General features: G+C 42.6%; 4 protein-coding genes across 8 annotated transcripts; 2 read left to right on the plus strand and 2 right to left on the minus strand.

The window, feature by feature from the left end:
- The first annotated feature begins 21,616 nt into the window (after positions 1 to 21,616).
- LOC132834919 (annexin A4-like) lies at positions 21,617 to 102,192 on the plus strand. Its single transcript, XM_060854058.1, has 15 exons — positions 21,617 to 21,771; positions 51,315 to 51,462; positions 54,098 to 54,195; positions 56,912 to 57,346; positions 63,785 to 63,872; positions 65,423 to 65,517; positions 67,279 to 67,392; positions 72,964 to 73,054; positions 80,118 to 80,197; positions 82,398 to 82,454; positions 85,969 to 86,062; positions 87,714 to 87,809; positions 92,779 to 92,837; positions 98,002 to 98,124; positions 101,128 to 102,192. The coding sequence occupies exons 2-15, from the start codon at positions 51,324 to 51,326 to the stop codon at positions 101,185 to 101,187; spliced, it is 1,629 nt and encodes a 542-aa protein (XP_060710041.1). The 5' UTR covers positions 21,617 to 21,771; positions 51,315 to 51,323; the 3' UTR covers positions 101,188 to 102,192.
- Positions 102,193 to 118,780: 16,588 nt separating this feature from the next.
- Positions 118,781 to 169,260, plus strand: polr3a (polymerase (RNA) III (DNA directed) polypeptide A). 2 transcript variants are annotated; one of them, XM_060854224.1, is made up of 32 exons: positions 118,781 to 118,892; positions 122,733 to 122,868; positions 123,568 to 123,705; positions 126,464 to 126,635; positions 131,052 to 131,206; positions 131,648 to 131,887; positions 137,543 to 137,705; positions 138,328 to 138,464; positions 138,546 to 138,649; positions 141,026 to 141,167; positions 141,650 to 141,790; positions 143,166 to 143,235; positions 144,805 to 144,932; positions 146,346 to 146,484; positions 147,647 to 147,811; positions 147,976 to 148,148; positions 149,195 to 149,306; positions 150,660 to 150,778; positions 150,894 to 151,031; positions 152,456 to 152,626; positions 156,797 to 156,910; positions 157,028 to 157,063; positions 159,303 to 159,389; positions 159,620 to 159,702; positions 161,356 to 161,526; positions 162,169 to 162,262; positions 164,076 to 164,168; positions 164,283 to 164,447; positions 165,130 to 165,294; positions 167,257 to 167,388; positions 167,888 to 168,020; positions 168,163 to 169,260. In XM_060854224.1, the coding sequence occupies exons 1-32, from the start codon at positions 118,849 to 118,851 to the stop codon at positions 168,309 to 168,311; spliced, it is 4,209 nt and encodes a 1,402-aa protein (XP_060710207.1). In that variant the 5' UTR covers positions 118,781 to 118,848; the 3' UTR covers positions 168,312 to 169,260. The 2 variants fall into 2 exon arrangements, with proteins under 2 accessions (XP_060710207.1, XP_060710208.1); XM_060854225.1 differs by lacking the exon at positions 157,028 to 157,063.
- Positions 169,261 to 171,671: 2,411 nt separating this feature from the next.
- On the minus strand, positions 171,672 to 195,229 carry LOC132834939 (2-hydroxyacylsphingosine 1-beta-galactosyltransferase-like). Of its 2 annotated transcripts, none has more exons than XM_060854108.1 (6): positions 194,839 to 195,229; positions 190,019 to 190,850; positions 177,004 to 177,143; positions 175,541 to 175,617; positions 173,283 to 173,502; positions 171,672 to 172,173 (listed from the first exon to the last, which is right to left on the minus strand). In XM_060854108.1, the coding sequence occupies exons 2-6, from the start codon at positions 190,847 to 190,849 to the stop codon at positions 171,846 to 171,848; spliced, it is 1,596 nt and encodes a 531-aa protein (XP_060710091.1). In that variant the 5' UTR covers position 190,850; positions 194,839 to 195,229; the 3' UTR covers positions 171,672 to 171,845. The 2 variants fall into 2 exon arrangements, with proteins under 2 accessions (XP_060710091.1, XP_060710090.1); XM_060854107.1 differs by having other exon boundaries at positions 194,949 to 195,228.
- A 7,455-nt stretch (positions 195,230 to 202,684) lies between these two features.
- nolc1 (nucleolar and coiled-body phosphoprotein 1) lies at positions 202,685 to 228,113 on the minus strand. Of its 3 annotated transcripts, none has more exons than XM_060854176.1 (14): positions 227,961 to 228,113; positions 223,367 to 223,422; positions 221,693 to 221,835; positions 216,009 to 216,133; positions 214,989 to 215,136; positions 212,786 to 212,883; positions 211,972 to 212,137; positions 211,329 to 211,562; positions 210,115 to 210,204; positions 207,212 to 207,997; positions 205,987 to 206,117; positions 205,793 to 205,828; positions 204,551 to 204,640; positions 202,685 to 203,228 (listed from the first exon to the last, which is right to left on the minus strand). In XM_060854176.1, the coding sequence occupies exons 1-14, from the start codon at positions 228,066 to 228,068 to the stop codon at positions 203,070 to 203,072; spliced, it is 2,370 nt and encodes a 789-aa protein (XP_060710159.1). In that variant the 5' UTR covers positions 228,069 to 228,113; the 3' UTR covers positions 202,685 to 203,069. The 3 variants fall into 3 exon arrangements, with proteins under 3 accessions (XP_060710159.1, XP_060710158.1, XP_060710161.1); XM_060854175.1 differs by having other exon boundaries at positions 214,989 to 215,139; XM_060854178.1 differs by having other exon boundaries at positions 203,143 to 203,228; positions 204,551 to 204,611; positions 214,989 to 215,139.
- Between the last annotated feature and the right edge of the window lie 60,245 nt (positions 228,114 to 288,358).

A 288,358-nucleotide genomic window follows, 5' to 3' on the forward strand; every position in this document is an offset into this window, starting at 1 on the left:
ATCAGTTCAACACCCTCAAACCAGCCCACCCCCACCCTGGCACATTCCCCTGCCACCGCAGGAAGTGCAAAACCCACGTCCACACCTCCCCCCCTCGCCTCAGTCCATGGCTCCAAAGGATCCTTTCACATCCGACAGAAATTTACATGTACCTCCACATAGGATCATCTACTGTAGCTGTTGCACGCGATGTGGTCTCCACTACATCGGGGAGACAGGACACCAACTTGCGGATCATTTCAGAGAACACCTCTGGGATACCCAGACCAACCAACCCCACCGCCCCATTGCTGAACACTTTAACTCCCCCTCCCACACCACCAAAGACGTACAGGTCCTGGACCTCCTCCATTGCCAAACCATAACCACACAATGCCTGGAGGAAGAACGCGTGATCATCTGCCTTGGGACTCTGCAGCTACACGGGATCAATGTGGATTTCACCACTTTTCTCATTTTGCCTCCCCCCAACTTATCCCAGTTCCAAGCCTCCAACTTGGCACCACCCTCTTGACTTGTCCCACCTGTCCATCTTCCTTCCCACTTATCCACGCCATCCTCCTCTCTGACCTATCACCTTCTCCCCCACCTTCAGCTACCTTTTGCATTCTCAGCTACCTTCCCCCCAGCACCCCGCCCCCACCCCCCTCCATTTATCTCTCAGCCCTCCTGGCTTTCAAGCCTCATTCCTGATGAAGGGCTTATACCCGAAATGTCGACTCTCCTGCTCCTCGGATGTTGCCTGAACTGCTACGCTTTTCCAGCAACACACTCTCGACTCTGATCTCCAGCATCTGCAGTCCTCACTTTCTCCTAGTATGAAGTCCTCGTCACTCCATTCCTTCAACTGTTTACTCAGTTGGTTGTGATTTTTCTGTGTTCACCCCCCACTTCCATTTCCTGATTTGTTGCAGCTTCCGGGATATTATTTGTGTTCTCTACACTGAAGACTGGAAGGCATTTTGGCCCAGTGGATAGCACTGCTGCCTCACTGCTGGGTTCAATTCCAGCCGTGAATGACTGTTTGTGTGTTCTCCCTGTGTCTGTGTGGATTTCCTCCCACAATTTAAAGATGTTCAGGTTAGGACAGGTCAGCGCCCTTCTTTCTGGCCTAAGGAGCGAATCCTGGGGTCTTCTCAACTGTTCCTACGTATCTCTGGCTTTTGCTGTCCTTTCATTTTCTCATCTTTTTCTTTCCTTCTCAGCTTGGAAGGGCCAGCGAGAAATCATTTGGATTTGTGGACCAGCTCATAACTGTCAACCATTTCCACTGTCTATCTGGCTGTCACAAACTTCTGATCTTCCGCATGGGTTCTTACGAATGAAGGAGTGAATTTTTAAAATTCTTCCAAGGCAATTTCTTCCCTAAGGGTTTCATGCTTAGTAGCTGCAAAAGGAAGGTATCAGTAAATGTATCGAGACTTTGTTTCATTATTAAGATGTTAAGATCTTCCTAACTGTCCTCTACACGTGGCTTGGTTTGTTTTATTTTTCTTCAGTGTAATAAATTTTTTTTTCATTGAGGAACATGAAAGTTTTTTCAAATGCATGTCAATGACTTGAAATGAATTTGAGCCTTAGATAACTGTATTTAAGCATCTGATAAAAAAAAGCATCAGGTCAGGAATGTGTGAATATATATGTGGTAATTGACTGCAAAAGTTAAATATATGATTCAATAACCCAGTTAATTCTGGGATCTAACTTGTCCCATATTGTTCTAGGCTGGGATCTCAGCATGGAAACCCCTTAAATGTTCTTAGTTGCCTTCAAGCCAAAAACTTTATGTGTTCTTCGAACATGTATATTTTTCTGGTCTTTGCCATCTTCCTGACCTTCTGCTGCTTTTTATCACATGTTTAAATACTGTTTTCTAAGGCTCAAATTCACTTCAAGTCATTGACGTGCATTTGAAAAGGATTAGAGCTACAAGCGTTTTTGCTCCTTCCATTTCCTCACTTTGTGAACAAGCCAGAGTGTGTCTTGCAAAGCAACCTAACACGTTCTTGACCACAAATAAGCCTCTGCCTAAAATGAGGCTCTGCCCTGCTATACTATACACCACTGAGTACAATCTAAACATAACCTCAATGAGAATGAGTGACCGAAATTTTCCTTGTCAAGTGCAGCACATCAATTCTGATATTTTTGCTGATGCTACGATATTATGAGCATTCAGGAAAATTGTCCTAATAAGGTAAAAATTCAATGCAAAATGAAAAATACGAATGTAAAATACATTGCATGCAACAACTAACTTTGGCATTTGCACAAATATTCTGTTACGTTTGATTTGATTACAAATTAATAAACACACGTTATATTAAAAACAGGCTTTAGACAATTTTTATGCTGTAAATATACTTCCCCACTGACAGATCCTATTAGAAATGTGGATTTAGAAATGTGTAATAGGAATGTTAAATTATGGCATGTCAGTTGTTGTTCAGTTGTTAGACTTTAGCCTTGATTGGAGGCACAATATCTGGTTTCTCCTCCTTCCAGGGCTTGAGCATGAAAATCAAAGCTGACAATTCAGTCCAGGATTGATGGAGTGTTGCTCTGTGGCTGAACTTATCTTTCAAATTAAATGTTAAATCGAGGCTTGATTGGATCCCATTACCTCATTTCTTCAGCTGTGGCAAGGGGACGTCATTTAAGATGAGTCCCTTTGGAAAGGCCACACCAAGATGCTAGAAGATGTGAAATATTGTTAAACTGGGCGTATCTTTGAGGTCTTTGAAATGAGTAAGTTGGAAAGTGAGTCATGCATTGTATGAACTGCAATTGGCAGCTTGTGCTCTGGAATTGAAATGAAATACCAAACATTTTGTTGTCATTAAAAGCAGATGATAATAAGATCTGGAGAGTGATGATGAGGACTGGAGATATTTGGATTTTGGTACAAGAAATAGCAACACTGATTACCAGTTTGTACAAAGTCCTGGACAGCAACTTGCATACACAAGACGGTACACATTGTATAGAACATTAAGAAGCTAGCAATTAGATCTCCCAGAAAAATGCTACAGTTACAATTACTCCCTTTGACCAACGACAAACACGGAAAATGAGTTGAGGTCTTGAAATTATTGAACAATTAAAGTTGGAGTAAGACCTAATATGGATTCTGACAATTGGACAAGAGTGCATTTCTGTCAGAGATATTCTCGACAGGCCAGGCTGGATGGTAAATAGATAATTGTTTCCTTAGAAAGCTGTTGCTTATCGAACATACTTTAGTAAATTTGATCAATTTCTTGTCAAAAAGCATCTCAGCATGTTCTGAAGAAACAGGACATTAGGAGGCATTGGTGTTGAATTAGTGGGGATTCATCTAAAACAGAGAAGGCTGTGGATAACCTGAAAGAATTCTTAAAAATCTTTAAAAGATTTTGATTGGGAGACAATGAGATGACATCTTTCCACTCCAGAAGAAAAGAAGCTTATTACTTACTCAGCAAAAATCAATGGCTGCTAGTAAGACAAGCCCTTCCCTTAACAAAGTTATACTGCCTATCTCTGATTAACACATGCCTTTTAAATCAAGCCTATCTCTCAACATTGTTCTAGTAGTTTACCTAATTTTCCCATGCCTGAGGTCAGACTGAATAGCCTTTAGTTACGTAGCCTATCCTTTGCACACCTTCTGAATAATGGCGCAATAATCACATATTTCCATTCCTCTGTTACTTCACGTGTATCTGGTCAGGATTGGAAATGATCCTCAGAGCATCTGTTAGTTCCTCCATGGCTTCCTTTCATTGCCTTTATTAATCCATCTGATCCTGGTAATTTGTCTACCTCAAGGAGATTACTCGCGCCAATATGTTCCTTCTCTTTATACTTATTTTATCTAATATTTCACATTCCTTTTCAATGAGAATGTCAATGTTATTATTCTCTTCTGTGAAGATGGAGTAAGATTAAGACGGAATTAAGAAATTAAATTAAATTAAAGCTGTATGTGCCGGAATGTTGAGCTGCCATCCTTGCCCCTTTGCCAGCTAAGTGCCTACTATAGTAAAGAGATCATGCTGCCACATGTCTATCTATGCCTTCAGCTTGTCGGCTCTATTTCCTGTACTCCTTGACTTGGACAAACATTTAGACTTGGGCAAATAGATGGCAGATAATATTAATATTACACAATTGCCAGGCAGTGACCATCTTCAAAAGACGAGAACGTCTAAACACATCACCTTAACAATTATTTCCATTGTTATTATCAAATTCCCCATCATCAACATTCTGGTGGCTTACCATTAGCTAGATCTTAATTGGACTAGCCTGACAGGTGCTGTGGCTGGAAGGGCAGGTTAGACTCTGGGAATTGTGTAACAAATGGTTCAATTCTTGAATTTACAATGGTGTTCCAACATCTACAAGGCAAATGCTAAGTTTGCTTAGATGGAATATTTTAAGTTTGCTTAGATGAGTGCAGCTCTAACACTTTGAGAAACTGCACACTATCTCGGACTAAGCAGTCCATCAATCAGCACCCTCTCCTAATAATTTACCCTGTCCACCATCGAAATGGCAGCAGTGTGCACAATATGCAAGATTCTCTGCAGAGACTCACCATGCCTTCTTTGAGTGCACCTTTCAATCTACAAGAGCTATCTCTTACCAATAAATAGGAGCACCATCACACGCAATTTCCCCTCCAAACCAATTGTCACTATATTGATCTTTGTTCACGATATCTGGATCCAGTGGCCCTCAGACCCAGGAAAGGAGGGTTCTCAACCAGAACAGGAGTAGTCATTCAGGCAGTCATAGACTCATAGAGTCATAGAGATGTACAGAATGGAAACAAACCCTTCGGTCCAACCCATCTACGCCGACCAGATATCCCAACCCAATCTAGTCCCACCTGCCAGCACCCGGCCCATATTCCTCCAAACCCTTCCTATTCATATAACCATCCAAATGCCTCTTAAATGTTGCAATTGTACCAGCCTCCACCACTTCTTCTGGCAGCTCATTCTATACACGTACCACCCTCTGTGTGAAAAAGTTGCCCCTTAGGTCTCTTTTATATCTTTCCCCTCTCACCCTAAACCTATGCCCTCTAGTTCTGGATTCCCCAACCCCAGAGAGTCCATGATAGAGCAGTTTTGGAGAGGACTTTCAAAGCCAGCTCAGCAATATTGAAGAATTATGAAATTTAATGAGATTTACTGAGTAACCATGCATTAAGATCTTAGTAGAGGGAATCATTGAGAAATCCGTGGTATCTGTCTTAATCATATTTGGTGTCTGCTCTGGGAATGTTCAATCACAGTCTATTACCCATTTTTGCCACATCTTAATTCTAGGTGTTAGAAATTAGTTATACATGTATTGCAAGTATTATTGTAATAAAGTTGGATTATAAAGTTTATTGTTGTTTATTCAAAACCACGGAATCATGTGTCTTTATTCTTTTTATAAATTCCCTGAATCTCACATGTTGTCTATCTCAAAAATATAAGTTATTGGCCACACATCAGAGCATAACATAAACTTGGTAGTCTGGTCTCAGACCGCATTAAGTGATTGGGTGAGAATGCAAATATTTCAATGTTGTAGTTGAATGCTACAAACGATTGGTTTCACTTCTTTTATATTGACATTGATGTGGAAACTTAGTACTGATGGAAAATGATGCAAATTCCATAACCTGAGGCAATTGGTTATAACAAAGATCACCCTGTTACCAAGAACTGGTTCATTATATGCAGTTGAATGAAACGTCTGGCCAGCTCAGCAGGTAGCTGATCCAGAAAATTCTACACTTTTGATTCTACTGAGTGCTCTGTAAAAATTCTGATCTCTAAGGAAAAGCAAGCTTGTAAATTCATTGGATAACAAATGCAGGGTTAATGCTGTGCAAGAAGCAATAGCTAACAATATTCTTGCAGCAGATTGAAAAGCTGATGCAGTTGGAGATTGATCCTTACCAATAGACTTTTAAATCATCAATGATTAAAAAAAATGAACACGAGAGGAACTAAAAAGCACTGTATACAGTGTGTGTTCATTTTCATTTAAGGGCCATATATATTTGCTTAAACCTTGGCTTAACATAGGTAATTAGATTACTTACAGCATGGAAACAGGCCCTTCAGCCCAACAAGTCCACACTGACCCTCCGAAGAGCAACCCACCCAGACCCATTCACCTAACAATGTGGGCAACTCACCTAACCTGCACAGTTTTGGACTGTGGGAGGAAACCCACACTGACACAAGGAGAATGTGCAAACACCACACAGATAATTGCCTGAGAATTGAACCCAGGTCTCTGGCACTGTGAGGCAGTAGTGCTAACCACTGTGCCACCCATATCGCAAGACCTCAGCACTGCCCAGATTATCTTTTTGGTGCATAATTGTTTAATTAATTCAAATAATATCTCCACAGACTGACAAACAAAATCTTATTCGGTTTGATTACATTTTGCTTTAGGTGATAAAAGAATACTGCAACTGACATTTACAATACAACTACTGTGCTAGAATGAATATGTACTTGTAAATATTTGTTTATCATTTTTTTCATCTGTTCATAATCACCAACCTTTATGAGGCTCAAAATCTGCAGTTGGGATTGGAAGAAACCAAATGGCAGGGGTACTGATGGAGAAAGGTGTATATTTTTTCCTTTCTTCTATTTGGCTCGTCACATTCACCTGGAAGAATGGTCATGAGCAATGTTCATTTAAAAAAATCCCTTGTTGATTTTAAAGGAAACTACATTTAGCAATACTGGAAAGGATTTCCTCAGTATTCTTCACTTTATGAATCAAGGTGACCTGAGTACAACAGTTGATACCCTGAGCTCTGGCAAATGTTGTGAAATGTGGCCGTCAATATCCTGGATTTGAATTCTGATTCTAGGTAGGCGTAGGGTTGTTCAGTGTTGTAGCTAATACGTCTCAAGTCTTAACATAGCCCAAGCCACCCTTGTTATATTAAGCCACCATAACGTCCAAGCCTGAGGTGGAAGAACAGTCAAGGTAACTCCATCATGATGATCCATTTCAATGTGGTTCTGAACTACATACACTTTGACTTAATTCTTCCGGTCCCCACACAGGGTATTGATCAGCAAGACTCCATCACCAGCCTTGGTCCATTGCAATTTGTCTTGCTCCAAGCCCAGGGTCACTCTTGATATTCCTCCTTGATTATACTTCACCAAATTTTCTTTAGTTAGTTTCAATTTTTTTCCATCTGTTGGTGCATATTCTACTGCCACTCTACTGGGAGATACATAGGGGAGGTGTCCCGTCAACCTCAGTCATCTCTCTGTCATGTTGTCTGACAGGTACCTCTAAGAAGTCTGCCAGAGCATTTCTTCAGTGATGATGTTGTCTCTCTAAGTGATGTTTACGATCTCATGTATCCAGTGAAAGACTTGCTGTTCCCTTCCATATCTCACTTGAACATATTACATGCTAGCATATTGGTTGGCAAATGGAGAAAGATTTGATGGCATTTATTTTGGAGCATTTGACTAATGATTCAATCACGTTGTAATCCTGTTCAGGAAACAGTTTGCACTATGAAAGAGTGAGGTGATTTTGATGCTTTAAAGAGTAGTACATAATAAGTGAAGGGCCTGGCCCATCTTGCCGGGCCATATCTATTGGAAGCACATATCTAGGAATAGAGGTGTCTTTATTTCTACTGAGTCAAGATCATGATAGGTTGAAGAGGTTTTGACTGAAAAAACGTCCTATCTCTTTAAAGTAAGTTCTGCAAATTTATGGAATCTGATTCATAGGTAGTAATATTTAAGTTAATTTATTCAAGAGATGTGGGCATTGATGGCATTTATCACTCATCGTTAATTGTACAGAGAGCAGTTAGAGTCAACCATAATGCTGTGGATCTGGAGTCACATGTAGGCCAGATTGCTTAAGGGTGAGAGAATTCCTTCTCCTTAGGACATTAACGAGCCGGATTTTCACAAGAATTGATGTTGGTTACATTGTCAGCAATAGACTTGTTTTTTTTTTATTCGAGATCTTTACTGAATTAATCCATGATCAAATCAAATGGCAGAGCTGGCTCCAACGGCTGGAAGGCCTGCTCCTGCTCCTTTTTTCTATGAAGTCAAATGTGCCACCTATATCCTCAGAGCATTAGCTTGCGCTCCTAGATGACTAGTCCTTGATTATATCAATATACCGCCATCTCTCTGCTGCCAGTAATCCTGTCATGGATTGGGGTTCTCTGTGCATCAGGTTAATAATACGTGAGATGAGGGACTGTTCACTCAGGCATCAATAGACAATTAACTAGCTGGTCATTGAGCAAGATCTTTTGCATTACAGTGTTGTGTTTCTTATTAATCTATGAGAGAAGTTTATAAGAATGAGAAGGAAGTGAGGTCTGCAGATGCTGGAGATCAGAGCTGAAAATGTGTTGCTGGAAAAGCGCAGCAGGTCAGGCAGCATCCAAGGAACAGGAGATTTGACGTTTCAGGCATAAGCCCTTCTTCAGGATTCCTGAAGAAGGGCTTATGCCCGAAACGTCAAATCTCCTGTTCCTTGGATGCTGCCTGACCTGCTGCACTTTTCCAGCAACACATTTTCAGCTATAAAAATGAGGAGACAGACACCAAGAGGCAGCGAAACCATGGTATGTTAGGTGAGATGAGTCCTTTTCTTGTTCGTGAAATAACTGAACAGAAGGTAGTATCCCGTCACTAAGAGACCCTTGACTTATATATGGACAGTACATGGGCTCTGACCAGCCAGCTCAGAGTCAGTCCCTAAAATGAGGAGACTCTCAGAATCTCCTGTTCATATCTGTCAACCAGGGCCCCTGATTGACCAAACAATCCCAACCTCATAGTCAATGGGATCCATCTGGCTCTCATTCCAATCACTACAGTTGCCATGTCCCCTAAACTAAGCAGGCATTAGAGTGAGGGGCACAAACTGTGATTTGTATAAACTCCAAGATAGCAATGGAGTCTGTGGAACAGAGACTTAGATTTCGTCATCCAGGGGCTGGCTGTGAGTGAAATCGTTAATTGCATGGAATTTGTTCCACTTGAAGCCCAAACGCTGACACTAACAGAGCCTGCAAAAGGACAGATGCCTTAATTATTTTTATGCCTGATCCTATGGTATTTAAATTTTCAATTACTCTTCCTGGGCATCTCTAATTTTCACTCTCGTCACAACAAGAATGAAGCCTAAAACCAGGGTTACAAAGGTTAGGAAACATTGCTTCTGGGCAGCATGGTGGCTCAGTGGTTAGCACTGCTGCCTCACCACGGCAGGGACCTGCATTTGATTCCAGCCTCAGGTGTCTGGCTGTGTGGAGTTTGCACATTCTCCCCGTGTCTGTGTGGGTTTCCACCAGGTGCTCTGGTTTCCTCCCATAAGCCAAAGATGTTCAGGCCAGGTGAATTGGCCATGCTAAATTGCTCATAGTGCTAGGCGCATTTGTCAGTGATAAATATAGGGTTTGGGAAGGAGTTACTCTTCAGAGGATCAGTGTGGACTAGTTGAGCTAAAGGGCCTGTTTCCACACTGTAAGTAATCTAATCTAATACCTGGTTGGCTATAAAGTATATTGGGATATCCTGAAAGGTGCTAAATATTTGCATGTTCTTCCGTTAGATTTTTCCTCTGTTACCTTTGACAATTATCTTTTCATACAGTTATTTCTGTGACATTTTGTACTGATGAACATCAAAAGAAGAAGTCAGAGTATCTCATAACTTTGTGAAAGCTATGTCAGGTTATAACCAATAGGTTTAAGAAGTATTACTACCACAATAACATGGAAATAGCTCTAAAAATAGCACACGCCAGTCAGAATGATGTACAACACTGGTGTTTATGAATGAAAGATCAACAGGGAGTATAAGGTGGGGTCACTAAGTACACATGGAATGGTTATAAATTTCCAACACTCATTACAAAATGCTTTCCATAAATAACATTAGGGGTGTGGCAGGTTTGTCATGTGGAAAGAAATGTAAAAAACTTTTAAAGAACGCCACCTTTATGTAATACAAAATGCTTTTTAGGGAGATTGAAGATTTGTGCTAACTCATTCTTTCCTAAAAACACAGGAACTAGGAAGCTGTACAAGACATTGTTTAGGAGAAAGTGAGGACTGCAAATGCTGGCGATCAGAATGGAGAGTGTTGTGCTGGAAAAGCACAGCAGGTCAGGCAGCATCTGAGGAGCAGGAGAATTGATGTTTCGGGCTCAAGTCCTTCATCAGGAATGAGGCTTGTGGGCCGGGGCTGAGAGATAAGTGGGAGGGGGTTGGGGTTGAGAGGAAGGTAGCTGAGAAAGAGATAGGTGGATGAAGGTGAGGGCGAAGGTTATAGGTCGGGGGGGAGTGATGGACAGGTCTGGAGGGCGGTGCTAAGTTAGAGGCTTGGGACTGGGATAATGTGGGGGGAGGGGAAATGAGGAAGCTGTTGAAACCCACATTTATCTCGTGTGGTTGCAGGGTCCCAAGGCAGAATATGAGGCATTCTTCCTCCAGGCATTGGGTGGTTATGGTTTGGGAATGGAGGAGGCCCAGCACCTGCAAGTCCTTGATGGAGTGGGAGGGGGAGTTGAAGTATTCAGCCACGGGCGGTGGGGATGGTGGGTGCGGGTATCTCAGAGATGTTTTTTGAAATGATCCGCAAGAAGGCGTCCTGTCTCCACGATATAGAGGAGACCACACCAGGTGCAACGGATGTAGTAGATGACATTGGTAGAGGTACAGGTAAATTTCTGATGGCTGCGGAAGGATCCCTTGGGAGCTTGGACAGAGGTGAGGGGAGTGGTGTGGACGTAGGGTTTGAAATTCCTGCGGTGGCAGAGAAAGATTCCAGGAGTTGGGTGTGGGCTGGTGGGGGACATGGACCTGACGAGGGAGGGAATGGTCTCTCTGTAATGCTGATAGGGGTAGGGAGGAAATATACCTTTGGTGGTGGGGTCTGTTTGGAGGTGGCGGAAGAGACAGAGGATGATGTGATGTATACAGAGGTTGAAATGAAGAGGTCAAGGGCGGGTAACAATCCACAGACCATCCACATCGACTGTCTCAACATCTTTTCCTACCTCGACACAGTCTATCCCACTTAGTCCAGGATACCCCCACTTACATTCGTGCACCTCTTCCAAGATTTTTGTTTCCCTGACCCCCAACGCCTCATCTTCACCATGGACATCCAGTCTCTGTACACATCGATCCGCCAGAAGGAAGGTCTCCAAGCCCTCAGTTTCTTCCTCTCATGCCAGTACCCTTCCACCGACCCCCTCATCCTCCTGGCTGAACTGGTCCTCACCCTCAACATCTTCTCCTTTCAATTCTCCCACTTCCTCCAAACTAAAGGCGAGCCATGGGTAACAGCATGGGACCCAGCTATGCCTGCCCGTTTGTCGGATACGTGGAACAGTTCATCTTCCACAGTTACATCGGCACTAACTGCCCACCTGTTCCTCTGCTACATCAATGACTATATCGGTGCCGTCTCATGCTCCCACAAGGAAGATGAATAGTTTATCAACTTTACCAATACCTTACACTCTGAGCTCAAATTCACCTGGACCATCTCGGACACCTCCCTCCCCGTCCTAGACCTCAACATCACTGTCTCCAATGACTGACTAACCGCAGACATCTACTACAAACTGACCAACTCTCACAGCTACCTAGACTACACCTCCTTCCACCCTACCATCTGTAAAAATGCCATCCCTTATTCCCAATTCCTCTGCCTCCGCCGCACCTATTCCCAGGATGACCAATTCAATCTCAGAAAGTCCCAGGTAGCCTCCTTCTTCCATGATCGTTCCTTCCCTTCCCAAGTGGTTGACAATGCCCTCCAATGTATCTCCTCCACTTCATGCACCAGCACCCTTGAACCCCACCTCTCCCAACGCAATAAAGACAGAAATCCCTGGTCCTCACCTTCCACCCCACCAACCATGGTGAAGATGAGGCATTGGAGGCCAGGGAAATGAAAATCTTGGAGGAGGTGAAGGGTATGGGTGGTATCACGAACGTTGGTGGGGAGTTCCTGGAGTAAGAGGGAAGGACTGTATTGAGGTAGGAAGAGACATTGAGACGGTCGATGTGGATGGTCTGTGGATTGTTACCCACCCTTGACCTCTTCATTTCAATCTCCGAATATATTGCATCATCCTCGGCCACTTCTGCCTCCTCCAAACAGACCCCACCACCAAAGATATATTTCCCTCCTTATAAACATTTCAGAGAGACCATTCCTTCTGCGACTCTCTCGTCAGGTCCACGCCCCCATCAGCCCACACCCCACTCCTGGCATCTTTCCCTGTCAACCCAGGAAGTTCAAAACCTGTGCCCACACCATTCCCCTGACCTCTGTCCAAACCCCCGAGTGCTCCTTGGACATCTGTCAGAAATTCACCTGTACCTCTATAAATGCCATCTACTGCATCCGTTGCACCTGATGTGGTCTCCTTTACATCGGGGAGACAGGACGACTTCTTGTGGATCAGTTCAGAGAAAATCTCCGGGACACCCGCACCCACCAACCCCACTGCCCTGTGGCTGATCACTTCAACTCCCCCTCCCACTCCATCAGGGACACGCAGGTCTTGGGCCTCCTCTTTTGTCAAACTATTACCACCCGACGCATTGGGACCCTGCAACCACATGGGGTAAGTGTGGATTTCAACAGCTTCCTCATTTTCCCTCCCCCCACATTATCCCAGTCCCATATCTCCAACTTGGCACCGCCCTCTGGACCTGTCCATCACTGCCCCCTCTGACCTATCATCCTCTCCCTCACCGTCATCCATCTATTGCTTTTCCCAAACCCACCACCCTCCCATCAATCTTTCAGCCCCAGCCCACAAGGACATTAGTTAGGCCACTATTGGAATATTGCATGTAATTCTGATCTCTCCCCTATCAGAGGGATGTTGTGAAACTTGAAAGGGTTCAGAAAAAATTTGCAAGGATGTTGCCAGGGTAGGAAGGTTTGAGCTATAGGGAGAGGCTATACAAACTGAGGCTTTTGTCCCTGGAGCGTTGGAGGCTGAGTTGTGACTTTATAAAGGTTTATAAAATCATGAATGACATAGATTGGGTAAATACACAAAGTCTCTTCCCTGAGTGAGGGAGTCCAAATCTAGAGGATATAATTTTAAGTTGAGAGGGGAAGGATTTAAATGTTGTAATTGTACTAGCCTCCACAAATTCCTCTGGCAGCCCATTCCACACACACACCACCCTTTGTGTAAAAAAGTTGCTCCTTATGTCTCTATTATATCTTTTCCCTTGCATCCTAAACCTATGCCCTCTAGTCCTGGACTTCCCCACCCCAGGGAAGAGACTTTGTCTATTTACCCCATCCATGCCCCTCATAATTTTGTAAACCTCTATGAGGTCACCCCTCAGCCTCCGATGCTCCAGGGAAAACAGCCCCAGCCTGTTCAGCCTCTCCCTATAGCTCAGATCCTCCAACCCTGGCAACATCCTTGTAAATCTTTTCTGAACCCTATCAAGTTTCACATTGATTAAGAAATATAAATTCCTAACTTCATATTACTATGTTGACATTAATCTGGACCAGATGGCAGTCTCTTGCCTACTGAGCTAACTGGTCCTATTACTGTCCCTGTTCCAAATTTTTATGTGTCCATGATCTTACTCATGTGACAGCTCAAGACCAAGCTCCACAAAGCTTTAATATAGAAACGTAGAAAAATCGGTGCAGGAGGAGACCATTCAGCCCTTCGAGACTGCACCACCATTCAGTATGATCATGGCTGATTGTGCAATCTAAGTATCTCATTCCTGCCCTCTCCTCATACCCATGATCCCTTTAACCGCAAGGTATGTAGGTTTTTGTGTGTGTGTGTATGTGTGTAGGAGTGTCTGTGTGTGGGTATAGTGCACTGGGGTCACCTGTAGTGTGACATGAACCCAAGGTCCCAGTTGAGGCCATCCATTGCACTATACACACACAGACACTTCTTCATACACACAGACACTTCTACATACACACACAGGCACTCGTACACACATACACTCTCTCTCACAACCTCACGCTCCTCTCCCCCCCACACAAACATGCACACATAAACATACAAGTTTATGGGGTGAATTTGTACTTGCACAGTTACATTGTACTTTGCTCAAAAACTGCATGAATCCATGAAAGATTCTGTTAATTCATTTTTTAGATTAGAATCAGTCTAAACATTACGGCACAGACAATAGCACACAGGGGTGCTAATACCCAATACATTGTCTGGGCTGACACCAATTGTTAAAGTTTACTTGAGAATGTAACTTTTTTATATAAAAAAGTTTTGTGATTTACATATGAAAGATCTGAAATTATAGTTTACACTTAGTTACATGGTCACTCTAATAGATGAGAGACTAAACAAGCAATCAAGGTTTTTTTCAATGTGTAATTTCAGTTACATCACAGTGTAAACTTTTGCTATAACTTTTGTGTCTTACAATGTTATACTCCACAACCACCTGATGAAGGAGCAGCCCTCCACAAGCTAGTGCTTCCAATTAAACCTGTTGGACTATAACCTGGTGTTATGTGATTTTTAACTTTGTACACCCGAATCCAACACTGGCATCTCCATATCACAAATAGAAGTTAGGATGATTAGGATGGGTGTGAAGCAAATTGCATAGATGAGTTTCAAAGAGAATGACAAAGACTCATTGTGCACTGTAAAAAAAGTAAACAGAGAACTGATGATAGGAAAAATTTACTGGTAAATGATTAAACTAACGGAGATTCTTTATTGACTTTCAGTAGGGCCTCGTTTCTATTTGAAAGTCGTTTGACAGCTAATATTTGAGAAGAAATCCATAAATCAGACATTGCAGGACAGATATGTTCTTTCACTTTAGAAGAGACAGAGTCAGAACCAGGGTAGATGTGAAGGTATCCCTCCCTGATAGAATATGGGCTTATTTTTAGATGTTGTTGTAAGAGCTTAATGTATATCAATCCCTTTAAAACTCACTTGGATTTGTTGAACCGTGGAGTTATTTATAGGTGATATTTTTAGAACGAGTGTTGGAAACTGTTATAGTTTATATGCCGTTCAGTGGTACTGCAAGTCAACCTTCTACAAAGCCTCTTATTCACAAGACCCATGAACACATCTTTCCTCAGTGCGCCTATACTTCAGACATCAGACTGGGAAACCTGTCATGTCTGGCTCCTGACTGAAATTGTGAACCTACGCCGAGAGCATCTCACTTAAAAATAAAGCTAGGCATTACAGATCAGGGGAGAGCAACACTCTTATTACCATTGTACAAAATCCAGGTCAGTCATAAAGTAGCCAGAAGATTCACAGCACCCGTTAAATATGTTTAAAATCCAGTTTGATGCCAGAAATGGATGGTTATGTAACTCTCTCCCACAATGGGTTTCACATTCTCTATTCTGAAATCAAATCAAGATCTCGTTATAGAGTTATGCAGTCATTTACGCATTGTAATAGGTAGAATGGTAACATCATATCTCCATCCTTTGTGTATCATATTGCCTTGTTGCTCCCACAATAGGACACATGATAAGAACAACAAAAGACTTCTTGATGGAGCTACAGGATTCTTTAATAAAAAGTGACATTACTTTCATTGTTGGCAATCCCGAGATGTGACATATACCAATTCTTTGAAGTTCACATAAGCAATCAGAACCCTTTGGAGGCAGTTCCTAACATTAATTATTTTATTCACAATGAAACCACCTTTTTCAGGAACACAATCGCAAGGTTACTTTTATATTATTCAATTTCTTGTAAAATTGAATCCTGTTCAGCCACAGATAGAATAAATATGGAGCAATTGTCCAGGGAGAGGCTTTGGTCGAAAAACAAAGTTAAAATTTTAGGTTTGTAACATTGCCTCACAGCTGAAAAATTTAACAGGTTTTAAGCAAATAACAAAGGGAAAGATTGGGGAAAGAGGAAAATACAAAAGGGAAGATTAATAATAAGATGACAGGTGTTGCATAAATACTGGTTTTGAAAGAGTTAATGTGACATTGTATTAATCTTCACCCAATCTGATAATGTCACAACGTCTTAGTAAGAATTAGGATTCTCACTTTGGATCTTAATGGGGGCCAGAGTTGACAAAGCAGGCTCCTGATGGATGTAAGCAATTATGTCTGACTAGTCAATGTAGCCTGCATCTATTGCTGTTATGCAACAGCATATGTTTTGTTATGTAGAATAAGTGCCTCTGCTGGTTAGGTGCCAGTGGGTCTATCCTCTGCCCAGTTGATAACTAGACAGACTCTTAGATTCAGCATAGAAAGGAAGAATCTGGCATGATAGAGGCCTTTAGAGATGAAATGGCATTGCATCACCCTGGATATTGTTACCTTGAATACATTTCTGTTCGCTTCTTATAAGTTTCCACTCACCTTCTAATTATATTTTTGTTACAGTGTCCCAACAAGAGCTGTCTAACCAAGTTAGCATGTGCTGTTTTAAAACAGTAGAAATGAAGATTGGTGGCAGCACTCTACTTCAACTGCCCTGAGCTTAAAATGACTGCAGAAGCATTAGCTTACCATTATGTGTGGGGACAGTCACTATGATCTGAAATTATTGAATTTGTTGCTGAGTCCAGAAGGCTGTAAAAAGCCCAGTTGAAAATAATGGTGCTACTCCCTCAGCTTATGCACAGCATCATGGGAACAGTGCAGGAGGGTCAGCAAAGACAGGCACAAGGAAAACAGAAAACGTAAATGACCAGGAGCTTGGAGTCACACTTGTGAACTGAACATTGATGTTTGGCAATCAATCTATATTTGGTCTCCCCAGTATAGAAGATATTATATCAAGAAAAGTGAATATATAATTTTTTGAAGTACAAGTAAATCAGTTTTATTTGGTTCGTGAGAAGGGAAGAGGTATCAAAGCAGCTGCTGCATCTTGGTGGCATAGTGGCTCAGTGGTTAGCACTGCTGCCTCACAGCACTGGGGACTTAGGTTTGATTCTGCCCTCAGGCAACTGTCTGGAGTTTGCACATTCTCCCTGTGTCTGTGTGGGTTTCCTCCGGGTGCTCCGGTTTCCTCCCATAGTCTAAAGAGATGCAGGTTAGGTGGATTGGCCAAGCTAAATTGCCGCTGAAAATGTGTTGCTGGAAAAGCGCAGCAGGTCAGGCAGCATCCAAGGAACAGGGGATTCGACGTTTCGGGCATAAGCCCTTCTTCAGGAATGAGGAAAGTGTGTCCAGCAGGCTAAGATAAAAGGGAGGGAGGAGGGACTTGGGGAAGGGGCGATGGAGATGTGATAGGTGGAAGGAGGTCAAGGTGAGGGTGATAGGCCAGAGTGGGGTGGGGGTGGAGAGGTCAGGAAGAAGATTGCATGTTAGGAAGGCGGTGCTGAGTTCGAGGGATTTGACTGAGACAAGGTGGGGGGAGGGGAAATGAGGAAACTGGAGAAATCTGAGTTCATCCCATGTGGTTGGAGGGTTCCTAGGTGGAAGATGAGGCGCTCTTCCTCCAACCGTTGTGTTGTTATGGTCTGGCGATGGGGGAGTCCAAGGACCTGCATGTCCTTGGTGGAGTGGGAGGGGGAGTTAAAGTGTTGAGCCACGGGGTGGTTGGGTTGGTTGGTCCGGGTGTCCCAGAGGTGTTCTCTGAAACGTTCCACAAGTAGACAGCCTGTCTCCCCAATATAGAGGAGGCCACATCGGGTGCAGCGGATGCAATAGATGATGTGTGTGGAAGTGCAGGTGAATTTGTGGTGGATATGGAAGGATCCCTTGGGGCCTTGGAGAGAGGTAAGGGAGGAGGTGTAGGCACAAGTTTTGCATCTCTTGCGGTTGCAGGGGAAGGTGCCGGGAGTGGAAGTTGGGTTGGTGGGGGGTGTGGATCTGATGAGAGAGTCACGGAGGGAGTGGTCTTTTTGGAATGCTGATAGCGGTGGGGAGGTAAATATATCCCTGGTGATGGGGTCCGTTTGGAGGGGGCGGAAATGACGGCAGATGATCCGCTGTATATGGAGGTTGGTGGGGTAGTAGGTGAGAAGCAGTGGGGTTCTGTCCTGGTGGCGATTGGAGGGGCGGGGCTCAAGGGCAGAGGAGCAGGAAGTGGAGGAGATGCGGTGGAGGGCATCGTCGATCACGTCTGGGGGGAGTCTGTGGTCCTTGAAGAAGGAGGCCATCTGGGCTGTACGGTATTGGAACTGGTCCTCCTGGGAGCAGATGCGGTGGAGACGAAGGAATTGGGAATATGGATTGGCATTTTTACAGGGGGCAGGGTGGGAGGAGGTGTAGTCTTGGTAGCTGTGGGAGTCAGTCGGTTTATAGTAGATGTCCGTGTTGGTCTCCAGCATCTGCAGACCTCACTTTCTCCTCGAAGCTAAATTGCCCACAATGTCCATGGATGTGTAGATGGATTCGTCAGGGGAAATGCAGAGTTACAGTGGTGCATCTGGGTAGGATGCTGTTCAGATGGTCAATGTGATCTTGATGGGTCAAATGGCCTGCTTCCACACTGTAGGGATTCTGCACTTGTGTGAGAAGATAAAGGTGATGCTGGATTACAAGTAAAATGTTCCCTATAAAGTTAAAAATCACACAACAGCAGGTTATAATCCAACAAGTTTATTTGGAAGCATTAGCTTTCAGAGTGCTGCTCCTTCATCAGGTGATTGTGGAATATATAAACAGTTATGTTCCCCATAAACTAAGCATGATGATTTTTATGAATATATATTGTGCATTTTATGAATTTGTACTATACATTTTATGAGTTGGTCTACTTAGCACATGAATTACAGTTGAAGCTCTCTGGATGATCTTGATGGGGTCAGAATTTTGCGCTCATTGATCCATTAGAATAAATAATTGCTACTGAAATGCACATCACTAAGAGAATCCTACAGAGTGAAAACTGAGTGGGAATCTGTCATCCCAAAAGTCAGGGCTAATCTGAAATCAGATTCAAAATTTGAACAAGTGTGCTTCTTCCTGTGTAGACTATAACCCTTCCACAACAAATATTGACACTGTTAACTTTAAATCAAGGCTACATTGCTTATTATGGCAGGAGTGTTGTAACATGTAGTGCAACCCTTTAATCACACACAGTTTCATTACTGCAACTATGCAGTGGTATTTCCAGATGATAGATACTTACACATTTCCAAGATTAGAGCATAACAGCTGGCTTCCTTTATTAAAGAAAAAAACTATTTAATGTATGAAGTGCAAATTAGCAGAAGCATGTTTATTTTCTACCTCTAGTTCCTCTGAGATAATGGTAGTGAATGTTTATTGTGAATTGAGGAACCCCTTCAACTATTATAAGTGTTAAAATGATTTTGGTGGGGAATTTTTGACCCTGTGATGGGGAAGTGGAGGTCACCTGCAAGTCAGAATTTGTGCCATTTAAACGTAATAATCTCCCCATGACTTTGTTGCTGTTTTTGTTCTTGTTGGTCATGGCTGCAAGGCGAGGCAATATTGTCAAAGCAAACTTGGCAAGTTGCATTGTATTCGGTGGATGTTGTGTACAGTATACGCCTGCAACCACAGTGTGTCTCTGAGGTCTATTGTGTCAAGGGAGCTGATCTTTCTCGACAAGTGAAGATATACTTTGTTGGTTTTTTTATGAGAAATGTTGAGAAATGTTTGCTTGCATTCTAAGACTAGTTTGATCATTTGGTCGTCATGCATGCTTGGTTTGAAATGTTCCCGATATTGAATTTAATTGCCTACTCCTGACTGGAAGGACACTTTTTGCTCCCTGCTTTCTGTATTTGTTACATTTTGAATTAGTGAATCAGCATTTAGTGAGTCATGTATCTGGGGATCTAAATCCTTTATCCCCACCACAATTTCTAGCCTCTTGCCATCCCTGTAATATTTCAAGATCTTGGATCCTTTGTGGATGGTTACTGGTGTTTCCACTGCATTAAAATGGAGTGTCTTTTGTAACTTGTACATATTGCACTGTTGAAAGTGCTGCCAGTCAAATGAAGGCCAGATGCCTATCACCCTTTGGTCATGTCAGGTGGATATAAAAGATCGGTCTGGTTTCTAGCTCCCAATCAACAATACTGCTTTCTGTTCATTATCACATTGCTGCTTGCTGCAAGGGTCGAGAGTGTGGGGCTGGAAAAACACAGCAGGTCAGGCAGCATCCGAGGAGCAGGAGAGTTGACATTTCAGGCAAAAGCCCTTCATTGGGAATTCTCATCAGAAAGCCCTCCATACTAAGTGAGGACTGCATCTGCATCTGTTACACATCTGTTACAAAGGAACATAAAAACAGAAATTGCTGGAGAAACTCAGCAGGTCTGGCAGTATTTGTGGCGAGAGAAACAGAAACAGAACTGAAGGGCCACTGGACTCGAAATGTTATCTGTTTCTCTCTCCACAGATGCTGCCAGACCTGCTGACCTTCTCCAGCAATTTCTGCTTTGTTTTATTTGATTTTGATTGGATTTATTATTGTCACACGTACCTAGGTACAGTGAAAAGTTTTGTTTTACATGCACTACAGGTAGATCAAACCGAACAAAGTGCATTAGGGTGATAGAACAGAGTGAGGAATACAATGTTACAGCTCAAAGAAGGTGCACAAAGAGTTAGATCAACATTAAATTTCAAATTTGAGACGTCCATTCAGAAGTCAAATAACAGCAGAGAAGAAGCTGTTCTTGAATCTGATGGTATGTGCATTTGAGCTTCTTTTTATCATCTGTCAAGTGGAAGAGATTATCAAAGAGAGGGGTCTTTGATGATGTTGATTGCCTTTTAGAAGGCAGATGGAGTCAATGGATGGAAGCTGAAAATGTGTTGCTGGTCAAAGCACAGCAGGCCATGCAGCATCTCAGGAATAGGGAATTCGACGTTTCCAGCATAAGCCCTTCATCAGGATTCCTGATGAAGGGCTTATGCTCGAAACGTCGAATTCCCTATTCCTGAGATGCTGCCTGGCCTGCTGTGCTTTGACCAGCAACACATTTTCAGCTCTGATCTCCAGCATCTGCAGACCTCATTTTTTACTCAATGGATGGAAGTTTGGTTTGTGTGATGGACTGGGTTGAGTTCACAGCTCTCTATAGCTTCTTAAAGCCATTGGCAGAGCATCGCCTTACCATGATGTGAGGATGCATCCATTTTTGTTTCAGATCTCCAGCTTTTGTTTCAGTATTATACAAAAGGGGCATAGTTTGAGTAAATTGCTACAACACGAATTTGACAAAGTACTTCATTGCCATTAAAGCTTGCGGACGAGCTGCGACTCAATGGGTCCTTATCTCCCATCGACCAGCAATTTTATGCATCGATTTCCATGTTGCAGCCGGATAAGACGCGGGGTGTTTTTATCTGTAATGTAGCAACTTCATTACAGCAACTTGTTACAATTTTTTTTGTTAACGCGGAGGCGAGTTCAGGAGAAAGGGAGCGACGCTGTGGATTGGATTTTTGTACATTACTTCCCCTGATACAACCTCTCCGAGGTCCCTTAATCTTTCAAAATAAAGTTCCTGCACTTCCTTGTGCAGCATTACAATGCAGAAAATATCAAAGCTACGGCTGAAACGACTCCACATGTCATCGTTTCCTAAGTCTAATTTGTTGCGTTAGCTTCTGACGTTGCGATGGGCGTGTGGTATTGAGAAAGAAGGTCAGCTGAAGAGATTGACGCCTATTTTAGTTTAGAGAGAGTGTGTGAAAAAGATCAGGGCGGGTGAACTCACAGGAGGGAAGAAGGTTGTGGAACTTGCTGTGCGGGCGAAGTGTGTGTTTGCAGGTAAGAGAAAATACCCTTCCCCGATCAAAATCGGATTTGTTTTCTTTCCCGAAACGACGTATCAGTCAGTGCTCAATGCTTCGTTCTTCCTCCCCCAGCAAGCAATGGCACATTCGCTCAAGAGCACAGCCCCTTGTTTAAAAATGGGCTCTGTCTCTCCTCCGATGGGAGGGGGTGCTGCTGTGGGAATCTGTAACCCAGTGAATACAAGACGTTCGATACTCAGAAGGGGCAGGGAGTGGGCAGTTTGCTAGATTTCCTGTTCCCTTGCAGTTCTTGTGTTAGCCATTGCCTGTTAGAAACTCTTCCTTTTTAAAACAAAATCCAGAGTGACTGCACTTTTCTCTCTCTGGGGGGAACGTTTTTTTTTAACTGAATTCCTGAGTCTAGGATAGCCAAGTGGCAACAGCCTGGAGTGTAAAATCCCAGTGCTGAGCTAGTTGAGAATTCTGCAGTCCCCCCTGAACAGTAGATGCAAGGCAGTGTGCCTGTAAAACTGCTGATTATTATTCCCTCACAGTCTGGTCCAACCTTGAGAATGCATTCTGGTGCAATTTTCTACTTGATAAACAAGCGAGAAGCATGTTTTAGATTAGATTACCTACAGTGTGGAGACAGGCCCTTCGGCCCAACAAGTCCACACCGACCCGCCGAAGCGTAACCCACCCAGACCCATTCTCCTACATTTACCCCTTCACCTGACACTGCGGGCAATTTAGCATAGCCAATTCACCTAACCTGCACATTTCTGTGGGAGGAAACCCACACAGACACTGGGAGAATGTGCAAACTCTACACAGAGAGTCACCTGAGGCGAGAATTGAACCCGGGTCTCTAGCGCTGTGAAGCGGCAGTGCTAACCACTGTGCCGACCACTCAGAGAGAGAGAGAAAAAAAAATTAAATCAACCTAATTAGATGTATGACTATGATCACTGAAGCCTTCTGGCCAAAAGATAGGTGCACTACCGATTTATCACAAGATCCTCGAGGTTTTCAACGGCAGTATTAATCCTCAAAGCAACTGGGATGGAGAGGGGAGTCTCCAGCATGATCACATCTAGCACCTTCAGGGTATTAGGGAGTTGGTCTGTCCTCCTGTTTTAAAAAGTTACAGATTTATTTTGACATTATGACACATCTCTGGAGCAAATGGGACTTGAACCTGAACTTTCTGGCCTAGAGGTAGCAACTCTACCACACTGCCACAAGAGCCTCAGGCACATTTTATACAGCATGAGTCTTTGAAGGGGGTGTGACGAATTGGGGAGCTCAAACAGCCTATGTAAACACACCCAGCACCTTCAGGGTATTAAGGTGTAGGCCTGCCCTGCTGGTTTCATTTTAAACAAAAAGTTTTTGAATGGAATTACCAGTTCCACCTCACACTGGATGGTATGGATCTTTTATAAAACATTGGATCAGCCTCAACTTTATTCATGCCCTGTTAACCCAGCATTTGTTGTGCATCCCTAGTTGCCCTTTGAACTGAGTGGGATTCTAGGCCATGTCAGTTCTAGTTAAGAGTTTACCACATTGCTCTGAACTTGGAGTCATTGCAGGCCAGAGCCAGATAAGGATGGTTGAGTTCCTGTCCTAAATGACATTTGCCAGAGTTAGACGGTTTGAGCTACAGGGAGAGGCTGGATCTATTTTCCGTGGAGTGTCAGAGGTGAGGGGATGCCCTTTTAGAAGTTTGTAAAATTGTGAGGGGCATGGATGGGATGAATAGTCAAGGTCTTTTTTTTCTGGCATAGGGGAGTCCAAAATTAGAGGGCATAGGTTAATGGTGAGAGGGGAAAGATTTAAAAGGGAACTAAGGGGCAATTTTTTCACACAGTGGGTGGTGCGTGTATGGGATGAGCTGCCAGAGGAAGTGGTGGAGGCTGGTGCAATTGCAACATTTAAAAGGCATTTGGATGGGTATATGAATAGGAAGTGTTTAGAGGGAGATAGGCGAAATGCTGGCAAATGGGATTTGATTAATTTAGGTTAACGAGGATGAGTCGGACTGCAGGGTCTATTTCCATGCTGTGCAGCTCTGTCTCTAACTCTACTGAACCAACAATAGTATATCCAATTCAGGGCACCATATTTTAAGAAGGATATAAAGCCTTTGGAGAGGTTGTAGAAAAGATCGATAAAAATATTTCCAGAGAGAGGGATCTTTTAGTTGCAGGGATCTATTGAAGAAACTGGGCTGGCTTCCTTTGAGAAGGGAAGGTCAAGAGGAGATTTGTTTAAGGTATTCAAAGGCATGAGGAGTTGCAATAAAGATCACTTGGCAGAAGGCTTGACAACCAATGAATGGCAAAAGAGCCAAAGCCAAAATGATATGATACAGTTTTTTTATACCGTGAGGTTGGTTGTATCTGGAATGCACTGAAAAGGTGATGAAGACCAATTCAATCAGAGCTTTTGAAATGATTTGAATAAACCCCACCCGGACAGTGACAGCAGGGAGTTCTCCTTCGTGCCCAAAACAGAAAACCCTGGGAAAACTCTGCAGATTCAGAAGAATGGACACTGGACCCGAAATGTTACCTCTGATTTCTCGCCACAGATACTGCCACACCTGCTGAGTTTTTTTTCAGCAGTTTGTTTTGGCTTTTGATTTACAGCATTCGCATTTCTTTTGGTATGTATTTCTCCTTAATGCCATGACCGATATCTATTTCCCCAGTAACACTACAGAAAAAGATTACCTGTTGTCTACTACATTGCTGTTCTTGTGAGCTTATCATGTGGAAACTGGACAGGAAATATTTAGCTGGGAGTTAGATGAGCCAAGCTTTTCTTGCAGTTGCTAACATAACCTTGATGACTTGAATGGCCATCTTCAATGCTGTTAAGTGTTCTGTTATTACCTTTGATTGTCCACAGGATATTACTATATTTCAAGGGTTATTTATAATTTAAAATATTCCTAGGTCTGACCTCTTAAAGGTTAGAAAGTAGTTAGTTTTGTTGAAAAGAACTGGTTAGGTCCAGTGCAACTTGTTCTTGCCTCTGTTCAGAGCAGGAATGAACGAGTTCAAAGCCAGGCTGCAATCATAAAGGTAATGAACCAAGAACCACTTGTCAGAGAGACAGTTCATCATGTTGTAGAATGTGTCTTGACAAGCACCACTTTGTGTTGGGCTAAAAATATTGGGCTCCCTTGTAAGAAGCAGAGCTGAACATTAACAGAAACTCAGTCAGTCAAGAGCTTCATTTGTGGAAGGTCATGTGGTTATGCAGCTCATGTCTCGAGGTACCATTGTTTACAATTTACTTTGTCACTCATAGAGTCATAGAGATGTACAGCATGGAAACAGACCCTTCAGTCCAACTTGTCCATGCCAACCAGATATCCCAACCCAGTCTAGTCCCACCTGCCAGCACCCAGCCCATATATCTCCAAACCCTTTCTATTCATATCCCCATCCAGATGCCTTTTAAATGTTGCAATTGTACCAGCCTCCACCACTTCGTCTGGCAGCCTATTCCATACACGTACCACCCTCTGCGTGAAAAAGTTGCCCCTTAGGTCTTTTCTTTATCTTTCCTCTCTCACCCTAATCCTATGCCGTCTCGTTCTGGACCCCCCCACCCAAGGGAAAAGAGTTTGTCTATTTATCTTATCCATGCTCCTCATGATTTTATAAACCTCTATAAGGTCACCTCTCAGCCTCCGACCCTCCACGGAAAACAGCCCTAGCCTATTCAACTTCTCACTATAGTTCAAATTCTCCAACCCTGGCAAGATCCTTGTAACTCTTTTCTGAATCATTTCAAGTTTCACAATATCTTTCCGATAGGAAGGAAATCACACAATATTCCAACAGTGGCCTAACCAACGTCCTGTACAGCAGCAACATGACCTCCTAACTCCTGTACTCAATACTCTGACCAATAAAGGAAAGCATACCAAACACCTTCTGTGCTATCCTATCCCTCCAGTGTACATACGTTAGACTGTAAGAACTGTTCTCACAACGTGACCACAATTGGAAATTCCCTTCTCTCAGGCTCACAACACAAACCGTTTATGTTTCTGCTGCTAGGGAGAAGATTTACATTTTTATCAGACATTTTCTGTCTGTTTTTAATAGATGGAGCAAAACTATTTGATCTGGAAGAGTTTGATTATTCTGCTGAATTGCTGTAGGAAAGTAGCAGCCAAACTTGGTTCAAACTGATTTGCTAAGCTGCAATGGTCTTTTTTTTAAACTGAAGACCCTCTGGGTAAATATTGCTGGTTTGGCTGAATGTCTACCCTCACCCTTCAGACCTTTTCAGTCAAACAGAGAGTGGCTGAGCTCTTGCACTCTGAGGTTGTCACTATCCCTTAGCCCCAAAATTCCAGACAGGGAAATAAAATCAGTCAAGATTCCTGTTTTGTTTAATGGATATGTAGTTACTCCGGGGATATTGGGATGAGGACAAAATCGGTCCTCTATCCCCTTGCCTACCGTTTCTACAGCTCATCAACTTGGTCAGTGCTGACTGTGGAATGGTAGGGAGGTTGTGGAATGTCCCAAAGGGATTGTGGTGCATATGGAGCCATTCTCCCTGAAGAGTGATGTGTGTAGGAGGATTGTTACTTTGATGCCTGTTTATCTAACCCAACAGGAAGTATTTTTTCCAAAAATATATTTTCAATAATATTTGTAAAAGTGCACCACCTAACAGTTCAAATTTGACATTGTATAAAGTGCAATACAGATTGTTTGTTCCAAACTAGTATTTGGAGTTGCCACATACCATTTCTTTATTGTTTCATAGGAGGTAGACTGGAAAGCTAGTGTTTGTTATAAAACCCTTGATCTGAGTGGCTCTCTAGGCTATTTCAGAAGACTGTTAAGAATTAAGAATGTTGCTGTGGAGTTGGTATCACGTCTAGGTCAGACTGGGTAAAGATTGTTTTTAGAAGATATTTGTTCATGGGACGTGGGCATTGCTGGTTGAGCTAGCATTTTATTGCATGACCTTGATTGTCCAGAGGACATTTAGGAGTCAGTCACGTTGTTATATGTCTGGAGTCATGTGTAGGTCAGACTAGATAAAGATGGTAAGATTTCCTTCACTAAAGGACCAAATAAGTTTTAGTGAACCAGTTGGGTTTTTCCAGGAAACGTGACTGGTTAGATGAATTCAAATGTAGCTATCTGCCATGGTCAGATTTGAACCGATGTCCCCAGATCATTAGCCTGGATTATTAGTCTAATGACATTACCTCTATGTAAGCAGCTCCCTAAAGGACATTAGTGAACCAGGTGAAGTTTTACGACAGGTTATGGTAGTTTCATGGTCACCGTAACAGAGATTAGCATTATGTTCACGTTTTCTAAACTTCTGTTAATGAATTTGAATTTCGCAGCTGCAATGGTGGGATTTGGACCTGTCTTGGCAAGACAGTAGTTTGGGTCACTGTCACTACCACTGTTATTGGTCCATCGGTCTTATTGCTTTTTGACCTTCCGTTATTGGTTTTATTTGTGTTTATATTTCACGGCATATGGTATCAGATGCAAACAGTCTGAAGGATTTTACACAGGTTCCAACCCCTTCCGTAGACTGTGGCAAGAAGGCCTTTAATGTGGCTTTTCCCCATTGCCACTTTGCAGCAGCTATTCCCAGCTTTAGTGCAGTCCTCAGCACCGAGAGGCTGCAGACTGTGTGTGAGAGGATCCCTTAAGTGGCCTGACCTAGTAAGTCATGTTCAATCATAATTTTGAAATTATGGTCAGCATGAGTGTTTAGTTGTATATTTTGTTGCTTCTTCTTTGCTGATATTTTGATTGCAATAATCTTTAAATAAATAGAGTGGACGTAAATATTAATTTTAATGGAAATTATTGGTTCCACTGATGGCACTCTGAGCCTTGTCTCTTGATTATAGTGTCTGCATTAAAAGGAATGAAAAATTACCGCTTCTGAAAGGAGACCATGTGCCATGTATTCCCGAATCATTTACGTTTTCCCATGCCTAACCCACCTACCTGGGCACAACAGGGCAATTTTTTTAGCTGTGCCAGTCCACCTAACCTGCACATTTTTGGACTGTGGGAGCATCCAGCATGCAGGCACAGGGAGAATATGCCAACTCCACACACTGTTGCCCGAGGGTGGAATCAAACCCGGGTCCCTGGCGCTGTGAGGCAACAGTGCTAACCATTGAGCCACTGTGCTGCCATGGTGAAAAATTCCCCAAAAATGCCAAATGTACCCCTTACTTCCATTCTAAAATGACACTAACAATGCAAATTAAACAAGACTTAAAGCACCAAACGAAGGAAAAAGAAAACCAGTTGTTACAATCCATCATTCTCACAATGTCGGAAAATATCCCAATTTCCTGAAGTGATATACTTTTCCCTCTACTGAAATTTTTTTCCTCATGAGCCATTGATCTGATCGGATGTGGGAGCAGCAGGTTGAAAAAGGAACAACTAAAATTAAACTTTTCCTTGCAATGAGATAATAAGAGCAGACTCCTTTAAAACATACTAATGGTAGAAGTAAGGCTTTTCTTTGTTGTCTCTGGCGCTGACCAAGAACAGGAAGCCTTTCTAATGGCTTGAGTCTTTAGTTGGCCTTGTAGCTTTTGGTGGAACTAGGAAAACTGAGAAGTAGGATTTAATACAGAGAAAAGTTCCTGTGCTTACCACTGATCAATAAATTTGCTAGAAAGTGATGGGAAGCTAATCAGTGGCTTTGAGACCCTGCAAACCCACCACTGTGTTGCTCCAACCAACTTCTCTCCTCAACCTTATGGAAGTATCTTGGTGTCCAAGACAAGATGGAGCATTATCTGACTTAAGGAGCGCAACAGGAGGTAATACTTTGCGAGTCACGGGTGGATTTAAGGGCTAGGGGGAGAATGGGGGTAAGTGGAGTTGAAATGCCCATCAGCCATGATTGAATGGCGGAGTGGACTCGATGGGCCGAATGGCCTTACTTCCACTCCTATGTCTTATGGTCTTATGGATCACAAAATCACAAAATGGTTACAGCGCAGAAGGAGGCCATTTGGCCCCTCAAGCCCACACTAGTTCTATTAACCAGTGCAAATCTCCTGCCTTTTACCCATACCTCTTTGCACCACTTCTATCAAAATCATTATTTGATGCCCCATTGAATGCCCCACACTTGGTGGATTAATTTCACCTTTCAAGAGGTGGTAGGTTTCTGGCATGGAATGGATGCTTTGGGTATGTCACACAAGAAAATTGATGCCATCTCAAATATACTTTTGCTCGTTGAGTAAACCATGGGAGACTGTTCAATTCAGCCCTAAATCACCCCCTGTTCTGGAATAATGTCTCTCTCCTAAAACTGATCCTGTTTATTTCTCTGATGCAAGTAGCTGACTGAAATAATCTTCCAGCTTTTGTTTTGATCTGTTATGTGGTCAGTGGACTGAGCAATGTTTTCATGAAACACAAAGATCAGGCAAGTTCCAGGTTTGACCTGGGCAGTACTGGCCTCAGCTGGGAATGCAATTGACTATTACGTGCGACCTTGACATCTCTGCACGTGTATCGAGAAGCTGAAAAAAAACATCAGCCAGGTCTCCCCTGTCAGCTTCCAACCAAAGTGAATTGAAACCTTACCCTGGCATTTTGCTTGAATCATTCTTGTATTGTGGAGAAACAGAATACTTCACAAGCTCAGTTCCTGTGCCCTCTCTTCGACTCCTCGCTCTTTCAACTCTCCTCTGCGGACAATGCCACTCTGGAATTACCCCATCCTTTCAGTCCTGTTTGGTGAAAGTTTGATCAACCCTTCCTAATGTTTCATCTGTTTTTCCGAAGTTAGAGGGACCACTGTAATGACACTTGGTGACCGCAGACCATAATGCAATCCTGGTATGACCTTTTTCAGTTTCGCTTCGATAACATCAGGAAGCAATTCCATCCATACAGGGTGGTGGAGATATGGACCAACCTCTCATTAGAAAACAGAGAGGATTCATGGGACAATCAAAACTTCAAATTTTGTTTGATAAAAATTCTATTGAATTAAAGGCTACGGACATGAAAATGGATGGAATTAAAATATGGATCAGCATGATAGGTTTGTGCGTCCAAATGGTCTACATTTAGTCCTACGTTTCTGTGTGACGTAAGAAATAAGCTTAATACATGTAATCCAGGAAGTGCATGCCATTGATAGGGAGAGTCATTTGTTTACAGAGGGAACCTCGATTATCTGAACATCGATTATCCAAAATTCGGATAACCTGTAAAAGACTGCAAGATCCCAATGCATGGCTGAACTGTGTTATCCAGCATTCGATTATTTGAACATTCGATTATCCGAACGAAATATCCCCTGCCCGTGTCATTTGGATAATCCTCTGTATTTACCTATGGGATGTGGGTGCTGCTGGCTGGGCCAGCATTTATTGCCCATCCTGAGTTGCCCTTGAGGAGGTGTCGGTGAGCTGCCTTCTGGAACCACTGCTGTCCCTGGGCTGTAGGTGTACCCACACTACTATTAGGGAATTCCAGGATTTTGATCTGGTGACTCTGAAGGAGAGGCAGGATCATTCCAAAAGGTAAGTGGCTTAGAGGAGAACTTGCAGGGGGTGATGTTCCCATATATGTGCTGCCTTTGTCCTGCTAGATGGAAATGTTCATGGATTTGGAAAGTGCTGACTCCGGAGCCTTGGTAAATTTCTGCAGCTTGTTCTGCTGCTAATGAGTGTCTGTGGGCGAGGGACTGGATATTTGTGGAAAACGTATTATCAATAGATTCCTCCCTCTATACTAAGAAGAATTGTAATGTTTAACTTTTAACTTTGTTTCTTTACTTTTCCATTTGGTACCTAGGTAGCTTTGTATCTGAGACAGTACTGGGAATGCCGACATTGTACATTTTGCAGTGTTCTTGTGTATTTCTGTTCTTGAGTACATGTGACAGTAAAACCAAATTCAAATTTAACACGTGCATTCTGCCTGAAGTCAGGTTCTCAGCATTTTGTCTGTTAATGCTTCATCCTGAGCGGTTTCTCTTTGCGTTTTTAATTTGTGGTGATTTTTACCATTGCCTTCCATCCTCAAGGCAGGGAAAGGAGGCAGGTCCCAAGTCTACCTTGTGTGGGATGGGAATTGAGCCCCTTGCTTTTGGAATTATTCCACAGCATCTTCTAATCAACTGACATATCTCCCTCCCACCATGTGTAGTGTAACTAATTAATTGTGTTTTTGAAAAGATATGGGATTCTCATTTTAACTGGGCACATACAGAATGCTTTGCATTGTCTGGATTTCTTTTCTGTAGATGATGTCGTAATAGCAGAGAGGACGCTAAGGTGTGTAAGTGCATTGCACTGACTGAGTGTTGCTTTTTCATGAGACGTGCAAAAAGTGAGGTCTGCAGATGCTGGAGATCAGAGCTGAAAATGTGTTGCTGGTTAAAGCGCAGTAGGTCAGGCAGCATCCAAGGAACAGGAAATTTGACGTTTCGGGCAAAAGCCCTTCATCAGGACCTTTCATGAGACGGTCAATATCATATGTAGGTTCAGGAATGAAAGAACAGACCAAAATTAAACCACTGGAGACATGTCAGTATTTTCCAACCCTCACCACAAGCTTGCAAGGGTGAGTGGAAATTTCTACAGATCGGGTCATTGAAGAGGCTGCATGTGTCAGACAATTGCACATTCAGTCAACTCACCATTAAGCACTGAAGTAATCCTTGTATGTTTACTTTTAGTATTGCAAGTATGACTGCTGGCTGGTGGCCCAACACCACATTTTAAAATGAATCTGTGCTATAAATCCACTCTTTACACTTCTCCTGGAACTGTGTTCATGCACTGTCCCAAAGTTGTGAACAACAAACAGGATTTGCTCCTATTCTACCTACTGTTGTGGGAACAAGCTCCTTATTTTGAACTTGTCTTAATTGTGGTCTGTGCATGACGAAAGAATTTCGATATGAGCTGAATCTTCAATACTTGATCCAGGCCAATGATTTTCAAGTCTTCCCTGGGGTCACCTGGAAATATTGAGGTTACTCCTCCTGGACTCTGTCCCATCAATTGAAACAGACCTGCAACTGCCTCAGATGGAGAAACTGTAATGTTGCAGCAAATCTGTTGTTACTGCACCGAAACAAGAAGAAGCCACTCAGAATCCAACAAAGACAGGGAAGAATAGGGACTAAGAGAACATTTCACTGCCCTGTTCAATGTTTTGGCAGCTGAATGCTGTTCAACCTTGCCTCATGGTTCAAGAGTGTGTTACAGATCTCCAGGCACTCCTTAGCAATTCTCCAGTATCTTGGACAACATTCTCCCCTCAGCCAGTACTGCAAGAGGTGCACTGGCAATCAGCTTGTCTTTATTTGAGAGATGTGTCTGCTCTGACTCACTGTAAAAGTAAAGTTACCAAAGTCTAAACAGACTGTGGGATTCCCCTCTCTCCCCCCTCTCTCCCCCCTCCCTCTCCCCCCCTCTCTCTCTCTCTCTCTCTCTCTCTCTCTCTCTCTCTCTCTCTCTCTCTCTCTCTCTCTCTCTCTCTCTCCCTCCCTCTGAGACAGGACTGTTGGTGCTTTAACTCTAGGGTCACCCACACCTCAGGGGAGGAGTGAGGTTGAGAAGGGAAGTTTTCTGTGGTGACCTGAGCCAGTGCAGGAACTGGAACCCACCCTGTTCAGAGTCACTCTGCATCACCAACCAGCCGTTCAACCAATTGAACTAACTGACCCCACACACGATGGTTGGTGTGAACAAAAGCTTAAAGTGCCACAAATACTCAAAAGTCAGGCAGCATCTGTAGGAGAGAACCACAGTTAATTTTTCAAGTTGGCTCTTCATTAGAAGGTCTTGTTCTCGTGAGTAGAATGTTTGCCTTTGAGTCAGAAGGTCACGAGCACACTCTAGGGGCCAGAGTAGAGAAACAAATCTGATTACATTTTCCAGTTTGGGGTGAAAACAGGAAACAACATGGAGACAGTCATCAATGTGCTGGGGGAAAAAAAAATGTTTAATGTTTGCACAGGATGTGGGTGTTGCTGGAAAATCAGGTATTTGTTGTTGTTTCCTCCATGTGCATGACTGAGTGTCAGTCAGCCACTTTCTTCAGCCATTGTAGTTCTCGTGGCCTCCACCATGTTGTTCGGGAGGGAATTAGTGTTTTAATCCTACAATATTCAAAGGACAGCAATTATGGTTCCAAGTCAGGAAGGTGTGAAGTTTGGACGGAAACTTGCGGCTGCTGGTGTTCCCTTGCAAATGCTGCCCTTGTCCTTCCAGATGGTAGAAGTTATAGGATTGGAAAGTGCTGATGACAGAGCTTTGGTGAACTGCAACGGTGGATTTGTAGATGGTACCCTCTGCTGTAACTGTACTTAAGGGTAGTGAGTGAATATTGAAAGTGGTAAACAATGCACTGTTTTGTCCAAGGTGTTCTTGTACTCAACCAGGCAAGAGGAGAATATTCCATCCATCTCCTGGCCTGTGTCTCGAGGTGAGGGATGTGACCTGAGGGATTAAAGCAAGAATTTTTATTTTCATTTCTGTTCTGGAAAAGGCAGTGGTAGCTCTGACCTATATCACTTCCCACAAGAACACTGGGCCAAAGTGAGAGAAGTCAAAGGCGAGGTCGTTCTGCGTGAGAGCAAGTTTAGCCACGTGGAGGAAGGCGGAGACTGGGTGATGAAAGCAAACGATTGGAACCAAGTAAAGCAAGTGGAAGGTGGAAGTGGTGTCAGGTTCCAATAGGCAGAGGCCTCTGCATCAAATAAGCAAATCCACCTTTGTCAAAGGTTTCATAATGTAATTGTCAGGTTGGATCATCTGACAGAATGGAATGCCTACCTTTCTTTTGACATAACATGGCAGCAATTATATAGTTCTCTGACTTCAAACTTGTGCTGGGAAGACCTTGACATTTCAACACTTTGCGACATGACTAAAAGAAAGTGCTTAGTTTAAGCCTTACACTGGGGTTAAATTGGAGGTATCTTTTGTTAAGCAAATATTAAGAAAAATGGGCCAAAGGCAGGTATAAAGTGTCCAACCACACACTGTTATCAAGGGGCTGAATGGCCTACTCCTGTTCCTGTTTCTTAAAGTGAAGAGTTAGGAGCTCAGGTGGGATTGTGAACTGGAATCCTGGGGTCCCCGGACTCTGAACCAATACGGAGCCCTAACCAAGTTACTGTGCTCCCTATGATCCCCGACCTTTGCAGCACTCCCCGCCCCACCCCCAACCCCAACTCTCTCATTCCTAACTGAGGGCTCCCAACAATGTTTAAACCTTGAAATGAAGTCACAACGGAGAAAATATTTGGAAAGCACTGCTTTGTACGGTGCTATGATCTTTACGCGTGAAACCAGAACTCCCTTCACCAGCAACGTTTTGACTGGCAGTGACAATTTACTAGTTGCCTATTTTGCACTGTGTGGCTTCTCAATGCAAATGGGTGTTAGATTACCTGGCAGAACCACACCTTTTTCAAAGAGCGTTCCTGTACATATTTGTCTGCCAGTGCTTGTATTGCTAGGCTGTAGATTATCAACAAACCATCAGAGGAACACAGCTGTGTCTATGTAAATGGCAGTTGCTACATTTCCCTCTGAATTTGACATCATATTGTTTATCTCTGCTTTTTTCTTTCTCAGAAAAGTATTTCTGCTATTTTACACTCAGCAGCACTTGTTGGTTATCATGCCTTTGATGTTAATACTGTGTGCCTATCTCTTTATGCCAGTGCTTAACCTAGGATTTATAAATGGATATATCCTGGATTTCTTGTGGAATGTGCCTTTTGAGGTCTGGAGCAGTTTTTGTCAAGATTTATCCTGAGCAGTTCCATGATGCAGGACTCTGTGAGTTGTCCACACTGAGACTAATATTAACCGGAGCTGAACGATGACTGAAGTTCAAAGAAGACATTCTGTGTAAAAGTTGCTGGTCTTCCAGTACAACAATTTGTCCTTGACCAAATATTGCACACTGAAGCCTTCCAAGGTCCAGGACTCTATGTTGAGGGATGCACTAACACTTGGGGCTACAGAGACACCATGGGGAAAGGGTACTGTCTACAGCTTTTCATGATGTGGAGGTGCTGGTGTTGGACTGGGTTGAACAAGGTCAGAAGTCACAGGTTGATAGTCCAACAGGTTTGTTTGAAATCAGAAGCATTCAGAGCACTGCTCCTTCATCAGGTCATAGGGCTGGACTGCATGGAAACAGACCCTTTGATCCAACTCATCCATGCCGACCAGATATCCTAAACTAATCTAGTCCCTTTTGCCACTACTTGGCCTATATCCGTCTAAATCCTTTCGATTCATATTCCTATCCAGATGCCTTTTAAATGTTGTAATTGTACCAGCCTCCACCACTTCTTCTGGCAGCTCATTTCATACACGCACCACCCTCTGCATGAAAACATTGCCCCTTTAGATCCCTTTTAAATATTTCCCCTTTCGCCCTAAACCTATGACCTCTCGTTCTGGACTCCCCCACCCGGACTTTGTCTATTTATCCTATCCATGCACCACATGATTTTATAAACCACTATTAGGTCTCTCCTCAGCCTCTGGCACTCCAGGGGAAACAGCCCCAGTCTACTCAGCCTCTTCCTATAGCTCAAATCCTCCAACCCTGGCAAGATCCTTGTAAGTCTTTTCTGAATACTTTCAAGTTACACAACATCCTTCCTATAAGAGAGAGACCAGAATTGCACGTAATATTGTAACAGTGGCCTAATCAATGTCCTGTACAGCCACAACATGATCCTCCCCAACTCCTATACTCAGTGCTCTGACCAATAAAGGCAAGGATACAAAACTCCTTCTTTATTATCCTACCTACCTGCGACTCCACTTCCAAGGACTATGAACCTGCATTCCAAGGTCTCTTTGTTCAGCAACACTTCCCCAAGAACTTACCATTAAGTGTCAAAGTCCTATTCTGATTTGCCTTTCCAAAATGCGGCACCTTGCCTTTATGTAAATTAAAGACCATCTGCCACTCCTCAGCCCATCGGCCCATCTGATCAAGATGCCATTGTACTCTGAGGTAACCTTCTTCCTCGCTGTCCACTACACCTCCAATTTTGGTGTAAACTGCAAACTTTCTAACTATACCTCCTATGTTCACATCCAAATCATTTACATAAATGACTAAAGGCAGTGGACCCAACACTGATCCTTGTGGCACACCACTGGTCACAGGCCTCCAGTCTGAAAAGCAACCCTCCATCACCACCCTCTGTCTTCTACCTTTCAAGTTTTGTATCCAAATGGCTAGTTCTCCTTGTATTGGATGAGATCTAACCATGCCCACCAGTGCCCATGGGAAATCTTGTTGAACACCTTACTGAAGTACATACGGATCATGTCCACTGCTCTGCCCTCAGCAATTCTCATTGTTACTACTTCAGAAAACTGAGAGAGACTTCAAATTGAAAATTAAGAACATGCAATAGAAATAAAATTTTCACCATGCACCATCTTCCACTCTGCAGTTCCTCGACATAATTTCAATATTCTTGACATTTATAATGTCTCTTCACTTGATGAAGGAGCATCGCTCCGAAAGCTTGTGATTTCAGATAAACCTCTTGGACTATAACCTGGTGTTGTGACTTCTGACCTTTTTAGCTTTTCAGATTTTTGTACACCCAGGGATGGGAATCTTTCACATCCCTCTGGTTGGAAGCGTTCCACTGAATGTACGTTATAAATGTCAAGTGTATTGAACCTCTGAGGAACCACAGAGTGGAAGATGGTGCGTGGCGAAAAGTGTACTTCTGTTGCAAGTTCTTAATTTTCAATTTGAAAGAGTTTGCCTTTGGGCTGCATGCTTGAAGTGGAATATATCGTGTGAATAAGTTGTTTACCTTATTGGCTGGTATGTAATGCAGAGTGATGCCAACAGCATGGGTTTAATTCCCACACTGGCTGAGGTTAAAATGAAGGAGAGGCCTTCTCAATCTCTCCTTCACCTGAGGCGTGATGACCCTCAGGTTAAACCACCACCATCATCTCTTTCTAATGCGCGAGCAGCCTTGTGGTCCATAGGACGCTGGCAACTGTACGTTGACAGTCATATTGTGGTTCCTGCAAGTGGTAGTGCTTTGTGGAGGCAGGTTGAATATTATTTATTGAAGTTCAGAGAAGGGGTCACTGAACCCAAAATATTAACTCTGATTTCTCTCCACAGATGCTGCCAGACCTGCTGAGCTTTATCAGCAATTTCTGTTTTCATTTCAGAATATTATTTAATGTTCTTTTAATTTGCAAGGGGAAATGTTTGGTAATGAACTTGCATAAATATTATACTTTTTTTGAGATTAACCCCTTCCCCAGTGACTTTTTTTGGAGAAAACGTTTCATTTTCAGACCTAGTTTTTATTGCTTTTTTTAATAGTATTTTTTATTCTGATTATGGAAATAACTTTTGTTTTTTTATCTATTTCCAATATTTTACTTGAAATTTTATTTTGAAGATACCATTTTCGGCAAAAAAAATTGGTCTTTCAAGTAGTTCATCTTTCGACCAGTTCATTTCTTGATCTGGCATTTTCACAATACCCCCAAGCATTTTCAAGGCGAAAATTTCTGCCTTTGTTACAGGGTGCCACATACAATCTCTTCCTCCAGTTTGTTCAGCAAAGTAATTAGTTTCGTCCACAACTCGATCAATAATTCTGTTGTCACGTAAAAGACTAAAAAAATCCAAAGGAATCATATCAGCTATGTCTTGATCAATTGATATTCCAGGATTTCCAGTGAATGGGAAGCATGGTGGTGGAAGAAGCATGCATTCTTCCGACACCACATGTCGACACCAAATTCGTCCATTCTCCTCCTCACTTGAGAGAGAATAGCCTCTCATCTGATGTATCCAAGCTTCTAATAGAAGGTTCATACTCATTGTCATCTTCTGAGTTCGACATCTGGGTGTAATTTGTAAAAAAAATACAGAAAAAAAACGAATAACGACAGTGTGTGCCCAAAAGCGGTGCGTCGATGCTTCTTGCGATGCCTGAGGCGGAAGAGACACAGCTACCAGACGTACGAGCCACCGAGTATACTCTTTTCTAGCTGAGAAGGGCCCAGAAATGCCAAGAAATGACGTATAAACTCGTCTGTGGCTGTTTTTGAAATTATATGTTTTGGACGAGTTTACTTGTCGCATTCTGAAAAAGACACATTGGGTGCAGACAAGTTAACTCGTCTTTGCCGGGTAAGGGGTTAAAAAGTTGTTGGGGAGGTTGGAAAAGAAATTTTTTGCATTTATATGGAACCTTCCATCACCTCAGGACAAGTGTTTTATAGCAAACGATGGTACTCTTGTGGAGGGTAGTCCCTGTTGTAGGAAACACTGCAATCAATTTGCAAGCTCGCACAAATAGCGACTTAACAATGACTTGTAATCAGTTTTTGGTTTGGCTGTTTCTTGAGAAATAAATTTTCGTTGATTCTCTGCATCAGTTCAGGGAGTTTTCACTTTGGGGCTGCAGCCAAACTCATTTCCCTTCCCCAAATTGCAGCGACGTCTGTCATTTTCCATGAAGTCATACATTGATTCTGTTTGGAGAAAAGTGTACGATTTCAAAATGGGGGCTTGTGTGTCCAGTTAACCCTCACACTTCACCTCCTCCTACACTCATTCTTTAGCAACTGGCAATTATGAAAATATGTGTTTCTACTTGAAGCAACTAGTCACTTTGTGTTGCTATAATAAAAGCAAAATACTGCGAATGTTGGAAATTAAAAATAGAAAATGCTGCAGAAACTCAAGCAGATTTGACACCGTGTGGGGAGAGAGAGAGAGAGAGAGAGAGAGAGAGAGTTAATGTTTTGAATCCAGTAACAGTTCTGAAGAACAGAAATTGCAGGGGAAACTCAGCAGATCTGGCAGCATCTAATATATATATATAGAGAGAGAGAGAGAGAAAATAAATGTTTTGTGTCCAATGTGACTGACCTTCAGAACTACTATTGGAACCAAAATATTATCTCTCTCTCTCTCTCTCTGACTGTCTCTCTGACTCACTCTCTCTCTCTCGCTCTCTCTCTCTCGCTCTCTTGTGCGCTCTCTCACCATGAATGGACCCAGATCTGCTGAGTTTTTCCAGAACTTTCTGTTTATTAACTCTTGCTACTAATTGGCCTAAAGCTGACTCCTGGAATAGCTGACTCTCTAGTGGATTTCTTTCTACAAGTATGACAGTTAGCAAGACAGCATGACCCCTCAACTCTGACCTGTTAACCTTGTCTTACTCCATGAATTCTGGTTAACAACTGATTAGTTTACCATTTGCAGAAAATGTTAATAATGGTCATTTACCTGACCAATATCTCTGTGCTTGACGTCTGTAGATTTATTATGGAAAATAATGGCGGGTTCCCCAGTTGGTGGGAGGAGTAGGATGAAACCGTGATTGTAAATAATGTCATTCACCAACTGAAGCTATCCAAAAACAGTGTGTTTGTTCCCATTGCAGGAGCTAGGGGGACCCGCATTAGAAATGACCACTTTACTCCATACATTTGTGTGGTATGTTCCATCTGTGACCTCCCACCGTTAGCGAATCACTGCCTGTAACGTAAAAGTTGCAAAATTCTTGATTCACTTTTAAACCGTTAAACCACAAGTTGTCTTTGCTGTATCTTAAGGCCATTATCTCTGGGAAATTGATGGACTTTAATGCCAGTGATTTGCTGTAATGCACAGTCTGAGTGATTTCAGCATGATTAAAAATAGCCTTCTGCCAGAAAATTAAAAGGAAAGTGCTGAGATTGAGTCTATGCAGGACTGGAAGGGCAGCCACTTAAGTGAGATCAGAGCTGGGCAAATGACAGTGAAGTACATAAGGCCTACGAAAACACAGGGGAGAAAGATCAAGACCAAATCCAAACATGGTCACCACTTTAGAAAGCTGCTCTGTCAAGGGCTCCTCTCAAATTCTCCTGCATTCCTTGGGCCCAGGTGATTGTGCTGAAAATGTGTTGCTGGTTAAAGCACAGCAGGTCAGGCAGCATCCAAGGAACAGGAAATTCAACGTTTTGGGCCAGAGCCCTTCATCAGGAATGAGGAGAGGGTGCCAGGCAGGCTAAGATAAAAGGTAGGGGGGAGGGGCGATGGAGATGTGATAGGTGGAAGGAGGTCAAGGTGAGGGTGATAGGCTGGAGTGGGGTGGGGGCAGAGAGGTCAGGAAGAAGATTGCAGGTTAGGAGGGCGGTGCTGAGTTCGAGGGAATCAACTGAGACAAGGTGGGGGGAGGGGAAATGAGGAAACTGGAGAAATCTGAGTTCATCCCTTGTGGTTGGAGGGTTCCCAGGTGGAAGATGAGGCGATCTTACTCCAACCGTCGTGTTGTTATGTTCTGGCGATGGAGGAGTCCAAGGACCTGCATGTCCTCGGTGGAGTGGGAGGGAGAGTTAAAGTGTTGAGCCACGGGGTGGTTGGGTTGGTTGGTCCGGGCGTCCCAGAGGTGTTCCCTGAAGCGTTCCGCAAGTAGACGGCCCATCTCCCCAATATAGAGGAGGCCACATCGGGTGCAGCGGATGCAATAAATGATGTGTGTGGAGGTGCAGGTGAATTTGTGGCGGATATGGAAGGAGATCTCCTCTGGTCATCTCCTCTGCACAGAAGCTCTTCAGCCTTTGCACCGCCCAGGTGACTGTACTTACATTTTATTTCCAATATGTAGTGCACCGCTGCTGGACACAAGTTTAAAAGCCACATTGCAATGTTGCACATAAGCATTAGGTGTGACTCTTAGAAGGTGGTGTTGCCTCTAGTGCATCCTTACTTTAAACATCGTGACGTTAATCTGACACCTCATCAGCTCTGTCAAGTAGACAGGAAATATCTAGTACATTATTTTGAACAGAGCGGGGGAATTATTCCTGAAGACTTCAGCATGTACCACCCAACCATTTGTGAGAGCTTGCCGTGCACAATTTAGCAAACCTGCTTCCCATGTTTCGACAAGTACAATACACATTGGCCCACATGTTGAGGCCATGAAAGGCGCTGGAGAACATCAGGTTCTTTCTTTCAGGTTTTTTATTGATTGTGTAAATGTAGAACAGAGATAATCACAGAGGAAGAATGAATAACCACGGAGAATAAAACTGAAATGTTACGTTTTCTAATTCTTTGCGTGGATAGCTGTGGTAAGCTTGGAGTTTCAATTTGAATAATTGAGCAGGTTTATTTTTGGCCTTCAGCAGAGATGACAGAGCAGGCAACCAAATGTGATTTTATATAAGAACTCTGGATCTCTGTGTTTCACAGCTTTGAAACACTGCTGGGCACAGTTGTTTCTTTAGCTGAAACCTCTACTCCACCTCCCATCATGTTGGAGTTGAAAGTCCAACTTGCTCATTACCCCTTTCGATTCTTTTAACCTTCAGTGGTTTCTGGTCCACAATACTTTTATTGTCTATAAGCCTCGTCTTCAAATCCCTTTTGGGCTCATCTTCCTAAACTCTATTCTTTCCAGTCTTAGAACTATCCGAGAACCCCCTTCCCTTGTTATTCCATTGGTGCTGTGCCTTCAGATATCCTGGCTTTGAATTCTGAGATTTCCTCCTTCAGCCTGTCTTTTTTACCATCTGCTTTTCAAAGCCACTGCATCTTTGACTGAGCTTCTTTTAGACAGCAGTACATTGGAGAAGTTTTAAAAGCAGCTTTTCAAATTTGTGACAGAAAGCAGTCCTGAGTTTTATCTTTTTAAATAAAAAAACACTTGGGATTGCTTTAATTCCTTCCAACTATGTTGTATGGTAAAGTGTCAAGCTGAAAATTATGTCCAATCAGGTTATTCATACATTCACTCTGCTGGTTTCTTTTTTTTTAAAATGCAAACAGTACAATTTAATTTCTGCATTCCCTGAAGAAAGAAGACTGGTAGGGTCAAATAGTCATGGCTTCTGGATCAGTGGTGCTGGAAAAGCACAGCAGTTCAGGCAGCATCCAACGAGCAGCGAAATCGACGTTTCGGAATCCCTGATGAAGGGCTTTTGCCCGAAACGTCGATTTCGCTGCTCGTTGGATGCTGCCTGAACTGCTGTGCTCTTCCAGCACCACTGATCCAGAATCTGGTTTCCAGCATCTGCAGTCATTGTTTTTACCGGGTCAAGTAGTCAGCTGTGGTGTTAGCTGAGATACTTTTCCAGGGATTTAGTTAAGGACTCCACTTGCCGAATGAGCCCTTCTGTCCTGTCACCGTCATATGAATATTATTTGTGTGGTGCTGGAAAAGTACAGCAGTTCAGGCAGCATCCGAGGAGCAGGAGGATCGATGTTCCAAAATCAGATGTCGCACGACACCAGGTTGTAGTCCAACAGGTTTATTTCACCAGGTTATAGACCAACAGATCTTTTATCTGATGTCATGTGAATCCTGGGGGTCAAAGGGGTCAAAGCAACTTTGCAAAAGGTTTTCAAACATCATAAAGTGATGACGAAACAATGATAAGAATTCGTGAAATGTTCACTTGGGGAAAAAAGCGCGACAAATGCCCTTTAAAGGCTGAATTGTGCAGCAACATATTTAAAAGAATAAAATTGCTGGTAGCTGATAAAAGTTTGTAGATGACACCAAAATTGGAGGGGTATTGGACAGTGCAGACAGTTACCTCAGAGTACAACGGGATCTTGATCAGATGAGCCAGTGGGCTGAGGAGTGGCAGGTGGAGTTTAATTTAGATAAATGTGAGGTGCTGCATTTTGGAAAGGCAAATCAGAGCAGGACTTGCACATTTAATAGTAAGGTCCTGGGGAGTGTTGCTGAACAAAGAGACCTTGCAGTGCAGGTTCATAGTTCGTTGAAAGTGGAGTCGCAGGTAGACAGGATAGTGAAGGCAGCATTTAGGATGCTTGCCTTTATTGGTCAGAGCATTGAGTATAGGAGTTGGGAGGTCATGTTGCAGCTGTACAGGTCATTGGTTAGGCCACTTTTGGAATTTTGTGTGCAGTTCTGGTCTCCTTCCTATTGGAAGGATGTTGTGAAACCTGAAGTGTTCAAAAAAGATTTCCAAGGATGTTGCGCGGGATGAAGGATTTGACCTATAGGGAGAGGCTGAATGGCTGAGGCTGTTTTCCTGGATGCATCAGAGATTGAAAGATGACTTTACTGAGGTCTATAAAATCATGAGTGGCATGGGTTGAGTCATCTTTTCCCTAGGTTGGGGGAGTCCAAGAGTCAGATAAGCCTGTGGGCTGAGGAGTGGCAGATGGAGTTTAATTTAGATAAATGTGAGGTGCTGCATTTTGGAAGGGCAAATCAGAGCAGGATTTATACACTTAATGGTAAGGTCCTGTGGAGTGTTGCTGAACAAAGAGACCTTGGAGTGCAGGTTCGCAGTTCATTGAAAGTGGACTCACAGGTAGATATGATACTGAAGAAGGCGTTTGGTATGCTTGCCTTTATTGGTCAGATCATTGAGTGTAGGAGTTGGGAGGTCATTTTGCGACTGTACAGGACATTGGTTAGGCAACTTTTGGAATATTGCTTGTAATTCTGGTCTCCTTCCTATCGGAAGGATGTTGTGAAACTTAAAAGGGTTCAGAAGAGATTTACAAGGATGTTGCCAGGGTTGGAGGATCTGAGCTATAGGGACGAGCTGAACAAGCTGGGGCTGTTTTTCCCAGAGCATCTGAGATTGAGGGGTGACCTTACAGCATCTGCAGTGCTCACTTTTTCCTATGAATGTTATTTGTTCCCTTAAGTAGTTTGTTAGAGATTTATACAGGGTAGATGGATTTTTGTCGTTAAATCATGGATAATGTATGCCCTCACTGGCAAAAACAAATGTTTCTAGAATGTCATTTTATGAATGGGTTTCCAGTGGTGGAAGTTATAAAATATTTGGGAAGAATCATTTGACAGGCTGATAACATTGTGAAAGAAAAAGGCATTTGATTTACAAGTTCAAACAAGTTATGCAGATCAAAAGGGTGGCCAATCCTGTCAACATTCTAATACATTTTAAATCCACACTTCAAAAAAAGACTTGGGTTTGTCAGCATGCTTTCCAAAGAAAAGATAAAGATGAAATTAGATGCTAAAGCATGGGGCAAGCATCATTTTGTAAATCTGGAATTCAGAATGCTCAATTAAAATATTTTTAAAAATATGTAAGCAAACTATTAAACTTGGACTGGAGATTATGGGTATGATCTATGCAGACTTCAGAAGTTAAATGTCAAAGTGCACTTTACTCCCATAGTTTAGTGAACATGTAAATATTCCAGAGATGATGGCTGATTGAAGGTCAAGTGCTCTTTCTTTGAAAAGGAAGTTGGATAGATGGGATGTGAAGAATTCCAACATTCTGGATTTGTTTGTTGAGTGGAACGTCCTGCGAAGGTTGTGTTTGGGTAAAGAGACCTGCCGTGTCCTGATAGAGGCCTGTCTTGTAGAAACTCTTGGATAGATTATTCACTTTGAGACAAATTGGGAGAGGTCAACCCAAATTACTCTGGTTAGATTCGGTTTTAACTTTCTAGTAAAAATTATCTGTACAACCACAAAGGTAAAATCTTCTATGAACCAATGCAATTGGACAACACGATAGGTTCCTTTTGCTTTCTTTGTTGAAAAGTACCACTTGATGTCATAGATGGATTTAATTGTTATATGCATGGGTGTGGATTTGGAGATGAATAAATTGAGCTGTAGCAGGAGTTGTATGGCTGGGCTGTTGACAGTCAAATGCTGGCAGCTCAGCAGTGCCTTTGGGGAAAGGGTGGTTGCTGGTAGTACACCCAGCCAAAGCCTAGGTTGGCCATGAACCAGTTCTGGGTCATTAATGGCAGAAAATGGGTGTTGGGGGAGGCAGTGAGGTGACTCTCAGTGGGTACACTTCTTCTCGACACCTGGGTCTTTCAAGCAAGCAGTGAATGCTTGACACAGACTTTCCACTCCCCAGCTCTTCCCCCCCCCCCTATTGAATTCCCCATCAAACCTGTGACAGGGGAGAGCAGTAAAATCTTCCCCTTGGAGTATGACTTGAATCTTGTGTCTCTGAGGCAGGAGAGCTTCTGAACCATGATTGACACAATTTGTACGGCTCAGTTTATGTGCAAATTATGTTATTTTTCAAGTGATTGGAACAAGGTCAGCCTCATAGAATATGAGTTCCCTGATTGGGGCTGTTAATGTGGTCCATTCAAGCAGCCCTAGCTGACAGATATAAACAGGAGTGTTACAGGTTCTGTTCACGCCCTGAGCTGCCTTTGAGCTAGCTGGGTCAGTGTCGCATACTATGCAGGGTGATTTGGTGACAGGATACTAGCTTTCGTGGAGCTGTTGCACTTTTGGTAATGAAAAATGGTGAAGGTTGTAAATATTTTGGGATGAACCATTGATAACAGACTGAAAATATTGCATACGAAATAGGCATTCGATGGTATCTGGGTTCCACTGGTGTTAACAAAATGAGCACAATTGGAAGAGTCCTCACAAACTCAATGCAGAAGATGGACCATGCATTGTTTCCCTGAGGCCCTGGATTGTTCTGGATTGTTCTGTAGGATGCAGGGCCTTAATTGAACTGAATGTGCAGGATTGGAGAGTAATTCACTTGGTTTGAAACTGTTTGTGTTAGTTTAGTGTCGTAGAGGTGTACAACACGGAAACAGACCCTTTGGTCCAACTTGTCCATGCTGACCAGATTTTCTGACCTAACCTAGTCCCATTTGCCAGCATTTGACCCATATCCCTCTAAACCCTTTCTATTTATATACCCATCCAGACACCTTTTAAGTGCTGCACTTACTCCATTGGCAGCTGATTCCATATGCGCACCACCCTCAGCATGAAAAAGTTGCTTCTTAGGTCTCTTTTAAATTTTTCCCTCTCACCCTAAATCTATGCCCTCTAGACCTGGACTCCCCCACTCCAGGGAAAAGACCGAATTGATCCATGCCATTCATGATTTTAAAAACCTCTGTAAAGTCACCTCTCAATCTCCGATGCTCCAGGAAAAACAGCCCCAGCTATTCAGCCTCTCCCTATAGCTCAAATCCTCCAACCCTGGCATCATCATTGTAAATAGTTTCTGAATCCTTTTCAAGTTTCACAACATTCTTCCGATAGGAAGGAGACCAGATTGCATACAATATTCCAAAAGTGGCCCAACCAATGTCCTGTACAGCTGCAACATGATCTCCCATTTCCTGTACTCAATACTCTGACCCACAAAGGCCTTCTTCACTATCCTGTCTACCTGCGACTCCACTTTCAACGAACTATGAACCTGCACTCCAAGGTCTCTTTGTTTAGCAAAGCTCCCCAGGACCTTACCTTTAAGTGTACAAGCCCTGCTCTAATTTGCCTTTCCAAACTGCAGCACCTCGCACTTATCTAAATTAAACTCCATCAGCCACTCCTCATCCCACTGGCTGATCTGATCAAGATCCCATTGTACTCTGAGGTAACCATCTTCGCTGTCCACTACCTCTCTAATTTTGGTGTCATCTGCAAACTTTTATCAGCTACCAGCAGTTTTGTTCTTTTTAAATATGTTGTTGCACAATTCAGTCTTTAAAGGGCATTTGTCGCACCTTTTTCCAGTGAACATTTCATGAATTCTTATCATTGTTTTGTCATCACTTTGATGTTTGGAAACTTTTTGCAAAGCTGCTTTGATTCATTTTCAGAATTCACATGACATCAGGTAAAAGATCTGTTGGTCTAGAACCTGGTCAAGTAAACCTGTTGGACTGTAACCTGGTGTCATGTGACAGCTGACTTTGGAACGTCGCTCCTCCTGCTCCTTGGATGCTTCCTGACCTGCTGTGCTTTTCCAGCACCACACTCTCAACTTTATCCATCCCAGGTCCAACACCGGCACCGCTGTGTCATGTTTTGTTTCCTGATAACTCACTCTCTGCTTTCTGAAAATGGATCTTGTGCAATCAGTCCATTCCTCACCCCCACCCGCACCACAAGTGCTTTCACATCCATACCCTCGGGGAACTGATCTTTTGATGAAGAAAGTTGTGTAACTTCCCACCATTGCTGAAACTTTCCTAGAATCAAGCTGGCTCAGCTTCTGCCTCAGAGGGAGCATCATCAAATCTCCACAGTGTGGAATCAGGCTAGTCGGTCCAGACTTAGCTCTATGACTGTCCTGATGACAAATGCTATTTTCAACACAGCAGTAATCAAATACAGTAAGGTGTATCTTTGTCCTTCTTGCTCTTTTGCTCTCTTTTGCGCACACATTTTCTTTCTTTTCATGTTCCCCACCTCAACCTTTGAACCTCCTCTCCATTTCCACAGCGATCTCCATCAGTCCCTTTCTCGCTCCAATACCAGTTTCTTCCTCTCATACACACAATCTCTATCCCACCCTTCTTGCTGTACTTCCTTGCCCAGCTTCTCCCTCCGACTCACTTTGTCTCACGTCCCTTCACTCTCAATCTCCTACCAACTTCCTCACACACACCCCTTCGCAGTCCACCCCTCCCTCTTTGTCTCTCACCTTTTCCTGTTCTGTTTTTCTGTCCTTTCATACTTGTCTCCACTGTCTTTAATGCTTTTTGCTTCTCTCCCTCTCTGCCCCCCCCCCTCTGTGCCTGCCTATTTGACTCTCTCACCAGTTAATTCTCTCTCTCTCTCTCTCTCTCTCTCTCTCTCTCTCTCTCTCTCTCTCTCATACACACAGCTCTCTGGAGGAATTAAGTCATGAAGCTTATTTCTCTGAGCTCTAAATTCTCTACAACAAGAAAGGATTGCAGCAATATTTGTGAGGCTGCAATTTGCACTGAGTTGTATCCAAATGTAGTGACTTTTTTTTTCAAAGGCCCCACTGTAATTATTTCACCATGCCACATTAACAAAAGAAAGTAAAATACTAAAATGTAGACCAAGAACTGTGATTTCTGAAGAAGAGTCACTGGGTCCCAAATGTTAACGCTGCTTTCTGTCCACAGATGCTGCCAGATCCTGTTGAACTTCTCCAGCAATTTCTGTTTTTGAATTAAAGCACATTTGTCTCTTTTGCAAACTCATACTATAAATAATCAAAATTGAAAGAAATCTTCACTTAGATGATTGTACAATGCAGTAGGAGGCCATTCAGCCCATTGAGTCTGTGAAAGCTCTTTTGAAGGGCAGTAGAGTTGTTCCCACTCCCCTGTCTTTGCAGTTTTTTGCCCCCTTCAATTCATTTCCTTGCCCATCCCTCTCCTCCCCTTCCATCATCGCAGGCTAACGTTGACCCCCACCTCTTCATTCTCAATCTCCTACCAAATAAGGTTCCTTATTGAATATGTTTCCATCATGCTATTGACCAGTGTGTTTAAAATCCTAATCACTGTCAGATTGGAATTAGTGGCCATTATTGGTTATTATTAGTAAATGCAACCATGAGCGTGTTATGATCTGATAAACAGGTTGTGACAATACTGTACTTATTGTGTAATTCTGCAAGATTCAGATGAACATGCTGTCATGTCTACTTTATTAACTCACACTCTTACATTTTCTTGACTTTTACCATGGTTTGCCATGGCAACAAACTGCCTTTGGCCCAAACACTGTCTTGTTAAGCGGCACATGTGGATTAATACAAGTTTGATTCGAGTCAAGTCTGAAGTGTTGAGTATGGAAATGATTAGATTCCCTACAGTGTGGAAACAGGCCCTTCGGCCCAACAAGTCCACACCGACCCTCCGAAGAGCAACCCACCCAGACCCAGTCCCCTACATTTACCCCTGACTAATGCATCTAACTCGACCGGGAATTTAGCATGACCGATTCACCTAACCTGCACATCTTTGGACTGTGGTAGGAAACCGGAGCACCTGGAGGAAACCCACGCAGACACGGGGAGAATGTGCAAACTCCACACAGACAGTCACCCGAGGCTGGAATCGAACCTGGGACCTTGGTGCTGTGAAGCAGCAGCGCTATCTCGCACTCACTGCTTGCTGTTCAAGAGTTTAGATTAGAGTGGTGCTGGAAAAGCACAACAGGTCAGGCAGCATCCGAGGAGCAGGAAAATCAACGTTTCAGGCAAAAGCCCTTCATCAGGAATGAAGGCAGGGAGTCTCCGGGGTGGAGAGATAAATGGGAGAGGAGGTGGGGCTGGGGAGAAGGTAGCAAAGAGTACAATAGGTAGATGGGGGTGGGGATGAAGGTGATAGGTCAGAGAGGAGGGTGGAGTAGATAGGTGGGAAGGAAGATTGGCAGGTAAGACTGTTCAAGAGTTGCCTCAATGGAACTGGATTGGAATTTTATGCATGGTTAAGGGAGAAATACTTGGATTTATATAGCACCTTTTGCGGCATCAGGATGTTGTAAAACATTTTGCAGGCAGCTATACTTTTAAGTGTTGCCATTGTTACAATATGAAACTGACTTGTGTACAGCAAGAGGCAGCTTGTAGCAATATGATAATCCCAGCTGTTAGTCACGACTAAATCCTATTCAGACAAATTGGCATTAAAATAGCAACAGCAGTTCATGATGCATTGTTGGATAGATCCATGGGTGTTTCCAGTTGAATTAACAATGTAATTGTCAATGCAGCTGTCATCTATATAGATTAGGGACTGAATTTTGGTTGTTTGGAGTGGTTACAAACTTGAACAACAGATTGGGATTTTAATGTCAATTTGTCTTGAGGTTGTAGTCTCCTACAGACACCTAAATTGTCACCATTAACCCACCACAGTTTTTCCCTGTGCAAACTTGATTATTACACTTCCTATATCACAAACAGTGACCAGACTTCAAAAGTACAATCTGCCTATAAATCACCCTGGGACATCATGAAATCATAAAAGGCACTTAATATAAATGCATGTAGTTCTTCCATAACCTTAGAAGCGGGATCGAATTTTGTTGACGTCACTTCAGAGCAAAAATCTTGGACAGTTAACAGTGAGTGAGACTTGTCCCTATCCTGTTCAGCTAGACCTCAATCATATCATTGATTAAAATGGCTATATGCAGATCCAGTGCTGAGGCTCATTAACTGAGCTGCAACTTGATCTAATAGTAATCGACATAGACCACTTCATAAAATGACAAGTGTGTGCAAGAACAAATTGGAAGGGGGTGTCATGAAATATGCTGTCCTTCTAAAGCCCCTGCATTTTTCTGCATCACCCTTACCCCCGTGTTTATGGCTATGTTTCCTACATGGTCTGGGCTGGACTCTAATATTGATAATGCATGGATACACCTCTCAAAGTTGTCTTTACATGCTCGCACGTATATATTATAATCTTGCAGTTTGTCACTTTTATTTGTTTAAGCTGTCACGCAATTGCACATTGAAGAAATATTTCTTGCACCAAATAAACAGTTGTCTCAGCATTTATTGTCTTGTATTTAATCAACCTCCAATTCCTTCTCCTGCTTTGTAGGAAAATCTGGAGGTTTGGCTCATTACCAAGTTTCCAGCTGTAAGGCTGTTGGTTTAACAGGAAATAAAATTTAGGCTGTGTTCCGGGTATGTGGGGTGGTATGGTGGTTCAGTAGTTCGCACTGCTGCCTCACAGCACCAGAGACCCGCCTTCGATTCCACCCTCAGGCCACTGTCGGTGTGGAGTTTGCACGTTCTCCACATGCCAGTGTGAGTTTCCAACCACAGTCCAAAGGTGTGCAGTTTAGGTGGATTAGCCATGCCAAATTGTCCCTTGGAGTCCAGGGAATGTGCAAGCTATGTGGATTAACCATGGGAAATGAAGTGTTACAGAGATAGGGTAGCAGAGTGGTTTTGAGTGGCATGCTCTTCAAAGGGTCAGTGTGGACTCGATGGGCTGAATGGCCTGCTTCTACACCACAGGGATTCTACGTGAGATGGATTTCTACAGACCTTTGCTCTGCTGCAACTGCTATCTGAATTGACCGGCTCCAAACCCAGATCTGCTCTGGCCAACTCTCCTGGCCTATTTACTGAAGTGAATTGAATCAATTGTCCATTCAATCATATCAAATGGGCAAAGTCCTTGATTCTGTGTAACCACTTTCGGTTCTGATGCTGCTGCACTTTGTACAGAGCTTTTCTGGAGATAATGCTGGGTGATATGTTGCAGACTCCAAAGACGTTGCTAACATAGCTGAGAGTGAAATTTGATTAGAGCGCATTGTGATCAATTAGACAGTACTTGCATTTATGTAATGCCTTTAACATAAAGTCACCATTGTGCCGCACCCTCATAACAGAGAGATGACTGCTGCTGGTTTAATTTGAGGGTCACCATGCCACAGGTGAGGGGAGAGGGTGAGAAGGAACCTTTTATGGTAATCTCAGCTGGTATGGGAATTGAAACCACCCAGTTGGCCTCACTCTGCATCGCAAACCAGCCATTCAGCCAACTGATCTCCTAACACCTAGAACACGGTAACCTCCAAAACCCTGGTTTATTTCCTGCATCGAAACCGTAAATGTCCTTCATTAGCTGTACCCGCTCTGGGATATCCTGACAGGTCAAGAGAGGCGCTATACAAATCCAAGTTATTTCTCCATTTTTCCTTTCAGACAGTTGACGTAGATAACTGTGTTGCCAAGTTGATTTTTTAAAATTTAATATCTGAATTTGTTTCTCTTCTCAGATTTAAAAGATGAGTTACCCAGGATACCCGTCAGCCCCTGGCGGCTACCCACCAGCACCAGGAGGATACCCACCAGCACCAGGAGGAGGATACCCACCTGCACCAGGAGGATACCCACCTGCACCAGGAGGATACCCACCTGCACCAGGTACCATAACGTTTGCATGACTCAAGTATTTCATGGATGTCCAGGGGCCTTTTGGAAGAAGAGGGTGTGTGTATTTGTTGGGGAGGGGTCATGTTGAGAGGGCAGCCCTGCTTAATAATTTTGGAAGAGGCCAATTTTCAAGGAATCATACGATAATCAAATCTGTGAAATATCTTCATGCACCTACCTTGGAGACCACCCAGCTGAGAACTGTCATTCTTCATTCCTCAGTAAGCTAATCCCCCATCCATTCAAACTATTTTTTTAAAATACAATTTGTGTGGCTAGACCAGTATTTGTTGCTCATCCTTGATGGTAGAAAGGACAGTTCCCAGTCAGCCAGGTGAAAGTGAGGACTGCAAATGCTGGAGATCAGGGTCAAAAGGTGTGGTGCTGGAAAAGCACAGCATCCTCAGATGCTGCCTGACTGACTATGCTTTGCCAGCACCACACCCTTCGAGTTCCCATTGCTGTGAGTTTGAAGTTATCAGTAGCCAGACCAGATGAGATCAGCAAATTTCCTTCTCCTGAAGAACATTAATGAACCACATGTGCTTTTACGACAATCCACTGTGGTTACACAGTGTCACTGTGATGACACAAATAGTCACCATTTGGCCAGCTTGTTTTTATTCTAGGTTTTCATTGAATTTAATTTCGATATCTGCCTTGGTGCTACTTGAACTATGTCATTAGAACATTATGTGGGATTCTGGATTACTAGAGACATTACCACCATGTCTCTGACAGGTCCAAATCTCCATAAAATTATTTTCTCTTCAACATCTTGCTGAAGTAGTTATAAATCTTAAGGAAAACTGCTGGGCACTCTGCAGTCTTGCTCCAATGCTGCAGTTTTTATTTGACCTGCCATTTTGATTTCATGTCTGAAGGGCCTTTTTGCATCATAGGATGATTTCTTGAGCTCTGTCTTTCCATTGAGTCCTCTTTACTTTAGAACAGTCAGTGAGTGCTGGTGATGTCCTTGATTTGAGATGTGCTGCCCTTGATTGGTAGAGACAACGCAAGCACATTGATTGAAATGTCACACTCTCAAAGGGACTCGGGGATTATGTGTGGTTTATTTCCACCAGTTCAGGTTACTGAATTTAAGCTTGAGTTTGCTGCCCATTCTGCATTTCAAAAGATGAAAGTTCAAGCTGTCCCTGTGCAGCATAGATTATGTCCTAACTGAATTAAGATCCCTCTTGTCAAAATCACTAAAGACATCATTAGTGACTATGTTGCATACTGTCCCTCCTTTGTCAAGCCTGGCCTATTTCATAACCTTTAACATAATTGGCCTTTTCATTCACCTTTGGATATGTGATTGGGAAAGTCAAAGTCATGGAATTCAATGTCAACATCTTCTCTTGTCACATATTCTAGTACAGGTCCTTTGTACCTAGTCTTCTTTATACTCCCCCAGTCCTGTACATGTTTTAGAACCTTACTTATTGGGAGTTGACCTTTTGAGTCTCCTTCCCAAACTGCCTCAAATCCTATCACTTTCAATGTGCCTTTGGTCACTTGACTCCGCTCCCCGTAGAGTCATCCAGCACTGAAACAGGACCTATTGGTCCACCTCATCTATGCCAACAGGTTTCCCAAACTGAACTGCTCCCATTTTCCTGCATTTGGCCTATATCCCTCTAAACCTTTCCTATCCATCTACCTATCCAAATGTTTTTTAAATGTTGCAAAAGATGTTTAAATGTTGTACTCTCCTCTACCACTTCCTCTGGTGGGTCATTTCTTATATGCATCACCCTCTGTGTGGGAGAAAAAGTTACCCCTCCATTCCCTTTTAAATATTACCCTCCCTTACCTGAAACCTATGCCTTCTAGTTTTGGACTCCTGTACCCTGGGGAAAAAGACATTCGCTAGTCACCTACATTTCAACAATGTCAGTGCCTCCTCAAAGTGCTTTAAGATTATTTGCTAAATCGAAGAGCTACGTAAAGGCAGGTAGTTGTTATGCAAAATGTTGGTTAGTCATACACGAGGAATTTTCACATGAACTGGAGTAGGTTGAATCTGAGGCCTCAGTCGTAAATAAAGGATGAAAACTGCCAACGATGCCTGCAATATCAGTATCGTACATCAATTCGTATCAGTTTTGTACTCAGACAATGTAGCACTCATACCGTTTTGTGCGTGAACAATGTAGCACTTGTATTACTTCTGTACTCCAACTTGTATTACTTCTGTACTCCAACAATGCAACATACCATCAGCATTGCACCTAGGTCTTTGTGCCACACCTGGGAGCTTGAAGCCATAGCTTTAGACTCTAAAATGAGAATACCCACCAAATGAGCCAAAACAGTGGCACTGATACCTCCAGGAAAATTCTGTGCTGACGTCTGCTCAACTTTGAGCAGAGTTCCATTGATTAGATTCCCTACAGTATGGAAACAGGCTCTTCGGCCCAACAAGTCCACACTGACCCTCCAAAGAGTAACTCGCCCAGACCCATTCACCTACATTTACTGTCTGTGTGGAGAATGTGCAAACTCCACACAGACAGTCACCTGGGGCTGGAGTCGAGCCTGGGTCCCTAGCGCTGTGAGGCAGCAGTGTGAAGAGATGTGCATTTACTATTTCTTGATCATTGTTCTTGCTTGATTTCAGGTGGTAATCCATGGGGCTCCAATCCGACCATGCCCATTGGACTGGATTCTTTTGGAAGCATGTCAACAAGTACCAATTTATCCAATATGTCAGGAAGGGTAAGTGGCACTAAACCTGTGTATGAGTGTGTCTTTTCGTGCTCTGATATAAATCCCAGAACAGCCAAACTAAAACGATAGATAAATACTTAGCAGATCTGGCAGCATTTGTGGATCATAGGAATTTCTAACTTCTTATAAATTTTATTGATTTCATTTCAAACTGAACTTTGTTCAGCCTTCAGCAATGTTGCCAGGACTACTGTGTCATTCAAACATGCCATGTTCCTAGCTCAGATTTTCAGCGTCTGGGTTTTATATTGCTTTTATAAAACAAGACTGCACTGCACCAAGGTTTCTGATCTTTGCAAATGGTGTGTTCAAGAAGCTTAATTTGCATCTGTTTCCTATTGCATTGTGGAGTCATTGTGTCTGTATTTTGGGAATGCATTTTGCATTTTCTAGAAGCTGGTATTAGCTGAGGGGGAATAAAAAGCAGTCTAATGACATAAAGCACTCTCTCGTGCAGTCCAGGGCAGACTAGGCTGGCATAGGTGGGCATCACACACAAGAGGACACCTTCTTACTAGCTCTACATTTGCATGTGACATGCTGAATTTTAAAAGAGCCTGTAAACAGAAGGTAAGAGTTAGGGTGGAGGGAGGCTGTTGGTAGCCTGAAAATGGTGAGAAGTGGCTGGGACTAGGGTGCCTGCTACTGCCCCTCACCTTGGCATTCCTCCAGCGAGATTGGGGGGTTGGTTTAACAAGAAAAATCACTCCAACCCCCTGTCCCAATTATTGCCCCTCACCCCCTACTTCACCATCCCACTCCTCGCCAGGCCTTGTCTGATGGTCCCAGTGACTCCTAAACCTACTCAGGAAAAAGAGCAGTGCCCAGTAAGACGCTTCTCAACTGGGTCTATCCTTACTGAGGCCTCAGACTCTGAGGGACGCTGTTGGGGGCTGATGAACCACCAGACCACGCACAGTGACTGCTATTAATTAGTGCCTAATAATGCGTCTCTGTCCTCATGCCATGGTATTCACCCAGTGACAGGTAGGGGATATAGTGGAACACCAGCAGCACACCTTGTTGACTTCCAGGTGGCGCAGAGTCCTTCATTTAAAAGGAAGGGTGAAGGGGTTGGTTGGCTGTCAAACCTCCCCTGACTCCAAGTGGTCTACTCTCCATATTACCTGCCTATTCTGGGGTCCATCTTTAGCCTTGGGCAGACACAGTACTGGCAGTAGCCACTGTCTGTCCATTGGTGCTGCCAATCTGTGATCAGCAGCGATGAGTCTCTCTACTCGTGTGGTCCTCGTTCCCAGGAAGGTCCTGCCCCCACCCAGTTGGCACTTGACTCATTGAGACTTCCCGGAAATAAAATATAGATAATGTGGACCGTCCACTCAATGGGTGAAACCCGTGTCACATTCTTCCGATTCCACGATGTGTGTGATTTTGGCTAGTGCTTTAGATCTCTTCATTGTTCCAGTTGGACCATCCATTTTTATGTGGATGTTTATCAATGTCTATGGAGACTCGTGAAAAGGAATCATTAGGTTATTCAGTGAAGATTCCGATGGATGACTCATTTTAAGTTGATGCTTCCAGATGGAATAACAAAAATAAGCTGACTGGCTTTCCTTATCTATATTCCATTCGCTGTTTTGTGGTGGTTAGTGAATATAGGACAACTGTTTCCTTCTTGACACTTCCATGGAGTACGATGAATAGAAAGTATTTCCCTCTGGTCCCATTGCCCTATAAGTCACAAAGTACAGATGGGTAAGACCATTCACTCCATGTAGCTCAGATGCTAGCAGGTACCGATGTTCCCCCACTCTCACTCCAGAAAAATATACATCCAAATGTCATACATTAGCAGGCAATAAAGGGTTAATCCCCCTATACAAACCACAATTCAGGTTTAAAAAATAAATACGTGTCAGAGATCTTTAACTTCACAAATGGTTCAGACAGGGTTGGTAGACTGGCAGTGGAGTGTTTCCACTGTGGGAGATCCAAAACTAGGGGCCGTAAATACGGTACAGTCATAACCAACTCCCAATCAGGAAGTTAGGGAGGTCAGAACAGGAACTTGTTGCCACAGAAATGATTGATGCAAACAAGGAAAGTGCTTTCATAAATAAACTACAACAATTGCAAGAGAGCAGAGAGTCACGAGGCAGGCTGAGATGAGATGTTAAGACAAGAAGAACTTGTGTGGACTATAAAAATAGCCAAGTCTGAATATCTAGTTTCTCTGCTTGATGTAACCTCAAAGAGTCACGATTTTTCATTGGAAAGAACACTTATTTTCCCCCTTTCAATAACATTGTTGGCTTCCTTTGGTTGGAAAGCTAAGGGGAAGTTTCTTTTACATTTGGAGTTTGCTTAGGAACTAACACAAGATGAAAGAATGTATTATGGATCTCTTTGAATCAACCAGTAACCTGATACTGACAAGCAGTGCCTTTCAGGCTAAACCTTCAAACCCATTTATTCAACGATAAAAGTAAACTAAAGCAAAATCGGAAATTGAATTGTTTTGTATAGTTCCACTAATGTCCAGTTCTAATCCCATTTCCCATAAAGAAGACTTAACTCTGTTTTCACTTCTGCTCCCATGAGATGCTATGAGAGATTAACAAGTCAGATGTGAAGTTGTTGTAAGCTATTGTTGTTCAAGCAAAATTGGAATAAAGTATGAACCAAAATTGTGGCTTAACAAATACAAATCTTAATGATTATATATTCTGTTCCATTTTAGGTTGAGAACTTAGCAGCCATAATACGACCACAACTTCCGGATGCATTTGGGGCACTTCCCAATCAGCAGCCATATGGAATGTACCCACAAGGCCAAGGTGGTCAACCTGGTGCTCCATCATACAACCCAGGATATCCTGCTTCTAACACAGGGTTTTCAGCCTCCGGCCCAACTTCAGGTTATCCATCTGGCCCGGCGCCAGGTTATCCATCTGGCCCGACTCCAGGTTATCCATCAGGCCCGACTCCAGGTTATCCATCAGGCCCGACTTCAGGTTATCCATCAGGCCCGACTTCAGGTTATCCATCTGGCCCAACTCCAGGTTTTGCATCTGGCCCAACTCCAAGTTATCCATCTGGCCAGACTCCAGGTTATGGAGCTAGTCCATCACAAGGATACCCCTCAAACCCCTCTTCAGTTGCAGCACCAGTGAAGGTATGAGAGACGAGATTAGTAAATTAATTAGAGTCACTTTACATGCAAAGATTTAAAATCTGGTATATTCAATGCTTGTTTATTTCTAGAGTTTGTGTCTGAACAATGTAAAGCTAAAATGATTCACCAAATAGTCTTCAGCAATGATGTTCTGGAGTAGTTAATGTGGATTAGAGGTTGAAGTAACTATGGTCAGGAGAGGATTGGGGAGCAGGTGATGTGCAATAGGCAGGCATTGAATCCAGTGTGCTGAGAAAATGGATGAGTCAGTGCATGTGTCAAGACCCTTGTACGTTTGGTTGCCCCAAGACATGGAATAGAGTCCAGACTGAAGGGTGAGGTCTAGGAGAAACTTTTCTGATGCGGCCAAAGGAAATATGTGACTATTTTCTGAATGGGCTGTTCCCTCAGTCCTTTTTCAGAATAAGTCAAGTTTATTGCCTTTGTGTTTAGATCAATTAAGCATTTTGCTTCATTCACAAGCCCCCATTTGCAGACCCTTTTGTAATATTTCTGGGATGACACACAAACCCTAATGTGTTCAAGATCACACGCGTGATCACCATTCTAGCTCTGAATGTGGTGAGTCATGTTAATGAAGGAAATGAAGCAGGTTGCTGGTGGAAAATATCCTAACTGTCTACTTTGATGTTGTTTAGCATTTTATACCCCAGGTTTTCTCAGAATTCGAGGTAAGCTTTAATAATGTGCCTTTGGAATTGTTTCCGGTCAAACTGCATGTCGTCCTGCATTAGATCAATTATCTTCACAGAAAACTAATTTCAGTAACCATCGATTAAAATCCAGAGGTTTCTCTTTTTTTAAAAACAACTAATCCTTAATCAAGATACTGTGTGCTGCTCATAATAATAGAATAAAAAGGTCTCAAAAGGATGCCACAGTTGTCGTCAGCAGGTTAGTTGAAAATAAAAGGTAATAGCAGAAAGTGCCTGAAATTCAGCAGTGTCTGTGAAGAGAGAGAAACAAAGTTAATGTCTCAGATCGATGATCCTTCAGCTAAGCGAGAGAGAGTGGGAACAAGTTACAGCTGATGCTGGAATCTGTACTGAAAAACAACAAATGCTGCAGGTCACAGTGGGTCAAGCAGCATCCATGGAGAGAGAGCATGCTAACGTTTCGAGTCTAAATGACTCTTCATCAGAGCTGCATCGCTAGCTCAAAACCAGCTTAAATGCCAGTCATCTGAGCTGAAAACGTTAGCTTGCTTTCTCTCCATGCTGAGTCAAAGTGTGGTGCTGGAAAAGCACAGCAGGTCAGGCAGCATCCAAGGAGCAGGAGGGTCGATGTTTCAGGCATAAGCCCTTCAGGAATGCTGCCTGACCTGCTGTGCTTCTTAAATGCCTCCCTTTTCGACTCTGACTCTCCAACATCTGCAGTCCTCACTTTCTGACCTGCTGTGATCTCCAGCATTTGTTGTTCTCATCTAAGAGAGAGTGAATCAACTGCAGCAAAACAATAACATGCATATTGAGACATTTGTGCAAAAAAGCATTTAGATTTATTTATCTTATTGAAACATTCAACAAGAATGGTAGGAATAAACTAGGAAACTACAAGCCAATGATTGTGCCACTTTCAGTAGGTAAATCATTGGAAAAAATTCTGAGAAACAGAATTAATCTCTACTTGGAGAGGCAAGGATTAATCAAGGATAGACATCATAGTATTCTAAGGGGGCAATTTTGTTGACTTTTTCAAGGAGCTGACTAGATGTGTAGGTAAGGGTAATACCATTGATGTAATTGACATGGACTTCAGTAAGGCATTTGACAAAATGTCACATGGCAAACTGGTTTTAAAAAAAAACTGAGAGCCCATGGGATCCAGTATAATCTGCAAATTGGATTGAAAATTGGCTTAATGGCAGGGTTGCAGAGGATGATGGTCAAAGGGTGTCCAGTGTTAGGTCCTGTATGTTGGTGTACATTAATGATCTAGATATGAATGTGGAAGGTGTGATTCATCAGTTCATAGATGACATGAAAATTGGCAGTGTGAGAAATAACGAAAAGGAAGGATTAGGTTACAGGATGGTATAGACAGGCTGGTCAGAACAGCGGCAAATGGAATTTTACTGTGGATCGTGAGGTAATGCCCTTGGGAACTCTAACCAGGCAAGGGATTACATGGTGAATAGTAAGACCCTAGGAAATACAGAGGATCAGGAGGACCTTGGTGTGCTTGCCCACAGATCCTTGAAGGACAGGTGGATCAGATAGTTAAGAGGGCATATGGCACACTTGCTTCTGTACTCAATGACTTGATTAATGAAGACCAGGAGGTAATGATGGAGCTGTATATAACGTTAGTTAGGAGTAGTATGACAGACCATATTATAGGAAGGATGTGATTGCACTAGAGATGGTACAGAGGAGATTCACCAGGATGTTGCCTGAACTGGAGACATTCAGCTATGAGGAGAGACACTTAAGCTGGGGTTGTTTTCCATAAATTAGAGAGGTTGAAGAGGGGTGGGACCTGATTTGAGATAAACAAAGTTTTGAGGGTTGTAGATAGGGAACAATTTTCCCCTTTCGTAAAGGGGTCATTAATCAGATGGCATAGTTTTAACATAAGGAGCAGGAGGTTTAGAAGGGATTTGAGGAAATGATTTTCCACCCATAGATTGGTGGGTACAGTCAATTCTTCTATAACCAGATGGGTGCGTTCTTGCACTTTAGAAACAGTGATTTAAGTGTTGGCGATATAATCACGTTACAGCCAACACATGTTTTAAACGTTTGCACTTTAGAAACAGCATCTGCAATTCGTCAGAACAACCTGTATCTGGAACCCATTGGCTCAAAGGGTGATTGAAGGGGGACCTCTGGAGACATCTAAGAACTATTTGAATGAACAATCAAAATAGCATAGGATATAAAGCAGTGAGCCAAATGCCACAAAATGGAATTATAGCAGATGGATGTTTGATGACCAGTGCAGACATGAATGGGCTCTTTTAAAATAAATGTCTTGTTGACGTTATATAAAACTCAGGTGGCGGAAATCGGATTTAATTTTTATTTTAATATACATTGCTGGATTCAAATTTCAATTTGTCCAAACTCTGATCACTTGACGGAGAATATGTGAGGTTAGCAAGTCAGAATTAAAAGAATTTCAGGGTTCATCCATCGTCTGAAGGAATCTAGGCATCTTGCCCTCTGTGGTGTTACGAACTTAGAGTCAGATATCCTGCAGACAGCCACCTAGATTATTTATGTACTTTTAATTACCTTGTTCAAATGTGCTATGACACCTCGCTGGAGCAGATAGGACTGGAATCTGGCCCTCTGATCAAGAAGTAGGGACACTACTCCATACCACAGATTCTTTGTTGAGTAGTCCATAGAATCACAGAGAACAGAAGGGGCCCTTTGGCCTGTGGAGTGTGGAGCAATAAAAACTACCCTAAATCTCCACTGATTTCACTCTCTAGTGCTTGACTCATAGCCTTGAATGTTAAGAATGATATGACATTTAAGGTTCCTTAGCCAAGGTTAGAGTAACAGATCTCATTCAGAGACTGGAAGGCAGGAGGTGAGGTAATCAGCCCCATTGTTCACGGGTACTGAAGGCTGAAGAGTGAATGGGTTTCCCTTGCTGCTCATTCTTAAGTAGAGATCCCCGTTGTAGACGTGCACATGCCAATCCCGTGTAACATCAGGGGTTGTGATAACGATGTCCTTAACGCTCCCTGACTGTTGAGTTCCTAATGAGGAATGTAATGAATGGTGCATTGTAGAACTGTCCTTTGAAATGGTATGGACATGGATGAGGACAAGGAAGAGTTGGGTTAGATGAAGGAAAAGCTCCAAATAGGGTTATGTTTAAATCCAGTTGTGTTCAGAAATAAGCCAAACATCTTCCACTCTTTTTTTAAAACAAGACATGTTTATGTTTAAAATTGTTCATGATTGAAACAATTGTTAATTTATAAGATTAAACGAAAAGCAGAGAGACCTGGCTGCATGTTACCTTGATGTATGGTGTCCTGGCTTATTGTGATACTGCTGTGTGCATATTGCCTGTCAGTGGGATGTTGCTATAAATCAGTTGCATTATAGAGAAGTCGCATATATACTCAAAATGTTCTTGAGTGACAGGGATGGGATTGAATTTGGGTGTGGTGAACATGATTCCACATGAATTTTCCCTCTTGCCTCCCTTCAGATCCCTTCATATATTGGAATTCTTAACACAGGCTTTGCAAACTTTTCCATCAACTAACACACAAGCTAATTTAAGTTAGTCCACCACTTCTTCAAAAACTGAGGAATATAGAAACAGGAAGAGCCCATTTAGCCCCTTGAGCTTGTTTTGAGATCCAATGCAACATTGGCTGATGGGCAACATTAACTTCATATACCTCCTTTGCTCTAACCCTTGATGTTTCCAGCTAAAATAAATCTATCAATCAGAGATTCAAAAATTAACAAGGACTGAACATCAATTATTATTTGTGGAAGAGTATTCCATTCTCTCATTACCCTTTGTGTGAAGAAGTGATGGCTAAATTCACATCTGGCAGATCTTGCTTCTGTTTTTAGACTATGGTTCTAGTCCTAGACTCGGCATCTAGTAGAAAATATCTCACCCAATCTACCTTATTTATTCCTCTTAATGTCGTGAAAACCTTGATCAAAATACCCTTTATCTTCTAAATTCCAGGAAATAAAATCTTGGTTTGTGTAAACTTGCCTTGTTACTTAACCTTTGGAGTCTATTTAGTAGGACAAAATGAGGACTGCAGATGCTGGAGATCACAGTCGAGAGTGTGGTGCTGGAAAAGCACAGCAGGTCAGGCAGCATCCAAAGAGTGGGATTTGTGGCATAAAGCCTTCAGCAGAGTCCATTTAGTGGTAAATTTATGTTGTAGTACCTTTTGAGTTTAATATCTCATCCCTAAAGTGTTGTGATCAGAATTGAACAGGGTACTTCAGGAAAGGATCTGATTGTAACATGGCTATCACTATAAAGCTCTGTATACTCCAGTACAAAACTGAGTGAAATAAACAGAGACTATATTCTGCATAAATTTCCTAAGCTGGATTGGGACATACAACCCTGACTGTGACCATTTACTTAGTAACAGCAATTGCAATGAGACTTCATGAACTGAGAGGTTTAACCCATAATGGACTGGGTGATGATGATGAAGAGATGCAAAGCGTTCTTGACCACATAGAGACTTAGAAAACAGGAGCAGCTGTATGCCATTCAGCTCTTCATGCCTGCTGTGCCATCCAGTACGATCAAGGCTGACTACCCAATGCCTGTTCCCACTTTTCCCCATATCCTTTGATCCCGCAAATGTTATATTCTGGATTAGAATGGTGCTGGAAAAACACAGCAGTTCAGGCAGCATCCGAGGAGCAGGAAAATCAATGTTTCGGGCAAAAGCCCTTCATCAGGAATACAGGTGTTGTATCCAATTCCCCTTTGATTTCTTTGTGGCCTCAACTGCTTATTGTGATGAAGGGCTTGACAGTACATGCTGAGAGAATGTTTCCCCTCTTGAGTGAGTGTAGGCCCAGCATACCCTCAGAATTAAGGGGTGCCACCTTAAAACTGAGATGAGAAGCAGTTTAGATTAGATTAGACTAGACTTGCAGTGTGGAAACAGGCCCTTCGGCCCAACAAGTCCACACCGACCCGCCGAAGCGCAACCCACCCATACCCCTACATTTTACCCCTACCTAACACTATGGGCAATTTAGCATGGCCAATTCACCTGACCCGCACATTTTTGGACTGTGGGAGGAAACCGGAGCACCCGGAGGAAACCCACGCAGACACGGGGAGAACATGTAAGCTCCACACAGTCAGTCGCCTGAATTGGGAATTGAACCCAGGTCTCAGGCGCTGTGAGGCAGCAGTGCGAACCACTGTGCCACCGTGCCGCCCACGATGTTTAGTTTCTGAGAATCGAGGGTCTTTGGAAATCCTTGCCCCAGAGAGCAATGGGGACTGAGGCAGACTCTTGGTCAGTAAGGAAGTCAGGGATTATGGGGAAGGTACAGGAAGTGGACATGAGGAACGTCAGACCAGCCGTGATTCTCATGAATGGAAGGGAAGGCTCAAGAGGTTGAAAAAATCCTACTCCCCTTCCTATTTCACATTCCAAAAGCTGACAGATTTGCTGGGTGAAGAAATTTCTTCTCAGTCATAAATGGTTTACTCCATATTTTTAGACTTGTGGTCCCAGGTTCTGGACTCCTCCACCATCAAGAACAACTTTCCTGCATGTGTCTTGTTGAGTCCTGTTTGGATTTTATAGATTTCTGAGATCCCCTGCTCATTTGCGGTCGTTGAGACACCTGCCCATTTTTTTTTAATTGGAAAAGCAATTGTCCCATGACCGAGTCCCAGTAATGCTCTGGTTTTGAATTAACGGAAATATCTTGTTTTCTTTAGCCTGTGAACCGGGGGACTGTAAGAGAAGCTTCAGGGTTTGATGCCTTGAGAGATGCTGAGGCCCTCAGGAAAGCTATGAAAGGCTTTGGTGAGTGAACCTGCAAAGAACCTCACTATTCCTTCCTCCTCCATGCCCCCAATCCTGGTAGAAACTGAGTGAGTGATGGCTGAAGGATGGAAGAGAAAATGTCAGATGTGGTGATTGTTCTTCCCCTTTGCCTTTTAATGATCCCTGCTGGATTGTTTGTGTGTGTGTGTGTGCGTGCGTGCGAGAGAGAGAGAGAGAGATATTTGGTTAGATGTAATGCCTTTCGTGGTCGAAGAACTGTTTTATAATACCTGTTTAAGAATGACTTGCATTCATAATATGCCCAGTCAACATAATTGTGATTCGTTTCCAAGTGCACTCACTGAAATGTCTCTCAACAATTAAGGCAGCTATTTTGTATCTAACAATGTCCCATGAGCAACAATGATTGGGCTTTTGTTATTTTTGGATCATGGCATATGACGGATAAATGTTGATCAGAGGAAAACTCTGCTCTTTAAGGAAGAGAGCTGGATATTTCTTAATTCTGTCACATAGCATGAAGTTAATGGGCTGAATGGCTTCCTTCTGTGACTTAGTGTCAAAAGGTGTGGTGCTGGAAAAGCACAGCTGTTAGGACAGCATCTGAGGAGCAGGAGAGTCAACATTTCAAGCATAAGCTCTTCATCAGCTTATGTTCGCAACATCAACTGTCCCGCTCCTCGGATGCTGCCTGACCAGCTGTGCTATTCCAGCACCACACTTTTTGATTCTGATCTCCAGCACCTCCAGTCCTCTCTGTCTCCCTTTCTGTGACTTAGTGACATGTTATTTCTGAACCACCACCACCAACCCACCAAAGAGTCAATGTCACTGGGTTAGTAATCCAGGACTAGTTAGTCAGGTCATTTGGCTGGATGGCTGGTTTGTTGTGCAGGATGACACCAGCTATGTGGGTTCATACCCCACACCGGTGGAGGTCACCAGAAAGGTCCCACCATCTCAGCCTCACTCCTTGTCAGAGGCATAGTGACCCTCAGGTTAAGCCCACCAAAAGTCTCCTCTCTAGTGAGAGTGTCTCGGGTGACTTTGTCACTTTAATCGTGACGCTTTGACGCTCATCAAAGCATGTTTTTGGTTCCTTTTAACTGTTTGATTTGGAAATCACATTGAATATCTAAGTGGGTATAAACACTGACTTTAACTAGAACTGCAGCTCATGTTTGTTCAGTGGCAATATTCCGCATTCCCCTTAGCAAGCAAGATTGTGGCAAAAACAAAGGCTGACTGGTAGCTCACTAAACTGCTCACAAAAGCAGCATTATCTTTCAGGTAAGGTAATGAAATCAATGTACTTATAACTTCAAACATCACAAAATAAATTTTGTTTATTAAAAAATATAAAAAGAAAAAGCTCTGAATGCTGTGTGAAAAATACAGCAATGAGAACATTTTTGACACCGTTTTCATATATGATTCCGTGTTGTCCATTTGCAGAGCATTCCTGGTGCGTGACTTACTTGGGATTTTTGTGAATAAATTCAAATATAAAGTTTGATGGGGATGTTAGAGTGGGAGACACTCCTGATTTTGAATTCTTCTGTCCCTAGGCACAAATGAACAGGCCATTATTGATGTAGTCACTCATCGTTCAAACAAGCAGAGGCAACAGATTGTCTTGTCCTTTAAAACAGCCTACGGAAAGGCAAGTATCTCTGATGGTTGCTGGGTGACTGACGCCCAGGAGTTTTATTTCACATTCTCTCACTTCTGAAGAGAACTGCATCCAGAAAACTTGATATTCCTGCATTTCTTACATGTGCCAGTATTCCAAAAAAGAGAAATGGAATTCTCTTCATCCTGGTTTTATTCCTCAGCTAACCTCCCAAAAACAGATTATCTAGCCATTGTCATGTTTACTGTTTGTGGAATTAAATTGACTGTCATGTTCCTTCCTATATTACAAGACCATGAAACACAGTCCATCAAGCCTGCTCCACCATTCAATGAGATACTGGCTGATATGATAATCCTCAATTCCAGTTCCCTGCTTTATCCCCACAACACTTGATTCCTTGATTGCCTCTTGAGTGTTTCTATTACATGTTTCCCCAACACCCTTCCATACAGTCCATTTCAGATCCTAACCATATACTGTTTTCTCCACGTTATATTTGTGTTGATATTGTTAAATGCCTTGGAATATCCTGAGGCCGTGAGAGATATCGAGTCAGTAAGAAACTGAGGAATCAACATTTGTACATTGTGTCACTCAATATTTTTCCAAAAGGCCATACACAATGACAACACAAATAGAGTTCTAATAAAGTCAATGCCTTGCATAGATAATGATGGCTGTAAAAGGTAATCTAATTTCAGCACTTGTAACTCCATTTATAACAGGGTAAGTATTTGGGTTGAAAGTGCCCTAGTAGTAGGTTTGAGCTTCTCCTTGTAGGCCTCAATTACGAGCATTGTTCTAATCGAGTTTTGAGAAGATTTGTAGCTCAGGTTGAGATTTTGGATGTAGGTTTGCTCGATGAGCTGGAAGGTTCATTTCCAGACGTTTCGTCACCCTACTTGGTAACATCTTCAGTGGGTCTCAGACTAAGCACTGCTCAATATTCCTACTTTCTATTTATATCTTTGGGTTTCTTTGGGTTGGTGATGTCATTTCCTGTGGTGATGTTATTTCCTGTGGTGAAGTACTTCCTGTTACTTTTCTCAGGGGGTGGTAGATGGGCTACCATGATGCCTAAGGGTCTGAGTAGTCTGGCAATCATAGCCACAAAAAGACATGACCCTCTCACTAGTGTCCTTACATACAGATGAGGAAGGACACCACTCCAACTGGGACAACACATCCATCCTAGGACAAGCCAAACAAAGCCACGCATGAGAATTCCTAGAAGTGTGGCATTCCAACCGGACCTCTATCAACAAACACATCGAGTCAGACCCCATCTATAAATCCCAGAGAAAAGGAACTGGAAATGATTTCACCAAAGGAAATGACATCACCACAGGAAATCACATCACCAACCCAAAGATATAAATAGGAAGTAGGAATTTTCAGCAGTGCTTCACCTGAGGCCCACTGAAGATGTTACCTAGTATGGTGATGAAACGTCTGGAAATGAGCCTTCCAGCTCAGCAAGCAAACCTACATCCAAAATTGTTCTAATCCTCAGTCAAGTCCTCCAGTCCAGTTATCGATCTTCGCCACATCCTTGGGTTTAGCAGCTTGTTGGAATACTGCTAGAATGTTCTCATTTGGGAAAACTGGATACTCTCTTGATGATTTTGAGTGAGGGGATTGTCAGGGATCCTGTCTGGAGCATTATATTACACGTATGACAACATGGGCCAGTTGATACAGTTTTCTCTGGTCTAGGGGAGGATTCAGACACTTGTCACCTTCTGTGCACTTGCCATGTCTTTGATATTTGTCCTTTCTCTGTTTCAGGATTTGATAAAGGAGCTAAAGTCTGAGTTGTCGGGCAATTTTGAGAAGGCAGTCCTGGCACTACTGAAGCCTTCTGTACTTTATGACGCCACTGAACTGAAGGATGCCATCAAGGTCAGTGATGAGCCAATGTGTAGATCCAGAGAGCTGCTAGAGGCAGAACAGCAACAGATCTGTTTTTGTATAGAACTGCCGTATGGTGTTAGCAACTCCAGGCCAACTTGTATATGCTCTATATGAGTAACTTCCCACCTTCCTTCTCCCAGCCCTGTTAACATAATTTGTTCTCATGCACTTAACTTCCCCTTGAATGTGTCTGTGTGAGTCATCTCAGCCACTTGCTGTGGTAGGAAGTTCAACCAAAGTGTCTGCTTTTTAGCCAGAGAGGTTTTTCATGAATTCTCTGTTGGAATTACTGGGACTGTGTTACATTAAGTGGTGCCTGGTTTCGGTCTCTCTGACAAGTGGAAATATTTTCTCCACCTTTGTCCTGTTCAGCCCTTTTGTAATTTTAGAGGCTTGTATTAAATTACTGCTCTGTCCTCTATTTTCTAACAACTGGTGCAGTGGGAGGAATGATACAAAGTCCACCTTGTGGGTTTCTCTTCAACTTCAGATAGGAAGAAGGCATTGATGTGTTTTAAAATGAGCAGATTGCACTGTTATGAATTGGGCTGTGAAATGATAACATACAGTTGTTATCATTATATCTATATTGCACTCAAAAATATACCTTGACAGCTCAGTGCCTAGCACTTTGGTGTAGTTTCGGCAATGCTAATAACAGTATTACACAAGACATAACTAGCAGGATGAGAGTGCAGGGTAAAGTTCAAAAGCAGGTATGATACTTCAGGCTCCTGCTGCTCGACAATTTTGATGCTTTCAACCACCTAATAAAGATTGAGTTCTAATTACTTATGAGTTGAATTAGCTTCGTTGTCACATGTATTCAAATAAGTACAGTGAAAAGTTTGCAAGTCACCTCTTACGGTGCCATCTTAGGTAAAATGTACCGCTGTACAGGTTCTTCAGTACAAGTTGATTAGATTAGATTCCCTACAGTGTGGAAATAGGCCCTTCTGCCCAACACGTCCACACCGACCCACCGAAGAGTAACCCACCCAGACCAGTTTCCTTCTGACTAATGCACCTAACACTATGGGCAATTTAGCATGGCCTGCACATCTTGGACTGTGGGAAGAAACCGGAGCACCCGGAGGAAACCCACGCAGACACAGGTAGAATGTGTGAACTCCACACAGACAGTCGCCCGAGGCTGGAACTGAATCAGGGTCCCTGGTGCTGTGAGGCAGCAGTGCTAACCACTGAGCCACAGTGCCACGCACACTACCCTGTTTCAGTGAACACTATGGACAATTTAGCATGGCCAATTCACCTGACCTGCACATCGTTGGATTGTGGGAGGAAACCAGGTTCTTAGGGAAAAGATATTAGAAACATAAAGAAATAAAAAGTCCACCATTATAGATTGTGGGAATGAATTAGAGAATTAACAGCCCTTCCCCACCCAGTCCATGCTGGCATTTCACTTCCAGATTGCACCAGGCTTTACCTCCAGGTCAGGAGACCACTCTGGGATCACCTTGAGGCTGCAAATCCACACTGAGGCCACGTTCCACTGGCCATGGAGTCATAGAGATGTACATCACGGAATTAGATCCTTTGCGCCACCTTTTCCTTGCCGACCAAATATCCTAAATTAATGTGGTCCCATTTTCCAGTACTTGCCCATATCTCTCTCTCTCAACCTTTTCCTATTCATGTACCCATCCAGATGCCTTTTAAACATTGTAATTGTTCCAGCCTCCACCGCTTCCTCATTCCGTTCACACACCACCCTCTGCATGAAAATATTGCCCCTTGAGTCCCTTTTAAATTATTCCCCCTTAACCTAAACCTGTGCTGTCTTGAGAGTCTTATCTGCCCTGGAGTTGTGTCATAAAACGTACATTTTTTTTTAGAAAGAAAGGAATTTGTCTCTCAGACACCACTTGTGCTGCAGTGGTAGTATTGCTAATTCTGTACCAAGGGGTCTCAGTTTAAGCTCCACCTGTCCAGAGGTGCATTACAACATTCTAAAAGGTTGTTTGAAAAATAGTTTTCCTGCTTTCCCTAGAATTTAGAAGGTTAGGGGATGATCTGTTTGCAACCTCCACGATGTTAACAGGTAAAGACAGAGTAAATAAAGATAAACTATTTCTACTGTTTGGGGGAGATTCTAGAATCAGGGGCATAGTTTGTGAATTAGGGTCACATCATTCAGGAGAGATGTTCAGGAAACGTGTCTCCGCACAGAGATTTCAACTCTTTCACAAATGACAGTGGGTGCTAGATCAGTTGTCAGTTTTAAATTGGAAATAAATTATATTTTTATTAAGCAAAGATAGTAAGACAGATATATTAGATCAGGCGATATCAGCTACTATCTCAATGAAGGAAGAACAGGCTTGAGGGGCTGAATGGTAGATGTTACCATTTTAGCATCTGAAAAGAGAAAGCAACTTGTCAAGCTATTTGACTTGCAAATATCCAAATGATATTTTTAATGTTGAGAGAATAATGCAGTTCTTTTTAAACACAATATTGCATACCCAAGTGAATTTTCATGCTTACACAGCCTGCACTCACCCTGCTAGTTGGGCAGCATGGTGGATCAGTGGTTAACACTGCTGCCTTACAATGCCAGGAACCTGGATTCGATTCCACCCTCTTATGACTGTCTGTGTGGAGTTTGCATATTCTCGCCATACTGACCAATTCCCCTACCCTATTAACCTACACATCCCTGAATGCTATGGGCAACTTAGCCTGGCCAGTTCACCTGACCTGTACATCTTTGGATTGTGGGAGGAAACTGGAGCACACAGAGGAAACCCACACAGATACGGGGAGAATGTGCAAACTCCACACAGACAGTCACCCATAGACCAAAGATGTGCAAATTAGGTGAATTGACCATGCTAAATTGTCTCAGGATGTGAAGGTTAGGTGGTTTAGCCAAGGGGAATGCAGGGCTACAGGGTTAGGGTGGGGGTGTGGGGGCTGGGTGGGATGTTGTTCAGAGGGTGGATGTGACTGGCTAGGCAGAATGCATACTGTAGGGATTCTATGATCATCTCTTATGTCATGCCGTTAGGTGCTTACTGACTTTAGTGAAAACCTGTTCTAAAGTGATAGGCACTGAGTTGTCAAGGAATATTTTTGAGTATGATTTTTTCTTCCCCGCAAGTACCAAGAAAGATCATGAAAAAGGCAAATAATTTGGTCCATTGAGTTTAGAAAATTTCTTGACACCTTCTTGCTATTTCAGCAATTATGCACAGGGCAACCTTGTCAAATCACTACCAAATAATCACTACCATGGTCAACGACTGGCAGCTTAAGGCCTGACCACCCCAAAAAACAGAAACACTTCAACATTCACCATTTCAACATTCAACATTCACCTGTTGGACCCAGAAGCTGTCAGACTGTAACTGGTCAGCAGTTTCATGTGGGACAGGCCTCTGACTGGGTGAGAAGTTCACTGGTTAGCTCTGTAAGTACTTAACTGGTACAGTTGGTTCTACTATAACATGTATTTCAATGCAAATTGTCGATAACGTGATTGAAGATTTGCGACCATTATCTGTAGAATGCGAACTTTGCTTGCCTGCATTGGCTACACCGTGATTCCAGTCCCATTGGTCTAAATGGTGCTGCTTTGATGTGATTTTCTTCCAATGTGGGATTGCACTGGAACTGAACTATCATGTTATATCAGAACCAACTGTACTGATCCAGCGAGCTCTCTTATGGGTGGGGAATTAGTGGCCTCCTCCCACACTTAGTGATTTAAGCCAGATACAGTCTAACACCATGAAGAGGAACAATATAAACTTACTCCAACAGTGTTCAATGTTTCTACGAGAAGTTTTACCCATACGGCATGGGTGGTTCAGTGTCTCACAGCGCCAGGGACCTGGGTTCGATTCCAGCCTTGGGTGACCAGCTGTGTGGAGTTTGCACATTCTCCCCACTTTTCTCTGGGTGCTCCAGTTCCTCCTGCACTCCAAAGGTGTGCAGGTTAGGTGGATTGGCCATGCTAAATTGCCGAGTAAAAAATGAGGTCTGCAGATGCTGGAGATCACAGCTGAAAATGTGTTGCTGGTTAAAGCGCAGCAGGTTAGGCATGAAGGGCTTATGCTCGAAACGTCGAATTCCCTATTCCTGAGATGCTGCCTAACCTGCTGTGCTTTAACCAGCAACACATTTTCAGCCATGCTAAATTGCCCACAGTGTTCAGGGATGTGTAGGTTAGGTGTATTAGTCAGGGCTGAAAATGTGTTGCTGGAAAAGCACAGTAGGTCAAGCAGCATCCAAGGAACAGGAGAATCGACGTTTTGGGCATAAGCCCTTCATATTAGTCAGGGGTAAATATAGGGTAGGAGGAACAGATCTGGGTGACTTACACTTTGGAGTGTCAGTGTGACTCGTGGGCCGTAGGAATCATAAACAGCCACTAAGATCCCCTTTATCCCTCCTCCAAAACATTACTTTAGGAAACTGTTTTCCTGAAGCTTTGTATCTTTCATAGAATTATAGAATAGCTACATTAAAGAAGTAGGTCATTCAGCCTTCCTGTCTGAGTGTCTAACAGCAACACAATTATTTTTTTTCTTTCTATTTTTCATTCTCCTTTTTTCTTTTTTTTTACACTGATCCAGCTTCCTCAGAGCCAGTTGTCAGAGTAAACAGAACCTCTGACCCTCCTATTTTTTTAATCAAAAGGACCTCCTGTTTATTTTCTTTTTCTCTTTTCTTTAAAATTTTTTTTAACCCCCACACTACTGCCTAACTGCAGTAGTGCTTATTTTTTTTTCCCCAGCACCCATGTTGTGTGTGTGCAGGTGTGAGACACAGTGAGAGACACAAGATGCACGAATTTTTATTCAGTTTCCACCACCAGAGCAACACAATTATTACCAATCTCCCAGCTCTTCCAAATAGCCTTGCAATTTTTTTTCAGGTAATTATCCAATTCCCTTAGGAAAGCCATTTGCCCCGATTCCTCAATACTTTCTAATATGTGTTCCAAATCCTAACCACTTGAAAAAAGACATTTGTTTTGCCAGTTGCCTTAAATTGGTGATCTGTAATCCTACTTTTCAACTGGATGATGGGTTTTTACAAGAATCAATGGTGGTCAAATGAAAAGGTTATTAACTAACTTCAGATTTTAGTAACTGAAGTTCCTTAAATCTGCACAACTAGCAGGGATCTCAAGGAAAGAGCCTGAGTCTATTTTAGTAACTGAACTTACATTCACCAACTTCCAGTGTGGGATCTGAACCCATTCTCCAAGACAGAGTATTGGTCTGAGTCTCTGAATTACTGATTCAGTCACATAGTAACTATGCCACTTCTTCCTCCCTTAGAAAAAAACTCAAATAGGCCAATAACTGCATCTCCAACAATGATATAAAATAAATAAATGTATTCCTTTATGAGCCCTGAGCCCCTAAGCCATAAAGCCACAGGATATCTGATTGCTACAGTTAGATCCTGCCCTTAGCAGGGGTACCTTTGGAATGGGTAGGGAAGAAATGTTGTCCTTGTTGATGTTTCATTTCACTGGCTCCAAAAGGACGATAGTCTTGACCATTCTGCTTCTGAATGCAGGGGGCTGGTACAGACGAGCAATGTCTAATTGAGATCCTGGCATCCCGTTCCAATGCGGAAATCCACGCCATCAACAGTGCTTACAAAGCAGGTAAGGTGTGACGAGCAAGGTATCAAGTTTACAGACATCTAGCCAGTGTTATGGTTTGTTCATCTGTAGCAGTTACATTGGTGACTGAAATGGAATTGCTTTGATCTTTTTTTAAGAGGGTCATATCTCTGTGACGTTCATTTCAAAGGAACAGCATTATCATACTGCATAGTCTGAGAATTGCAACTTTTACGTTAAATACTGTGACTTGATTAAACAAACAATACAGGCAATGTCAGTGCTAGGGCAGCCTACCTCATATTTCATTAGAGAAATGAACTGTCCAGGGGGTACTCGATGGTGCAGTTTAGGGCTGATGTCAGTTGTAATGACAATAGGAAATGCTACGGATGGTCACAATGCTTCCAAACTAGGTAGTGGACATACGTCTCTGATCTTTGCTGTGAATACTTGTGCCTTGGCCCTAAAATAAGTATGGGATAGTCCTGAGCATCCAGTAGTTTTGTTCAGGGTTGTACCTGAAGAAAGACTGTGTATAAATTCATGATCAAAGACTGATAGTATCAGTTGACCCATGTTCCGAATGTCACAGATGAATTCCTTTTTTGATAACTGAGGCCACCTGATAATTTATTTATTCACGGGATGTGGGCGTCTAAGGCTAGGCTAGTGTTTATCAAATAGAGGGCAGTTACGAGTCAACCACATCTTTGTGGATCTGGAGTCACATGTAGGCCAGGTGAGGATGGCAGTTTCCTTCCCTAAAAGGCATTAGTGAACCAGATGGGGTTTTCTGAGAATTGACAATGGTTTCATGGTCATCATTTGACCTTAATTCCTGATTCTTTATTGAACTCCACCATCTGCCATGGCAGGATTTGAACCAGGGTCCCCAGAACATTATCTGGGTCTCTTGAGATTAATAGTCTCGTGATAATACCATTAGGTCATGGCCTCCCTTACAATGACCCCCCTCTTTCATAAGATAAGACTAGTATTCTGATCACATGACCCGTAGATACCGCAAAGCGTTCAAGAGGCAGCTAAAGCACATTTTTGTACGTAAGGTCCCTGAAGTAGCGTTGTTAATGAGCAGATACTCTGCTTCTTTTGGAGGTAGTTAAAATAGAAACATTGATTGTGGGACATTGCACGATTTTCCACTCTGGTTTAAATATACCCACTGAAACCATTGAAAAAGGCAGACGGACCCACTTTCACCTCCCACGAAACAAAACGCCTGTATCAATGTGGCACTCCCTTTGGACAACACTGGGGTATCAATCTGGAATATAAGCCACCTATTGGTAGGAGAGCTCAAGGTTGATGTCTCTGATAAATTTCTGATGTGCTTCAACTCTGAGTTAAACAAGTGTAGAAACAATATCTGAGGTTAATGATTTGTTAGGGCTGTAAATGAGTCCAGTTGTTAGCTGTGCAGTTTCTATGCTGGCAAGGAAGGAAGTGGGACCAAAGCAGGGAGGAGGTATTGCAGTTGCCGTGGGAACAACCAGGACTGAACCAGGCATTGAGTAAACATCGCTGGGAGGACAAAGTCTGTTTGTTTGGCAGTTTGTTTGCATGTAAGTGCAGGAGAGAGATCACGTCTGTTAAAAGCCTGCTGAGCAGATGCTACTGTGTCAATTTCAAACATCACAGGAATTGTTCACTTGGCAAACAACACCAAAAGTGAGCCATAGTTCAAGGTTATTAATGCGGAAGTATTGTAATGTTAACCATTCCCACTAGCATCACACTTTCTAAACAAGTGTAGTCTTTCCTATTGTTAACTTCCAGGGCCTAAAGCATTCCTGGTTTAGAAAGTCTGATGCTGGTGGGAAAGACCTTAATGTTAAGAAGTCAAGGTGGACGAAGAATGGCCTTTGTAAAGAGCCTTACAAACAGGTGAATGTACCACAAATTAAGCTGATCCAGCCCTTTAAAAGCATGATTAACCTGGCAGTCCATGGTCACCAAAGCTTTATCAGGACCGGTACTCGAGAGAGAGTAAAAGGGGCACGCTATTTTTCAAACTGTTTAACTAAGCTCTGCTCGTTATCAATCACATACCCAAGAACTCCCAACACGTTCTTTCATCTTTGTTTTTTTTAAAATTAGCTGGACATCATGGTATACTTATGGTGTTAGCCCCCAATTAGTTGCCAGCAGCCACCCTCCCCCACCTCCCTCCCACCCTGAGCCTTGGACCCTCCATATGCACACGCACTCACACACACTCATAAGTCTTGGGAACTAATTCCAGAATCAAACTGCTTCTACACAGACAAACATCCCACACGTCTCTCATATCTTAAGTCTCAAGGGCTCAGTGCCAAATTGGAATCAAAACATAGAAACCAATCCCATAACCTGAGACATAAACCTTTTTTGAAAATAAAGAATTAAATGAATGAAAATCGTGGGCTGCTTTTTTTTTCAAATTAATAACATTGACTGTTGGATAATTAAGTCAAAACGTATGGTGCTGAAAAACCACAGCCAGTCAGGCAGCATCCGATGGTCCGGAGAGTCGACATTTCAAGCATGAGCTCTTCATTAGAAATGTGGGCGGGGGGCTCAAGGGGCATTGGGATCTCAACCTAGAATATAAGCCACCTGTTGGTAGGAGAACTCAAAAGTTGATGCATCAGATAAATTTATGATGTGTTATGAGTTACTCAACTCTGAGTTAAACAAGTGTAGAAACAATGTCTCAGGTTAACGATTTGTTACGATCGCAAATCAGTCCAGTTATTAGCCGAGATGGGTCTGAGTGATAAATGGGAGAGGGGGTGGGGCTGGGGACAAGGTAGTGTTATGGACCAGGCCCGACTCCTGAAAACCTTTTTTAAGCAGGTAGCACAAAACGTAACTTTGCAATTTGTTTTAGTTTAGAGTATAATGGATATCTCTGGAGTGAGTCAGCTGGTCAGGCTGCCTAGTTTTAAACAAACAATTTATCTACAAAATTACAGAATGAAACACAAGGAACAGAAAACAGAACACTGGATAATTTATCCTATCCAAACCTGACAGACTATCCAGACTTAATGGTGCTATTCCAAGGATACTTGCAACTTTCCCCATAAGCAAACACCTAAGCACAAATAGTAAAAATGACACAAAAAGATTACAGGTTTCAAGTCAGAGGAGAGAGTTTAGTAGCCTTTTTCATACATTTCCCTGTTGCAACTAACTCTAATCTAAATGAATGCTAGCTACACAGCTAACTGGCCACTCCTCTTTGACTATACTGTTTTTGTTTTAAAGACATGAACGTCTTAGGCCAGAGGCATTACCTGTTAGGGGTAAACAGAAATGCTCCAATGAACCATTCAGACTTCAGGCATGATGGAGTCTTGGGTCATTTAGAATCTCTCTTTTAAAAAAAACCAAGGACAATCTAACTTTGTCAAAGGAGCAGGTTTGTCACAGTAGCTAGAAATGCAACAGGGAGATGAAGGCGGGGGGTGATGGTGATTGGGTGAAGTGGATAGGTGGGAAGGAACACTATGGCTAACCACTTCAACTCCCCCTCCCACTCCACCAAAGACATGCAAATCCTGGGTCTCCTCCACTCTGCCAAATCCCAGCCACCCAACCAGTAGAGGAAGAACACTTCATCTTCAGCCTTGGGACTCTGCAACCACATAGGATCAATGTCAATTTCACAAGTTTCCTTATCTCCCCTCCCCACCTTATCCCACATCCAACTCTCCAACTTGGTACCACCCTCTTGAACTGCCCTTCTCCATCTTCCTTCCTACCTACCTTTCCACTCCACCCTCCACTCTGACCTGTCACCTTCATCTACCAATCGCATTCCCAGCTACCTGCCCCCCCCATTCCAGATGAAGAGCTTATGCTTGAAACTTATGAAGAGCTTATGTCTACTTTCCTGCATCTTAGATGCTGCCTGACCTGCTAAGCTTTTCCTGCACCACATACTTCGACTCTGATCTCCAGCATCTGCAGTCCTCACTTTCTCCTAGTTGGATAATAAAGGTCTGGGTTATGTAACGTCTGATAGAATGGAACTTAACTATCTTCATGTGTCTGAAAATGCTTTTCAAAAGTTCTCCTTTTAAATCCTACTTGCTATCCTGCATGTATTTAAGAAGGAGGATCTGCTCTCCCTCCGTTGCAGAGTGATATAGCACTGAAAGAGGCCATTTGGCCCTCCCTGTGGGATATTTGGATAAATTGTCCAACTAGCCAAATTTTCCTTCAGGTGTTGTGGTTCTGTTCGCTGAGCTGGGAGTTTGTGTTGCAAACGTTTCGTCCCCTGTCTAGGTGACATCCTCAGTGCTTGGGAGCCTCCTGTGAAGCGCTTCTGTGATATTTCCTCCGGCATTTATAGTGGCTTGTCTCTGCCGCTTCTGGTTGTCAGTTCTTGCTGTCCGCTGCAGTGGCCGGTATATCGGGTCCAGATCGATGTGTTTGTTGATAGAATCTGTGGATGAGTGCCATGCCTCTAAGAATTCCCTGGCTGTTCTCTGTTTGGCTTGCCCTATAATAGTAGTGTTGTCCCAGGCGAATTCATGTTGCTTGTCATCTGTGTGAATTCGACTGGGACAACACTACTATTATAGGGCAAGCCAAACAGAGAACAGCCAGGGAATTCCTAGAGGCATGGCACTCATCCACAGATTCTATCAACAAGCACATCGACCTGGACCCGATATACTGGCCACTGCAGCTGACAGCTGGAACTGACAACCGGAAGCGGCAGAGACAAGTCACTATAACTGCCGGAGGAAACATCACAGAAGCGCTTCACAGGAGGCATCCAAGCACTGAGGATGTCACCTAGACAGGGACGAAACGTCTGCGACACAAACTCCCAGCTCGGCGAACAGAACCACAACAATGAACATCCGAGCTACAAATCTTCTCCCAAACTTTCCTTCAGGTTTTAACCAGTTCCACAGTGGCTCAGTGGTTAGCACTGCTGCCTCACAGTGCCAGGGACCCGGGTTCGATCCCAGCTTCGGGCAATTGTCTGCGTGGAGTTTGCACATTCTCTCTGTGTCTGCGTGGGTTTCCTCCGGGTGCTCCGGTTTCATCTCTCAGTCCGAAGATGTGCAGGCCAGGCGAATTGGCCATGCTAAATTGCCCACAGTGATAGGTGCATTAATAGGGAGTAGGGGAATGGGTCTGGGTGGGTTACTGTTCGGAGGGTCGGTATGGACTTGTTGGGCCGAAGGGCTTGTTTTCGCACTGTGGGGAATCTAATCGTCCACTTGGAGGATTGTATGTTATTGGCCACATGCAGCTTTTCAGGAAATGGATTCCAAATCACAATCATGATTCATGTTGAGAAATGAATAAATGTTGATTAGTTGGGGAAGAAAAAACTGTTCAGAGATGTTATAACCTACCTCTGGAACAGGTGAGACTTGAACCTGGGTCTCTTGGTCTAGAGTGAGGGACACTATCACTGCACCACAAGAACCCTATTAATAGGGGGATATGCTCATGGAGGTAGATGATTAATAGTCTCCTAAATAATTCCAGCCTTACTAGGAACCAAGGCTCCAGGAACCCCAGACCAATTGCCTCTGACTGGATTAAAACCCAGGTTCCAACAATAAATGACTAATGTCAAACCTATTGGACAAACCGACACTCTTCCATTTAGACAAAGTCTGCTGACTGAACAGACTTCAGTTCCAACAGTCACATCTAAAATAAGAATATTCCTGACTCAGATGCTCTCACTCATACTTTATCTTAAAACAGGGAAATAGGACTGTTCCCATTGAATTGTGTCATAAGGTAATTCAGTAATAACTTTGAAAGGTCATCCCGACTCACTGACATAATGTGCTGGAAATCCCACTACTTCTGTCAATGAAAAGTTTAAGCTTTTAAAAGGAGTATGCAAAATCTCCAAGCTACCTGATTTTCATACCCGGGTGAATAAAGGGCAGGTTTCTGTACTTTGGAAAAATTAACATTTATTACAGATCATTGAATTCCAGCTATAGGTAGTCAATGATATTAAATCAAGTAAACTCGACAGATGAAAACTCTACAGACCCAGATAAACACAAACAGGGGACAATAAACCTGGGAGGAGGGAAAACTGAAATAAAACCAGTTCTGTCGTCTTTGTTCACAAAGACCTGTTAGGTTAGTTCTTGCTGATCTGAAGGTTTATTCTTGACCTTGCTTTTCCTGAAGGCTTCCATTAGTTGGTAATTGGCACAGGGTGGCTAAGTCACTTATGAAAAATCTATAACTTGTCCAATTCCCTCTTAGAATTAGTTTTATTATCACATGAGAATGGTGAAAAGTTTACACGTTGCCACTTAGAGTGCTGTCTTAAGTACAGGGTCCATGACCTGTGGGCACTAGAGGGACTGGATCCCGCCCCCCAAAACCTCCCCAGCCACATTGTAAAATTAAATTTTCTGTGATTTGACCTTGATTACAGTTGAAAATGTGTTGCTGGTTAAAGCACAGCAGGTTAGGCAGTATCCAAGGAATAGGAAATTCGACGTTTCAGGCATAAGCCCACCTTTTATGGGGCTAACCCTGTTAAATTTGAACTAAACTAAATTAAACCATTATTTCAATGGGTTATCATAAGATCATATAAAAGAGTCTGTGGGTGCTTCTGTGGTGGTATTGTCCCTAACTCTGAGCCAGGGATCCAGGTTCAAGTACCACCTGATCCTGTAATTAGAAAATATCTGTAAAGGGAGACTGCTGGGACACCGGGTTAGTGAATAGGAGGCAGGTCTGTCTAATACTGCATTCTGTGAAGAAATGTAGTGTCAAGGGAAGGATTTGTGACTGGTTTCATATTTCACCTTGCCTGAGATTCTGACTGATTTGAGTCCTTTGATTATCACGTTTGCTGCAGAGGGTTGACATGTTTCCAAGTTCCTGTCCCAAGTGTTTCATATACTTAGCTGGCTCAGCAGTCTCTGTGGAGAGAGAATGAAACATAATCAGTGCTGGAGAGTGAACATCCGTGGTCATTCTGAAAGAAAGGTCATTCATCTACCTGAAATGTTAAATCCTTTCTGGTGGAAGGCCACAATCCAGTACCGTTGATAACACTGAACATAATTGCTTTTTTTTTGTTTTGCAGAGTTTAAAAAGACTCTGGAACAGGACATCAAGAGTGATACATCAGGACACTTTGAAAGGTTGCTGGTCTCCCTTGTCCAGGTAATGTAGAAAATCGTGAAGAACGTGAAAATAGTTCTGCTCCTGCTGTTGATATCTCATTGCATCCATCATTAAAACTGAGCACAGTCCTTCACAAGATTGTCAGCTTGCATTTGGGCAGTACCATCGATGTGGTAGCGCATCCCAAGGGACTTCATTGGAGAATTAGCAGACAGATTTTGACACCTGAGCCAAGTGGGGGAATAGCAGGATAGAAAATAGGAGCAGGAGTAGGCCATTCGGCCCTTCGAACCTGCTCCGTCATTCAATATGATCATGGCTGGTTATCCGACTTAGTCTCAGTTTCTGTTTTCTCCCAATTCTCTTTGACTCCTTTAGCCTGAATGACCATGACTAACTCGAGAACAGTGACCAAATAAAACTAAATCCTTTTCACCGGTAAATTAGCTGTGCGCTGTTTCTGTCTCAATTTTAATCATAATGAAACTGTGTTGGAGACTACATTTCCCAGTCGATGAAAGTCTGTTGTAATTGTTAGACTGTCTGTAAGTCAATACCCTCAATTTCCTTCCCATTTTTCTATTCTCATCACCCTGCCGGCTAACGGGTTTGGATATCAAGATGTGTTTGTCATTCATTCCTATAGTCATTCGAAACATACCTTACTGATAACCTTGGTTAGAACCAATAAATTATGTTTCAAATATGATCAAGATTTGACTAAAGGCAAAGCTACTTTTCATCTGGACACGACCAAAATCCCCACCAATTTTGATCAGGTCCAGAACAATAACTCGATGTGCTGTGCAGAGGGGAGAACATTTAATGGTAAGGGTCAGGAGAGAGGTAGCAGGGATAATGGAGGAGTTCATGTACACCACAGTTAAAGAAAGACTTGCATTTGCAGAGCACCTTTTATGGCCTTCGGACAGCCTAATGTACTTCCCAGCCAATGACCAACCTTTTTAATTGCAGTCACTGTTGTAATGTGAGAATTGCAGCTGCAGCAAGTTCCCATAAATGACAGCACAAAAATGAACAAATAAATGACTAGCATTTTCAGGGATGCTAATTTAAGGAATAAATATTAGTCAGGGCACTGGGAAGAACCCCTGCTTCTGTTCTTCAAATTAGTGCTAGGGTGGCACGTTGGTTCAGTGGTTAGCGCTGCTGCCTCTGAGTGCCAGGGACCCAGGGTTCCATCCTGAAAATGTGGTTTCAGCTCTGATTTTCAGCTCTGATCTCCAGCGTCTGCAGTCCTCACTTTCATCCAGGGTTCCATTCCATCATTGGGTGACTCTGTGTGGAGTTTGCGTGTTCTCCCCATGACTCTGTGGGTTTCTGCTAGACACTCTGGTTTCTTCCTGCAGTCCAAAGGTGTGCAGGTTAGATGGATTGGCCATGTTAAATTACCCGGTAATGTCCAGGGATGTGCAGGTTAGCCATGGTAAATGCGAGACTAAGGGGATAGGTGAGGATGCTCTGCAAGGGTTTGGTGCAGACTCGATGCCTCTTTCTTCACTATTGGGATTCTATGATTCTATCTTTTGACATCTGCCTGGAAATTGGGGTGGATTGGTTTGACATCTCACCTCAAAGACAACACCTCTGACAGTGTGACACTCCCCCACTTGGAGTTTCATCCAAGGTTCCAGTGTTCGGCTCACAGCTGGAGTGGGATGTGAGCCCGTAACCTTCTGCCTTGAGGCAAGAGCTGGGCAAAGTTGACGACTGAGGAATGTAGTTGTACAAAGTGGAGGTTAAAGGTGAAAATTTAGAAAGCAGGGAGATACGGTCAGAGAGTCATTTTATAAGTGTGGGAGAGGGATTTGTGGAACTAACCACTTGCACCAGATCCTGTTTTTTTTAAATGTGATGTGTCAAAATGCTTGCACACACCCTGTCAAGTATTGCAGCATTGGAAACAGAAAATCTTCAAAGCAAGGTCAACCATCTCCCCATGGAGAGTTTACTTGGAATTATTGTCAGACCTGGCAATCTGCATTTGATTACTGGATTGGTCCCTCCAACAGTGTGTGCAGAATCACAGAAGTGTTATGGAGCAGAAGGAAACTATTCAGTCCTTTGGTGCCTGTGCTGAATCATTAAATGGGCAGAGTTAATGAGATCTGTGTAAGAAGCCTCCAGCTGTCAATGTCTATACCATATGCACGAATCAAAGTGACCTTGAGTTTATGTTTGCGTGACCATTGATCCTTCTTTTCCTCCTGATCTCCAGGGTAACCGAGATGAAACCCAAAATGTGGACATAACACTGGTTAAAAAGGATGCTCAGGTGAGTCAGAAAATACACTGCCATGCAAAAACTTTGCCAAGATTGTTATCGGAATGGGCAATGATGGAATTCTTGAAGCAGCCTGGAACCCAATGCAATGGCCCCGCACCCCTCCCCACCATTGTAGAACACTGACCTCTTGCAGTCTTGTACACTGTATCTATTTGTAGAAATGGTCTCTGTCACTCCAATCCTGTGTTTTTGAGCTTGTGTTCTCAAACCTGCAAGGTGACACACAACTTTGGTAAATGTCCCAGGGACAGTGTCATTGTCAAGTTTTATCAACGATGAAGTGACGCTGGTGGGGAAGAGGCAGAATAAGCATTCATTGCATTGAAATCCATGGGTTTTTGGAATCTGGAACCTTACTGACTGAGGAACAAATGTTGGTGCTGCCAATTCGAGAGTTCAAGACGTATAGATTTTCTTACTTGTATCAAGAGACCGTGAACTGCTCAAGAAGCAAGGCTGGGCAACCTACCTCAAAGTGGATTCAGTACAGATGATCAGTTGTAATGATCAGCCAAACTTGCATGTCTTGAAGCCAAGTGTTGGTATCCTTGACATGGAAGCATTGGACATTGGCAAAGAGTGGTTTATTCCCAGTTCTTCCTCAACTTGGTCAAACAGTTCAAATCTATCTCAAAAAGGAGATGAATAATTATTTTTGACTTCTGGAATACAGAGCAAGTGCAGCATTTGTCATGTCAATGTTGGAAGACCTCAATCTGCATCTGTTCAGGCTTCACTGTCCTTTACTGAACAATAGTTATCTGTTGATGACGTTGGGCTTAGTTTGTATCAATTTAATTATTTTGCTTTAAACCATCTTGAGGACACCTTTACTTTAGCAGAATGTACTGTGTTCTGGATATTCCCAGTGTTTGCAAATGTATGTATAAAATATTGATATCATTAATGCTGAGGGCATGGAGCTCACTGAAGATGACAAAATGGGGGGAAAGCAGGGAGTCGATTACAGATTAATTGCTGCTGTTGAGGAAGTTTGGGATTGGCTTGGTGTAGCAAATTGATGAACAGCCCTTAAAATTCCCTCGCTGGGCACTTGACACTCGAATGACTACTTTTGGCCCTGGTCTCAAGCTAAGATAAATCCATAGCAACAACAGGAATCTATTGTAGTGTTATATATACAACAGTGCTGCCATTGTAAAATGACAGAGCCTCCCTTACCGTGAGATGTCAGCTCGCAATAATTTCACTAGCTTGAACTGTTCAAGTAGTTGGATGAGTTCGTTAAAAAGTCCAATCTAGCAAACTGTCTTTAATCAGAAACTGCTTTGTATTTTCTTCAATTGCCATTCAAAGCAATAATTAACGCAAAGCAAATTTTAATTAAAAATCTCACAACACCAGGCTATAGTCCAACAGGTTTGAACTATAACCTGGTGTTGTGTGATCTTTAACTTTGTACACCCCAGTCCAACACCAGCATCTCCAAATCAAATTTTAATTGGCACACTGCCAAACTAGACTTTTGGCTGCTATCAGAGTCTATTTAGTGTTAATAATAGTTGCAGCTTCAAGTCCATTTTAAGTCTGATTGCTGATGGAGAAAGTCGTCATTGGCTGTAGTGATGTTTGTCTGTAACATTTAAAAACTTTCTGTATGTCTTATCGAAACTGTTGGCGTCCCGCAGCACGAAGAATGAGACCAAAATGCACAGCACACATTCTCGATACTTGACTAACCTCCAGGGCTAAAGCAAGTCTTGAAACAGGAAGTGTGGCAGAGATTCAAGTCTGACACTCCCATTTTAAGAATGTTGCCAGTGCTTCAGATCCAAGTTTGGTTTCTCAAATTGGAGTTTATTCCACCCACAGCTTTAATTCTGGGCTGGCGAGAGACTTTTCCAGAAACTGCAGCTATATTTCGTAGTCCAGGCTAAAGTAAACTAATTTTTTTTTAAAACAAAAAAAAACGGGGAGAGCTTAGTTTAAATAAGAGATTTTAGGCAGATTAATAAGAAAAAAACAAGTTGAGTGTCAGTCCAAAGTTTTCCTGTTAAATGTGAAGTAAAATCACACCCCAGATTTTGGAGATATTTTTCTTCTCCCTGGATGTAAGATTGAATGCTTTCATTAATGAGTTAGTGATCCAAAGAATGTTGCAAGTTGCACTTTTATATTATGTTCACTGAGCCACGTTTGTTCATATATATTGTAAAATCTGCACCGACGCCCTGCATCTTTCATCACTGTTGGTCTGGAGTTGCTCTGATGTTGACGAATGTGATTAGACTCCCTGATGAGAATTCATGGTGCCATCCCTGATCTTTACTGCCCATCCCCATTGCCCTTTAGTTTGGTGCAGCTTTGTAATGAGGCAACAGCACTTGTGTGGCACTTGAGGTGGATGTGAACCATAATTATTTTTGTCTGTATTTGTTCACAGGCTATAAGTTTCTCTGGCTGGGACAACTCAGGACAGTTCAGAGTCAACCACATTGCTGTGGGTCTAGAGTCACATGTAGGGCAATCCAGGTGACTCAGTTGGCTGAACGAATGGCTGTTTTGTGATATAGAGTGAAGCCAACAGCGCAGGTTCAATTGCCACACTGGTTGAGGTTACCATGAAGGACTCTCCTTCTCGATCTCTCCTGTCACGGGTGATACGGTGGCTCAGTGGTTAGCACTGCAGCCTCAGAGCGCCAGGGCACCCTGGGTTTAATTCCGGCCTCTGGTAATTGTCTGTGTGGAGTTTGCACTTTCTCCCCGTGACTGCGTGGGTTTCCTCCGGGTGCTCCGGTTTCCTCCCACAGCCCAAAGGATGTGCAGGTTAGATGGATTGGTCTGTTAAATTGTCTAGGGATATGCAGGGTAGGTGGACCATGGGAAATGCAGGATTACGGGGATGGCATGGGTCTGGGTGGGATGCTGTTCGGAGAGTCGATGGACTGAATGGCCTGCTTGCACACTGTACGGATTCTCTGATTCTCATTTGAGGCGTGGTGACCCTCAGGTTAAACTTGCCGCCAGTCATCTCTCTCTCTCTCTCTCTCTCTCCCCCTGATGAGAGTGTCTTACATTCCTGTGGGATTACCTTGACTTTTTAGACCAGTGAAGGAAGATTTTTTTCCATAAAAGTATTAGTAAAAGAGATGGATTTTTACAACAACCAACAGTGGTTACATAGTCACCCTTTGAGTAGTTTTTATCACAGATTTAATTGAATTCAAATGTCATCACTGGCCATAGTGGGACTCAATCTCCAGGCCATGTCGCCATAACATAAGTTCTAGATGACAGTGACAGTATCAGAATGGCACCGTCTATCCCTAATGTATTCAGGAAGGAAACCTCCTACCATTGAGAACAACTGGTTAACTTCATTTTGTGTCTGATGTAACATTTATCTCTGGTAAGTAACATGCTTATCAACAAGATGGACAGACTAATGTCATTTATTGAAATGAATCATTACTCAGAAGGCAAGATTTTCACACTGAAGTAGTCCATTGCTTCTAATAGAATTTTCTCCTCCTATCTTCAGGATTTATATAATGCAGGAGAAGGTCGTATGGGAACTGATGAGTCAAAGTTTAATGCCATCCTGTGTTCAAGGAACAGAGCCCACCTGAAAGCAGGTAATTGCATGTTCCTGAATTACAAAATTTCTTTTTGAAGACTGGTCAAAACTAAAGGGTATTGTGAATTCTCAGTAAATCCTCAGGCAGTCCAATTGTTTGGATTGTATTAGTTGCTCTCCGTTGTCTGGGTGAATTGATAACTTGAGCCACCTCAAGTTGAGCTGATTACTCATAAGAACATAATAGAGGAGGAGAAGCCGATATTTTGACTCTGCTATTCCATGAGATTATGACTGAACTTCTAGCTCCATGCCATTTTTTTCACCCTTATCCCTTCCTGAGTAATCAAATATGCTATAGATGGAGCACCCATAACCCTTCAGGATGAAGAATTCAGATTTGAAGAAATTTCTCCTCATCTCAGTCCAAATAAATAAGATTTGGAGATGCTGGTGTTGGACTGGGGTGTACAAAGTTAAAAATCACATAACACCAGGTTATAGTCCAACAGGTTTATTTGGAAGCACATTAGCTTTTGGAGTGATGCTCCTTCATCAGGTGATAGTGGAGGGCTTGATCGTAACACAGAATTTATAGCAAAAATTTACAGTGTGATGTAACAGAAATTATACATTGAAAAATTGATTGTCTGTTAAGCCTTTCATCTGTTAGAATACAGTGATAGTTTCACTTCTTTCATGTGTAAATCACAAAACCCTTCTTTTTAAAGTTGCATTTTCGGGTTAGCTGTTAACAATGGTGATAGCTAGACAATATGTTGAAGGTGTTAGCCCCCTGTGTTCTCTGTCTATGCCATGATGTTTAGATTGATTCTAATCTAAAAAGTGAGATAACAGAGTTTTACATAAATTCATGCAGTTTTTGAGCTCAGAGTTCTACGTGAATGCATGCAGTTCTTGAGCAAAGTACAATGTAACCCTGTAAGTACAAATTCACCCCACAAAATGTGTGTATGTGGGTCTTTGTCAATGTGTGTGTGTCTGTCTGGGTTGGGGATTGTGAGTGTGAGAAAGTGTATGTGTGTGTGTGTAGTGAGTGCAGAGTGTCTTAAGTCTGTGACAGGGTGCATGTGTGAGTGTGGGAGTGTGTGTGTCTAAGGGTGTGTGTGGATGTCTGTGTGTGCGTCTTTGTGTATGTGTGTATAGGAGTAAATGATCAACACACCTCTGGTCAGGACTGATCGTCACCTAATGTGTATGCTGCAGTGTATCTTGTAAATGCAATATACAGCAGAAGTAATGTGTACCATCTACAAAGTTCACTGCTGTAACTCACCAAGATTCCTCCAACAATACCTTCCAAAGCCACAAACTCTGTCACTTAAAAGGACAATGGAAACAGATACATGGGAACACCATCACCTGCAAGTTCTCCTCCACTTTACTCACCATTCTGACTTGAAAATACATCACCTTTCCTTCAGTGTTGCTGGGTTAAAATCCTGGAATTCGCTCCCTAAGGGCATTGAAGTGCAACCCACCACCATCTTATCTAGGGCAATTAGGGATGGGTCATAAATGTTGGCCCAATCAGCAATACCCATGGCCCAAAAACAAATAAAATAAAATTCTCCCAGAATCTTTTGGATTTTAGGTTATGTATCATCTTAGTTATGAAAATCTATTGATTTCTAGCAATAGAATACCGAAACATTTTAAGGTTAAAAGCTCTGTATTTTTAATTTCAGTGTTTGAGGAGTATCGACAGGTTTGTAAATATGATATTGAAAAGACCATCAGCCGGGAGATGTCTGGGAACCTGGAGCGAGGCATGTTGGCAGTAGGTGAGTTCAACCTCTGATAATATTGATGCAAATACAAATATTGCCACACTAGCAGAGTACTATATTCTCTTGATGTACTCTTATAATTTAATCAGATTGGTTAAGTAAAGAAGGAAGATCTTCAACAACTGGATTATGTCATTATCTTTTCACAGTTTGGAAATGTTGCCATTTTAATTTGGGAGGACAAAAGGGCTTAATTGCAGAATGCTGTGTTTTGTCCAGCTGCTTTTTCCCAAAGTCTATCACAAAAGGAAATGACGCATCAGTGTGTGGAAACTGCTACAGTAACGTTGAAGGAGTGAGGTGGAACTTTGCAATTGATCTGTCAGAGCTTCCTGAGTGCAGTCAGTAATAGTACAAGCATCTGAAAGAAGATACAATGTTTTCCATGTTAGAGGGATATCTCAGTGCCCTCCATACTGCCCAGGAATTACTTATCAAATTATATAGGCAATTACGGCAGTCAGTTTGTACACCGCAAGGTCACTCAATAAGGAATGATAAATGACTGAGTGATCTGTTAAGGTATAAATATTGACTGAGGCATATGGACTTAGATGACAGATCAGCTGTGATCTCTCAGAAAGACACAACAGCTTGAGGGGCTATGTGACCTCTTGCTATTACTAGGTCTCCAAGACACATTCCCAGCTCTCTTTCAAATAGCAACCTAGGACTTGTTGAAATGACAAACATCGCTGACCAGGCAGCATTCCCTTAGTGTTGCACTGAAGGTAAACCTGGCTAATAGGCTCATGTCCTTGAAACCCTGAGGTTCAGAGGTGAGACCCTGTCTCTGATTCAAGCTGCCACATGTAGAAACACAGTCAGAAATGTTCCATTTCATTCATAAGAGAGATCCAAGCAAAAGTATGAGGTGGGAGTGGCTTCTATTTTTGAAAAGGGTGACAAAGACTCCATAGGAGAAAGTGAGGTCTGCAGATGCTGGAGATCAGAGCTGAAAATGTGTTGCTGGAAAAGCGCAGCAGGTCAGGCAGCATCCAAGGAGTAGGAGAATCGACGTTTCGGGCATGAGCCCTTCTTCAGGAATCCATAATCTGGATTTTAAAATGGACGGTATGGATTGGAGAAATCATTTTTCTGGATAAAGGAGGGGAAAGTTAAGGCGAGAGCAGAGAAATGTTATGTATCGATTCACAGGTAATGTTTTTTTCCCTCGTGTATTTCATTCTCTGATGCTTTCTGGATTCTCAGTGTGTGGATTAGTGCAGCAAAGGTTGGTGTTGGTTTTTGTGCATGTCTTCATTGTATGTGTGTGTGTCCGTGTGAGTGCACACAGCAGGCAGCTGGAAAGGGTGATTTCTCCCAATGAAACAGTATTTCCCACATATAGCACTTGGGCAGTAACTTTTCGATGAAATACAATGAGTGTGCCTTGGTTTGTACTGTCTGGGCAAAACTCTCTGCCAACACAACTGTAGAATTCTACTGCCTCAGCCTGAATTACCTGAGTTACAGACGTATTGTCACACGAAAGTCGATCCCTCTTACTCTCTGCTGAAAACCAGTGCTTTCTCGCGGATTTCCCACTGTTTGTCTTCCCCTGTTGAAGTGGTGTTTTAATAATCTCATTCCAGGTAGCTTTTCTGATTTGGTCTTCACCCTTTCAGCTGCTTGTGTTTTATATTCTGAGTCTCTGATCTGTGCCCGAGTCCTTGGCCCTTGATTTCACTGGACAGATTCCATCTGAGTATTTGTAAACCAGGTTGCCTGAGCCAACACTCTGCTGAAAGAGCTAAAGATTGTTGTCGGTGTTTGCATGCATGAATTAAACACAATAAATCTAGCAATAAATTAGCCGCTCTGTTATACTAGCAGGGGAAGGACTTTGACATGAAGTGTTTGTGAAATGACACTACCACTGGTACTTGGCAATCCTAGTTTCTATTCTAGTGTAAGGTTTGGAATGTGTACTGAAAACAAAAATGCTGGAGATGGCAGCGGGTCGGGCAGCATCCGTGGAGAGAGGGCAGGCCAACGTTTTGAGTCTAGATGATGCTTCATCAGAGCAGAATGTTTGAAACGTACAGTCGTTTGTTGTCAGCGTGTATTGCCATATCTTGGAATATGACAGGAGGCCTGTGACATTTTAGCTTTGCTGTCAGAGTTCTGCTTCGTTCAGCTATTGTTTTCAGTTTATCTCACTCTTGACTTGCCGATGAGGAGTCCCACTTCACACAGGGAGTGGAGCCAAAGCAGCCAGCATTGATTTTGAATTGGTGGCTGGATGAAAGAGAAGGGGCCAGAGGGATTTTGAAGCAGTGATTTTAGTTGGAATAAGCCACGAGTTAGTCCTAGAAGGATCATTTGGACCAAATGGCCAGTTTGTGTACTGTATGTCCCATGTAACTCCATGTACTCACTGTAGCAAGCAGCTTAAGTAAGTGGACAGAATGAAACTAATTTTATATTGGGGTAATGGAATTGTCTGTGGTGCTGGACCCAGTATTCTTCTGTCCATTCTGCTCCCCTTTAACACAGTATTCCCTGACCAGACATATTGCACCATCTAGTGGTATGCCCTAAAACTACACTATTTTGAACCAATCAGAAGTTTCTGGCAGCTCCTCTGTGCAGAAACCCATTAAACTCCCATCAAAATACAGCTGCTTTACTGACTGCATTGAATTATTTAGATACCCGGGATGTTTTACTTTAGATTATCCTTGGCATATTAGTTTTTTTTTTAAACTGCTCTTTTTCCTGACTCTGCCCTCCTGCCGTCCACCCTTCTTCATAAAATAAAATTTTGCATTTATATAGCATCCTTCACAACCTCAAGGTGTCTCTAAGTATTCTATAGCCAGTGGGTACATTTCATATTGTGTTTATTATTGACAGTGGAAAGGTGTCTGCCAGTCTGTGCACTGCAAAATGCTCTGAACAGCAATGTAGTAATCACCAGTGGATTTGTTTTTGGGTGTTTCTGATTTCCCACATTGTGGTGTTTGCTTTAGACTAGTGGCACTTCCGGGGTGGGGTTTAAATGCATACACCTAGAGTCAGAATGTTGTGTTCCTAGACAGGATAGTTGCTGCATCTTGAGCTCTCACATTTGACCCAGGCAGAATGCTCCATGGTAGACAGGCAGGAGGCTGGAAGAACACAACAAGCCAGGCACCTTCAGGAGGTGCAGAAGTCAATGTTTCGGGTGTAACCCTTTTTAGGGTGAGAGGGGGGAAATTTAAAAGGGACCTCCGTGGCTACTTTTTCACGCGGAGGGTAGTGCATATATGAAATGTGCTGCCAGAGGAAGTGGTGGCGGCTGGTACAATAACAAAATTTAAAACGCAATGGATGGATATATGAATAGGAACAGCTTAAAGCGATATGGGCCAAATGTTGGCAGATTATGGAACTTGTGCAAACAGGAATATGGGGAAAGGGGAGGGTGGAGGTGGCTGAATGTGCATCTGACAAAGAGACCTTTGCAGTTGGGGAGATACCCAGTGAATCAGCAAGATCTTGAGAGAGGAAACCAGAGTATAGGAGTATGAAGGCTAAAGGCTTTATCAATTCAAGGGAAAGCTAGGGGCAGCTCCAGTAGAACTGAGTTACCCACACAAGGATGTAAAGCTGGGGGACAGTGACGGAATGTGTAAATGAGGTGTCTGGTAAATCTTTTTGTAGGCGTAGTTTTTAATTGATCCCTCCATGAGATGCGCGTTTATTGCCCATCTGTAATAGCCCTCGGAAGATGATGGTGAGCTGATGCTGATAGAAAAGAAAATCAGACCCACCAAGAGGAATGGCAGGTTTAGCATAAAGAGCTCTTGCCAGGTTGAGACTGGCAACAGAGTATATGTGAGGAATCATGGAGTATGACTATAGGACTCTGAGTGCAGCACTATGATATGTTACAGTTTCCAGTTCTCAAGCACCAGTTGAATCCCCTCAGTACTGACCAAGGGTTCAGTTTTCTCTCAAAGTACTTGTGGAGCTTGCCAATCGACATAGAATTTGTTCAAGAATTCTCCACACTTTTTGTCTGAATATATGACCTCTGTATTTTTCAGTCTGTACCTCTTTTAGAGGGTTGCATGATGGCTCAGTGGTTAGCACTGCTGCCTCACAGTACCAGGGACCTAGGGTTTGATTCCACCCTTAGGTGACTATCTGTGTGGAGTTTGCACATTCTCCTCGTGTCTGCGTGGGTTTCCTCTGGGTGCTGCAGTTTCTTTCCACGGTCCAAAGATATGCAGGTTAGGGTGAATTGGTCATGCTAAATTGCCCATTGTGTTCAGGGAAATATAGGCTAGGTGGATTAACCATGGGAAATGCAAGGTTACAGGGAGAGAGGTGGGGGTTGGGAGCGGATCTGAGCAGGATGCTGTTCAGAGAATCAATGTGGACTCGATGGGCCGAATGGTCTGCTTCCACACAGCAGGGATTCTGTGATTCTAGAGCTGGACATTGCATTGATTGAAGCATATAAGATTCTAAGGGGCATTGGCAGGAAAGAAATGGAAAGTGTTTTTCAGAGAATTTAGATCTAGGAGTTCACTGGTTTTTTAAACAAAAAATCAGCAATTGCCCATTTGAAACATAGGTTTAGGTGAATTTTTTTGACTGTTGTGTGCCTTTTATAACATAATTCCTGAAAAGGTGCTGGGAAGCAGAGTTGGTAAATACCTTTCAAGGCAGCGATAGATTTATATTTAAAAAAGGGATAAAAGTCATTTAGGTAGAAATACAGAATTGATCTGCTATGATCCGATTAAATAGTACAGCAGGCGCAAAGGGCTGATTGGCCAACTCCTGTTCCTTGTTGTATTGCCATCAATGGTTGACATTGTGGACAAGATCATTCACTTTTGCTGCTGAGAGTCTTTGGTTTCTTCATTCGATTTTGTGTGTGTGTGTGTGTGTGTGTGTGTGTGTGTGTGTGTGTGTGATGATCTATGTATTGACAAAGACTAACATACCACTAATGTCCATTTCACAGTGAAATGTCTGAGAAATACCCCGGCCTTTTATGCTGAAAGACTCTACAAGTCAATGAAGGTAAAGCTTACTGTCATTACATAGCTTGCTTTGCTAGATCAGCTCCTGTTTATACCCAAACAATACTCCTTGCTTACTCCCTCCTGGGCTGATACAACTGATTCTCCCTTCTAAAGCTGTTTGCTGTATTAGAGTGTATTCTTTCACCCTTCCTCTCCAAAGTTGACAAAGCTCTCTTTAAGGAGAAAGTAAGGACTGCAGATGCTGGAGTGTCAGAGTCAAAAAGGTGTGGAGCTGGAAAAGTACAGCAGGTCAGGCAGCATCTGAGGAGCAGGAGAGTTGATGTTTCGGCTATAAGCCCTACATCAGCAATGTGGAGGGGGTTGGTGAAATTTTCCTGGTAATTCTGTGCTGAATCTAGCTGGGGTTTGATATGGTGAATTGTACCAATTGCCTCAGTCTGTTGTAATGGTGGACCACGTTGCTTATTTGAATGTAGGTTTGCTCGCTGAGCTGGAAGGTTTGGTTTCAGATGTTTCGTCACTATACTAGGTAACATCATCAGTGAACCTCCAGATGAAGCACTTGTAGTATGGCCTGCTTTTTATTTGTGTGTTTAGGTTTCCTTGCGTTGGTGATGCCATTTCCTGAAGTGATGTCATTTCTGGTTGTTTTTCTCAGGGGGTGGTAAATGGGATTCAAGTCAATGTGTTTGTTGATAGAGTTCCGGTTGGAATGCCATGATTCTAGGAATTCTTGTGCGTGTCTCTGTTTGGCTTGTCCTAGGATGGATGTGCTGTCCCAGTCAAAATGGTGTCCTTCCTCATCTGTATGTAAAGATACTAATGAGAATGGATTTTGTCTTTTTGTGGCTTGTTGATGTTCATGTACCCTGGTGGCTAATTTTATGCCCATTTGTCCAATTGCCCATCAACTAGCCACAAAAAGACATGACTCACTCTCACTAGTATCCTTATATACAGATGAGGAAGGACACCACTTTGACTGGGACACCACATCAATCAAGCCAAACAGACATGCACAAGAATTCCTAGGAGCATGTCATTCCAACCATAACTCTATCAACAAACACATTGATTGGGATTCCCCGTGAGAAAAAGAACAGGAAATCAACATCACCGCAGGAAATTACATCACCAACCCAAGGAAACCTAAACACATAAATAAAAAGTGGGCCACACCACCCGCTTCCCACTTTGGCGGGAACTCACTGATGATGTTACCTAGATGGGGATGAAATGTCTGAAAATGAACCTTCCAGCTCAGCGAGCAAACCTACATCCAGATCCTCAACCTGAGCTACAAATCTTCGCAAAGCTTGCTTATTTCGAATTGTGGTCTCATGGTGGTGAAGGAGTGTGTGAACCTTAGTGTGATCAGCATTGAAGCTGTGTTAGGCTGCTGACCTCCTGTGCAGAGTAGAAGCTGTCTGCTTTGCTACACAAGGAAGAACAGAGATAAAGTAGCTACCAAGTCTCTCTGCTTTAGCACGTCTCACAACCAGTTTCAACATGGATGCAACAAGGTCTGTAAAGCAGAGTGATGGTCTACCCTTACAACCAGAGAAGGTGCTTGGACCAAGGGTTCTTGAAGTTAGGGTGAGAAAAGATCTAGAAAGCCAGGGGGTAAATAAATATCTTTCAAAAAATTAGGGTGGCACGGTGGCTCAGTGGTTAGCACTGCTGTCTCACACTACCAGGGTCCCAGGTTCAATTCTAGCCTCAGGGTGACTGTCTATGTGGAGTTTGCACATTCTCCCCGTGTCTGCGTGTGTTTCCTCCGGGTGCTCCAGTTTCCTCCCACAGTCCAAAGATGTGCAGGTCAGGTGAATTGGCCATGCTAAATTGCCCATAGTGTTAGGTGCATTAGCCAGAGGGAAATGGGTCTGAGTTGGTTACTCTTCAGAGGGTTGGTGTGGACTGGTTGGGCCGAAGGCCTGTTTCCACACTGTAGGGAATCTAATCAATCAACAAATTATGCATCTTTTGAGATGAGAACTGTGTTGAATAGAAAATGTCTCCTCTCGTAGCATCATCTTGGGTACAAATCTTAGATACAAAAGAAGAATAAAGAAGATTGGTCATTGGTTAGGCCACTTGGAAAACTGCATACAATTCCTGGTCTCCCTCCTATTGGAAGGATGTTGTGAAACTTGAAAGGGTTGAGAAAAGATTTACAAGGATGTTGCCAAGGTTGGAGGGTTTGAGTTATAGAGAGAGGCTGAATAGGCTGGGATTGTTTTCCCTGGAGTGTCAGAAGCTGAGGGGTGGCCTTATAGAGGTTTATTAAATCATGAGAGGCGTGGATAGGGTAAATAGACAAGGTCTTTCCCTGGTGTGGGGGACTCCAGAATTAGAGGGCACAGGTTCAGGGTGAGAGGGTAAAAATATAAAAGAGACCTCAGGGGCAACATTTTAACACAGAGGGTGGTGTGTATGTATGGAATGAGCTGCCAGAGGAAATGGTGGTGGCTAATACAATTACAACATTTAAAAGGCATCTGGATAGGTACATGAACAGGAAAGGTATAGAGGGATATGGGCCAAATGCTGGCAAATGGGACTAGGTTAGTTTAGGATATCTGGTCGGCATGGATGAGTTGGACCGAAGGGTCTGTTTCCGTGCTGTACATCTGTATGACTATATTACGATAAGTTGCATTACCTTGCAGTGATTAATAGAATAAATTAGAAATAAGACATGGTTAAAAAGATAAATATTACAGCCAGATAAACAGCTTGCAGATAAACATTACATTGAAGTACCTCAGCTCAGGGACTCCCACACTTTAAAGCCGCTGACTGCCTGCAACAGAACCCCAGTCCAAATAACCATCCTCGCTCCAGCCTGCTCTGCTCCACATTCCAGCCCACTCCGCTCCACGCTCCTGCCCTCTCCACTCTGATTTTCAGCCGCTCTGCTCCAGCTCTTAGCCTCTCCAGGTTAAGTTTTCTTATGAGAAGAAAAACACTTTCAAGTCTTTTTTTAGATTAGATTACTTACAGTGTGGAAACAGGCCCTTCGGCCCAACAAGTCCACACCGACCCGCCGAAGCGCAACCCACCCATACCCCTACATTTACCCCCCTTTTACCTAACACTACGGGCAATTTATCCTGGCCAATTCACCTGACCCGCACATCTTTGGACTGTGGGAGGAAACCGGAGCACCCGGAGGAAACCCACGCAGACACGGGGAGAACGTGCAAACTCCACACAGTCTGTCGCCTGAGTCGGGAATTGAACCCGGGTCTCCATCATTATGGGCGGCACGGTGGCACAGTGGTTAGCACTGCTGCCTCACAGCGCCTGGAGACCCGGGTTCAATTCCCGACTCAGGCGACTGACTGTGTGGAGTTTGCACGTTCTCCCCGTGTCTGCGTGGGTTTCCTCCGGGTGCTCCGGTTTCCTCCCACAGTCCAAAGATGTGCTCAGGTGAATTGGCCAGGATAAATTGCCCGTAGTGTTAGGTAAAAGGGGGGTAAATGTAGGGGTATGGGTGGGTTGCGCTTCGGCAGGTCGGTGTGGACTTGTTGGGCCGAAGGGCCTGTTTCCACACTGTAAGTAATCTAATCTAATCTTAGAGGAGGAAAAGGGTGAAGAGAACGTGGAAGGATTGACATGTCCTGGGCTGAGGAGCCAGGTCGCTGCCTAATCTATCAATGCCATCTTGAAGCTCCTTGTCTTGCCCACATCAGGACAATGTTTTGAGGAGGGCAAGCTGAAAAGCTTTGACAAAATGGATGCTTTTGTTTTGTGACACTCAGGATCTGTATCACCAAACAATTTATTTTTATGCAGTTTCTTAACTCCCATTTGAAATTCAGACTCCTGGAAACCCTGTATTCCCCTAACCCAGACCAACTATATTGCTCCCATTCATTTTGTGTCACCAGCGGCAGTCAAGCCAACTAGGTTCCGAATTTTGAAATTCCCTCCTGAGTTAGTGACCAAGCAATAGAAAGAGTTTTGTCCCCAATTTACTTGAGCAATTGCAATGTGCAAAAAAATGAGTTACTTTTTTGAGTGGAAATTATCTGTCAGAACTAATGCTAGAAGATAAACAACACAGGTTTTCACAGTGGCCGCAGGAAGAGGGACGGGTGAGAAAAACATGTCGAAATATTTAAGGTGAAGATATTTTTTTCTGTATGCACCCAGTTTTTATTTCCCAGAGAATGAATATTACATTTTCCTTTCCCTTGCGTGTTTTATGCCAGCGATTCAGAGTGAATCCGTTTGTAATTAGAACTTTATGGAATTTAATAAAGAAAATAATGAAAGCACATCACAGGTTTTGGTACAATATTTAAAAAAAACAACAAAAGGTTTTTGATCCATCTCTGCTTCTGTCTCCTCAATAGAGCTTGGGTAGTGTATTACTATTACTCATTGTCAGTCTAGTTTTCTGATTGTTCTCTTAACATTGGCCTTGTCTGATCACTTTGTAACTTAAATAAGAGCTCTTCAATTGTGGAATCATCTCTACATTGGACATTATCTTGTGTTGAGTACAGTCAGTACAGGATGCAGGAGGCTGAGTGGGTGGTTCAGCCCCTTGAGTCTGCTCTGCTATTCAGTATGATCAAGACCAATCTCCTCTTGAGATCCAATCTCAACCCATTGAAAAAATATGCTCTTTGACAACAATCCATCCATTAGTCATGTGGCCCTGTAATTGCACTGGCATTGAAATTTCAATTGATGTGCTATGATTGATGTTTTGAATAAAGATATTAAAAATCTTTGCCATTTGCTTTTAAAAAGAATCATCAGTTTGAGCAGTACACCCCCGCCTACTCCAGCCACGACTGTCATATCATGATAGCTAAGAAATGGAGGAACATGGAATAATTCTGATGGGAATGAAGCAGACCAGAGTCAGTGTGGTGCTGGCAAAGCACAGCCAGTTAGGTAGCATCCGAGGAGCAGGAGAATCGATGTTTCGGGCATAAGGTCTTCACGCCTGAAACTTTTACTCTCCTGCTCCTCAGATGCTGCCTGACCAGCTGTGCTTTTCCAGCACCGTACGTTTTGATTCTGATCTCTAGCATCTGCAGTCCTCACTTTCTCCTGGTGAGTGAAGGAGCCAGATTTTTGGAATACAAACTGATGGTCGGCCTTTAGGAAGGCAGAATTAGGCAAGTGATGTTCCTTGTGTCTCACCTATTGGTATGTGCGTTTTCCCTCTTTTTCCCATTTAGGGTTTGGGGACAGATGACAAAACATTGATTCGCATCATGGTGTCTCGTTGTGAGGTTGATATGTTGGACATCCGGGCCGAGTTCAAGAAGATGTATGGACAGTCGCTGTACTCCTTCATAGCGGTAACTATGCCACTTCCACAATTTTATCATTAACACGTGCTCAATGTGCAAGAGGTAGTTCCTCTGCTTCTGTTCATTGTGCTTGCAGCTTTTGTTCACACTTTACCCACGGCATAGAAGATGGTAGCTCATTTGTGTCGATTTAATGAGCTGATCCCAGATTGGATGAGAAAAATGAAGCCAGAAACCGGCTCATAACTCTCTTAAAAAGATACACAGATGTCTACACAAATAGTGTAACTGACCTGGACAGTTCTCGTGTTGGCTCAGTGAAGGGCAGGAAGCTGCCTCAATTCCATTTACTATTCCCAATAAGGAGCAGGCAAGCACATAAAGGATGGGCCTGTCAGGGAGGTATAGGAATATCGATGTGCCTGTGGAACTATAGCCCAGCAACAGCCAGCACCTTTTAGGAGAGAGAAAGACTGCTAATCGATAACCTTGACGTAGTTTTACTTACGTTGTACTGGGGTTAAATAGGGTAGATCTACCATTTGTTAATTTGTGGGATGTTTGTTTTGCTGGCTGGCCAGCAATATTGCCCACCCACAACTAAACTTTGAGACAGTGAGGTAGTGATTCTCTTCCTTGCACCACTGTAGGCCGAAGGGTCAGCTTCCATGCTGTACATCTCTATGACTCTATGTGGTGCAGAGACAGTGACAAGACTGTTAGGGAGGACATTTAAGGGTTATGACCCAACAACAATGAAGGAATGGTGATAGACTTCTCAAGTCAGAAGTCACACGACACTAGGTTATTGTCCCAACAGGTTTATTTTAAATCCCAAGTTTTTGGAGTTTTGCTCCTTTGTCAGATGAAGTGACTTCACCTGATGAAAGGGCATGCTCAGAAGCTTGTGATTTTAAGTAAACTTGTTGGACTATAACCTGGTGTTGTGTGACTTCTGACTTTGTTGACACCAGTCCAACACCTTCATCTCCATATCACGATATATCACATTGGTGTCAGCTTCGGAAGGGGAGATGTTCCCATGCATCTGCTGCTAAATTTTGCAAAGCAAAAGACAGTCAGTCACTATTAAATCCAATAGGGGATTTAAAGAATCTTCTGTACTCAGTGGTTAGAATGTGGAACATTCTATTGTTTGCAATGGTTAAGGCAAATAATACATTGAGACCCAACCTGCTGAATATCTCCTGATTAAACAAATCCCTCATCCAAGAAATTGGCCTTGGGAACATTCTCTCAACAGCTTCCAATGCAAATGCATCCCTTCTTTGAGGTGACCAAAACTGGACATGGACCTCCAGAGTATGGTCTCATCAATGTACACTTGGAGCAAGGTCTATGCATTTCTATAATTCATCCTCTGTAATAAAGGCTGACATTCTGTTTGCCTTCTGAATTATTTGCTATACTTGCATGCTGACTTCCACTGAGTCCTGTGAATGGACCCTCTGTCCCACAGCATTCTGAAATCTCTGCTCTGCAGTAGTTTTCCCAGGAAATAATACAGGAGCTTTGGAGAGTGCTGGAGGCTTGGTCAGTCAATATTTCAGCCTGTTCTTGTGCACAGTTCACATGTGGATCTCCACCGGACAACAGACAAGTCTGGTCTAATCAGGAACCGAGGCCAATTGCTCTGAGTCATTGTCTCACTGAATTGAGAGACTCGCGGAGCTAAGTGGCTCCTTGACTTGGTCCTTCATTTAGCATTCCCTCTGCTGGATTCTTCTAACTTTGCAGAGATTGGGGATCCGACCTGACACAATAACACCCAGCTCACCATTGGATTAATTCCAAGGCTTCCGTTCAATATAAACCAACAATGATCAGATGGGAACAGTCTCCTGAGTCTAGATTAGAATAGTGCTAGAAAAGTACAGCAGGTCAGGCAACATCCGAGGAGCAGGAAAATCGACGTTTCGGGCAAAAGCCTTTCATCAGGAATACAGGCAGGGTGCCTGCAGAGTGGAGAGATAAATGAGGGAGGGGTGGGAATGGGGAGAAAGTAGCATAAATACAATAGGTGAATGGGGGTAGGGATGGAGGTGATCAGTCAGAGAGGAGGGTGGGGGAAGGTAGCAAAGAGTACAGTGGGTGAATGGGAGTGGGATGAAGGAAATAGGTCAGAGAGGAGGTGGAGTGGATAGGTGGGAAGGAAGATAGGTAGGTAGGACAGATCATGAGGGCGGTACTGAGCTGGAAGGTTGGAGTTGGGGTGGGGGGGGGGGGGAAGGAGAAATGAGGAAACTTGGTGAAATCCACATTGATGCCATGGGGTTGAAGTGTTCCAAGGCGGAAGTGAGGGAGCGGCGGTGGAGGAGGCCCAGGACCTGCATGTCCTCGGATAGTCTCCTGTCACACCTTAAATACAGTCAAAAATTACATGACACCAGGTTATTGTCCACGGGAGCTTGCGGTTTCAAGTAAACCTGTTGGTCTATAACCTGGTCTCGTGTGATCTTTGAATTTGCCCACCCCAGTCCAACAGCGGCCCCTTCAAATCTTAAATGCAGATACAGTAGGGGGAATGACATGTCATACTATGAAAATGTGGAGGCGCTGGGTGGACAAAGTTAAAAATCCCACAACACCAGGTTCTCGTCCAATAGGTTTATTTGGAAGCACTAGCTTTCAGAGCATTGCTCCTTCGTCAGGTAACTGTGGTGCAGGATCATAAGACACAGAATTTATAGCAAAAGATTAAAATTCTGTGTCTTATGATCCTGCTCCACAGCTACCTGATGAAGCAGCAATACTCTGAAAGCCAGTACTTCCAAATAAACCTGTTGGACTATAACCTGGTGTTGTGTGATTTTTAACACTACGAAGAATCACTGGACTCAATGTTAACTCTGTCTTGTCTCCATGGATGCTGGCAGACTTGCTAAGCTTCTCCAGCAACTTGTGTTTTGTGTTTCAGATCTGCAGTTCTTTGTTTATTTTCTTGATGTGTCACACTTTGCTGTTCAGTGTTAAAACCTCTGAACATTCCTTCTCATCAGTGGCTCCTCTCTTGATTCCTTTTGTTGCCAGGGTGACACCTCTGGAGACTACAGGAAACTCCTGCTGCAGCTGTGTGGCTCCAATGATTAAGGAGGAAGTGAACAGCTGAGGTGACAGACAATTTGATGCAGGTTCTCCGAAGAAACAACGTGCCCCATCAATGTGTGAAAGCCTCTCTGTCTTCTTTCTATGGATTTAATTCTATTTTGTATTGGCTTGTAAATGTGTAATCTGTTTTTATCAGCATTTTCAAGTATGTTCATTTAGCCAAAGTTTGAATGAGTACACTTCCACTTCCCAGAACATTTTAAGACCATCAGCAGAGTTATTAATTCCCCTCTGCCCTGAGTGAGTTTCTCAGTAAGTGAAAAGGCTGTAGCTGTCAAAGTGTGCAGTTGTCTAGGGGAAAAATGAACTCCACTAATTGCTTTTAGGGAGGTGAGCAGTCTGTATGTTTTTTAGAAATAATTACTGTAAAGCTGCGTGCTGCTGTTTTCAGGATATTCTCGTTGTGCCTTCTTCTTGAGATTTCTAATCTGTCTGTTGGCAGGAAATTCTTTATTTTCTAACAGTCTTCAATCAAAAGATAATTGACATGTGTCAAGTATGCATGGACTTTTTTTTTGTATTTAGAAAGCTGCATTGTTTGCATAATTGGAACACCAACCAAGAATGTTTTTGTTGTTGAGCCAGTGTTGACCTGTTCTTTCCATCCAGGTCAAATGGCTTGCTCTCTGCAACATCCATTCACCTGCCCAGAATAGAGAGTTTGCAGCAGGGATATGCAGCCTATATCTTGCCTGGAATTATCCAGGTGCCAAGAGAATTAATTTGGTTCGTGTGCCTACTGTTTCTATTTGGCTTCCTGACCAAAGAATCTGCCAATGACCTTTCATCCTGCTGGTGTTTCTCAGATCGCAGCAGGAACACCAGGGATAGGGGATAAGTGCGTTTAAGTTACCAAACTCTACAGAGCCAGCCAGGTTTATTGATGGTGAAGAAAGCTGTCTGAAAGTGTGGACCCTTGAGAGGAGGAAGACAATGTGCTAAAAATATAAATAATACAGAAATAAATACTATGCAACTAATTTAAAACTGTTTGCTCAAATCATTCTTGATTGGTTCGTGTTAAAATGTGCATTTCTTCTAGTATTTAGGAGGTGGCACTTTCAGTCATCCTGAATTCAGAGTTAATTCCATGAATAACCACATGAAAATATATAAAAACCTTACATTTATGTGAACGTTTCACTAAATGTCTTGATAACCATGAAGTATGGTCTCTGTGGTAATGTGGGAAGCATTAGAACCCCTGCAGTGTGAGTGAAGGCCATTCGGCCCAACAAGTCCACACCGACCCTCTGAAGAGCATCCCACCCTGACCCATCCCCCTACTTTATCCAGGCAATCCTACATTTCCCATGGCTAATCCACCCAGCCTGCACAGCCCTGGACACTACGGACAATTTAGCATGGCCAATCCATCTAACCTGCATATGCCTGGACACCATGAAGCAATTTAGCATGGCCAATCCACCCAACCGGCATATCTTTGGACAGTGGGAGGAACCTCACTCAGACACAGGGAAAAGTGAAAACCCCACAGAGACAATTGCCAGAGGATGGAATTGAACCCAGGTCTCTGACGCTATGAGGCTCACGGAGACACTGTGCCAGCCTTTGTGGAAACAGGAGCTCCTGCAATCAGAAATACAATACAGAATATCAATTATCTGAATTTCAGATTATCTGAAGAAAATCTCAAGGTCCCAATACAATATTACATCAAAGAAGTGTTTCCAACACTGATCCTGTCTGTGATTAAAAATAAAAATAAAATGCTGCCGAGAATAGTCCTGGTCATCGATGGGAGCCCAGGCACTGTCTCCAAATGACTGACCACCACCCTCTCTCTCTCTCTCTCTCTCTCTCTCTCTCTCCCCACACTTTCCCTGGAATTCTACACAGAGATATATCCTAAACATCCCCTTCCCTAGATAATATCTCCAACATTGTCCTGTACAGGGTAAAGGTGGGACTTGGCAAAAAGTTGCAGTGATGCATTGTGTGTGTGTGTGTGTGTGTGTGTGTGTGTGTGTGTGGAGACTCACCCACAAAGATAGCAGCAGCCTTACTGTTGTTGTCCAGTCCAGCTGCCCTGGAATGGGGAGGAGGGGGGGGGGGGGGTTGTGGAAGGTGGGAGGGGACAGGTTTGGATGGGGTTGGGGGTCGGATTGTGTTGGGAGATGGACGGGGCAGCGTTTGGGTTTGGGGGTGGGCGAGGTGAGGGTGGATGGTGGGTGGGGGGCACGGGGGTGGGGGCCCACATGCTGTGTGCTGCTGCCTAGTCTCCTGAATGGGGAGCGGACTGAGCACGTGCTCGTTGTGTCAATCTCATTGAACTGATGGGGTGGGGTGGGAGAGGCTTCAGCAATGCTGCAGGTCCCTTACACACAAGTGTGTGTCTGCTCAGAAACAAGCCCTGAGACAGAGAGAGGGAGCAAGGCAGGTGGTGTGAGAAAAAAGGAAACTTCAGAAAACTCTGAGACCCAAAGGAGAGGCATTGACTCAATTAACTGAAAAATCAATTATCTGAACAAAATAGTACCCGCCCATCTCGTTCGGACAATCGAGGTTCCTTTGTAATTAGATTACTTACAGTGTGGAAACAGGCCCTTCGGCCCAACAAGTCCACACCGACCCGCCGAAGCGCAACCCACCCATATCCTTACATTTACCCTTTACCTAACACTACGGACAATTTAGCATGGCCAATTCACCTGACCCGCACATCTTTGGATTGTGGGAGGAAACCGGAGCACCCGGAGGAAACCCACGCAGACACGGGGAGAACGTGCAAACTCCACACAGTTAGTCGCCTGAGTCGGGAATTGAACCCGGGTCTCAGGCGCTGTGAGGCAGCAGTGCTAACCACTGTGCCACCGTGCCGCCCACGAATGATCAGATAAGCTGCTGAAAATCCAGTGGCAGGACTGTATGTGACCTTTGAGGAACCCATATGATCTCCATTCCATTTAGAATCAATAGATGAAAGGCAGATAGGTTCAATAAAGAATTGGGCGAAAGTGAGGACTGCAGCTGCTGGAGATTAGAGTCTAGAGCATGGTGCTGGAAAAGCACAGCACGGCAGGCAGTATCTGAGGAGCAGGAGAGTCGATGTTTTGGGCAAAAACCCTCATCAGGAAACACTGACGAATACCTTTTGCCCGAAACGTCGATTCTCCTGCTCCTCGGCTGCTGCCTGCCGTGCTTTTCCAGCACCACACTCTCTACTCTATAAAGAATTGGTAATCTGCTTCCAGAAACAATTGAGAAAACTTATCGTATGTTTTTGATGTTAGACCACCCTAATCTAAGACTGCACAATTACGTTTTACAAGTTATGTTGATCTGATTCATCAATGCAAACAATTGCAACACTGTTTCTTGAAGCTTATCATTTCTTTTAGCCATGACTTAAAAATTGAGATAACAACTTTGAGGCGTTGTCGCTTTGACACTACACTTTGTTGAATTTCTGTCTCATAGCTGTCAGTCTCATTTATTTATTGCGACTTTACAAACTTTATAAAGGCATAAAGTACAGCTTTAAATTCAACTTAAATTTGCATATCACGGGGGCGTGTCAAAGTAGAACAATATCCTTATTGATGAAGGAGCAGCACTCCAAAAGCTAGTTTTTCTAATTCAAGCTGTTGGACAATAACCTGGTGTTGTGTGATTTTTTAATTTTGTACAACTCAGTCCAACACTGGCATCTCTAAATCATATCCTTATTATCATGCAACCTGATAAACCAATAATAAGTCTTAGAGTCATCCAGCATGGCCCAACCAGTCCAGGCTGACCATGTTCCCAAACTAAACGTGGCCGACCTGACTGCATTTAGCCCATATCCCTCCAAACCTTCCCTATACTTATCCAAATGTCTTTTAAACAGTGTACTGTCTCCACATCCAAAGGAGGAAGCACATAGAGTCATAGAGATGTACAGCATGGAAACCGACCCTTCGGTCCAACCTGCCCATGCCGACCAGATATCCCAACCCAATCTAGTCCCACCTGGCAGCACCCGACCCTTATCCCTTCCTATTCATGTACCCATCCAAATGCCTCTTAAATGTTGCAATTGTACCAGCCTCTACCACATCCTCTGGCAGCTCATTCCATACACATACCACCCTCTGAGTGAAAAAGTTGCCCCTTAGGTCTCTTTTGTATTTTTCCCCTCTCACCATAAACCTATGCCCTCTAGTGCTGGACTCCCTGACCCCAGGAAAAAGACTTTGTCTATTTATCTTATCCATGCCCCTCATAGTTTTGCAAACTTCTATAAGGTCACCCCTCAGCCTCCGACGCTCCAGGGGAAACAGCCCCAGCCTGTTCAGCCACTCCCTATAGCTCAAATCCTCCACCTCGGCAACATCCTTGTAAATCTTTTCTGAACCCTTTCAAGTTTCACATCTTTCTGATAGGAAGGAGACCAGAATTGCACGCAATATTCCAACAGTGGCATAACCAATGTCCTGTACAGCCGCAACATGACCTCCCAACTCCTGCACTCAATACTCTGACCAATAAAGGAAAGCATACCAAACGCCTTCTTCACTATCCAATCTACCTGCGACTCCATTTTCAAGGAGCTATGAACCTGCACTCCAAGATCTCTTTGTTCAGCAACACTCACTAGGACCTTACCATTAAGTATCTAAGTCCTGCTAAGATTTGTTTTCCCAAAATGCAGCACCTCACATTTATCTGAACTAAACTCATCTGCCACTTCTCAGCCCATTGGCCCATCTGGTCTAGAGGAGAAAGTGAGGACTGCAGATGCTGGAGATCAGAGCTGAAAAATGCGTTGCTGGAAAAGCACAGCAGGTCAGGCAGCATCCAAGGAGCAGGAGAATCGACGTTTTGGGCATAAGCCCTTCTTCAGGAATGAGGACGATATACTAGGCAGGCTAAGATAAAAGGTAGGGAGGAGGGACTTCGGGGAGAGGTGTTGGGAATGCGATTGGTGGAAGGAGGTTAAGGTGAGGGTGATAGGCCGGAGAGGGGGTGGGGGCGGAGAGGTCGGGAAGAAGATTGCAGGTCAAGAAGGCGGTGCTGAGTCTGAGGGTTGGGACTGAGATAAGGTGGGGGGGGAGGGGAAATGAGGAAGCTGGAGAAATCTGCATTCATCCCTTGTGGTTGGAGGGTTCCTAAGCTTAAGATGAGGCGCTCTTCCTCCAGGCGTCATGTTGCCATGGTCTGGCGATGGAGGAGGCCAAGGACCTGCATGTCCTTGGCAGAGTGGGAGGGGGAGTTAAAGTGTTCAGCCACGGGGCGGTTGGGTTGGTTGGTGCGGGTGTCCCAGAGGTGTTCTCTGAAATGTTCCGCAGGGAAATATATCCTTGGTGGTGGGGTCTGTTTGGCGGACCCCACCACCAAGGATATATTTCTGTCCCCTCCCTATCAGCGTTCCGGAAAGACCACTCCCTCCGCGACTCCCTCGTCAGGTCCACACCCTCCACCAACCCAACCTCCACTCCCTGCCCCTTCCCCTGCAACCGGAAGAAATGCAAAACTTGTGCCAACACCTCCCCCTCACTTCCCTCCAAGGCCCCAAGGGATCCTTCCATATCCATCACAAATTCACCTGCACCTCCACACACATCATTTACTGCAACCGCTGCACCCAATGTGACCTCCTCTACATTGGGGAGACAGGTTGTCTACTTGCGGAACGTTTCAGAGAACACCTCTGGGACACACGCACCAACCAACCCAACCGCCCCGTGGCTGAACACTTTAACTCCCCCTCCCACTCCGCCAAGGACATGCAGGTCCTTGGCCTCCTCCATCGCCAGATCATAGCAACACGACGCCTGGAGGAAGAGCGCCTCATCTTCCGCCTAGGAACCCTCCAACCACAAGGGATGAATGCAGATTTTTCCAGCTTTGTCATTTCCCCTCCCCCCACCTTATCTCAGTCCCAACCCTCGGACTCAGCACCACCTTCTTGACCTGCAATCGTCTTCCCGACCTTTCCGCCCCCCACCCCCTCTCCGGCCTATCACCCTCACCTTAACCTCCTTCCATCTATCGCATTCCCAATGCCCCTCCCCCAAGTCCCTCCTCCCTATCTTTTATCTTAGCCTGCTTGGCATTCTCATTCCTGAAGAAGAGCTTATGCCCAAAACGTCGATTCTCCTGCTCCTTGGATGCTGCCTGACCTGCTGCACTTTTCCATCTGGTCCAGATCCTGTTGTAATCTGAGGTAACCCTCTTTGCTGTCCACTACACCTCCAATTTTGGTGTCATTTACAAACTTACTAATTGTACCTCTTATGCTCACATCCAAATCATTTATGTAAATGACAGAAAGTAGAGGGCCCAGCACCGATCCTTGTGGCACTCCACTGGTCACAGGCCTCCAGTCTGAAAAACAACCCTCCACCACCATCCTCTGTCTTCTACCTTTGAGCCAGTTCTGTATCCAAATGGCTAATTCTCCCTGTATTCCATGAGATCTAACCTTGCTAATCAGTCTCCTATGGGGAACCTTGTTAAACACCTTACTGAAGTCCATATAGATCACATCTACCGCTCTGCCCTCATCAATCTTCTTTGTCACTTCTTCAAAAAACTCATGACATGATTTCCCAAGCATAAAGCTACGTTGACTATCCCGAATCAGTCCTTGCCTTTCCAAATACATGTACATCCTGTCCCTCAGGATTCTCTCCAACAACTTGCCCACCACTGAGGTCAGGCTCACCGGTCTATAGTTCCCTGGCTTGTCTTTACCGCTCTTCTTAAACAGTTGCACCACGTTTGCCGACCTCCAGTCTTCTAGAACCTCATCTGTGAATATCGATGATACAAATATCTCAGCAAAAGGCCCAACAATCACTTCTCTAGCTTCCACAGAGTTCTCGGGTACCCCTGATCAGGTCCTGGCGATTTATCCACCTTTAACCGTTTCAAGCCATCCAGCACTTGCTCCTCTGTAATTCTGGACATTTTGCAAGATGTCACCATCTATTTCCCTACAGTCTATATCTTCCATATCCTTTTCCACAGTAAATACTGATGCAAAATATTCATTTACTATCTCGCCCATTTTCTGTGGCTCCACACAAAGACCACCTTGCTGATCTTTGAGGGGCCCTATTCTCTCCCTAGTTACCCTTTTGTCTTTAATATATTTGTAAAAACCATTTGGATTCTCCTTCATTCTATTTGCCAAAGCTGTCTCGTGTCCCCGTTATGCCCTCCTGATTTCCCTCTTAGGTATACTCCTACTTTCTTTATGGAATGAGCTGCCAGAGGAAGTGGTAGAGGCCGGTACAACTGTAACATTTAAGAGGCATTTGGATGGGTATATGAATAGGAGGGGTTTGGAGGGACATGGGCCAGATGCTGGCAGGTGGGACTGGATTGGGTTGGGATATCTGGTCAGCATGGATGTGTTGGACCAAAGGGTCTGTTTCCATCTGTACATCTCTATGACTCTATGACTCTCGCAGTTCAGTCCTCACACTAACCATTTTCTGTGTTTAGAAAAATTGTCCCTCATTCTTTTTTAAATCTTGCTCCTCTTACCTTAAAAATATGCCCTCTAATTTTGAACTCGCCTACCTTGGGGAAAAGACCTTTGCTATTCATCTTGTTTTTGCCCCTCATGATTTTATAAACTTCTACAAGGTCACCCCTCAACTCCTATGATCCAGTGAAAAAACTCCTAGCCTATCCAGCCCATTTTTATACTGTACCTCAAACCCTCCATTCCCAGTAACATGCTGGTAATTCTTTTCTGAACCCTCCCCAGTTTAATAATATCCTTCCTATAGCAGGGAGACCAAAACTGTACACAGTATTCCAGAAGAGGCCTCACCTGTGTTCTGTACAAGTAAAAAATGAGGTCTGCAGATGCTGGAGATCACAGCTGCAAATGTGTTGCTGGTCAAAGCACAGCAGGCCAGGCAGCATCTCAGGAATAGAGAATTCGACGTTTCGAGCATAAGCCCTTCATCAGGAATAAGAGAGAGAGAGCCAAGCAGGCTAAGATAAAAGGTAGGGAGGAGGGACTAGGGGGAGGGGCGATGGAGGTGGGATAGGTGGAAGGAGGTCAAGGTGAGGGTGATAGGCCGGAGTGGGGTGGGGGCGGAGAGGTCAGGAAGAGGATTGCAGGTTAGGAGGGCGGTGCTGAGTTGAGGGAACCGACTGAGACAAGGTGGGGGGAGGGGAAATGAGGAAACTGGAGAAATCTGAATTCATACCTTGTGGTTGGAGGCAGCGCTTCAACCTCCTCGTGGGAGCACGAGGCAGCGCTTCAACCTCCTCGTGGGAGCACGAGGCAGCGCTTCAACCTCCTCGTGGGAGCACGAGGCAGCGCAGCCTCGTGCTCCCACGAGGAGGTTGAACAGTTCATCAACTTTACCAACACCTTCCATCCCGACCTGAAACTCACCTGGACTGTCTCAGACTCCTCCCTCCCCTTCCTAGACCTTTCCATTTCTATCTCGGGCGACCGACTCAACACAGACATCTATTATAAACCGACTGACTCCCACAGCTACCTGGACTACACCTCCTCCCACCCTGCCCCCTGTAAAAACGCCATCCCATATTCCCAATTCCTTCGTCTCCGCCGCATCTGCTCCCAGGAGGATCAATTCCAACACCGCACAGCCCAGATGGCCTCCTTCTTCAAGGACCGCAGATTCCCCCCAGACGTGATCGACGATGCCCTCCACTGCATCTCCTCCACTTCCCGCTCCTCCGCCCTTGAGCCCCGCTCCTCCAACCGCCACCAAGACAGAACCCCACTGGTTCTCACCTACCACCCCACCAACCTCCGCATACAACGTATCATCCGCCGCCATTTCCGCCACCTCCAAACGGACCCCACCACCAAGGATATATTTCCCTCCCCTCCCCTATCAGCGTTCCGCAAGGACCACTCCCTTCGTGACTCCCTCGTCAGATCCACACCCCCCACCAACCCAACCTCCACCCCCGGCACCTTCCCCTGCAACCGCAGGAAATATAAAACTTGCGCCCACACCTCCACACTCACTTCCCTCCAAGGCCCCAAGGGATCCTTCCATATCCGCCACAAGTTCACCTGTACCTCCACACACATCATCTATTGCATCCGCTGCACCCGATGTGGCCTCCTCTATATTGGTGAGACAGGCCGCTTACTTGCGGAACGCTTCAGAGAACACCTCCGGGCCGCCCGAACCAACCAACCCAATCACCCCGTGGCTCAACACTTTAACTCCCCCTCCCACTCCACCGAGGACATGCAGGTCCTTGGACTCCTCCACCGGCAGAACACAACTACACGACGGCTGGAGGAGGAGCGCCTCATCTTCCGCCTGGGAACCCTCCAACCACAAGGTATGAATTCAGATTTCTCCAGTTTCCTCATTTCTCCTCCCCCCACCTTGTCTCAGTCGGTTCCCTCAACTCAGCACCGCCCTCCTAACCTGCAATCCTCTTCCTGACCTCTCCGCCCCCACCCCACTCCGGCCTATCACCCTCACCTTGACCTCCTTCCACCTATCCCACCTCCATCGCCCCTCCCCCTAGTCCCTCCTCCCTACCTTTTATCTTAGCCTGCTTGGCTCTCTCTCTCTTATTCCTGATGAAGGGCTTATGCTCGAAACGTCGAATTCTCTATTCCTGAGATGCTGCCTGGCCTGCTGTGCTTTGACCAGCAACACATTTGCAGCTGTGTTCTGTACAACCTTGACATGAATTCCCAACTCCAATACTCAAAGGTCTGAGCAATGAAGGCAAGCATGTTAAATGTCTTTTTCACCACCCTGACTACCTGTGATGCAAATTTCAAAGAATTATGTACCTGAACCCTTAAGCGTCTGTTCTACAACACTACTCAGGGGACTGCATAATACCGAGGATTGTAGAAGTCCTTCCCTTGTTTATATTTCCAAAATGCAATACATTGCATAAATTCAAATTAAATTCTATCTGCCATTCCTCAGCCTATTGACCTATATCTCTTTGCAATCTTGGATATCCCTCTTTGCTATCCTCTACACCACCAGTTTTGGTATCATCCCTACTTACCATGCCTCCTATATTCTCATGAAAATCATTCTCTCGACAGTTTATATTTCCAGCATATTTTAATCCCACTATTCTGCCAACAAAAAATAGGACAAGGCAACAGTTATAAGCAAACAGAGGGACCCCCACAGGCCAATCCTGATGGCTACACTTTAAACAGTATGCACCAAGGATACAAGCCCAAAATCAGCACTGCTGAGCTTCTGCACCAGCTTAAATCTGATTTAACAAAAAACAAATATTTTTATTTGTTTGTCTTCCCTCCTCGACTAGCAGGAGCTGGAATAACGTGTGTTCCACATAGTTCTCACTTGTTTGAGGATCAGAAAAGGCGTACGGCATCCACTACCCTGATACCCCCAAGTCCTGGACAAACTATCCTTTCCATTTATATACTCCGGACACAGAAGATATTTAACATTCTCACCTTTATGTGTTAGTGGGCCGCTGCAATTCACGTGATAGTGTTTCAAAAGGGTCTTTTACAACCAAACGATTTGCTAATAAGAACATAAGAAACTGGAGCAGGAATAGGCCATCTGGTCCCTCGAGCCCGCTCCGCCATTCAATAAGATCATGGCTGATCTATTCGTGGACTCAGTTCCACTTTCCCACCCGCTCACCATAATCCTTAATTCCTTTCCTGTACAAAATGATATCTATCTTTGCCTTAAAAACATTCAACAAGGTAGCCTCAACTGCTTCACTGGGCAGGGAACTCCATAGATTCACAACCCTTTTGGTGAAGAAGTTCCTCATCCACTCACTCCTTCATTTGCTCCCTCTTATTTTGAGGCTATGCCTCCTAGTTCTAGTTTCCCCTGCCATTGAAAACAATCTCTGTTCTTCTATCTTATCTATTCCTTTCATAATTGTATAAGTTTCTATAAGAACACTCCCCCCACCACCAATATTCTTCTAAATTCCAGTTAGTGAAGGCCCCGTCTACTCAATCTCTCCTCATAAGTTAAACCTCTCAACTTTGAAATCAACCTCGTGGACCTCCTCTGCATCCCTCCAGTGCCAGTATATCCTTTCTCAAGTAAGGAGACCAAATCACTAAGGCCACTTGAACTCTGATCGCCTGTACTTCCTGTTTTTTTTCCTGTACTCTCAACTTGCCGGATGAACTTTCCATTACCTAACCTCTAGAGCTTGTTCTTAAATCTCTTTGTTTTGCTCTTCCTTTCCAATATCACGAGAATAGAAATCGCTCCTATTGTTGGAAGAGATAGCGACAGGAAATAAATGCTGGCATGGTTAACAATGTCCATACCTTGCAAGCAAATTTGAAAGAAATGTTACAAGTTCAAAGATACTGGTTTAATGATACTTGGCAAATGATAGCATGTGAGAAAAAAAATATTTTAAGTTGTGTGTGCTTAGCCTCTGAAAGCCGTTGGCAAGAGTCCTACAGAGCACAATTCATGGGTGGCACAGTGGTTAGCACTGCTGCCTCACAGCGCTAGAGATCCGGGTTCAATTCCCGCCTCAGGCGACTGAGTGTGTGGAGTTTGCACGTTCTCCCCGTGTCTGCATGGGTTTCCTCCGGGTGCTCCGGTTTCCTCCCACAATCCAAAAGATGTGCAGGTTAGGTGAATTGGCCGTGCTAAATTGCCCCTAGTGTTAGGTAAGGGACAAATGTAGGGGTATGGGTGGGTTTCGCTTCGGCGGGTTGGTGTGGACTTGTTGGGCCGAACGGCCTGTTTCCACACTGTAAGTAATCTAATCTAATTCAATGACAGCTTTAAAAGGGAATTTGGATAGTTGTTGAAGAAAAACAAATGTGTGGCTGGGACTTACTGTTGCTGGTGCAGACATGCTGTGTCAAATGGCCTCTTGTGATCTAACCATTCTTTTAATTCTTTGCCACCTTAGTGTGTTCTCTGCTTCATAAAACACTGGACCTAGTTGTTGGGAGGCTCAGATTTAGGGCTTAGATCAAGATGTGTTTCTTCATACATACTGGTTAGAACAAATTGCCAGAAGACCTGTCCCAACACTGAATTTATTGAAAAAATAATATGAAGGATGACTATTCTGGAAGGATGTGATTGACATGCACATGAATTTTGATGTTTATATTTTGGGTGCATGTACACCCCTCAGATTTGTATGACAATCTCAAACCTCACTTCACATTCTCCATCCTAAAATTTGCTCCAATCAAAAAAAGTGAGATCTGCAGATGCTGGAGATCAGAGCTGAAAATGTGTAGCTGGTTAAAGCACAGCAGGTTAGGCAGCATCGAAGGAACAGGAAATTCGACGTTTCGGGCCAGAGCCCTTCATCAGGAATGAGGAAGGGCTCTGGCCCGAAACGTCGAATTTCCTGTTCCTTCGATGCTGCCTGACCTGCTGTGCTTTAACCAGCAAAACATTTTCAGCTCCAATCAAAAAAAGTTTGATACTCAAAACAGAACAAACCTGTTAATAATAGCATTCGTAGAATTATTCAGCACGGGAGGCCATTCGTCCCACTGTAACAGTTCTCTAATTAGTCCCTGCAGGTACTAACCCTGACCCCCAGCTGTCCTTTCCTAAAACCTTTGCACTATCAAGTGTATGTGCATTTGGCCATATCCTTCCGAACCCTTTCTATTTCTGTTCATATACCCATTCTAAATCGTTCCTATTCAAGTACCCATCCAGATGTCTTTTTAGTGTTGTAATTGTACCAGCCTCCACCACTTCCTCTGCCAGCTCATTCCATCCATGCATTACTCTCTGTGTGAAAAAGTCGCCCCCAAGGATTGTTTTAAATATTTCCCCTCTCACCTTAAACCTATGCCCTCCAGTTTGGACTCCCCTACTCTGGGATAGGCCTTGGCTATTCACCAAATCCATGCCTCTCATGATTTAAGAAACGTCTATAATGTCACCCCTCAGCATCCGACGTTACATGGAAAATAGCCCCAACCTATTCAGGGTTTCCCCATAGCTCAAGCCCTGCAATCTTAGCTACATTCTTTTAAATCTTTTCTAAACCGTTCCAAGTTTCACAACATCTGTCTTGTTGCAGAGAGACCAGAATTGAATGCAGTTTTCTGTCAGTGGCCACACCAATGTCCTATACAGTCGCAACCTGACCTCCAAATACCTATACACATTGTACTGACCAGTAAGGCATGTATACCAAACACCTTCTTCACTAATAATAAAAACTGATTAGAACTGCAGATAGAAAAGTACAGCACAAAACAGGCCCTTTGGCTCACGATGTTGTGCTGAGGATTATTCCTAATCTAAAATAAAATTACCTAACCCACGCATCCTTCAATTCACTGCTGTCCATGTGCATGTCCAGCAGTCACTTAAATGCCCCTAATGTCTCAGCTTCCACGACACTGATGGCAACGCATTCCATGCATTCACAATTCTCTGAGTAAAGAATCTATCTCTGATGTCTCTATATCTTCCTCCTAGCACCTTAAAACAATGACACCTTGTCCCCGTCAATCCTGTCCTCGGGAAAAGTCTCTGACTATCGACTCTATCCATGCCTCTCATTACCTTGTATACCTCGATCAGGTCTCTGCTCTTCTTCCTTATCTCCAGAGAGAAAAATCTGAGCTTAGTCAATCTCTCTTCATAAGACAAGCCTTCCAGTCCAGGCATCATCCTGGTAAATCTTCTTTGCATCCTCTCCAAAGCCTCCATATCTTTCCTGTAATAGGGCAACCAGAACTGGACACAATATTCCAAGTGTGGTCTCACCAGGGTTTTGTAAAGCTGCAGCAAAACCTCATGGCTCTTAAACTTGATACCCTGTTAATGAAAGCCAAAAAACACCATATGCTTTTCTAACAACCCTGTCCACTTGGGTGGTAACTTTGAGGGATCTATGCACTTGAACACCAAGATCCCTCTGTTCCTCCACACTGCCAAGAATCCTATCTTTAATTCTATATTCAGCATTCACGTTCGACCTTCCAAAATGCATCACTTCCCATTTATCCAGGTTGAACTCCATCTGCCATTTTTCAGTCCAGCTTTGCATTCTGTCTATGTCGCGCTGCAGCCTGCGATAGCCCTTGATACTATCAATGGTATCTCTAAACTTTGTGTCAGCTGCAAATTTATGAACCCACCCCTCAACCTCCTCATCCAAGTCATTTATAAAAACTACAAAGATCAGAGGCCCAACAACACAGCCCTGTGGGACACCACTCAAAACTAACCTCCAGGCAGAATACTTTCCAGAGGAGGTTGAGGGGTGGGTTCATAAATTTGCAGATGACACAAAGGTTAGAGATACCATTGATAGTATCAAGGGCTATCGCAGGCTGCAGCGCGACATAGACAGGATGCAAAGCTGGACTGAAAAATAGCAGATGGAGTTCAACCTAGATAAATGGGAAGTGATGCATTTTGGAAGGTCAAATGTGAATGCTGAATATAGAATTAAAGATAGGATTCTTGGCAGTGTGGAGGAACAGAGGGTCAGCCAACCAATTCTGAATCTAGATAGCCAAATCTCTCTGTATCCCAAATCTCCTGACTTTGTGAATGAGCCTACCATGGGGAATCTTATCAAACGCCTTGCTGAAGTCCAGATACACCACATCCACTGCTCAACTTTTGTCAACCTGTCTCATCACCTCCTCAAAGAACTCAATAAGATTTGTAAGGCATGACCTGCCCCACACAAAGCCATGCTGACTGCCTTTAATCATGCTATGCTTTTCCAAATATCATAAGTCCTATCCCTCAGAAATCTTTCCAAACTCTTGCTGACCACAGACGTAAGACTGACTGGTCTATATTGCCAGGCATTTCCCTATTACCCTTATTGAAAGGAGGAACAACATTTGCCTCCCTCTAATCCTCCGGTACATCTCCCATGGAGAGTGAGGAAGCAAAGATCTTTGCCAGTGGCTTAGCAAACACCTTTCTCATTTCCTGGAGCAGCCTAGGTTAAATCTAGTCTGGCCCTGGGGACTTATCAATCTTAATGTTTGCCAAAGTTTCCAGCACATCAATTTCATCAATCTTGATCTGTTCAAACCTGTTTCCCGGCTTCTCAAAGTTCTCATTCATAACAAGGTCCCTTTCCTTAGTAAAAACCAAAGCAAAAAACTCATTTACATATCTGCTCAGACTCCACGCACAAGATTCCTATGCTATCCCTGATCGGCCCTACCTTCTCCCTGATCATTCTCTTATTACTCACGTTTGATTAAAACGCCTTTGAGTTCACCCTAATTTTTCCCGCCAAGCCTTTTTTATGCACCCTCATGGTTCTCCTCAGTCCTCAGAGCTCCTTTCTAGCAAGCCTGTAATCCTCTAAAGCTGTGTTAGACCCTTGCTTCCTCCACTTACATAAGCTGCCTTCTTCCTTTTGACAAGAAGCTCCTCTGTTCTCGTCATCCAAGGCTCCTTAATCTTACCCCTTCTTGCCTGTTTTAGAGGAACAAATTTGTGCATCACTCGCAACAACTGCTCCTTAAACAGTCTGTTGTGCCCTGTCTGTGGAACAATTGCCCCAATCTGTACATCCCAACTCCTGTCTTATAGCATCATAATTTCCTTTTCCTCAATTAAATATCTTCCAATGGTAACTGTTTCTTTCCCTCTCCATGGCTATGGTAAATGTGAGGCAGTTATGTTCACTGTCACCAAAGTGTTCTCCCACCGTGAGATCTGACACCTGTCCTGGCTCATTGTCGAGCATCAAATCCAAAATGGCCTCTCCCTTTGTCGGCCTGTCTATATACTGAGTAAGGAAACCCTCCTGAACACACCTGACAAACAGATCCATCCAAATCATCTGCATTAAGGAGCTTCCAGTCAGTATTGGGAAAGTTGAAGTCACACATAACAAAAACCCTGCTACATCTGCATTTTTCCAAAATCTGCTGGCCTATGAGTTCCTCGGTCTCCCTACTGATATTAGGGGGTCTGTTAAAAAAAAACCCATTGAAGTGGCTGCTCCCTAGCTGTTCCTAACTCCCACCCATACGGACTCAGTAGACAAACCTTCCTCGACAACCCACGTTTCTGTAGCTCTGATGCACTCTCTGATTAGCAATGCTACACCCCCTCCTCTTTTCCACCTTCCCTGTTCTTTTTAAACATTCCAAACCCTGGAACATCTAACAACCATTCCTGCCCCTATGAAACTCACATCTCTATTATGGCATCATAGTTCTACCGAGCTTTTCCAGCAATTTCTGTTTTTGTTACCTTCTACACTGCCCTGTCTACCTGTGTCTCCACTTCCAAGGAACTATGCACCTGGACTCCAAGGTCCCTTTGTTTGGCAACACTTCCCAGGGCTTTACCATTAAGTGTATAGGTCCTGTCCTGATTTGCCTTTCCAGAATGCAGCACCTCATATTTATCTAAATTAAACTCCATCTGCCATTCAGCCATTTGGCCATCTGATCAAGATCCCGTTGTACTCTGAGGTGTCATTCTTCACTGTCCACCACAACATTAATTTTTGTGTTATCGGCAAACTTACTACCTGCTATATTCACATCCAAATTATTTATATAAACGACCAAAAACAGTGCCAGTCCTTGTGACACACCACTGGTGTTGAGTCTCCAGTCCGGAAATGAACCCTCCACCGCCATACTCTGCCAATTTTGAGCTGATTTTGTTTTATCCCAATGGCTAGCTCTCGCTGTATTCTACATGATCTAACTTTGCTAATCAGTGTACCATGCAAAACCTTGTCAAATGCCTTGCTGAACTCCATATAAACAATGTTCACGGCACTGCCTTCGTCACTTCTTCCAAAAACTTAATCAAGTTAGTGAGATGTGATTTCCCACACACAGAGCCACATTGACTATCCCTAATTGGTCCTTGCCTTTCCAAATGTATGTAAAACTTATCCCTCTGAATCTCCTCTAAAAACTTGCCCAGCACTGACGTCAGGCTCGCCAGTCTAGAGTTCTCTGGTTTTTCTTGCCACCTTTCTTAAATAATGGCACTATGTCAATCAACCTCCAGTCTTCCAGCATCTCACCTGTGGCTCTCCATGATACAAATATCTCAGCAAGGGGTCCAGCAATCACTTCCCTAATTCCCATAAAGTTCTGGTGTACATTTGATCAGGTCCCACCTTTGCTGATATTGGACTCAAAATGATAACCCTGCTTTCTCTGCCAGACCTGGTGAGTTTCTGCAGCAACTTCTGTTTTGTGTGTCATAACATCCCTGAAGAAATTATTTGAAAAATCTCAATCAAGCATGAATTGCCAATATGGTAAAACCTCCGCCTGCTTATGAAAACTTTCGCTGATGATGAAAACTTTTGTATGGAAATAATCCAAGGATGGGTCTTAAAGATTTCAAGTGTTGGGGACATGGCTATTTATTTGGCAGTTTATCCTATGATAATACTCTCCGTGCTCTGAAAACTTCCCACTCACCTCGGTTTCTACACGTACACACTCCTAAACGAGATAGAAAGTTCAGACGGTATGCAGCATTTCAGCCTCTGGCTGCAGTGTAATCCTCCCTCCAGTGGTTGCGCTGCTGCTCGCTACTCCCTGCAGTACGGAGGCAGCGCGAGTGCCGGCGGGCGGCGCTGTCGGGGGAGGGTATTTGGAAGGTCGGTGCCGGGGCTCGAGCCGCGGCCGTTGGGGAGTGAGGGTACCGGTGGTCGGTGGAGGCGGCCCGGAGAGCAGGCGGCATGGGGAAGGAACAGTTCAGGGAGACGGATGTGGCTAAGAAAATGTGAGTTGGGACGGCTGGAGTTTCAATGGAGAGCAGGGACATATGGGAAACATGAGGGAGGGGGAATGGGAGATGTTGGGGAAATGGGAAACATGAGGGAGGGGGAATGGGAGATGGGGGGAGGGGAGATGTTGGGGGGAGAATGGGAGATTGGAGACATGAGGGAGGGGGTGGGAAATAGACATGGGGGGAGGGGAGGAGATGGGAGACATGAGGAGGGGGATGGGTGGCACATGGGAGGGTAGGACATGTAAGGAGGGGGAAACAGGAAGGGAATGGGAGGCATGAGGTGGGAGAGACTTGAATGGGGTGGAAGACATGATGGGAGAATGCATGATGTGGGTAGGAGAAAGTTGGGAGACATGAAGGGGGTCATTAGAGACAAGAGAGGTTGTGGTTTGAGCATAGTTTGGATGGTAGAAGTCATAAATCTTAGGAAGGTGAGGATGTCATAAGTGGTCTTGTTGAGATTAAATATCATGAGGGGGTCTTGGAGCTCATTGGGTATTTGAGAGCTGAGGCATGAGGAAAGGTGGGGGAGACAACAGGGAACATGGATCTTGAGTGAGGGACATTATGATAGGTTGTGCGGTGGTCATTGGGGAACTGGAGAGCAGAGGCTTAAGGAGGGATGGAGAGATGTGTCAGAAATGGAGTAGGAGTGGAGTGATAGGATTAGTGGATGATATTGAGTTGAATAAGGGGAATGTTTGACAGGCAAGTATATGTACTGCAGATGGCAGTAGTATATGTATGCTATTGGTCCATTAATTACTACAGCTGTTCAAGTATCCATGATCTATATTACTGCTGAAGATTTGGCAAGGCCATGTGTAAACTTATCTGTAATGTTTAATTTAGAGTACACATAGATGACTCTCGGTCATTTTGCAGCTAATCCTGGTATCCTGAGTAAGGCTGAGAAGGAGGGGTGTTGGGGACTACTGAGTCTTTCGTTTGGCAAGAGGACTGGGGAGTAGAATGTGCAAGAGTATGAAATTTTGGGTAAAATAGTGGAATGTTTTGGAAGTTTAAGATGTGATTGAGAGTTGGAGTACATGATCATGGAAAACTTGGTTTGGTGGAAAGTTTATTTTGAAAACGTGTTCTGGCTAGTACACGATGCTTAATGTTAGTCCCCACCTTTCTTGAGCATAATTCAGAGATGGTGCTTCTGCCAATTTGTAAGCAAAATGTCTCCATGCCCCTTTACTTGATCCTCTTGAATATAGCAGTGAAAGTGCCAAGATCAGTCATTCTGAAAATTTACACTGGTCCAGTGGCAATGTCACTGGACGTGCATATGAATTAGTGCAGTAATAGGCTACTTTGCCCTTTAAGTCTGCCCTGCATTCTCTTAAATAAGATCATGGTTGATCTGTTTGTGTTCCAAATTCTACATTCCCAACTACCTCTGTGAAAATATTTTGTGGTCCCATCTCCATCACTTTCTGAGGTAGAGTATTCCAAAGTCTCTCAACGCTCAAAGAGCAACATTTCTCCCTCATCTATGTCCGAAAAGGGTGATCCCTAATTTCAAAACATTGTCCCCTAGTTCTGGGTTGGGCCACAAGATGAAACATTATTTCCAAATCCACCTTGTCTGGACTATTTTAAACATCAATCAAATCGTGCCTTGTTCTTTTGAATTGTAGTGAAAATGAGCACGGCATGTCCAGTTTTTTTCTCTTAAGAGAGTCCTCCTGTTCCATATATCGATCTAGTAGGCCATGTTTCTGAATAACTATTGATGACATTCATTTAAATATGCATTACCAATTCATTAACTTTATTATCAACATAGTACACATTGAGATGCAGATCCTTTAGTTTTGTTTTTTAATCTTGCAATACCTAGTTGTGACTGCTAGTATATTCTTAGGGTATTTTTCTTCTCTCTCCCTTCGTGCCATTCTCTGACCTTCATTTCCACATTCATATTTTGCTGTGCTGCCTTGGCTCTATGCTTGGATTTGTTACAACTACCCAAACTTTATCATTCAGCTTCTTTGTTTAGTTTAAAGCCATCTCTACTTTCCTAGTTATGTAGCCTAAACAAATAACTGTTCCATTGTGGCTCAGGTGTGGACTGTCCCAGCTATACAGATGCCACTTTCCCCATACCGGTGCCCCATGAATCAGAACCGACTTCAGCCCATCGAATCTGTGCCAGTCAAAAACGACTACCTAACTATTCTAATGTCATTTACCAGCCTTTAGATCATTGCCTTGTATGCCTTAGCATTGCAAACGCTTACCTAAATACTTAAATGTTATGAGGGTTTCAGCCTCTACCACTCTTACAGGCAGTGAGTTCTCAATTCCCACTATCCTCTGGATAAAACGGTTTTTCCTCACCTCTCTAAATTTTCTGTCCTTTTCCTTAAATCTATGACCTGGGTTATTGATTCCTCCATCAGCAGGAAAGGCTTCTTGCTGTCTATCCTATCTTTGCTTCTCATAATTTTTATATCTCAGTCACATCCTCTCTCAATTTCCCTGCTTTTAAAAGAAACAATTCCAGTCTGTCCAATTTCTCTTCATAACTGAAACTTTCCAGCCCAGGCAGAATCCTGGTAAAGCTCCTCTACACCCACTACAGTGTTTTCACATTACTCCATAATGTGGGTTCCAGAACTGCACGTAACGCTCTAGCTTTGACCTAACCAATGTTTCATATAATTCCAATAGGACTTCCCTGCTTTTAAACATTCTCTGTCTTATCTTATACTGTCTTAAACTCTCTTTATACTCATTTACTGTACCCTGCTAACTTTATACCTGTTGATACCTTAAGGGACTAATGTACTTGCACACCAAGATCCTTCTGATCCTTGGTGCTTTCCAGGATTCTACTATTTGTCATATATTCTTTTGTCTTGTATGTCCTGTCCAAGTGCATCACTTTACATGCATCTGAATTGAATTCCATTTGCCACTGATCAGTCCATGTGACCACCCAGTCTCTATCCTCTTGTAAGCTAAGGTTTTCCGCCCCAGTATTGAACGCCCCCCACTTCTCAAATTTTATCCATCTTCCGCTAGTTTTCTTGCAGCTCAAGTCATGATATTTTTTGAGGTTCTGCTTTTTAAATTGGAACCTGATTTTTTCACACTACTGTCAAATTGTCATAAAATAAGCCTCGTTCACTTCTGTTCTTTAATGGGGGAATTCAGTGTTGGTTAGTGTCCTAGCCTGCACTTAGTAACTGCCATCTCAGTAGCCTAGTGGTTCAAGGCCAAAAATGATTAATCTGCAAGTGATGGCTTTGCCAGTGCTGCCCACTTTCCATGAAAGTATTAAAGAAAAAGAATGATGTTTCGTATACTGGTAAGAATGCTGGATTCATCCATTTTGAATTTTGACGATTTGGTTTTTGGTGTTTCTTATTGGCAAATAAGAGGCGAACACGCTCGGCTTGCAAAGAAACCTCACTGCGTGCATAGAACACCAGGAGAAAGAATCATTGACAATTTGGAAACTGAGCATTTTAAAAAAAAGGTTTTTAACCTTTTAGAATTGCCATGTGTGTTTTAATAAGTCTGGTCCATTGTTTGATGAAAGATGTAATGGTTTATAAATCCTAGTCATGTAGATGAATTAATATTGAGTACCTGATTAATGCACTTAATGCTTCAAGTGGAATTCTGGGGTTAGAAGTGGCCTGTTAGCAATCATTTTGTGTGCAAAGAATTAAACTAATATTTGTCAGAAAGATACAAACAAAATTTAAAATGGTCATTTTGCGCCAGTTACCTTTTTAATTCAGACTGATCTGTTTCTCTGTTGTATGCAACATTACAAGACCATAGTAACCCCAGCTTTGTTTCCTCATAAAGAAGTCACATATGTTTTGGGATGAAGTCTGCAGAGCAGATGAGGCAGCAAGCGCATATCCAAGTGGTCAGCAAGAACCTGTATAGTCAAGATAACAGTCATACTCCTTTGACCCATGGTGTACTAGATCATCGCATGGTAAGCTCAGAATTCATATGCACTAATATTGTAGTAACAAGGCTTTTTAAGATAACTATCTTTTGGATTGCATTGTCAAGTGAAAGCATTAAGTACTATTGCTAATTGGCTTGTACAGTATTTCTCCTTTTTGAAGTTATGGATGCAGTATAATTTTTTGAAGTACCAATCATAATCTGAGTTAATCTTTTAGCCACCTATCTGGACAGCACGGTCAGTCAGTAGTTAGCACTGCTGCCTCTCAGCACCAGGAACTTGGGTTTGAATCCAGCCCCAGGCGGCTTTCTGTGTGGATGCACATTCTTCCTGTGCCAGTGTGGGCTTCTTCTGGGTAATCCAGTTCCCCCCCAACAATCCAAAGATGTGCGGGTTAGGTGGATTGGCCAGGCTATAAATTGCCCATAGTGTCCAGGGATTTGTAGGTTAGGTGAATTAGCCATGAGAAAATCTGGGGTTACAAGGAAAGGGTAAGGGGATGGGTTTGAGTTGGATGTTCTTTGTAGAGTCAGTATTGCCTTCAAATGGCCTACTTACACACTGTCAAAATACCAGATGGTAACACCCTAGAAGAAAATGCATTTAATTGTGATGCAGTATATGTTGCTATTAAATTGATTGGGAAGCAGTTTTGTGACTTTGCTCTTCTGTCATGGAACAGTAATACGTTCTTAATCAATCTTAACACTCGTACTTCAATAGGGAACCAGTGAGAAGGATCGTCCATGTGAAACATGTGGGAAGAATCTGGCTGATTGCATTGGACATTATGGATACATTGACTTGGAGCTGCCATGTTTCCATGTTGGTTATTTTAAAGCTATTATTGGCATCTTGCAGGTAGGAAAAATAACATACAGTTGCTGTTAATGTACTAATTCTGCAAATGGTAATCTTGTTGGTTAGCTATGGGATTGAATTTAATTCATTAAGATAATTGTGTTGTACTATTATTCAAAGGGGTGCAAAGGATAGACTAATTATAAGCCACACAATCTGCCTGCTTTCCTTCATTGATGAGGTATTATGGAACTATGTCAGACACTGGTTAAGTCATAGCTGAAATGTATTGTACAATTTGGCTTGCTACATTGCAGGAACGGAATAATTGTTTTAGATATTGTACCGTGGGAATTTATAACTATGTTACCAGGGTTTGAACATTTTAGCTTTAAGGAAAGTTTAGATGGGCAAGAGTTGCTTTCCTTAGAACAAAGCAGGTTGGGCTTGTATAGAGTGGATAGGGAAGATCTATTTCTCCCTAATGGAGAAGCAATTTACCAAAGGGTATAATTTAAGGTAACTGGTAGAAGAACTAGAGAGACATGAGGAAATGCCTTTTCACTCAAAGGTGGTGAGTATTTTTGAAGATGCTACCCAGTTTGGTGGTTGAAGCCAGAACCCTCGATTCATTTAGGTAAAAAAAACCTGAATCCACACCTGAAATGCTGTAACCTCTAAGGCTGTGGACCAGATGCTGGGAAGTCGGCTTAGATGGGCAGCTAGTTTATTTGATCACTGCGGACAGGAGGGGCTATATGGTCTCTTTCTGTGCCTTAACCTATAACCCAAACTCACTCGTTTAGCTATGAAGACAAACTGCCAAATGTTCTGAAACTAGTTTCCAGTTGTCTGCATTACATTTCTCTTTCTCTTATAAGGTTTTGAACCCTAGCTCAAAAGAAAGTGTTTGGAAAATGAAAATGTCACAGAGCCACAGGGAGCTCTGAACTTTTGGTTGAACTTTGTGGATCAATCCACCTGACACAGACTGACGTCAAAGTGTTTGATGCTGTCAGTGTGTGGAAAGAAGTGCTAGTGATCATCAAAGTATTTATCATTTTTGCCCTTGATAGGTGTATCTGAATTTGAGCAAAAATATGCCTTGATTGTGGGGTGACCTTATTTTCAAAATGGTCATTTTATGTACTGTAAATGTATTTCAACAATCTTGAAGAACGAACTGAGATTTTATTAGGAAGGGTTTGGAGGGATATGGACAAAATGCTGGCATTTGAAACTAGATCAGTTTAGGCTGAACGGTCTGTTTCCGTGCTGTATAACTCAGTGACTATAGTCAGTAGCATTGCTGAAAATTCCCCTCCTGCACAACAGGGAGAATTTTGTGGTCACAATTTATTTTATTTGATTCCAAGCTGCTCTCACTTGGAGTAGAGAATAATGAACAAGGTTTTTCAGTGTTACTTAACCAGCATTAGGTCAGTCAGAGGGAAGCAAAGACAAGATGACGAGCTTTTGAGCAGACTGAAAATATTTGAAAGGGAGAACATTGTAATAATTGTTTCTTTAACAAAACTTGCTGCACCTCTTTGGGCTGTGTTTTAAGTTGTACAAGCTCTTGGTGCATCTTAGACATTTAGTTATTTTGTAATTTGGAATGTTCATGATAATTTGGAATGTTCACCGGGCAGCACGGTGGCTCAGTGGTTAGCACTTGCTGCCTCACAGCGCCAGAGACCCGGGTTCAATTCCTGACTCGGGCGACTGTGTGGAGTTTGCACATTCTCCCCGTGTCTGCGTGGGTGTCCTCCGGGTCCTCCGGTTTCCTCCCACATCACAAAGATGTGCAGGTCAGGTGAATTGGCCATGCTAAATTGCCCGTAGTGTTGGGCAAAGGGGTAAATGTAGGGGTATGGGTGGGTTGCGCTTCGGTGGGTCGGTGTGGACTTGTTGGGCCGAAGGGCCTGTTTCCACATTGTAAGTAATCTAATCTTAAAAAAAATTGTTCTTTCTGTATTTCATTATGCAAGTTTTGCAAACATAATAGGGTAAATAGTGCCACAGGGATTAGTGCTAGGGGCATATCTATTTACAGGAAATATTAATGATTTGGATGAGGGAAGTGAACGTACTCAGGTTGAAAGTACTATCATCAAGTTTGCAGATGACACAAGATTAGGTGAGAAGGAATGTGATGAGGTTAATACAATCTGCAAAGGGACATAGGTTAAGCGAGTAGGGGGAAAAACTTAGCAAATGGAATATAATGTGGGAAAATATAATGCTGTGTACTTTGGCAAGTAGATTAAAAAAGCTGATTTTTATTTAAATGGAGAAAGACTGCAGAAAGCTGCAATACAGGGATTTAGGGGTCCCCATGCATGAATCACAAACAGCTAGAGTCTAAGACTGAGATGGGGAAGAACTTTTTCTCTGGCAGTGGAATTCTTTACTGCAGAGGGCTATCAAGGTTGGGTTGTCATGTATATTCAAGATTGAGATCGATTTTTAATCATTAAGGGAGTCAGGGTTATGGGGATAAAGCAGGAATGTTGAGTTTAGGATTATCAATTCAGTTAGGATCTCATCGAATAGCAAAGCAGACTCAGGCCAATTGGCCTACTTTTGCTTGTGTCTTATGCCGACGATCACACAGCAAGATTCCTTCTTGTCTTTAGTGGGCTAGATATTGAAAACGACAGTTAATGTCCTTAAGGTAGATTGTACTTGGTTTGGATCTAACATTCACCATGGTGTTCAACTCCGAATCCCTGATTAAAAGTCTAATTCACTGTGTCATGCATGCACACCTACCTGCAGTTATCTAGGAAGCTAATGGTATATTTATTTTTCGCAGATGATCTGTAAAGTATGCTCTCATATCCTGCTGTCTCAAGAAGAAAAGAAGCTGTTTCTCGATACTTTAAAAAGACCTGGTTTAACCTATCTTCAGAAACGAGGCCTAAAGAAAAAAGTTTCTGAGAAATGCAGGAAAAGGACCTTTTGTCTATATTGTGGATCCTTCAATGGTAGGAGTTTATTGTAAAGTATTGCTGGTATTTAGTTAATTATGGAAAATGTACACAAAAAGTACTTAATTTATAACTTACCGTAGTTGAGAATGTTTCTGTATGCCTCGTTAGCCTGGTTGTTCATTAATAACTTTTATCATTGTTGTAAACTGTGGAATATTACTGGGTAGTGCATTAATCGGGATTTAGGCTTATGCTCGAAACGTCGACTCTCCTCCTCCTCAGATGCTACCTGACTAGCTGTGCTTTTCCAGCACCACACTTTTTGACTCTGATCTCAGGGCATCTGCAGTCCTCACTTTTTCCTAGTTGTCTATCTGGACTTCAGTGAGGCATTTAACAAAGTTCAGCATGATAGACTGGTTAACAAAGTTAGATCACATGGTATACAGAGGGAACTAACCATTTGGATGCAAAATTGGCTCAAAGATAGCAATCAGGGTGGTGGTGGAGGTTGCTTTCCGGACTGGAGATCTGTGACCAGCAGTGTGTCATGAGGATCAGTACTGGGTCCACTGCTCTTTGTCATTTTTATAAATGACTTGGCTTTAAATATAGGAGGTATGGTTAGTAAGTTTGTAGATGTCATCAAAATCAGTGGTATTGTGGACAGTGAAGAAGGTTACCTCAGAGTACAGGTACAGAGATCAGATGGGCCGAAGGGCTGACGATTTTAATCTCTATAAATGTGAGTTGCTGCAGTTTAATAGGGCAGAACTTATACACTTAATGGTAAGGTTCTGGGGAGTGTTGCAGAACAAAGGGACCTTGGAGTCCAGATTCATAGTTCCTTGTCAGTGGACTTGTAGGTAGACAGGGTAGTGAGTGAAGCATTTGGTATGCTTGCATTTATTGATCAGTGAATTGAGTGTAGGAGTTAGGAGGTCATGTTGCAGCTGTACAGGACATTGGTTAAGCCACTTTTGGAATATTGCATTCAATTCTGGTCTCCCAGCTATAGGAAAGATGTGGAACTTGAAAGTTTTCAGAGAAGATTTAAAGAATGTTGCCAGGGTTGGAGAGTTTGAGCTACAGGGAGAGGCTGATTAGGCTGGGACTATTTTCTCTGGAGCATCGGAGGCTGAGGCATGACCTTGTAGAAGTTCATAAAATCATGAGAGACGTGGATAGGGTGAATAATAAAGTTCTTTTCCCAGGGAAGGGCAGTCCAAAACTAGAGAGAATAGGTTTAAGGTGAGAGGGAAAAGATATAAAAGAGATCTAAGGAATATTTTTTCATGCAGAGGGTCATAGAATCCCTACAATGTGGAAAAGGGCCATTTTGCCCAAGAAATACACACTGACCCTCTGAAGAATATCCTACCCAGAACCATTACCCTACACTATTACTCTACACTATTACTCTATATTTCCCTTGATTAATGCACCTAAACTACACATCCCTGAACACTATGGACAATTTAGCATGGTCAATTCATCCAATCTGCACATCTTTGGACTGTGGGAGGAAACCTGTGCAGCCACGGGGAGAATATGCAAACTCCACACAAGCAGTCGAATCGAACCCAGACCCTGCTGAAGTGAGGTAGCAGTGCTAACCACAGAGCCACCATGCCGAGGGTGGTGCATGAGTGTATGGAATGAGCTTCCAGAGGAAGTGGTGGCGGCTGGTACAATTACAACATTTAAAAGGCGTCTGGATGGATAATGAATAGGAAGGGTTTAGAGGGATATGTCCCAAATGCTGGCAAATGGGACCTGATTAACTCAGGGTATCTGGTCAGCATGGATGTGTTGGATTGAAGAAGCTGTTTCCATGCTATGCATCTCTGTGACACAATGTTTGCATGTATTTTGAGCCCACAAGGTCACACTGAATACTCTGACAAGTTCATGTATTCTGCTTTGTGGATAAGCTGACCAATAGAAGAGGGTCAATAAACAAACTTTCAGATTATGATCGCAATAATCCTGATCTTTACACCAAAATTCTTTCAGTAGAGATTGAAAAGAAACAACGGTGGCTCAGTGGTTAGCAATGTCTCACAGCGCCAGGGACCTGGGTTCGACTCCAGCCTCCCCACCTCTATCAGCATTTTGGAAGGACTATTCCCTTTGCGACTCCTTCGTCAGATCCATCCGCCCCCCCCCCCCCCGCCCCAACTAGCCAATACCCCACCCCGGCACTTTGCCTTGCCTTTGCAAGAAGTGCTAAACCTGTGTCCACACCTCTCCTCCCCCCCCTCACCTCTGTCCAAGGCCCCAAAGGATCATTTCACATCCAACAGAAATTTACCTGTACTTCCACTGATGTCATCTACAGTATCCGTTGCACCTAATGTGGTCTCCTGTACATCAGGGAGACGGGACTCCAACTTGTGGATCATTAAGGAGAACATCTCTGGGACACCCGCACCAACCAACCCCACCAACCCGTGGCTGAACACTTCAACTCCCCCCTCCCACTCCACCAAGGACATGCAGGTGCTGGGCATCCTCCATCGCCAAACCCTAACCATCCAACGCCTGGGGGAAGAACGCCTCATCTTATGCTTTGAGACCCTGCAACCACACCAGTTTCCTCATGTCCCCCCCCACCCCCCCACACCTTATCCCAGTCCCAAGCCTCCAACTCTGCACCGCCTTCTTGCTCTTGACCTGTCCATTGTCTTTCCCATCTATCCGCTCCACGCTCCTCTCTGACTTATCACTTTCTCCCCCACCTTCTGTTCAGTTCTCTTTCCTGAGGTCCTTACATACTTGGTGCAACAGCAACACACCAACCTCTGTGAACAAGCAACCAAATTTATTAAGTGCAGTACAGTACAGGCTTTGGGGAAACTCTGAACACTCCTCACCATGCTTGTGAGTCATGTCCAGGGGTCTCTCTGTGAACAAAGGAAACAGTCCTTCCTTTATATAAAATCTTTACATCACAGTTAGTAATGCCCACAAGACAACCCACAGTCACATGCCACTCAAGATACAATACAGTGACCCCCTCACCTCCAGAAACAATGTAATGCAAATCATCACTTAATGGTCAGATCTGGTGTGAATTGTATTTTTTTAACAACTATCGGGAGTTGTCAGAATTCCAAGTAAAATGTTCTTATTGATTTCTGAATAGGGGATGAAAATGTAACTCATCCTTGAATGGCAAGGGATGGGAATGTAAACCTCCCACTTCCACCTATAAGACAAACACACATCGCCCTTCCCCTGGGACATTCAATTTTTTGTAGATTATCAGAGCAAATTAACATCACTTTTTTAATATCTCTTTAATATCACACTTCATCTACCTATTGCATTCTCAGCTACCATTCATTCCTGAAGAAGGTATATGCCCAAAACATCGATTCTCCTGCTCCTCAGATGGTGCCTGGCCTGCTGTGTTTTTCCAGCACCACAGACTCCACTCTGATCTCCAGCATCTGTAGACCTCACTTTCTCCTATGGTTGATCTTCCCCAGGCTTCAACTCCTCTTTGTGCCAGTCCCTCTTCGCCTTGAACTCCTGATATTTTGAGACCCGTCAACTTCCTCTTTTAAATGTTTTCAGTGACCTAACCTCCATTACTCTCTTGGATAGAAATTTCCAGACATGCATAACAGTCTGGGAGACAAAAACTTCTGCAGCTTTTTAGTCACCTACTGCTGATTCCTGGAAAAAACGCCTAAATCCTCTAGTCTGCCACCAGTTTTTGACATTTCATCTGCTTTAGTTTTTGGTTGGATACTCTGCTTGACTATCTTTGTTAACCTAAGGTAGTTCATCCTTTTCATCAAGTCCTTATTTTTGACCATTATGAAATGTCTGCTTAAATGTTTGCTCCTGGTCATCTACTGACTATCCCCTTAAATCTATTTTCTCAGCCTGCTTTAGTCAACTCCTTCCTCATACTTCTGTAATTTCTCTTATTTAAGAGCAGGACAACGATTTGAGACCCAGGTTACTCTCCCTCAAACTGAATTTGAAATTATACCATATTGTGATCTCTATTTCTCCAGAGGTGGTCACAAGACTCATTATTAATCCTAATTCATTACACATTACTAGATCTAAAATAGCTCATTCCTGTGATATGTCTGAAATGTATTGCTCCGAGAAACAATTCTTGATGCACTATAAACTTGTTTTCCTGTCACCCAAGCATTTTTGATCTGTCCAGTCAGTTTATAATTGTTCACGCCACTTGTAGTGCCTTTCTTACATGCTTCCTTTACATACAAATTTATACTTTACCATACGGTAAGTAATCCCTCCAGGAATTATAAACAACTTCCATTCATGACTCACTTATTTCTGCCAAAACTGATTCCACATCACTATCCCAGAAATAAAGACGTTTTCCTAGCCCTTATCACAAATTGGACAGTTTTTTTGGTATTTGTTGATTTTTTTTCAGCTAGTTCTATAGTTAAAATATTGGCACTTTATTTTAAATAGGTCCTGTGAAAAAATGCGGCTTATTGAAAATTATTCATGAAAAATACAAGACAAATAAGAAAGTGATGGATCCTGTGGTATCAGATTTTCTACAGTCTTTTGATATTGCCATAGAACACAACAAAGAAGTGGAGGCGTTGCTTGGAAGAGCTCAGGTTAGTGTTGTGATCTTCAAATTCTGCACTTTACCTAAACTCATTCAATTTGATAATAGTTTTATTAGTTTTTTGGATTGGTAAGATTGATAATGTGAAGTCTATTTGTCCAGTGTAATAACTCATAAAAGAAAATACGAACTATGGAATGAAGTTAATTATAGCACTTGAAATTCTAATAGATATATTAAAGTTAAACTTTAATGGATAACCACAGTAAAGGTTTTCAGAGTTAATCTTTGATTATCTTAAGTATTGTAGATATGGATACTACAGCACAGATATTTTGAATATATAAATTAATTTGTACCTTATTGCAGTACGCTACTTTATTCAGTGAATATTTGCTTGCTGCTCATATGATTTCTGAGTACAGCATTAATTTATACCACTGGCATTTGGGGAAAAACAAGTTGTAACAACTCTCACTTCATTTTTCAGGAGAATCTAAATCCTCTTGTGGTGTTAAATATGTTTAAAAGGATTCCCTCAGAAGACATCCCACTGCTGCTTATGAACCTGGAAGCAGGAAAACCTGCAGACCTAGTCCTTACTCGATTACTCGTTCCTCCACTTTGTATCAGACCTTCAGTGGTCAGTGACCTTAAATCGGGAACTAATGAGGATGACTTAACAATGAAGCTGACAGAAATCATCTTCTTAAACGATGTAATTAAAAAGGTCAGGCAATGTTTCTAGTACTGATATTTTGCACAGCATTAGAATATAATATTTGATGATGAACATGTGTTTAACATGCAGATGTGTAGTGAACCGATCTACTATGTAATAATTGCAATAAGTAATACAGATTGTAATTAATATGTTTTTGAAAAAGACATTTCCTGAAAACATTAGCAAAGATTAGCCTAAACAGCTATAAATTTGTCTTTGTGTTGACATATTTGGTTGTCTGGCCAGTGTATCTGTGAGCATTACCAACTGACCTGTGTAACGAGGAGGCATTTTCTTTGTTCGGGGCCTCTTTGACTCGACTTTGCACGCCTGCGAAGAGGGGTTCAAGGGATCACCTAGCTTGAACAACCTGTTTGCAGAGGTTAATGTGTGCAAATTGCATCTCATGTGTGAAACCTTGGGAAACGAACCTAACACAAAGACAAATTTATAGCTGTTTAGGCTAATCGACATATTTAAGATGATACATTATCCAAGTAACTGATCTTATGAAAATTTTCTGAATTTTTTTGTACAAGAAACTTGTTTTAAATGGCAAGTTATCAACTGGCACTCGATAAAACCAGCAAAAACCACCCACTGAACTGAAACACTAAGTATTTCTTTAAAGAAACCCTCTTATTGGGTTTATTCATTTCAAATTACAATTTGTGGTTTTTCTGGAAGGTTTTATTCTACAGATTATATGTACTATAAACAAGTCAAAGACTGAAGACATCTGGACCATTAGTGTTGGCTGCTGTTTGAACTCTGGTCACTATAGTTATGTCTGAGTAAGGCAGTATTTCCTGGAGGGGACTGAAGCAGCTAATTCTGACAATATAAAGTTTACTTAGAATCGTCTCAAAATGAGAGGGGCTCTAGTTGGTATCTAGTTAAAGGAAGGGAAAGCGCCTCTGTGACTTTTATTCCTCAAACATTACCTCTGTGTACACATATCTGATGTGACAGTTTTGCTGTTTGTGCATTGTACAAACAATATTTATTTGATCAAGAAATAATTTTGGAACACCTGTCATGCAGTGCCTTTGATATTAAGATCCTGATAGAGATCAATCACAATTAAAAAAATTAATTTCATCTTCCAATTAGCTGAACATTAGATTACTTGCAACGTGGAAACAGGCCCTTCGGCCAACAAGCCCACACCAACCTGCCAAAGTGCAACCCACCCAGACCCATACCCCTACATTAACCCCTTCAGCTAATGTGCAAACTCCACACAGTCAGTCGCCTGAGACGGGAATTGAACCCAGGTCTCTGGCGCTGTGAGGCAGCTGTGCTGACCGCTGTGCTGACCACTGTGCCACCGTGCTGCCTACTATTACAGGCTTTCATATTTTTAAGACTTATTATAATAAAGAGACCAAAAACACTAATGACGAAACATATTTTTGCAGGCAACTTACAAATTTAAATTACAGAACTGAATCCCACTCCCTCCCCTTATTTTAATGCAACCAACAAAAAAAACTTAGATATAAGTTACACTGTTTTTAGCTGGACATTACATTCTCCCAGGCAAAAGCGAGAACTATAGATGCTGGAGATTAGAGTCAACAGTGTGGTGCTGGAAAAGCACAGCAGCTCAGGCAGTATCCGAAGAGCAGGAAAATCAATTTTCGGCAAAAGCCCTTTGTCAGGAATGAAGCGGGGAGCCTCTGGAGTGGAGAGATAAAAATTCTCCCAGATCAGTCCAAACTGATTTGTATCTCCCATTGGTTTGCTACATTTCCTTTTACAGCCTGGTAACTTCTCACCATTCGTGGTGAAAGTATTAGTGAAGATCATCTTCCTTGCACAAATTACAAAGGAACCTCGATTATCCATACAAGGTTTGCAGGCACTATTTCGTGCATATGGCACCCTACCTCCCTGCCCACCCTCAACCCTGTCCACGCCCACCACAAACCCTGACCACCCTCAACAGCCTTTGCCCTGTACAGGACAATGTTGGAGAGATTATCTTGGGAAGAGGGGTTCGTGGTTCACCCCTATGTAGAACTCCAGGGGAAAATGGGGTGGGGTGTGAGACTGCAGGAGGTCTGTCATTTAGAAATGGTGCTTGGACTGTCCAGGACTATTCTCAGCAGCATTTCAGTGAGCCGAGTTCGTTTTTAATTATTGTACCTGTAAACAAAAGACACAATCAGGATTGAAACAGTTCTTTGACATAATGTTTCTATCGGGTCCTTGAGATGCCTTTCAGATGATCCAAAATTCGGATAATTGATATTCAGATAATCAAGGTTCCTCTGTCGACACATCTTTCAGTTTTGTTTTCAACTCCTCATAAGTTTGGTCATTTTAATCCAAGCATGTGCATCCACTGCATTCCAGCACAGTGAACCATCCTGCATCTTGACAGACTAACCCATCATTGCAATATTCAGTGATGTTTTAAAAAAACTTATAAGCCAGTTTTTACACCGGCTTCCTTCAGACCTTTTGCTGTTGTAATATTAGTCACATGGGTCTTGCATTCAGGTGGAAATGCTCCTTAGCCATCCTTGAGACGCCAATTCTGTTTGATCTTGGAAGTAAACAGACATTTTAAAGCACAGCTTATAATCTGACATTCTCAACACTTTTTTCGTGTGACTTTGGAGACTCCCAGTCTATCCACTGTTAGCATATATCGTGCTGGCATTGTCTCCTGAGTACAAATACCTTGCAATTCCTTTCCTGTAGGACAGTCTCTAACAATTAAACCACTCAGTTGGTTCAGGTAGACTTTAGGACAGGTTACATGATTCCCTTAAGCATGGTCTTATGAACCACATAACTGACCCATTAGCAACCTACTATGATGTATAAGCATTTCAGACTTCTGAACAAAGATACAATCTTGTGACTACTGTTTTAACTTTCTATATTTTTACTTTACATTCAACAATTTAGTTTCAAATAATAGGCAATATATGTATTGTATTAAACATTAATGCATTAAACATATTAGGAATTTTATTTTTTTGAATATTTCCAACTTTATGAAAGCAACAACTTTCTCTTATATAGATTTTCTTTTTAACTATGCCTTTTTGCTGTGAGGAAATGAATGTTCCTTAGCCCTACAGGTACATTGTAGCTGCCCGAAAACCATGTGCAGCGTACAGTCACTCTGCTTTCCAAGTTCTCCTCTTCTTCTTTTGTACTAGAACCAAAGTCATGCCTACCCTATTATTTTGCTTTGTTTCACTGTGATCCAACTTCTTCACCAGATCAGTTTTCTTTTCTGACATAGTATGCATTGATTTTCTTCCTGCTCCATTCTGTCAGCAAAAACATCAAAGTAACGTAAACTTAAATATTTAAATTATCCACAGGGCAACCTCGATTATCCGAGCAACACGGGTGGGGAGTATTTTGTTCAGATAATTGAATGTTTGGATTACACAGTTTGCCCAAGCATCAGGACCTTGCGATCTTGTTCGGATCATCAAGGTTGTTCTGTACAGAAAACAGAAAATACAGAAGAGAAAATTTGAAAGGAAAATGCTTAAGGAATATAGGTGTTCTAGGTAAACAGAGATTTGGCTAGCATTTATAGTGTTACTGATGTCACAAAAATATATTGGACTGACATTTAGAAACAGTGATGCAGGCACGTATAGTGAAGTGGACATTAGCATTCTTAAGGTAAAATTGGATTGAAAATGGTTATGGGAGAAAGTGAGGACTGCAGATGCTGGAGATCAGAGCTGAAAATGTGTTGCTGGAAAAGCGCAGCAGGTCAGGCATCATCCAAGGAGCAGGAGAATCGACATTTCGGGCATGAGTCCTTCTTCAGGAATGAGGAAAGTGTGCCAAGCAGGCTCAGATAAAAAGTAGGGAGGAGAGACTTGGAGGGGCGCTGGAAATGTGATAGGTGGAAGGAGGTTAAGGTGAGGGTGATAGGCTGGAGTGGGGGTGGGGGCGGGGAGGTCAGGAAGAAGTTTGCAGGTTAGGAAGGTGGTGCTGAGTTCGAGGGTTGGGACTGAGACAAGGTTGGGGGAGGGGAAATGAGAAAACTGGAGAAATCTGAATTCATCCCTTGTGGTTGGAGGGTTCCTAGGCAGAAGATGAGGCGCTCTTCCTCCAGCCGTAGTGTTGCTATGGTCTGGCGATGGAAGAGTCCAAGGACCTGCATGTCCTTGGTGGATTGGGAGGAGAAGTTGAAGTGTTGAGCCACGGGGTGTTGGGTTGGTTGGTTGGTCCGGGTGTCCCAGAGGTGTTCTCTGAAACTTTCCGCAAGTAGGCAGCTTGTCTCCCCAATATAGAGGAGGCCACATCGGTGCAGTGGATGCAGTAAATGATGTGTATGGAGGTGCAGGTGAATTTGTGGTGGATGTGGAAGGATCCTTTGGGACCTTGGAGGGAAGTAAGGGAGGAGGTGTGGGCGCAAGTTTTGCATTTCTTGCGGTTGCAGGGGAAGGTGCTGGGAGTGGAGGTTGGGTTGGTGGAGGTGTGGACCTGACGAGGGAGCCACGGAGGGAGTGGGATTTTCGGAACGCTGATAGGGGAAGGGAGGGAAATATATCCCTAATGGTGGGGTCTGTTTGGAGGTGGCAGAAATAGCGATGGATGATACAATGTATATGGAGGTTGGTGGGGTGGTAGGTGAGGACCAGTGGGGTTCTGTCCTGGTGGCAATTGGAGGGGCGGAGGAGCGGGAAGTGGAGGAGATGCGGTGGAGAGCATCGTCGACCACGTCTGGGGGGAAATTGCGGTCTTTGAAGAAGGTGGCATCTGGATTGTTAAGTATTGGAACTGGTCCTCCTGGGAGCAGATGCGGTGGAGACGAAGGAATTGGGAATATGGGATGGCGTTTTTACAGGGGGCAGGGTGGGAGGAGGTGCAGTCTAGATAGCTGTGGGAGTCGGTTGGTTTATAGTAAATGTCCGTGTTGATTCGGTCACCCGAGATAGAAATGGAGAGGTCTAGGAAGGGGAGGGAGGAGTCTGAGATGGTCCAGGTAAATTTGAGGTCGGGATGGAAGGTGTTAGTAAAGTAGATGAACTGTTCACCCTCCTCGTGGAAGCACAAGGCAGCGCTAATACAATCATTGATGTAGTGGAGAAAAAGGTGGGGGGTGGTGCCAGTGTAGCTGCAGAAGATGGACTGTTCCACATATCCTACGAAGAGGCAGGCATAGCTGAGGCCCATGCGGGTGCCCATGGCTACTCCTTTGGTTTGGAGGAAGTGGGAGGATTGGAAAGAGAAGTTGTTCAGAGTGAGGAACAGTTCAGTCAGTCGAAGGAGGGTGTCAGTGAAAATGGTTATATCCAGCAAAAGCCTTATCTCTGTATTTTAAAAAAAAGGAAATGGAAATTGCCATAACATTATGAACTGTTGCTATAAAATGTCACCATACTTTTTCCAGATGATAGGGCTGCAGACTCCTTCAAGAGAGAGTGGTTATTTAACATGAGGGTAACAACGCGTCAGATGAAGGGAGAGATTGAGAAGGAGAATCCTTCGTGGCAGTTTTAGCTGGTGCAGGAATTGAACCCAAACTGTGTGTCACAAACCCGCTGTCCAGCCAAATGAGCTAAACTGACCCCTGTCTCACTATAGTCCACTTGTAAACTTCAGTTCAAAATCCATTTGAATGCCTCCACTTCAACAAGTATAATTAGATCATGAACTTTGTTTCCTCAGCATCGAATGTCTGGAGCAAAAACTCAAATGATCATGGAAGATTGGGATTTCCTACAATTACAGTGTGCGCTTTACATTAATAGTGAACTTTCTGGAATTCCTCTCAACATGGCACCCAAGAAGTGGACCAGGGGGTTTGTACAAAGGCTGAAAGGAAAACAAGGTAACTTTTCTGTTAAATGTAATTAAATGATAAATGCAATTTAATAAAAGCTTTTCAGAATGATTCCATAAGTGAACAAAAAAGTACATTTGAGTATCTCCACAATTAATACTGTTAGAGCAGTCCAACATGACCGGAGCTCAATAATGCCAGCATTCTTAAGAAATTCGGTAGTTAATTCAAACTTCAGATGCTATGAAAATGTGTGATCTCCTGTGTCTCTCTTTCAATGATGTTTGAGAAGCCATAAATTTAATTTTGTGCATAAAGCTTTTTAAAAAAAGTTTGCTGTGTTTAGGTTTTCGTCACTTCCCTTGGTAGTTTCTAACTCCATTGACTTAATATTAAGATCTGAATCTTCAGTAATGTCTTTTTCCAACTTGATAGCTATCCTTTCACCTCCTCTTCCCTCCCGCCCCCCTCCGACAAAAATGTAACTGTTAACTATACAATTTCAGTGATTGAGACATAAGCACATACTCAGCAAGATTATTTATAGGTGTCTGTAAGACTGAAAAGGCTGTTGGTTTTTTGAAATGCACATAACTTAACAATACACCATACTCTTCATATTGGAAGAATTTTAATACGTAATGGTAACTCATTTAACATTGAACTTCAGGTCGATTTCGAGGAAACTTGTCTGGTAAAAGAGTGGATTTTTCTAGCAGAACTGTAATCTCTCCTGATCCTAACTTGCGTATAGATGAAGTAGCAGTTCCAGTACATGTGGCAAAGATCCTGACATATCCTGAAAGGGTGAGTTCTTTTAAGGATTGTTTTTTCTCTTTAATGTAAAGTGACTGTTAAAGTTTATTCACTGAGATATTTTTACAACAGGTAACAAAAGCTAACCTGGAATTCATGCGGAAGCTTGTACGTAATGGACCTGAAGTACATCCAGGGGCTAATTTCATTCAACAGCGACACACAAATCTGAAGAGGTGGTTGTTCCCTATTAAATTTTATTTTATAACTGAAGGGTCTCTATTTATATCTTTCCCTTCCCAGTCTTAGCTTAATTAGTGTTCAGCTTAGCTGTGTTTTTTAGATTAGATTAGATTAGATTAGACTTACAGTGTGGAAACAGGCCCTTCGGCCCAACAAGTCCACACCGACCCGCCGAAGCGAAACCCACCCATACCCCTACATTTACCCCTTACCTAACACTACGGGCAATTTTAGCTTAGCCAATTCACCTGACCCGCACATCTTTGGACTGTGGGAGGAAACCGGAGCACCCGGAGGAAACCCACGCAGACACGGGGAGAACGTGCAAACTCCACACAGTCAGTCGCCTGAGTCGGGAATTGAACCCGGGTCTACAGGCGCTGTGAGGCAGCAGTGCTAACCACTGTGCCACCGTGTTCTTTCAGCAATTTACATTAATTTAATGAAAGAAAATCTGGAATTGAAACCTACTATCAGTAATAGTAATCATGAAACTATCTTTGTTGTAACAACACATCTAGTTCTCTAATAACCTTTTAAGGAAAAAAATCAGGCTCCCTTGCCTGGTCTGGCCTACATATGACTCCAGGACCACAGAAATGTAATTAACTTTTGACGGCCATGTAAAATTGCTGAGCAAAAACTTTAAGGACGATTAAGGACGGACAACAAGTGGTGGCCTTGCCAGCTAGACCCATATCCTACTAAATAATCTTTTTAAAAAACTAAGTCAGCTGCATCTCATAAAATGTATTAGTGACATAACAGACTTTTAAATTATTGGGCACACAACTATTTCTGTGAACTAACCACCACATTATTATTTATAGATGAATGCATCATGTAAAATTGCCAATGTTTATCACTTCCACTATACTGAACATGGAGTGATTGTGAGAGAATGATATGCCCTTGCATATCTTTAAATTTTTTATCTTTTTTTATATTGTGGTAAATTCTTACCAGTGCTCTGTACTCTTGGTTTCGTAGTGTAGGATCTCCCCTTCTATCATTCTATCATTCACAGGATGATATTCTGGCCAGAAGCCCCTCTTTATACACCAACATGTATTCATCTGCTAATTCTGCTGCCCTTCTCGCTTCCTGAACTTTCTGTTCCTCCATATGAATTCTTACTATCTCTGGAAGTGAGTTTTGAAACTCCTCCAGCAGAATGATCTCTCATAGAGCCTCAGAGGTCTTATCTATTTTTAAGGTGCGCACACATCAATCAAAATGACTATGTTAAATCTTTCGAACTCAACATAAGTCTGGTTCCTTCCATGTACAAATCATTTACTGTTTTCGTTGCTCCCGATGCAGTCTCCTCTACATTAGAGAGACAGGAGGCCTACTCACAGACCGCCTCAGAGAACATCTCTGGGAGACCTGCACCAATCAACCCCACCGCCCTGTAGTCGAATACTTCAATTCGCCTTCCCACTCTGCCGAGGACATGCAGGTCCTGGGCCTCCTCCATTGCTTCTCCCTTACTACCCGACGCCTGAAGGAAAAACGCTTCATCTTCTGCCTTGGTATCCTCCAACCCCATGGTAACAATGTGGATTTCACCAGTTTCCTCATTTCCCCTTGCTTCCACCACCACCCCCCTTACCCTAGTTCCAACCTTGCAGCTCAACACTATCCTCATGACCCGTCCCATCAGTCCATCTTTCTTCCCACCTATCCGCTCCACCTTCCCCTCCAACCTATCACTTTTACCCCCCCCCCCCCCCCCCCCCCATTCATCTATTGCACTCTTAGCTACCTTCCCCACCCTGCCATCCCATGTATCTCTCCACCCCCGAGGCTCCCAACCTCATTCCTGATGAAGGGCTTTTGCCCCAAATGTCAATTTTCCTGCTCCTTGGATGCTGCCTGACTGCTGTGCTTTTCCATCACCACACTTGACTCTAATCTTCAGCATCTGCAGTACTCACTTTCGCCGAAATAGACAATATATTTTCCCTGAGCTGGGGAGTCCAGACCTAGAGGACGTAGGTTTAGGGTGAGAGATGAAAGATTTTCAAGGGAGCTAAGGGACACCGTTTTCACACAGAGGGTTGTGCATGTATGGAATGAACTGCCAGAGGAATTGGTGGAGGCTGCTACAATGACAACATTTAAAAAGCATCTGCATGGGTATATGAATAGGAAGGGTTTAGAGGGATATGGGTGAAGTGCTGGCAAATGGGACTAGATTATTTTAGGATACCTGGTCAGTATGGATGAGTTGGACTGGAGGGTCTTTTTCCCTGCTGTGCATCTCTATGACTCAATGCCAAATTTTTCTTCTAGGAATAAATGTAAATAAATGCAAAACCAGTAATTACCTTCATGAATTGCCTTTTTTTTCTCTTGAAATAAAGATTTCTAAGATATGGAAATAGGGAGAAAATGGCACAGGAACTGAAATACGGTGATATTGTGGAGCGACATCTAATTGATGGAGATGTAGTGCTATTCAATAGACAACCGTCCCTGCACAAACTGAGCATCATGGCCCATATAGTAAGTGTTTTATAATACTTGAGTTGTATAAACCACTTCTTTCATACTGATCTTTTCAGTTAAATCATCATTATTTTTGAAGTACATCAAAAGAACTTGAATAGACTTTGTACATGAGCTTCTGTGTCACAATACAACAAAAATGTTTTGACTGTTGCTTATGTTTTGTGCTGTTGAATGTTTTACACAAATGTGTGCAGTATGAGAGTTACAGAACAAGCTATTGAGGAATGTGTTTAACTCCAATGCAGTACGAATTGCATAAGCAGAATTTTAAAAATTAATTCAATTTTTACTCTTTCAAATCTCTGGATCCCTCGACTATCCCCCACCCAAATTATATTATTATCTTCTAATATTTTGCTAATAATTGACCCAGTATTGTCAAATTATAACCAAGATCAATTGTTTTTTATAAAATGTAAAGTCTGCTAAGATTAAGAAAAGGAAAATGTACTGTTATATATTGATGTAAATTTCAGGCCAAGGTGAAACCCCACAGAACATTTCGGTTCAATGAATGTGTCTGCACACCTTATAATGCAGATTTTGATGGTGATGAAATGAATCTTCATCTTCCTCAAACTGAGGAGGCCAAGGCTGAAGCACTGGTTCTAATGGGGGTAAGTGCAATTTGCTTCCATTGGTGTACTCTTTAACACAGTGGGGCTGAATTGAAATAACTCCTTTGTTTTATTTACTATTGCACATTAATCACGAAATGACTATTCTTCAGCTTTCTCAAAGGTTTGATAATAGATCAGAGCCCGCAAAATGGACTTACTACAGAGCTCAAATTGAATATGGACCAAGTACTGGATTCAGATTACTTATCATAAAGAAATAATGAAGAAGCTTACTTTAGTGCATATATGATGTTAATTCATACAGGAACTATGTTTTGAGGGCTGGGATTAGTCAATTGATTGGCATATTCCAAGTATAGTGTCCCAGATCTGACTGCTCAGGAACGCCATTGTTTGCCCTTTTCCAGATTTTGATGCTGACCTATTCTATTCCTTCACACAGGCTTTACAGAAAAGGAGAGAAACAGCTAATTTCTAACTATCCCACCTGAAAGCAGTCAGATTTATTTTAATTGGAACATTCCTGCCAGTGCAACAAGTAACTTTGTTTGGAGAATAGAGAGGACTGGGGGAATGAACCACTACTTAAAGTGCTGGTAGTCTATGTGTACAACTCTTTTTGATTCCTTCTTCTGATATTAGCCCAAGAATAGCCACTTTAAGCTCGAACTTTCTGTGATCATGAGAACATACTCGAATGAAAAATGCTCAGTTTTTGGCTAGCTGGATTTGTGATCCTCTACCTATGTTAACCATTTAACCTAATTTTCATATTAGGAGAAAGTGCTCCATTTAAATTTACAGTTTGCTATGATTAGTAATTTAACATACATTTTATGGTTAGTAATTCTGGGACTCCCAACATTGACAAGGCAATTTAAAGATACTACTTGTGCACCATGTTGCAATGACCTCCGGTGATACCAGTGTGCTCATAACCATCTATTTGTTTCTGAAATGTGATTACTGTCGTTCTGTATGCAAATATGACTAATCTGTGCACAGGATAGGTCCACAAAGAGTAAATGAGATAATTGAGTTGTTAGCCTGCTTTTTTGTAGAAGTGTGAACAGTGTTATTTAAAACAGGAATCTTATTATCCTTGGTATTTGCCAACGGGAGATTGTCAATAATCAACCCCAAACCTACTTGAGTGAAGCTGCAATGATAAACTCAGATATTTCAAATGTCTTAATCTTGTAAGGCAATTTCCTAATTTTGTTCTAAATTGAAAATTAAATACTGCAGATTAAGGAAATCTGAACTAGAACCATACATTGCAGGAGAAACTCAACAGGTCTGGTAGCAACTATGGATCTGCTGTGCTTTTCCAGCACCACATTCTTGACTCTGGTTCAAAAATGATTGCAGTTGAATTAGTTTATAATTATATGATTTCTTTTCCCTTTAGACAAAAGCCAATTTGGTAACTCCTAGAAATGGGGAACCTCTAATTGCTGCAATCCAGGACTTTCTAACAGGTGAGTTAGATTTCAGCATGCTTCTGTTACTTTGTATTACTTTACTTGAGACTTCATGGAAAGGATGTGTTAAGAATGATAAAACTACGAAGTACAAAGTTGCTGTGAGTCAACTGTAATTTAGATTCTCTGCAAACCTACAAGAACTTACTTCATGCCAAATGTACATGTAATCAACTATTTATTGAGGTTTTAGTAAACTTTACAACTTAAAAGCACAAAATGCTCCATACTCAGCAAGTCATGCAGCACACGCTCAGAGAGGAAAAGTCATTCCTGTTTCAGGTCAATACGCTTCTGTCAGAACCGCTCTTACTGATATACCCAGTAATCTTACTTTTTTGAATTTTTTTGCTAACTTTTACATTATCAATAAATGCTAACAAATTAAATACTAATTACATTGTAGTGATTACTTAATGACAATTGAATCCACAACAAATAATTGCTGTAATGGATTGTTTAAAAAAAAATTACATGAGGTTTTCTTTTTGATTAGAAAGTGTGTGTGCAAGTGAGATTGAGCTACTTGATAACAACAGCCTACTTTGTATCAGCATCAAAAGCATGATCCATATTTTGTTTCAATAAAGTAAATATTATCAGAGTTACTTTTTAAAGTCTTCAAAGTTGCATATTGTTTGCTATTTTTTAAGAATTGTATACAAACTACAAATATCAGTCTAGGATTTTGTCTGGATCGAAAATGTAAGTGCCCTGAAACAATATTTCCAATGTTTTTTATTTTAAAGATCTGCTTTCTTCTTTTAGTCTGTAACCAGACAGGCAACTTAGCAGGCACATTGAGAACAGCTAAGGTTTAGGGATGTTTCCCCTTCCCCTTTATAAACTTTTCTTACAGGAGATGCATGTCTTGTTCTGCAGTTGGTAGAGTTAAGCTCAGTAATTTTGCATTTTGAAGTTGCCTTTCATGTCTATACAGAGTTTTATGTGCTGATTTTTTTTTTCTCACACACACACACACACACACACACACACACACAGTTCTGGATGTAGGTTTGCTTGCTGAGCTGGAAGGTTAATTTTCAGACGTTTCGTCACCATACTAGGTAACATTTTCAGTGAGCCTCCAGCTGAAGCACTGCTGGTGTTTCCTGCTTTCTATTTATATGTTTGGGTTTCCTCGGGTTGGTAACGTCATTTCCTGTTCTTTTTCTCAGGCTGTGATAAATGGGATCCAACTCGATGTATTTGTTGATATTCCGGCGTTCTTACCAGAACTCTATCAATATTGACTTGGATCCCATTTACCACAGCCTGAGAAAAAGAACAGGAAATGGCATTACATTATGACTACAGGAAATGGCATCACCAACCCAAACATGCAAATATAAAGCAGGAAACACCAGCAATGCTTTGTCCAGAAGCTCACTGAAGATGTTGGTGACGAAACGTCTGAAAATGAACCTTTCAGCTCAGCGAGCAAGCCTACATCCTGAACCTCAACCTGAACTACAATTCTTCTCAAAACTTGCATACACATTGTTTTATCAATGACTGCTGGAAAATATTCTGTTTTGAAAAGAAATTTCATTTTTGTTTGCCCAGGTGCCTATCTGCTTACCAGGAAGGACACTTTCTTTGACCGAGCAAAAGCATGTCAGATTGTTGCCTCCATTCTTTCAGGCAAAGACGAGCGAATCAAAATTAGTCTTCCACCTCCTGCAATCTTAAAGGTGATACATCTGTCTATTTTGAAAAACTGAAATAAGTTTTATAATGTTTTTGTTGAATGTGAGTATGCTGAGAACTTGGGCAGGATCTTGTCCTTTTATTTCATAAGGTTATAAATAAAAGGGTAGTCTTTAATGCAGCATACATTTATAATACCATAGATTTTCCACAAATGAGAACTATGCGGGATGTGGAACTAACATAATTTACACAATTTAACTTAAGCTGTTTGGTAAAAATAAGTTTATGTATCTCCTACTGAATCATTTTTTAACTTCACTACAGGCATATGTAAAATCTCTACAAATATGCAAATTTTAAAACGTTAAGATTTATACATGCTTGCCATTTCATTTATTGCGTCACTATTTTGTCATGTATTGTTAACATGTTTTTAATCAGAGCTTTACCAAATTGAAAATTAGGAGATGAGGATGAATTAAAATTTAGCTGTCAGTAGGCTTTTAGCCCAGAACTGCTGCATTGTGTGGTCTGTATGTCACAGTATATGACTTAACACTTTCAGACTTGTCATTTGACTAATGTGCTGCTGTTCCACTTTTTACCCAGAATATGTAAGCAGCAGCTACCAACCTCTAAATAAAATCAGACAGTCCTTAGCTCGACATTCAGCAAGTCTGGAGAAGGGGGCTTTGGACATAGGACAAGGAAAGCTAATTTTTTTTTGGAGGGCCTAGGGGAAAGACAACATAGTTTTTAAAATATATAGCACTCCTTCAGCTTCTTGGATCCTCTCCAAATTGGCATTCAGGTGACAGGAAAATAATGATGCTTCTCAAATTGGCATTCAGGTGACAGGAAAATAATGATGCTTCTCAAATTGGCACTCAGGTGACAGGAAAATAATGATGCTTCTGAGCTCAAATAGAAACTATAATATCAGTTGGGAGCTTAATAGTGATCTCATACACCAGTTAGTAATAGTGAATTGGGGCTGATAAGCCTGTTTTCCAGATGGAATTCCCCCACTGGTAAATATATTTTTTGCACTTAATCAATTTTGAACATGTGACTATTTAGTTGATAACCAAACCACTGAACATTTCAGAGCAGGCAACTTAAATGCCTTAATTACCGATAACTGTCCATTTTGAAATATGTGCAAGTTTACAGTTAACATAGCAATGGTTTTAAAGTTTTGATAGCATAAGTGGATAAACAAATGCCTGAATTTTAAGAGGTGTATACAATTCAGTGAAGTTTATGTTGCTTGTGATTTATATAATTCCATATGTTTATGATATAAAGTGCATAAATAGTCTTTAATGGCATTGAATCTCCTACAGAAAATAAATGTTAATCGTGCAATTCTTTGTAAACCCATTCTTTGTGGTTAAAAGCTAAGCAGGTTCTATGCTAAAGTGCAAGATAATGTTGTAATGTATCCCTTACAGCCTGTGACATTGTGGACAGGGAAGCAAATTTTTAGCCTCATTCTTAAGCCAAGCAAGGACTGTCCTATTAAAGCAAACCTGCGTACCAAGGGCAAGCAGTACTGTGGAAAAGGTGAAGACCTCTGTTACAATGACTCCTGTAAGTTGTATAAAATATATTATTTCAAACAAAAAACTTTTAAATTATCATAACAGACTGTTGCTTTCCAGAAGGGGAGTTCAAAAATAGAGGGTATAGGTTTAAGGTGAGAGGGGAAAGATTTAGAAGGGACCTAAGAAGCAACTTTTTCATGCAGAGGGTTATGCGTGTATGGAATGACCTCCCAGCAGAAATGCTGGTACAATTACAACATTTAAGAAGCATCTGGATGGGTACATGAATAGGAAGCGTTTAGAGGAATATGGGCAAAATGCTGGCATATTGAACTAGGTTAATTAGGGTATCTGGTTGGCAAAGACGAGTTGGACCAAAGGGTCTGTTTCCATGCTGTATGTTTCCATGGCTCTGTATGCGTATATTTGCAGAAATGCAGATTACAATATGCAGCTCACCACCTAACAACCACAGTTAATCTGTTCCTTTTATAATGAGCACAAGTGAATCGCCAGTTAAAATCCATCACCACCTTTATGTTAATTTTGACTGGAACAACTTGGAGCATTTACTTGCATTATTTAATATAGCCACTTTTTAATTTCTATCAACCAGCAACATTTTCTGCACTTTTTTTAAAAAATCAATCACATTTGGATAGAAAATGGTCATTTTGAAGCCTATTTTCAGATCCTGATGAAATGTTTAAAATGAGTCTAATGATGGATGTTCATATTCTGTCAGTTTGGAATTTCTCTGTATTGTGTCTGTCTACAGGGGTATACATGAAACTATTAAAAAATGTTTAAAAATTAAGTAAATCGTATAAGAAAATTCAAATACTAGATATTGGTCACTGCACATGTGTGTACTTATTAACAGGAATGATGGCTATTTCTTTGATAGCAACATGCCAATTTTAAACAAGACCATAGTGATCCTCTTGCATGGGAATAATCCAGTTGTTATACGCCTGTTTATTACTTAAATGTCAAAAATATTATTGCCATGGGAGAATGTTCAAATAATGAGTTCATACGTCTTAAAAGATGCAGAAGTGGTCTGTGGCCCGAGAAGATCCATGTGTTGCAAGCACAGTTACAATGTGTCTTGTATATTTTTGCACACGGTTATCTCTTTTTGACTATCAAAATGCATCCTGAGCCTTTCATTCTCAGGCATAATTACATTTTTTGTCATCTTGCAGTCGTTGTAATCCAGAACAGTGAGCTGATGTCTGGGAGCTTGGATAAAGGAACTCTGGGATCAGGTTCCAAAAACAACATCTTCTACATCCTGCTGAGAGACTGGGGACAGATGGCGGCTGCAGACGCTATGTCTCGTCTTGCTCGCCTGGCTCCTGTTTATCTGTGTAAGTATTACTGTGGTTATAAAATTCACTTGTTTGAATGAACATTAGATCACCTTAAGGATTTTTTTTGCAATATTTCACAATTTGATGCAGTGGGACATGTCAATTAGACTTGCATTTTATTTTAAAGGTTTAATTTTTCATGTTTTTTTTGCAACATCTAGCCAATCGAGGGTTTTCTATTGGCATTGGCGATGTAACACCAGGTAAGGGGCTGCTAAAAGCCAAACAGGAACTACTGGATGCTGGCTACAAGAAGTGTGATGAATTCATTGAAGCACTCAACACAGGCAAACTTCAACAACAACCTGGATGCACAGCAGAAGAAACATTAGAAGTAAGCTGATTTATCGTTCCGGCTTTGGAAAAAGAAGTGTATGTTTGAAATTTTAGCTGTTACTCAACTTCTTCATCTTTAATTAACAAACGTATTTGGTTATTGCTTGATACAAAGAGTATTCCTTTCCGTTAAACTAGAAAATACATTTTTGCCTGTATTGGAGAATAGAATAACCGTAATGGGATAATGAAGAAAATGTGTTAGCCAGAAGTTAAACTCCACCTACTTCAAATTAATCAGTTATATTTGACAAAATTTGTTATAAAACATTAGGTTTTTGCTTTGAAATTTGCTAGTAAAAATCAGGAGTGAATGTTATGAAGAAACCTACACTTATGGAAGTCTGTGATTAAATCTTCAGAAAACTTACGTGAAACTAGTTTGCCGTTAACTTGGTAACTAATTATAACTGAATTTTTTTAAATTGCTGCTTTTAAAATATGAATGGTGTGGAGCATGATAAGAATTTTTAGTGATTGTGTACTGTTAGAAGTAAAATTACATTAAACATTTTGCATTCCTCATTCTCCAGAGAACATATGGATAATTTATTTTTAAGTGTAAACAAACCGTTTAATGATCAAAATGTGTTCAGTGTTACAATATGTTACCTTAAAAACTTTAACTTAAAAATAATCAAAGCACTGACTACCCTTACATTTTATTTGCTACTTGGCAACAATTTTAAGGCAAACTTTTATGTGATTTGCAAGAGCAAAAGAAGATATTTTTCTGAAAAAAAATTGATTATCTCAAAAATACATGGAAACCTGCCTATGCTCTTTTTACTTCAGGTCATTGAATTTCTCTTTGCTACTGCTGATACCAGTTTGCCAGTTTACGTAAAACACATTGCCCCTTCTCCCCAAATTTGCATTAAAATCTGTCTTAAAAATCCAAGTCATCACACTGAACTGTGGTTTTATAATAACTTTCCATTCCTTATTGTTCTCATTTCTGTGATTTAAATTGTGAAGAAAGCAAAGTATGTCCACGTGTATTTCCTGTGAAAGATTTGTTATAACATTTTTTGCTGTTTATAGGCCTTGATCCTTAAGGAGCTGTCTGTGATTAGAGACCATGCTGGCAGTGCTTGCCTTAGGGAGCTAGACAAGAGTAACAGCCCCCTTATTATGGCCCTCTGTGGTTCAAAAGGTAACTGGGCAATGTTGTCATTGTTAAATTTGTAAATGCTCATGTCCAGTGGGCAAGCATTTTGTAGAGACTGTATAATAAAATGGATGTTGGGAGGGCATCATGAAGGAAAATGTCTGTACTTTAACCTATTTAATAGTCAAACAGTGTAACATTATCTTTTTAAAATTGGAGTTCGCAGTAAAACTTCTCTGTTTTAAGTGGTTGTATATGAATATGTTTCTTTGCAGTCTGTGTATATGCTCACAAAGCAATCTGAAACATTCTCTTTTGGTCAGGTCACTATGTTGAATCTGGAAAAAAGATAATGGAAGGAAATGTTCTGGTTTCAAAGTTCTAAATATGCAGCAGATTAATTATTTGATCTTTTGAATACTGTTAAGATAAACAGTGAAGTCTTAAAGAATATTGATACTTTAAAAACAATGTTCTAATGATAAAACTTTAATTCTAAATATATTTATTTAGCATTTAAATGACAATGCTTCAGTGCAGTAGTTATGCCCTTATACTTACAGTTTACTTACTTTTATGTCCCTTTGCCTCCTTTTGTTAAAACACTCCAACAATGCTCACACACACTGGATGCTCTGCCCATGAGGATCATTGACTAGTGATTGAGTACGAATTGGACATGGCTTCTGCTGCTTATAGCTGGTCTAAGTTATACTGTAGCCCCAGCTGAAAGGCTATCAGTTAAAGAGAGGAACAGTCTTAGATGACTTAGATTGCATTATGGTATAAATGTAATCTGTTGTAATTTATTAAAGTAAAGGTCAACAGAGACTAGCTTCATTGCCTCTAAAACAGCACAATTGTTGTGGTTCTGTTCGCTGAGCTGGGAGTTTTTGTTGCAAACGTTTCGTCCCCTTTCTAGGTGACATCTTCAGTGCTTGGGAGCCTCCTGTGAAGCGCTTCTGTGCTGATTCCTCCGGCATTGCCGGAGGAATCAGCACAGAAGCGCTTCACAGGAGGCTCCCAAGCACTGAAGATGTCACCTAGAAAGGGGACGAAATGTTTGCAACAAAAACTCTCAGCTCGGTGAACAGAACCACAACAACGAGCACCTGAGCTACAAATCTTCTCTCAAACTTTGAACAGCACAATTCAAATTGATTAAGAGCAGGTTGTTGCTAACTCTTTGCTTGCTTTCTTTTTGGAGGAAAGTGCCTCTCCTCCATTTGGGTTGCCTGCTAGGCATTCAGTTATAAGTCACAGGATGCAAGCAAATAACGTAGATTTTTGAAATATGTTGTTTAAGCCACTATTTCTAGTTTCTAAAATTATAATCTGCCATTTGACTTTTACTTTGCCATTATGCATTAACCTAGTGGTATTGAAAACTCTTAATAGGATCCTTCATCAACATCTCCCAGATGATTGCCTGTGTAGGACAGCAGGCCATTAGTGGATCCCGTGTTCCTGATGGTTTTGAGAACAGATCTTTGCCTCACTTTGAAAAACATTCTAAGGTGAGCACTCCACTTTAGATGAAGCTCCTGTCGTCACTTCTTCTAATAAATAATTAACAAACTACTTTGCAAAATGTTCAACTTCTAATTAAAATTTCTAATTTGTTTGCTCAAGCTTCCAGCAGCAAAGGGGTTTGTAGCAGACAGTTTCTATTCTGGTTTAACTCCAACAGAATTCATCTTCCATACCATGGCTGGTCGTGAGGGCCTAGTGGATACTGCTGTAAAAACAGCAGAAACTGGGTACATGCAGGTAATGGCAAAATTTTACATCTTTGTAACAGTGAGTGGTATTAAAAGTACTGAGTTGTCTCTACAATTAAATTTGATACTTGTTTACTCAGTTTGAACTGCTGTTTTTCTTCCAAACAAAACCAAATTTAGAAAAAGTTGCTGGCTGTCACTGTAGTAAGTCACATATCATACTATTTCTTAGTTATACAAGTTGAGAGATTATAAACCTGAAATGCTCTTTACAAATAAATAGATTTTATGATTGACAAATACAATTTATCTTGATGAAATTTTCCATTCCAGTAGACAACAAACAAAAGGTACTATAATATTCAATGTAAGTCCTCAATACTCTGTGCACAATTGTGTCAATGGTGTTGATATTTACATAACATGGAATAATGTGCTGCCCTACTCCTTTTTTATCTCTTCTCCATCCCTACCTCTACCACAGATCCAAGTGACCTTTTCTGAAGAAGAACCTGGTTTATGCTTGAACTGCATTAATAATAAATTATACTGAGAATTTGCCATCATGCAGATAATTGTTTAGGGTGGACAGGATTTTTCTTTTGCTTGTTATGTGAGGAGATGAATGTTAAAGGTTGTTAATGACCCTACTCGAATACTAGCAATTCTAAAGAGAATTTCTGCACTTCAGGTATTGTGAATGCCTCAATTATGTCATGATTTAATCACCTTTCCTGAAAATTTTTGACTTGTCATTGTTTGGAAAAAATAACTTTTGTACTATTAAAGACAATTTAACCTTAAATTTTTGTCAGCATCTTATCAACAAATAAATGGTACTTCACTGAGGTATTGTGGTGTTTCAACATTTCCTGTGACATTCTCAGTTTTATGCAGTAAGTTTGTTTAAAGTTCACTCAGTTAACGTTGTGAGTAGCACTATAACATTATCTACTACAGACTTCATGTTTTGTTGCCTTGAAACCTTGACCTTATTTCTTCTGTTCACCTATCACTCTTTAAGTTCTTCTTTCCCCCAGCTCATATGCCTACCTATGTTCTTTCTTTTGAAATCCCTCATGTCTGGTGCCTCCACTGGAACCTCTCTTCCTGCTCCAGTATGGCTCCAGTTTATTTTGGGCCTTCCTCCCATTCCTGCCCCTGCATTCAGTTACTGTTTCATTACTGTCGATCTCCCTGCCTCCTTTTGTTCTAACTTTTAAAGCCTCTGGGTTGTTACAAGTTTGCTGCTCCTCTTGTGGCTCCCATTCTGCGCTCCATCTAGTGGCAGATATTGGTCATTGCTGGTAGCTCAGTACTTCAGCTGCTTTTATCTGTCCCTTTTGGTTATTGGAACCATTTCTGAAATTGACAGTGCAAACTTGCTTGTACATCCATAGATGTTCATTGCCAATAAAAAGTTTAGTGTGTGTCTAGTTTGAATTTTTCTTTTCTATTTCTGCCTTTTTCCAGAGACGTCTGGTTAAATCTTTAGAGGATCTTTGCACACAGTATGATTTAACTGTTCGCAGCTCAACTGGTGATGTCATCCAGTTTATCTATGGTGGCGATGGCTTAGATCCAGCGGCTATGGAAGGCAAAGATGAACCTTTAGAATTTAAGAGGGTTCTGGATAATATTCGGGTAATATTCTGTTTATAATTATTGATGTGTGGCGTAATGTGCTGTGGGGCCTGGTCAGTCTTGAAGTTTGTGCTGCTTCTACAAAACCCAGGTTAATTTAGATTCTGCCTGCTTGAGGTCAAATATATATAAATGATGTACTTTGTCTACAGGCTTAGTTGTAATGAGTTAAAATATATCGACTAGTTTTGTGATTTCTATTTAAGGAAAAGATCTTAAAGTTATTCCTGTTGTATGAGGATAATTTCAAGTCATGTTATCCAGCAAATAAGAGAAGCCAAATCCCTCTTATCTTGTTTTCATCATTGTTGTTCTAAAGATTTGTGGATTTTCCAGGTTAATAAGAATTCTTCATGTCTGCAAGTACCAAGATACTAATTCAATTCTAAAACTTGTATTCTAAAGCATTAATTGATTGTCTCAAAGTATATTTGATCTTGCAGTTCAAGCCATCACTTCCCATCATTACCATGCTTTCACAGAATTTTTTCTGGCCTCACTTGTCTTTGTCCAATAGGCAACCTTCTCCCTGTCACTGTCAATCTTACTGTTGAACAATTCTTCTTCAGTTTTTTTTCCTTTTACCAAACATTAATTCAATGTTGAGTGAGATTTTTCTGCTGTAAGCAGTAGCATTTTTGCAGTAAGGCTATATGCTGTTAATTATAGGATGATATTCTTTTAAGTCCCAGTCATTCTGAGATGATTGGCTGCAAGTCTCCTTTGATGGAAGAATGCCATGGGCGAATCTCACATTTTGCTGGTATGCACCTTCAAATACATTAACCTCTTTCTAAGATTATCTGCCTGTTTTAGTTTCATGTATTTAGAGTCATACAGCACAGAAACAGACTCTTCGGTCCATCTCGTCCAAATCAGCCTGATATCTCAATCTGACCTAGCCCCATTTGCCATCATTTGGCCCATGCTCCTCTAAACCCGTCCTATTCATGTACCCATCGAGATGCCTTTTAAATATTGCACTTGTACCTGCTTCCACAACTTCCTCTGGCAGCTCGTACCTCTGCATGTAAAAGTAATCCCTCAGATCCTTTTTAAAATTTTTTCCCTCTCACCTTAAACCTATTCCCTCTACTTACACCCCCTTTAGTCCCTCATTCAGTGTCTGCTGGAGTATTTACTCAAATCACTGAATTGGGTCTTGAAACCATAGCCATCAAACCTGGATCCTCTCAGAGTGTTAGCAATGAATTAAGCAACTAAAAGCCTACATTATTTCATTCTCTACCACAAGTTACCCCACCTTCAAATAACCGTTACAATAAAAGAGAAACAAGCTTGTCTTGTGTGTCTGTCTTCAGTATTCACTTGATCCGAAGCACAACTACCAGTCATGTTCCTGTTTTCTTGTAATACCTCTTCCTAGTCCTGCTTATCCCATCTCTTCTTATTGAATTTTATCATTTCTTTCTCAACTCTGGAAGGGAATTTCAAAGCTTCACAACAGAAAAGATTTCCCAATTGTTGTTCTTTCTTGATCGCTAAGATTTAATCTTGTGTCTGTGAACCCAGCACAAGTAGAACTGGGCTTCCAAAGCTCAGAGTGGGTTCTGTTAGAGTCACCACCTGAGATTTCGGGGTCTCACCCTCCAAGGCAGCCAGTGTTGCCATCTCTTCTACGACCAACAATTCAGATTTTTTTCCCTCCCTCATCCTTTGCTCCCATGTATCTATTAGAACACCTCTGGGCCGCCCGAACCAACCAACCCAATCACCCCGTGGCTCAACACTTTAACTCCCCCTCCCACTCCACCGAGGACATGCAGGTCCTTGGACTCCTCCACCGGCAGAACACAACTACACGACGGCTGGAGGAGGAGCGCCTCATCTTCCGCCTGGGAACCCTCCAACCACAAGGTATGAATTCAGATTTCTCCAGCTTCCTCATTTCCCCTCCCCCCACCTTGTCTCAGTCGGTTCCCTCAACTCAGCACCGCCCTCCTAACCTGCAATCCTCTTCCTGACCTCTCCGCCCCCACCCCACTCCGGCCTATCACCCTCACCTTGACCTCCTTCCACCTATCCCACCTCCATCGCCCCTCCCCCTAGTCCCTCCTCCCTACCTTTTATCTCAGCCTGCTTGGCTCTCTCTCTCTTATTCCTGATGAAGGGCTTATGCTCGAAACGTCGAATTCTCTATTCCTGAGATGCTGCCTAACCTGCTGTGCTTTGACCAGCAACACATTTGCAGCTCCCATGTATCTATTCCAACCTTTCCTGCCCACCAGCTTTTTCTCCCCCTAGCCCCCAACAACATTTGCAACTAAAGACATCATAGCCATGTAACTGGCGAACTGGGCTACTTCAACTCCTCTGAAAAGAAATCACTCAAAATCAAGCCCTGGCTTACACTTGGCAGTTATCAGCAATGGCACACCAGCGAGTGAGGGAAACACTGTGCGGGAGAATTTCTGACAATGACCCTTGGGCAAAACACAGTCTGTCTGGATTATGGCTATTGATAAACTACTCATTGGTACTGCACAAGAGGAACTTTAGAGAGAGGGGTATTCTAGCCATCCAATCTAATAAGTGACGCTGGTGAACACGCAAATGCTTCTTACGTTTACAAATTCCAGCCAAAATTCTCCTGTTGGCCCCCTGTCTACCATGCTGTTTGCAAATAAAATTACGAAGACTGTAAGAACTCAGGAGAATCGATTTGAATTTAGAAATTATTTTGGTCAGGCTCGATTTAGTTTCTATGGAAATCCCAGCATTGGGTCCAAAAGATTTACTCCTGTGACATGAGTTCACAAAGGTGGCTTCCATCAATTAGAGTTTACCAGCACTTAAACTTTGTAATAGTCCATGTAAGGTTCTTTGTCCTGCTACTGTATTGTATAGCATTGTGCACTGGTCAAAAGGCTGGCATTTCAAGTCAGAGTTTTAAACAAAGGTACTTTTAAGCAAGTTTTCTGACAGGCAGTTTAGAGGTGTGGAATCTCCTGTCTGCCATGATAAAACTGATGATACCTTGTCTTTAATTTAAAAATCCAATACTGCAGATGCTGGAAATCTAAAACTAGCAGGATGCTATGGAAAGTAAGCAGGTCTGGCAGCATCTGTGGGGAGATATAGAGTTAACATTCCAAGTGTCCGTTCTGAAGAAGAGTCATGTCAGACTCAATATGCTAATTGTGTTTCACTCCACAGATGATGCCAGCCTTGCTGAGTTCCTCCAGTGTTCTTTGTGTATTTTAACTCTCCAGCCAAAGTGAGGTACCAGGGTTTGCTTACTAGAGTGTGTTGCCAGTTATTTGGAGGCTTAAGTGCAAGCTGAGGACATTTTCAGACATTATTGAGTAGGAGTATATGGCTTCACTGACTCAGATACTGGTCCTGTCATTGAAATATCTTTCAGACTGCTGTTGAATTTTGCAAGAATTTTTGTGAAGCGTTTGATGAATAACCCTTCGCTATTAATGTGTGGATGAGTTGGGAAGTTCAGTGGAGTTTTGAGACGTTGTTGTGCAAAGTCTCTGCTTCAACTTGGCCATACTCAGTGTTGCAATTTAATTTTGCGAGCATTAAATTATTCCTGAGAAGATGATTTTAGTTCGATCAATCGCTGTTTCTTCAGGAGGAGGTGCCTAATAGAACTTGCGTTAATACATGACTTTGTATTTAATTTTCACAATTGAATTAGGAAAACAAAAATGTTTTCTCATTTTTAAATACAGAGGAACCTCGATTATCCAAATTTCAGATTATCCAAATGAGATCGCAAGGTCACGATGCTTGGCTAAACTGTGTTATCCAGCATTCGATTATCCGAATAAAATCCTCCTCGCCCATGTCATTTGGATAATCAAGGTTCCTCTGTATATGCATACAGGTGTATAAGTATAACTACTGCACTTTTTTCAAGAACTGTGGTCTTGAATTTTTTTAAACACTGGAGACAGGACTTGGTAACTTTTGTTTACTTAGCACTTCAAAACAATTAGCATGTATGTGCTTGTTACTTTGGAGACAACGCGATGGTTTGTCATAGTTCATGCAAATGTTTGGTCCTAGATAAACCACCAGTTTGTTTAGTACATATTACTGCTTAATGTTTAGTCAAAGCAGTCTCAAGTTGTATAATTTTCCAGTTGGGTTTTAAGGCAATATCTCCCTGATTCTTCTTCTTTTCTTTCCTCCTAGGCCATTTACCCATGTCACAGTGAACCTGCTTTGAGTAAGAATGAAGTGATTGCAGCTGCAGAGGCAATTATGAAGAGAAGCGAATTTCTTTGTTGTCAAAATGAATATCTGCAGGTTTACAGAATTTTCGTTCTCTTTACATCTAAGCATAATGTATATTTAGATGCAGGCAAATATTTTTCTTGTTTTCTTTCACGTCTGTGTATTGATTATCCTATCCCATTTCTAAAGGCTCTAACTGGGACTGATTGTGAGAAATACATTGAGGTAAAGGCTACAGTTGTGTGATTGGTCATTTCTTACAGAATCTTGTTTGTTATAAACATTTCCCTAATGCCTGGCTGATTTTGCTGCTAACTCTCAGTATATCTGAACTGTTTTTAAAATCAGTCACAAAACGTCATTTACAGCCCATAAGTTTTGCACCCCTGCATCAGGTAACTTTAATATACTGTACCTTGTGTATTAATAACTCATGAAGCAAATAATTGTTGTAGATCAAAACCTCAAGTCAGAATTCCCCACCAGATCACCCTGGAAGATCAGATTTTTATTTGTTGGAAATTTTTAGAGGATTGTTACTCTTTGTCCAGCACGACTGTGGTGTTTTACATTTAGCAACAATAGTGCAACGATAATATAGACATCTCTACTGACCTTCCTATGCCTCCTAATTAAGAGCACAATTTTATCAAATTTTGAGAAGTATTGCACTATTAATTGAGATTTGAAGGCAACTGGGTTTAAGTAAACCAAATTTATTTCATCCTTGTGGGTAACAGAAAATAGCTGTGATCTCATTGATTCCAGCTTAATTTAAATCTCAAACCTGTAGCTAATTAAATTATCTTAGTCTGCTTATACCTCTCTCCAGGGATGGTTACAAACTGGCATGTTCAGATGACGCCAATGGCCAGTATTGACTGTTATACAACTCAGTTCAATTGAAATCAAGAAGATGGATTGCGGCCTGTTTACATTTCGGCTTTATTAGATTTCACCCCCTTTATTAGTTCATCCATGTCATCAATATGGTTATTTTTAAGCAGCCTATTTGGACATGTTATGACAGGCCTCTGAAGCAGGAGAGATTTGAACATCACTTACGCCAGAAGACCCTTTTTCTTTAAACTTGTTTTATTCAACTTGCTCCCAGAGCAGTATGACCTGAAACCAGACTTTCTGGCCCAGATGGAAGGACATTTCTGCTGTGGCACACAGATATTATGGTTAAGGCACCACGAGGAGCACTGTTTGGAATATCCTGTCCATCAAAGTGTAGTTATTTTCATTAACGTGTTTGGAAATATTATGACACACTTTGGGGTAGGTAGACTTGAGCACAGGCAATCTATTAGAATGTAGATCAAGCTATTCAGATCTATTGTAGAGGAGGCCGGACCTAAACCTGGGCCTTCTGACTCAAAGGCAGGTGTGCTACCATTTTACCACAACAGCCCTACCTTTCAGAGTGTATACTTTGTATTTGCACTCTGTCTCCTACTTCTGACCGATTATAATTAGTGGTACAGGATATCTTTGCAAATGAGTTCTGCAACTCTACTTTTGGGGCAAAGAGCATTCGTTGCATTTTCTTCCCTTTGTGATAACAAATGAGATTAGATCATTTCAGGATTGATTTTAAAATGTTACTGCTCTGTATGGCTCTCTGTAACATTGCATAGTGTCTTTACCTGCTTACTAGTACCTTCAAATCTTAATGTTCAGCATTATCCATGAGGAATGAATATAACTGGGAATCTTCTGTTTGATTGCAAGTGAAGAATGCACTAATATTTTGGATGTATTTGATTAAGCATGGTGTGTGCTTTAAAGAATTTCTGCTTTTAGTGCAGGCTTCTCCGGATAATCTGTTTTGTGCATTTCACAGCTTCTATAGTTATCCCTGTATTTCCCATGAACTGAAACATCACAGCAATTCAGGACATTTACTTAGGATAAATTACAATGCCTAGTTTTGACCTAGCTGCTCCATAACCTCTGAAATTCTTTGATAAACTGAAATATAACAACTCTGACTGATAGACTGTAGAGTGGGTCCACAAACCAATTGAGAAATCAAGAAATAAAATTGGAACGAGAAAGAGCACAAACAACAGATTTCACTAGATTTAATTACCAATTCCAAGTCTGTCCCAAAACCAGTTTTAAATGTCTGTCATTCACTGTTTCCAAAATGAATGCACCGGTGACTATGATTTACTTGGGATAGATGAGATAACCTGTACAGTGTTATTTAAATTCATATCTCCTTCAAACAAATTGACTTCCAGTTCACAAGACCAGACTTTTTAGTCTAATATTCCACTGACCATCTTGGAATCAAATAGAGTTTTGATGCGAGCATTCCAGGAATCTCTCAATCTTCTAAATTTGAGAAATATATTTTGATCAAGAAATTAATTTTACTATTTAGACTGTCTCCATGGTTAAGAATTGGATTTCATACAAAATGTTCTGAATGATGAATCTGCTCGTTCTTTAGGCAATCAAAAATTTTATCAAGGATTTTTCCGAGAAGATCAAGAAAACTAGAGACAAATATGGGATTAATGACAATGGAACTACTGAGGTATTAAATTTAATATTACATTCTTCACATTATGTGTATAACTTATTTTTAATACACAGCTAAGAGGGAGATGTGATTCATCTCGTTGATGCATTATTCCATTGCGTTAAAACTCACAAATTATGTAAAATATATACACTTCACACTCCAACAATACCTTTCATCAGTATGTATGGTTATAGTATTTAACTAGTTCATAATTAGTAATTGATCTTTAATTATCTCTCTAGCCCCGTGTTTTATACCAGTTGAACCGAATAACTCCTACACAAGTAGACAAATTTCTAGAAACCTGTAGAGACAAGTACATGAGGTGAGATTTAAATATGTAAGATTGAGGATCTGTTTTGTGTGCACATATTCATTAAATTGGATTGGATTTATTTTGGATCAAATAATCCCTGGTTACAATTGCAGCTATGAGGTTTAGCAGCTGAAGTGGCTGTTTAGTTTGAAGAACCTATTTATTGATTTGAATCACTTTATTGAAGATGAACTAATTTTTGATGTTTAAAAATTGTTGGAAAAACTCAGCAGGTCTGACAGTATCTGTAGGGAGAAAGCAGAGTTAACATTTTGAGTCCAATGACCAGTTCTGATGAAGAGTCACCAGCCTTGAAACATTAGCTCTACTTTCTTCCCATGAATGCTGCCAGACTTGCTGAGTTTCTCCACCATTTCTGTCTAGATTTCAGATCTCCATCATCTGTATTTCTTCGTTTTATGTTTGATTTTTGGTGTATTTTGGTTGCATAATCTTCACAGTCCTACTTGCACGGAAGGTCTTTAATTTTGTTACTTTGACGATTTGAAACAGTATTCTAACTTGGAGGTGAGAGTGCTAACCCTGAGTCAAGGTCAACACATTAAATTGCTTAAACAGTTAATTTAATGCTGATTCAAATTTAGCTGTAAACTTGGCTGTTTTTCAGAAATAGGAGAAAATAAAAACTGCAGATGCTGGAGATCAGAGTTGAAAAGTATGGTGCTGGAAAAGCACAGCAGGACAGACAGCATCTGAGGAGCAGGAGAATTGACGTTTCAGGCATAAGCCCTTCATCAAAGACTTTAGCCCGAAACATCGATTTTTCCTGCTCCTCGGTTACTGCCTGACCTGATGTGCTTTTCCAGCACCACACCTTTTGACACTGTGTTGTTCAGAAGTGTGCACTCCTTGGGATTGGCAGAGATCTGTATCATGCCACAAGCACTGAAGATGTTAGGCACCCTATTTATCTTTTGTTTAACAACTGATAACTAAAATTCTGTTGTATGTGTTAAACTTAAGGGTTTCAGTTACATGACAATACTAGTTTTCCTAGTTGGAATAGAGAAGTGGAGGAGTAATTTGACAGAGGTGTTCCAAGATTTGAAGAATTGTGATGAAAAGAGAAAAAAAAATGAAATGACAGAAACCACTTCAATGACAAAAGTTTGAGTAATCACTGGGCACAGGTTTAAGGTGATTCCCCAGAAAAAAAGACAAACTGCAGAAATGTATTTCTACACAGTAAGTAGTTTTAAATGAACTGCGTGGAAAAGTGATGGTAAAGGGGAGGAGACAGTATAGCGGTAATGTCACTGCACTCGTATTCTGCAAGCCCAGGTGAATGCTAGGGTTAAAATCTCACAGCAGCTGGTTCAATTAATAAATATAAGAGGTTATAAAATTAGTCTCAGTAATGGTGACCGAGAAATAATCAATCCTTGTTGTAGTAACCCTTCTGGTTTACTTATGTCCTCTTGGGGGGTGCTGCAGAGAGGATGGTGTCTGTTGTCCTTGTCGAGCCTACATGTCATTTCAGACTTCATGAAAAAGGTTAAGGTATTTTGTAGTTGGGAATAAAAAATAATAGGATTAGCTCTTTACAAAGATATCTAATAATTTATTAAAAATCATTGTTGGATATGTTGTGATCTCTTCCTTGTTCATCCTAATTTCTTACATATTTGTCCACTTTAAAAGAGCTCAGATGGAGCCAGGTTCTGCTGTTGGTGCTTTGTGTGCACAAAGTATAGGAGAACCAGGCACACAGATGACCTTGAAGACTTTCCATTTTGCTGGTGTAGCTTCAATGAACATTACTCTGGGTGTACCCAGAATAAAAGAAATTATTAATGCATCAAAATCTATAAGGTAAACCCAAACATGGCTTGTTTTTCTGCATGCTTTTAGTTTATTAAATATTGCGTTGTAGTCTGAGTATTAAAGCAGCTTGTGTGCAGGATTTTAATTGCTGTTGCTATCCACTGATGCTCCATGAAGACAATTTGTTATCCATTTACAGTTTTTATTTAACATGCCTAAGTCACACCAAACATAATTTAGAAAGCTAATACTTGATTTTGTTTTGTCTGTTTTCTCTTGCATGGAAATTTTATTCCTATATGCCTCTTTCAGGTGTACAGAATAAGATTAAGGGTAAGGAAAAGTTTAGGGCAAAATGAGTCAGAATGTTGTGTCCATGGCTTGATGCATGGTGCACTTGATATGGCTCTCATTTCGTCAAAAAAACAATCTGTACAAGGTAGCAAGTCAAAGCCTATGGCATATCTACCACCTTAGTCAAGAGTGGTCACAAGTCCACAAAATGAGCCAGCAAGTTGAAGTGACTCTCAGTTCTTCAGATTCAATGCTGCAGTTTCCTAGAGGGCAGTCAGTTCTTCCACTGTTTTAAATTCTAGAACGCCTTCACAGATAAGTTTGTCCTCAACATTTTCTTCTGGACTGGCTGAGCTCAAAGCATGAATAGTAGTAAGCTGTTAATTTACTTTGCAGTACTCCAATTATTACAGCACATCTTGACCAAGATGATGATGCTGACTTCGCTCGACTGGTAAAAGGAAGAATTGAAAAGACTCTGCTCGGAGAAGTAGGTCAATGTTTCATCGATTGAGAACATTCTCTGTTCGTTTTAAACGCACTGTTGCCTGGTGCATGCAGCAGTTGCTTTGGAATCATACTTTTTTTTTCTGTAAAATTATAGAACTGACATCAAACACCAGGCTTTTTAGGTGATCTTTTGTGAAACTAGATATCCTTATGACCACATTAATGTACACCCAAGAGAGAATTATCTGGCTGCTGATCTGCTGTAGGCATGATCTACATGATCATTGCACCACTGATGAAAAGAAAATAACAGCATCCTTATTTAGACATTCAGTTAAGCTTTGTTAAAATGCAGGAGATTTGACCCCTCATGACATTGCTCTAAACATCAAAGAAAGTAGATGCCAAAATGATGACAAAAATCAATTTCATCGATCAAAGCCTGTCCTTGCAGTGCACTGTCAATTGCTGTCTTCATCACTAAAGCACCAGTGACTTTGTCTGGTTGGACTGTAATCAGGCTACCAGGGTAGGAGAACATCTCAATATGTCATCTGTCAGCTGCACAGATAAAAACCTCATCAAAAGTTGAACTAGTTGTATCTGTGATGTAACTGGGTCAGCTTTCACAAGCTTTGAATAATGGTTCCAAGTATTTGTTCAGTTTTTATTTCAAAGGTTGCCACTCCTTCAAAGTCCCTACTTCTGATATGAGTTCATTATAGTATTGGGTTGTTTCAAAGATTCTGGAATAACCCAGAACTGTTAATACCTTAGAAGTAAATTATCTAGGTGTTATCTATTTGCAATGCATTGCATTGTGTTTGGTAAACTCAGCACAGTATTACACAGTGGTCAGCTGTCATAATAAACTTAATTTAGTGCCACATTTAAAAGCTGTCCTGCAGTGATTGTTACATAGTGTACTCCAAACAAAGCAGAATATTCACAGTAACATGGCAACAGTCTGAGGGCAAGCCAGACTGGTCACAATCTTGGTGTCATATCTGGCCTTGAGATGAGCTGTAACCCTATACAAACCAACAAATGTCTTATTTCTGTAACATGGTGTAATCCCACTTCGGTCATCACTCATCTGTTGCTGAAAACTTCATACATGCCTTCATTGTCTTCAAACTATTCCACCAGATTGCTGGTTGTCCTACCATATTCTAATCTCCTCCAATTTGAGTGGCAGAGATTTAGGTGAATTCATATCCCCAAATCTGCACTATCACTCCTGTGTTTGCTTATGAACTTTTTGGTTCCTGATAAAGCAATACTCAATTTTAAAATTCGTCCTTTGCTTTTAAGTCCTACATTGCACTTGCTTCCCTATCCTCGGAATCCTCTCCAGCCCAATAATTTTCCAAGAAATCTGTTTTTGCTCAATTCTAGCCACATGAGCATACTTGACTCTCATAGTGCTTGACCTTTGGCAGCATGCCAAATCTTTGTGCTTTCTTCCTTTAAGAATCCACAAAACCTACTTCATTAAACCTAGCTTTTGACCATTTGCTCTAATATTGCTTTATATGGTTCAGTGTTCTGCTTTATCACGGTTCTGTGAAGCCCTTGGGAGCTTTCGTTATGCTAAATATAAGATACTTATGTTTTGAAACAGCAGGTTGCATGTAAATAGGAAAGCTGAGAGTAATGCACCAATGAAGACGGATATCTAAACTGGGAAGACTATTAAAAGTGAAAGTAGCTTCTGAATGGAACTTATTTAGTTCTTTTGAAGGTTTGCATTAACTTATGAAGAAGCAAAGAAATTTGTGCATTAACTGAAATAAACAACTAGTTGTAAACATTTTAATTAGCTGAAGATATTTAATTTACTAATTTTGCAGATTTCAGAATATATTGAAGAAGTTTTTCTGCCCGATGACTGCTTCATTCTTGTCAAGCTTTCCCTAGAAAGAATCCGACTTCTGAGACTAGAGGTAAAGAGGCTATGATCTGGTGTTGATCCGTCTTTCAGAAAACCTTCTCCTTCCTCTTGTTTCCTTGGAGCAATAACTAAGAAAGTAATTTTATTCCAATATCCTAACTTCAAGGTGAACGCGGAAACTGTGAAATACTCTATTTGCACATCAAAACTGCGAGTCAAACCAGGTGACGTTGCAGTTCATGGTGAAGCTGTGGTGTGTGTCACACCTCGAGAGAATAGCAAAAGTTCGATGTACTACGTTCTTCAGTATCTAAAAGAAGAACTGCCAAAGGTAAGGTGAATTGAAAGACAGAGCATCAGCTAGTGAAATAAAAATTACTGGAGAAAGTCAACAGGTCAGAAAGCGTCTGTTGAGAGAGAAACAAAATTAACTTTAAGTCTGGTATACTCTTCCAAACTCCCATTTTAAATCTCCCACATCTGAAGTTCTTTGCTGTTGTTTGTGTTAGTTAGTGATATGAATAAGATGAAATAGAGTTAGAAATGGACAGCAGGTTTCTGCAAAGGGAATAGTTGTTAACTTTATGGATGTACCTCCTTTATTGTCCTTATAAAATCAAATTTTGGGGGGAGAGTATGAATTTGTAAGTAGGCATGAAGTGTAACTCGCTGTAACATGAACTAAAATCATTAAGTAGAAGATGATGGAAGAAAATAGGCTCAGTGGTGTTGCACCAATTCCAGCTGTACCCAGCAAAGTCGGCACAGGGAGATGTAATGTTCCTCAACAATCGGTGAGACAGTGTTATTGAGAGCGGATACAAATGTGATGGGCTGACCAGTATCTTTCTAAACTGTCAAAATATTTGGTTCAAAGTATGGGAGAGACATTGCTATCATTTGACCACATTTGGTGGTGTTTAAACATGTTGGAATTCTTAGAGCAAAAGTATTTTTAGTGTTTGTACATTTGTAATTTATAGAGTCCAGCTAACAAAATTGAAATGCTTCAGATTGTTGTCCAAGGTATTCCAGAAGTCTCCAGAGCAGTTATTCATATTGATGAGCAAGGTGGAAAGGAGAAGTACAAACTACTGGTGGAAGGTGACAACTTGCGTGCAGTCATGGCAACTCATGGTGTCAAAGGAACACATACAACATCAAACAACACTTACGAGGTAATCTACTTCTCTCATTTTCCTTAAATACATTAATATTGTCTTTTAATCTTGCATATATGCACATAGAAATGGTAGTTATAACCTCTGCAAATCACACTGCAAATGTGTGTCCAAAACGTTTGAGAGATCTGTTTTCTGTCATGGACAGAGTGGTTCAATTAGTGTCTTCCTGATGACATGACATAATACACCTCCATTGTATTGGATACCATAAATGTATAGTTGACTCTTGTCATTCCATGTCACTATACTGGGACTCAAGTTTGTTTGATTATCTGGAAAAGGTTACTCATTGTGTTCCCATGAAGAGGCTTAGTAAGATACATGGAATTAATGATATCTGCAGATATCTGGAAATGAATATGTGCGCAAATAGTGAATCCTGCACACCTAGTATGCTGTCACAGCCATATTATAATGGAATAATTTATTCACTTTCAGTATGTGTGATGTCTGATGATATATGATAAAGGGCTTTAGTGCGTTCAGCAGATTCAGAAGAATACTTCATTATTACAGTTTACCATGTGCAACTGTGTTGTGCTATCTTTAGAACTTTATTAATATCTGTTTTTGAAATTAACTTTTCCAAGTTGTTCAAGCAGGGTTTCACAACCTTAGTTCATATTGTCACTAATGTTAGTGTGCCCTTGACAATATTAATATTATAATTTGATTGACTAATTAGGCCATAGGACACTTTGGAGAAATTTGTGAGGCAGATCAGTGCTGGATGGCATTCAGTTGTTTGAAATGTAAATGTTACTAAGCGCTTATGAACAATACAAAAATAGTGAATAATGCAACAAAAAGGACTGAGGAAATTATTCTAAAATTAGCATTTAACCTATCAATTTATTATCAAATAGCAGCTAAGAATGTTTTAGTTATGTTAGGTCAGTTCAAAATAAACGTAAATATATTTTTAAAAATATTTTTAAAAAGTAAGAAGAAAATAAAGCTACTTTGGCAAATTAAACCTTGAACACCATATTCATATACCCAACATAGAAGGATGATCCCTAGCACCATAGGTATGAGTTGTGAAGACATATTGGTGTAACCAGAACAGGATTTATCCTTGAAGCAATTTAGAAAGGGCCTTACTTGGTTAAAGTAAGTTCATCGAGAGTAATAATTAAGGGTGTGTTAGGATACAAAGGTCTCCGTTTCAAAGGTTGCATGGTGTCCCTACCCCTGAAGTGGAAGATGTGGGTATGAAAACAAGAATATATGGTTTGAAGCAATAACCGCAAATTTCACAACAAAGTTCAGGAAAAAAAAATCATGTAAAGAGATATATATTTGGAATGGTTCACATGGTAGAGTAGTAGAGATGAATTGCTTAGAATTCATGGGGGGTTTAAGGCCGTTATTTTCCTCACTTATGGTCCAATTTATAATGGTCAACTTGTTTTGCAGATTACAGGAGCAATGTACATATCCTGTCAAAAGCTCTGGCTGTGTTTTGTAAAAGATATTCATGTGTGGGTGTGTATGTAGGTTTGTTTTTCCACTGCATCTTGAATAAAATTATTAGTATCTTCCACAGCTATAAACATTCTTCAAAGCTAAAAAAGCCATAGATTTCATAACAATTGACACTAATAGGGAGAGGTCTGTGGCTGTATAACATTGGTGTACAGTACTAGTGGGGACAGGTCTGTTATTGTCTGACACTGGAACACAGTACTGCTGTGGTCAGGTCTGACTCTGTTTAATACTAGGCTACATTCCTGGTGGGGAGAGGTCTTTCACTGTATAATTACTGGGCTACAGTACTTGTGGGGACAGGTCAATCATTACTTTCCATTGTCTGCTATGAGAGCTTTAATTGTTGTTTGGTAGTGGACCATATATTGACCCTGTCTGGTTATTCTAGCTATCCAATTGCTTGAAATGTTTTGAAAAATATAAAGCTTGCCTATTTTAAAGCTTCTGTTTTGAAATTGTCCACAGGTAGAGAAGACATTGGGTATTGAAGGTGCTCGATCCACTATCATCCATGAGATCCAATATACAATGAAAAATCACGGGATGAGCATTGACAGAAGACATGTTATGCTTTTGTCAGACCTAATGACATACAAGGTTAGAATCTGAAACACTCAGAACAAGAAGTAATCTCTGAAGAGCACTTTGTTTCCACACTCAACTGCAGATCACATGTAGTGTTAGCAACAAAGGGAAATAAGTGTGCTGCCTATGGTTAGGAAGACATCAATGGGTTAGAGTTCATCTTCTGTCTGCCACAGATGTCTTGAGATGCACATTCAAACATCCCATTTTTGGGATGTGCCGGTTTTCTTAAAAGCAGTGCAAGATGACAAATCAATCTTCAGAAGAGAAATAACCCTTTCCTTGTCTTCTAAAATTCATTTTAAAGTAATTCCACTTTGTCTTCTTGTTTTTTATTTAATGCCTCTTCACCCCGAAATAAAAATGGTAACTCATTTTAAAAACCATTTGTAAAGGTATTTTGTCTCTGTGATGTTTAGTATTTGTTTCTGAGCATCGAACCAAAATTAAGTTGCAAACTATTTAACATTAGATTAAATACATGTTTCCTATGCTATCCGTAACTCTGCAGGGCGAAGTATTGGGAATAACCCGGTTTGGCTTGGCAAAAATGAAAGAAAGTGTCCTCATGTTGGCCTCATTTGAGAAAACTGCAGATCATCTCTTTGATGCTGCATACTTTGGACAGAAGGACTCAGTCTGTGGTAAGTTAGGCCTGTGGTTTTGGAACTTGATTTTATTGATTAGCATTGTGACTATGACTTCAATCACTACTGTTTCTCATTAGTCTTTCTCTGTGTCCCTAACAACCTCCTATTGACTGGCGTCTTCCTTTTGTCTTTAAAGGTGTGTCAGAGTGTATTATTATGGGAATCCCAATGAACATAGGGACAGGACTTTTCAAACTTCTTCACAAAGCTGACAAGGACCCAGACCCACCGAAGAGGCCACTGATGTTTGACAATAATGAATTTCATATCCCAATTGTTACGTAGCAGGATATGCATGGTCTTATTACGATTAGCTGATGGAATCCTGTTCAGTTTTGTTGGAGTCTATCCAGGAGGGAATTTCCTGCAGCTGTTGCTCTGTTGAGAGTACAGACCAAACACTTGGGTATTTCCAAAAAATGACCATCATGCAACACTGAAATGCTTCAGTATATGATGCAACCTGGTGAAAAGTTATATTTTATGAATAGCTGCTAAAAAGTATTTGTTTTCATGTCAAAGAAATTTATTTTAAATCATGACTGTGGCTTTCCCATAGGAGTGAGGGTTTAGTAATGGTATTTATAAGTTTAAATCTTCAGGTTGTCAAGGATTGAAAGTATCTCTTGATTGAACTGAAATTTCAAAAATGAATTAGTAACTATGTTTTATTTTATTTTTCTAGTGTTGGAATCTGGACAGATTATGATGATAACTTGTGTGGAAGTAATCCATCAAGTTTAAAATACTGAAGTAATTATACGTTGAAGATGTTCCAGCCATTCCGTATTGTTACTGGACTGGAACGATAGTGCATGCAACTTAACCTTTGCTTTGATTGAGTTTGGCCAGAGTTTAAAAGGTTATTTGGGAAGTGCTGGTCATGTAATTAGGTTTTGCTGTTCATGTGAACAAAGGCAATCTGTCCTAAAGAAAAAGGACTGATGGATATTTTGAATTGCTGTAATTTAAAAGTATCCTTTTGGAGTTGCAACATAATGGAGTTACCACTGCAGAAACAAAATAAACATTTGAGTGTCCAGATTATTAGGTTCTATTGGTGTGGACATTAATAAGTATGTTATCTATACTGTTTAGGAGGAGGCAGGGCCTTACTTAAGGCACAAGTTGTCTACAAGAAAGTCTCACCAGAAGGCATTTACTTTCAGTTCCTTTCTCTCTTTCCCCTTAGTTGCCAAACTTGAAACTTACAATAGCTAAAATTTGTATTAAAGTATCCATTTCAGTAAATGTTTCAATCAGATATTTCCGGAGTTGTAGACGTTATTTGCAGATTTTTCAGAGAGTGGAGGATATTAAAATTATCATATATATGTGTATTTCCCAACGAGAGAGTAGAGCTAATTTTATTGACATAAACTTATTTGTAGTGATGGGGAAAACAAGCTGGAAAAAATACATACATTTTACTACTGTAGCACGTATCTTTAAATTTCAAGATGCAGAATCCAATGTCTCGTTTCCTCCCGTGTATTTTATTCATTTTGAAGTCATAATTTTGCCAGTTTAATATTTTGCTTCCCTCCCTACATTGAAATTTCTTGCAAGAAGGCAGAATTAATTGAATTAAATTATGGAATCAAATCTTAATTCTGTGTAATTAATGCACCCACATTTTACAAAAAGTATTTGATTCTACTGAAGATTAGGTGCTCATTTGATCTAAGCTCTGCTGGCAAATTTGGAATGCTAACGACTGGTGGCATTGGGCTTTTTGTGTAAATTCCTGAAGTCTCTGTGGTGAACAGTTTGCAAAGTCACGTCAGATGACAGTTAAGAGTCAGTGATGGTGTGGGGGCACTGAGCAGCATGAAGAGCCGACCAGGCAACAATGACTATTTAGATTCTCCAAACCAGTGAATGAGTTGAATTTTTACAAAGTTAATCGTAAGCGCTAGCTTTTGGAGCGCTGCTCAACCACCTGATGAAGGAGTAGCGCTCCGAAAGCTAGTGCTTCCAAATCAACCTGTTGGACTATAACCTGGTGTTATTATTTTTTAACTTTGCCCTCCCCAGTCCAACACCGGCGTCTCCAAATCTTGAATATTTACAGAATCAATATTTTCATAGTCGTACAGCATGAAACAGACACTTTCAACAAATCCATGCTATGTTCCCAAATTAAACTCATCCCACCTGTCTACACTTGGCCCATATCTCTCCAAACCTTTTCTATTCGTAAACTTATTCAAATATCTTTTAAACATAGTAACGATACCTTCATCTACCACTTTCTCTGGCAGTTCATTCCACACACACAGACCACACTCTGTATAAAAAGTTGCCCCTCATGTCCTTTTAACAATCTGCCCACTAGCATTATAAAATATGTAAAATTTTCAAAATTCCCAAGAAAAAAAGTGCTAACTTTAAGATTCCCAGACTTTAAACTGAGCTTAATTTGGCTGACATAGAGTAGAACACTGGTTTGCTGGATTCATTGCCAAGATTTCTGAATTGCTTACACTTGTCCTGTTAAACATGCTGGATAAAATTTGGATCACTATTTCACACTATGTTAAAGACTTGAGTTATGCTTTTGATTTTTGAGGAGCTCTCAATTTGTCCCTCAAATGGCTTAACCAGGCATGAAGTGTGATTTTAAATGATGATTTTTGTTACTTATAGAAACACTAGCAAGAGAACAAAACCTGACACCTGCTAATACAGTCCTGTTAATAGGCTCTGTGAAATGCAAAATTTGTTCCCTCTATTTGTCTGAACAGACTAGTCACAGGGAGCAAAAGAGTAATAAACTTTCTGCTGGGAAGTGATCATTCTGCTTCATAAAGTGGTATTTTGCCAATAGAAGCAAGATTTGATTGAAGTGAGCCTTCACTAATCAGCACACTATCTTCTGACTAGGGAATGGATACATTTGGGAAACTTTATAATCAGTGATTTTCAGACTTATTGTTAGGGATCTTTATTATAGTGACACCTTTCCATTATTCATAGACTTCCTCCATGGAGATTGTATCAATCAAAAACTACCTCTTGTGGTTTCCCCTTCTCCAAACTAGCTGTCCATTAGCAATATCAATTATTTGCAGTGGACTGTTTTTTTTCCTCATTCACATCAATTTTATGCTCTCCAGAAGGTGCATGTCATCCAACGCTGAAGTGTTAGTCAAGACCTTGTGAAGAAAGCTAATGTATGCACCCAAGTGTACATGAGCTAGTCTGGTTAAGTTTGTGCAGACAAATTAATTTACAGAAGGCAAAACTAGATATATTTGTGGAATATGATATGGTCCTGGTTTGGAAACCCCACTATTGAGAGTTCAAGTAGAAACCATTCATTGATTATCATAAAAAACAAATACTAGAAAAATAACTGTCGACTAATAAATCTGATTCATTAGTGTCCTTTAGGGAAGTTATGTAGCCACCTAATTTGCACCTTTATTAATTCTTATTGAATCCAGATATGGGTTTGGGAAAGAAATAACTGGTGCCTTCTCGAAGCACGGGACTTGTTGTCATCACGGATGTACAAGAATTTAGACTAGGCACCATGGGGAATAATACTGCATACAGTAATTCCAAGTAAACACATACCATATGATTTTAGCTCTTATATCATCTGTATAATCTCTACTATACACACAGATTCATACCAAATTATAAAGATAGATCTTTATTATACATATAAAAAGTCAGTAGAAATCACATTTGTGGCTTAAAACCTCACATTACATTTCAGTTATCAAAATAATTCAACTAAGTTTCAAGTGTAAAAAAAAAGCCAGTTAGGTACTAGTTCCCATAGTAACCTGATAGGATCGGTACAATGATTTATTTTCGCTTTTTGCTTTCTGATGCCGTCTTTCTATTTGGAATGCCATTCTGCGTATGACTGCTTTTAACCTTTGGCAAAATACTTCCTTTCAGTTTCTTCACCATTTTCAAGAAACAATAACCAAATAATATTGCGCACACAGCAAACAAAGCGATTACATCGAGCATGTAATACTGGTAGAAGAACATGTCATACATGCTGGGGCGCAGATGTGCTGCTCCATTGTGCCGTAGAACATAGTCCAGCCAGTAGATTGTACGGTTCACTGGATGGAGAGGCTGGTCATGATGCAATTTGGATAAATACATTGCCTGCGCCTTGTACCTAGAAATCAGAGCAAACTCACTGAATTAACTTTTTAATTTTGAAATTTTGCCATAGACCCCCTTACTGTGCCTTTGTTGCAACCATAATTGACTGCTCCAGCACACTTCTGAGACCAAAGTTCTGCCTTCTGTAAACCCTGAGATTTTTGCAAAATTGTGCTGCCTGAGTAATCACTCTTGTACTCTCTGGCCTACAGTGGCTCCTATATGTATGTGTATAAACTCACCAACTGACCACATACTCCTCTGTAATCAGTCTCAACATGCAAATCGGCATTCCTAATTCTGGTGTATTGAACATCCCTGATTTTAATCAGTTCACTTGTTGTGGCCTTGCCTTCAGTTGCAGTGGATTAGAACTCTGGAAAATCCTTGCTTGAACCACTTTTCTCTCTCACTAACCTCCTTTAAGACACTCATTGAAACAGCTTTTCACCTCAGGTGATACCATTGTGAAGAAAATGGTCTTAAACAGTCAGTGAGGTGAGAGGTTGGGGCTGAAGATTTATGACAGCATGGACAGCAAGAGAGGAGAACTGAAACTTCATGGTGGCTATTGCTGCCTAAGCTTGTCCTCCATTCAGGGAAGCTGTGCCCTTGATCATCTTTGACTAAGCTTTTGCTTATTAACCTATAATCCCTGTCATATGCTGTCAATGTTTGCTTTATTATGCTTTCGTGAAGTACCTCAGTATGTTATTAGATTAGAAGCACTGTATCAACAAGCTGTTGCAGCACATTCACATAAACTGCTTAAACCACTATCATGCAAATAGTGGATCCATTAATTCAAAGGGCTTTCTGAGATACAGTCGAGCTAACTGGATTGCCCAGAAGAGCTAGTATAGGCTGCTTGAGCTGAGTATAAAAGAGGTAAAAACAATTGATGCTGGAAACCAGATTTTGGATTAGTGGTGCTAGAAGAGCACAGCAGTTCAGGCAGCATCCAAAGTGCAGCGAAATCTACGTTTTGGGCAAAAGCCCTTCATCAGGAATAAAGGCCAGTGAGCCTGAAGCGTGGAGAGATAAGCTAGGGGAGAGTGGGGGTGGGGAGAAAGTGATTGGCTCCCTTCCAGACCACGCTATTCTGTGATACTTATTTCTTACCTCGGATCCATGGTCACTGTGATAATAGCTTGATAAATGTCCTCCTCAGTCATAGCTTTCCAGGATAGAAAAATCCCCATTCCTTTAGCATGAACTCTCGTCATGATGTCATAATGGTCTCCAAAGAATGGAATTCCTACCACTGGTACACCATGGTATATGGACTCATAGATGCCATTCAAACCTCCATGGCTTAAAAATGCCTTTACGTTCGGATGACCTAGAACAAATAAACTTTAAGTTTATTTCGAAATGGGGTGGGAGAAATCTTATAGAAACATATAAAATTATGAAGGGAAAGCTAAGATAGAAATAAGATGTTTCCACTGGCGGGTGAAACTCAGACCAGAGGGCATAGCCTCAAAGTTAGGGGGAGCAGATTTAGGACCGAATTGAGAAAGAACTTCTTCACCCAGACAGGGTTGAGAATCTGTAGAATTTCCTGCGCAGTGAAGTTGAGGCTTCCTCAATAAATATTATTAAAGCTAAGATAATGTTTTGAACAGTAAGGGATTTAAAATTTTGAGAGAGGGCAGATTAATGGAGCCGAGGCCATGAAAAAGATCAGCCATGACCTTATTGAATGGCGGAGCAGGCTTGAAGGGCCAGATGGACTACTCCTGCACCTAGTCCTAATGTTCTAAGAGAATCAATGTTGTAGTGATAGTCTCCATTGAGGGAAGAACTTAGCTTGACTCTCTCCAGCCACTAGCTTAGTGCCTACTTGGCACATCAGTTTTATTATACCTGCTTTCAAACTACTAGTCATAGAGATGTACAGCATGGAAACAGACCCTTCAGTCCAACCCGTCTACACCGACCAGACATCCCAACCCAATCTAGTCCCATCTGCCAGCACCCAACCCATATCCCTCCAAACTCTTCCTATTCATATACCCATCCAAATGGCTCTTAAAAGTTGCAATTGTAACAGCCTCCACCACATCCTCTGGCAGCTCATTCCATACACATACCACCCTCTGCATGAAAAAGTTGCCCCTTAGGTCTCTCTCATATCTTTCTCCTCTCACCCTAAACCTATGCCCTTTAGTTCTGGACTCCCCGACCCCAGGGAAAAGACTTTGTCTATTTATCCTATCCATGCCCCTCAATTTTATAAACCTCTATAAGGTCACCCCTCAGCCTCTGACGCTCCAGGGAAAACAGCCCCAGCCTGTTCAGCCTCTCCTTGTAGCTCAGATCCTCCAACCCTGGCAACATCCTTGTAAATCTTTTCTGAACTCTTTCAAGTTTCACAACATCTTTCCGATAGGAAGGAGACCAGAATTGCACGCGATATTCCAACAATGGCCTAACCAATGTCCTGTACAGCCACAACATGACCTCCCAACTTCTGTACTCAATATTCTGACCAATAAAGGAAAGCATACCAAATGCCTTCTTCACTATCCTATCTACCTGTGATTCCACTTTCAAGGAGCTATGAACATGCACTCCAAGGTCTCTGTGTTCAGCAACACTCCCTAGGACCTTACCATTAAGGTGTATAAGTCCTGATAAGATTTGCTTTCCCAAAATGCAGCATCTCGCATTTATTTGAATTAAACTCCATCTGCCACTTCTCAGCCCATTGGCCCATCTGGTCCAGATCCTGTTGTAATCTGAGGTAACCCTCTTTGCTATCCACTACACCTCCAATTTGGTGTCATCTGCAAACTTATTAATTGTACCTCTTATGCTCGCATCCAAATCATTTATGTATATGATAAAAAGTAGAGGGCCCAGCACCGATCCTTGTGGCACTCCACTGGTCACAGGCCTCCAGTCTGAAAAACAACCTTCACCACCACCCTCTGTCTTCTACCTCTGAGCCAGTTCTGTATCCAAGTTCCTAGCATTGAGGCAACTGGCTGACTTCTGATAAAATCAGGAGGTTCTTAAAGATTATTAGAACAATCTCTTAATTGCATACAGCATTTTAAAAATAAGGATACCTGTGTGAGAGTGCTGAGAGGAAGGAGATGCCTGTCCCTTAGAGGTCTGTAGGTTTTAGTATTCTGAGGAAGGGTCACATTACCCAAAATGTTAACTCTGATTTCTCTCCACAGACGCTGTCAGACCTGCTGAGCTTTTTCAGCAATTTCTGTTTTCATTTTGGGTTTTGTGGACTGTTTCAAAATTCATCCATTATAATTTCCAATCCAGTCTTATTAAAATACTTGATTTTCTTCCAATCTTTAACAATTTTTAAACTTCCACCTGTAATGCACTATTATTTCAAGTCTGTTGACACATACCCAACAAGTCATTCTGTGGTATCCACTCCATCAGCTTTGTATTGTTTCCCAAGGAGCTTGGCCTTTTCCCAAAAAACCTAAGGATTGAAAAGATTGCAGTTACTGTTGCTACACTTGCTCTTCAATTCCTGGGAAAAAAATATCAAATTGCCAGAAAGGGCACCAAACTATGTATTCAGTTATTTGAAAGAGAATGTGAGGTCCAGAACACCAGATTTTCCATGCTGTACATCTCTAGACTCTAGGTGGTCTGCTTTTGAATTGATTTGCTGGAAAGTGGAAAGATAACCCACTTTGAATAGTCATCTTATTTTCCTTCCTCCAATGTAGGAAAGTCACCTTTGCTCTTAAAGTCAACAGGAATCACACCAGAACCACAGTTTCCGCAATACATTCTGCTGTGGTTTCCCCCAGGTCTTCCATCTCAACAAGGATTTTTAAATGCTCCTGTAAAACCACAATATTGGAGCAGCACATTGCTTTGGTCAGACTACACCTCAGCTGTGAGCTGTGACAGGCAAAAGATATAGGGCTTGAAGGGACTGAGTTTCACTAGAACGTTATCCAGACTGGAGTGCGAAAACAAGAGAAGAGGTTCCAATGGCTTGCATTGGAAATATATAGAGAGCTTGAAGGATGTGCTGATTGAGATGTTTAAAATGCTTAGGGCAGACAAACTATATTTCCTTGGGGACAATTAGGGAAATTGCAGGAAAGCAGGAAGTGTGTTTTCGCACCATGTTGTCCGAAGTCTGGAATCACTGGGAAAAGCCCATGTGGTTCACTAATTTCCTTTAGGGAAGGAATCTGCCATCCTTACCAGGTCTGGAGTTACACGTCATCCAGACCAACAGTAATGTGGTTGACTCTTAACTGCCCTCTGGGTAATTAGGTATGGATAAATGCTGCTGCCTAATCAGCGACGCCTTCAACCCATGAATGAATAAAGAATCTTGTATTTCCCCTACAAAGCTATGAGTGCTAAGACAATTGGCGGTGACAGTATCAGGACAAGTAGAGCTACACAGGGCAGGTGGTATGGAGGAACATTGTGCAATTGGTGTAGCAGGCCAAGATGTTCAACAACCTGCTGTTGTTCCACATTTGCGAGGTTTCTTCAACATAAAAAATCCCCAAAGGGGCACGGGACTGGTGGTTCTTGTATTGCTGAAGTCCTTGTATTAATGGCTTTTGATAAGGAATTTCAGTGTAATAGTCCAGCAATACTGAAACCGAGCTATATAGTCAAATATTGAGAAAACTTGGAGGTGATGTTTCCATTTTGTCCTTGGTAGTTAACTTCGCAAGGGAGGTGCAGTTAATAATATAAAGTCCAATATTACTATTCCGCCTGGTCAATTGAAGTTTAATACCAATACTTATGAAATTTGTACCCCTTCGACTTCTTAAAAATATGCTTTTTGATATTTTGCTAACAGTTTAGCAAAGCTCTGTGTCCTTACCTCCAGAGAACTTTCTGTGGTAACCGAGCAAAAGCAGCTGCTAGTTTTTCTGTCAGGTTATCTGAAAGATATTTGACTCCAGCACCAAAAGAGACCACCACAACTCCGTCAGGTGCACCTTCCACCCAGGTGGCCAGGTCCTTCAAACAAAAAGGTAAATTAGATGGATGACTTCAGATACCAAGCAGCCTACATCTGCTAGTTGGTTCAGATTTTTTTTTCTGGTTTTCCCCACCGATTGTGAATTGCAATCCTCCCCCCAAAACTAAACACCTGCTGCTCAGAGCTCGGTCAATAGCACTCATGGCGAAGTCACAACATTCTGGTTCAAGCTTTGCTCTAGAGCTAGAGCTCAACAGTCAAAGCTGACACTCACTTGGCATTGCACTATCAATGAGTTCATATAAGATGCTGAACCAATCTGCCTGTTCTGGTGCATGTAAAAGGTCCTGCGGCAATATCTTGAAGAACAGGGGAGGTAGCCTCCACATTCTGGCCAATCTTCATCCCTCAGCCAACATCACCAAACAAAAACCTTGTCTGGTCATATTACAAATTGGAAATTTTGAGAGAGTTTGCTGAGCACCAATTGGTGGTTATTTCTCCTGTGACAACAATGACTGCACTTCAAAGCATGCTTCATTGGCTAGGAAATGTTTTGATTCTGAAAAGGTTGTGTGCGCACGCACAAGAGTATCTTTCCTTTAAGTAAAAAGTGAGGTTTGCAGATGCTGGAGATCAGAGCTGAAAATGTGTTGCTGGTTAAAGCACACCTGTTCCTCGGATGCTGCCTAACCTGCTGTGCTTTAACCAGCAACACATTTTCAGTATCTTTCCTTTGACAATCCTACTTCAAGGAGCACCAGAGAAGTGAAACTTTAGATTAGATTAGATTAGACTTAGTGTGGAAACAGGCCCTTCGGCCCAACAAGTCCACACCGACCCGCCGAAGCGCAACCCACCCATACCCCTACCTAACACTACGGGCAATTTAGCATGGTCAATTCACCTGACCTGCACATCTTTGTGACTGTGGGAGGAAACCGGAGCACCCGGAGGAAACCCACGCAGACACGGGGAGAACGTGCTTATCTAGTGCCTGAAGCTGGCAAAGTGATAACAGATCTGCAACATTTATCTGGCCTAATTTTCACTCAAATTTAGGATCTTGAGTTTCAACTTCACACAATTAATGAACTGTGGTCAGTCAGGACTCTGGAAGGTTCAAATGTCTCAAATACTGAATTAAACTTTTTTGACCTTTAGAGCTGGGGAAGTACTGAGCCTGTGGAGGCAAGATGAGCCAGGCTCAGCACTTCTGGTTGCAAACTGAAACAAGTTGAATGCACTGCCCTTTCTACAACTTACAGGTGGTCCCTTTAACAGTGCACCCCCTCTAAATAAGCATTGAGCCCCAACTAGCACATAGAAAGGATCCCAAACAATCATCATGCAGGTACTTGACTTGCAAATTAATACAGCTAATAATATTGAAAATCTGCTGAGATGCAATTGTTAATGCTTCATATTTTGCTAATTAATATTTTCCCTGTCAACAAAACAGGATGTGACTTAATATTATTATTTAAATTTTTTTTTTCCTGCTTGATTGAAGGGGAACACAACATTTGTTTTTAGCCTCAGCAGGTATGTGGAGCCAGCTTCCCCCTCGGTTCTGCTTGTTGTCCTCAAATCGACTCTGTGAGTCTGTTCTATCCATCCTTTGCAGCTACATTTTTCCTTGTGTTCTCCTACCTTTCTCCAGGCTTGTCCGTTCCATACTTTTGTCCTTTGCTAAATCATTTTCATTGCTGCTAACTTGTAAAATCTATTATTTCAGACAATACCAGAGGCCAGATTGGTGAATGATGACCTTGAGAAGGTAGATTCAAAATTGCTGACCGCAATTTTAAACAAAGGATTAAATTAAGTCATATTTCCTTGTGCCCTTTCAACCTGTTTGCAATCCTGATAGTCCCATGTAACTAAATCATTGAGGGATCAACTTGAAATGTGGTCTTTCAAATCTCATCTTTCAGACTTGCCTCTAGAACAGCTGAAAAACAGCCCAAGCTCCCTTTTTAGAATTCTCTACCTTCCCCCGTATTGCATGCTGTGTACGGTTATGATTCTGAATGGGTCAGTATTGGAAACTGCATTACGGTCCTCCCAATCTGATGATATCATGATGGCTTAGGTAGGGATATGACAGAATAGCTCACTCAAGACCTCCTGATGACCTGTGTACCCTTTGGTCAGCCCAGTCTTTTATTAACATCTTTGACACTGTTATGTTTATCTGGTTGCTATCATGCATTTTGCTTTCAACAACAGAGTCTTTGCCATACAAATCAGTTAGTGGCAACAAGCTGCCAGTGGTTATTATTCAAAAGCTGATTATGACAGACACCACAGAATCACAGAAGGATTGTTATTGTGCATGAGGCCGCTATTTGGCCCTTATGTCTCTGAGCATTTTGACTTAGTGTCAATCTCCAGCTTTTCCCCAGCAACTTTACTCATTATTTAAACAGAAACAATCATCTGATCTCATCTGATGCCTCCCTCCACCAAAAATCCAGTCAGCGCATCCCAGACCTCGATTACTTGCTGTGAAAAAGTTTTAAGAACTATCGCTGGTTCTCGATAGTCCTGTAAGTAGGAAACGTTTCTCCCTGTCGACTCTGTCCACCTCCATGTAACTTGGAAAACTTAAATCATATCTCCTCTTCTCCTGTCTTGAAAAAACAACAACTCAAATTTATCTTCATAACTGACATTTCGCATTCCTAAAGCTATTCTTGTAATCTCCTTTGGCATTGTCTGCAAAGGCATTCACATCTTTAATAAAGTATGGCGCCCGGAATTGTCTACGATGCTTGAGATGAGGTCTAGCTTGTGTCTTTTATGGGTTCAATTCTTATAATCAGTGCCCCTACTAGTAAAGTCTAGATACTGTGTTTTATTCACTTCTCGCTCTATCTGAGCTGCACCCTTAATGAATTATTCACATCTATACTCTGCTCCTTCCCACCCTCGACTAGTACCACTCTTCACCCTGCAAAGTAGATTCCACATCATACCTCACCTTCCTGCACCCCAACCAACACAGACACACACACCCTTCCCCAAATCCATTAAAGAACAAATCTGCCAGTGTGTGCATTATATTGTGACTGGTGCATTATCATCTATAAATGTATGCAGTTTTCCTGGGTGGTCCTGTTGTGATACACCCAAAGCAATGGTTATTCTGGGCTGTATTTAGCAGTTGGGGTTATCTGCCAGCTACAATAACTATTCCACAACACGAACAGATGTACAGAGCTTACGGAATTCCTGCTGCTGCTACTGGCACTTCACTTGCCACCCGGGAACTGCTTGCCTCTGGTATCGGTAAAGGAAGCATCAAAATTCCATTTACTTTTGTAAAACTATTTTAGTATAATTTACGCAGTTGTACAGTATGACATTCGGCACAGGTATGCTAATGTTCTGAGGAACGGTCATTCGGCCAAAGTCTTTTCCCTGAGATAGGGGAAATCCAAAACTAGAGGGGCATAGGTTCAAGGTGAGAGGGGAAAGGTTTAAAGGGATCTAAGTGAAACTTTTTCACGCAGAGGGTGGTGTGTGTATGGAATGAGCTGCCAGAGGAAGTGGTGGAGGCTGGTACAATTACAACATTTAAAAGGCATTTGGATAAGTACATGAACAGGAAGGGTTTAGAGGGATATGGGCCAAACGATGGCAAATGGAACTACATTAGGTTAGGATATCTAATCAGCATAGACAAGTTGGACCAAAGGGTCTGTTTCCCTGTTATATCAGTCTATGACTCAAAACGTTGCTACACAAAATATCAACACGCTGCTACACTTCTCCAGTTTCCACTTGAAACACATTAAAACAGCCATCCCCTATGGACAAGCCCTACGCATACACAGGATCTATTCAGATGAGGAGGAACGTGACTGGCAATTGGAAGAACTCAAGGATGCCCTCATAAGAACAGGGTACAATGCTCAACTCATCGACCGCCAGTTCCAGTGAGAAATAGTAATGACCTCCTCAGGAGACAGATACGTGCTGTAACCGACAGGGTACCCTTCGTTGTCCAGTACTTCCCAGGAGCTGAAAATCTACACCATGTTCTTCGCAGCTGACAACACATTATCAATGAGTATGAGCGCCTCGCCAAGACCTTCCCCACGCCTCCACTTCTCATCTTTGAACAACCACCAAACAGATCATTGCCCACCTTTCAGGACAACAGTATACAACCCTGTCACAGCTGACGCTGCAAGACGTGTCAAAGTGTCAACGTGAATACCACCATTACACTGGGGGACACCACCCATCATGTACGCAGCAGGTATTCATGCGACTTAGCCAACTTTGTCTATTACATTCGCTGAAGGTAAGGATACCCTGAGGCATGGTACATTTGTGAGACCAAGCAGAGGCTACGCCAACGGATGAATGGACACTACACAACAATCACCAGGAAGGAGTGTTCCCTCTCAGTTGGGAACACTTCAGCAGTCTGGGACATTTGATCTTACACCTTTGGGTGACTGTCCTCCAAGGCGGACTTTGGAATAGGCAATGCCGCAAAGTAGCCGACCAGAAACTCATAATCAAGTTTGTTACCCTTGGAGATGGCCTCAACCAGGACCTTGGGTTCATGTCACATTATAGGTGACCCCACTGCACTACACACTCACACACAAGAACATGCGTGTGCGAACGCATGCACACACACGCACACACCTACAGACCCGTAGACTCACACAGACCCTCTCTCATATGCTCACATATACACCCCCCACACTCATACCCACACATGCACCCTCTCAAAGACGTACACCCCTTTACATTCACACACACACTCTCACAGACACTCACACCACCCCAGATACATATTCCCACAGGTCAGGTTTGTGGGGTGATTTTGTACTTGCAGCATTACATTTTATTTTGCTCAAAAACTGCATGAATCCATGTAAGATTCTGCAAATCCTTTTTTTAGAAATAGAATCAGTCTGAACATTGGGATACAGACAGGCAGACTCTGTCTTCAATGCATTATCTGAGCTGACATGGCACCTATTGTTAAAGTTCACTTGAGAATGTAACTTTTTCTTTAAAGTTATGGGATTTATATATGAAAGAATTGAAACCAGCATGGTCATTCTAAAAGATGAGAGACTTAACAAACAATCCAGGTCTCTTTCAAGAAGTCATTTCAGTTACATCACACTGTAAACTTTTGCTATGAATTCTGTGTCTTAAGATTTTATACTCCACAACCACTTGATGAAAGAGCAGCGCTCTGAAAGCTAGTCTTTCCAAATAAACCTGTTGGACTATTACCTGGTGTTGTATGACTTTTTAAACTTTGAAATGTTAACTCTGATTTCTCTCCACAGATGCCGTTGAGCTTTTCTGTTAGTGGTATGTTAACTATGTCACTAGGCCAGTAATCCAGAACCCGAGGTTAATGGGTTCAAATTCCTATCATGGGTGAAATGATGAAGAAATGTGAATTCAGTTAAAATCTGGAGAAAATAGCTATCCTAATGTTATTCTTGTAGCCAGTAACACCCTGATCAACTCCATCACACTCAATGGCACCTTCCCAAACAATCACAGTAGTAGTTACACTTGCCCTTTGACCTCTGTCTAAGGCCCTCTGGGCAGTTAGGGATGGGCAATAAATGCTGGAACAGCCATGAACACCCACATCCCTATGAATGAATTGCATTAAAAAAAAACTAGTTGTGTACCTTCTGAGAGAGACACAGATGTTAATTGCAAAGCTCCTGGGAAAAGATTGGTGCGTCTTGTTCTGACATCAGAAATGATATGCATAGAAAATTTTCCGTTCATGTTAGACCTCCAACATCACCACTATTTTAATTGCCAACTCTCCCAACCACGCTTGCTTTTACTGCCTGTTCTCCTGGACGCAACTGGGAAGCAATCACAGCATTTTCAGTAAGCTACAGCAGGGTGGAAACATAGCAGAGGGGAGGCTGGAAATAGCCTCAAGTGGTTCAACCCAGGAGCTGAACACCCTCACTAAATGATACGTAGGCCACGATACCCATCCCCCATCAGGAATTGCCTCGGGAGTTAGTGACAGTCTATCAGAGGATGATCCACACAGGCAGCATGAGCTGGTTTACACCACCATCAGCTGGCTGCCTCCCAGAACCTGACAACCTAAGGGATTCTCCATGTATGAATGCAGATAAAGGAAAAGCAAAACACTCAGTGAACCAAGCTGTACTTCTTAACCCCCACCCCTCTGTGAAGTACAACTTTGTACAAGCGCGAGTTCTAATTTCACTGTTCTCCCAAGATTGTTGTTTCAATATTGAGAGTGCCATGTCAAATGGTAGTTTTATGTACGAGACCTCACAAACCGTAAACAGAAAATTTAAAATTGCGTTCTTCTGTATTTATTTGCAAAACTACTAACGTCTGACAATTAAATCATTATAGAATCAATTTTAAATGGGTTTTTGGTCTAATAAGCAGTACATGTGTGAAGGCAGCTTCAGTATATTGGTGTTATATATTGTAAATTGCCACTCATCTCTCTGGATCTGACCCTGGCACCACCTTGGAACTGTACAAGTATTAACTTGACAAAGCTGCCGTTTGACTTCAATTATTGTTTGTTCCATCAGTGAGTCACTTAACTGTTACAAGTGAGCAAAGCTCTGATTTAGAGGCGCTGAGGAAAAATAAAATATTAACCCATTTTGTAATTTGTCCTCTCTTCTGGATGGGACTTTTAAACCACTCGAATCCCTGTTATAATCCACTTGAATTCATTACTGCTACTGATTGCCTGGATACACTGTCTCCACACACTGTCACAGATCTCTGCTGGGTAAACAGTACCAGTCTGTTGGCTGGTTAGCATGGCAACCATAAAGCGAGACGCAAGTTCAAATCCCACAACGGCAACTGGTGAATTGTGAACTGATGAAAAGCTGAGGTGGATTGACCATGTTATATTGCCCTGTAGTATCCAGGGATATGCAGACTAGATAGATTAGCTATGGTAAACTAAGGGTTATGGAGATAGGAGCAGGAGTTGGGTCTGGATGGGACGCTCTCCTATAGGGTTGGGGAAGAATTGATGGGTTGAATGGCCTCTTTCTGCACTGCAGGGACTCTGAGAATCTGGGAATAAAAGCTGGCCAAAATCGCAACAGTGGTCAATGGTTAAAGAAACCCATTTGGTTCACTAACTTTCTTTAAGCAAGGTCCTTACTGGCCTTCACGTGACTCCAGACCCACAGCACTACAATCGAGTCTTAATCATCCTCTGCAGTGCCACTCAGTTCAAGTAGCAATCAGGGATGGGTAATCAATCAGGTTCAAGTAGCAATCAGGGATGGGTAATCAATCAGGTTCAAGTAGCAATCAGGGATGGGTAATCAATGTTGGCCCAGCTAGCGACACCCACATCCCACGAAGAAATATACAGTTGGCAAATGATAAGAAAAATGGAAGCTTTCAAAGCAATCTTAAAGACAAAGAACTTTTCACAGGGCATTATACAGAAAATTTGTAACCTAGGGTCTTAGGTTAGATATCACAAAGTTTGTTAAAAGTGGTAGAGAGTGCTAAAGTGTGTCTTGAAAGAGTAAGTATTGGTGGCGTCAATGGTAGCCATGATGTGGAGGTTCTGGTGTTGGACTGGGGTGGACAAAGTTGAAAATCACAACACCAGGTTATAGTCCAACAGGTTTATTTGGAAGCACTAGCTTTCGAAGTGCTCTGAAAGCTAGTACTTCTAAATAAACCTGTTGGACTATACCTGTTTTAGATTAGATTCCCTACAGTGTGGAGACAGGTCCTTTGGCCCAACAAGCCCACACCGACCCTTCGAACAGTAACCCACCCAGACCCATTTCCCTCTGGCTAATGTACCTAACACTATGGGCAATTTAGCGTGGCCAATTCACCTAACCTGCACATCTTTGAACTGTGGGCGGAAACCAGAGCACCTGGAGGAATCCCACGCAGACAAGGGGAGAATGTGCAAACTCTACACATACACAGTCACCAGAGGCTGGAATTGAACCTGGGACCCTGGTGCTGTGAGGTAGCAGTGCTAACCACGGAGCCACTGTATCGCCTTTGTTGTGTGGTTTTTAACTTTGAAAGAATAAAGCCAGGTAGTGAATTTATACCGAAATAACTGAAAGTACTGCCACTGTAGACAGAGCATTAAAAATAGGGCATGCTCAAGAAGTCAGAGGTTAGATTAACACAAGCATATCAAAAGGATTGTGGAGCTAACAAGGTTTACAGAGATAAGCAGTTGAAAACAAAGATAAAACTATAATAATATCAAAAAAAAATGTGAATTGCTTAACTGCAAGCTAGTGTCAGTGAACACAGGGTGACGTGTGAACAGATGTTAGCCCGAAAGAGGACAAGGGCAACAAGATTATGGAGCCCTGATGAAGAGTTATCATGATTCAAACCGTTAGCTTGCTGTCTCTCCATCGATGCTGCCCTGAGCCGCTGTGATCTCCAGCGTTTTCGTTTTCAGTACAGATTCCAATATCTGCAGTAAATTTGCTCCTACAAGGTTTTGGATAACCTCAAGTATATGGAAGGTCAGACAGGAATGCATTCTTAGTCGTGAATGACTGGACAGACTTATGGAAATCAAAGCACTGTCAAGTGGTCTGGCCATTAGTAAATGTTACCTTGTTTAGGTCAGATTTCACTTTAGTCATCTTTACGCTCCATGTGTGAACAAGGCAGAAGTGGGTACTGCAGATGCTGGAGATGAGAATCAAGATTAGAGTTGTGCTGGAAAAGCACAGCAGGTCAGGCAGCATCCGAGAACCAGGAAAATCGACGTTTTGGACAAAGGCCCTTCCCTGATGAAGGTGCTCTTCCAGCACCACTTTAATTTTGACCCCTTATGTGAGCAGACAGTGGTAATTATGACCAGTTAATCGATGATCTTATAGCAATGTAGCAAATGAGTTTGCATGACAGACCCTTTCCCATATATTGACACCCCACCTTGAGGTTTCCTCAATATTTTGTTACAATGTATGGAACTCCCTGTCCTAAAATGCAATGTTCACTCGCCAAAATATCAGCAGCTCCATTGGAGAAAATTACTAACCCATTCGAAACAGTGGGAAAACACTCATCTGACTCTTTTCCAAATGAACTTATGAGCCTTAGTTAAAAAGCAAAGCCCTGGGCAGATAATTCCAATTTAAAAAGAAACAACCAAATCACTGGCAGGGTTAGCACTTATTAGCCATTCCTAGCTGCCCTTGAGGAGGTGGTGGGAATGAGCTACCTTCTTGAACCACTGCAGAGAATTTGCTATAGGTATACACACAATGTTGTCAGGGAGGGAATTCCAGAATCTTCACCGAGTGGCATTGAAGGAATGGGTGATTTACTTCCAAGCCTGGATGTTGTTCAGGCCCTCCTGCATTTCGTCATGGTCTGCCCTCGAGGAGTCATGATTGGTGTTAAACATTCTCACATCTGACCTTATGACGGAAGGGAGATCATTGGAGAAGCAGCCAAAGATGGCACAATCCCGAGGAACTCCTGCAGCTGAGATAACTGACCTCCAACAATCATGACCATCTTCCTATGTGTTAGGTATTACTACAACCACTAGAGAGTTTGCCACCTGATACTCATTGATTCCAGTTTTGCTAGGGTTCCTTGATGCCATGTTCAATCAAATGCAACCTTATGTCAAGGGCTGTCACTCTCACTTGCTTTCTGGAATTCAGCTCTTTTGTCTATGTTTTGAACCAAGGCTGTAATGAGGTCTGGACCTGAGTAGCCCTGGCAGAACCCAAACTGGGGCGTCACTGAGTAAGTTATTGCTGAGCAGGTACTGCTTGATTAACACCACTGATGATACCTTCCATTACTTTACTAATGATCAAGAGTATTCAGCTAGGGAGGTAATTGGCAAGGTTGGATTTGTTTTGCTTTCTGTATAAAAGGTCATACCTGGACAATTTTCCACATCAGTCGGGTCAATGTTCCAGTACAACACCAACATTGTCTATGTAGCTAGCGAGGGAAACAGCAAGTTCTGTTCACAAAAGTATTTTCTGATTTCCTCTCTATGCTGTGTCATGACTATAGCAACCTGCCAGTGGGAACAATCCATCAAGACATATTTCATTGTCACTATAATCCCGAAGGCCTCTATTAGGTTACCCTCTTAACATTCTCCATTCTACTGGGAAATACCCAAACTTATCAATTCTCCCTGATAATAGCTTTATGAATTTACAATGCATCTTGGTATTTATAAGGCCTCCCTATGAACAGTATCCAACATTAATCATTGTCTGAAGATTTGCTCAGCTTTGACTCAGTGTTTCACTATGAAACCAATGATTGTCTTTTCAAATCACTTATTGACCATGCTGGACAAGATAATCTTTTAATGAGGAAGTCAATCAATCAGTCAATCATCTCAGAAATGCTGAGGTGGTGGCCAGGGCTTCCAATTGTGTCTCCTACATTTCCTGCACTTCTGTCACCCCTTCCCCTCCCACCAAGAACTACGTTCACTTGCCCTCACTTTTCACCTCCACCTGTCTCTGTATTCAATGCATAAATTTTCCACCATTTCCACCAACTGTCATGTGATGCTACGAACAAACATATTTTCCCCCTTCCCTTTCAGCACTCAGAGAGGGACAGTTTCCTTTGTGACATCCTGGTCTGCTCCTCAATCATTCCCGTCACACCATCCCACAGCGTCTTTCCATGCAAATACAGGAGATATGTTTCGCTTCCTCGCTCTTCACCTTCTGAGGCCCCTTATTTCTAACAGAAGCAACAGTTTACATGGATTATCAATTTAGTCAACTGTATTCTCTGCTCACAAGGCGTAGTCTTCTCAATACTGAGAGGATATAAGGAATACTTCCATTCAGTTTGCAAGCGTAATCCCGCACTTCCAGTCATTGTAACTCTCCATCAATCTCTCACGCTGATATCTCTGTCCCCTGCACTGTTTCGATGAAGCTCAGTTTAAGCCCGAGTGAGGCTTCAATTACCATGAGGCCTCTTGCAGCTTTCTATATTCAAGATCGAGTTCATGAATTTCAGATCCTAAACTGCTGACCCCAGTTTGCCTGTTTTGATTTTTCTCTTATTTTTCACTTTCAATCAGTAGCACACTTGCTCCAGACAGCCCTTTTGTTCTGCCCCCTTACCCATTCCCTTAGCCCATGGAGGACTAATGCTTCTACCTCACTATCTCTCTCTCTCATCTTCTCTGTCATCACAGACCTTCCCATTGCCATTGTCACAGTCACCCCTTGCTGAAAACCTATCACATTTCTCACTTCTCCTGGTTCTGATGAAAGGCCACAGGCCTTAAGCGTTTTTTTGCTTTTTTTAAATCCTCCACATTTTCTGGTTTTATTTCTGTATATCTACCGCCTCCTCGTCATATATTACTGCGCCTCTCCAAGTCGCTGTTTCTAAACCCTTCAGTTTCAGAGTTCAGATGAGTTACAGATCCATTAAACAAGAATTGTTTACCCCTGTAAACACCACCTGATCTTCCTGTGTCAACTTTCATTTGCAATATTGGTTTCCAACAAACTACACACCTACCTTGTCTCAACTTTAAAAGCAGGGGATCGTCAATCTGAAATTGATAAACTCAGTGCTGAGTCTAGAAAGCTGAAAAGTGCCTCAGTAATTAGAGGTGCTATCCTCAAGTTTCACTGATACTGAGTTTCACTGATACTGTGCCAAGGACAGAGATATCAGCGGGAGAGTGAGAACGACTGGAGTCATGCTTGCAAACTGAACAGAGGCATTCTTTAGGCCCAGTCTATGAACAGACCACACATAAAATGTGTTTACTCCCCTGAGGATTTTCAATACTTGCTCATCACAGCTTTCTTCTTCAGACTCATGAATCCCACAATCCTCGCCTCAATATCTGGCTCCCTTCCCTCACTGTTCAGTTTAAAACCTCAAAGATCAAGTTCAACAACCTTAGATCTGAACCAGAGAGCCCATAGACATCCTGTCACCACTATACCTCCTCTGAATCTATCTTTATTCACTTTATTGCCTCATACTACACCCACTTTTCAACCATTTAAACACTTAAGCTTTCTCACCCACCAGCTTTTCTACATTTCCATAGTTCATTAAAAAAAAAGTTAAATCCGCAATATCTTCTAATGTTGACACCAAACCTCACCGGCCTGTCAAGGTGATGTCTTCACAGAGCTGCTCACTATTTCCTTTCCTGTTGACTTTGCCACTAAATTGTTTTCAATCCTTCCCTGGTCTAATTTCTTCACATCTGTGCTCCTTGCAGTTACTACTCAAACAGATTTAAACTCTTCAGCGCGTGGGATTTTTCTTTTATTCATTCACAGGATAAGGGCATTGCTGGCTGGGCCACACGGTTATTGCATGCCCCTTCAGGGTACAGTTAAGAGTCAACCACATTGCTATGGGCCCAGAGTCACATATAGGTCAGACCAGGTCTTCCCAAAAGTACATTAGTGAACCAGATGGGTTGTTCCAACAATCAATTAATGGTCATCATTAAACTCTTAACTCCAGATTTTTTCTAAAAATTATATTCAAAATTCCACCATCTGCTGTGGTAGCATTTGAAACCAGGTCCCCAGAGCATTGTCTGAGTTGCTGGATTAACAGTCCACCAATATTACCATTAGACTATTGCCTCCCCCTTCCACACTTTCAAATAAGCAGTTTTGACAGTTAGTGCTGAGAAGTGATGTCAGTACAATTATAACATTTAAAAGACATTTGGATAAGTACATGAATATGAAAGATTGGAGGGATATGGGCCAGGAGCAGGCGATGGGTTGGGATTAGCTTAGTTTGGGATTATGTTCGGCATGGACTACTTGGACTGAAGGGTCTGTTTCTGTGGTGTTTGACTAAGGATACTTTTAGTTAAGGGCGGAACTGTACGACTTACCTCCAGCAAGGGGTTTGCATGCCTCGTGAGGATCCCTCCCACAAAGACAATGTTTGGTAGACTTGGCCTGGGAAACTCCAGCGCTATGTCAGTGCAGAGAAGGAAAACGCTTGAAGCCTGGACCACCTCCAACATGGATCTGGACGGTTTAGCCCTGTGCTTCTGCAGAATTGCATCGTACTTAGGGAGGACGGCGCACCTGGTGCCCACTCTGCTGACCACGTAGATCAAACTGTTCCAAGCACGCTCCAGGAAACTCATCCGATCGGTCATCAGGGAGTTAAATTCTGGAACATAGGAAACCGGGGAAGGGGCACCGAGCTCTGCCGGGAACCACAGCCCAGTGGAAAACGTAACATGCTTCACGCCCAGGATTTCAGCGAATACGTAGCCGCACATTTCATTGGGATCAACCAGGAGCAGGTCAAATTGTTCTTTCCTGAGCCGGTTCTCCAGATCCCGGTTGCCCAACATCTGGTCACAGTTTGCTGTATAACTGTCCAAAATGCCAAAGAGTTCCAGCGCTGTCAACTTCCCTGAGAAGATGTTCTTCATTTTCTCCTGGAGGAAGTCATCGGCAGTTTGAGAAGTGAACAGGCCGGGATATTTCTGAAACCTGTAATAAGGAGATTCCTCGATCTCCCGGCCTTTCGATGCTACAATGACCATCTCATGCCCCTGCCCGTGCAATGCCTTTGCGAGTGTTTTAAATATTTGTAAATGACTTTCAAACATGATTGGTGGGATCACCATTATCTTAGCAGCTATGGAAGACTTCAAGATGGTCAAAGTCAATATGAAGAGTGAAATGGTGAAGAATAACAGTTTCATTCTGGAAAAGAACAAGAAAATCACTGCAGAATGACTCTGCTAACAAATATTTCACACAAAATGTGGCATTTCAACTAATGTACAGGCACTGAACAACCTACTCCTGGCAAGTACTATATCTGTCACCATGGCAAATGGTGAAATTTGACTTTGCTCAAAAAACTGGCCGAATGATATCTATGTAACCACTGTTGCTTGTAAAAAAGATTTGGTTCACTAATGCCCTTTACGGAAAGAAATTTGCCATCGTCATCTGGTCTGGTCTAGTCTGTATGTGACTCCAGACCCAGAACAAGAAAGCCATTATCATCCAATCGTGGAATCCCTGCAGTGTGGAAAGAGGCCATTTAGCCCATCAAGTCTGCACCAACAGCCGCCCCCCCACCCCCACCCCAAGACCAAAACCCAACCCCTTATCCTATCCCCACATTTCCCATGGCTAGTCCACCTAGCCTGCACATCCCTGGACACAGTGGGGCAATTTAGCATGGCCAATCTACCTAACCTGCAGATCTTTGGACTATTTCACTATTGCAGACAGAATAAAGCTTACATTTGCTACTTAAAGGGGCACAGTCTGCTGGTATTTAGGTCACACAGTTGCCAAACCCAAATTATTTGCCACATTGCACTCTTTTTTTAAAAAAAATTGTCAGAATTATTCATTCAAAACCGATTGTGGGATCTAGCTGTGTATAAATTGGCTGTCCATAAGAAATGTGGGCGGCACGGTGGCACAGTGGTTAGCACTGCTGCCTCACAGCGCCTGTAGACCCGGGTTCAATTCCCGACTCAGGCGACTGACTGTGTGGAGTTTGCACGTTCTCCCCGTGTCTGCGTGGGTTTCCTCCGGGTGCTCCGGTTTCCTCCCACAGTCACAAAGATGTGCGGGTCAGGTGAATTGGCCATGCTAAATTGCCCGTAGTGTTAGGTAAGGGGTAAATGTAGGGGTATGGGTGGGTTGCGCTTCGGCGGGTCGGTGTGGACTTGTTGGGCCGAAGGGCCTGTTTCCACACTGTAAGTCTAATCTAAAAAAAATAGGAACCGGAGTAGGCGACTTGGCCCCTTGAGATTGCTCTGCCATTCAATGGGATCGTGGCTGATCTGACATTCCTCACATCCACTTTCCTGCCCTTTCCTCATAACATGTGATCAAGAATCTATCTGTCACGGTTTTAAATATACACAAGAACTCTACCCAACAGTTTTTTTTAAGATTAGATTAAATTATTTAGAATGTGGAAACAGGCCCTTCGGCCCAACAAGTCCACACCGACCCGCAACACACCCAGACCCATTCCCCTACACTTACCCCTTCACCTAACACTACAGGCAATTTAGCATGGCCAATTCAGCTAACCTGCACATTTTTGGACTGTGGGAGGAAACTGGAGCACCCGGAGGAAACCCACGCAGACACAGGGAGAACGTGCAAACTCCACACAGTCAGTCGCCTGAGGTGGTAATTGAACCCGGGTCTCTGGCGCTGTGAGGCAGCACTGCTAACTACTGAGCCACCGTGCCACCCACTCTGTGTAGCAAGGAGTTCCCAAGATTCACAATTCTCTGAGAGAATAAATTCCTCTTTATTTCAGTCTTAATTTAGCACCCCTTTATTCTGAGACTATGCCCTCTGGTCCCTGACCCTCCAATGAGGGGAAGTACTCTGTCAGCATTTACTGTCAAGTCCTTTAAGAATCCAATAAGTTTCAATGAGAGCACCTCTCATTCTTCCAAATTCCACTGAGTGGAGTCCCAGCCTGTTCAGCTGTTGCTCATAAGACAATCGCTCCATTCCAGATATTATCTGAATGGATCTTCGGTGAACTGCCTCCAATGAAATTATATCACTCTTAAATGAGGGGACTAAAACTGCTCACATTTCTCCCATGTGATCTGACCGGCACTTTGTATAGTTGCAGTTAAGATTTCCCTGCTTTTATACTCCACCCTCCTTCAAATAACTGCCAACATTCCATTAGGCTTCCTGATTACCTGATGTGTGCTAGCTTTCGGTGTTTCATGTCCAATTTCCCCACATGTTGCAGCTTTCTGCTGTTTTTCTCCATTTAAAAGTAATATTCTGGATGTAGGTTTGCTTGCTGCAAGGTTCATTTTCAGACGTTTCGTCACCATACTCGGTAACATCTTCAGTGAGGTCACTGAAGGTGTTGCCTGGTATTGTGACAAAACATCTGAAAATGAACCTTCCAGCTCAGCGAGTAAACCCACAGCTAGAACATCAACTTGAGCTACAAATCTTCTCAAAACGTAATAAGTAATATTCTGTTCTTTCGTTCTCTCTTCCAAAATGAACAATATCATACTCTCCCAAATTATTCTCAATTTGTCCACTTACTTAATTTGCCAATATGCCTCTGTCAATTGTTTGTATCCCTCTCAGAACTGCCTTTACAGCTATTTTTGTGTCATCTGCAAGTTTGGCAGCAGTACATTCACTTCCTTCCTTTAAGTTATTAATATATATTGTAAACAATTGTAGTCCCAGTACTGATCCCTGTGGAACCCAACTGGTCACAGGTTGCTAACCTGGAAATAAACTCCTTACCCCTCTCGCTGTTTCCTGCCTATTAGCCAATTCTTTATCCATATCATTATACTATCTCCAACACCGTGGGCTCTTAAAATTTAACCTGTTGAGACATCAAACATCTTCTGGAAGTCCAAATACAGCACATCTACTGGTTCCTCTGAAATAACTCCACAGCGTCCTGTATCCTGTCACCAAATCACCCTTTATTTACATATGCCTAGTATTTGACACTGGTGCAGCTTCATCAGAGCCAGCTCTCAGACTGAACGGAACCTCTGACACTCTTATTTATATCTGTCATCCAGGGCTCCCTGGTTATACCAGCCCCAATCAGGGAACTCATATTTTAAGACATCTACCTGGCTCACTCATTGCAATCACTACATCCTCTCTATACATTCTGGTTAAGACATCCTACAAAAACTCTAATGAAATAGTCAGGTACAATTTCTCTTTCACGACGGGTGGCACGGTGGCTCAGCGGTTAGCACTGCTGCCTCACAGCACCAGAGACTGGGGTTCGATTCCACCCTTGGGCAACTGTCTACGTGCACATTCTCCCAGCGTCCACATTTCGTCTGGGTGCTCTAGTTTTCTCCCACAATCCAAAGATGTGCTGGTGAGGTGGATTGACCATGCTGAATTGCCCACATAGATTAGATTAGCTTACTTACAGCGTGGAAACAGGCCCTTCGGCCCAACAAGTCCACACCAACCCACCGAAGCGCAACCCACCCATACATTTACCCCTTACCTAACACTACGGGCAATTTAGCATGGCCAATTTACCTGACCCGCACATCTTTGGACTGTGGGAGGAAACCGGTTAACTGGATTAGCCATGGGAAATGCAGGGCTAGGCAATGGAGTGGATCTGAAGTGGTTGCTCTTCAGAGAATCATGATGGCCTTGTTGGGCAGAATGGTCTGCTCCTGGATTGTAGTGATTCTATGCTAAAACCATGCTGCCTCTGCTGGTTTAAAATTATAACTTTCCAAATATTCTGCTATTAATTCCTCAACAATTGATTCAAAAATTTTCCAACAATAGAATTCCACTGCAGTCAATGGTTATGCAAAGCACATTGGGACATGACTGGCGCTAATTAAATCCCAGCTTCTGTCCTACGGTTGCTCATTTGGTAACAAGTAAAACGTGTAAGGATGTAAGTGGCAGCTCAGGTATGGTGTTTGTGACACAGCACGCCGTGATCAAGGTATTTCAGTGAATTAGAACCGGATTAATTTTGTGTTTTCAGTCTGCACTAAAGAGTCACTGGTCTCTTATAAACACATGGTTAGAAGACAAAGTTTGATACAAGCAAATAATCTACAGTTGAACAATGCAGTCAGCCACAATGACTGGAGGCTCCCCTTGCTGCAAAAACTTGTTTTGTGTCACATGCGAACCATTATGAGCGCAAACTGCTTCCTACCTTGAGCTTTTCTTGTTCGATGACCTTTGCCTTGTTTAAAAACCCAACAACCTGTTCAAAGACACAGAGGTTGTAGTCTTTGCCCACAGCAGTATAAGTAAACTCTTTACCTGCCGGCCGTGTTGAGCAGTTCGGTGAGGCTTCCAGTTGTCGGCGTGTCCTTTTACCGAAGAATTTAATCTGGAGAATTTAAAAGGCGTGTGCACTTTTTTCACAACCCGGTTTCACTTCCTATCTATTTGCTCCGCCCTAATCTTAAAACCAGCCAAACGGGAAAAACATTTCTCCAACACAGAGTTGTCAATGGTATCATTTCCATTTATAGACACTCACTGCTGGCTCATTGTCGATAGAAACTTCATTATACACCTCGGATTTTAAATGGTTGAACTTCTTTAATTGTCAACATTCCTCAGGTTTTGTTTTATTTGAGATGAAGCCAGATATTACCAGAAGCAAAAAGAAAATGGCTCACAGTTTCAACACGGTTCAGTCACTCCCCTCATTCCTGACCTATTACAATTGACCTCACCCGAACTGGGATCAACCCACATTGAGATACAGTCGGTCCCTTGTGTCAGCAGCTCTTCCTCAAAGCACTTTTGGGGGAAAAAAATACATAAACATATATCCAATTCCACAGGTATTGTCTTGTATAAGTAAGGAATGCCTTGGGTTTGTTTGTTCTATATAAAGACTGTGAACAGAATCGAATTATGTGTCTGTATATAAAGATTTTTAGGAATAAAATAAATAATCTTCTTCGAGAGATGCTTTGTTGACCCATTTTATTGCCCTAGCTGCTGCTGATTGAGAAGGTGTTGGTGGTGTTGTAGGCAGACACACAATGCCCAATGGAAGGGATATTTCGTTTACCCAGCCAAACGAAAGGGATGTTGATAAGTTGGATGGTGAGTGGCTTAAAGAGAAGAAGATGTAGGTGGTGATGTTCCCATAACATGTAGTGTTATAGCACAGGAAGAGGCCCTTTGGCCCATAAAGTCCATGCTGGTCATCAAGTACCTATTTACTCCAGTCCTGTTTTCTAGCAAAGGGGCCATATGCTTTGGTGTTTCAACTGTTCAATCAGAGTACTTTGTAAATGTTGGGAGGGTTCACATATCCAGTAGCCTCTCAGGCAGTAGATTCCAAATACTCATTGGCCTCTGGGTGAAAAAAAATTCTTCAATCTCTTTTAAACCACCTGCCCCTTAGCTTAAGTCTTTGCTATTGACTCCTCTACTAAGGAGAAACATTTATACCCACCTCACATATGCCCTTCATAATTTTGTATGGCTCAATCTTGTCTCCTGCCAGCCTTCTCTACTCTCAGGAAACAAATTCCAGCCTACCTAGTCTCTCTTCATGGCTGAATCACCCATCCTAGGCACCATCTTGGTGAATCTCCTCTACATCCTCTCTCGTGCAATCATTTCCTTCCTACAGTGCAATGACCAGAACAATGTTCTAGCATTCAACTAATATATGCAGCTTCAATATAACACCCCCCCCCCAGCTCTTGTATTCAATGCTTTGACGAATAAAAGCAATTATTCCACAAGCCTTCCTAATGGCCTTATTTAATTGTTCGGTTGCCTTCAAGCATCTGTGGATATGCTCACCAAGGTCCTCCTGATTCTCTGTACTTCTCACCATCCTATTATTCAACACATATTCCCTTGCCTTGTTAATCCTCCCAAAATGTATCCCTTCTTTCAATTCCAATTGCTATTTTTTCTGCCCATTGTCCTGTCATCTAAGACTTCCTCTCATGATTTACCACACCATCAATTTTCATGTCATCTATGAACTTACTGATCATGCCTCCTACACATATCTCAATCATTAATATACACAACAAACAGCAAGGCAACCGGCACTGAACCCTGTGCTATACCACTGAACACAGGCTTCCAATTCCAAAACAATCTTCAACCATATCCTCTGCTTCCTGCCACTAAGCCAATCTTGAATTCAATTTGCCAAATTGTTCTGGATCCCATGAGCTTTTGCCCAGTTTCCCATGCAACACCTTATCAAAAGCCTTACTGAAGTCCAAATTGACTACACCAAATGCACAGCCCTCATCTGCATATCTGGTCACCTCCTCAAAAAACTTAATCAAATCTGTCAGACATAATTTCCTCATCATAGCCATGCAATCCTTCACCTCTCATCAAGATTACTTCTGTGCCTAAATCCGACTGACATCAGACTCACTGTCCCATAAGTCCTTTATTGAATAATGAAACCACGTTATCTGCCCTCCAGTTCTCTGGTACCTTTCCTGTGGTCAGAAAGGATTTTAAGTTAAAGTCACGGCCCCCGCAATCTCCTCCTACTAAATAACGAGATATGTTTTGCCTTCCAGAAAAACATGTTCTTTCTTCAAAGATGTCAACGCATCATATTGTACTTCCACTTGGAATCTCATCCCCTTTGCAAAATACCTCCAACAGCATGAGAACACTCTCTCCTCTCAAGGATGTCAATTGATCCTATTTCCATTCAGGAGCAATCTGTCACAATTGCACAGATGCCAACTTCTCCAGAAATGGAGCCTGTGATTTGGGACCTTTGCAGCCACACATTCATTTGTTCCAATTGCCCATTCCTCCAGACTTTACCACCAGCAGCATGCATACTGCCCTCATCCTTCTCAGTGGTAGAGGTTGGGAGTTTAGACAATATCCTTAAAAAGGAAATTGGTGAGCCATTGCATAGTGCATTCTGTCAGCAGAATGTACTGCCCCCCACTGTGTGACATTGATGGAAAGGCTACTGATCAAGCAGAACTGACCTCGCAAAGGACCATATATCTGATTAACAAAATGTGATTGATGTAGTTGGTAAGTGTCAATGAAGAACAAGATCAGGAACCAATTAAATCCTGAGAAGGTTTGTAGCTCCGTTTGAGGTTTTGCATGTAGGTTTGCTCGCTGAACTGAAAGGTTCGTTTTCAAACATTTTGTCACCATACTAGGTAACATCATCAGTGAGTCCCCGGATGAAGGGCTGGTGGCATGGCCCACTTTGTATTTGTGGGTCATGTATTTTTGTGGCTAGTATTTTTGTATTCTAATGGTATCCTGGTGAACATCAACTAGCCACAAAAAGACATGACCCACTCTCACTAGTGTCCTTACATACAGATGAGGAAGGACACCACTTTGACTGGGCCAATACATCCATCCTAGGACAAGCCAAACAGAGGCACACACAAGAATTTCTAGAAGCATGGCATTCCAACTGGAACTCTTATCAGCAATCATTGACTTGGATCCCATTTACCACCCCCTGAGAAAAACAGAAAATGACATCACCAAACCAAGCAAACCTAAATACATAAAAAGAAAGCGGGCCAAGCTGCCAGTGCTTCAACCAGAGGCTCACTGATGATGTTACCTAGTACGGTAACAAAATGTCTGAAAACAAACCTTCCAGGTCACCGGGCAAACCTACATCCAGAACCAATTAAAATTACTGAAATTATACAAACAAGAGTATGCCAATCAGCCCTTTGAGCCTGCTCCACCATTCAATAAGATTGTTAATCTGATTTTAACCTCAACTCTACATTCCTGTATATCCCCCATAAACTTTCATCCCTTCTGTAATCAAGAATCTATCTGGGATTACCTTCCAAATATTAAATTGTTTGTCAGTCTGGCTTGAATCAAATTTATTTCTCAGCCAGTCAAATATTTATCCTTTTAATTAATTCAATAGTGTTGCCCTTATTCAGCATCCTTTCCAATAGCATCAACTATAACAGCAATTCCTGCAAAGGATTACCTCTATATCAAAAGTGTTACAACTAACTGAGGTGGCGTGGAACGTTTTCCCTCCATCCCCACTCTATTTTTGACTTTAAGTAGCAGGGAATTTAAAAAAGGATGCATTTGCCAATTGAGTTTGTATGTTTCTCTTTACTGCAGATGGTAAAGAACAAGACAGAATTTTCCACATTAAACAAGAGAGGAGTGGGATTGTTATTTTATTAAATAAAATCAAGGTAAAGCCAAAAATATAAAAACACATCCTGACTTCCACAAAATTCATGCACAATCATAATTCAAATTACACATGCAAAAATAACAATGACAGGAGAGGTTTGGATTAAGTCCTTAAGTAAACAGAACAGATGGTCTGTGACTCAGTGCCTCTGTGCCTCTGTCTGTCAGGTGCTTCTCTGGTGATCTGGATGATTCACTATAAATTGTGACTAGTTAATTTGGTTGTTCCTCTGGTGGTAATGGTGTTAAGCATAACTGGTGTCTCTCTTAAAAGGCTTGGTCAGAAAACAAGGCTCAAGGTTTTTGGAAGGTCGAGAACAAGACTCAGCAGTGCTAGTTGTTTGTCCCCAGTGCCTCAGGCACTCTACATGCCAACAAGATGGATTCTTTTTATCATCTGTAATAGGTCATAATATTTAACTCTTGAACCACCAGGTTCAGATTTAACTGCATATTTCAAAATGCAACATGGTACAGCTTGACTTGCATAGCCTTGATTCCAGCTAATTATATGTGAATGTCCGGCTTCCTCTAAGTTGTGCTTCAGGACGAAAACTCCAGACCAGCCTTGGTCTATAAGGATGTTGCAGATGAAATGCCTGACAATGATGTAATTAGTGTTGATACCTTCATATCAAGAGTTTATTTCAATTAAAATCTCTTATAAAAAGTTTGATATAGCCAATTAAATTAAAGTACAAGTTTGAGAGAGAAACCCGGGGCTACACTTTCATTACGTTGTTTGCCTTTTATTGTCTTCTAACAATATTGCTTCTTCATTGGTCTCTTCTTTCTTGATCAAATGCTGTCATGAGTTGAACAAATACAGCCAAATACTAAGAGCTGGTGCAAGTTAACACCATCATTTTCTGTACAATTGGTACAAGGCTGATTGCTCAGGCTGTGGCAGATTTATCTATGCCTAAGTATAGGGTAAATACTGTCTGCAATAAGGGATGAAAAATTACCGATGGCACGAAGCCAGGAGTTTTTGTAACAACAATGTGCATTTATATAAAATTAAAACCCAACAGTATCTCCTGGCATTGTAGGTGGTATCCCTACCTAACCTAGCATCTCTAGTTCACGTTCCACTTCAGGATGTTTTGACTAAAGCAGGTGCAATTATAATCTGGCCAAACAGAATAATTGTCCACTTATAAATCCTTCCAATGTCTAGAGCAGGCAGCAATAATGGAAATCTTCTGTTCAGCTATGCCTGATGTGGAGTGGAAGCAGTCACCCTCTGGTAACAATATAGCAACCTGCTCCAGGAAAAACTAGCAACAGAAATAGACACGGACACATGCTTTACCTCGTGTATCAGTAAATGGTGGGAGAGGAAAGAACAAAGCGAAAATGTTTGAAATACTCAGGTCAAATATCTATGGAGCGAGAAACAAGATTTACTGTTTCTTTACCTATTGTCAAAAATGTTAATAAATTTAGCAGAAAAGCAAGCTGCATGGTTGGACAAAGGCATGAAGAGTAAAAATACGAAAAGTCAGAAGGATAGATTACACGATGAGATAATGTACAAAAGGACTGAAATGGGAGAAGCAAAAGATGAAGCTACAGGTGACAAAAGGAACAAGAGCATCATCCTTGACTTCTGCCAAATAAAAGTGGGAGCAGCATGCAGAATCTTAATGCAATATTGAGCACGTAAAATTCTAAAAATACCCAAAATATCAACTCTTGTCCCTCAAACTTAGAGCTTCATTAAAACAAAAATAGGGTGGAAGTAGCTTGGCAAATTAAAATGACAGGTGACCAGGAATTTAGCACAATGCCTCTGTTCACTCTCGTCACCCAATCACGGTTTGATAGCTACAACACTCACCATCACATTCTCTCTCTCCTGCCACCACCACCCCCCCCGACAAAATGGAAATACAAGTCTGATTTTCCCTCGACACATAACCATTGTATGTGTGTTTGTTTGTTTCCTGGTCAAAAACAGTCTAAACCTTGTTGTAATCTGTAGCACAGTGCCTAACCAAATGCTATGGAGTCAAAGACCTCTCTGGATCACCTTATTTCAAATGACATGTAGGGATGCTTGAGTGGTCGAAAATTTGAAGTTTAACTGGTGATAATGGCAAAGGTTCAGAGATTGTGATATCTTCTGCTGCTCCTTTTTATGAACAGAGTTGTTTAATTTAGATCTCTCAAAAATTGGTCATGCATGATCTTTCTGTAAAAAGAATACAATTTCTGAAATATGAGTGTTCTTTTTTGCATATCAGAAATATAAAATGTGCATATGTCATGTCCAGTTACACAGACAGCCTTAGCAAAGTCATGATTTGGGGATGCTGGTGTTGGACTGGGGTGTACAAAGTTAAAAATCACAACACCAGGTTACAGCCCAACAGATTTAATTGGAAGCATCAGATGAAGGAGTGTCGCTCTGAAAGCTAGTGTGCTTCCAATTAAACCTGTTGGGACTATAACCTAGTGTTGTGTGATTTTTAGCCTTAGCAAAGAGACACAAACATTAGAGTGAAAACTGTGTTATAAGGTACTGACCAGCCTTTGGAGTTAACTTGGGGCATACACCCAAATTATAACACCATCCTGGACAAAATCATGCTATGTGTAACAATGAACTTGTGTAATTGAACATTAACATACAACACACTTCCAGGATCCATAAAGACTTAGATCACTAACACATCCCTAAAACATCCACCCAGATGCCTTCACAATGGTTACAAACCTCCCCCACCCAAGGCTAGTTCTGGCAAACTGATGCAGTGTAACAAAATCCAAATGTCTCCAGCATTTACTTTTACCAATTTGTTAAGATTTATTGGGAAGAGTGGGACATTGCTGGTGTGAAAAGATTACAGGAGGTCAGGCATTAGCCAAAGGTCTATTGAATGTGGAAAATGTGTTCGGAAATGCTAGGCGACAGAATATCAAACAAGGAATAAGTGAAGTTGTAGAAGCCAAATGCAGAAAGTTGTCTATTCTTATTTTGTCTTCGAATACAATACTGAAGGTTTATTGTTGAAGAAACTTATTTGAAATAGACTTGTCAGAAATAAAGTACTGTGATTAACTGTCATTTGAAAATTAGGGTTGCAGACATTCAGGCTGTTCTCCTGCACTCTGCAATGAGTGTACCAGACTTGACTGCTGACAGTTTAAAGTCACAAGTCCATCTTCAAGAAGATTGTGTATTTGTTTACTATTGCACACATTTTGTAATTTGTGGCACATATAGTGACCCACTCTCCACAAGTCTGGTGAGCATTAAAATCCTATTAACAATGCTGTTCTAAATACACCAACAAAAGTCCACGACTTGGGAGCAGCTTAGCTTTCTGCACAAAAAGAAGCCTAAGAAATCAAACAGGTTGAGCACCCAGGACATTTTTCAGAACAGTCCTGTAGCAGTTCTGAGGGCTGACATCAGATAAAACTTTGAGCAAATTATTTTGTCTCCGTGTCATACATTTTTGCAGGTTTCCTAGATCCAAATACGTCATGGCTCTCCGAACAGGCGAACCAGCTGTCATCACTTGGATGACCTGTTGGCTTTGGAAATTCTCCAAGCTGAAGGCACTTTGGCATGAACTCCAATGAGCTGAAATGTTTCCACTCTTTGTGAAACTACAAATAAGGTAGCAAGGTTAGTAAGTCTTGCAAAATTTAAAAGTATTGTAAATGGCCACAAGACTCTGACTTCTTCAGCTTAAAAACTGTGCATGCTACCCCCCCTTTCAAACCTTTCATTGTAACTACATACTTAATTCCACTATGCGGCTGCACAATACGTCAGCTATCAAATTAATGAAAAGGCAAACAATGTTTTAAAAAACTTATCTCCAACATGGTTTATTGAATAAGCTACCAGTCTTTTCTGCTCATGAAATCTTCATAATTTTTGTTCCTCAAATCTAAAAGAACAAACATTAGAACACTGACACTCAAATAGAACCACATTGTCAGTTCCCTTTTCTTAAAGAAAACTACAGTCCTGGCATTTGTTTTACTGTTAGATGAAGTTAACAAACATGAAGAGACAAATATTTTCATCAAAAAAAAGTAATTTAAATACAAGCAATTGCCCCTGGAAAGAGTGTTCAGATGTTCAGAAGATGAATGAAGGATTTAAAAAGATTTGGAACTATACACTAAATTTTAACCATATATAAAGATCTGAATTCTATAATTTTACAACATAGAGCGTTTCACAGTTTACACTCATTCACTGTCAAATTTGAAGGAATTCACAGTCATGCCAATGGACCCGCCCCGGTAGTTCCCACGCTTTTTCTTCGTCTTTTCATGTCTGAAGGATTTTCCTTTTGTGCATCTTAAATCACGATTTGCCTTTTCTCCCCAGTCTCCTGATGCTCCTTTCTGTAACACAAATAACCAATACTTTGTAAGAGCACAGTCAGGGAGATGGTGACCATTGCTCCATAGAAAAATTCAAAATGTTCCAAATTGAAGTCGCTGGAAAAAGAACTGCAAGGCAACAAATTAAATGGTACCTCAATTCAGCAAGGCAGCAGAACTCAGACTCACTCTTCAAAAAGAATTGCATACTGCAGTATCGCTACGAGTTAAGAGCTCAGTAGATGTACGAGACAATAACTTGTACTGCTGAGAGAGCTAGGTTACTAGCCCAATGGGATCCGGCTGGTGGAATCACAAGTCACCTTACGATCCCTTGTATTTCAAGCTTTATTGTCCCTCTTCTCACAGATACAGTCCCAGATCTCTGCTAACTCTCGATTAAATATCAAATTATTGTGCAGTGCAATTAAATGTTTAGCCTGACACTACCTTCAGCTACAAACCCACATAAGCAACAATTCTCAAGCAGGTTGGACAGAAACCAGGCACAATCTGGATTCCTCCCCAAACCGTAACAACACACTGTGCTAGTTTAAGTGAAATCAGGGAATGCCAGAAGCCCCCATTCTGACTTTCACCAGAATTATTCCTCGAAATAATAATTTTCAGTCCATTGCAAAATTAATATTTTTACTTGCTGTGCCTGGTAGCATGACCTGAGAACCCTCAATTCTAAAGATGGATGCTGCATTACCAGATCAGTTATATAGAGTTCCTTGGGTGGCTCAGTGGATAAGGACAATGTGCAGATCAAGGTATGCAAGACCAGAATCCATTATTGGTTTTGCACTGAGGCAGCCAATTTTAATTACAATAGCTCTGGCAGTGCTACAGTAGCCCCAAACTAGGTAGAAATGTAAATTATGAACAACTGCAAGGTCCCATTCATGGCTGCCAAATTACATGTTATCTCCTCCCAACCAAAGTTTGGTGCAAAGCACTCATTCTTGGCTGCAATGCAAAATCAATAACATCAAAATAAAAAGGTTGATAAACTTTTAAACAAAAGGCTTAACACAACATACATATTCTTCTGCTCCATAACATCCGCATGTCTCTCACATACACAATAATTAACTGTTAAAATAGTTATTCTGCCCTCTGTCATGTAGGTAATCACCAGCCTACAGCCCATCTTACCCAATGAAAGCAGTCCAGTAGATGCAATCTCAACACATTGAGTAATGCACAGTTGATATACGCACTGTTTACTCACGGTTCCATTCGTTGCTGCTATGTGTATGAAATAGGTCTGTTGTAAACTATACACGGTTACTCATTCATAAAATGAAACACTGAATTTTAAATGAATCCAGTCTTACCTTTGCAACAAATGAATTATTGGAAAGACGTGGATCAATTTCAACTTCTTCTTCTCTTACTCTACGGAAAGGAGTATTAGGTTGAGGGCTCTTTACAGAAAGAAAGAACAGGGAACAATGCACATTAACACATACTACAGAGCTCACATTATGGGTAGCTATGAAAAAGATCAGACACACAACTCTCCGGCACAGTTCTCAAAGCCAGACAGAGATGTGGTTCAGTGAGAACAGCAAAGTTAAACACAGCTGCAATGACAAAGAAAACTGGTGCTAATGCTCTGCAGCCTTGCTGTTCTGCAGGTTTGCAACGTATGTCTGCAGGATCTATAAATCCAAGAGAAGGCTTCAAGTTATATTACCAAGAGATCAATGGTGAATTTAAGGAGGCAAACTACAGCAAAATGCTAACACCACACCAATTTCTCTCCCTCTCCATAATTTGAGAATGAGGTTAACTTTCGCTTTACACTCAGCAGACCAAGCTCAAACATCTTAAATATATATTTTGGTAGCAGTGCTTTAACAGTCTATATTCTGATAAGGACAGTCACAAACCAAAACCTGTATTCTGCAGCACACACTCAAAGGACCCAGTGCTGAGATCATTTTGCCAAGGTGAAGTTATATCCAAGTTTCTATGCGCTTGATAGCAAAATCCTGAATGTCAAGTCATTGCACTCTGTTCGCAACTAGGAGCCAGGGTGCAGTAGGATTAGAAAAGGAGAAAAAAAACCCCTGCAGGTATTGACAGAGACCCGTGAAGCACCCAGCTGCGTTTAAATTTGTTGATAATTTTTGTATTGACAGAGCTGAACCATGGGTTCAACTGACTGCTTGGATTAATATTATTGGCAGGAATATGGTGAATCAGCCACAGAACGTATACACAAAAACAGAAATTGGGGAAACTGAAGTGAGGAAGAGTCACTCGACTAGAAAGGTCAAGAAAGATTTCTCTCCACAGATGCTGCCAGACCTATATAGCTTCCATCACAGTTCCCAATCACAGCAGAGTGACCACTGCTGGAAAGCACACATGCATTGCTGGCAGATGGGCAATTAGGCTCAACTGCACTGGTCTCCATAAACAGCTTAAAATGCACTCTGTCTAGGATAACTCAAAGATCAAACATTCAAGGACAAGATACACACAATTCTAGCAGAAAATTAGCAAAATAAGCATAAATGAGTCTAGAAATAATCTTATCTTCCCCACCCCACCCCCATAAAGAATGCTACCTTAATTCCAGGTGTCATCTTTAACTGTGCAGCTTTCTGAAAGAAAGTAGAGTCACATATTAAGAGAATCTGAATTCTGAAATGCTGGAACTCTTCACACAAGCTACAATCGCCAAGCAAAATGATTAACTGCACCTCAACTAGAATTTCAGTTTTAAAAAGATGTGCCAAGTAGTTCCTCTCCATGGTCTCACCTTTTTGGTTTTTGGAAATGTGTTTGGAGTTTTCACTTGCAGTTTCTGGTTTGCTGGAATTGATTTAGATTTTCCGTCCTCCGATTCAGATGAGGAAGAGCTTTCCCGTTTCCTCTTGGTATTTACCGTACCTGAGAAAATAAGCAATTCCAAGCAAGAAGCAGAGTTAACAACAAAATCTGCAGGCAAGGTTAGAGTGGCGCTGGAAAAGCACAGCAGGTCAGGCAGCATCTGAGTAGCAGGAAAATCAATGTTTCAGGCGGGGGCCCTTCATCAGGAAAATCTGCACTCAGCTAGTAGAGAGCTCCTACACCCAGGTTATATTTCATAACCGGTTCAATATAAACTCACTCTAGGTCACACCACTACTATGTGACGGCCATGCTAGACCACCCTCTACCATGCAATGCACAATCACAGAACAAGATGAAACCACATCAAAACCATTGATGGTGGGGAGGCGATCGCCTGGCAGTATAACTGCTGGACTTCTAATCTAACCTAGAGACCTAGGTAATGTTCTGGGGACCTGAGTTTAAATCCCACCATGGAAACTCAACTAACAGCATCCCAGGATATGGGCACTGCTCTTGCTCCATGGACTAGGACAGAACATTTCTGCTGCCCTCAAGCCAGCAAAAAGGCTTTGATGCATATCAGTCACATCCCATGTTAGAAACAAGTCAACACAACCAAAGTTCAATTTGTGATGATAAATGGTATAAATAATAGCTTAATAAAGCAGCAAAGGACTGACAGTTGACACCGAATGAAGGGATACTAAAAGCAGCAAGATCTCAATTTCCACTGTTATCCCATTGCATCTTGCGTTCACCAGCTGTGGATGTGACTCCCCAAGTTTGGATGTCTTTCAGAAGTTCAGAAAGATCACCGAAGAGAAACATACTCTTACACATCTGGAGTAGGTGGGACTTCAGCACACATCTACTGGCTGGGAGATTGGGATGTTTCCGCCGTAAGATGGACAAATCAGGAGGAGTTCTCAAACAACCAATCAAATTCATCCTCCTGCGATTGGCCCTTTAAAATATTACAAGTATTTCATTTTATCTTGATGCTGTCAAATCAATAACAACCTACCAAGAATTGTTGCCAATCAGGCTTTTAAACCCCAACCTCGGTCTCCACTGAACATTTAACCAGTTCTCTTTACCCAAGCTTCCCAAATTAATTTTTTTTAAAAAAAGTGTCAAGTAAAACTTACCGTTTACAGTTTGGGTATTGTTTTTCTCATCTTCATCAGAAGAGCTATCTTCAGAGCTACTCTCTGCTGCTTTCTTTGCAGAAGTTAAGGTTGGTGTTTGCACATCGTTCGGTTTTCCTTTAGTGCTGTCTTCCTCTGAATCTGAACTTTCCGAGCTGCTGCTGCTGCTTTCTGCTTTCTTAGCTGCAGAGTTTGCAGACAGAGTGGTGACTGCCTTTTTGACTTGGCCAACCGGAGTTTTCACCTGAGGTTCATCGTCACTCGAAGTTTCTTCAGAACTGCTGGATTCATTTTTATTGGTAACAGCCAGTGCTTTTGCTTTGGCAGTCAATGCTGGCGATTTTCCTTTGGCAGGAGTCTGGACCTTTGCTGCTGGTTTCGCCGCCTCCTCCTCCTCCTCACTGCTGGAGTCGTCAGAATCTGAGCTGCTTTCGTCAGCAGCAGCTGGCTTGGCTGCTGAGGTATTTTGCTTCCCTGGTTTTACAGGCACAGCAGCCGATTTAGCAGCTGGTTTGACGGTAGCAGCAGCCGGTGTGCTCTGTTCATCAGAATCACTCGAGCTGTCAGTTTCTGAACTGCTTTCTGCATCCTTTGTTTGGGCTGGAGGCTTCAAGGCTGGTTTTGGTGGGGGCTTTGCAGCGGGTTTTGGTGTGGGCTTTGCAGCGGGTTTTGGCGTGGGCTTTGCCGCTGGTTTTGGCGTGGGCTTTGCCGCTGGTTTTGGCGTGAGCTTTGCCGCTGGCTTTGCCTTGGTCTTCGCTTCGGGTTCATCTTCAGAACTTTCAGAATCTGAGAATGTTACAAATGGAGCTGTTAAATCCACGGTCCTCTCAAAGTAAGGAGGAAAGACAACTAGGCAATATGTTAGCAAACAGTCACTACCTGTTTGTATGACGGAAAATTCCCTGAGCAGCAAGAAAATGAGGAAGATTTTCACCCTAAAGACTGGACGGCAGACTAAAATTGTACATTTTAACAGTGGGGTGTAAACTCTCAATGCTCACTCTCAAAGACAACAGTACTGTCCCAAACAAAAACAAATTGCTGGAGAAACTCAGCAGGTCTGGCAGCATCTGTGGTGAGAAACAGTGTTAATGTTTTGGTTGCAGGGAACCTTCAGTACTCAAAGGTTCTGAAAAGTTCAAGAGTTCTAAAGAAGTAGTCACTGGACCCAAAAATTTAGCTCAGCTTTCTCTCTACAAATGCTGCCAGATCTGTTGAGTTTCCCCAGCAATGTGTGTTTTTGGTTCAGATTTCCAGCACCTATAATTCCTTGTTTCATTTTAGTGCTATCACAAAGGTTGACACTTACACATCATTTTACATAAAAAGGGTTTTATCTTGAAATAAAAAGATTTTCTTAAAAGCTGATTTTAAATTGATGGTCTTTAATGTGTAATTTGGGTGAAGACTTTGTTTGCTGGGTTACTTTAACCATCCATGATCAGTCTCTACAGTCTGTGAACGGAAGCAGCATAATACACACAACTCGGATGCCAGATGGATTCTTCTTCTTTGGTGCCATAATCCATAACAAGAAATAAACCTGTGTGCATCGGCAACATTTCCCACAATGCTGCCTAATAACCTGCAAGTGCCAGAAAAATGAAAAGGAATTCTGCACTTAAACATAATTGCTCATGCACTAAAAAACAAAAATCTCAGCAACTATACTTCCCACATTATAGTGTCTCATAATTCAAAGAATTGGATAATGCTGGAGAATGCAGAATACGCTGCTCAATTTTAAAAACAATAGTAAACCACATGGCAAAAAAAATTAACACTATATCACACTTTCTACGGTCAGCAACTCATCGTGGTCTTTTTTTTAAAGAGTGTGTATAAGGGAGAAGAACAGAAGAAGAAAAACTTTTTAAACTCAGTTCCCTGATGCCACTAATTAATCCGTGTACACGCTTTAGGAAGCTGATGCTTTCTTTCCAAACTTAGAAGTTAGGATCCACATCAGATTAGATTCCTTACAGCGTGGAAACAGGCCCTTCAACCCAACAAGTCCACACCGACCCTCCGAAGAGCAACCTACCCAGACCCATTCCCCTACATTTATCCCTGACTAATCCACCTAACACTATGGGCAATTTAGCTTGGACAATTTACCTAACCTGCACACCTTTGGACGGTGGAAGGAAACCGGAGCACCCGCAGGAAACCCATGCAAACACAGGGAGAATGTGCAAACTCCTCACAGACAGTTGCTCAAGGTTGGAATCGAACCTAGATCCCTGGCGCTGTGAGGCAGCAGTGCTAACTACTGAGCCACCCCTATCAATTCCTGCTGGATATCTCACAAGATGGATTAAATCATTTGACTAGACTGGATACTTCTTGAAGGTTTCAGGAATCTAAGCAAAAACAGTCATCTTTATTTCCATGAGGCTATAACACATGAACAGTAACATTTTGATACACAATTATAGTCCAGATTTAACAAACAGCAAAAACATTTACATAAATTTAACAGGATACAAGGTGCAACTTCCTGGTCTGGGAATTCAGACCATCTTCTTGTGACCATCATTATACTCTAGGTTCACCTAACAGCAACAGTGTTTACATAAACAACAAAATTAAACACAGAACGGTGGATGCTGGAAACCAGAAACAAAGCCCAAGAGTGCCAGAGAAACACAGGAGGTCTGGAACTGTTCTGACAAACACAGTCACTGGACTCGAAACATTAACTTTGTTCTCTCTCCACAGATGCTGCCAGACCTGCAATGCTTCTCCTTCACTCTGATTTTGTTTATGAAAACAAATTCACAGGGTGAAAATGAAAAAGACTTCCCTCTCTCCAATTGGGAGATCAGACATCAATCTCAATGCAACAGTAGGAGTAGAATACACAACTAACTTATCTGACTACTAACATGGCAATTTCTTACCAGAGTCACTATCAGAACTGGAATCTGCCTTGGCTGCAGTTTTCTGAGCAGCAGCTGGTTTTGGAGCAGATTTTGATGGTGCAATTTTCGCTGTTAATCAACAAAAATTGGTGTTATATTAAACATGTTAGGGTACATTACAGTATTGGCCACAGCAATGATCTAGCATGGCACACCACATTTAATAAACCTTGTAACTTAGAGGGTGGCACTAGAAAGAAAGTGACTATGAAAGATACTGACTTGTGATGCAAACAAAAGCCACCATATATCCTTCAGTGATGGGAACATGCCACTCCTTCCTGGTCTACACTGAATCCCACTAGATCATCCACACTATATAGCTGAGTTAATAATGTCAATGGTTGAGGTGCCAGGCAAGGCATGAGGGTTCTTTCCAAATACGTCATTTGATCAGTGGTTTTCTAATTCATTTCATGGCACCTCTTTAGCAGTTCAGTGCTAAAACCACACAAGTAAATTCTGCTACTAATTTCAGTAAGGTGCACTCAGGACTTTTGACTACAAATCGGTGTTTCTCAGCATGGCTGGTCATATTGGCAATAGAGGTAAAGTCACCACAGTTCAACTGGTCCACAGGGCTGTTCTCTCCTCAGAAGTGGTTTAACCCGAGGGTCCCCACACCTCAGGCAAGAGGCAACATTGGATTAAAGGACATTCATAGTAATTTCAGTTGGTTATAGGAATTGGAACCCATGCTGTTGGCATCCCTCTACATCACAAACCAGCCGTCTAGCCAACTGATCCTCTCACACTGGCAATAAGCACAGCTGAGTTAATATCCTCTGAAGGTGCTTAGCCATTAAGTAGCAGAATAAAATTACTGCAGGAAAATCACCTTCTCATGCCAACAAAGCTACACCATAAACACAGCTTTGCCAAAGCCACTCAAATTCAAGGAACAAACTTCTCACTTCTATATAATAAGCCAATTACCTATTTTAAGTTAATCTCATTCTGGGTGCGGTTACTAAAAATGTGCACTCCATTTTTTAAAAAAATGGGGAATACAATTTGAGAGAGGAGCATTTTATAGAGCTGGATAATAATCTCCAAAAATAAGACATCAATAAGTGCAAGCAGACATGCTATACAACTTAACCTTACAAGTCTCACTTGCTCCAAAGGTGTGTGATAACATCTCTAAACAAGTTGATTAGAAACTATCTAAACTGATGTAGCTCAGCACTTACTAGCAGGTTTCATGGGTTCCTCATCAGTACTGCTGTCTGAACTATCTTCTGAAGAGTCACAGCTCTCCTTTTGAGGAGGAGCTACTGGTGCCTTCTTGATTGTAGTCGATGCCGGAGCCTTTTTTACAGTGTTTGATACTGGAGCATTTTTTACAGCATTGGGCTTAGGTGTCTTCTTGCCTGGAGTTACCTTATAATTCTGTTGCCCGGGTGGTGGCACTGTGCTGTACGCACCTAAAAAGGAACAAAGTTTTTGTAAGGTCCAAAATAACTGCTGAGTCAATATCCTTTTTTGTTAAGTTTACCCCCTTCCTGAAACCATCAGATTTGTGTAACACTAGGTAAGATATGGCCAAGAGCTTCAGAGTCAGGGACGAATGAAGACAGAGGACGGACTCAGACCTGTAAGGGAACTCTGGACCCAAGTTACTCTGTGAAGATTGAAAAAACTTACTGGCATGAAGGAAACTCATGAGTTGATTTTGTTTTTGAGCAACTGCGATTAGTCACTGCGTTTAAACTGAAGTAATTTGGTAAATTTTAGAATGCTGCCATTATTCAGACAAGTTCCAGGTACGGCCCTGCAGTTTACAAATGCAGTGATTATACTAACAGCCTGTTTTATTAGAGCATTCCCCCTCACCTGGTTTTGCATTAGGTTTTACGGGTAATGCCTCGTCATCGGAGCTGTCAGAGTCCTCCTCACTGCTTGAGCTCTCCTCTTTAGCGGCGGCTACAGCTTTTGCATTCTTGGCTTTTCCTGGAACTGACACAGGCTTGGCAGGCTCAGGGATCTTGGCCATTACTTTCTGTATAGAACGGAGCAGAAAAGTTATCGACTCTCTTAGGCTAACAGGATTGCATAGCAGCCTACCACTCTCTATGAAAATTACATAAATTTTTATAAATTATTCATGAGATCTCAACTTTAAAATATACAACTTAGGACAATCTACAACATACTACCTGAAAAAAAACTGATAGCAGAGAAATTGGGAACTTTCGAAGGAAAAATGGATGGATATGCGCAAAGGATTGAGGTTAATTGGATAGATTCTTCAAAAACTAAAAGAAATAATGGGTCAAATTGCTTTCCACTGCAGCCTTCTGTGATTCTAATCTTTTCCAAATAACTAGCCATGGGCAATAAAATAGTTACATCAATCCCAAAAATTAAGCTTAGTATTCTATTCTATTAGCTCAATGCAGAATAATTATGTTTTTAAGAGTACAAGTTGCTTTTCTGTATAATCTGTTTGCAAACAGCCTACTTAAGAGCGGAACCAGAGGGCAAGGGAAGGAGGGTTGGAAAGTGGCCATAAACACAGGGACGAGTGCATAAACTAACAGCAACTGCAAAAAACACTGAGAATTGGATCTTGTTTAAAGCTTAAGTATCCCACACTAACAGAGGGTAAATAGCAACACATTTAATGACACCTATATAAAATACTTACCTTTGCAGGTGGTTTCCCTGCAGAGTCAGAGTCACTAGAGTCATCACTGGAATCGTCCTCACTGCTTTCCTCAGCGGTTTGATTGACAGGTTTTAAAGCTGAAAACAGAAGGCAATTCTTTGAGAAAGAACAATTCAGCAAGTGCAACAAAAACTGACATTTGGAAGAGAAGAAATGTAACTCACTACGATGTGCCACTTGGCATCAATGATCCATTGCACTGGTCATTCAGTTGTGCGACCACATTGGAAAGTTAAGCCATTTAATTCTGCATCCACTTCACTTGTGTTAAAATGATGTGGGTGTACTGTACCTTTCAGAGAGTTAAAAGCTAGCAGAACTACCACACAGCACCAAGTGTTCTGAACAAGATATATAATGCTACATTTGATCAAACAACTCAATTAGCTAGTTGCTTGGAGACAACAAAACAAATTTGAATTAGGCCAACCAGTTTAAATTATACCCTGAAAAATACCAAACTCTAATCAAATTTGAATTTAGTATGTTGACAGTCTTAAATTCCAATGACACAATCTGATGCTTTGGGGGTATATGACAGAGGAAAATCGAACATTTGGGAGGGGAACTGCCAAGCCACAGCATCTGCAAACTGCCCGCAAAAATAGTTCTCTTAAAAGGTACCTTTACTGATCAGTAACCTGCGAAACAGAAATCCCGAGGAAGATACAAGAGAAGATTTGACATCTGGCTGGTTTTGAAATTGAATTTTTGGGAAATCTTAGCCCTGCCTTATGTTGGTATCACCGGTTGGGCCAGCACTTACTGCCCATTCCTTGTTGCCCTTGAGAGGGTATTGGTGAGCTGCCTTTTTGATGCACTTAAGTCCAGTGCTGTAAGTAACCCCACAGTACCATTATGAGGGAGTTCCAGGGTTTTGACCCAGTGACCCTGAAAGAGCACTGATTTATTTCCAAGTCAGGGTGGTGAATGGCTTAGAGGGGAACTTGCAAGTGGGAGTGTTCCCATACATTTTCTACCCTTGTCCTTCTAGATGAAGGTGGTCATGGGTTCGGAAGGTGCTGTTGAAGGAGCCTTGGTGAATTTCTGCACTGAATCTTGTTGAAGTTACACATGGCTACCACTATGCATACGGTGAGGGGGGTCAATCTTGAAGGTGGTGGATGGAGTGTCAATCGTGCGAGCTGCTTTGTCCTGGATGGTACCAGGAGTACTGAATGTTGTTGGAGCTGCACTCATCCAGACAAGTGGATGCTGTGTTATACTAAGTGATATTATTGATGAGAAATGACCACAGTCTCCTAAGTGACTTCACTGATTTGTAACCAAACTGAGATGAACAATGGTTAGCTTCACCTAGCAAGAATATGCCCCTTTTCTTTGAATTGTCGGCCATATCTTACCGTGATAAATTTGAACATTGCACCCCTTGTTGTATTAGTTCTGGTCACCACATTATAGGAAGGATGTGGAAGCTTTGGAAAGGGTTCAGAGGAGATTTACTAGACTGTTGCCTGGTATGGAGGGAAGGTCCATTCAGGCAAGGCTGAGGGACTTGAGGCGGTTTTCGTGAGATAGAAGAAGGTTGAGAGGTGACTTAATTGAGACATACAAGATAATCAGAGGGTTAGATAAGGTAGACAGTTAAAGCCTTTTTCCTCTGATGGCGATAGCTAACACAAGGGGACATAGCTTTAAATTGAGGGGTGATAGATATAGGACAGATATCGGGGTAGTTTCTTTACTCAGACAGTAGTAGGGGCATGGAACAAACCGTGCAAAAGTAGTATACTCACCAACTTTAAGGGCATTTAAATGGTCATTGGGTAAACATATGGACGAAAATGTATTAGCGTAGGATATATGGGCTTTATATTGTTTCCACTGGTCGGCGCAACATTGAGGGCCAAAGGCCCTGAACTGCGCTGTAATGTTCTATGTTCAAGGGGTTTTATCAGACTAGTATTATAGGAGAGAAGGTAAAAGATAGGTTAAAGGAATGAGTTGTGAATAGTTGTTAGTTAATTACGCTCTGTTATACTTAAGAAATAAATTTGTTAATTTTTTACTTGAAATAGTCTTGACTTCTCAAATTTTGAGAAATTACTGCATGGAATAAATCTTTTCTATGTTGCTGGTTTAACTCTATGGAGGGTTTACCTATTGTAAGACTTGATACAAACGCCCAGCTTGATAACTAACTTTTGACAGTTGCCTTTACCTGGTTTCACTGGTGCTTTTGCAGCAGGTTTCTCATCCTCTGAGCTATCCGATTCTTCACTGCTGGAACTTTCATCTTTCTTTCTGGCAGCGGGTTTGGTGACTGCAGGTGCTTTGTTTGCAGGAGCTTGAGCTTTAACAGAGACGGCCTTCTATTGGAAGAGGAGTGGGGAAAAAAGGGATGAAAGTGAAAATAATCACCCATGCTGAACTGAGGGTTTGAAATGTTCACAAGAGCCAAGTAATTCTGAAGGCATCTACAAAGGAGTTGAAAAGGAACTAAATCAAACTGAACAAGCAAAAATCAGTTTATTGTCAGGTTTGCCATCAGGCTTATTACAGACTAAATGTCATGGACTTGGGTTAAAATGAATCACAGGAAGGATGATTGCTCTCCTACAACCAAGAAAAGGGGAACTAATGACAAAAACACAACCTTTTCAACAGGATTTTGTTGAATTTAATTGTTACATGTAATTTTACAGAGAATGAACAGGCTTCTTGAGTCTTCAGACCTACCCTTGTGTTTACACTCTACTCTTCATATACGTCCCTCGCCTTATTTATCTTCCTAACAACTTAATTATCTAGTTTTAATTTCTTTTGTTAAATCATAAAGGATTTAAGGTGGCTTAAACAGTTCCCTCGCTTGTCCTCATCATAGATTGTGCTTGACCCCTACATTCCAATAGCACACCAACATTCAACCTATAACAGCTAGTTAGAAAAAGGAGCAAAGCCATGACTAGCATTCACACACACATCCCCAGCACGATGACCATCTGTCCAGATGAAGGTAAAAGGGAAGACACAATTTACACCAATGTTACTGATTACTCTAGACACAAGGTGGCTGTAATTTTTAAGTCATATTTCACCTGTGGCACTGACCCCACAATGAGCACGAGTGGTTCAACCCATCACTTAATCACGAAGTTTATAACATGGCTCATCACAGTCAGTTCAAAAAGGTTTGGAACCTGCCCCATGAAAGCACTTTCTAAGTGTTTTGTGTTCTCACCTGCGCAGGTTTCTTTTCTTCCTCAGAATCTGAAGAACTTGAATCTTCACTGCTGCTACTTTCCTTCTTCGGAGCAGTCTTTTTAACTGGGGGTTTGCTTAACGTTGGTGCTGGCGGCTTGCTGACTAGAGGAATAAACAACAAAATTGTCAAGCAGGGTAGTAATTCAGAAGTATTCCAGTGGCTTTGAAGCACTATGCAGCATCTGGTTCTTTACAAATGGAAACATTTCAATGTTTTGTGAGAAAAATAGACGATCTTTCTATTAAAGCCACTATTTTCAATCGGGGAGGCAATGTGGTGGCGGTGAGCAATGAGCAATCCCTTCCCCCTCTAAGTTACTTAAGAATACTCCCCTCTCACAGGGAGTCACTCCTTGTTCAAAAACAGTTCTAAAAAGTTGGTCGTCTCCTGCAGGTTCCTTTTATGTTAAACAATGTGGGCAGAAGACATTGAGCATATTAGAAACAGGCCCAATCCTATTTTCTGATGAGCACCCCACTCCAATAATTGTCCACAGATCCTTAGGCCATGGAATAGATTATGTCACTGTTTGCTATCACAGCAAAGATCAGTTAAATCAGAGATAAATACCAGAATTATGTAAGATAATAAAGTCAACTTATCATATAGCTCAAACACATTCACTCCTCCCCACTTATGTTCTTTGATAACTTAGAAGATACTTAGTTAAGGGGGTCAGGTCACTCAGTCAGTTTGTGATGCAGATTGATGCCAACAGCCTGGTTCAAATCTTGCACAACCTGAGGTTACTGTGAAGGTCTCTCCTTCTCCTCTCAATTGGGCACAGTGTCCTTCAGGTTAAACCACCACCAATCATCTCTCTCTCTAATGAGAGAAGAGCCTTATGGTCCTCCGGGACTATGCTAACTTTACCGTTACTCATGTATAAGATATCTACATTGGTATATCTTCTCGTTAAACAGCGGAGATTGATTCACACAATTAGGAGAAATGAAGACTAGCTGCTTCAGGGCAGAATGCAGGCCAGCACAGCATGGTCAAATGCACAGCCATGGACTGCCAGCCTAAGTTTCAGGTGCTGACCTTGTTGCAATATATCAACATTTGTCCAGTCACAGATCCAAACATGAATTTATCCAGTGGCTCATATGGACTGTACTGTATAGTGCGATGCAGTCATACAGATTAGGAATGTGCTGCAGAAAAAGTATTGGAAAGCAAAGACAGACTTGACTCCATGATCGTCATCTACGTGTACTAGTAATACTTGAACTGTGAGCTCTGCTGAAGAGAAATTTATTGCTGAGGTTTTTCATCTTGGATTAAAAGATTTTTTTTAAAAATCAGGACGAATGCAAAGTTCTTCAGGTAGTCACAACAGTTTATACAACAGCAGGAAAGGGTTTTGAGTTGACTTGATTTGACAAATCAACTCCAATTGGCTGAGGCACAGTTGAGGACAAGTGATGGGCCTATTAGTGGGTGATCATTTTGGTGATGGTGACCACAATTCTGTAACTTTCACCTTGGTTATGGAGAGAAATAGGTGCGTCCAACAGGGTAGGTTTTACAATTGGGGGAAGGGTAAATACGATGCTGCAAGACAGGATCTGAGGAGCATAAGTTGGGAACATAGGCTGTCAGGGAAGGATGTCATTGAAATGTAGAACTTTTTCAAGGAACAGATACGACGTGTCCTTGATATGCACGTACCTATCAGGCAGGAAAGAGATGGTCGTGTGAGGGAACCTTGGTTGACGAGGGAGGTTAAATGTCTAGTAAAGAGGAAAAAGGAGGCTTACATAAGGTTGACGAAACAAGGTTCAGACAGAGCGCTGAGGGGATATAGGATAGCCAGGAGGGAGCTGAAGAAAGGGATTAGGAGAGCTAAGAGAGGGCATGAAAAAAGTCGGGTAGGATCAAGGAAAACCCTAAGGCCTTTTATGCCTATGTGAGAAATGTGAGAATGACGAGAACGAGGGTAGGTCCGATCAAGGACAGTAGTGGGAGACTGTGTATTGAGTCGGAAGAGATAAGAGAGGTCTTGAAGGAGTACTTTTCTTCAGTATTTACAAATGAGAGGGACCATATTGTTGAAGAGGAGAGTATGAAACGGACTGGTAAGCAAGAGGAGATACTTGTTAGGAAGGAAGATACGTTGGGCATTTTGAAAAACTTGAGGATAGACAAGTCCCCCGGGCCTGACGGGATATATCCTAGGATTATGTGGGAAGCAAGAGAGGAAATTGCAGAACCGTTGGCAATGATCTTTTCGTCTTCACTGTCAACGGGGGTGGTACCAGGGGACTGGAAAGTGGCGAATGTTGTGCCCCTGTTCAAAAAAGGGAATAGGGATAACCCCGGGAATTACAGGCCAGTTAGTCTTACTTCAGTGGTAGGCAAAGTAATGGAAAGGGTACTGAGGGATAGGATTTATGAGTATCTGGAAAGAGACTGCTTGATTAGGGACAGCCAGCACGGATTTGTGAGGGGTAGGTCTTGCCTTATAAGTCTTATTGAATTCTTTGAGGAGGTGACCAAGCATGTGGATGAGGGTACAGCAGTGAATATGGTGCACATGGACTTTAGTAAGGCCTTTGATAAGGTTCCCCATGGTAGGCTTATACAGAAAGTCAGGAGGCATGGGATAGTGGGAAATTTGGCCAGTTGGAATAGAGAACTGGCTAACCGGTCAAAGTCAGAGAGTGGTGGTAGATGGTAAATATTCAGCCTGGAGCCCAGTTACAAGTGGAGTTCTGCAGGGATCAGTTCTGGGTCCTCTGCTGTTTGTAATTTTTATTAATGACTTGGAACAGAAAGTCGAATGGTGGGTCAATAAATTTGCAGACGATACGAAGATTGGTGGAGTTGTGGATATGAGGAGGGCTGTTGTCGGCTGCAAAGGGACTTAGATATGATGCAGAGTTGGGCTGAGGAGTGGCAGATGGAGTTCAACCCTGTCAAGTGTGAGGTTGTCCATTTTGGAAGGACAAATAAGAATGCGGAATACAGGGTTAACGGTAGAGCTCTTAGTAAAGTGGAGGAGCAGAGGGATCTTGGGGTCTATGTTCACAGCTCTTTGAAAGTTGCCACTCAGGTGGATAGAGCTTGTAAGAAGGCCTATGGTGTATTAGCGTTCATTAGCAGAGGGATTGAATTCAAGAGTCGTGAGGTGATGTTGCAGCTGTACAGGACCTTGGTAAGGCCACATTTGGAGTACTGTGTGCAGTTCTGGTCGCCTCACTTTAGGAAAGATGTGGAAACTTTGGAGAGGGTGCAGAGGAGATTTACCAGGATGCTGCCTGGAATGGAGAATACGTCGTACGAGGATAGGTTGAGAGTGCTAGGCCTTTTCTCATTGGAACGACGAAGGATGAGGTTTGATAGAGTTGTATAAGATGATCAGGGGAATAGATACAGTAGACAGTCGGAGACTTTTTCCCCCGGGTACAACAGAGTGTTACAAGGGGACATAAATTTAAGGTGAAGGGTGGAAGGTTGTTGGGGGGGGGGGGGGTTGTCAGGGTAGGTTCTTTACCCAGAGTGTGGTGGGGCATGGAATACACTGCCCGTGGGAGTGGCAGAATCAGAATCATTGGTGACCTTTAAGCGCAATTGGATAGGTGCTTAAGCTAGGACTAATGTTCGGCACAACATCGTGGGCCGAAGGGCCTGTTCTGTGCTGTATTGTTCTATGTTCTATGAGGAGAAAACAGTGTAGAATTATTGGCTCCACTTACTCTGGGTAATTCTAACACGACAGGAAGGCTTGAACATACCATTTTTATTTGCAGAGGACAGGTCACTGCATACAAATGTATTTGCTCGGAGTTACATAAATAAAACAAACTATTTGGATTTGGCATGACATACATTAGTGGCTAGATTAGAGTGGTGCTGGAAAAGCACAGCAGTTCAGGCAGCATCCAAGGAGCAGTAAAATCGACATTTCGGGCAAAAGCCCTTCATCAGGAATACAGGCAGAGAGCCTGAAGGGTGGAGAGATAAGTAAGAGGAGGGCGTGCGTGGGGAGAAAGTAGCATACAGTACAATAGGTGAGTGGGGGAGGGGATGAAGGTGAAAGGTCAGGGGGGAGGAGGGGTGGAGTGGATAGGTGGAAAAGAAGATAGGCAGGTAGGACAAGTCATGGGGACAGTGCTGCGCTGGAAGTTTGGAACTGGGGTGAGGTGGGGGAAGGGGAAATGAGGAAACAGTTGAAGTCCACATTGATGCCCTGGGGTTGAAGTGTTCCAAGGCGAAAAATGAGACATTCTTCCTCCAGGCGTCTGGTGGTGAGGGAGCGGTGGTGAAGGAGGCCCAGGACCTCCACATCCTCGACAGAGTGGGAGGGGGAGTTGAAATGTTGGGCCACAGGGCGGTATGGTTGACTGGTGCGGGTGTCCCAGAGATGTTCCCTAAAGCGCTCTGCTAGGAGGCGTCCAGTCTCCCCAATGTAGGGGAGATCGCATTGGGAGCAATGGATACAATAAATGATATTGGTGGATGTATAGGTAAAACTTTGATGGATGTGGAAGGCTCCTTTAGGACCTTGGATGGACGTGAGGAAGGAGGTGTGGGCGCATGTTTCGCAATTCCTGCGGCGGCAGGGGAAGGTGCCAGGATGGGAGGGTGTTGTAGGGGGACGTGGACCTGACCAGGTAGTCACGGAGAGAACGGTCTTTGCGAAATGTGGAAAGGGGTGGGGAGAGAAATATATCCCTGGTGGTGAGGTCTGTTTGGAGGTGGCGGAAATATGGGCAGATGATTTGGCTTACGCAAAAGTTGGTAGGGTCAAAGGTAAGCACCGGGGTGTTCTATCCTTGTTATGGTTGGAGGGGTGGGGTCTGAGGGCGGAGGTGTGGGATGTTGACGAGATGCATTCCACATAGGAAGGGAAATTGCGGTCTCTAAAGAAGGAGGCCATCTGGTGTGTTCTGTGGTGGAACTGGTCCTCCTGGGTGCAGATACGGCGGAGGTAGAGGAATTGGGAATACGGGATGGCATCTTTGCAGGAGGTAGGGTGTGAAGAGGTGTAATCCAGGGAGCTGTGGAAGTCGGTGGGTTTGTAAAAAAATGTCGGTGTCAAGTTAGTCGTCATTAATGGAGATGGAGAGGTCCAGGAACAGGAGGGAGGTGTCAGAGATGGTCCAGGTAAATTTAAGATCAGGGTGGAATGTGTTGGTGAAGTTGATGAATTGCTCAATCTCCTCACGGGAGCATGAGGTGGCGCCAATGCAGTCATCAATGTAGCGGAGGAAGAGGTGGGGAGTGGTGCTGGTGTAATTACGGAAGATGGACTGTTCAACGTAATCAAAAAAGAGACAGGCATAGCTGGGGCCCATACGGGTGCCTATGGCTACCCTTTGGTCTGGAGGAAGTGGGAGGATTCGAAGGAGAAATTATTAAGGGTGAGGACCAGTTCGGCCAAACGAATGAGTGTGTTGGTGGAAGGGTACTGTTGGGGACATCAGGAGAGGAAGAAACGGAGGGCTTGGAGGCCCTGGTCATGGAAATGTTACCTATACATTAGTGGTTATTGTATTCTGAGGTGGGACTTGAACCCAGAATTTCTGGTCCAGACATAGGGACACTACCACTAAATCATTCAATAGACTATGAAGTAATTAACTATAAAGCTCATTTTGTTCTTGATCACACAACACAGCTTTTCTTGAAAAGTCTGCCATATTTGGATGTACCTGGTTTCTTTGTAGTTTTGTCGTCATCATCATCATCAGAACTGTCTGAGCTGTCTGAACTACTGGAGCTTTCCTCTTTCTTTGCCTTTTTTGCAGGCGGCCCATTGAGTACAGACTTTCTTTTCTTTGCTACATCAGATGACCTGTTGGCACAAGTTTAAAAATAAATGTTAAGAATTCTATGTCTACCAGTGAAGGTCACTCATTTTCATTGACCATGCAGAATCATATTAAGGATGTGAATACGCCCAAATTTCCAATAATTAAGACAAGCTACTAAGGACACTGAGTGGATGTTAGTTTCCAACTCATGAAAGTCCTTTCTGGTCAATGATCCAGTCAAAAAAAACCTTCACAATATCTAACTTAACAGGGTGATTATTTCTCAATTGCAATTAATTTAACATGTACTGCTACTGTACAACAGAAGATTGTACATTTTTTTCTACTCACCATGTGGAGAATTAGCCAATAGTAGATGCAACATCAAAAACTACTTTCTGAGTCAAATGTAGCAGAAATAGCAAATTAATTGTTGTATTAACACTGTTTTTATCACTATTAGTTTAAAAAGCACTTTTTGTACTACTTCCACATTATTAAACAAAGCCTACACAGACCCATGAATAGTGAGAGATTTCCACTACACCGGGGTGCATTTCACACAGGACTTGATTTTTCAGTTAACAGCAAAACTGTCAAAGCTCAGTGCCATTACATCCACAAAACTAGCAGCAAGTTCCGGCAATCAGAGGCACGGTCAGTCATTCCCTGCCCCTCCACAGGATTTCACAGATTGCAATTTTCTGAAATCACTTGAATCGATGTGAACATCTACTTATGTGTCATCACTCTGTCTGGAAAATTTTTTGTAACAGGATTCTAAGTTCATAATAATCACCTGACAACCCCCATAGCCTGAAAAGGTTCTGAGTGGGGAATGTCAAACACATACATTCCTGATGAACAGCTCATGCCTGAAACATCTATTCTGCTGCTCCTTGGATGCTGCCTGAACTGTGCTTTTCCAGCACCACACTTTCCAACATTCATTGTGATACCATATACTTAAAACTTTCAAAACAATGCTTATAATATTTTAGCTTCTACTTTAAATCTACGTGTCCCAGTTTTTATTTGGCTATCTTTAAATCAGACGTTTTCACTTCCCAGCTTGCTGACAGAGAATTCTTCAATGTGATTGGTTACTGGCCATGCTTGATGACATCACGACTGCCAGATTCCAGAGACCCCTTGAACTAATGCCAGAATCAAAGTAATATCAGGAAAAGTGAAATTCATTCCTCACATGATCGCTTTGATTTGTGCTTGGTTTGAATATGGTGCCAGTGTTGTCACTCTGAGTCAGTGAATTACTGTGAAGTGCTCCGATTTATGAAGGCAGTCTTGCCAGTCTTTTTACAAGTTGTGGTATTTTAAAGGCCCTTGTCAAGAAAAAAGACTGCAGTACTCCAATACTACAATGGGATCGATAAAATTAACTGCACAAGTCAGATGGGAACCCAAGCTCAGCAGCTCATCCCAAGGACGGCTCCTAAGACAATGCAGCATTTCAACACTGAAGCTTCGTCCAGGCTTAGACTCTCAAGTCACTGCATGGAGTTCAAACCCAAAAATCAAACCATTTAAAATAAAACATACGTTAATACTTACTTCACCCAGAAGTCAAAGATCTCCATAAGAGATGGTGACTTTACATCTGGAACTTTCTAGAAAGACAAACAAAAATAAAAATCTAAATTAACAAAATTTCAAAAATAAAATCATATTGTAACATAATGCATAGGAAAATAGATATCTGCTTTTGGAAGTGTTGTGCCCACAATTACAAACATTTTGTAAACGCTCCAGAGCATTATACTAAGGAATTGAGGTTGAATCTAAAAAGGCAATGGGGGCTTTTCTATTCTGTTTGAAAAAAATCCCAACCCAGAGAAAGGTTGGCTTGCAGATTTTGGAATCTTCAACAGATTCATATGATGTGAAACAATTTACAGATCAATCCACAGATGCCTTATGATCAGAAGTGATTTATGAGAATGCTCTCTGGACTGGAGGAATTCAATTAAGAGGAAAGAATGAATAGGCTCGGGTCATTTCCTTGAAACAGAAGAGTCAACGAAGGTAGTTTGTAAAATTGAATGTAGTAGATAGAATAGGTAGAAAGACTTTGAGTTAACGGGATGAGACAGGGGTCCATATCCTGGTCACTGATTTAGGACAACAGGTATGATTTAGAGGGGAGTTGATGGAAATTCCTTCATTAAGGAGGAAGTGGGGATCTGGATCTCCCTGCTTGAATGAGTGGGAGAGACAGAAACTATCATGACATTTATGGAGTACTTGGATATGCACCTGAAGTGTTGTAACCTAAAAGGCTACAGACTAAGAGGTACAAAGTTACATGAGGCTGGATGGCTCCTCATCAGCTGGTAAGCAGTGTACAATATGGCTCCAATAATTAGGCTGCAAGTCAATCTCAGCCTAACCTACTTACTTCCAGCCGTTATGTGGAGGTGCCGGTGTTGGACTGGGGTGGACGAAGTTAAAAATCACACAAGACCAGATTAAAGTCCAACAGGTTTATTTGGAAGTACAAGCTTTCGGAGCACTGTTCCTTCATCAGGAAGCTACCTGAGGAAGGAGCACCACTCCGAAAGCTCGTACTTCAAATAAACCTATTGGACTATAACCTGGTGTTGTGTGATTTTTAACTTTATCCAGCTCTTAGCCATTATTGCTCACGCTGGCTTCAGCTCCCAGACCAAGATTGGATGCAACTACCTTACTTGTCTTTGTAACTGCATTAACAATTATTCCACTAGTCTGCTAAGAGATTCAGGGAGGGAGACAAGAAAAACAAATCTGTACAGCAAAACAATAAAGCAATCTGAAACATAACATATTCCTGCTGTCCCACTACAAAGGATTCATAAGGCCTAACTCTCTGCAGCAATTTGTTCACCAATTTGGTGAATACATTAGAATGTCTTTCTGAATAGGTTGAGGTGGTTGCAGGAGCTACCTGTGATGTCATTCTTTGCCACTGTAATGCATTACTCTATTCTTCCCCCACCTCTGCAACCTTGACCGTTATTACACTTACTACATGTACAACTCCCAGTTTTTATATATCTGCCTGGACTGCCACCTTTCCCTGCTTAAAGTGGCACCTCTGTACTTAGAACAAAGGACACGGGTGCAGTCACAGTCTCTTCCTTCCGAGCCTTCCACCTTTAACGCAGAGACAGGTAGATTATTATGTAGGTCTGCGAGGGCAGACAAAGAGACCATAAGCCCAACAATAATCCAATCAGTGCCATTTTCACACCCACCTCGTCCCCAGCCGTTCCATTCCCACTTGTCCCACACCGTTCCTGTTCCATCCCCTCCCTCCATTCCATGCCACTCCTCGGTCCGAAACATAACCCTCAATATCCACCAATCCCATTTCACAGAATCCCTGCAGCCTGGAAGCAGGCCATTCGCCCAACGAGCCTCTCTGTGGACATTCAGATCGACCACCCACCCCCAATCCCTGTAAACCCTCATTTCCCATGACTCATCCACTTACCATGCACACCCCTGGACATTATTGGCAATTTAGCATGGCCAATCCACCAACCTTTGAATTGTGGGATGTAGCCCACATTGACATGGGGATTCCAAGATGGTGGCAGAGTGGGACACTCCAACCAGAGCTTTCCGTTCTGTCTCTTCTTCTTTTCTTCTCTTTTTATTTCCTCTTAAGAATTTTTTCGCTACTTCTCTCCCGGCCTCCAATAACTCCTGGCCTGGTGTAGTAGCCACCCAGCTTTGTGCTGCAACTCCCTGCTTGACACAGTGTCCTCCAACCATGGAATGGTGACCTATTAGCCCAGCACAGTGACCTACCAGCCTGCTGTGGCAGTCTGAAGCAATCTTTCAGCCTCATTATTCTCGAGGTGAGGCCCAGCATGGTGTGCTAGCATGGTCTGGGTTAGAAGACCATTGTTCTGAACTTTTATTTCTGCAATGATGGACAGTTTATTTCTTTGTCCTCTAATATCTTGTAACGAAAGAAACTGTACCTAGATGCCTTTGTACATACGATGGCACTGTAAGTGATGACGTATAAACTTTTGACTGTTCTCATTCAGTATGTGAGACGATAAAGCTAATTCACTCACGTGCAAACTCCATACACAGTCCCCAAGGGTGGATTTGAACTGTGAGGCAGCAGTGCTCACCAGTGAGCTATTGTGCCACCCTATACACTCATCCCATCCCATCTTCTGCTCCCACAGTCCCGTTTCCCTTTTACTCCACCGATGTCCATGCCATTCACTGCACTCTGGCTTTCTCACCGTGTCCCATTCCCTCCCTCCCAAATGGCCCACATTGTCACCACTGGTACCCCTTCCCCCTACTCCATCCCAAGTCCTATTCATAGAGCCAAAGATCACAGTGTACAGCGTGGAAACAAACCCTTCAGTCCAACTTATCCATGCCAACCAGATACCCTAACCTAATCTACTCCCATTTACCAGGACTTAGTCCATAACCAGCAGTTTATCTGATCATTCGTGGGCGGCATGGTGGCACAGTGGTTAGCACTGCTGCCTCACAGCGCCTGAGACCCGGGTTCAATTCCCGACTCAGGCGACTGACTGTGTGGAGTTTGCACGTTCTCCCCGTGTCTGCGTGGGTTTCCTCCGGGTGCTCCGGTTTCCTCCCACAGTCCAAAGATGTGCGGGTCAGGTGAATTGACCATGCTAAATTGCTAGTGTTAGGTAAAGGGTAAATGTAGGGGTATGGGTGGGTTGCGCTTTGGCGGGTCGGTGTGGACTTGTTGGGCCGAAGGGCCTGTTTCCACACTGTAAGTAATCTAATCTAAAAAAAACCCACCAAACCCTTCCTATCGATCCAGGTGCCTTTTAAAATGTTGTAATTCTACCAGCCTCCACCACTTCCTGACAGCTCATTCCATACATACACCACCCTCTGTATGAAAGTTTATCCCACCATTGTCTATTTACCCTATCCATGCCCCTTGTGATTTTACAAACCTCTGCAAGGTCACCCCTCAACCTCCGACGCTCCGGGGAAAACAGCCCCAGCCTGTTCAGCCTCTCCCTGTAGCTCAAATCCTCCAACTCTGGCAACATCCTTTTATATCTCTTCTGAACTCTTAAGTTTCACAAATGGCAGCACAGTGGTTAGCACTGCTGCCTCACAGCGCCAGAGACCCTGGTTCAATTCCTGCCTCAGGCAACTGTCTGTGTGGAGTTTGCACATTCTCCCTGTGTCTGCGTGGGTTTCCTCTGGGTACTCCAATTTCATCCCAAAGATGTGCAGGTTAGGGTGGATTGGCCACGCTAAATCGCCCGTAGTGTTAGGTGTAGGGGAATGGGCCTGAGTGGGTTGCTCTTCAGAGGGTCGGTACGGACTTGCTGAGTCAACCTGCTGTTTCCACACTGTAAGTAATCTAATCTAAACTCATCAAAAACTCCATCGCCACTTGTCCTGTTGCTCCCTCCCCCACCGCTCTGACCCCATGCTCTATACCATTTCGTCTTATTCCTCCACTGGTCCCAGATTTTATTCCTGATGAAGGGCTTTTGCCCGAAACATTGATTTCACTGCACTTTGGATGCTCTTCCAGCACCACTAATCCAGAATCTGGTTTCCAGCATCTGCAGTCATTGTTTTTACCTCCAGATTTGTCCCCCAACCTACTCTGCTCCATTCCATGGCGCCCAGTCCCACTCCCCTATTGGGTGTAAATTTGCAAAGCACAGAGTTATCTCCCCCCTCCTTCAGCAGGCAGCAGGCTCCAAATCTAGTTCTTCTTGACGTTAAATCCCCCTCCCAAAGCCGCCCCAGAGATGGTGGACCCTAACACACCAGAGTAGGCCGATTAAAAACAATCTGGAGCACACCTTGGCACGAGAGACGAGACTCTGGGCCACGTGCGCCGTGTCCACGACGAGCCATGCGGTTTGTTTTAAAGCACCGCTGCAACAAGTTGCACGGGTCTCCCTGACGCACGGACGTGTGTGTTAGGGGGGAAATGGAACGTTGCCCAGGTGCTCCCGGGGAACGTTCCAAACCTGCGCCGCGTGCTCCCGGCCAACGTTCCTCTCCCTCCGCGCATGCCCGGCCCTGTTATCGAGGCCGGGAGCAAGGCCCCAAGTGCGGCCGCCGAGCCGAAGGAGAAGGAACGAACGAACCGATCGATCTTAACGGAGCAGAGACAGCGGCTCACCACGTTTGACTGCTCCAGGAACTTCTTGGCGGCCTTGTCGAACTTATTCTGCACCAGGAAGCTGTAAATCTGCGGGTACAAGTCGCTGGGCACCACACTCGCCTCCATGTTGCGCACAGTTACAGGACCTCCCCTCCCCCCTACACAACGCCAATCGCCAACTCCTCGCAGGCGCCCACTGCGGCTGCGCGAAGGGCTGGTGGCGCACGTGATCCAGACCGCCGTCCTTGCGCGTCCTGGGCATGCGCAGATGGCGCTGATGTCAAAGCAACAATCTGCATTGTAGAGGAGAAGGTGGTTCGACTGGAAACGTTAACTTTGCTTTCTTCCCACAGATGCTACCAGAGCTTCTCCAGCAGTTTCTGTTTTTGCATCGTTGGGAGTTCTGAAGAAGGGTCATGCAACTTGCAACGTCAATTCTGCTTTCTCTCTCTACAGATGCTGGCAATTCTCTTGAGTTTCTCCAGCAATGTCTGTCTTGCATTATAGGGGGTTCTGAAGGAGGGTCGCAGGACTCAACATGTCAACACTGCTTTCTTCCCACAGATGCTGCTGGACCAGATGAATTTCAGTTTTTGTGTGATATCTTCAGCACCCACATTTCTGTGTTTTATTTTAGTTACATTATAAGACTTTTATGTTGGTGTAATCTGCATTGCATCACAAATGGATCATCTTGGCCCAAGCTGTGTGTGCTGGTGCAGGGTTGAACCATTTCCCACTCTGCTGAAGCCCTCATCATACATACCTCCAGATTAGATTAGATTCCCTACAGTGTGGAACAAGTCCACACCAACCCTGCAAAGAGCAACCCACCCAGACCCATTCCCCTACATTCACCTTTGGTGAATGCACCTAACACTATGGGCAATTTAGCACATGCACATCTTTGGACTGTGGGAGGAAACCCACGTAGACATGAGGAGAATGTGCAAACTCCACATTTGCCCAAGACGGGAATTGAACCTGGGTCCCTGGTGCTGTGAGGCAGCAGTGCTAACCGCTGAGCCACCATGGCGCCCCAGAAAAATATCTATTCCAATGCAGTCCTGACTTGTTCACCTATAAAGGGAGTGCTGATGACTTAGTGATCTTGCCACTGGACTACTAATCCTGAAACTCAGGAAATGTTATGGGAAAACAAACACAGGTGATGCTGGAGAAACTCAGCAGATCTGGCAACATTATTGGAGAGTAATAGAGTTAATGCATTGAGTCTGGAATGATCCTTCCTCAGAACTGAGGATATTGATGTTTGTTTCAGACTTCAAGCATCCAACACAATCTGCAAACTCAAACTCTACCATTACCATCAAGGTATGTGATCAACCTTTTCTCAATGAAAAAGGCAGGAGGGCATGCCAAGCGCAACATCAGGTATACCTAAAAATGAGGTGTCAACCTGTTGAATCTATAAAACAAGACAGCTTGTATGCCAGACAACAGAAAAGGCAATTATTCATAGAGATGTACAGCTCTATGAAGATGGTCCAATTCATCCGTGTTGACCAGATATCCCAACCGAATCTAGCTGCATTTGCCAACACCCAGCCATATCCTTCTCAACCCTTCCTATTCATATACCCATCCAGATGCCTTTTAAATGTTACACTTGTACTATCCTTTAATTGTTTGAACTAAGTGATTCCACAACCAATGGGTTTGGTCTAAGCTCTGCAGTCCTGCCAGATCTAGTAATGAATGGTCATAGACATTAAAAGAGAAAAGGAGGATCCACAAATATCCCCACCAAAATGATGAGAGAGACCAGCACATCAGTACAAAGGATAAGACTGAAACATTCACAACCATCTTCAGCCAGAAGTGTCGAGTGAGTGATTTATTTTAGCCTCCTCCTGAGGACCCCATCATCACAGGTTTCAGCCTTCAGCTTTTTTGATTCACACCATGTGATATCAATAAATAATTGGAGGCACTAGATGCAGCAAAGGCTATGTACCCTGACCACATTCTGCCAATAGTACTGAAGACTACCCAAGCATGTGGACACAAAACAGAAATTGCTGGAAAAGCTCAGTACATTAGATTAGATTCTTTACAGTATGGGATCTGGCAACGTCTGTGGAGAGCATTTCAGGTCCAATGACACTTCCTCAGAAACATATTCCACCAGGATCACTTGACTGTTGACCTCATTATAGCCTTGGTCCAAACTTGACCAAAAGTGAGAATTCCAGAGGTAAAGTGAGAGTGATTGCCCTGAACATCAAGACTGCATTTGACCAATTGTGTCACCAAGGAGTCCTAGCAAAACTGAAGTCAATGCGAATCAGGACATAAACTCGTGGTTGGAGATGAGAGTGGAGAGTCAGTCATGCTTGGTGTAATGATAGATGTGAGGTTGTTGGAGGTTAGACATCTCTGCTCTAAGATGTCTCTGTAGAAGTTCCTCATCAATGACCTTCCCTTCTAAGGTCAAATTTGAGGATGTTCACTGATGTTTGCACAATGTTCAATGTTATTTGCAAGTGCTCTGACTCTGAAGCAGTCCTTAACCAAACATAGCAAGAACTGCACAACATATTGATTTGGGTAAAAACGTAGCAAAAACATTGTGCTTCACAACTGCTAGGTAATGACATTCTCAAATAACACAGAATCATTATACTTCGTAATTCATATTTCAGAAAGCTGAACTGTGAAGGTAGAATTGAACACATTCTTCACCCGTGTTTGTAAATACTTACAAACACGTGTGCGACTTCAGTGTTCATCTCACTGATTCCTGACCATGTGGAAGCAGGCCATTCGGCCCATCAAGTCCAGACCAACCCTCTGAACAGCATTCCACCCTGGCCCACCCCATCTCTGTAACCCTGCATTTCTCCTGGTTAACCCACCTAACCTGCACATCCCTGGATACTAGACGCAATTTAGCGTGGTCAATCCACTTAAACCTGCACACCTTTGGACAGTCGGTGGAAACTGGAGCACCCACAGGAAACCCATGTAGGTATGGGGAGAATGTGCAAACTCCACACAGTCAAACCTGGGTCTCTAGCGCTGTGAGGCAGCAGTGCAAACCACTGAGCCATCGTGCCACCCAATGGCATTCAATGGCAGCACCACCACCACACCACTATCAACACCCTGAGGTTACCATTTACCAGAAACTGTACTGGACTAGTCACATAAAAACTTTGACTAAGAATAGATCAGAGATTAGGAATCTTGTAATGAGTAACTCATCTCCTTACTCTGCAAATCATGTCCACCATCAATAAGGCACAAGTTAAAAAGCGATGGAGTACTTCCCACTTGCCTGGATGTGTGTGGCTCCAACAAAACTCAAGAAGCTTGACACTATCCAAAACAAAGCAACCTATTCAATTGGCACCATATCCACAAACATTTGCTTTCACCACCAGCAACATTTATTAGCAGCACTGTGCACCATCTACAAAATGTATTGTAGAAATTTGCCAAGGCTTCTCTGACAATATCTTCTCAACCAAAAAACAACTCCAGTCTAGAAGGGCAAGGGCAGCAGACACATGGGTTCACCTGCAATTTCAATTCAAAGCTACTCATATTCAAATTTTGAAATATGTCGCTATTCCTTCAATGTTGCTGGATGTCTGAAACATTCTGGGAGTTCTGGAACTTCATCCCTTGTGAAACTGTGGATGTACCTACATCAATGAACTGCAGTGATTCAAGAAGGCAGTTCACCATCACCTTATCCTAGAACTAGGAATGGACAAGAAATGCTGGCTTAGCCAGTAATGTCATATGTCATGAATGAATTTTAAAAAGACATATGTGAACTATATAAAATCTTGAATGATCTTGTCAAAGTGTACATGAAAATAATGCTTCCCTTTGTGGCTTAATGCAGAGCAAGGGAACTATTTTATCACCAGTGACTGTCCTTTTACAACATTTTCTTTCTGAGGGTTATTTGGAACACTAGGAGAAAGTGAGGACTGCAGATGCTGGAGATCAGAGCTGAAAAATGTGTTGCTGGAAAAGCGCAGCAGGTCAGGCAGCATCCAAGGAGCAGGAGAATCGACGTTTCGGGCATAAGCCCTTCAGATGGCAATGAGTATAGGGGATTTAATATTTTTAAAACAGGTAGACAGACTCTTGTTAGGTAAGGGATTCAAATATTATTGGGGGTAGATGGGAATGTGGAATTCAAAACACAAACTGATCAGTTATGATCTGTTATAATTCATGATATCATTGAATGATACAGTAGGCTTGAGAGACCAAATAATTGACTTCTGCTCCTTTCTTGTATGTTCCCAAGCAGTTTAATCAGAAAATATTTGAGATAAAGTCTTCCAGAAGCTTCTCAAAAAAATAGCTCTTGCTGGATTCTCAGAAGACTTTTGAAAACTGGTGGAAGAGCATCAATCAGGTGACACCTCACTGTAGGTCACACACCAACTGAACTCCAACTATACCAACAGCTAGAACATGGAACAGCCATAATCTCAGGCATATGACTTTCCAGTAAATGTCTCTTTAAAAAGTGTCTAAAGTGTCCTATTAGTGACCTTTAAAGAAATAATGCCCACACTTCCTCAGTCTTTCAAATGAAACAATTTTCACAATCCTTTAAAAATGGGTCCTCAAAAACATAATGGAAGCACCTTCATAACAACTGGCAGCCACGCCTTCAGCCATCCAGGCCCAAGCCCTGCCATTCTCTCCTGCTTCTCTACGGCTTTTTGCTTAACTATAAGACATTCCTTAAAGGCCACCTAGTTCTCCAGTCTTTTGGCCTTGCGTCCTAATATCACTTTATATGGCTAAGTTAAATATTCCTTTAAAACATTTCAATGCAGCACCAACAAGATAATTTTATTATGTATAGGTGCCATATAAATTCAAGTTATTGTAACTATATATCCCTCTCGTCTAATTATTTCTTAATTACTCCTTTGTCTAGCCTTTTCTGTCTGGCCTCACCCAGTATATATGGCAGCAAATTTAAAGAGGTGTTTCTATTAATAGAAACACCTCTCTAAATTTGCTGCCATATATAATCTATGATGGACCTATTCACCCATTCCACTTCTTGAATCTTTCCCCATAGCCCTGAACAGTTATTATTGACTCTGATTCCTTCACCATTTCAGACAGCGCATTTCACATCACAACAATTCATTCGTAAAAATAAGTCTTATTTTCAGACTGCCTCCCACTCTATTCATAATGTCAGAAAATTACAGTTTCCAGAAGTGGGCTCGAATTCCCTGTGAGCTAAAACATACCGTTTCAAGTGTATTGTAAGTAAGTGTAAAGTATAACTGGTCTACCAATTGCACTTTCATTACTATAGAACTGGCAGTGTGGTAACCAGATGCATAATTACAAACAAGGAGGGGAGGACATTGAGCAAGCATTGAACAGAAAAGATAAATCACATTACATTGATCAGCAGATCTGCTTTTATTTTCAATATCTTTTCATTTGTGTGTCACTGGCAAGAGCATAATTTATTGACAATCCTTAGTTGCCCTTCAGAACAAGCCACCACAATGTTTTGGAGGTACTTTTCCATATCAGTTCAACACAATTGCTAGGCCATTTCAGAGGCCAATTTGCTTTTGATGTGGAGTTACATGTAGATAAGACTGGCAAGTATTGCAGATTTGCTCCTTTAATGGACATTGTTAATGAGATGAAACTTAAGGAAAATCCAGTATGTTATGATCATACTGAGATTGGCTTTTGTATTCCAGATTTATTTAATAAAACATACCTGGAAGAGAAATGGCAGCATATCAACTTATAGAGATATAAAAATCAAATGTAAGTACAATAAAGCTGAATTAGAAGCGAAGTATATGAAATAGCACTTTGGTTGGGATTCTTCAAAAGACTTTCAGACTAATGAAAATGCAAAAAGATATGTTTCTGCACAACTAGCATTTACAGTACCACTGGCACCCATCAGTGGGGGCAATATGTTATTAGAAAGTAGAAACATTCACATTCTTATCCCAAGATAAACAATAGAAGTCAGTGAAGTGTAATGTGTCTATATGTATGTGTAGGTAAATCTGAACAATAATGTTGCACTGATTTACATGTAAGCTGAATTTTCAGAATAAGAAATATTCATGTCTTTGTAGTGTGCTGTCTGGAGATGTCATCATTGGTAAGATATCAGTGCATTATTTAGAAAATAAGTTCTGATAATGTCTGACTCTATGATCAACTCTGAAAGCAGCATAGCATTAAGCTGAAGACTAAGTTCAAATTCTACCATGTAACAGAATCCTCGGTCTGTGATGGACACCACATTAAAGCTCTCAAACAGCTTCACCAAAGATACTTGACATTCATCATAAGAATTTGATGGGAGGACAAAATTTCAATCAGTGACATCCTTCATTGTGCTGTGCTCAGCAACATTATAATTAGAATTAAGTTATTGTCACGTGTACTCAAGTACAGGGAGAGAGGAGTATACTGAGAAGTGTACAAAGCCACCATTCCTGGCACCATCTTAGGTAAACAGGTACCAAAGTACAAAATTTTATGCAAAAAGTAGAAAAATACAGAAATAAGTTAAAAGTTCAACATTCCAGTTCTTAGTATAAGATAGAAAAATAAAGTTAAAAGTTCGATATTCCATTTCTTCTTTAGCTATGGGCCTGCAGATGCTCCATGAAGGCTTTCCCCATGAAGGCTTGCATTCTTCAGGAGGGCTCAATTTCTCCCCTATGCTGGGCACGCTGTTCTCTGTGCTAGTGTCAATTTCTCCTCTGCATTGGGCTTGTTCTCTTCCCCGTGTTGGGCTTGATCTTTCCTCCACACTTGGCTCGTTCTCTTCCCCAAGCTGGGCTGGATCTTTCCACCATACTGGGCACACTCTCCTCCAAGCTGAGCTCAATCTCTCCCCTCTGCTGGACTCAATCTCCTTGGTGCTGCCATCTCACCACCGACCGCAGAGTCCCTCCCAGGCTCACCAGTCACCTTGCTGCCAATTACATCTGGACACACCAGCTGGCTTACTGCCAACCATTCCAGACCTCGATGATATTGCAATGCCGCTGATCATTACAGTTCCACCCGGCACACTAGCCACCTCTTTGCAGAGCACCAAAGTTCTGCTCTGGACCCCCAGTTGCTGCCATGCTCCAGACCCCCAACTGTTGCCATGCTCTGGACCCCCAGACGCTGCCATGCTCTGGACCCCTGGCCATTGCCACACTCCTGACCCCAATCGCTGCCATGTTCCAGGCCCCCAGCCACTGCCATGCTCTGGAACCCCAGTCACTGCCTCGCACCAGACCCCCCCACCCCAAGTCACTGCAACGCTCCAGACCCCGAACCACTGCCACGCTCCACACCTCCAGGGACTGCCTCGCTCTAGGCCCCCACTCACTGCCTCATTCCAAACACCAAGTCACTGCCATGCTCCAGACCTCCAGACAATGCCATGGCCCACACCCCAACCACTGCCATTCTCTGGACCCCAGCCACTGCCTCGCTCCGGAACACCCAGTCACTGCCACACTCCAGACCCCCAACCACTGCACGCTCCAGAACCCCCAGCCATGCCACGCTCCAGACCTCCAGCCACACCCACGCTCTGGGACCCCCAGCCTCGCTCCAGAACTCCCAGCCACTGCCACGCTCCGGACACCAGCTACTGCCATGCTCAGGAACCCCCAGCCTCGCTCCAGAACCCCCAGCCACTGCCACACTCTGGACACCAGCCATTGCCTCACTCCAGAACCCCCAGCCACTGCCACACTCTGTAATCCCCTCCAGTCACTGCTACGCTCTGGACCCCAGCCACTGCCTTGCTCCTGACACACATTCACTGCCACGCTCCAGACACGCAGTCACTGCCATGGTCCGGAGTCTCTAGTCACTGCCATGCTCCAGGCCCCCACACTCCGGAGCCTCCAGTCACTGCCATGCTCCAGACCCCCAGTCACTGCCATGCTCCAGGCCGCCATTCACTGCCATGCTCCAGGCCCCCAGTCACTGCCATGCTCCAGGCCCCCATTCACTGCCATGCTCCAGGCCGCCATTCACTGCCATGCTCCAGGCCCCCAGTCACTGCCATGCTCCAGGCCCCCACACTCTGGAGCCTCCAGTCACTACCTCGCTCCAGATCCCTATTCACTGCCATGCTCCAGACCCCCAGTCACTACCATGCTCCAGACCCCCCGTCACTGCCATGCTCCGGAGCCTCCAGTCACTGCCACGCTCCAGATCCCCATTCACTGCCATGCTCCAGACCCCTCAGTCACTGCCATGCTCCAGGCCCCCAGTCCCTGCCACGCTCCAGGCCCTCAGTCACTGCCATGCTCCAGGCCCCCAGTCACTGCCATGCTCCAGGCCCCCAGTCCCTGCCATGCTCCAGATCCCCAGTCACTGCCATGCTCCAGGCCCCCACACTCCAGAGCCTCCAGTCACTGCCATGCTCCAGGCCCCCGGTCACTGCCATGTTCCAGACGCCCAGTCACTGGCATGCTCCAGGCCCTCAGTCACTGCCATGCTCCAGGCCCCCAGTCCCTGCCATGCTCCAGACCCCCTGTCACTGCCATGATCCAGGCCCCCAGCCACTGCCATGATCCAGGCCCCCAGTCACTGCCATGCTCCAGGCCCTCAGTCACTGCCATGATCCAGGCCCCCATTCACTGCCATGCTCCAGGCCCCCAGTCACTGCCATGCTCCAGACCCCCAGTCACTGCCATGCTCCAGACCCCCTGTCACTGCCATGCTCCAGGCCCCCAGTCACTGCCATGCTCCAGATCCCCAGTCACTCCAGACTCCCAGCCACTGCCATGCTCTGGAGCCTCCAGACACTGCCACGCTTCAGACCCCCAGTCACTGCCATGTTCCTGGCCCTCAGTCACTGCCATGATCCAGGCCCCCACTCACTGCCATGCTCCAGACCCCCAGTCACTGCCATGCTCCAGACCCCCATTCACTTCCCTGCTCCAGATCTCCAGTCACTGCCATGCTCCGGACCCTGGCCACTGCCTGCTCCAGACCCCCAGTCACTGCCACACTCAGTAACCCCCCCAGTCACTGCCACACTTTGGTCCCCAGGCACTACCTCGCTCCAGATCCCCATTCACTGCAATGTTCCAGACCTCCCTCACTGCCGCGCTCTGGAGCCTCCAGTTACTGCCATGCTCCAGACCCCCAGCCACTGCCATGCTCCAGACCCCCAGCCACTGCCATGCTCCAGACCCCAGCCACTGCAGCGCTCCGGAGCCTCCAATCACTGACACGCGCCAGACCCCAGTCACTGCCACACTCCAGACCCCCTGTCACTGCCATGCTCCAGACCCCCAGTCACTGCCATGCTCCAGATCCCCATTCACTACCATGCTCCAGACTCCCAGTCACTACCATGCTCCAGACTCCCAGTCACTGCCATGCTCCAGGCCTCCGCTCACTGCCATGCTCCAGGCCCCCAGTCACTGCCATGCTCCAGGCCCCCATTCACTACCATGCTCCAGACCCCCGTTCACTACCATGCCCCAGGCCTCAGTCACTGCCACACTCTGGACCCCAGTCGCTGCCACGCTCTGGACCCCTGAACATTGCCACGCTCCGGACACCTAGCTGCTGCCAAACTCCTGACCCCCAGACACTGCCATGCTCCAGACCCCAACCTCTGCCTTGCTCCTGACCCCAATGCCGTCGCCCCCTCGACTGAACACTCTCCAGAAGGTGAATATTTTATAAATTTAAAACCTAATGAAAGAGGAAAAGATGAGAAAAGAATAAAAACGAACAGTGTGGACAAGGTCTGGGCCCCAGTTGAAAATGTGTTGCTGGTTAAAGCACAGCAGGTCAGGCAGCATCCAAGGGATAGGAAATTCGACGTTTCGGGCATAAGCCCTTCATCAGGAATGAGGAGAGAGTGCCAGGCAGGCTAAGATAAAAGGTAGGGAGGAGGGACTTGGGGGAGGGGCGATGGAGATGTGATAGGTGGAAGGAGGTCAAGATGAGGGTGATAGGCCGGAGTGGGGTGGGAGCGGAGAGGTTAGGAAGAAGATTGCAGGTTGGGAGGGCGGTGCTGAGTTGAGGGAACCGACTGAGACAAGGTGGGGGGAGGGGAAATGAGGAAACTGGAGAAATCCGAGTTCATCCCTTGTGGTTGGAGGGTTCCCAGGCGGAAGATGAGGCGTTCTTCCTCCAACCGTCGTGTTGTTATGTTTTGCTGGTGGAGGAGTCCAAGGACCTGCATGTCCTCGGTGGAGTGGGAGGGAGAGTTAAAGTGTTGAGCCACGGGGTGGTTGGGTTGGTTGGTCCGGGCGTCCCTGAGGTGTTCTCTGAAGCGTTCTGCAAGTAAGCGGCCCGTCTCCCCAATATAGAGGAGGCCACATCGGGTGCAGCGGATGCAATAGATGATGTGTGTGGAGGTACAGGTGAACTTGTGGCGGATATGGAAGGATCCCTTGGGGCCTTGGAGGGAAGTGAGGGAGGAGGTGTGGGCGCAAGTTTTACATTTCCTGCGGTTGCAGGGGAAGGTGCCGGGAGTGGAGGTTGAGTTGGTGGGGGGTGTGGACCTGACGAGGGAGTCACGAAGGGAGTGGTCTTTGCGGAACGCTGATAGGGGAGGGGAGGGAAATACGCTGGATCCGGGTCTGGGCCCCAGCCCGCCATTTATCACCTTAACCGAGGAGGTCATTGCACCTACATCGGTGACTAAGAATGTTCAAGCAGATCTTGTAAAGGAACTATCTCACAACAGTTGACATCAAAGTGCTCAGTAAAAATGGTGTAAAGGTACCAAACAAATAGTCTTCCAATCTTCTGTATTGTTGGCCACCTCTCCTTGGAGCCAATCGACCCACTATCAGACATCACCAAGCTGGATGGTAGGGTGAACTATGAGAAGGATGCAGAGATTCTTCTGTGTTATTAAAAAATATTACAGTTGAGTGAGTGGACAAATACATGGGAAAATAAGTATAATGTGAATAAATATGAGGCTCTCCACTTTAGTGACAAATACAAGAGAGCAGATTATTATCTGAATTTCAATAGATTGGGAAGGGGAGGTACAACGAGACCTGGGTGTCCTTGTACACCAGTTACTGAAAGTAAGCATGCAGGTACAGTAGCTGGTGAAGAAGATGAATGGTATGTTGGCCTTCATAGCAAGAAGATTGAAGTACAGAAGGAGGCTGTCTTGCTGCAGTTGTAGAGGGACTTGGTGAGACCATACCTAAAGTATTGTGTGAAGTTTCAGTTTCCTTATCTAAGGAAGAACGTTCATGCTATGGAGGGAATGCAAAATCTACAAGGCTGATTCCTGGGATAGCAGGACTGACATATGAAGCGAGACTGAATTAGTTAGGACTATATTCACTGGAGGTTAGAAAAGTTAGGGAGGGTCTAAAAGAAACCTCTAAAATTCTAACAGGACTGGCCTGGCCAAATGTGGAAAAGATTTGGTGGGGGATTACTAATCAGTCCAGAACCAGGTGTCATAGCCTAAAGATGTGGGTTAGGCCATTTAGGATTGAGATGATGAGAATTTTTTTCACCCAGAGAATGGCGAGCCTGGGAAATTCTCTGCCACAGAAAATGATAGAGAACTAAACAATGAACGTTTCCAAATGATTTGGAGATGCCGGTGTTGGACTAGGGTGTACAAAGTTAAAAGTCACACAACACCAGGTTATAGTCCAACAGGTTTAATTGGAAGCACTAGCTTTCGGAGCGCTGCTCCTTCATCAGGTGGTTGTGGAGGATACAATTGTAAGGCACAGAATTTATAGCAAAAGTTTACAGTGTGATTGATGTAACTGAAATTATACATTGCAAAATACCTCAATTGTCTGTTGAGTCTTTCATCTGTTCGAATACCATGATAGATTCACTTCTTTCAAGTGTAAATCACAAAACATTTTTTTTAAAAGTTGCACTCTCAGGTTAACTGTAACAATTGGTGTTAGCTAGACAATATGTTGAAGGTGTTAGCCCCCTGTGTTCTCTGTATGTGCCATGATTTTAGATTGATTCTAATCTAAAAAGTGAGAGAACAGAGTTTTACATGAATTCATGCAGTTTTTGTGTGTGTGTGTGTGTGTGTGTGTGTGGGGGGGGGAGGTGGTAGGGGGGTGGCGGTGGGAAGAGATGAGTAACATCCTGCCGAAACTCAATAATGAGTTCCTTGGTATTGTCAGCATTGAGAGCTAGGTTGTTCTCAGTGCACCTTTTTTCCAGGTCTTTCACCTCCCATCTATAATCTGTTTCGTCGCCATCAGAAATTCGACCAACTATGGTGGTGTCATCAGCGAACTTGTAAATGGCATTAGTCATGGGTATACAGAGAGTACAGCAACAGGCTGAGTTTGGATCCCTGGAGGGGGGGCTCCAATTATCCCTTACAGAGAAGGATGGAAAATCTAAAACTTTTAACAATTGCAATCAGATTATTATAATTGCCTTCGTAGATCTTTAAAGGCTCTATAAATGGCACAAAGCCATTGATGCATTTTTTTACAAGTCTATTCAAATGATCGAGGTATCCGAAACTTGCCTTTTCAACTTAACTGGGCATTTCTCTCTGATGATGCAACTGACACTCACACGATGACACCTGAATTGATGTGCACGCTGAATGGTCACTCAATATTGGCAGGGGGAACCTTTCATTCGCAAAACACTTGAGAATGGACTGCAAGGAAAAAAACAATTGTTGCAAGTAACCGCATTCTCATTAGAGAAAAATGCCGGCTGACGCAATACAAATCAAAATGTATGAGCACTTTTGACACATTTGTGTTGTAAAATGTGACATTTATGGCACATTGCAGCCTTAATTGGAGCATCTGCTCCTCTGCACAGGCAAAAACAAGCTCTTCCTGTCACTAGTAAGAAAATAATTTGGTATCGACAAGGATTATTTGATTAAGCATGTCTGCAGCTTTATCAATATGGTTGATGTCACTGTTCTGATGAGTATCACAATGAATTTTCACGTGTCCGCATGGTTAACAGAGCAATGATTTCTCTAAAATAACTTCCTGAAACATACTCAATGCCAGTGTCCATGAATTTGATAAATATTTATACAAACATTAAATTTTCAAACATCGACTCATAGAAGTGGCTCAGTGGCTGGCACTGCTACCTCACAGCACCAGGGACCTGGGTTTGATTCCAGCTTCGGATGATGGGCTTTGTGGAGTTTGCACATTCTCCCTGTGTTTGTGTGGTTTTGCTCCAGTTTATGCAGGTTAGGTGGCTTAGCCATGTTAAATTGTCCATAGTGTCCCGGAATCTGAATTAGCCACAGGAAATGTAGGGTTACAGAGTAGGATAAGGGTGGTGCTGTGTGGGATGCTCTTTGGAGGGTCTGCGTGGACTTGATGGGCCAAATGGCCTGTTTCCACACTGTAGGGATTCTATGATGCTTATTCTGTTTCTTAGCAGTTGCTGTTTTATTATTAGTTTTATTATTATTGCTCTCTTATTGTGTTGCACATGAGTAGTTAAGATTAATTGCAGAGATCTGGTGATGCATGGTTACCAGGCCACGAACAATTGTAGCAGGATGTGCAGGCACGATTCAGTCTCTAGCCATTGGCCTTCTCATTCTATACAATGGACTGCTCCTCACAAATTCTCCTAACTGGCTGCATCCTTATTTATCTCCAAAGACTTCCTAAATTATGCCTTTTCAGACATGCCTTTCATTAATGCTTCCTTAAAACCTTCTATGTGAAGTGCATTTAAGCAAAGAAAACTTGCATTTATATAGCACCTCTCTGCCTTAGGACAGCCCAAGGCACTTTATCACCATTGAAATACTTTTGGAGTGTCGTTACGTAGGAAACACACCAGCCAATTTACTCAAAACAAGCTCCCACAGATCCCAATGTGGTGTGGCCTGGATTATTTGATTTTCAGTAATTATGGTTGAAGGACGAAAATTAGGCAGGACATTGATCAAAGCTCCTCTTCTAAATAGCGACCTGGGATGCTTTTTACATCCAGCAGAGGACGCAGGTTTAACATTTCATCTGAAAAAGACACCTCTGGCAATATACCGTTCCCTTAATATTCCAATTAAACTGCAACTCTGACCACTTGTTCAGGCCCACTACCTTATTTCTGGCAATTTGAGTGAGGTTGCTAAATTCTGAAAAATCGAGACAGGTTTGTGCTGGAGGGAGTGAATTGACACAGACAAACATTAGATAATGTGCAAGAAAACAGTACTCATTGCTTGAGGCCAGATACGACAATGAAATAATATATGCAAGGCTTCATGATGACAAGGAGAATGGTTGCTTTCCTATCTCCCTTTCTATCTAGGCAAAGGCAAAGGTTTAATAAACCTTGCAAGAAAGAAAGTCGATTTTAGACTACTATAAGAAAAAGGCCTGAGTACAAACAGCATCTGACACTTAAATAACATGTACATTTGATTATGATATTGGGCTTAATTGGGGAGCATGTATACATCATCACACTATAGCAAGTTGTGAAGTTGAGTTCAAGGTATCTGGAAAAGCGCAGCAGCCCTGATGAAGGGCTTATGCCCGAAACGTCGAATTTCCTGTTCCTTGGATGCTGCCTGGCCTGCTGCGCTTTTCCAGTAACACATTTTCAGCTCTGATCTCCAGCATCTGCAGTCCTCACTTTCTCCTTCAAGGTATCTGATAAGGAATGATCTTGCATCAGGGAAAGGTGGTCAAGCAAGCTGTGAATAGACTGATTTCCAGTTAAATCCCACTGATTCTCCAGTGTCCAGGGAAACAGACTGATTATCCTTATCTGGTCTGATGAGGCGGTGCGAGTGGTGGATTGGGGGTGGACATAGTCAGAAGTCACATGACAACAGGTTATAGTCCACCAGGTTGATTTGAAATCACACAAGTGTTTGGAGCACGGCCTCCTCATCAGGTAGGAATTCAAATCCCACAGTTGATTGTAACTTTCCTCTGCAGTAATCTGGCACATCTCTCAGTTAGAAAACAAATTGGTGATGGTTAAGGCATGCTACTGTCTTTAAAGGAACAGCAGGGATGGACACTATCATGACTTTCCCAATACAAACCGCATCTGAAGAATAAATAGACCATTATTCAATGGGTGGCTTCACTTAGTTTCAATTTAGATTTAGATTTAGATTAGATTTAAATTTAGATTTATTTTCACGTATATAAAAGCAGTGAGAAGTATTTTTTGTGTGTTAAAAGCTCCAGCACCATCTTGAAACGTTGAATGTATTGCAAGATTTTACTGCAATAGAGTTCATCTTTTGGCATCCTCTGAAAATCTATCTATTTCTGTTTTACCAAATTTACTAGCTCACTCCAATTTGTGAGGAGATATAGACTCAAAAAGAACAATTAGGTCAGTACAGTAAGAACAAATTTTCGAGGAAGCTTTTCACTCATATCATTGGAACATAAAATTCGTTATTACATCTATTGAGTGAGGTAGAGATTAGTGATGTTTTACAGTTAATTCATGGAGTCTAAGTTGCTCTGGCAACATGCACATTATATTCTGGAGCTATTAATAGCGATGTTAGAGGCTCCAACAATCTCTTCATCACATGGCTGACCAGGACTCACCTGCTTCTCTCGTGCGTCATTGGCATGTGTTAAAAGGATTTGCAGCTTAATAAATCAATCTGCTAGGCTGAGATATGAATGCCCCAAGGTGGAGCTTGAACATGGAGCCTCTGGCTCAGAGGCAGGGACACTACCCTCTATGTCCTAGGTACTAGTACATAATTAAAAAGAGAATTGGAGAGAATTTATACAAGAAATATAACAGTGAAACAAGTAAATATGCTTGGCTTTGAAAAGCTCTAGTTGAAAGTCAGTGCAGGTTTCCGTCTATGTTGTTGGCTTGGTGATTGTATAAACTCAGTCCTACAGGAGAAGCAAAATAAAAGTCTAATTAGAAAATAATATGTTATATGTTTTAAGTTAATAATATGACAGCACATGAATATGAATTGAGTGAAAGCAGCCAATTGTGAAAATCCATTGTCGCAAAGCTGATCCTTTTTCTACAAGTTATTCCTTTTCTTAAGGACACTGTGTCCTTGGTTTTTCTCAGAGGGGTCGTAAAGCAGTCTGGGCTCCGAATCGGCTAAAGTGGTACAGAGATGAAATGGTGTTGGGAGGCCTTTTTGTTTTAATGTAAACACTTGAAGCTTTAGGCCACAGCTTTTATGTTTTAGAATTAACCTTTTATGTTTTAGAAGTCAAGGGGGCATGGCCAGATCTCTAGCTGAGCAGGTCATTTCAGCAGTGGGCTGTGTGGAAATAGGCTGCTACACTGTCTCTCCTTCTGCCCTTCTAACTTCAACCTGTAAGCCTTTGTTTCATTTTTGTTCTGTGTTTAAAGGGTCTCTTTATTGAAACTGTTGAGCATATTTGGAACAGCATAATTAAGTTGAGCTTGGACAGACTGAATTCTGTGGGTATTCTATATTCTGTTCTTTGTTTATCATTCTGTAATTTTGTGAATAAATTTTTGTCTATTTTAAAACCTGGTAGTCAACATAGTTAACTTACTCTGGGTAATTTTCACTGCACACTAACCAAAACAAATAACAAAGTTATGGTCTGGACTGTCTGCTTAAGAATATTTTGAGTGGTCTGGTCTAGGTCCATAGCACCATCTTATAGTTTAATCAATCTTTTGGATATGTTATCATGCACCCCCAGAACAGCGTAGGGACTTGAACCCAGATCTTCTGATCCAGAGATAGGGACACTACCACTACACCTCAAGACACTAAAGCATCTAACTTACATACAGATAATTTTAGAGTAAAAAGTAAGGTCTGCAGATGCTGGAGATCAGAGCTGAAAATGTGTTGCTGGTTAAAGCGCAGCAGGTCAGGCAGCATCCAAGGAACAGGAAATTCGACGTTTCGGGCATAAGCCCTTCATCAGGAATGAGGAAAGTGTGTCCAGCAGGCTAAGATAAAAGGTAGGGAGGAGGGACTTGGGAGAGGGGCGATGGAGATGTGATAGGTGGAAGGAGGTCAAGGTGAGGGTGATAGGCTGGAGTGGGGTGGGGGGCGGAGAGGTCAGGAAGAAAATTGCAGGTTAGGAGGGTGGTGCTGAGTTCGAGGGAATCGACTGAGACAAGGTGGGGGGAGGGGAAATGAGGAAACTGGAGAAATCTGAGTTCATCCCTTGTGGTTGGAGAGTTCCCAGGCGGAGGATGAGGCGCTCTTCCTCCAACCGTCGTGTTGTTATGTTCTGGCGATGGAGGAGTCCAAGGACCTGCATGTCCTTGGTGGAGTGGGAGGGAGAGTTAAAGTGTTGAGCCACGGCATGGTTGGGTTGGTTGGTCCGGGCGTCCCAGAGGTGTTCCCTGAAGCATTCCGCAAGTAGGCGGCCCGTCTCCCCAATATAGAGGAGGCCACATCGGGTGCAGCGGATGCAATAGATGATGTGTGTGGAGGTGCAGGTGAATTTGTGGCAGATATGGAAGGATCCCTTGTGGCCTTGGAGAGAGGTAAGGGAGGAGGTGTGGGCGCAAGTTTTGCATTTCCTGCGGTTGCAGGGGAAGGTGCCGGGAGTGGAGGTTGGGTTGGTGGGGGGTGTGGACCTGACGAGGGAGTCACGAAGGGAGTGGTCTTTGCGGAACGCTGATAGGGGAGGGGAGGGAAATATATCCTTGGTGGTGGGGTCTGTTTGGAGGTGGCGGAAATGACGGCGGATGATACGCTGTATACGGAGGTTGGTGGGGTGGTAGGTGAGAACCAGTGGGGTTCTGTCCTGGATAATTTTAATCAACTTATTCAGTTATGTTATGTCATACCTCCAATTCAGGTGGGACTTTGACATGGCTTTCTACCCCGAAGATAGGTTCACTACCACTGCATCACAAAAGCTCCCAATGTCTGTCTGTCCTATGTTTGGTCGGATTTTATCAAAGTCAAAAAGGGTTATTGACTCACACTGTCCACAAGATGGCACCATTTACATTTTATGCAGCTTTTCAATGAAACAACAAGACAATTTCAAAGAATCGATCTATCAGCTCAAAATGCCATGTTATTTTTCTGCACTGTGTATTTAGATACACATTGCATGGAGACTTCATTAACATAAATCCTCCAGAAGCTAAACATGTCTATAGGATAGTATCAATAAAAAGACAAACCAATTAGCTCCATCGCAACCTGTGATAATTGAATCTGACCAAAACTGAAAATGTAATTTACTAGAGATAGGATACCTGATGACAGATATTTGAAATACAGCTTTTCAAAGGCAACAATATTATATTGCACAGATAATGTAACTAATGTATTCACAAGTTATTTGTTGGTTCCCGAAAGATAAGCTTGGCTAACAAATCAATAGACGAGCTCAAGCAATTATACAATGCTTTAATTAACCATGGATGAATAACATGGAACAATTCAAATAAGGAGCAGACAGGCACACAGTACAACTGAACAATGCGCAAATCCTTCAATATTACTGGGTATTTAGAAGAACAATTACAAAGGCAAGTCAACGTACTTTTGTGTACCCTTTCCTTTAGCTTGAGTTAACAGTGGACTTACCAGGCATATGGTTTATTCAGTTTGTCAGACTGGCCTCCAACCTGAGGATTTCTATGTATCCATGGCATCTGTAAACACCTCTTTTGAAGTTATTTATATTCCATTTCCTTAGCCTTTCCAGGAGACGTATGACTTACGACCAAAAGGATACACAGTGAACCTCTGCTAATGCTCCTCTGAGACAAAATTTAGAATATGAAAAACAACATCCATTAGGATATAATAAATCAAAGGTCTGATGGTTCTGAAGATCTGAAACAAAACAGAAGTTCCTGGTGAAATCCCTGAGGACATTACATGATGGTGCAGAGAGGTGGTGGTGTACAGTGTGGATGTTTAGGGTGATCAAGCAGATTTATTTAGTCTGTTGATAGTTTTGAAAGTTATTGCAGCTGCACCAAATAGCAGTACATGTTGATGGCAGAGAATTCAGTGATTTTAATTCCGTCGTTGTGAAGTTGAATTGTTTAGATTCTCCCTTGTTAGAGTTGGTCATTACCTATCGCTTGTATGGTGTGCATCTTATTTGCCTTCTATTGGCCCAAGCCTTCATTTTGCCCAAATTTTTTTTGCTTGTTGGTGTGGACCACTTCATTATCTGAAGAATTATACAGGGAGCTGAACACTGTGCAATCATATCAAATAGCTCCATCTCTGAACTTATAATCGAGGGAAGGGCATTGATGAAGCAACTGAAAATATTGGCACAGGATCCTGACAAAGTCCTACAGTCAACATTAAGTTCAGTTTTATCAGGGCCCATTAGTGCAGCACTCAATTCAATTCTGCCTTGATGGCAAGAACAATCATTTTCATCACACTTTTGGAATTCAGATTTCCCAACCATCTCTGACCAAGGCAGTAATGAGGTGTGGAGCTGATCCTTTCTGCAGCATCCCTGTTTCCTCAACACTACTGTTACTCCACCAACCTTTGTGTCACCTGCAAATTTAACAACATTACCCTCAGTTCCTTCATCCCGTTAATGTATAACATGAACAGTTGTGGTCCCAACTCCGACCCCTGCTGAACTCCACTAGTGACCACTGCTATCCTGAAAAAGATGCCTTTGTTCCTGCTGTCTGACTTCTGCCAGTCAGTCAATCCTTTCTCCACCCCAGTACCTTGTTGATTCTGGGTAATCCAAGATGGAGGATGGAAAACATTTCTAGCTGTAACAGCTGCTCCTTTTTTGAGGTATTTTAGGTGCTGGTGGTGATTTCCTCGAATTCCAGGAGCTGCAATTACTGTTTTATATGATGTTGCGTTGTTTTGGAACTTTTGGGAAAAAAAAGTCAAAACATCAGCAGTTTTAAAAGTGAGAAGAACAGACAAAGGAAGCACATGGTAAGGACAGTGCAGGGGAGAGAGAGAGAGAGAGAGAACCTGCACAGCTACTGCCTTTGCTGTCTTGAATTCATATGTTGCTGGACATCGGAGTGCATCTGGGAAAATGAACAAACAGTGAAATTCATAATTAGTCTTGGAGGAACCTGTTTGGGCGAAGTTCACAGCACAGAATCAGTTAAGTCAATCGTTGTTTTAAGTGTGTCCAGCAGAAAGGCTGCAGTTAGTGAGTAGAGTGGGTTCTTTCTTGATTATATGTTTTTGGAGATATGTCTCTTGATTAAACTTAAAATATAAGTCAAAATATTAATTTAACCTGGGGCAGTGTTTTGTAGAGGAATAAGACGGTGTTATTTTCTGGGTCTGTAGATTGTGAAGAAGCAAAAATGGCCTTTAGTACAGTGATATGTACTTCTTGTCAGATGTGGGAGTTTAAAGAGAGTTTAAGGGTTATTGCGGATAATATCTGCCATAAATGCTGCTGGATGCAAATCTTATCAGATCGAATGGCTTGGTTGGAGAGACAGTTAGAAGCAACGAGGAATTTGCAACAGCAACAGTGCGTGATGGATGGTAATTATAGGAAGGGGGGAAAGTCTCAGATACAGTCACAAAGATGGGTTAACTCCAGGAAAGGTAAGAGAGGTAGGCACCTAGTGCAGGAGTCTTTTGTGGATATACCCATTTCAAACAGGTATGCTGTTTTGGAAATGTAGAGGGTGATGGATTCTCAGGGGAATGTAGCATGAACAGCCAGGTTTCTGGTATTGAGACTGGCTCAAATGCAATGAGGGTAATGTCGGCTTCCAAGAGATCAATTGTGTTAGGGATTCTGTAGTCCGAGGTACAGACAGACGTTTCTGTGGCCAGCAGTGAAAAAGCAGAATGGCGTGTTGCTTCCCTAGTGCCAGGATCAAGGATGTCTCAGAGAGGGTGCAGAATGTTCTCACGGGGGAGAGGGGCCAGCAAGAGGTCATTGTACACATTGGAACCAACGATATTGGAAGGGAAAGGGTTGAGATTCTGAAGGGAAATTACAGAAAGTTAGGCAGAAATTTAAAAAGTAGGCACACGAGAGTAGTAATACCTGGATTACTCCGAGTGCTACGAGCTAGTGGGGGCAGGAATAGGAGGATAGAGCGAATGAATGCATGGCTGAGGAGCTGGTGTATGGAGAAGGATTCACATTTTTGGATAATTGGAATCTCTTTTGGTGTAGAAGTGACCTGTACACGAAGGACAGATTGCACCTAAATTGGAAGGGAACTAATATACTGGCAGGGAAATTTGATAGAACTAAGGTTCAGAGTTGGTGGGTGGAGGAGGGGGGGGGGGGTTTGGAGGTGGGACCCGGGGAGATAGTGAATAAAGATATCAATCTGAGACTGGTACAGTTGAGAACAGAAGCGAGTCAAACACTCAGGGCAAGCGAGGACAAGGTAGGACAAATAAATTAAACTGCATTTATTTCAATGCAAGGGGCCTAATAGGGAAGGCAGCTGAACTCAGGGCATGGTTAGGAACATGGGATTGGGATATCATAGCAATTACAGAAACATGGCTCAGGGATAGGCAGAACTGGCAGCTTAATGTTCCAGGACACAAATGCTACAGGAATGATAGAAAGGGAGGCAAGAGAGGAGGGAGAGTGGCATTTTTGATAAGTGTTAGCATTACAGGTGTGCTGAGGGAGGATATTCCTGGAAATACATCCAGGGAAATTATTTGGGTGGAACTGAGAAATAAGAAAGGGATGATCACATTATTGGGATTGTATTATAGACCCCCTAATAGTCAGAGGGAAATTGAGAAACAAACTTGTAAGGAGACCTCAGCTATCTGTAAGAATAATAGGGTGGTTATAGTAGGGGGTTTTAACTTTCCAAACATAGACTGGGACTGCCATAGTGTTAAAGGTTTAGATGGAGAGGAATTTCTTAAGTGTGTAGAAGACAATTTTCAGATTCAGTATGTGGGTGTACCTACTGGAGAAGGTGCAAACCTGAACTACTCTTGGGAAATAAGGCAGGGCAGGTGACTGAGGTATCAGTGAGGGAGCACTCTGGGACTAGTGACCATAATTTTATTAGTTTTAAAATAGTGATGGAAAAGGATAGACCAGATCTAAAAGTTGAAGTTCTAAATTGGAGATAGGCCAATTTTGACAGTATTATGCAAAAACTTTCGAAAGCTAATTGGGGGCAGATGTTCGCAGGTAAAGGGACGGCTGGGAAATGGGAAGCCATCAGAAATGAGAAAATGAGAATCCAGAGAAAGTATATTCCTGTCAGGGTGAAAGAAAAGGCTGGTAGGTATAGGGAACTTATACACTTAATGGATGACTAAAGAAATTGAGGGTTTGGTGAAGAAAAAGAAAGAAGCATATGTAAGGTATAGACAGGATAGATTGTGTGAATCCTTAGAAGAGTATAAAGGGAGTAGGAGTATACTTAAGAGGGAAATCAGGAGGGCAAAAAGGGGACATAAGATAGCTTTGGCAATAGAATTAAAGAGAATCCAAAGGCTTTTTTTACAAATACATTAAGGACAAAAGGGTAACTAGGGAGAAAATAGGGCCCCTCAAAGACCAGCAAGGTAGCCTTTGTGTGGAGCCGCCAAAAATGGGGGAGATACTAAATGAGTATTTTGCATCAGTATTTACTGTGGAAAAGGATATGGAAGATATAGACTGTAGGGAAATAGATGGTGACATCTTGCAAATTGTCCAGATTACAGAGAAGGAAGTGCTGGATGTCTTGAAATGGATAAAGATGGATAAATCCCCAGGACCTGATCAGGTGTACCCTGGAACTCTGTGGGAAGCTAGAGAAATGATTGCTGGGCCTCTTGCTAAGATATTTGTATCATCGATAGTCACAGGTGAGGTGCTGGAATACTGGAGGTTGGCAAATGTGGTGCCACTGTTTAAGAAGGGTGGTAAGGGCAAGCCAGGGAACTATAGACCAGTGAGCCTGATATTGCTGGTGGGCAAATTGTTGGAGGGAATCCTGAGGGACAGGGTGTACACGTACTTGGAAAGATTAGGTTTGATTAGGGACAGTCAACATGCTTTGTGCATGGGAAATCATGTCTCACAAACTTGATTGAGTTTTTTTGAAGAAGTAACAAAGAGGATTGATGAGTGCAGAGCAGTAGACATGATCTATATGGACTTGAGTAAGGCGTTCGACAAGGTTCCCATAGGAGACTGATTAGCAAGGTTAGATCTCATGGAATACAGGGAGAACTCGCGATTTGGATACAGAACTGGCTCAAAAGTAGAAGACAGAGGGTGGTGGTGGAGGATTGTTTTTCAGACTGGAGGCCTGTGATCAGTGGAGTGCCTCAAGGATTGGTGCTGGGTCCTCTACTTTTTGTCATTTACATAAATGATTTGGATGCGAGCATAAGAGGTACAGTTTGTAAGTTTGCAGATGACACCAAAATTGGAGGTGTAGTGGACAGCAAAGAGGGTTACCTCAGATTACAACAGGATCTTGACCAGATGGGCCAATGGGCAGAAAGGTAGACAGGATAGTGAAGAAGGCGTTTGGTATGCTTTCCTTTATTGGTCAGAGTATTGAGTACAGGAGTTAGGAGGTCATGTTGCAGCTGTGCAGGACATTGGTTAGGCCAATGTTGGAATAATGTGTGCAATTCTGGTCTTCTTCCTATCGGAAAGATGTTGTGAAACTTGAAAGGGCTCAGAAAAGATTTAAATGGATGTTGCCAAGGTTGTAGGATTTGAGCTTTAGGGAGAGGCTAAACAGGCTGCTTTCCCTGGAGCATTGGAGGCTCAGGGGTGACCTTATATACAGGTATGGAATGAGCCACCAGAGGAAGTGGTGGAGGCTGGTAGTGTTGCAACATTTAAGAGGCATTTGGATGAGTATATCAATAGGAAGGGTTTGGAGGGATGTGGGCCAGATGCTGGCAGGTGGGACTAGATTGCGTTGGGGTGTCTGGTCGGCATGGACAGATTCTATGCTGTCTACCTCTATGACTCTATAATGAAATGAGATCTTATTTAGCAGCCTCCTGTGCAGCTCCTTATCAAAGGCTTCAGGGGACATGATCTATTTGGATTTCCAGAAGATACTGGAAAGTATTGGGACCACAACTATTCATGTTATGTATTAACAATCTAGACAAAGGAGATAAGGGTCTTATTGCTAAGTTTGCAAATGACACAAAGATAGGTGGGTGGACAACTTATTTAAAATTATGTTGGCTGAGAGACAAATGTTGGTCAGAACACAGGAAAAATTTCCCATGCTAATGCTAGTGCTATCAGAACATTCATGCCTTGAGAGAACCGAAGCACCCTAATTGTAGCGCCCTTACCTTGTGACTTTGTGCTGCTTTTGGCAATTTGGCTGTCAGAGAGATAAGGTTGCCCATTCAGTTCCTGGCCTGCATTAGAAGATTGTAACTGAAATTCAGCAAGGAATTGTTCTAAGTAATCTCAGTGTGTCATCAATCTTTGGGTAAGAAATTAACGAGCCTTACTGCTGCGAATCACGATCCACAACACTAGATGGAAAGTGCATGTGAGGGTAATGGGTGGGTAATGTTCCCACTCGGAAAAGAAAGCTGAGAGATAATGTGATTGTGGTTATTAGAATTCCAAAGGGACCAGATAATATAGACAATGATGAATGGTATCATCTTGTCCTAGAAGAAAGTGAGGACTGCAGATGCTGGAGATCAGAGCTGAAAGTGTTGCTGGAAAAGCGCAGCAGGTCAGGCAGCATCCAAGGAGCAGGAGAATTGACTTTTCGGGCATGAGCCCTTCTTCAGGAATGAGGAGAGTGTGCCAAGCAGGCTAAGATAAAAGGTAGGGAGGAGGGACTTGGGAGAGGGGCGTTGGAAATGCGATAGGTGGAAGGAGGTCAAGGTGAGGGTGATAGGCTGGAATGGGGGTGAGGCCGGAGAGGTCAGGAAGAAGATTGCAGGTTAGGAAGGTGGTGCTGAGTTCGAGGGTTGGGACTGAGACAAGGTGGGGGGAGGGGAAATGAGAAAACTGGAGAAATCTGAGTTCATCCCTTGTGGTTGGAGGGTTTCTAGGCAGAAGATGAGGTGCTCTTCCTCCAGCTGTCGTGTTGCTATGGTCTGGCAATGGAGGAGTCCAAAGACCTGCATGTCCTTGGTGGAGTGGGAGGGGGAATTGAAGTGTTGAGCCACGGAGTGGTTGGGTTGGTTGGTCCGGGTGTCCCAGAGGTGTTCTCTGAAACATTCCGCAAGTAGGCGGCCTGTCTCCCCAATATAGAGGAGGCCACATCGGGTGCAGTGGATGCAGTAAATGATGTGTGTGGAGGTGCAAGTGAATTTGTGGCGGATATGGAAGGATCCCTTGGGGCCTTGGAGAGAAGTAAGGGGGGAGCTGTGGACGCATGTTTTGCATTTCTTGAGGTTGCAAGGGAAGGTGCCGGGAGTGGAGGTTGGGTTGGTGGGGGATGTGGACCTGACAAGGGAGTCACGGAGGGAGTGGTCTTTTCGGAACGCTGATAGTGGAGGGGAGGGAAATATATCCCTGGTGGTGGGGTCCTCCACACCTTCCACCTCCTCCATGATTTTTGCTTCCCCAATCCCCAATGCCTTATCTTCACCATGGACATCCAGTTCCTGTACACCTCCATCCCCCATCATGAAGGACTCAAAGCCCTCTGCTTCTTCCTTTCCCACCGTACCATCCAGTATCCTTCCACTGACACCCTCCTTCGACTGACTGAACTGGTCCTCACTCTGAACAACTTCTCTTTCCAGTCCTCCCACTTCCTCCAAACCATGGGCACCCGAATGGGCTCCAGCTATGCCTGCCTCTTCGTAGGATATGTGGAACGGTCCATCTTCCGCAGCTACACTGGCACCAGTCCCAACCCTCGAACTCAGCACCACCTTCTTGACTTGCAATCTTCTTCCTGACCTCTCCGCCCCCACCCCCACTCCGGCCTGTCACCCTCACTTAAATCTCTTCCAACTATCGCATTTGCAACGCCCCTCCCCCAAGTTTCTCCTGTCTATCTTTTATCTTAGCCTGCTTGGCACATTCTCCTCATTCCTGAAGAAGGGCTCATGCCCGAAACATCGATTATCCTGCTCCTTGGATGCTGCCTGACCTGCTGCGCTTTTCGAGCAACACATTTTCAGATCATGTTGTCCTAGGCAGGGAATTTGGAGGGCACAGTCTACAGTCTAAGAGACATCAACACAAAGCAAAGTTCAATTGGGGAAGTGGTACATAGGAACAGGAGGAGATTCAACCCATCAAGACTGCCTTGCTATTCAATATGATCATGGTCGTTCAAATACTTCAATGCCTTTTATTCACCTCCCCCACCCCTTCCCACTATTAGACTAATACCTGAATTGCCTTTTGAGGAACAGCTAGACAAGCTAGGTCTGTATTATCTGGCATTTAGAAGAATCCACTGATTCTGTCTATACTTCTTGCCACCTTTGAAAAGCATCAAACATAATCAAAACCCCCCTCCTACTCCAGTTGTACATCCTTCCACCCTCTTCCTTCGGGCAGAAGATATAAAAGTTTGAATACACATATGAACAGATCAAGAACATCGTCCCTCCCACTGTTGTCAGACTTTTGAACAGAACACTCAAATGTTAATTCTGATCTCTTTCTCTGCACCTTTGCTGTAACACTATATTCTGCACTGTGTACTGCTACCCTGATGCACCTTGTATGCTATGAACGCCTGTATACCACACAAAACAACACTTTTCCAAGTATCCGGACACATGTGACAACATTAAAACAAACTCAAATTCAGTAAATCAAACTCAAACTCAGTCAGAGGTGACTTAAGGTTTGTGTTAAGATTTGTAGTTTGGGTGCTGGTTGTCATAGTTGTGGGTATGTTTGTCGAGCTGGGAAATTGATTTGCAGATGTTTCGTCCCCTGCCTAGGTGACACCTTCATTGCTTTGGAGCATCCTGTGAAGCGCTGCTGTACTGTGTCTTCTGGAGTTTATTTGGTTCCGTTCCTGCTACTTCTTGCAGCCAGTTTTTGTTGTTCATTGTAGTGGCCGTTGTATTGGGTCTAGGTCAATGTGCTTGTTGTTGGAGTCTGTGGATGAGTAGAAAGTGAGGACTGCAAATGCTGGAGATCAGAGCTGAAAATGCGTTGCTGGAAAAGAGCAGCAGGTCAGGCAGCATCCAAGGAACAGGAGATTCGACGTTTCGGGCATAAGCCCTTCTTCAGGAATCTCCTGTTCCTTGGATGCTGCCTGACCTGCTGCGCTTTTCCAGCAACACATTTTAAGGTCTGTGGATGAGTGCCATGCTTCTAGAAATTCTCTGGTTGTCCTCTGTTTGGCTTGTCCTATGATCGTTGTGTTGTCCCAGTCGAATTTGTGTTCCTTGTCATCTGTGTGTGTTGCTCCTAGGGACTAACTTCATACCCATAAATACGACAGAGGTGACTTAGTTAAAATGTATAAAATCCCAAAGGTACTTAACTGGGTTGATGTTGAAAGAATGTTTCTTCTTGTGGGTGAATCTAGAACTAGCAGACATTGTTTAAAAATAAAGGGGTGCTGTTTAAAACAAAGCAAGAAAAGAGGGTTCTGAGCCACATCCTGCCCAATTTCTACATAACTACAAACTGAGCTTGATAGTCCTTTGTTCCTTTCTTTTTTGACAATTTTTATTAAGTCAGGATTGGGCTCAGCTGTGATGCTTCCTCTGTATGAATAGTCTTATTCATAAAGAATCGAGTCAGGCAATTGAGATTCTCCAGCTCTTCTAGAACCTGAGTCAAACATGGACTAGCACCTACACAAGCAGTGAAAATAAATCTTGGGTTGATAGAAAATTCTAAACAGAGCAAAAAAATACCAAAGAACTGCGGATGCTGGAAATCAGAAACAAAGACAGAAATTCCTGGGAAAACTCAGCAGGTCTGGAAAAAGAAAGCTATGATTTTGGGTCCAGTGACCTCTCTTCAAAATAGGATCAACCTAAACAGAACAGTTGTAAAGATAATTGTGAACTAGTAATTAAAAAAATATTTGCCTAAAGAATTGTATAATGTAGAAAACGCTGCCTAACATTCTTGTAATAAATAACGAAAAGCTAAGGGAAAAAAATTTAGAATGTTTAAAGAAATACATAGCAGAATTGTAAGAATAATTTAGACCGAAAAGTAAAAATATACCAAAATAAAACAATGATGGAACATAATAGAACTAGAGCAAGTCATTAACAGATTCTTTCGTACCCCATCTTGGCAATTTTAGGCAGGCTGCCCACCTACTCCTCCTACGCTTTCTCCTCCTCCTCCTCCTCCTCCTCTCCCAAACAAAACCATCCAAGAATATGCTGTGCTGCAAATGCAGAGAAACACTTTTGCTAACCCTTTCCCTGCTGTCAGAGCTTTATCCCATAAAGAAGCAAATAGATCCATTACAATATCACTTTCCAAAGCATCAGTCGGTCAGAAATTGCTGGCGGACATTTTCCCTGTTGTTTGCCAACTCTAACCCCCAGAGAGACACTGAGTGTGATTCAGGATCCAGCTCTGCTTACAGCCAGATAAGGACTAATGAAAGAAAAGGCACTCCGTCTGTTGCAGTGCATCTCCTAGGTGATGTTTGGTGTTCTTTTACAATGATGTTACTTTGCAATGACGAGTGATCTAATGCTTTAACAAAGAGAAATGTGAATTATCCTTTTAATGGACATTGATAAACCTTTTAAATTCAAGTACAGAAGTTACCATATCATTGTCAAGCTTTGTGACTCATAGATAACTCATCAGAGTCTTGCTCCCAAAATCTTCCTCCAGGACTAGATCCAAATGCAGATGTATCGATAGAATGGATTTTCATTTTTCTCTACAAGCCACAGATTCTGATTCATTTGCAGGTAATCCATAGATTACTAATAGTCCCAGCATACCAAACACTCATCTTGGTAGACCTCCCATGGCTCATGTACTTTAGCTGGAGACTTAATAAGGGCAGGAACTATAAGATTCCAGAGCCTGCAGGTTATGACTTAACTTTAAATTAGTCACAGTATAGTCATTAAACTCTGCCTTTATTCTTCGCAAACCAATTTCTATCCAATTATTTTAAGGTGTGTGGGTGGAATTGGATAACTATTTTCAAGCTCTTTTTTTTAGAAATAGAAGCCTAAGTCTCAGGTAATGCAATGGAAATATTGAGTCAGAACTCTGCAAAGCTGGAGAAAGAGTGTAGAGCTTTTTCAAATCCATTGATATGTGACACAAAGACAGGTGCATAATGTTTACAATTGGGAAAAATCTACAGCATCTTTGATTTTATTTTCACAGCTTGACATTCTATCCCTGTCCTTGACTGACAGTTGGAACACAGTACCATCTGCATATCCTTGAGCTCTTCCCGCCCCATATTCTGTCTGAGGTCACCGCGACCAGAGCTATGTCAACTTGGTTACTTGTTCCTGATGTATTCATATCAGTTCCACCCAGACAATTTTGGTGGAATAAAGTCCAAATCGAACAATAGATCTTAAAAAAAATCCGAGTGAATTACTATCATAATTGCACCAGCCCCAAGTGTCTTAAGTTCACTCAATGTACTTATCCTGAATCAGCTTAAACACCCTACTCCAATTATCATCTATCTCCTCTTCATCTGAACACTGGCATAGTGCGAGGTGGTCCCCGATTTATGAATGAGGTAAAAACAATGACTGCAGATGCTGGAAACCAGATTCTGGATTAGTGGTGCTGGAAGAGCACAGCAGTTCTCCAAATCCCTCCGTTTTGTCCTCTCCCGACCTCCCCAGCAGTACTCTTCCACCGACACTCTCATTCGTTTGGCCGAACTGGTCCTCACCCTTAACAATTTCTCCTTTGAATCCTCCCACTTCCTCCAGACCAAAGGGGTACATATGGGCCCCAGCTATGCCTGTCTCTTTGTTGGCTATATAGATCAGTTGATCTTCCGTAATTACACCGGCACCACTCCCCACCTCTTCCTCCACTACATTGATGATTGCATTGGCGCCACCTCGTGCTCCCGTGAGGAGGTTGAGCAATTCATCAGCTTCACCAACACATTCCACCCTGACCTTAAATTTATCTGGACCATCTCTGACACCTCCCTCCCCTTCCTGGACCTCTCCATATCCATTAATGATGACTGACTTGACACTGACATTTTTTACAAACCCACCGACTCCCACAGTTACCTGGATTATACCTTTTCCCACCCTACTTCCTGCAAAAATGCCATCCCGTATTCCCAATTCCTCCGCCTCCGCCATATCTGCTCCCAGGAGGACCAGTTCCACCACAGAACACACCAGATGGCCTCCTTCTTTAGATACCGCAATTTCCCTTCCCACGTGGTTAAAGATGGCCTCCAACACATCTCGTCCACATCCCTCACCTCCGCCCTCAGACCCCACCCCTCCAACCGTAACAAGGACAGAACACCCCTGGTGCTCACCTTCCACCTTCGCATAAACCAAATCATCCACCGACATTTCCGCCACCTCCAAAAAGACCCCACCACCAGGGATATATTTCCCTCCTCACCCCTTTCCACCTTCTGCAAAGACCTTTCCCTCCATGACTACCTGGTCAGGTCCACGCCCCCTACTACCCACCCTCTCATCCTGGCACCTTCCCCTGCCACCGGAGGAACTGTAAAACCTGTGCCCGCACCTCCTCCCTCACCTCTACTCAAGGCCCTAAAGGAGCCTTCCACATCCATCAAAGTTTTAGCTGCACATCCACTTATATCATTTATTGTATCCGTTGCTCCTGATGCGGTCTCCTCTACATTGGGGAGACTGGGCGCATCCTAGTAAAGCGTTTTAGGGAACATCTCCGGGACACCCGCACCAATCAACCAAAGCACCCCGTGGCCCAACATTTCAACTCCCCCTCCCACTCTGCCGAGGACATGGAGGTCCTGGGCCTCCTTCAGCGCCGCTCACTCATCACCAGACACCTGGAGGAAGAACGCCTCATCTTCTGCCTTGGAACACTTCAACCCCAGGGCATCAATGTGGACTTCAACAGTTTCCTCATTTCCCCTTCCCCCACCTCACCCTAGTTCCAAATGTCCAGCTCAGCACTGTCCCCATGACTTGTCCGGACTTGTCCTACCTGCCCTTCTCCTTTTCCACGTATCCACTCCACCCTCCTCCCTGACCTATCACCTTCATCCCCTCCCCCACTCACCCATTGTACTCTATGCTACTTTCTCCCCACCCCCACCCGCCCCTAGCTTATCTCTCCACGCTTCAGGCTCACTGCCTTTATTCCTGATGAAGGGCTTTTGCCCGAAACGTCGATTTCGCTGCACTTTGGATGCTGCCTGAACTGCTGTGCTCTTTTAGCACCACTGATCCAGAACCCAATTTATGAATGTCACTCTTAGGAATGCTTGTACTTACAAATGCGCTCCTATACAAGGGTGTAATTTTAAAGAGCCAACAAATGCCTCACACTTACATATGGCTATTTTGTACTGTCTTGTGTTGTGTTGTTGTTGTGGTTCTGCTCGCCGAGCTGTAAGTTTTTGCTGCAAACGTTTCGTTCCCTGGCTAGGGAACATCATCAGTGCGGTGGGAGCCTCGTGTGAAGCGCTGCTTTGATGTTTCTTCCGGTATTTATATTAGTTTGTTCTTGCCGCTTCCGGGTGTCAGTTTCAGCTGCAGTGATTTGTATCTGGGGTCCAGGTCGATGTGTCTGTTGATGGATGTTCTTGCCGTTTCCGGGTGTCAGTTTCAGCTGTAGTGGTTTGTATATGGTGTCCAGGTCATGTGTTGTGTTGTGTTCCATCTTATGGACAAATCAACTTGCGAACAAACTCAGAAATAGAACCCATTCACAACCCGGGTGAGTCTCTAACGTATTGACATGTCACCATATCACCCATCATGGGGAGATCAGCCCAAATATGTTCACAGTACCCCAAGTACAGTCCAGATAGCACCCTGTATAATGTTAAAATGCTGTCCTTTGATTCATTCAAAATGGTATATTTATACAACTCAATATCATAACGTTTGCTAAGGTTTCTCCTATCAGTTATGAACTTCCAGGGCTTTGTGCAATACAACACTCTGTCCTTTTTCTCTCTTAATCTGTTTCAGTATTGTTTCCTGATAATTATGTGCATATTGTCTGTTGGTCCTATCAATATGCATGGCACTACACACACCTTAATTATTCATTTGCTCTAGGAGCCTCCAGGCCTAACATATCTATGTGTCCTTTTAGATTTAATGGCTAATGTCTTACGTCTTGCACAGATTTTGGTGTCATTCACAGACTCACTGACTAACATCCTCAACACTGTCCTGGTCATTCATAAAAACTGCAAAGACAGCAAGCACAGAATCAATCCTTTGGTCACATCACTAGTATTACAAAAGTTGTGGTGATGCCGGTGTTGGAATGGGGTGGTCAAAGTGAGAAGTCTCTCAAAGCACCAGCTTATAGTCTAACCGGTTTACTTAAACACACAAGCTTTTGGAGCTCTGCTCCTTTGTCAGCTGAAGCATTCACCTGACGGAGGAGCAGCGCTCCGAAAGCTTGTGATTTCAAATAAATCTATTGCTCAATAACTTTGTATTACATAAAAATTACAGAAGAAAATGTTAAAGTATTTGAAGTGCTTATTACTGCAATTACTTCTAATAGTTCATATGCTAAACATTGCACAGAAAATGTCAACAGAATACAGGTGGTGCCAGGTAGTGAATGGACTCTATTCTTTAGTCTATTCGCAACCAATTTGTACATTTGTCAGAAGACAATGTAGGGATATCTGGTTGGCATGGACAGGTTGGACCAAAGGGTCTGTTTCCATGCTGTACATCTCTATGACTCTATGACTGTATAAAGTAGCCATCTGTAACTATGAGGGAACCATCTATATGGGATGATGTTTGTAAATACTAGCATTTGTAAGTCATCCATTTGTAAATCAGCAACCCCCCCCCCCGTATCCTGTCAGTGTTCCGATGGAGCAGAGTTAGAAGATAAGGGATAATTGAACCCCAGTGCATAACTATAGCTCCATCAATATTTTATAGTCATGCATTCTCTCCCTTTATTTAATCACAATGATTTAATATTAAACATTGTTAAGCCATAGAAGATTAAGGCAATTTGGGAGGTAGAATTGGTTTAGGCATGGGCATGTCTGGGCAGTACAAGCTGAGGCACTAAGAGATGTAAAGTCAATGTGCTTCCGTGCCGTTACTGTGAGAAATGTTTCATCCCAAGTGACATGTTTATGTTCTAACTGTGGTCACAGAAATAGATGCACTAACACAGAAATATGCACTGAAAAGTTACAGCACAAAGTAAGGTATAATAAGACCATTAGATATAGGGGCAGAAGTAGGCCATTTGGCCCATCAAGTCTGCTCCGCCATTTAATGGGTTCATGGCTGATCTGATGACTCTAGTTTCTTGCCTTTTCCCCAAAACCCTTGATTCCATTATTGGTTAGAAATCTGTCTGTCTCCGACAAACCAGCCCCTATCTTCCTCTGTGGCAAAGAGTGCTACAGATTCACCACCCTTTGAGAGAAGAAATTCCTTCTAATCTCTGTTTTAAATGGGCAATCCCCTTACTTTGATTTTATGTCCTCAGTTCCTAGACTCTCCCACAAAGGGAAACAACCTTCATCATCTAGCCTGTTAAGACTCCTAAGAATTTTATATATTTTAATAAGGTCATCTCTCACTCTTCTAAACTCCAATGAGTATACATGGAACATAGAACATAGAACATAGAACAGTAAAGCACAGTATAGGCCCTTCGGCCCTCTATGTTATGCCGATCTTTTATCCTATTCTAAGATCAAACTAACATACATACCCTTCATTTTACTATCATCCAAGAGTCGTTCAAATGTCCCTAATGTGTCTGACTTTACTACCACTGCTGGCAATGCATTCCACGCACCCACCACTCTCTGTATAAAGAACCTTCCTCTGACATCTCCCCTAAACCTTCCTCCAAACAACTTAAAATTATACTTCCTCGTGATAGCCATTTCCGCTCTGAGAAAAAGTCTCTGATTATCCACTCTATCTATGCCTCTCATCATCATGCACACCACTATCAAGTAACCTCTCATCCTTCTTTGCTCCAATGAGAAAAGCCCTAGCTCCCCTAACCTTTTTCATAAGACATGCCCTCGAGTCCAGGCAACATTCTGGTAAATCTCCTCTGTACCCTCTCTAAAGCTTCCACATCCTTCCGATAATGAGGCCACCAGAACTGAACACAATATTCCAAGTGTAGTCTAACCATCCAACTTGAGTGGCAATTCTGAGGGATCTTGGGATCCCAACTTCCCTCTGTTCCTCCACGCTGCCAAGAATCCTGCCTTTAACCCTGTAGTCTGCATCCAAATTCAGCCTTCCAAAATAAATCACTTCACACTTTTCCAGGTTGAACTTTATCTGCCACTTCTCAGCCCAGCTCTGCATCCTGTCAATGTCTTGATGGAACCTACAACAGCCCTCCACACTATCTACAACTCCACCAACCTTTATGTCATCAGCAAACTTACTAACCCACTTCCTCATTCAAGTCATTTATAAAAACCACAAAGAGCAGAGGTCTCTGAACAGATCCCTGTGGAACATCACTGGTCACCAGGCTCCAGGCTAAATACTTTCCATCTACTATCAGCCTCCGTCTTCTCTGCGCCAGCCAATTCTGTATCCAGACAGTCAAATATCCCTGTATCCAATGCCTCCTTACGTTCTGAATGAGCCTACCATGGACAACCTTTTCAAATGCCTTGCTAAAATCCATATACACCACATCCGCTGCTCTACCTTCATCAATATGTTTTGTGTCATCCTCAAAGAATCCAATAAGGCTTTTGAAGCATGACCTGCCCCCCCACAAAGCCATGCTGACTACCTCTAATCAAACTATTCTTTTTCAAATAATCATAAATCCTGTCTCTCAGAATCCTCTCCAATAATTTGCCCACCACAGACATAGGACTGACTGATCTGTAATTCCCAGGGTTATCCCTATTCTCTTTCTTGAACATGCCCAACCTACTCAACCTCTCCATATAAGAAGAATCCTCCATACCTGGGATCAACCAAGTGAACTTTCTCTGGACTGCCTCCAGTGCCACATAGATTATGGACACTGATGAGAATTTTCATATGCTATACAGAATGGGTAATAGCTGAATGAACAGAAAATCATGACATTAGGGTGCAGAATTTGCATTAAGTCTATTTTAAGTGGGTCAACGATTAAAGTTGGAACAGTGTTCTCTAAATCAACCTTTATTTCTGAGTGCCTTTGCTTATGGATTGCGATATAATTCTGAAGCATTCCATTCCACTTTAACCAACAACACAAGTCTTTAACTATCCTTTTCCTTTTGTCTATGGAAACTGTCAACAGCTTTTCTACCTGTCAGTCTGTTCCAATTTCTGGTATGTGATATAACATGAGGGAATTAACAACTATGGCTTATAAGTGTTTCCTGCAAGGATGAATTTTCAGTTGATCACTGGCACATTTTACAAGCAGACTCTCTAAATCTAGGGAATGAGACCTTGCTAGATTTTAGATTTTGCTGGATTTCAGGTCAATCTTCTGGGCAATGGAAGGTTCAGCCAATTCAGATCTGGTAGGGTCATGGCCACTTGGAGAAGGGGAATGGACACATGTCTAAGAAGTTTATAGAACATAGAACATAGAACATAGGAAAATACAGCACAGTACAGGTCCTTTGGCCCTCGATGTTGCGCCGTTCCAAGCCCACCTAACCTACACTAGCCCACTATCCTCCATATGTCTATCCAATGCCCGTTTAAATGCCCATAAAGAGGGAGAGTCCCCACTGCTACTGGCAGGGCATTCCATGAACTCACGACTTCCTGAGTAAAGAATCTACCCCTAACATCTGTCCTATACCTACCACCCCTTAATTTAAAGCTATGCCCCCTTGTAATAGCTGATTCCATACGTGGAAAAAGGTTCTCATGGTCAACCCTATCTAAACCCCTAATCATCTTGTACACCTCTATCAAGTCACCCCTAAACCTTCTTTTCTCCAATGAAAACAGCCCCAAGTGCCTCAGCCTTTCCTCATACGATCTTCCTACCATACCAGGCGACATCCTGGTAAACCTCCTCTGCACCCGTTCCAGTGCCTCCACGTCCTTCCTATAGTATGGCAACCAAAACTGCGCACAATACTCCAGATGCGACTGCACCAGAGTCTTATACAACTGCAACATGACCTCAGGACTCCGGAACTCAATTCCTCTACCAATAAAAGCCAGTACGCCATATGCCTTCTTCACAGCACTATTTACCTGGGTGGCAACTTTCCGAGATCTGTGTACATGGACACCAAGATCTCTCTGCTCATCCACACTACCAAGTATCCGACCATTAGCCCAGTACCCCATCTTCTTGTTACTCTTACCAAAGTGAATCATTTCACATTTACCTACATTGAATTCCATTTGCCACCTTTCTGCCCAGCTCTGCAGCTTATCTATATCCCGCTGTAACCTGCCACATCCTTCCTCACTGTCAACAACTCCACCGACTTTCGTATCATCCGCAAACTTGCTCACCCAACCTTCTAGCCCCTCCTCCAGGTCATTTATAAAAATGACAAACAGCAATGGTTCTGAAACAGATCCTTGCGGAACACCGCTAGTAACTCCAAGATGAACCTTTACCATCAACTACTACCCTCTGCCTTCTTCCAGCCAGCCAATTCCTAATCCAAACCTCCAACTCACCCTCAATGCCATACCTCTGTATTTTTTGCAGTAGCCTACCATGGGGAACCTTATTAAATGCCTTACTAAAATCCATATACGCCACATCTACCGCTTTACCCTCGTCCACCTCCTTAGTCACCTTCTCAAAGAATTCAATAACGTTTGTGAGGCACGACCTGCCTTCACAAAACCATGCTGACTATCCTTGATCACATTATTCCTATCCAGATGTTCATAAATCCTATCCCTTACAATTCTGTCTTAGATTTTGCCCACAATAGAAATGAGACTCACTGGCCTATAGTTACTAGGATTATCCCTACTCCCCTTCTTGAACAAGGGAACCACATTTGCTATCCTCCAGTCTTCTGGCACTATTCCTGTAGACAACGAGGACATAAAAATCAAGGCCAATGGCTCTGCAATCTCCTCCCTTGCTTCCCAGAGAATCCTAGGATAAATGCCACCAGGCCCAGGGGATTTATCTATTTTCACCCTTTCCAGAATTTCTAACACCTCTTCCCTACATACCTCAAAGCCATCCATTCTAATTAATTGTGACTCAATATTCACATCGGCAACAATGTCCCGTTCCTGAGTGAATACTGACAAAAAGTATTCATTCAGTGTCTCCCCAAGCTCTTCAGCCTCCACACACAACTTCCCACTACTATCCTTGACTGGACCTATTCCTACCCTAGTCATTCTTTTATTCCTGAAATACGTATAGAAAGCCTTTGGATTTTCTCTAATCCTACCAACCAAGGACTTTTCATGTCCCCTCCTTGCTGCTCTTAGCTCTCTCTTTAGATGCTTCCTGGCTACCTTATAACTCTCAATCGCCCCAATTGAACCTTGACGCCTCATCTTTACATAGGTCGCCCTCTTCCCTTTAGCAAGGGATTCCAATTCCTTATTAAACCATGGCTCCCTCACACGGCCCTTTCCTCCCTGCCTGACAGGTACATACTTATCAAGGATACTCAATAGTTGCTCCTTGAACAAGCTCCACATATCGATTGCACCCTTCCCTTGAAGCCTACTTTTCCAAGCCATGCATCCTAAGTCATGCCTCACTGCATCATAATTTCCCTGCCCCCAGCTATAACTCTTGCCCTGCAGTGCACACTTATCCCTCTCCATCACTAGAGTAAAAGTCACCGAATTGTGGTCACTGTTCCCAAAGTGCTCACCTACCTCCAATTCTAACACCTGGCCTGGTTCGTTACTCAGAACCAAATCCAGTATGGCCTCACCTCTTGTTGGCCTGTCTACATATTGGGTCAGGAAACCCTCCTGCACACATTGGACAAACACCGACCCATCTAACGTACTTGAGCTATAGCTTTCCCAGTCAATATCTGGAAAGTTAAAGTCCCCCATAACAACCACCCTATTACTTTCACTCTTCTCCTGAATCATCCTCGTAATCCTTTCCTCTATGTCTCTAGGCCTATTAGGAGGCCTGTAGAAAACTCCTTACAGGGTGACCTCACCTTTCCTATTTCTAAGCTCAGCCCAAACTACCTCAGATGGCGAGTCTTCATCCATCGTCCTTTCCACCGCTGTAAGTTTACACAGAGCAGATCAGGCATCATGTACCATTTAGCCAAATTGTCCGAGTAAGATATTTTATTTGAGTAAAATGAAAAAATGCATGTCTCATTTTAAAAGCTATTGTTTTCTGGACAAATCTAGGTTTTACTCAGGGAGTTTTGAGACAATATACCTGCAGTATGTTAGGTGAGGCTTGATTGAGTAGAATGATGGGTCAAGGCTAGCCAAATATTAGAAGTGTTAGGGTGGGGGCCATGGGGCTTCCTTTGTAATGCTGCATGAAATTGTGGTTGGATTAAAAACCAAAAGTTTTGGATCCATTTCCCTCACCTGTCAAAATGTGAATGATTTACCAGTCCGGGTCAGGTATCTGTGCTGGTTACAATGCTTGGAAGCTCTCTTGTGGAGGCAGGATCAAGGATTTGAAGCCAAGAGCAAAAACACAAAAATAACATATTTATTCTTCAACAATCTCTTCATTAAGAAGCCTTCCTTTGTGATTAGGACTTGGACATAGACTTTTTAATGGGGTTTCTAATGCAAGCAGCTTAGCTGTTTCATTATTTACAAGCAGGGACATTATACCACCGTCATCTTTTCAAGGGCAACTGGGAATGGGCAACAGATGCTGGATATACCCACAAAATTCACTGAGTATGAGTAAACAGCAATAACATGTTGCATTATTGTGCCTTTAATGAAATGACACATCCCAAGGTGTTTCACAAAACCTATCGTATCAAATTGGACTCAAGAGCAGTAGGGGCTGTAAGTTGGGGATGAGGTACAGGTGGACAAGGAATCATTAAGATATTTGAAAATAAAGGTGAGAATCTTAAAATTGAGATATTACTTTTCTGAACATCAGTGTAGATCAGTGGGCACAAGGGTGTTATGGACCAGACCAACCCCTCTCAAAATATATTTGAAAGGTAAGTGCGGGGCATTGCATTCCAGATGCAATTCGTTTCATGAAACTGCTCAATTTCAAACTTATTTTTATCCTACAGTTAAAATACAGAGTAAATAAGAATAAAATAAAAGAATTGGCTTAACTATAACTCTATCGAAATGCTTAACAAAATTATATATATATAATACTAATTAACTATTCCAATACAGTAACATCCCATAAGCATACCCTCGGCAAAGACAAATTCAGTAAAACAGATAATTTCACATGCAATTCCACCAGCAGGAAGAGAATCCCAGCTTTTAGCTGTAACAGAGAGAGGAATAAGAGCTTCCACATTCAGCTTCAAGATCCCAGCAACTGCTGAAAGCTAAAACTAAAAATCCTGGTTTTGTGGGAGCTTGACCCCACCCAGTCAGGCTGCTTCAGTTGTTCCAACTTAGGGAAAAAGAAACCAAGGCCTCACAAACTGTTTCCTCTGTATCTTAATCTTTCTTCATTAAAAAAAACAGAACAAAATACAACTCTTAAAGTCATTGTATTGTCACAGGGGTAATGGATGCAATTTATTTATTGAATGACTACAGCTTTGCAGAATGTAGAACTAGATTGGCAGCTGAGTCTGTGTCAGAATGATCGAGGACAGAGATAATTGAAGCTTCAATGAGGGCTTCAGCTGCTGATGAAATGTGGATTCTTTTTAAAACAAGGTAAGAAAATAAAGAAATTTTTAAAAGTTGTATTTTACTTTACAATGTGCAAACATAAATCTAGCAACCCCAATGCTCCTGGTGATGTGTTACATTTATAGTCTCAGAAAGTGTTCCACCATTCAACAGGATCTTGGCTCTTCTGTTTCCCAATTTCACCTATCTTGGCTTCATCTCTTTTATCATCATTGCCTAGCAAAAATCTTTCAATATCAGGTTTGAAGTTATTAATTGTGCAGCATCTTCTTTTTTTGTGTAGGAGAGAGTTCCACATTTCTGTTAGACTTAGGATTAAGAAGCATTTCCTAAATTTTCGCCTGAGTGGCCAAGGTTCTGATTTTAAGGGTCAACCCCCTTTTGCTGCACTCTCCAAAACCAACAGACAAGTTTTTTTTTCTTTACTGATCAGTCTCTTTCACATGTTGACTCAATGGCTCAGTGGTTAGAACTGCTGCCTCACTACACCAGGGTCCCAGATTCAATTCCAGCCTCAGCTGACTGTCTATATGGAGTTTTCACATTCTTACTGTGTCTGTGTGGGTTTCCTCTCACAGTCCAAAGATATGCAGGGTACGTGGATTGGCCATGCTAAATTGTCTGTAGTGTCCAGAGATGGATTGGCCATGGTGAACTTGTAGTTACGGGGATAGGGGCTGGATTGGGTGTTCTTAGGAGGGTTGGTGCAGACTCAATGGGTCAAATGGCCTCTTTCCACACTGTAGGATTCTGTGATTTCCCTATCAATGTCTTCCAAACTCCTCAATCAAATCCCTTCCTAAATAATCTGTACTTCAAGGAGTACAATCTTAGTTTGTGCCGTTTCTCCTCTGCATCTAACCCTGCAATGAATTGGCTGGAAAAACCTAGATGGGAAAGCAATGTAGAATTATACAGGGCAAGAATAAAAAAAAAACGAGCTGTGAGGAAGTTTTCTAAGTTTCAATGCATTACTGACCGAAATGAGCATGGCAGTACAGTGAAGTTTTCATCTCCACACTATGGAAGAAACAGTTGGATCAATGACCCCCTGCCACCAGCCCTAATCCAGAGTCAATATCCATTTCTTTCACTATCCAGTATACTGTGGTTTCAGCATGTACTGTCTACAGGGTGCTGTGTACTGTTCTCCTCTTCTGATTGCTTTTTGAAATTGAACCTGTAGCCTGTCATGACAGGATAAGTGGTGGTTCAGAATTGTCACTGACTTGAATGAAACTGAGTGATCCCATACAGCTTCAAATGTGCCCTTCCTTTCTCCGTCTCCTTTTGACATGTCCTAACTTGCAGAGGGAAGAATAGTTAGCTTTAGCTCTACTCTGTGTTACTGAAAGCACCCCTACAGCTGTGCATGTCATTCCTTCCGAGTCAATAATAAACTTCACGGTAGGCAATTATGCATTCAGTCATTTTACATCAGTACAATGTATCATGAAAGGGAGGTAGGAGGGATGCATTCGTACAGCACCATTTTCAAACTCAGGACATCAAAAATTGCTTCACATCTTCCAAAGTTCAGACAGTATTTGAAGTAGGAAAACGGCAGCCAAGCATGCTTCCTTGAACACCGATGTTATTTTATTTGTTTCTTCACCAGATGTGGGTATTGTTGGCTGGATCGATGCCTATGACTCTTCCTTAATTGCCTTGAGAACCTAATCATGACCAACCGGTTGAATTAAATTGCTTGTGGCACATTGGCCAGACCTCCTTGCTCTTCCTTGAATCACCTCACAGTACTGAATCTTACCTTTTTTTGGCCGTCAATTTTGTGGAGGGTTTCTCTCAGTGAGGTCTACCACACATTATGTCAAACACGGGTCATTAACTACCTACCCCACCCATATGTCACCCCTCTAGTCTAATCCTGGTCTGATTTCTCTCCATGTGCATGGGTATTGCAGAGGAGAGCCATCACATCCCCCAGGACTCCCAGAGGAGGGCATGACACCAGATTCTGCCAACATGGACCAAGGTTGCCATCTGGGTCAGTACAGTCTCAGCCATCTGGAGGGAAGCGTGGTGCTGTAGGAAGAAGGTCAATGGTGGCACTTACCCTGGGCAATGACCTCTTGGATCTACCAGGGTAAGTGCCATCATTTTCTCCTTGCTACCTATTATCACTGTCTGTCTGTTCCTGTACCCACCTCCCACTAAAGCTTCTGTTCCACCACTATCAGTATTCCATGCAATGTCAACTGGCTCTCATCCACCCCCACTCTCCACTCCACTAACACTGCATGTCCTCTGCACTGCCAACTTATGTACATGGGGCAACTCACCACTTTTGCCCCTCCAGCACCAGCACTAACAGCAGTGCCAGACTAAAAGTTTAACCTGTACTGTTTTCCTTGTTGCATCCTTCTTAACATTTTTCTGTGTGGGTACAACATCCCCTGTCTTACAGACATACAATTTTTATGATATGTTAAACTAGTATCAAATATTGTTTACACCACATTTAAATTGCCATGCTCAAGTCTAGTCTCTGCATCACAAAAAAAATTAGAGAAGGTGCAAAAAAGATGTATTAAAAATAATAGTAGGGTCATAACTATCAGGGAGTACTGAACATTTGGGATTTTAACTTTCCAAACATAGACTTGCACTGCCATAGTATTAAGGTTTAGATGGAGAGGAATTTGTTAAGTGTGTACAAGAAAATGTTTTGATTCAGTATGTGGATGTATCTATGAGAGAAGGTGCAAAACTTGACCTACTCTTGGGAAATAAGGCAGGGCAGGTTACTGAGATGTCAGTGGGGGTGCACTTTTGGGTCAGCGATCATAATTCTATTAGATTTAAAATAGTGATGGAAAAGGATAGACCAGATCTAAAAATTGAAGTTCTAAATTGGAGAAAGGCCAATTTTGACAGTATTAGGCAAGAACTTTCGAAAGCTGATTGGGGGCAGATGTTCGCAGGTAAAGGGATGGCTGGAAAATGGGAAAGTATATTCCTGTTAGGGTGAAAGGAAAGGCTTGTAGGTATAGGATTGCTGGATGACTAAAGAAATTGAGATTTTGGTTAAGAAAAAGACGGAAGCATATGAAAGTTATAGACAGGATAGATCGAGTGAATCCTTAGAAGAATATAAATGAAGTAGGAGTATATTTAAGAGGGAAATCGGGGGAATCTAAGATGGCAGCAATCTGGGAAGATCACACTGCAGAGCTTCGCATAGCAGCAGGAGCAGGGCGGTCCTTTAACCCACCCAACCCAGGTCATCAGGATTTCTTGGGGTGTTGGATAGATTGTGGAGCCCCAAGAAACATTTAAAAATTGACTTATCTGTATTTTCAGCTGTGCAGAAATGCCTAAAAAGGGATGAGGAGCATCCAAGGCCAGGCCTGCAGCTCAGCCTGCAGCAGCCTCGGAGCCAATTACTCTCCAGGACCTGGTGAACCAGCTCTCGAAATCTCGCGAGATGCTGGGGAAACAGATTGAAGAGAAGCTGGTTCCAGTCTCTCTCATGCTGCAGAAGCATGAGCAGCATCTGGGAGACCTGGAGAAGAGGATGGATGAGGTGGAGCACAGGGTCACAGTGGTGATGCCAGTTCATTCAAAGATGAGATCCAAGCCCTGAAGACGCAGATTCATAATTTGCATGACCAAGTGGATGATCTTAAAAACAGGGGCAGGAGAAAAACCATTCAGATTATCGGTCTGCTTGAAGGTAAGGAAGGTGAGCGGCCTGCGAATTTGATGAAGATTGGCTTCCGAAATTCCTTGATTTGGAGTCTGACATGAGAGGATTGAAGATAGAGAGGGCTCACTGGCTCGCAGCACGGAGGTCGGGTGTGGGTCAACATCCTCATCCTTTCCCGGTGCGGTTCCATCATTACCAGGATAAGGAGAGAGTCATGGAAGCTTCCAGACTCCAGGGGAAGGATCCAAAGGCCCTAATTTACGAGGGGTCTAAGATCATGTTTTTTCAGGACTTTTCAGCGGCGGTGATCCAGAAATGAAAATCGTATGATGGTGTCAAGAGAAGATTGAAGGAGCTTGGGATTCAGTACTCCCTGAGATATCCGGCAGTGCTTCGGATCACCTTAGATGGATCCATGCATTTCTTTGACACATCGGAGAAGGCAAGATACTTTGTGGACAAACTAACCTAATTTAAATAATTGTAGTATGTATAAATATTGTTGCTTGGGTATGTGTTTATCATTCTGTAAAAGAAATGGAGGAAATCCAGTTGGAGCTTTGTTTTTTCCCCTTTTTTTCCTCTGTTGATAATAATTTGGTTCAAACTATGTCTGGCGGTGGTTAAGATGTACATTTTAAATTTCTAAGTTAGGACATACCAAAGGATGGGTGGGGTATTTATTCCCTTTTTTTTTATAAAAGAATGTTTTTTTTATTCATATTGATATTCTTTGGGGTGTTTATTCTTTTTAGCTTGTGCTTGCGATGCAGCTCTAGCTGGAAGAAGTGAAGGTGGTTGAGATGGTTAGATGCCTATTTATGGGCAGTTTGGGACAGGTAGTTGCTCCCTCTGGGCAGGGGTTGAGTTCCCCTACTCAGCGCTATTGGCGCTTTATATGTTGGTTTGTTTTCTGGTTTTTGTTGTTTTTTATTTTTAATAATTTTGTATGTTGTTAAATGTAGTGGTTTTAGTTTTGTAGTTTTTATATATGGTAGACCATGCGACACTAAGGCTCAGCAATTTGTGGTTCGGGTTCCTCCTCTCTGGAATTTAAATGTAATTGCAGAAGATTATGGCTAATGATTTGATTAAATGGTGTACCTGGGATATCCAGGGAAGTCACTCACCAATTAAGAGGAAGAAGGTACTCTTGAGTCTTAGAAAGGAGAAGGTGGATATTGATTTGTTACAGGAGACACATTTGGATAACAAGGAGCTTCTGAAATTACAGCAGAATGGCTTTGACCGAGTTTATTTTTCATCATTTAATACCAGAAGTAGGGGAGTGGCTATAATGGTGAGGAAAAATCTCTCATTTAAATTGTTGGAATGTGTTGAAGACACATACGGGAGGTTTATAATTTTTAAAGCCTTGATAAATGGGGAAGAATATAGTATTTTAAATGTTTATTGTCCCCCAGCTCATCCTCTTAAATTCTTGGTAGATGCTTTTTTTAAATTGATAAGTCTCAAGTCTTGGCACATCATTATAGGGGGAGATTTTAACTGTCTCATGGACCCCACAGTAGACAGGTTGCCTAAAGGTCCCTCGATACCCTCTGCACCAACTAAACAGTTATTGGGTTTGGGTGGGGAATTAGGGTTGGTGGGCGTCTGGAGGTGTCTCCACCCTACAGGTAGGGATTTCACGTTTTTCTCCAATCTGCACAGATGTCACACGAGGATTGATTGTTTTCTGACCCCTGCAGTAACCCTGGATCTGGCGGAATCTTGTATGATGGGAAATATTGCCATCTCTGATCATGCTCCAGTGTACCTCATGGTTAAAATTAAGGATGTTACAGTGGATTTAAGGTACTGGCAAATGGACCCCTTTGTTCTCATGGACAGCAAGTTTGTGGAGTATTTCTCTAGGGAATTTTGGGCATTCCTAGACATCAACATAGGCTCAGTGATTGAACCGTTGGCAGAGGCCATTCATGGGAATCTCAATATATCAGCTCCAGAAATGGGGTCAAATTACATAAGGTCAGGCTGTATGCAGACGATGTTCTAATTTTCTTGACAAACCCAGCAGTTTCAGTGCCTTGTCTGATACAATGCATTCACGCGTTTTGGCGCTTTTTCAGGGTATAAGGTTAATTTTGCTAAATCAGAAGCTATGCCTATGGGTGGTCTTACGAAAGAGTTGGCTCTTGAGTGACTATAGATTCCCATTTAGGTGGCCACAGCGGGGTTTTGTGTATTTGGTCATATTCATTACTCCAGTTCTGGATTGGCTGTTCAAAGCCAATTTTACTTAATTATGTGAAAAATTAACCAAGATCTCCAAAGATGGGAGGCACTTCCAGTCTCATGGTTGGGTCGGATAGCACTTATTAAGATGAATATTCTCCCTTGTTTGCTATACCCTATACGGATGCTCCCCCTGATTTTCAATAAACGGCCCCTTATTAAATTAGCCAAACTGCAGTTGCCTCACAGATTGGGGGGAGTAGACTTTCTGGACATTAAAAGTTACCAATTAAGCTCGCTTTTGACCTACGTGAATGATTGGGTTTGTGGGGACCCCTTTTCAATACGGCTAGATATCAAAGCCTCCCAGGCAAGGTTCTCCCTTACCAGTTTGCTGTTTTTGGACAAGGTGAGGACAGTTAGGGAATATTGCCATAACTCAGTAGTCATCAATACTGTTAAAGCAAAGAGGGCAATTCGGCAGAGGGAAGGTAATATCGGTAAAACATCTTTGTTTACACCTTTAATGGGTATGCCGGGTTTTCAACCGGGTATGATAGATTCAGGATTTAAACATTGGGCAGCTAGGGGTATATCTTGATGGGTGATTTATTTGAGGGAGATGTAATGATGTCCTTCGATCAGTTAGTACGGAAATACTAGTTACCTAATCGGTTTTTTCAAGTTTGGAATTTTATTCAAAAAAAGACCACACTTTTGACTAATCACTACAAATCTGACGTAGAAAGAGGGGTACTAAGGGCTAAGAGTACACTCTCTACTTTATATCACCAATTGGGGGGTGCCACCTCAGATGAGTCTGATCGACTCTGCAAGACGTGGGAAAGAGAGCTGGGTGTTGAAGTTTCTTCAGAGGCATGGGAGGATATTTGGGAGAATGCAAGGAAGATATCAATTTGCAATAGGACCCATGCTTTACAGTTGAAGATTCTCCACAAGGTCCACTTAGCCCCGGACCATTTGTCAAAATTTAAACCAGGGGTATCTTCAGCATGTCCCAAGTGCAAGGTCTACACGGGTACTCTTACCCATTGTCTTTGGTGTTGTGACAGGCTTCAAACATATTGGAGCGCTGTGGTGGGCGCAATGGAGAGGATTTTAGGTGTAGGGGTGGAGAAGGACCCTATGTCTCTCCTTTTGGGTCTACCCATTGTATGTCCTGCAGACGTGCATAAGAAAAAACTTTTCAATATTCTTACGTTCTGTGCGAGGAAGAATATCTTGCTAGGCTGGACATCCGAAAACCCCCCAGGCCTGTTGGGTTGGCGGAAGATTGGTATGGAGCATATTCCCCTGGATTTTCTCACAAATATGGTACACCATAAAACTGAGAATTTTTTAGACATGGCAACCCTTTCTGAAATACCTGGACACTGTTTTATCTGCCACACTAACAAGGGCTTTTATATAGCTGTAACGATTGTGTTTCATGAGTCCAATATCCAGGGAGGAGGAACTGTGAATGTATGAATGTTTTGTTTGGCTGGGCTGAGTTATTGTTATTTATTTGTTTGTAGTTAGGTATTTATTTAGTTAGTTAAATAGCTAGTTTAGGTTTTTTTAAAATTTTATACTTCTCCATATATGTTTATACATATATGTGGTGGGTTGGGGAATTTTTTTTATTATTTGGGTTTAGCTTTGCACTATTTTTGTACTGTTTTGAATTGCATTGTTTTGTATTTGTTGTAATATTTAAAAGTCTATTTTTTCTTAATAAAAATATATGATACAAAATAAAAAAGAAGATGGAAATGAGGAGGGCAAAAATGAGATAGCTTTGACAAATAGAGTTAAGGAGAATCCAAAGGGTTTTTACAAATATGTTAAGGACAAAAGGGTAACTAGGGAGAGAATAGGGCCCCTCAAAGATTAGATTAGATTAGATTACTTACAGTGTGGAAACAGGCCCTTCGGCGCAACAAGTCCACACCGACCCACCGAAGCGCAACCCACCCAGACCCATTCCCCTACATTTATCCCTTCACCTAACACTACAGGCAATTTAGCATGGCCAATTCACCTAACTGGCACATCTTTGGACTGTGGGAGGAAACCGGAGCACCTGGAGGAAACCCACACAGACATGGGGAGAATGTGCAAACTCCACACAGTCAGTCGCCTGAGGTGGGAATTGAACCTGGGTCTCTGGTGCTGTGAGGCAGCAGTGCTTGCCACCATGCTGCCCATCTAATCTAATCAGCAAGGTGGCCTTTGTGTGGAGCCGCAGAAAATGGGGGAGATACTAAGCGAGTTGCATCAGTATTTGCTGTGGAAAAGGATATGGAAGACATAGACTGTCGGGAAATAAATGATGAAACCTTGCAAAATGTCCAAATTGCAGAGGAGGAAGTGCTGGATGTCTTGAAATGCATAACAGTGGATTAATCCCCAGGACCTGATCAGGTGTACCCTGGAACTCTGGGAAGCTAGGGAAGTGATTGTTGGGCCTCTTGCTGAGATATTCGTATCATCGATAGTCACAGGTGAGGTGCGGAAGACTGGAGGTTGGCTTACGTGGTGCCACTGTTTAAGAAGGATGGTAAGGACAAGCCAGGGAACTATAGACCAGTGAGCCTGACGTTGGTGGTGAGCAAATTGTGCATGTATTTGGAAAGGCAAGGACTGATTAGGGATAGTCAACATGGCTTTGTGCGTGGGAAATTATGTCTCACAAATTTGATTGAGTTTTTTGAAAAAGTAACAAAGAGGATTGATGAGGGCAGAGTAGTAGATGTGATCTACATGGACTTCAATAAAGCGTTCGACAAGGTTCCTCATGGGAGATTGATTAGCAAGGTTAGATCTCACGGAATACAGGGAGAACTACCCATTTTTGTACAGAACTGGCTCAAAGGTAGAAGACATAGGGTGGTGATGGAGGGTTGTTTTTCAGACTGGAGGCCTGTGACCAGTGGAGTGCCACAAGGATCGGTACTGGCTCCTCTACTTTTTGTCATTTACGTAAATGATTTGGATGCAAGCATAAGAGGTAGAGTTAGTAAGTTTGGAGATGACACCAAAATTGGAGGTGTCGTGGACAGTGAAGAGGGTTACCTCAGATTACAACAGGATCTTGACCAGATGGACCAATGGGCAGAGAAGTGGCAGTAGGAGTTTTAATTCTGATAAATGTGAGGTGCTGCATCTTGGGAAAGCAAATCTTAGCAGGATGTATAAACTTAATAGTAAGGTCCTGGGGAGTGTTGCTGAATAAAGAGATCTTGGAATGCAGGTTCATAGCTCCTTGAAAGTGGAGTCACTGGTAGATAGGATAGTGTAGAAGGTGTTTGGTATGCTTTCTTTTATTGGTCAGAGTATTGAGTACAGGAGTTGGGAGGTCATGTTGCGGCTGTACAGGACGTTGGTTAGGCCACTGTTGGAATATTGCGTGCAATTCTGGTCTCCTTCCTATCAGAAAGATGTTGTGAAACTTGAAAGGATTCAAAAAAGGTTTACAAGGATGTTGCCAGGATAGGAGGATCTGAGCTATAGGGAGAGGCAGAATAGGCTGGGGCTGTTTTCCCTGGAGCGTCGGAGGCTGAGGGGTGATCTGATAGAGGTTTACATAATTATGAGGGGCATGGATAGGGTAAATAGACAAAGTCTTTTCCCTGGTGTCGGGGAGTTCAGAACTAGAGGGCATAGGTTTAGGGTGAGAGGGTAAAGATATAAAAGAGACCTAAGGGGCAATGTTTTCACACAGAGGGTGGTACGTGTATGGAATGAGTTGCCAGGGGAAGTGGTGGAGGCTGGTACAATTGCAACATTTAAGAGGCATTTGGATGGGTATATGAATAGGAAGGGTTTGGAAGGATATGGGCTGGGTGCTGGCAGGTGGGACTAGATTGCGTTGAGATATCTGGTCGACATGGAAGGGTTGGACTGAAGGGTCTGTTTCCAAGCTGTACATCTCTATGACTCTATTTTCTCTAGACTGAAGGAAGCTGAGGGTGACCTTATAAAATACATGAATAAGATGAAGCACTTCTTTCAGGTAAGTATAGGGAAGATTGTTGTCCTGAAATGGGGCAGAAAGACAGATGGGCAGGTGCATAATTTTGTACTGCACATCAGCAAGTTAATTGTCCAGCTCTACCCTGCCTCCTAGTCAGTTAATTAGAGGTTGGAGCGAGACAGGAACTGATATCTAACTACAAACAGTGGGTGAGAGATAGTGTTCTTTAGAGGCTAACTAAGACCATTGATCAGAAGGCATGTGGAATTTTACAATTGCCCTGTAGTCACACTGGGCAAAAGAAGCAAGGTGGTCTGTGTGGAGGTATCATGTGGGGGTTGGTCCAACATTCCAGGAAAGTGTTATAGGCTCCACCCTACTTATGACTGCAGCCAATAGCTGTCCTGTGGTAGCAAGTATGGCAATGGTTGCGGCCAAGGCTTTACAAATACTGACAGGACACTGAAATTAGAGAAACCTTGTTTCTGTCTAACCAGCAATAGCATAGACTGTCAAGAATCAAGATCCCAGCCAACATCCTTAACTGCATGGTGAGTTATTCACTAGCTAACTGGCCAATCCAGATAAAGTCAATGTCTGGTTATTCCTCTGAACACAATGTGTGGTTGGGACCCACATGTGACCCTGATGTAGGCGCTCTGACCAAAATGTAGACCCCCACCAAATGTTTTTACTTGTAGGGGAATCCTATAAGTAATTGTAATTGTAGGCTAGTCACAAATAAAACTGATAAAGAACTCAGGAGAGACTTCTTTACCCAAGAGAGAAGGTCGAATTTGGAATCACTTGGAACAGTGGAAGCGATGAACATCGATGCATTTAAAGGGAGAACTAAGTAGAGACGAGGAAGACAGCAGTGATATGCTGATGGAGTTTGATGATATTTTGTGGATCTAAAAAAGGCAACAAAGACTAGTTGGGCTTTTTCTTAATTCATTTAAGGGAAGTATCAATATCACTGGGTAGACCAACCCTAACCCTAACTGTCTTGGAGAAGGTGGAGGTAAGCTGTCACTTTGAATAACTATAGTTCCTACTCTGTAGCAATAGCCTGTTTCTGTCAGTATATTTACACTTACGTACATTTTAAGATAATTTATATCTTCATATTACTTATTGTAAATTCATCAAATCCCATCATAATGCCATGCAAGACATACAGCTTTTAAAATTATGTTTTTTTATTTTACTACCTTTCATAGGGATCTTTGATGGATGGCCATTACCTCTATGATTGAGGGAGGTTGATGTTGTTGCTTTACTCTGGCATTTTACCCAGACTTTCGCAATTCTGGCAATGTCCAGCTGTAGCCACTGCAATGTAATCAAAGACATGCTGACACATTCTGGATTCAGTGAAAGTTATCTGTTGCCTGTCAACATAAAACGATTATGTCTTCCTTTGAAGCAATGTCAGTCGGGACTTCCACATCCCAGTCTGTGAAACAAAACTTACCAAAAATTTTTAAAAATGAAAGATCTGTGGATGTTGGAAATCAGAAATTGTTGGAAACAGTTGACAGGTCTGGTAGCATAGAATCATAGAATCTGTATAGTGTGAAGCAGGCCACTCAGCCCATTCAGTCAATACCAATCCTCCGAAGAGCATCCCACCCAGACCCACTTCTTACCCTATCCCTGTAACCCTGCATTTGCCATGATTAATCCACCAAGCCTATACAAGCTTGCACATTATGGACAATTCAGTATGGTCAATCCATCTAACCTACACATCTTTTGACCCTTCTTTACACCTGCAATGTTAACTGTGATTTCTCTCCACAGATGCTGTCAGACCTGCTGACTTCTTCCAGCAATTTCTGTTTGTGCTTGTTAAATTTTTCTAGGGCTAAATTGGAAATATTCACAGCTGCATGTCTCAAAGTTTAGCTGCTTTAGCATTATTGAAGACTGCTTTGGCTTCTTTCATTCCCACTGGGTGTATTCATATTGCACAGACACACCCACAGAAAAACTAGACACCCGTCAATTTGATTTCTTGTTTTTGTGTTTTGGGTTTGTTAAGCTCTACAGTATCATGGCTTTAACTTGATTTCTTCCCTTGAAAAGAGAAAGATATTCATTGTGACAACAGCCTACACTACTCATTTAAAGCATGATTTCACCTCGCATTGGAGATGTAAGATATAGGAGTATTAAAATGCAAAATCAGGTTTTATTTCAACTGTGTTTGTCTGGCCATGAAAGCAGTGCTCCCATTTCTTAATGAATACATTACTTAATAGCTATTTTTCTGCCAGCATTTTCAACACAGTGTCATGCAAGGCATTGTGCATCAGTATACCCAAATATGGTAACCCACAAGGCCATTGTGGGTCAACTACAAACCGCCAGACGTTGAGTCAGCAGCCAGACAGTAATAGGCCTTTCTACTCCATACAATGAGTCCCCAAGGGGACTTTGTAAATATATCTGGTTATCACTTTATACTGTTTTTACTCTACCTGGCTCAATAGTTGTACGTGACATTGTACAGTCTTCAACAAAGAATTACTGTAAAATTAAAACTCTTGTGCTTTAAATCCATTTAATGCAAAGGGAGGGATTTTAACTTTTAGATATGAAACTGTAAAGGTTGCCTGTATATCTGCAGGACCAATAGTGGGAGGCCAAGTTCATTTTAATTGATGGACCAAGTTATAATTCCACTGGTCAGTTGCCCATCCATAAGACCATTTAGTGCATCAACTCCATTCTACCATCTCCATTCATGGCTGATCTAATAATCCTCCACTCCACGTTCCTGCCTTTTCCTCATAACCCTTGATTCCCTTCCTGATTAAAAACCTGCCTATTTCAGCCTTGAATGTACTTAATGACCCAATCTCAACGAGCCACTGTGGTAAAGAGTTTCACAGATGCACAACCCTCTAGAGAAGAAATTTCTCCTCTTCTCTGTCTTGAATGTGCAACACCTTTTTCCAAGATGATACCCTCTGGTGCTAGCCTCTCCAACAAAGTGAAACAACCTCTCAGTAATTTATCCTGTCAAGCCCCAATAAAACCTAGTATGTTGCAATAAGGTCTTCTCTCATTCTCTTAAAGTTTAATGAGTACAGGCCCAATCCACTCAGCCTCTCTTCATATGACTATCTCTCCAGATCCAGGATCAATCCAGTGAAACTTCCCTTGACTGCCACCAATAACAATAGATGTTTCCTTCTATAAGCAGATCAAAACTGTTCACAGTACTCCATGATGGTCTTAATTGTTTTAATCTAATCTGTCTTAGGCTTGCTGAAATGCTCTAGTGAAGCTCAGCAGCAAGCTGGAAGAACAGCATCTTAATTTCCAGTTGGAGACCTTGCAGCCTTCAGGGCTCATTATGAAATGCCCATCAAATGCCCATCAGCCATGATTGAATGGCGGAGTGGACTCGATGGACTGAATGGCCTTACTTCCACTCCTATGTCTTATGGTCTTATGGTCTTATGAAGTTCAATAAGATTAGAACCTGAACACCTCCTTGCAATGAGAGATTATATCTGGCAAACTTGTTGGAGTTTTTTCAGGATGTCATTGTAGCCTTGATAAAGGAGAAGCAGTGAATGTGGCATATTTGGATTTTCAGTCGGTCTTTCATAAAGGTCCCGCACAAGAGTTTAGGAAATAAAATCATAACACATGGGACCAGGGATAACATAATATAATGAACTGAGAATTGATTGACAGATTGACAGAGAGTAGGAATAAATGAATCATTCTCAGGGTAGCAGGCTGTTACATGTGAGTCATCACAAAGGTCAATGCTAAGTCCACATCTGTTCACAATCTATATGAATGATGTGAACTTGGGGGCCAATTGTAGTAGTTCCAGATTTGTTGATGACACCAAACTGGATGGGAATTTGTGAGGAGGATGCAAGGAGACTTCAAGAGGATTTGGCAGGCGAAATGAATGGGCAAGAACGTACCAGGAAAATAACATGAAATATAATGTGATTAAGCGTGATATTGTTCACTTTGGAAGAAAAAACTGCAAGGGCAGATTAATCCTCAAATGGTGAAAGGTTGGGAACTGCGAGTCTACAAAGGAATCTGGCTGTCCTTGTTCATTAGTCACTAAAATATAGCAGTCAGATGTAGCAAACAATTAGGAAGGAACTGGTATGTTGGCCTTCATTGCAAGGGATTTGAGTCCAGGAATAAAGATACCTTACTGCAGTTGTATAGAGCCTTAGTGAGACTGCGCATAAGAGTACTGTGTGCAGTTTTGGTCTCCTGATTTAAGGAGGAATATACTTCTCCTAGAGGGAATGTAACAGAGACTCACCACATTAATCCCTGGGATGGCAGATCATTTTTGTAAGGACAGATTGGTCTGTACTTTGAGATTTGAAATATGAATGGTAAAGTTATTGAAATTTATAAACTTCTTGCAGGGTATAACAAGGTGGATGGAGATTAGACACAATTTCAGGATAAGGTATATTTCACGTAAAACTGAGATGAGGGATGTTTTTACTCAGAGAGTGCTGATTATTTAGGATTCTGTACCATCAGGATGTGGAAGCTCATTCATCAAATTTGCTCAAACCAAAATTGATAGATTTCCAGAGACTAACAAGATCAAGGGATACTGAGATAGTGTGAAAGTGGCATTAAGGCAGATGATCACCCATGATCAACTTGAATGGCAGCAGGTTTGATGGGCTGAATGGCCTTATTTCTTTCCTATGTGTACTGAATGATGGCATTAACTTTGTCGATTCGGCAGCTGTTCTTTCGAAGAGAAGTCCAATAAGTCCCACTCTCTTGCCTCATCCCTATATCCCAGTAAACCTTTCTTCATCAACCTCTTATCCACATTCATTATGACAGCTCTGACTGAATCCAGATCAACCCCCCTATTAGACAGTGCAATCCAATCCAATCCAAACCACTTATTTTGTGAAACCGATTTTCCATTGCATTGCCTTTGTTTCTGACCAGTCTCTTTAAATGAGTGGAAATTCGTGCTCCCACGAGGAGGTTGAACAGTTCATCCACTTTACTAACACCTTCCACCCCGACCTCAAATTTACCTGGACCATCTCAGACTCCTCCCTCCCCTTCCTAGATCTCTCCATTTCCATCTTGAGCGACCTAATCAACACGACCATTTACTATAAACCGACCGACTCTCACAGCTACCTAGACTACACCTCCTCCCACCCTGCCCCCTGTAAAAACACCATCCCATTTTCCCAATTCCTTCGTCTCCACTGCATCTGCTCCCAGGAGGACCAGTTCCAATACCAAACAACCCAGATGGCTTCTTTCTTCAAAGACCGCAATTTCCCCCCCAGACGTGGTCGACGATGCTCTCCACCGTATCTCCTCCACTTCCTGCTCCTCTGCCCTTGAGACCGCCCCTCCAATCGCCACCAGACAGAATCCCACTGGTCCTCACCTACCACCCACCACCCTCCATATACATCGTATCATCTGTCGTCATTTCTGCCACCTCCAAATTGATCCCACCACCAGGGATATATTTCCCTCCCCTCCCCTATCAGCGTTCCGAAAATACCACTCCCTCCGTGACTCCCTCGTCAGGTCCACATCCCCCACCAACCCAACCTCCACTCCCGGCACCTTCCCCTGCAACCACAAGAAATGCAAAACTTGCACCCACACCTTCCCCCTTACTACCCTCCAAGGTCCCAAGGGATTCTTCCATAATGACCACACGTTCACCTGCACCTCCACCCAGATCAGTTACTGCATCCGCTGCACCCGATGTGGCCTCCTCTATATTGGGGAGACAGGTCGCCTACTTGCGGAATGTTTCAGAGAACACCTCTGGGACACCCGGACCAACCAACCCAACCACCCCATGGCTCAACACTTCAATTCCTCCTTCCACTCCACCAAGGACATGCAGGTCCTTGGACTCCTCCATCGCCAGACCATAGCAACACGATGGCTGGAGGAAGAGCGCCTTATCTTCCGCCTAGGAACCCTCCAACCACAAGGGATGAACTCAGATTTCTCCAGTTTTCTCATTTCCCCTCCCCCACCTTGTCTCAGTCCTAACCCTCGAACTCAGCACCACCTTCCTAACCTGCAATCTTATTCCTGACCTCTACGCCCCCACTCCCACACCGGCCTATCACCCTCACCTTAACCTCCTTCCACCTATCGCATTTCCAACACCCCTTCCCCAAGTCCCTCCTCCCTACCTTTTATCTTAGCCTGCTTGGCACACTTTCCTCATTCCTGAAGGGCTTATGCCCGAAACGTCGATTCTTCTGCTCCTTGGATGCTGCCTGACCTGCTGTGCTTTTCCAGCAACGCATTTTCAGCTCTTTAAATTAGTGGCCTTTCATGATTGGAAAGACACTTAGATAACTACATGAATAGGAAAAGTTTGGGCAGACAGATGAGAACAGTTTAGCTTGGGTAATGTTCGGCATGGACCAGTTGGACTGAAGGGTCTGTTCCCATGCTTTATGACTCCATGGGAAACAGTTTCTCCGTGTTTTCGCTAAATGAATTATTCATTGTTTTAAACAGCTGCATAAAATCTGCTTTAGCTATTCTCTGCTCTAAGGACTACATGGACTCGACATGACCACATTAAATGGCGGAGCAGGTCTGAAGGGCTGAATAGCCTCATTGTGTTTCTAGTTTCTATGTTTCTACATTCAGGATTTGATCCTCACAGTGAGAATGTCTCAAGAAGGTGAGCCTGAGAGCAAACCACATCCTCAACAATTTTAATTCTTTCAAATAGGTTTACTCACTGTTCACACTATGAGCACCTAAATAATATGTCAGTAAAATAACTCACTAAGCAACATTGCCAGGAGGAAACATGCAGCCATGGTTACCTGGTCGGATGTTGATCTAAAGCATATAATTACAACTTGGAAGACAAATGGTTTTTTTTTGCAATAATACTCCCTAAGTCTATTTCTGCAAATAGAGAACATTTCTTTCATGCTGGTAATAACTGGTCCAAAAGAGCACTGAGAGAGCAGGAGGCTGAAATGATTGTTGTTCAGGGAGAATTTTGAGAAAGTGAGTGAGGTCTTCCCAAAGTGCTTCCATGAAATTCTAAGGGAAGGTCATTGATAACAAGATCAGAAAGGTTAGAAATGCTCAGCAAATTTGGCAGCATCCATGGAGAGAGGAACACAGTTAAGGTTAATGCCATTAAGGAGTGTTTCCAGGATTTTGACTCAGTGATACTAAAGAAACAGTAACATATGTCTGATAGTTTACAAATTATCATCAGAACAGCGTTAGATCTACAAGTTCTACCTCTAATTGTATTGAGCCTCAATGTCATCGACATTGGAGGTCTGCCCAGCCAGTTGTCTACAATTAAGAAGAACCAGTCCATCAAATTGTAGGTCTTGTGGGTAAAACCTCATGAAGTTTCAGCTTGAGTCTCACTCCAGGACTAGATAGCCAAGGAAGGTATGTTCCTAAAGGTAGGGGTCGAAAAGTGTGGTGCTGGAGAAGCACAACAGGTCAGGCAGCATCCAAGCAGCAGGGCTTATGCCTGAAATGTCAACTTTCCTGCACCTCGGATGCATCTTGACCTGATTACTTTTCCAATGGTATACCTTTTGACTCTGACTCTCCAACATCTGCAGTCCTCACTTTCTACTAGTTGCTGAAAACCTTACTGCAAAGCCTCTTCCAAGAATTCTCATCTTGAAGAAGGTCTCCTCCTCCCTCCACAAGGATCTCAGCAAGTCTCTTTCTCACACTGCACCTCCAGGTCATCTCCTCTGTGCTGAAGTTCTTCAACAGCGTCCTGAAGCAGACCCATTACTACAGCCACGTATCCTTCTTCAGCACCTGCCTATGCAACCAACTTATCCAAAGTGGACTCTACACTACATTCAGACCATCACAATTTGCACCTGACCAGGACAACTACTATCTCCAGTAAACCCAAAGCTTCAAGAAGTGGTTTTCCCTATGGATCCTCTCTTCCATGCTTGCAGCCATGCGTCATCACCTACTCTCCCTGCAGTCAACCCTGCCCCAGCTCAGCGCTACACTCTCCCAGATCTGCAAAGGACCACATTCCTGATGAAGAGATACCGAAATGACAACTCTCCTGCTCCTCAGATGCTACCTGACCTGCTGTGCTTTTCCAGCACCACACTTTTTGACTTCAGCATCTGCAGTCCTCACTTTCTTCATGTTCTTAAAGGTATCAACCTGCAAATGATGCACATGCCACCCTGATTTGGAACTATGTCGCTGTTTCTTCAGTGTCGCAGGGTCAAAATGCTGGAACTCTCTCTTTAATGACACTGTGCTTATCCCTACACACCAGGGATTGCAGTGGTTCAAGAAGGCAGCTCCGGGCCAGTTAGAGATGAGCATTAAGTACTGTCCTAGATAGTAATGCCCACGTCATGTGAACAAAGAAAACAAACTCCTTTCAGCATGTTCCAGTGACAGGCAGTAAGAAGAAAACAGATTTAGCCACATGAAACCAATAGAAAGGAATTGGAGCCACTACCATTACTTACCATAGTTCCAGACCACAGCATGCACATAAATGTGCATGTTGCCACAGCAACCTGGACTCTGTTAGTGAACTGTGACAACCATCCCATTTGGGTGGGATGTGAAGACATTGTGCTGTTGGGAACTTTGACTGATTGTGGGGAGGGAAACAAGGGGGATGGATAGTCAGCAGGGGGCATCCCTCCTGGTGCCTCCTGCCTCACAAGGAATGCCTGACAATCACTAAACCTGCTGAATCCAGCACCTCCCACCTCCATTGAGCTGGCTGCTCTCCCAGATTCATTTAATTCACGTTTGCTAAAATTTGAGATATGTTGCAGAAATAACTCCACAGAGGCCAGTATCACCAAGTCACCCTTTATTTACATGTGGAGAGTCCTTGATACAGATCCAGCTCCCTCCGAGCCAGCTCTCAGAATGAACAGAACCTCTGACACTCATTTTTTTCTTCCCCCAACACTACTGCCTAAGAGCGGTAGTGATTATTGACACTCCTGTTCTTATCTATCAGCCAGGGCTCCCTGATTGGACCAGATTAAAAGCCCCAATCAGAGGACTCATATCCTCAGAAGTCCACCTGAGTGATATTGTCACAATCATCGCAGATACTTCATTGGACTACCATAATTACTCTCCCACTTCTTGAGAGCATGTTTCCTGATGAATGCCACACACTCTAGTGAAACTAGGATCAGCTGCATTGATGGCAGATTGGGATCACAGTTCACATTTTAAAGCATTTAAACCATTCTTGCATCTGCTCCCTCCATGATCTTTCCAGTCATTAAACAAGAGACTACATAAAAAAGAGACAATTTCTCTTAGGATCTGGGTGTCGTTGGCTAGGTCAGCATTTATTGCTCACGCCCTACTTGCCCTTGTGAAGGTGGTGGTGAGCTGCCTTCTTGATCTGTTGACAGCAATTTGGGGTAGGTACGCCCACAGTGCTGTTAGGGAGGTAATTCCAGAGTTTTGATCCAGTGATGCTGAAGGAACGGCGATATATTTCCAAGTCAGGGTGGCAAGTGGCTTGAAGGGGAAGCTGTGGACGGTGGTGTTCCCATGTATCTGCTGTCCTTGTCCACCTGTATGGTAGTGGCCATGAGTTTCAGAAGTTCTGTCTTAGATACTATCTGAGGCGCTATCTCTTAAACTATATACAGCTATGGGGGGAGAGGGTTTGTTGGTTAGCTTAGTTGGCTAGATGGCTGGTTTGTGATACAGAGTGATGTCAACAGCAGGCTGAAGTTACTGTGAAGGTCCTACCTTCTCAACTTTGCCCCTCACCCAAAGCCTGGTGATTGTCAGGTTAACCACCCCCACTCATCTCTCTCTAATAAGAGAGCAGTCCTATGATCTGGTTGGACTATGGCAACTTGACAGCCTTGCCAGGAAATTAGAGACAAAAAAAAACTGCAAATACTGGAATCCAAGGTAGACAAGCAGGAGGCTGGAAGAACACAGCAAGCCAGGCAGCATCAGGAGGTGGAGAAGTCAATATTTCAGGTGTAATCCTTCTTGAGTCCTGATGCTACCTGGCTTGCTGTGTTATTCCTGCCTCCTGCTTGTCTACCTTGCCAGGAAATTACTCCAAATCAATACTCCATGTAGGTATGTGGACTCCTTAGGTCTTCAATGATTAACCAAAACTAGCAACTAAAAGGGGGAAGAAATTGAAATGCTGTCGTTTGTGTGGCTTAAAAATATTACCTTAAAAAATCACTCACACAGATTCTAAAATTATGCAATCGTTAGTCACAGAAGAGCTCTTTGCTTGTTATTTGAAGACATTTGCCCCAGTGAAAGACTCAACTTGGTTAAAGTTTCAGGACAAAATGCTTAATCTTTTACCCTGTATTAATATCTGTCAAATTTCATTAATATTTTGGTCAGAATTCTGCATTTATAATTGTAACTCATTGATAATCTGTAAATTGAACTCTTATCAAATGTATGTGCAAAAGATGAGGCTATCTTTTTCTCAGTGCTCTTGATGTTCAGAGGTTGAAATCCTTTTTTGTGAATGTGGATTTTCTGCATTCGTTGTTTTTTATGTGAAATCATAAATATGTATTGAAGACACAAGGGATGATGTTCCTCATACAGACTCAGAATCTGCTAAAGCAGTGACTTCTGCAAAGTTACTGCGGTGGGCTGCAAAGAAACTGACACCAGTGAAAAGTAGTCATAGCATATTAGCTCTCTCGTGACTTTGTACGATAATAGTGTGTAGGCAGTCCCTTCTGCAC

This window comes from Hemiscyllium ocellatum, chromosome 43 (genome assembly GCF_020745735.1).
Source record: "Hemiscyllium ocellatum isolate sHemOce1 chromosome 43, sHemOce1.pat.X.cur, whole genome shotgun sequence".
Taxonomy (NCBI): domain Eukaryota; kingdom Metazoa; phylum Chordata; class Chondrichthyes; order Orectolobiformes; family Hemiscylliidae; genus Hemiscyllium; species Hemiscyllium ocellatum.

Excerpts from the sequence above, each read along its gene's own strand:
- LOC132834919 (XM_060854058.1), top strand. The coding sequence starts at position 51,324 with ATGAGTTACCCAGGATACCCGTCAGCCCCTGGCGGCTACCCACCAGCA. Across the intron at positions 73,055-80,117 it reads CAACAGTGCTTACAAAGCAG|AGTTTAAAAAGACTCTGGAA; the intron begins GTAAGGTGTGAC and ends TTTGTTTTGCAG. Across the intron at positions 92,838-98,001 it reads GACTCTACAAGTCAATGAAG|GGTTTGGGGACAGATGACAA; the intron begins GTAAAGCTTACT and ends TTTCCCATTTAG.
- LOC132834939 (XM_060854108.1), bottom strand. The coding sequence starts at position 190,849 with ATGAAACTGTTATTCTTCACCATTTCACTCTTCATATTGACTTTGACC. Across the intron at positions 173,503-175,540 it reads ACCACAGAATGACTTGTTGG|GTCATCCGAACGTAAAGGCA; the intron begins GTATGTGTCAAC and ends TATTTGTTCTAG. Across the intron at positions 172,174-173,282 it reads ACAGTGACCATGGATCCGAG|GTACAAGGCGCAGGCAATGT; the intron begins GTAAGAAATAAG and ends TCTGATTTCTAG.
- nolc1 (XM_060854175.1), bottom strand. The coding sequence starts at position 228,068 with ATGGAGGCGAGTGTGGTGCCCAGCGACTTGTACCCGCAGATTTACAGC. Across the intron at positions 207,998-210,114 it reads CAGTTCTGATAGTGACTCTG|ATTCTGAAAGTTCTGAAGAT; the intron begins GTAAGAAATTGC and ends TAACATTCTCAG. Across the intron at positions 203,229-204,550 it reads ATAATTCATTTGTTGCAAAG|AAAGGAGCATCAGGAGACTG; the intron begins GTAAGACTGGAT and ends TTTGTGTTACAG.
- polr3a (XM_060854224.1), top strand. The coding sequence starts at position 118,849 with ATGGGGAAGGAACAGTTCAGGGAGACGGATGTGGCTAAGAAAAT. Across the intron at positions 148,149-149,194 it reads CAGCAGAAGAAACATTAGAA|GCCTTGATCCTTAAGGAGCT; the intron begins GTAAGCTGATTT and ends TGCTGTTTATAG. Across the intron at positions 168,021-168,162 it reads ACAGAAGGACTCAGTCTGTG|GTGTGTCAGAGTGTATTATT; the intron begins GTAAGTTAGGCC and ends TTGTCTTTAAAG.